At 41.3% G+C, this 288,358-nt stretch overlaps 1 protein-coding gene and 1 long non-coding RNA gene across 7 annotated transcripts; one reads left to right on the top strand and one right to left on the bottom strand.

Moving 5' to 3' along the window:
- Positions 1–79,153: 79,153 nt before the first annotated feature.
- LOC140485708 (AP-3 complex subunit sigma-1) lies at positions 79,154–215,580 on the bottom strand. Of its 6 annotated transcripts, XM_072584189.1 has the most exons (7): positions 214,841–215,051; positions 187,243–187,334; positions 186,337–186,448; positions 162,543–162,614; positions 150,422–150,529; positions 126,753–126,811; positions 120,911–122,281 (listed from the first exon to the last, which is right to left on the bottom strand). In XM_072584189.1, exons 1-6 carry the CDS (start codon positions 214,907–214,909, stop codon positions 126,776–126,778), a joined length of 489 nt encoding a protein of 162 aa, XP_072440290.1. In that variant the 5' UTR covers positions 214,910–215,051; the 3' UTR covers positions 120,911–122,281; positions 126,753–126,775. The 6 variants fall into 6 exon arrangements, with proteins under 6 accessions (XP_072440257.1, XP_072440282.1, XP_072440248.1 ...); XM_072584156.1 differs by lacking the exons at positions 120,911–122,281; positions 126,753–126,811; positions 214,841–215,051 and adding exons at positions 79,154–79,607; positions 214,497–214,682; XM_072584181.1 differs by lacking the exons at positions 120,911–122,281; positions 126,753–126,811; positions 214,841–215,051 and adding exons at positions 79,155–79,607; positions 215,375–215,580.
- Positions 214,883–217,173, top strand: LOC140485726 (uncharacterized). Its single transcript, XR_011962421.1, has 3 exons — positions 214,883–214,996; positions 215,790–215,923; positions 217,063–217,173. It is a non-coding gene; the product is annotated as an uncharacterized lncRNA (long non-coding RNA).
- The last annotated feature ends 71,185 nt before the right edge of the window (positions 217,174–288,358 follow it).

Here is a 288,358-nt window from a genome sequence, read left to right as displayed (position 1 = left end):
TCCTGCCTCCTTTATCATCCAGGGAGTTCTGCATTTCTTTATCTTACCTTCACCAGTTGAGGCAATATACCTCAACTATAGCCAAACTATTTCCTCTTTGAATGTCGCCCACTGTTCAGTTACAATTCATCCTCCTAACCTGTCATTCCAATTAACTCTGCCGAGCTCTGCCCTTGCCTCATTGAAGTCAGTTCCTCGCTAATTGTATTTTCTTAATGTGGATGAATGCTTGTCATTCTCCACCATCATTCTGAACTTTATAATACAATGATCATTGTCTCCACAATGTTCCCTCACTGAAACCTGACCCACTTGAACAATTTATTTCCAACAACCAGGTTCAACAACGTATCCTTTTTTTTGGACTGAACACATACTGCTGTAGGAAACTTCTCTGCATGCAGTCCAGGGATACTTTCCCCTTACTGTCACTTACAATTCCAATCCCCCAGTCTATATCTGTAATCAAAGTCCCCAACTCTGTAAAATTGGCATCTCTAACTTTACTGAACATTTGCTGATCTACATCTTTTCCATTAGTTGGTGGTCTGCAGACTACACCTAACAATGTAATTACATGCTTTTTCGTTCCTTAGTTTCAGTCAAATTACTTTTGTTGTTGAACCCTCTAAGACAGCCTCTTTCACCAGAAATGAATTCCTTAACCAATATTGCCACCTGTCCCCTTCCTATCTTTACCAAATACCTTGTATCCAGGAATATTTAACAGTTAGTCCTGTTCTTCCTTGAGCCAGGTCTTCATTTTCATCATAATATGATATTTCCAGGTTACAATCTGTTTCTGCAACTCCATATTTCCTTCTCTCCACATATTCACATACATGCACAGCAATTCTGATTTAGATTTAATTTCTTTCTTTCTTATTTCGATTTCACCTATTCATTTGCTATTCTCTATGCTAGTGCTAGCTGTATGCCTGAGTATTTTGCAAACATTAGGATTTCCCATTACTATTCTCTCTGGTTCTCACACCTCTTCCAATTTAATTTAAGCCCTCCCAACAGCACTAGCAAAACATTCTGGAAGGAACTCAGTCACAGCTCTGTTTCGGTGCATCTCATCCACCGTGTACAGGGACCACCTTTCCCAGAGCCAATCCCAGTGTCCCAGGAATCGAAGACTCTCCCTCCTGCACCATCTTTCTAGCTAGACATTCATCTAACTTATCCTCCTATTTTTGTACTCACAGGTGGCATGGGAGTAATCTGAAAAATACGACAGTTGAGATACTGCTGTCTAATCTTCTACCTACCTCCTTAAATTCTGATTCGGCACTACATCTCACTTCCGACCCAAGTCATTGGTACCAACATGGAGCACAGCATCTGGCTATTCACCCTCCCCCAGAAGAATGTCCTGCAGCCAAGCTGTGATACCATTGACACTGGCACCAGGGAGGTAACATACCAAGCTGGAGTCACATCTACAGTCAGAGAAATGTCTGTCTGTTCCCCCAATGAATCCCCTAATTCTAACATTCTTCCTTTGTTCTTGCCCCCTTCCTGTACTGCTTGCTTTGTTTCTTACCTGTAGTCCTTTGAGGAAACAGCACCTTCATCAGCTTCCAAAATGAAAAGCCAGTTTGTGAACAGGATGCCTGGGATTCTTACACAGATCACATTCCAACCTAATCTTATTACTCTTTGCTCCCGTGTCAATCAAGAATTTATCTCTACTGTTTTAAAAATATTCACTACCTCTATTCATTCTTCTCTGCCTGTGAGCTCTAAAGATCCACAACTTTCTAAGATAACCTCCTGGCTTGGCACCATCTTAAATGGACAAGTCCTTGTCTTTAAGCAGAAAGAAGGGCCCCACCTAACAGTAGTACTTTAAGAGTTCATTACGTTTGTTGATGTCTTCTGGCTGTCACTAAAATTCTTTCTTTAGTTGCTTCAAGTTGTGTAGCAATAGTGCCAGAAACATATAGTAATTATTCCCCTTGCAATATAAAGCTTAGAAAATGCACTGAGATCATACAGGGCAGGGGCAAACTGCTGGGTGAGAGGGGGAGGAGGGGTACAATCTCTTTCCTGAACTGCAATAAGGAACAATATGTGAGACATATGTGCTTCAATGAAGGTGCATAGTCATTGAAATCTGCTACCTGCTGCTGCAACCACAATTACAACCTCTGACCCTCCTCATCAAATTCACTTTCTGCACAATTGCCAACGCCTTTAGCACTTACAAAGCATTCCCAATAAAGAGGTAATGTCTAGCTTTAAGTAGTGCAGTCGAACTTTAATTGGAGCTAGTCACTCACAAATTGGCTCCTTACTTAGGCATCTAGCCAACGAATAGCACAGTTATCACTGGCTAGATGCCAAAATGACTTAAAACAATAAGCACCCCAACATTGGCATGCTGCTTGCATTACAGTTAATGGGTATAGGTTAATCACTCATCTGACTCCCTATGCCCACTTACAAAAGCTATTGAATGTAATTGTTTAGGTCTCTTACTACTTTTTATTGTTAAGGTACTGGTGCAGATTTATAAGTAAGCAGGCAGCTGTTTGACTTCAGGCCATCTTTTTTGCTGGTTCCCTCAAGTTTTGAGTAACAGATCAGTTGCTACATATTGGACCCTGGATTATGAGAAACAGACACCCTACAACAAAATGAGCTTGAAAAGTAAAGCAACAAGTTAAGTGATCTGTATTATTCAAATGTTCAAGAAACAATGGCTGCAGATGAATTCAGGACTGACGTCAGATGTAATTTTGACATGAAGAGTAATTAATAAAACTGATTTCTGGACAATCTTGACAAATTTCCTGCACATTCCCCATCATTTTCTACTCATTAACTTTATAGCAAATATTTACATTTTGATTTTTTGTTGACTTTGTACCTTTCACTGTGGTGTCACAATCTCAGAGAATTCACTTTGATTGGAAGTGAAACATCACATTTTGGAAATTACATTGTGGCGCAATTAGACACTTTACAAACTTTAAATTTTCATCCTCAATGTGATGCATCATGCTACAAAAAAAGACTGTAGTCTTTGTGTAGCTATATCACTAGCACAGAAATCAGGCAAGAGGGTGAGGAATCATTTGTCATGTGGTTTGATGCCACACAATGATTTTGCATATTTTCTGCTGGCCAGATGGGAGTTGTTAGATAGGAGTTGTGCATGGAGACTCCATGGAATCCCCATCGTAGTACACTCTGAAGGGATATTCCAGAAAATTAAATTTTCCACTGAACAATCCCACTATGCCTGCAACCCTCTGAAAATCTAAAACAAACTACAGACTTTGGATGGTTCTGATGAAATTAAGTAATTTAGGATCTGACACACACACTCCCTGGACCCAATGCTATCACTCCCAGAGACTACACTCCCTACAGATCTTACCCAAAATCCATCCCCAGTGGATTTCAACCGAAATCCTGATCCACCCCGCTGCCATCACTAGACCTGATTCCACACGCTTTACCCCCCCACCCCCATCACTGGACCCAACACCAACTCCACCAGCCCCCTTTCTCCACCCCAGCTAGTACCCTACTTCCACCACAGCTAGAACTCTACCCAGCTGGCCCCCCACATCGACTCCACCCAGTAACCTACCACCCCTTCCCAATGAGCACTTTACTTACCTGTGAAGGTGATAGTGAAACCATCTTTCCCAGATGAGCACAGGAGCTGCATTAGCTGCCCTTTCACCTCTTCCCTTATCACCATCACGGGCCTTGCACATTTCTTTTGGGTGGATATAGCATTACTTGCAATTTTTTAAATTTAATTTATTGTATTTGCTGCTCATATTGTCATCTACTCTATATTTGGGAGACCAAGAACAGATTCAGTGATCACTTTGCTGAATATCTCCACTCATTCCACAGATGAGCCTAATCTTTTGATTGCCTGTTATTTCAGTTCTCCAGCCCATTCTACCTTATACACTGTTCCAATACAGTTCAATGGAAGCTCCAGAAATAGAATCTCATCTTTCAGTTTAATACTTCTGTTATAGACCAGAACAAACTCCATCAAAATATGTTAAGACGACAGCCCAGGTCCCAACGCTTTTTAGATTAGATTAGATTAGATTAGATTACTTACAGTGTGGAAACAGGCCCTTCGGCCCAACAAGTCCACACCGACCCGCCGAAGCATAACCCACCCAGACCCATTCTCCCACATTTACCCCTTCACCTAACACTACGGGCAATTTTGCATGGCCAATTCACCTAACCTGCACATTTTTGGATTGTGGGAGGAAACCAGAGCACCCAGAGGAAACCCACGCAGACATGGGGAGAATGTGCAAACTCCACACAGAGAGTCACCTGAGGCAGGAATTGAACCCGGGTCTCTGGTGCTGTGAGGCAGCAGTGTAAGGCATTGTGTTCTGGATGCAGTTTGACTGGTCAAACTGTCAGGCTTGAAGCAAAACACACTTCATTCTTACACTGTAGTTAAAATACAAACCATTAAAAAAAAGGAATAATTAAACTCCATTAGGAAACCTAACAGAATAATAGATTATTTAACTATTAAACAGCAATATAGTAACATCACATAATCACAACCTTGGCAAAGGCAAATTTTGTAAATTAGATTGTCTCACATATAATTCTCCAGTCCAGGAAGAAAGAACATCAAGAGAAAACTCAAAGAGAGAACTCAAGCATTGTACTGTAGCAATGAGGGATGTATAGCCATTTCCAAACCCCTAGAGCTATTAAAAGTTAAACTAAAATCCTTGTTCTGTCGGAGCTTGACCCCACACCTTCAGGGAGCTTCTACTTTATAATTAAAAAAAAAATGCCTGACAAGCTGTTTACTTTACTGGCTTAGAAGCTTATCCTCTCTGTCTCAACCTCTGTCCATAAAAAAAGGACAGAATATACTTCTTAAAGCCATTGTATTGTCACACTTCCTAGCCTTCTGGGGATGTTGCTGATTATGACTGTTGTTGTCATTTGTGGTTCCTCTAAGACTAACCTTTGTTTCTTTAATTCTTCCATTAATACCTCTGATGCCCTCAATCACCATTCCTTTATCCATTGAAATTCTTACAACCGTCCACCCTAGTAACACCTTCCCTTTTGTTCCTTTCTTCATTGCCACGCTACCTTTTCCAGCCTCCTGCTAAAAAGCTATTACACTGTCATGATTTCCAGTTCTGATGAAATGTTACAGATTAATCTGTTGAATGTTTCCAGCATTTTCTGTTTATCATTTTTGATTTTTAGTGTGCGCAGTATTTTGTCATTTGTGATTGTAATATACTGTTTACATTCGATCATGATTTACTGTAGGAGTAAATCTAACAAAGTATCTGATTTTAGTTAAACATTCCTTCATACTGTTAGGTTTGCAAATTTTTCGAGTGCCAAGTTATTGAAAGTGTGATCTGAGAATAACACATGGAGGAAACAAAGCATATGAACAGAGCAAGTAGCTGTAAATCTTTAAACAACCATACTCAATGATTATGAAAATAACAATGTAAGGGGCAAAAACGAATATGCGGAATCAATACCACAAAAGTATTAGAGATCTTCTTTTACCTTTCCATTACCTTAACAGCAATTCTTGACCATTGGATTTCTGTGAATAAAGAGGTTAAACCAGGGGTGGGGAACTAGCGGCCTTAAGGCCACACGCAGCCTTCTAGGCCATTGTTTGTGGCCTTTTGAATGAATCCAAAGTTTGCAGAACAAATCTTTTATCTTCAATTAATATGTTTTTTCATCCTTTATTATTTTTATTTTAATCTTAAAATGAATGTATTTAAAATACCAGAGAGTAAAAGAAAATTCAACGAAATAATCCTCACAGACTGACCGTCATAATTTAAAAAATGTGAATTTTGAAGAGTATATAATTGAAGTTTCTTGGATGTGGCCTTATTAGATTATAACTAACATAATGCAGCCTTCCAACATGAAAAGGTTCCCCACCTCTGGGTTAAACCACTAGAAGAACTTAAAGTGAAATAATTTCAGTCACAATTTCTCGAATTCTCAATGACTTCAAATGTGAAGATGCTGATTCAATGCTGAGTGTAGATTGGCTATAAATACCTATTCTGAAGCTGAGATGCTGTTCCTAAAACGTGTGTTGAACTTTATGTGTACATTGCAGCAGGCTGAAAATGTTAAGTAAGAAGGAGAGCAGGAGTTAATTAAAGGCTGGGGGCATGATTGTGGCCTGAGTGAAGATGCTCTGAAGTGTCTCAGGTGATTTTAATACATTCTCAGGATATTGGCAGCTTGAGCAAGATGACATTTATTTCTCTTCCCTGGCCAAAAAACTACTTTATATATTTAACAAAAACAGAGAATTTTCAGTTAAAATCAGCATTCAGGAAACAACATTTAAATAAATATCTTGGATATCCTTTCTGATGTATATACCCATCATTTATATGTTTAATTTAAAATTATGAATCGCGTGAACTCTTCTTAACTAACCTCAGCTATACTGAAAGATTTTCTGGTATGGTTTGCATCATTGGTCTATAATTGACTTTAACAGCACCTGCCATTTGTTTAGACTTATTTTGGATGATTTAATTTTGCACAGTTTAGCACCTCAGTGTGAATTGAAAAAAAACCTTCAGCAAAGGAGAGAAACACCTGAGAAATCAGTAAACACAGCAGCCAGCTGCCTTTCTCCTTTACCAATTAGATTAAAGGAGTATGAAATTAAAAATACTGGGCTGAATGTGCATATCAGTGTGGTTGGGTTTATTATCCAATCAAGCATAGTAAGAAAAATGAAGTACGAGGGAGAGAGGAGAAAGGGAGTTGGATTGAGAAACCAATAAGGAAAGTTAGGAAGGAAAAGTTTATTAAAAAATGTAATGCTTTTAAAATATTGAATCATAAATAAAACCTAACAGGTTTGAGGCCCCACTCTATTTTCTTTAGTGTCAGAGAAGGTCATTGCCAGTAGTTTACAATGAACAATTTAAAAAGTGGTTAAAAATTAGGATGTTTTACTCCATCGGTGGAGAGAGGAAAACAGTTAACATTTTAGCCCAAAGTGGCTCTATTTTTGGAATTGAAGAGAGCTAAATAATATGATTTTCACATGGTTGAAAAAGGGGAGAGGATCAGGGAACACAAAAGTGGAGGTCACGATAGTTAAAGGGTGGGAGAGATTAAATAACAAAGTTCTCACTGAACAAATGTCAAAGAAAGGGTTGATGGCTGTCGTCCAGAGTAGGTGTCAATGGCAGAATAAAGAATTTTTCGATCTAAAAGCAAAAACATGAAAACAATTTGGTACTTGCAAAAAAGAAAATCTGGATGGAGGTCCTTGGAGTTAATGGATTGACACTGTATAACTCAATGTCAGGTGTAGATTAGCTATAAATGCTTATTCTGAAGATGAGATGTTCGTCCTAAAAATTGTGTTGATCTTTATGGATACATTGCAGCACGTAAAAATGAGAGCAGGAGATTAATTAAAATGGCATGCAACTGAAAAGTTGGGGTCATGTTTGTGGACTGAGTGGAGATGCTCTGAAATGTCACCCACTGTGAACACAGGGTCACTCCATTGTAGTGGAATACTTCAATGTGAACAGACAACACAGTATATTAAATTGGTAGAGCTACGAGTCTCAGTTTCACTTGGAATGAATGTATGGGGCCTCTGGTTTGAGAAAAGAGTATGGAAATGGGGAAGTGTTACAACTCCTGAGATTACATGGGAAGGTCGTGCAGGAAGGGGATGAGGTGTTGGGGAAATTGGAGGAGTTGGGGAAGTGGACCAGTGTGCGCAAAGGAAATCCTGACAGATATGGGGTGGAGAAGATGTATTTATTGGTGACCTCATGAGGAAATGGCGAAGGAAGATCATTTGAATGTAAAAGCTGGTAGGGTGGAAAGTGAGGACAAGGGAATCCTATTGTGGTTCTGGGAGGAATGTAAAAAGATGAGGGTAGAAATGAGTTTGACATAGTTGAGAGTCCTGTCAACCACAGTGGAGAAGAAATTACAATGGAAGATAAAAGAAGACATATTGAAATCATCATTTTGGAAGATGACATCATCGGAACTAATGGAAAAAAGAGGAAGAAATTGGGAGAATGGAATGAGTGAAGGTGAAAGTCATAAGGAAGTGCTGTCAGGGTAACTATGGGAGTTAGTGGACTTGTAATAAGTATTGATAGACATCCTACCTCTCTAAATGAAGACAGATAATTCAATGAAGGGAAGGAAATTTTGGAGATGGAATGGGTGAAGGTGAAAGAAGCAAAACTGTTGATTTATTTCATTCAAGGTGAGAGCAGGAAGAAGCATAGAAGCAGTCATCAATGTACCAAAAAAGGAATTGGGGGAGAGGTTCTGAGTAAGATCAGACAAATATGGAATAGGATTAAGCCTTTTGGCTCCTTAAGCCTCCTCCACCATTTCATAAGATCATGGCTGATCTGATTGAAATGTTAAATCCATATTCTCACAATCCCCAATAATTTTTGACTTCTTTGCTTAACAAGAATCAATCTACCTCTCCTTAAACAGGTTCTGCTGTTGTCATCTATAACAGTACTTCAGATATGGTCTGATAAATGCCTTGTATAACTGAAGCATAACCTACTTTTATGCTCAATTCCTCTTACAATAAATGATAACATTATATTAGCTTTCCTAATTAGTCACTGTACCTGCATAGCAATCATTTTTTTCTGATCTTTCTGCTTTAGGACACCCAGAACCCTCTATATTTGTGAGGTCTACAATCTCTCATCACTTAAATAACGTGCTTAATTTTATTCCTCCTGCCAAAATGGACATTTCCATACTATATTCCATTTGCTGCATCATTGCTTACTGGCTTAATTCTTCTGTTTTTTTTATATCTTTATATCCTCTTTACAATATACTTTCCTCCTTATTCTTGTGCCATCAACAAATTTAGCAACCATCCATCCTCTCATCCGAGCCATTTACATGTAATATAAACGATTGAGGCCTCAACACTGATTTCTGTGGCACACCACTCATTATTTTGCCAACCTGAAAAAGATCCATTTATGCCTACTTTGTGAATCATGGTAGATAGCCAATCATCTATCAATGTCAGAATGTTACCTCCTGTAACATGGACTTTTATTTTCCATAATAACCTTTAATTGGCACTTTATCAAATGCCTTCTGGAAATCTAGGCACAAAATAACTACCAACTGCCTTTACCCACAGCATGTAACTTCCTCAAAGAACTCCAATAAATTGGTTACATGCAATTTCCCTTTCACAAAACCAGACACTAAGCAGTTTCCTTAGTCACTTTGCCAAATTCTGGGACAAACCAAAAAATCTGGAATTTATTAGTTGTGCTGGGTATAATTAGGGTCTGGTGGTGACCATAGCAACACCTTTTATTTAGAAGAAATGAGGCAAGTTAAAGGAGAAAATATTCAATGAAAGAATGATAAGCTCAGACTGATGGAAGCGGATGATGGTGTATGCTCCACTCAAGAATAAAGCAGAGAACCTTGTGCTTTTGAGGGATAGCGGTGTGGAGACAATAATAGCACATTAATTAGACATTAGCACCTTATTAAAAGAAAGCAAATAATTAAATATTCTCAGGATTAAACAGCTTCAAAGAAAACTTGTTGCATCACTTCAGACCATTTTAATTTTCTGTAAAAGATTACGATGATTTTTCCATGCAAGTACAAATACTATGCAGCTCAGAAGGCCTGGGTTCAATTTACATCTGCTCCAGAGGTGTGTCACATCATGTCTCGAACAGGTTAATTTAAAAATATCCCTTTGGTGATCAAGGCAACAAGATGTTGCTTTTGTGAATAGAGGAATAGTTCATGTTTACTGACAGATTTGAGTTTAATCAGACAGTTGAAATTATTGATGAATATGAATATATATAATTAAGTGAATGCTATGAGCTTTGTATTATTTTGACAACATATTGTGGGTCATAACTGTATGGAGAGATTTTCATTATTTAGTGAATCAGCAGCTCTGTCTGGGGTCTGGTCACCAGTAGATCCCCTGTCAACATCACAATCTTCAACATTTTTATCAACAATCAGCACATTTGTGAGTGAGAAAAACATTTTGCAGAAATGATGACACAAGAAAAAGGTTTTGGGGGAAAGTGACCTTTACTATCAGATATGGATTTGTCAATCAAGATGCATTTCGAAAGGAAGAATTCCTAATGGATTGAACTCTCAAGGCAGTTATCAATAATTAGTACCTTTACCCTTATCAACCATCTCTGTTACTTCAACAAATTGAAACAAACCTTTTGGCAAATCCAGGCTGCTTTGCATTTTTAGCTAATACTTTCCTGAGCACCAATCAAGTTTGTTCCAGGTTATTTGCCACAGTGAATGGGAAACACATGCGGAATTATAGTTCATGGCTATGCGGAGGTCTACATTGATATAATGAAGCTGTGAGAAATGAATGCTATGTTAAGCTGTATAACCTGTGCAACTAAATATTTATGATCCACATCTAGTGCAAGACTGTACTACATCTAGAATACCAATTGCAGGTTTATTCCCTGCATATGGTAAGTCTTTTGAAAAATTCAGAGGCCCTCAAATTAACTCAGCTAAACAGATGCCCATCCAGAGGATGACCAGCTGCCATACAGTCTTTTAACCATTTGACCATTAATAGAATAAAGTTGGGCATTTTCCCTCAAGGACAGGAAGTGCCATTTCAGAGAGCTGCTGGCCATCAGAGCACAGAAGCTCCTCAGTACTAGCAGCACCTCCATGGCCACTGTGGGTAAAATTACAGTGGAGTATGGGTGAATAATCAATTGGCAGTAGACTAACTGTTTGCTATATTTAACCTGTTCCATCCCTGTGCCTTCAACCTCACCAGTGAGTCAACGCTAAGTTTAGCCCCAAAATCTTTGGATCTTTCAAAGTAGAAAAGTCATCTGGTCCAGATGAGTTGCATTCCAGGTTACTGAGCAATTAAGTGTGGAAACATTGGCCATAATACTCCTGGGGCCTCCTTAGATATGAGTGGAGCCAGAGGACTGGAAAGTCTAGCAATTATTACAGCCTCCAAAAATGGATGAAGCAAAAACTGAACAACTACAGAGAAGCTCATCTAATGGCTGTATTGGGGAAACGTTCGGAGGAAAAACTGTCACCTGGAAAATATGGGCAAATAAATGAAGGCAACGTAGATCTGCTAAATTGCATTCGAGTAACTTGATTGAGTTATGTTAATGAAGTAACAGAGAGGGTTGATGAGAGTTGTACAATTGAATTTGTACGTAGGAGCTTTCAAACATTTCAGAAGTAAAATACCATATAACACACTTACTAGCAAAATTGAAGAAGATAGAGTTGATAGGAGAGTGGTTGTGCGAATATGGAACTGTCTGAGCACAAGACCACATAGGGTAGTAGTGATTTGTTGCAGTTTAGATTGAAGGCAAGTGTGGAGTAGTGTCCTTCAGTGGTCAGTGAAGGGACCATTGTACTTTGACATATATCACAGGCGTAGATTTCCACATAAAGGTCAAAATCTCAAAGATTACGGAGTATACAGAATTCTATTGATTAACTTCAAAAAGACATATGCAGGCTGTTGAAATGATCAGATTCAAAGCAGGTGTAATTTTGCATAGAACAATGAGCAGTGATACATTTGATTTGAGGAATAAGTTGAAAAATTATAATCAAAACAGTACATTTTTAGAAGGGCTGCAGGAACAAGGGGACCTGGAGGTACTTGTTGTATTTTTGCAAATGGAATAATAAGTTCAAACGTGTATGTGAGAAAAACATGAATCTTTGGCTTTAAAATATTGAGTACAAAAGCAAGGATTATATTAAATCTTCACAAATCAATATTTGTGGCCCAGGTGGAGCATTTTGCCCACTTCTGAGCACAATACTTTAGGAAGGATGTTAGACATTTAGGGAGAGACTTATTATCACAGTGTACCAAGAATGCCAAACTTCAATTATGTTCAAAGGCTGAAGAAACGGTAAAAACAGAAAACAGTGGAAATGCTCAGCAAGTGTGGCAGCATCTGTAAAGAGTGAAGACCAGAGTCATGTTTCAGGTTGGTGACAATTCATCAGAAACATGTATTGTTCACCTCAGAAAAGAGACTTTATAGGGAGATTTTATACAATTGTTCAAAATAATGAAGGACTTTCAAAAAAGATGGACAAACAACATCTTGTTGCAAAAGGCTAAAAAGCAAGAAAGCTTAGATTTAAGATGACTAGCAGAAACAAATTGAAAAAAAACATTTTTACACAACAGTATCTTATTACCTGGATTGCACTGCAACGAAGCATAACAGAAGTCAATTCAAAGATGGATTTTCAAAATGTTGTCATAAATTCTTCTATTTTCACTCTACGTTGAACAGCAGAGTTCAAATTTTTAAAATGATATTTTATTTTCAATTCAATATGTACTTGAATATGTAAAGTGACCAAACAGTCCCTTGAGTTAACAAGGAAAGAAATCATTTTATTTCCGACAGAAGAAGTTTAGTTACAAGGATAAACATTAACGAAAGATAGAACATCCCCATGCCAATTTCCACACACAAACACCATTATGTATGCAAACAGAACAAGTTACAGACTGGAGAAGAGAAACTGGCAAAATCCTTAAAGTCCATAATTAAAAGAATCATTCAATTGAAAGCTACTTTCGATATCTGGACATCCACTGGTGTTGTGACTGACATAAGTTTTTTTGTTCTTCTGTAGATCGATTCTTTTAACCTTTGCTTAGTCGTTTTTCCTGAGTGGGTGCTCCAGGACTTGAAGTTCTTCTCTGTTTCATAAATTGATATTATTTCTGCGCACTATACCATTCTTGTTTAAGTGCCCAGTTACCATGTCCTTTCGGCAATAACATTTTCCCTACTACTGACATCAAACTAACTAACCTGTCGATCTTCGTTCTCACTCTCTCTCTCCTTTCACAAACATTGGGACAGCATTTTGGTGGTTCTCAGGAACCAGTTCAGAATCTAGAAATTCAATAGACAACCACAAATGCATCCATTAGCTAACTCTTTCAATACTCTGGGATAGAGATAATCTGTTCCAGGGGATTTGTCAACCTTCAATTCAATTTCGTTTTACATATTATGCTCTTATTAACATTAATTTATTTCAGTTCCTCAATCTCACAAATCTCTCACTTAGTATTTCTGGTAATTCCTTTAAATCTTTCTCTGTAAAGGCAGTTAACATCTAATTGTTTAGTTTCTCCACAACTTTCCTATTCTCTACAATAAATTATCCTATTTCTTGCTGTAAATGACTCACATTTGTCCTTAGCTATGGTTTTCTTTCCTTTTCACTTACCTAAAGAAGATTATACAGTTAACATTTATGTGTGTTGACAGCTTGCATTCATATTCTCTTTTTCTTTACCTTAGTTTCTTGGTCATCTTTTTGTGGTTTTAAATTACTCCCAATCCCCGGTCTTACCCCTTAATCTTGTATCCTTAAAACTACCTCCTTTGATCTAATGCAATCTTTAAACAATTTTGTTAAACATGGTTGACTCAGCCTTTCAATTGGGTGCTGTGCCTTGGAAGAATGTATATTTGTTATAGAACATGTAATACCTTTAAAAATATGCCTGTTTACTATCAAATCTTTAATGTATCTACCCTTCTATATCTTGTTACCAGCTTTGCTTCCCTCCAATCTAATCTTTCTCTCAGATTCCCAGCTGCATGCCAATCTAATTTATACCTTCCATAACACAGCAGCAAGTCTCTCTGTGAGAATATTAATCCTGGTCTTGTTAAGATGCAATCCATTCATGTTTACAGGTCCTACCTGTCACAGAACCAGTTCCAATGCCTCAGAAATCCTTCCTACACCTTTTTCAGCCAAGTGTTCAATTGTCCAATCCTTCTAATTTTATGCTCACATCATGTGGGATTGGGGGTAAACCTGAGATTATTGCTTTTGAGGCCCTGATTTTTTTCACGATCCTTAGCTCTCAGGAGCATGATCTCTTGCTGTACCTCCTCATCTGGAACTACGTCCTGCAACTGTTCCATGACTTCTTTGATCCTGTACCCAAAAAGGTAATATACCACTCATTCATGATCTCAGAAATTCTTGTTAGTTCCTCCAACTAATGAATCCCCTATCCCTAATGCTCTTTCACTCTTTTTTTCTTCCCTCCTGTTTAGCTGAGTCACCTGTGGTGCATGTCCTGACTGTGACTGAGCCCCTCTGAGGAGTTATCATGCACAACAGTTTCCAGAATAGAGAAACAACTAGTGATGAGATCATCTTAGAGGACACAGACACAACCTACCTCTCTTAGATAGGCTGGTGGTCAGCTGTTGCCTACCTGCCTGCTTGCCTGTAGCATAAGTAGGGTGGTAGGTGGTAGGTGGTAGGGTGAAATGTGATGAGGATGTTAGGGGATTACAGGGTGACCTGGACAAGTTAGGTGAGTGGGCAGATGCATGGCAGATGCAGTTTAATGTGGATAAATGTCTGGTTATCCACTTTGGTGGCAAGAACAGGAAGGCAGATTACTACCTCAATTGTATCAAATTAGGTAAAGGGGCTGTTCAGAGAGATCTGGGTGTTCTTGTCCACCAGTCAATGAAGGCAAGCATGCAGGTACAGCAGGTCGTGAAGAAGGCTAATAGCATGCTGGCCTTCATAACAAGAGGGATTGAGTATAGAAGCAAAGAGGTGCTTCTGCAGCTGTACAGGGCCCTGGTGAGACCACACCTGGAGTACTGTGTACAGTTCTGGTCTCCAAATTTGAGGAAAGACATTCTGGCTATTGAGGGAGTGCAGCGTAGGTTCACGAGGTCAATTCCTGGAATGGCAGGATTGCCTTACACGGAAAGACTGAAGCGACTGGGCTTGTATACCCTTGAGTTTAGAAGACTGAGAGGGGATCTGATTGAAACGTATAGGATTATGAAAGGACTGGACACTCTGGCAGGAGGGAACATATTTCCGTTGATGGGGGAGTGCCGAACCAGAGGACACAACTTAAAAATACGGGGTAGACCATTTAGGACAGAGATGAGGAGAAACTACTTCACCCAGAGAGTGGTGGCTGTGTGGAATGCTCTGCCCCAGAGGGCAGTGGAGGCCCAGTCTCTGGATTCATTTAAGAAAGAATTGGATAGAGCTCTTAAAGATAGTGGAGTCAAGGGGTATGGAGATAAGGCTGGAACAGGATACTGATTAGGAATGATCAGCCATGATCATATTGAATGGCGGTGCAGGCTCGAAGGGCAGAATGGCCTACTCCTGCATCTATTGTCTATTGTCTATTGTCTATAAGTTGTGACCACCTCCCTAGAGATGCTGTCCATGTAATGCTACCCCTCATGGATGCCCTACAGTGACTCTAATCACTGCTCATGTTTGGAAATCCAGAACCCAAGCTGATTCAGACAGACAAATGCTGTTTGTTTAAGAGATATGGTGCATCCATAGCACCCCAAATGCCGCAGGTTGAACATTCTACTCATCAGAGCTGCCTTACAATACTTTAACTTTTCAAACCATTTATCATCGGCCGAATAGCTTACTCACCAACTGGTTCCCTCTACTTTAGCAAAGTATGAATAAAATGCAGAAGATGAGTAAAAGTTGATAAAATGAAAACCTGCTCCCCACTTTACTAAATTCTCCACTCATCAGAATTGTGCCTACTCACTCTGTTTACAATCTGCACTCAATGCATCATGGGTTTTGGTAAGGTTCCTTTTGTTTCTGCACATTCTTGTTGATCAGTTATCTGCTTTATTGCAGTTTCAATTACCTTAATGCAAGTCAGTTTCTTAATAATGCTAGCAAATTCTTTTTGGAAGACAAAAAAAACAAAAGAACTGCAGATACTGGAAATTGGAAACTAAACAGAAATTGCTGGAAAATCTCAGCAGGTCTGGTAGAGAAATGGAGTGAAATCAAAGACAATGTTTCAGGTCCAGTGACCCATCTCCAGATGCTGCCAGTTCTGAAGAAGGGTCACTAGATCTGAAATGTGAACCCTGATTTCTCTCCACAGATGTTGCCAGTCCTGCTGACATTTTCCAACAATTTAAGGCTTTGTTTCTCTTTGTGGCTGAGTATGTTCTGCAGCCTTTTTAAAGTGTCCTGCCTCATTTAAAGATGTTTCTTTCAAATGAAAGTCCCAGGTATTAATGGTTTATTGTATTTCTTCTAACTTCACCAATGGGAATTGGGATAAGTTGTTGAAGGAGAACATTTGCAAGGACATGTGGAAAGAATAGGGCAGTGGAACTGAAATCTTCCCAACTGTTCTGAGGGAGAGTCTATTTCACTCTCCCAGGTGCTGCCAGGCCTGTTAGGATTCTCCAGCATTTTCTATTCTTATCTCAGATTTCCTGTAACTGCAATATTTTGATTTTATTTGGTTAGTAGAACTGATCTCATTCAAGGAGATGGAACATGTATATGCCACTGTGCTTTCTCTTTCTATGATTCTGTGATACCTATTGGAAATATTGGTGGCAGCAGTCTTTTACAGATTTCTTATTATCTTTCTTCCAGGTGTGGGAGAAGAACATTCTAGATGGTCTCTGGAAGAACAATACATCTAGTCCTTCTAAATGCATTCAAGATCTTAACCACTGACATATGAAAGAATTTTCCTCATGTAGCCTTTGCTTTTTTTCACTAATCAATTAAATTGGTGTCCTCTGCTTTACGTCTCTTCTGCTATTGGGAACAGTTTCGCCCTGTCTGCTTTATCCAGAATCTTTATAACTTTAAATATCTCTGTCATATTTTCTTGTCATCTTCTTTTCTCTCAGGTGTATAGCCCCAGCTTCTCCAATCTATCCAGATATCTGAAGGTCTTCAAACCATTCTTGTGAGTCTTTTCTGCACCATTTTAATGCCTTATGGTAATTGTTGGAAGACTTCCAATGGTTTTGTCCTGATGGTTAACTCTGTGTTAAACATTAGGAGCCCCAGTCTGACATGGCAATCCCTGTTACATTTATTGCAGAGGAGGTCAGTGGGGTTGACAAGGTACAGGAGGTGTTAGCCATTAGTCTCTTGCCTCTCTTCTCAACCAGCTAAGTTCTCCATTTCTGTTTGCATATTCCAATACCTATCCAAACAGTCAGCACCTGGACAGCTTTACATTCTTCCTGGTGTTCAGAATTGGACACAATACTCCAGTTGAGGGTGAGGAAGAGTTTTATTTGGATTCATCATTACTTCTTTGATTTTTGATTCTTTATTGAGCTCAAGATCCCATATGGTTTTTTAAACTCTTTCGTGACCTGTTACCTGACTTCAATGATTTGTGTACATAAACCCCAAGTCCCCTTGCTCCAGCACCTTCTCCAGAATTGGGCTGTTTATTTTATTTTTTGCACTTCTCTGTACTTTATATAATCTGCCACTTGTCTATGTGCCCGTTTGACCAGCGGTCCTAGTCCTTTTGAAGTCATAACTTCCTCACAGTTCACAACACCTCCATGATTTGCATAATCTTTACATTTTAAATTGTACCCTGTATACCATAGTCTAGATCATTATAAAAGATCAAGAAAAGTAATGCTGTCACCACCAATCCATCAGGAACCCCACTAGATATTTTCCTCCAGTCCAAAAATTCAAGAGGGAATCCTGCAGCGAGTAACCCACCTCCTTACTCCCCAAAGCCTATCTACCATTTACAAGGCACAAGTCAAGAGTGTGGTAGAATATTCTCTGGATGAGGAGATCTCCAACAACAGTCAAGAAGCTTAACACATTTGGGGAAGGTGGTGATGTAGTGGTAATGTCAGTGCCAGAGCACCGTGTCAATGTTCTAAGGGCATGAGTTTAAATTCTGCCACGGCACAGATTGAAATTTGAATTCCATTAAAAAAAAATACAGGGAATAAAAAGAAATAGTAATGGCCACGTAACCATTGTCAATTGTCATGAAAAGTCACCTAGTTTACAAGTGCCCTTTAGGGAAGAAACTCTGCCATTCTTATCTTGTCTGCCTACCACGTTACTTCAGATTTACAACAACGTGGTTAACTCTTAACTGTCTGCTGGGAAATCAGGGATGGACAGTAAATGCTGGTCTAGCCAGTGATACCCACATCCTCTGAATGAATAAGGAAAAATCCCATCCAAGATAAAGCAGCCCTCTTTATTAGCACCACATCCACACAATTCACTCTCTCTAAAAGATGTACCATAGAAATTTTCCAATTCGTTAAACAGTATGTTCCAAAGCTACAAGTGTTGCCATCCAAAAGGACAAGGGCATCAGATACATGGGAACATCCCCTGTATGTTCCTCTCCAAGCCACTCGCTGTCCTAACTTGGAAATACATTGTCATTCTTTCACTGTTCCTGGGTTGAAATCCTGGAACTTCCTTCCTATTGGGATTGTGTGACTACCTACATCAAATGGACTACAGTGGTTCAAGAAGGCAGCTCACTGTCACCTTTGGAAGGATAATTATGGATGGGTAATGAATGCTGGCACAGTTAGTGAAGCTCACATCCCTAAATGAATTTAAAAACACACAAGCCTTCAACATTTTACCAATATTCATTTTAAATTGTATATAAACCTAACAGTTCAACAGATATTTCATCTCAAGAAAATCTCCTTAGAAATGTTCCAGGAGTGTAAGAAACCAAGCCTTTGAGGTATGTTCTGAATTTATGAGAAAACTTTGTTAAGGTCAGGTCAGTGCTTTGATAAATAAATCCGCACAAGGTGTTAATTAAAACCTGGAATAACATACACAGGATGGTAACTGTGAAACATATGTCCCGGAGAGAGCTTGAAAATGAGTTATGTAACTGGAGGCTGTCCTATTCGTTTTGAACTTACCTTGCAACATTCAGTTTGTTGTCTCAGTAAGAGATCAAAGTTATTGCAAAGCCAGCTGGTGTCCTCAGGGATAATCAATTACTTCCAGTTGTATACTGCAGGGTCATCGTACTAACATTTGCCACGCTGATTAACTGCACTGACTGTATTTAATCACCTTCCTGTCCTAATCTGTTTTGCAAAAGCAAGCCTATATTACTGTGGATTAACTTGTCTGATGTTGGCAAGTACAAATACAAAACATGCTCATCTTTAAATGGCAAACACGTCCTGCTATGCCACTTGCAAACTCAATATATATTGCATATTTTCTCAGTTGAGGCTGCAAAACTTATTTTTTAAAAAAGGTATAGTCTTAAAAGTTTTGTTTGAATTCTGGAAACCAAGTCCTCTTTTAAACCTACTAATAAGACATACGAGTATGAGAAAGAAGTGCAATGAAACAAAAATATAAACACTTTAATCAAAATTAATCAGACCATTTGGGAGGGATAGGTAATTATTTGTCCAACTGACTGAGGTTACCATGAAAGACACTCCTTCTCAACTTCTCCCCTCTCCTGAGGCATTGGACTCTCAGGTTAAATCAGCACCAGCCATCTCTCACTGATGAGAGTGCAGCACCATGATATAGTAGGACTACGGTGACTTTGCTAAGCTGCAAGGCTGTGCAGTCACCCAGAGATGCTGATCGGCATGCCAACACATTGACTGCGGTCGCTACTACACACGGACCTCTTAAAAAAATAGGAGCAATGTTGTATATGTTACATGTTTTTCTGAACATTTCTCCCGGTTGATCACTTAGCTTTGGCAGACCTCTAAGTAAACTGGATCTTCACTGATCGTTTACCAAAGCTATGGTGACAAACAAAGACACCCCAAGGAAGCTCCTAATAGATAACAAATTCCCAATGGAAAGGCAAGTAACTCTTTAATACCAAACAGACAACCAAAATTGACTCAGTTGGGAAAAGTGTTTTGGAAAAAGTCATTTTGAATATAATTCATCTCTTCATTTAAGTAGGAGAGCATGACTCTGTGTTTCTTCATTTTTATTGACATTCTAATAAGATTGCATTTTCAGAATCTGCATGATCGATAACCGTGGGTCATTAATTACAAAGGAAATAGGCATTTTTCCATGTTTCATCAAATATGCAGGTACAAGCTTCTTAGCATCCAGTAGTAAAATTATGTGCAAATGAACTCCTTTAAATAGGGAATGAATTATCTTGTTAAATGATCCAAAATTATAAATTGAGCCTTGACTCATTGTCATGCCTGAGTCAGATGTTGCAGGTTCAAACCATACTAGAGACATGATTAAGTAGTCTAAGCTAACACCATAGGGCAGTACAGAACCAGTACTGTTGTGGAAGATATTGCCTTGCAGGTGAAAATGTAGCCTATTTTCATTCTCAGGTTCTCCAGCGAGGGCACCTACTTTCTCCAATGGCCTCTTGGAGGGTGGTGCACGGCAAGGAATGGAAGATCCATATGAGGTGACAGAAACCCTCCAGGAAACATTTCAGAAGATGATGGAAAGCCATATCTGTATAACTAAACATGAACAGTATCATACCCAGGGCACTGCTGCAATGCTGATCAAGTCTAATGACTACACCAGAGTTCTTAATCTTTGAATCAGACCTCCTCAAACTTGCATTATCCCCAGTCCCACTGCTTTCATCACTTGCCCTTCCACTTCTTTTACTCTCCTACAATCACAGTACCACATTTCTCCAAATCTCCCAATCATGTACACTGCACCTTTTACTTGCAGTGCTATTGAAGCTCTCATTTTCATGTTCCTCATATCTTGTGCACAGTAACCATGCTATTTGTCTCAGATAGGAAAGCCTAGGCCTGTAACCTTTGGAGTTTAGAAGATTCAGAGATGACTTAATTGAAGCAAGTAAGAACCTGAGGAGACCTGACCAGACAGATGAAGAATTGAAAAGATATTTCCTCTTGTGGGAGAATTAAGAACTTGGGGTCATAGTTTTAAAATAGAGAGTCACCATTTAATACAGAGATGAAGAAACATTCTTCCTCTCAAAGGGTTGTGTGTTTTTGAAATTCCCTTCGTCAAAAGGTAGTGGATATAGAATCTTTAAATATTTTTAAGGCAGAGGTAGATAGATTCTTGATTATAGAGGAATGTTGAGTTGAGGTTAAAATCCGATCAGCCATGATCTTACTGAATGGAGAAGCAGGCTTGAAAGTCCAAGTGAACTACTCTTGTTCCTTGTCATGTGTTTATAAGACAGGCACATCCTCAAAACCTCTTCTAAGGTTGTTGCTAACATAGTCCCCAATTTTCTCCAAACCCTACTACCCATCCTGGGTGTTGTATATGGATCTGAAGTTGTTAATGATGTTGAAGGAGTGCCATAAGTGCCTACTTTAATAATATCAAGTGTCTACTTTAATAATATCAGTTGGGTCAATAGGCAGAGTTACTGAAGAAGGAGATGGATCTGACACTAAATGTTCCCAACACTCATTGCAAGAATTTATACCATGTCCCAGTAACATGTAAATAGCGGCACAGATTCAAAAAGCCAAATAAAATACAATACAATACTCCTTTATTGTCACATATGCTCCATTGTAGGAGTACAGTGAAAAGTGTTTACAATGTCTGCCTTCTATGGCAGCATAGAACATAGAATATTACAGGCACTTCGACCCTCAATGTTGCACCAACAAAATCAATCTGAAGCCCAATAAACCTACACTATTCCATTTTCATCCATATGTTCATCCAATGACCATTTAAATGCCCTTAAAGTTGGCGAGTGTACCATTGTTGCAGGTAGGGTGTTCCATGCCCCTACTACTCTCTGAGTAAAGAAACTACCTCTCACATCTCTCCCATATCTATCACCCCTCAATTTAAAGCTATGTCCCCTCATGCTCGCCATCATCATCCAAAGGAAAAAGCTCTCATGTCCACCCGAGCTAACCCTCTGATTATCTTATATATCTCAATTAAGTCATAAAATCAACTCTCAACTTTCTTCTCTCTAATGAAAACAGCCTCACGTCCCTCAGCTTTTCTTACGAGTCATAGAGATGTACAGCATGGAAACAGACCCTTCGGTCCAACCCGTCCATGCCGACCAGATATCCCAACCCAATCTAGTTCCACCTGCCAGCACCCGGCCCATATCCCTCCAAACCCTTCCTATTCATACACCCATCCAAATGTCTTTAAATGTTGCAATTGTACCACCCTCCACCTTCCTCTGGCAGCTCATTCCATACATGTACCACCCAATGTGTGAAAAACATTGCCCCTTAGGTCTCTTTTATATCTTTCCCCTCTTACCCTAAACCTATGCCCTCTGGTTCTGGGCTCCCCGACCCCAGGGAAAAGACTGCCTATTTACCCTATCCATGCCCTACATGATTTTGTAAACCTCTATAAGGTCACCCCTCAGACTCCGAAGCTTCAAGGAAAACAGCCCTAGCCTGTTCAGCCCTTCCCTCTAGCTCAAATCCTCCAACCCTGGCAACATCCTTGTAAATCTTTTCTGAAACCTTTCAAGTTTCACAACATCTTTCCGATAGGAAGGAGACCAGAATTGCACGCAGTATTCCAACAGTGGCCTAACCAGTGTCCTGTACAGCCACAGCATGACCTCCCAACTCCTGTACTCAATACTCTGACCAATAAAGGAAAGCATACCAAACGCCTTCTTCACTATCCTATCCACCTGCGACTCCACTTTCAAGAAGCTATGAACCTGCACTCCAAGGTCTCTTTGTCCAGCAACACTCCCTAGGATCTTACCATTAAGTGTATAAGTCCTGCTAAGATTTGCTTTCCCAAAATGCAGCACCTTGCATTTATCTGAATTAAACTCCATCTGCCACTTCTCAGCCCATTGGCCCATCTGGTCAGGATCCTGTTGTAATCTGAGGTAACCATCTTCAATGTTCACTACATCTCCAATTTTGGTGTAATCATAAGACTTTCCCTCCACACCAGGCAACATCCTAGTAAATCTCCTCTGAACCCTTTTCAATGCTTCCACATCCTTCCTGCAATGCGGTGACCAAAACTGTACTCAATATTCTAAGTGCAGCCACACCAGAGTTTTGTACAGCTGCAACGTGATCACAGAGATCTGAAATGCAATCCCTCTACCGATAAAAGCTAACACATCATATACCTTATTAACAACCCTATCAACCTATGTGGAAACTTTCAGATATCTATGTCCTTGGACACTAAGATCTCTCTGCTCATCTACTCTACCAAGAATCTTACCATCAGTCCAATACTCTTTATTCCTGTTGCTTCTTCCAAAGTGAGTCACCTCACACTTTTCTGCATTAAACTCCATTTGCCACCTCTCAGCCAAGCTCTGCAGCTTATCTATGTCCTTTTGTAACCTGCAACATCCCTCGGCACTATCCACAATTCCACTGACCTTAGCGTCATCTGCAAATTTACTAACCCATCCTTCTACGCCCTCATGTAGGTCATTTATAAAAATGACAAACAGCAGTGGCCCCAAAACAGATCCTTATGGTACAACACTAGTAACTCAACTCAAGGATGAACATCTCCCATCAACCACCACCCTCTGTCTTCTTTCAGCTAGCAAATTTCTGATCCAAACTGCTAAATCACCCTCAATCCCCGTGCCTCTGTATTTTGTGCAATAGCCTACCATGGGGAACCTTATCAAATGTCTTACTGAAATCCAGGTACACCACATCAACCATTTTACCATCATCCATTTGTTTGGCCACCTTCTCAAAGAACTAAATAAGGTTTGTGAGGCATGACCTACGCTTCACGAAACCATGTTGACTATCCCTCATCAACTTATTCCTTTCTAGATGATTATAAATCCTATCTCTTATAACCTCTTTCAACACTTTACCCACGACCAAAGTCAGGCTCACAGGTCTATAATTACCAGGGTTGTCACTACTCCCCTTCTTGAACAAGGGGACAACATTTGCTATTCTCCAATCTTCTGGCACTATTCCTGTATTCAATGATGATGTAAAGATCAAAGCCAAAGGGTCGACAGTCTCCTCCCTGGCCTTCCTGAGAATCCTAGGATAAATCCCATCCGGCCCAAGGGACTTAACTATTTTCACACTTTCCAGAATTGCTAAAACCTTATCCTTGTGAATCTCAATCCCATCTAGTCTAGTAGCCTGTATCCCAGCATTCTGCTCGACTACATTGTCATTTTCTAGTGTGAATACAGACAAAAATAAAATTCATTTAGCGCTTCCCCTATTGCTTCGGACTCCATGCACAACTTTCCACTGCTATCCTTCATTTGCCCTAATCTTAGTCTAGTCATACTTTTATTCCTGATATACCTATAGAAAACTTTAGGGTTTTCCTTGATCCTATCTGCCAATGACTTCTCATGTCTCCTCCTGGCTCTTCTTAGCTCTCTCTTTAGGTCTTTTCTGGCTAATTTATAACTCTCAAGCGCCCTAACTGAGCTTTCCCATCTCATCCTAACATAAGGCTCCTTCTTCTTCTTGACTAGAGATTCAACTTCTTTAGTAAACCACAGCTCCCTCGTTAGACCACTTCCTCCCTGCCTGACAGGTACTTATCAAGGACACGCAGTAGCTGTTCCTTAAATAAGCTCCACATCTGCAACTGTTCCTGATGCCTTATTTTCCTACCTATTTTGATGTTGTCTGTGAAATAAACCATCATGCCTTCACTTGCCACATCTACACCATTGATGTGATTTGTAAAAAGTTGAGGGTCCTGTACAGGCACCATTTGTCACAGCCTGACATTTCGATAAAAACTCTCTGTTTTATGTCGGCCAGCTTACCTTCTATCATGCTGATAGCTTTCCCCCTACACCATGAGTTTTTATGTTTTGTAATAACCTACATTTTAGCACATTATCATATGCCTTTGGAAGTCCAAGTATAATATCTGTACAGGCTCCATTGATCCACAGCACTGTTACTCCTTCAAAGAATTCCAACAACTTAATTAAACGTGATTTCCCTTTGACAAAACCGCTGAGTTTTCCCAATTGTTTAGGGCCTTTTGAAACTTGAAGCTATAATCTCTTTATTGATAGATTTTAAAGATGGACCTTCTCCACATCAGGAAATCTCACACCATCTGTTTCTTATATTTGATGAACAGGTAGTGACACAGTTGCTGCACCACACATGTTACATTCCAGAATACCAGGTGGTGAAGGGCAGAATGGGGCCTTTCCTTATATATTTTGACTACCTTTAGAGAACCACAAATTAGAAACATGTGCCTTCGAATCCAATAACCATTGTTTCAGAGAGAAGCAGTTAATTTATTGTATCATTGATGTAGCGGAAGTTAGCAATTCAAAATAGAAACAGACAATCTTGGAAATATTTAGCAGGTCAGATACTGTATGGAGGAGGGTGAACATTTTCCTTCCATATTATCAACTCTGTGTATAGGATAGGCTGAAGGGCTAACATTCTTGATGATATTTGACAGCTGCATGACCTTGAATGAGTCCTGTGAGCATTCCTGTATGTGCCGCAGATGGCATAATCAAAGTTGCTTTTCTGTCCTTTTATTTTGTGCTGGCTGTTTGTTACACTGTATAAGAGAGAGTTTTGTTCCGAGTTGTTGGATTTCACCTTGGACCAGGATTGAGGGGTCCCCAATGTGCAGGAGCGCCTGAGGCTCCTTGCTTTCTTTTCCTTCCTTTTCCTTTTTTTATTGCTTTATAGATGTTCATAGTTCAGTCTTTTATTATTACTCAATAAATACTCATGTTTACGCAAACTGCTGCTGTCAAATCTTCTTTTAACTACATTTAACTTAATCTGAAAAGACCTGCCTGGATACACTCTGTGATCCAAGACAATCTGCCAGTGACTGCATCCTCATCAAATAAGTTGTTTTGATTCGAAACCTATCCTTCTTAATTTATCAAATACACCTGGTTGATACATCATTTTACATAAAATCTGATATAGCAAAGGTATTTAATTGGTATCTGGGAAATATTCACATGTGTACCATGGTTAATAGGACCAGAGTGATAGTGCATAGAATCATAGAACCATACAATACTGAATAAGCCCTTCAGCCCATCAGGTCTGTACAATGAAACAAATGCTAAATCTACACTAGTCTCACTTTCCAGCACTTGGCCCATTGACTTGAATGTTATGACATTTCAAATGCTCATCCATGTACTTTTTTTCGAAGATTGTGAGGTTATCCACCTCAACTACCATCCCAGGCAGTACATTCCAGTTTCCTATCAACCAATGGATGAAAAGGTTCATCCTCAAATCTCTTCCAAACCTCCTGCCTTTCACTTTAAATGTGTGCCTCCTAGTTACTGAAGAGGAACAGTTAAGACAGTTCCTCTTTTAATGAAGAGGAACAGTTGCTTTCTATTCATCCTGTCCATGCCCCTCATAATCTGATACACCTCTATTAGGTTGCCCCCTCAACCTTCTCTGCTCCAAAGAAAACAACCTGAGCTTATCCAACTATCTTCATTGCTCCGTCCCAGGCAACATCCTGGTGAATCTCCTTTGTACCCTTTCGGTACAGTCACATCCTTCTTATAGTGTGGTGACCAGAACTGCACACATTACACCAGCTGTGGCCTAACCAAAGTGCTGTATAGCTTCAACATAATCTCCCCATTCTGATAATCTATGCCTCAACTGATAAAGGCATGTACCCTGTATGCCTTCTGAACTACCCTAATAATCTTCAAGGATCTGTGGACAAGCAATCCAAGATCGCTCTGTGCCTCTGAGCTTCCTAGCATCCTACCACTCTTTGGATACTCCCTTGTCTTGTGTTGTTTGATGTGATTTGATTTATTGTTGTCATATATACCTAAATACAGCAAAACGTTTTGTTTTGCATGCAGTACAGGCAGATCAAAACATACAAGGACCTACAGATCATAGAGTGATTGAACAGAGCAAGGCATACAAAGTTATGGCTGCCCAAGAGGTGTACAAAATCAGATCAAATTTGAAATGTGAGAGATCCACTCAGCAATCTAATAACAGCCAGGAAGAAGTTGTGGTCGTTATCACTCAATATTCCCGTACTGCCACCTTGAACACCAGTCCTGCTTCATTCCCCAGAATTAGGTCCAGCACTGTGCCATCCTTTGTAGGACTTATTAATATAAAAATAATGTTGGGGTGTTGAAATCTCCTGATATAATTACCTTATTATTGTTTTTACACATGGCAATGAATTATCTAAACTTTTACTCCTCAAGTGCCTGCTGACTGTTTGGGGGCCTATCACTGTGACTTTCCCCTTTTTATTCTTCAGCTCTACCCACAAAGTTTCATTTGATGACTCTTCCAGGATATTGTCCCTTCCTACTGCAGTAACTAACTCCCTAATTAACACTGTGACTCCACCTACTCTTTTGCAATTTCCCCTGTCCTGCCTGAAGATCCTATACCCTGGAATGTCAAGTTGCCAGATTATATGTGTTACACCTCACAGTCAGAATCAGTATACCTTTAAAAGAGTCAGCACTTCATTATGCCTGTAAGGGATATGCTTACATTAATATTATAATGTCATTGCATGTGACCACAGTCTCAGCATTCATTTTAATTCAGATTCCTTGAAGCATGTCACATTGATGGACGTCTATCACTATCTGTAGCCACATACCTTAATATTATGACAGAAACGGAATATGACACTTGTATATGTTAGTAAGCTGTAAAAGATGTGTATTTGATCTTTCAATACCATGTAATCCACATTCTGATTATTTATGTTACAACCAAATCTGGTTCCCTAATGTCCTTTAAGGAAGAAAACTGCCATCCGTACCTGGTCTGCCCTACATGTGACTCCAGACTCCTAGCAAAGTGGTTGACTCTTAACTGCCCTATGAGCAATTTGGGATCTTCCTCTGATACTCCAACTCTTTTGAAATTCAAGCCAACATTCTATTAACTTTTTGACTACCTGCTGCACCTGTTAGCTTTTCTGTTTCATGCACAAGTACCCCAAAGTTCCCCTCTGTTGCAGCTTTCTGCAGTTTTTCTGCATTTAGATAATATCCTATTCTTTTTGTTCTCCCTTCCAAAATGAACAACTTTACATATTCCTCTGTAAACCATTTGCATCTTTCTCACAATTTACCTTTCCATTTATTTTTGTGTTGTCTGCAAATTTGGCCAAAGTACATTCATTTTCTTCCTCCAAGTCCTTAATTTGTATTGCAAACAGTTACAGCCCCAGTGGTCACAGGTCACCAACTTGAAAAAAGAGCCCCTTATCCCCACTCACTGTTTCCTGCCCATTCGTTAATTCTCTATCCCTGCCAATATAGTCCTATTGGCCTTGCTGAATGGTTCACAGTGTCCAGGGTTGTGTAGGCTAGGTGGATTAATCATGGCAAATGTGGGGTTACAGGGTTAGGGAAGGGAGTGGTGAGCATGGGTGGCATGCCCTTTGGAGGGTTGGTGTGGACTTGATGGACCAAATGACCTCCTTTCACACTGTAGGAATTCTATGATTCTATGATAACTATCTTCACACAATTAAGTGGCCTATTTTCACTTTGATCTCTCATGTCCTTTTTATTATATTAAAGGAACTCTCATTGGCAGTTTTTATATTCCTTGCTAATTTACCTCATAGTTTATTTTCTCCATCTTTATTATCATTTTAGTCCTCCTTCGCTGATTCTCAATTCATCTAAAATATCCCTGACTTTTGTCTCCTTGTATGCTTTTTCTTTCAACTTTATACTCTCCTTAACTTCTTTGGTTAGCCATGGTTGGTTTATCCTCACCTAGAATCTTTCTTCCTTATTTGAATATATTTTTGTTGAGAGTCATGAATTGCTTCCTTAAACATCTGTCACTGCTTGCTTATTGTCATTCTTGCTACACCATCTGCTCAGTCTACTTTATCTAACTCTATCCTCATGTTATTGTAATGCTTTTTATTTATGTTCAACACAATTGTTTCTGACCCAAGTTGCTCACTGTCAAAGTGAATATTAAATTTTATCATGTTATGGTTACTACTTCATTACTAGATAGAGGAAAGCCTGTATTTTGATTGGCTCTATTACATGTTGTTCTGGGAAACTACCCCTAATGCACTGTATGAATTACCTGTCATGGCTATGCTTCAAAATTGATTCACTCAATCAACATGAAAATTAGAGTCATCCATAATTTTCTTTAAAATTGTTTTCATATAATCCTATTATTTGTTGATTTAAATCCTTTCCTGCAAAGTGGCTGCTGTTTTGGGTTCTGTACACCACTCTTAACAATGTATTGTTTTTTCCCTTGCTATTATTTAGCTCAGCCTATAAAGGGTCTACATCATCTCAGCCTATATCATCTCTCACAACTGTCCTCATTTCATCTCTTCACAGTGCTGCCGCACCATCTTTTCCTTCCATCTTGTCTTTCTGAAAGGTCATAAATTTCTGAACGTTAAGTTCTCAGGTTTGATTTCCTTGTAACTATATTTCTGCAATAGTTATGATCTCAACAGGCTTGCCTTTTTGCCACTTTAAATAATCCTAGCTTTTCTTTGGTCTGTGGCCCTATCTGCCTCTCACCATTGATGATCACTTTTCCTTCTTATTGTCTTTTTTTATTGTCATCTTTGTTTCTCTTTCCATTGTCACCCTGCTTAGAGTCAATCCCTGCCATTTTAGTTTATATCCACCGCAGTCCACTCATAAATATTTGCTTGAGGACATTTGTCCTGGCTTACTTGTGCAAAGGTCAGTTGATTCCAAAGTACAGGAACACTGACACATTGTTCTCACTCCTTGTTTGATGTGGATGCTATCGAGCCAGAACACTGGAGGCAAGCACAGTGTCACAAAAGTGCACAAACACAAACACATCCATAAGATTCATACTTAACAAAGTGAAAGATAGGTTATGAAAGATGATCAAGTTTTCCATATTGTTAACTAAGTTGACACTCTAAGATGAACAGAAAACCATCAATATCATACATTCTAAAAATGAACTTTTGGAATACTGTGTGCAATTCTGGTCTCCCTGCTATAGGAGGATGTTGTGAAACTTAGAAGGGTTCAGAAAAGATTTACAAGAGTGCTGCCAGGGTTGGAGGGTTTGAGCTATAGGCTTGTGGGCGGCACAGTGGTTAGCACTGCTGCCTCACAGCGCCAGAGACCCAGGTTCAATTCCCGCCTCAGGCGACTGACTGTGTGGAGTTTGCACGTTCTCCCCGTGTCTGCGTGGGTTTCCTCCGGGTGCTCCGGTTTCCTCCCACAGTCCAAAGATGTGCAGGTCAGGTGAATTGGCCATGCTAAATTGCCCGTAGTGTTAGGTAAGGGGTAGATGTAGGGTTATGGATGGGTTGCGCTTCGGCGGGGCGGTGTGGACTTGTTGGGCCGAAGGGCCTGTTTCCACACTGTAAGTAATCTAATCTAATCAAAGGCTGAATAGGCTGGGGCTGTTTTCCCTGGAGCATCAGAGGCTGAGGGGTGACCTTACAGAAGTTTATAAAATCAGGAGTAGCATGGATAGGTTGAATAGCCAAGGTCCTTTCCCTGGAGTGGGGGAGTCCACAACTTGCAGGCATATGTTTAAGGTGAGAGGGGAAAGATTTAAAAGGGACCTAAGGGACAATGTTTTCACACAGAGGGTGGTGCGTGTATGGAATGAGCTGGCCAGAGGAAATGGTAGAGCTAGTACAATTACAACATTAAAAAAGCATCTGGATGGGTATATGAATAGGGAGGATTTAGAGGGATATGGGCCAAATGCTGGCAAATGGGATGCAATTAGTTTAGGATATCTGGTTGGCAAGGGTAAGTTGAACTGAAGAGTCTGTTTCCATGCTGTAAAACTCTATGACCCTATCTATGACAGCTCAAAACTCCTCAAAAGCTAAAGTTTACATAGCAGCTACTGCCAACATATTAGCATTACAAGTCCTGAAAGCCTGAGCAAATAATGTTCCATGGGACAACTTATAAGAGATTGTCTCATAGAATATAACTGATCACAAATTCTGTGCATTGGCAGAATGACAAGAGAAGCAGGAGAAAGTGAGGACTGCAAATTCTCAAGATAAGAATCAAAGAATGTGGTTCTGGAAAAGCAAAGCCGGTCAGGCAGCATCCGAAGATCAGGAGAATCAACGTTTCGAGCACAAGCAAATTACGCCCGAAACATCGATACTCCTGTTCCTCGGATGCTGTTTGACCGGCTGTGCTTTTCCAGCACCACACTCTTCAACCAGAGTCACGCGGTAGTCCAATATTCAAACTCATCAACACTTTGAAATTTCTACCTGAATAGACAGATAGACACAAATAGCAAGAGCCGGACTATCAACATCAATCTCTGTATAGTGACAGTTCATGTGATTCAAACCTCACCCATTGCAGTAGAACAGACCACTTTTGATGCAACTAAATCAGTTGAAGTTGTTCTCAAGTTGATCGACTTTGGCTAGAGCCAGTGTGAACAATTGCAACCAAAAAAAGCCAAAGATAAGCAACCACAAGAATTCCAAAAAAAACATGATTCAGTATTGGTCTGACAGTATAAAGGAATACTTGTGAAGATTCATTCATTTTGAACATTCAGAAATAAATTTGGTTTATCTTGACAAGTTATTTTCAAGGGCAAACAAATCCTAATTCAAAAAGGTTTTTGCTAGCGTCTTGTGAGCATATTACACCAGGGACAAGGGCATTACGTTCACCAGAATGCTAACACATAAGTCTGTGTACTGGCCAGTGATGAATCAAGATATTCAATGACCCATACATGCATGTAAGGCATCATAAATGTATCAACCTCTGCAGTAGAGAGAACCTCAACATACACTTAATTATGCTGCTTAATTATTATGCAAACTTTCCCAAAGTTTGATGAAAGGAATACCTCGGCATATTTTGTTTCATGAGGTGACCAAAGAAGATGGGAGATTGCTCATGCAAATCAGTCTAACAGGAAAAACTCACAAAGGTTATGACTTTCTCTGAGGAGTCTTCTATAATGAGGTGGCCAAAAAGTCTGTTCTCACTGCAAATAAACTGGCCCCTGAGACTTCCAGGCAGATACTTTGGAACACCCAGAAGCTACCTGGATAGAATTATATAGAATTCAAGAAGCCAAAGCAAAATAATTTTGACCATTGCAGGCAAACACTTAAGGTACAGACGAAGTAAGAGATCCTTCTGGAAGTAAGTCCCTTCGAATAATTTAAAAATTCAGTTCTCCCATTAGTACAAACTCACATAGAAAACAGAAGATTGCAATAGCAAGAGAGGCAGCTGAGATGATTCTGAGGTGATCCAGAAATTCCAGCGCATTTTCTGTTACCTCCAAATGCCTCAGAAGAATGCAAGATAGGAAGGTGAAAAGAAGGCAAGCAGCCATGATGAACATTGACAGCTGGGAATGCCCCAGGAGCTCCTCTTCAGCCCAGAAAGGAAGGTGCTGAGGGTGGAAGTGATGTTTGGTGCCCTTCCATTGTTACAAGGTGGGGCACTGTCATGCAAATGGTGGGCATAAATGGATGGATCAGTGTATGCCAAGTCATAGAAAAGAGCCCAGACCGAGAGTATAACATCAAATTGTCACTCTGACTGCAGTGGTAAAGCCAAGTATAGTACTGCTTTTAGTTAAGGGAAAGTAAACACGATACCTGAGAGGTACAGAGAGTTGTTATCGAAAGGAAAAATAACTCCTTACTACTCAAATAAGAATAGTAAACCTATGGTCATGCTTAGGGATACAGAAGCCACTCATGTTTTTACACTTGGGAAAGGCATGCTGTTTTGATGAGAGAGTGACGTGAATGCCAACCTTTGATTGAGTGCTATTAGTGGGCAATATATACCTATACCTTTGTATCAGGTGCACCTAGAATGTGACCAAATGACCGAAAGCTAACCATCTGATTGTGAATGGAGATTCTCCTTTAGATGGAGTGGACATAATCCACATGAAAGATTTGGCAGGAATAAAAGTAGTAGCTTATCCAATAATGATAGAAAGGCCAAGTAGGATTAAGGAGGCAGAGCAGGTGCAGGAAAATACTCCAGGAATCTTTCCTCCATCTGCTATACTGCGAGGAATTTGACAGCCCAGACAGCTATTTGGTTATCTGAAACTTTCTCTCAGAGTTTGAGTGATCTGAAGGAAGGTTTCAATAAAAGTCTTCTCTGATTGAGGCTCAGCAAATTTATCCAGAGTTAAGTAGCACAATCAAGTCAAACTGAAGCAAAACAGTGGGAATTCCAGAACGTTACTGATGAAGAAGTGAAGACCTCCTCACTGTCATTTGGACTAAGAATGGATGGTGGTTCAACAGATGGTGATACTGTCCAAATATTGACAAGAAACAGTAAGGATAGCTCATGAGATTCCTGTGGTAGAATACTGGCAAGTGGAGTTTAATCGTGAAAACTGTGAAGTGATCCATTTTTGGAGGTCTATAGAAACAGACCTGGTAAAAGCAGAAGCCCAATACATGTTGGAAAATGATCTAACTGAACCCAATGAAAGCAGGTTATTGTTCTCCACTCCTTTTTGAGCCTAAACCTGATTAGTATTCATCTGATTTTGCATTTTTTTTCATTTTTATTTCAAAAATATACTTTATTCATAAAATTATTTTGATATCTATACAATAGGTCATGCCATTCTTATGCACACATTTCATTTTTTTACATACAGAGATCAGAATTAATCATTCATGTATACAAGTCTGTACATTGACCATCCAGGTATTTGGCTGAGGCGTCAGTGGGGCCCAATTTCTGAGTGGGCCCCTTTGTTCTTCTTAGGCAGGCAGACCTAACACGGTGGTCTTTCTCCACCATGCCTTGGCGGCAGCTGCCCCAAGCTTCAGCATGTCCTTCAACACGTAGTCCTGCACCTTGTATCTGATTTTGCATGCACTACAGAAAGATCAATGCAGGAACAAAGACAGCTCCAAGCTATAGCTTGAGGCAATCTTTGAACTAAACGCCTGTCTGTACACAGACAGTGTCCTTGCAGCATTATCGCTATGGAAGGTGCTCCAAAGGGCAGCATTTCAGTGCAGAACTATACTGTAAGAGGATTGGAGATGTGCAAGATGGTATGGAGAGGCTGTCTTATCTCAGTGCCAAGATCAATGGTCATGGGGGTACATGTAGATGCTATCCATGGAGTGTGCTCTGAGAAGTTTGTGTTGGGTCTCAAGCAAACGGTAAGCTGGAGTGCCAGGAACACACTCAAACTTGTGTTTCAGGAATTCTTAACATCTAGTTTCCATTTGGCACATATTAGAATAGAGTCTGCATATTCATGAGGCAAGATTCTATGTTAATGAGAATGATGATGAGCAATGTCCTCCATTAATAGGTTTCTAAGTGCTCCAAAGCAAGATCCCATCTCAACATCCAGACCTTGGGTGGAAACTGCAAATTGTTGCATCCAACTTGAGAAAGATGCCACTGGATTTCACACATGATTCTCCCAGATTTCTTGCCACAGTCCACATTATTTAGGAACTTATATGATTTCACCCTGTTTTCTTTGTTCTTTGAGGAAGAGAGTTCCAAAGACTCCCAACCCTCTGTGAGAAAAAAGTTTTCATTATCTCCGTCTTAAATGGGTCAGGTCTTATTTCAAATTAGTGACCCCCTAGTTCTAGATTCTCACACAGGTGGAAACATCTTCTCCACTTAGAGCCTGTCAAGACCTGTCAAAATCTTAACTGTCTCAATCAAGTTGTCTCTCATTCTTCTAAACTTTGGCCAATACAAGCCTAGCCTGTCCAATCCCTCTTCATAAGACAACTTACCCAGCTAAGTACTCTTCCAATTAATGAACTTTCATGAATGAGACTATGTTTTACATAGTGAACTCTGTGATCGATACTTGGATTTTATTTCATCTCTGCACAGCACAGGTCATTTCACCAATAGTCCAAAGGGAGACTTGTTTTTGTACATTTATTTTGGTTCAGATCTTAGTCTCACTATTTTGGTATACGGCATAGATGGTATGAATGGGCATGAAAATGTTAAAGGTTGGCATGGGGGCAATGAGGAATTATACGGAGTTGATAAAGGGCGTACCTTGGCATGAAGAAGGGGATCTTTTCAACTAAATTTTCAAAAGGTTCTCTCATGCAGACTATTGTCTATGATATCTTTGACATGTTGTGAACCATGACTGTTAGAAAAGCCAGCCAGGTTTCACAAAAATTGTAGAGGACTAGGACATACAATGGTTGGTTGAAACAATGACAAGATTTGGGAGGATGGGGTGCAGGCTCACAAACCGAATAAGCCCGAGAACTTAAAATGTCCCGGTGAATTGGAAACCCCAGAATCGTGTCCTTGCTGTCATCTTCACTCCCTCATGGATTCACCCTACCCACATGCTAATTAGATCTGTGATTGTCCACAGATACTCCATAATCTGCTGAGTATTTTCAATAATTTTTACTTTTATTGTATAACACATGGACTTTGGCATCCAGTGCGTTAGGTTTTGCATAGACATTTTGTCTTATTAATATTCCATTCTCCCTGAAAAAGAAAGATTGGTGAGACAAATATATTCTTTATTCTTACAACAAAAACAAAGGTTGAGTTTAATTTTGGTGATTTAAGTGGACAATCCATATTTAATTGTTAATCAGTTAACAGTTAATTTTTTTAAAAAAATATTTTTTTGTTTTGAATTGGATTGTGAAATCTGTACCACAAAACAATTTTTTGCAAACAAAAAGATAAATACAAACTTACAATGTGATCATTATTTTCATATGCCTCTGGCATAATCACAGGATAGTTAATATGGCTGTTTGAATTATTTTGAGATTTTGCCTACTTTTGGAAAACAACTGCTTAAGTGTTCTTTCCCTGGATTGCTTCACAATTCAAAACATCAACCTCTCTGCATGGACACAATGTTTCAATGCCAGCACATAACTTGCAATACTTCTTGTGACAATTTGAATTTGCATAGAGATGAGAATGTTTTTGTGGCCCTATGCCAACTGCTGTTATATGGCAGCCACCGTGATACCATCCCTCTTTTATAGGAGCATCTTCAGTCACGGATATTCTGTGATGCGGTCTTCCAATTTGGGGATCAGGACACCAAGTGGGGTCAATTTTAGATAGTGAGATCTGAGGCGGCAATGGCTGGCCACTGTCACTGCTCTCCCTATCTATCTATCTGTCTTTTCTATCCACCCATCATCCATCACCCATCCACCCTGTCCAAAGCTCAATGAGGGGTTGTGTCAATTGTCTAGCCCAGAAATGGGGTGACAGTTGGAAAACATTTGTGATGCCCTGCACTATGAATTTCTGGTGGCACACTCGATTGTGATTATAACCAGTGCAAACCATAAAACATCTGTGTCCTTTGATATCTCAAATAAGGCCTCTTCTATCTGTTTACCAATTAAATTTGTAATGCTTGTTACACACTGTTGCTACAAATAAATACTCCTCTGTCAGTAATTGTGCTACTTTTCTGTTCTCCAGTGTAACTCTGCCAACCTTAACAGCTCAACAACCCAACAGAAGGTGGGTATAGGAAGTCCAAGACCATGGAGAAGGTTTTCATGGTAGTGCTTTAACAAAACCTAAACAGATAACTCACAGTTTCCCCAAAGCAAGTTTATTATATCAATTAAGAATGAGGACTAAATGTTAGGAGAAAACCTGAGAGAATTGACAAACATTATATGAACAGAAAATCCTAATATGCTGCAGGTTAATGTACAATATGTGTATTTGATAAGCTTGATGACTTATTTTGAAGATGCTTCTCTCCCTTACCTTGCAATTTGTTTTTCTATACAGTGGTATTTAAGAACTCAAATTTGTCATGCATTCCTGTGTGGTAATTAATTGAAATGAGTAGGCCACATGCGAAGGCATGTGACCAAAACACACCAACTTAGTTAAACTGACAAAATACAGTCCAAAGGCATTTTCTTTTGCACTGACAGTGCATCACAGTAAGTCTACACAGACGCGCTGTCTTTTTTCTTTGCTTGAGTTTCTATCATTTGGAGTAATATCAGTCATTTAAAGAACATGATGAGAAAGACACATGAACATAGTGAGATTTCAGTCCAGATGTGTTCTGGAATGCATGAGTCCCTGTGGCTTTCCAGCAAACACCATTTGCCAGTGGCAGAAGGTTTAAATCTGCAACTTGACTTTTTCTCTCCTTCGTAACATTACAAGTGAAGTCAACTGTTTTTTTTGCTGTGTTGACCATTGTTTCATTGGAATAGAAAAAGTAAAAGAATATATGTTAATGGCAACATTGGTAACTAGGGACTGTTGCAAGCAGTTCTATCAATGTAAATTAGAACACAGATGTTGGTCAGGATTCCAAGATGAAACAAGAACATAAGCAGAACAATATTGTTCAGTGAAACTTGTAGTTATACAGATGGATAGCACATTGCATGATATATCCATCTTTCTGCAAATATTTTTATTATCCTATTTTATAGATAATATCAAAAGACAAGATGCATACAATTTTGCTGCAACTTATTTTGTACAATATAAATTCAACAGGAGAAACACATTGAAACTGATAAAATACAATGGTCAAAAACCCAAAAACAGGTGCAGGATTTGTGAGGTGTGATTAGCCCATGCACATTCACAATAATGCAGGCAACATTTAAAATTCATGCTCATAGCGGTCAGTACAATGTAATCAGCATTATTGATTAACATCACTTAACATTTACGTTGCAGGGGATTTATTTCTTTATTAGTTGTCAACAGGATGTGTTCATCCATGACTACACTAGTATTTATTGACTATTCCTAAATGCCCTTGAGAAGGTACCACCTTCTTGAAATTTGCAGCCAATGAGAGTTGAGAATAACCACAGTGTTGTTAGGAATGGATTTCCAAAATTTTGACCCAGTGACAGTAAAGGTAAAAGCAATATAGTTCCAAGTTGGGATGGTGTGTGACTTGAAGCCAATCTTAGAGAAGGCAGCAATACTCACATGCTCATGCAGCCCTTGTCCTTCCTGGTTGTGTAGGTCTGGAAGGTGCTGTTGGAGTAGTCTTGTTTTGTCATCTTATAGCGGGCATACAATGTTTCCACAGTTTGGCGATTGTGGAAGCACCACATGCTTAAGATGGTGGATGGGTGTCAATGGCATTGGTACCTTTGTCCTGGATGGTTTTGAACTTCTTGAACGTTATTGGAGCTGCATTCATCCAGGCAATTGGAGAGTATTCCATCACACTCCTGACTGTGCCTTGTAGATGGTGAACAAGCTCTGAGGAACCAAGTGGTAAATTAATCACTGTGGAATGCCAAGCTTCTGACCTGGTCTTGTAGCCACAGAATTTATAGCTGATCCAGTTTACATTCTGGTTAATGGTATACCCTCCTCCCCAACCCCCCACCCCCAATTGCCCAAGATAATCTGACTAGGAACCCTCCAACCACAAGGGATGAATGTAGATTTCTCCAGCTTCCTCATTTCCCCTCCCCCCACTTTATCTCTGTCCCAAACCCCGGATTCAGCACCGCCCTCTTGACCTGCAATCTTCTTCCCGATCTCTCCGCCCCCCATCTCCCCCCCACCCCCTCTCCGGCCTATCACCCTCACTCTCACCTCCTTCCGCCTATCGTATTCCCAGCACCCCTCCCCCAAATTCCCCCCCCCCCACTACCTTTTATCGCAGCCCACTTGGCACACCGGCCTCTTTCCTGAAGAAGGGCTTATGCCTGAAACGTCGATTCTCCTGCTCCTCGGATACTGCCTGGCCTGCTGCTGCATTTTCCAGCACCACACTTTTCAACTCTGGTCTCCAGCGTCTGCAGTCCTCACTTTCTCCAAGATAATGGTAGGAAGGAATTCAGCAATGGTAATACTATTGAATGTCAAGGGGAAATGGTTCAATCCTCTCACGTTGAGGATGCCTATTCAGGGGAGCCTTTGGCCTAGTGGTATTAATCCACAAATTCAGCTAATGTTCTGGGACCTGGGTTCAAATCCTGCCAAGGCAGATGGTTGAATTCAATTTTTTTTAAAAACCTGGAATTAAGGGTCTAATGATAACCATTGTCAACTGTTGGGAAGAAAACCCCCCCTGGTTCACTAATGTCCTTTTGGAGAAGGATATCTGTCACCCTTACCTGGTCTGGCCTACATGGTTTTTTTTTTAATTCATTCATGGGCTGAGGGCATCACTGACCAGGTCAGCATTTATTTTTCAGAGGATAGTTAAGAACCAACTACATTGCTGTGTTTCTGGAGTCACACATTGGGCAGACCAGGTAAGGATAATAGTTTTCTTCCCTAAAGGACATTAGTAAACCTGTTCGATTTTTCCAACAATCAATTTCTGGTTATCGTAAACTCTTAATTCCAGATATTTATTGAATTCAAACCCCCACAATCTGCCATGGCAGGATTTGAACCCAGGTCCCCAGAACATAACCTGAGTCTCTGCATTAAGAGTCCAGTGATAATACCACTAGGCCATTTCCTCGCCTTAAATGCGACTATAGAGCCACAGTAATGTGATTAACTCTTAACTGCCCTCTAGGCAATGGGGATGGGCAATAAGTGCTGGCTGATGTGTGTAGATGCTAGAGAATCAGAGTCAAAAAGTGTGGCACTGGAAAAGCACAGCAGGTCAGTGAATATCCAAGGAGCAGGAGAGTTGACATTTCAGGTATACGCCCTTCATCATGAATATGGAGGGGGAAGAGGGCTGAGAGATAAATAGGGGGTGGGGTGGGGCTGGGGGAAGGTAGGTGGGATAGTGATAGGTGGGTGCAGGTGAGAGATAGTTGTGATAGATCAATGGGGAGGCTGGAGCAGATAGGTGGGAAGGAATATTGACAGGTAGGTCTGGTCAAGAGGGAGGTGCCACATTGGAGGGTTGGATCTGGGATGAGGTGGGGAGAGGGGAGATTTGGAAACTGCTGTAATTGTAGGATCCCGAGGCATAAGAAGAGGTGTTCTTCCTCCAAGTGTTGGGTGGCTTGGATTTGGTGGTGGAAGAGGCCCAGGACTTGCATGCCTTGGGGAGGTGGGAGGAGCTGTTGAAGTGGTTGGCCACAGGACGGTGGGGTTGTTTGGCGTATGTGTCCCAGAGCTTTTCACTGAACTGCTCCATGAGTTGGCTTCTTTCTAGTTGAAGAATTCCTAACTTTTTGCTCCTATATTTTTAAAAAAAGATTTCCTTTATTGATAAAGCAAAGTACTATAGGCACTGAATCTGAAATAAAAACAAATTCCACCACGATGTAGAGGAGACCACATCGAGAGCAATGGACGCAGTAGATGAGGTTGATGGATGTGCAGGAAAATCTCTGCCGGATGTGGAAAGATCCTTTGGGGCCTTGGATGGAGGTGAGGTGGGAGGTGCAGGCGCAGGTTTTAGACCTCTTGCATCGGCAAGGGAAGATGCCGGGTACCGAGGTTGGCTTGGGGGATTGGGGGTGAGGTGGGGGGGGGCAGCGGCGTGGATCTAATGAGGGATTCATGGAGGGAATGGTCTATGTGGAAAGCAGATAGGGGTGGGGAGGGAACTATATCTTTGGTGTTGGGGTCTGACTGTAGGTGATAGAAATGGTGGACAATAATGGACTATATCCAGAGATTAGTAGGGTGGAAAATAAGGACTAGGGGGGTTGTTTCATTGCAGTTGAAGGGGTGGGAACCAAGAATGGAGGTGCGGGAAATGGAGGAGATACGCTGGAGGAGAAATTGTGATCCTTGGAATAGAAGGACATCTGTGTTTTTACAGGAGGGGGATTGGGAGGAGGTGTAGCCCAGGTAGCTTGATGGAGAGATCATTGATGAAGTAGTTGAAGATGGTTGGGCCTCAGACATGATCCTCAGTGATTCCTGCAGAGTTGTCCTTGAGTCGACATAACTGACCTCTAACTACAGCAATCATCTTCTTTTGTGCCAGGACTCCAACCAGCACAGAGATTCCTCTGCTCCGATTCCCCTTGATTCCAGTTTTGCTAGGGCTCCTTGATGCTACACTCATCAAATGTTGCCTTGATGTTAAAGGCAGACAGTCTCACCTCATCCCTGGAGTTCAGCTTCTTTTGATCATGTTTTGCACTAAGGCTGCAATGATGTCAGGAGTTGAGTGGCCCTGGAGTGTAAGAGCTTCACTGTATTGGCAGGCTGCTTCCTACCATGTCTGCCATGCCAGGTGGGCCTGTCGTCTCCTCTGGCAATCCTGGGGAAGGAGGACTGCCCTCTTCTTGACCACCATCCACCAGGACCTCCATGTCCTTGTCAGCAAAGTGGCATGCTAATTTGCCTCTTTCAGCCATGAGCTTTCCCATTGTACATCCACATACCAAGCAGGCGATATTTGAAATGGTATATCATTTGGATTTAAATTTGGTGTCCGTATCTCAAACAGCAGAAGGTTGCAGCATCAGTGACTGTGCAAAAGTTGCATTGTGGAAGAAGAGAGCATACTTAATGAAGTATTTCATGGAGAACTGCACAAAAAGAATTGGCAGAGCTCTTGTTAAGAATTACTGTATGAAATCTCCTGAGATTGTTACTTAGTCAAAATATAAGAAAATTCAGTCCAATATTTCAGATTAAGATGAGGTTTCTGGAATTGTCCATTGTACTGAAGTCTCAAGAGCAACATTGATTGAATACCACCTCAAAAGCATCTGGCCCCATTGTGATGAGGAAAATACTTACTTCATCATCATTACCAATTTCATTTGTTTTTAGCTAACTGCCATTACACCAATCCTCTTGGTAAGTTTCTCCATTGTCCCCAAATATGCCATTTGTACCACCTTTCAGTTAAGAACCATGCTGACTCACTGTTTGGCTTTCCAGCCCCTGGCTGGACATCTGGGAGCTGTTAATGGAAGTAACAATAAGGAAAAGCAGCAGAACAGAAGTTCTGCACAAATGGGTGAAACAAGAAAAATGAGGACAGAAAAGTATGTGGGGAAGTTAAGGTTGAGGTGAAGTACTGATGGAATGTAGCCAACACAGACTCTTTAATCTGATTGATTCAGTCTGACACTGAGTGTGAGGGAACGAAACTGATTCTATTAAATTCTGCTGTTGAGGATGAACAATTCTTTCAGTTGTTGTCAGGGTCAGAAAACCATAGTCAATCAGTCCAATCTGATTACTACTCATCTGATTCCTGACTAGTAACATTAATGAATTGTCATATAAAGCAGTTAGTAACCATGAACACACTGGATTCCCAAGAGTTGTCCTTAAAAAGAAGTTCCAATGTGTCCTTTCATTGACTTAAAGTAAAATCTGCATTTCCACAGAACTTTGAAGACATTATTTTACTGGAATCTGTCAAACCTCAAGACCTTAAAAATGAAATAAAGACAAAATCTTCACTGATTTCAGAAGAATGTTTGCTAAATCTAAGAGAAGAAAGTATGCTACTCCACAATAATTATGTTGGTGTCTGACTACTCTTCGTTACTGAGAGACCAATGAGTCTTCAATGTGTGTCATCCTCCACAATGAATGCCCGACAATTAAAAATTACCTGGTGGGCAAATAATCAGGACCATAAACAAGAGACCTCAAGTGGAAAATTGAATTTGGTTTATCCAGCTAGTAAATTCAAACTTTTTTTTATTATGTAAAGGATGACTTCATAACAAAATGCTACATGCAACACAAGCTTGCCATCACATTTCCTCCACCAAAACCTGCAGTGCAAAATCCAAAGGCTTTAGAATAGATTCCCTACAGTGTGGAAACAGGCTCTTTGCCCCAAGCAGTCCACACCGACCCTCCGAAGAGCAACCCACCCAGACCCACTCCCCTACATTTACCCCGAACACTATGGGCAATTTAGCTTGGCCAATTCACCTAACCTGCACATCTTTGGACTGTGGGAGGAAACCCACGCAGACACAGGGAGAATGTGCAAACTCCACACGGACAGTTGCCCAAGGTGGGAATTGAACCGGGTTCCTGGCTCTGTGAGGCAGCAGTGCTAACCACTAAGCTACCCAAAATCATCTGTCTCCAAAATTCCTCAAGGGCGGCTACCTTCACTCTTCCTCAGATTAAAGATTAAGGTAAAGTTGGTTTGGTCACAGAGGACTAGAGGGCTGCTCTCCCTGACAGAGAGAGAGAGAGAGAGATAGAGAGAGAGAGGACTGGTGATTATTTAACCTCAGGGCCACCACACCTCAGGTGAGGGGAAAGGCTGAGAAGGACGGTTCATCATGGTAACCTCAGATTGTGTGGGAATTGAACCCACACCTACACTATAGAACAAATCACAGCAATTACTCCAACATAAATTCTTCCTTCAAAGAATAGTCTTAAGTATAGTGGCAGCTGGCACTCAGAGCAGCAGGCTAACCTTAAGTAAGTTCACTTTAATGAGCCACTGCTGAGTAAACTATAGATAATACACAATTTCCATTATACCCAGCAGGCAGTGCACAGATGGTATACCCTTTTAGTTATATTTGTCCAAGAACATTTTGGTTTAAACTTTTTTGCTATCATTTTGCTCTTGAGAAGCGGTTTGGTTATTTATTATGGTTAAAACTACTATATAATGGCACAGCAGCACACTGGCAACTTTACTGGACTTATGGTCCAGATACTTGCATTAATACTCCATGAATTCTAATTCTGCCATATCAGCTAGGCTATTTAAATTCAATTAATGACTATTTCTTTTGCTAAGTTTCTGGAAGCGTGAACCAAATATGGTCCAGTGGAAGGAATTAGGTTTCCAGAACTTCAATGAACAACAGTACTAACAGCCTGTTTCCTTCACCAAAGAAATTAAAGCAGTGAGGAATAAACAGCGAGAGAGTGAGAAGCAGGGTAAATTAACAGGGGCAAATTTATTGTTATATTGGACATAGAGAGAGAGAGAAGAAGAGGACAGAAAGGATGAGTAACAATGTTGTAAAAGCCTTCCTTAAAATATTAAATGTATTTTAAAAAGTTGCTTTTGTAATAACATCCTCCCTATAGTTGAACAAGTAGGACTATACTTGGTGGTGATCAACTTATTTGACTTGCATCTAGTCATACAGTTTAACTTTTGTTTGAATACCTGCAAGCATCAGATTTACCTGATTCTGTGTGGCTTCAAGTCAGCAGCATAGCTAGTAATATAGGTGAAAGTGAGGACTGCAGATGCTGGAGATCAGACTCAAGATTGGAGTGGTGCTGGAAAAGGAGAGCAGGTCAGGCAGCATCCCAGGAGCAGGAAAATCAACGTTTTGGGCAAAAGCCCTTCATCAGGAATGAGGAAGGGGGCCTCTGGGGTGGAGAGATAAGTGGAAGGACTCTAGCTGTAATAGTATGCTTCCTTTACAATAATATTTGACTGTATTGCTTTTAAAATATGTATATTAGACAATGAGAGTATGGAGGAGGGAACAAATGGTTCAAAGTAAATATTATGTTTCAAATGCTTATAAATACAATTTCCCAGTCAATGATTTAATGTGACCTCTACTAGTCATCTCTACAGATTGTGATGGAGGAGTTTGTGACTTTGGTACGTTTTGGTGAGTTTGACTATGTCAGGATGTTGCTTGGTAGTCTAGGACAGTTCTCCCAAGTTTTGCCACAGGTCCCAGACATAACTGAGGGGAAATTTGCAGCTTTGCAGTGTCAGCATGGAACATCTTTGACATTTCTATTGCCTTGGTCACTGCCAGGTAATCTATCCAGAAGCAGTATGATAAAGTCGATTGGCTTGCTTGGCCATTTCAGAGTGTAGTTAAGAGTGAACGGCATTGTTGTAGGTCTGGGATCTGACATAGGGCAGATGAGATTAAGATGACAAGTTTTCTACCCTGGGGGTATAGTAAATCAGAGTGGTCTTCATGACAAACAGTTGTTTCTTCATCATATATAGATCAGCCTTTCATTCTTTTGTTTTATTAGTTTTCTAAACAACCTGTTCCAAGATGTTATTACATATCTCTGGAGCAGAAGGGACTTGAACTCTGCCTTCCTAATCCAAAGGTAGGGACACTACCACTGTGCCACAGGAGCCCCAAGCCTTTTATTCTTAAATTATTCATTAATTGAACTTAAATAGCCTAGCTGATATGGCAGAATTAGAATTCATGTCTCTGGAGTATTAATGCAAGTATCTGAACCATAAGTCCAGTAAAGGTGTCACTGTGCTGTTGTACCATTATATAGTAGTTTTAACCATAATAAATAACCAAACCGCTTCTCAAGAGCAAAACAAAACACAATCAAAGAAAATGCCATTCATTATATGAGCTAGTAGCAGTAAATGTACTACCAGATTTACCCCTGAAATCAGCAGTGGTGTAAGTACTGAACAGTTCATGGAGATATAGACGTAGGGAGAGAGATTTAGACACACCAACTCCAGACCTCACCAAGGTGTGAGGATGGAGATTTTACTAGACATCTACCAAGTCCAAGGTCTTAAGTCCCTCAATGATCCCACCAACGCTGAATGGAGCCGGGCATTGACATGGATCCTCACCTTTTGGGTGGGTAAAATCACCCCCAAGGAAAATGCATTTGCCTCATTGATGGAACTGAGAATAGTAGACGCTTCTTCAAAGGACCTCATTTGTTCTGGCTTGCATAGGGAGCACAGGCATTTGTAAATTGAATTGCTATGGTCCTCAAGTAAACAGTGAGATGAACCAGAAATTCTGGAACAGACTCCTTGATCTCGAGAGACCACGTTGTTGTAGTATGAGGCCAGCAAGATAGCAGCTCCCCCTGCCACCCCCACCCCTGAATTCAAGGCAATGTGACTCATATAGACCCTGCCTTGCCATTCCAGGGATGACAGAGCTTTATCAAAATGATGTTGGTTTCCTGCAGGAGGAACATTCCTTCAGGAACAAGAAGTTCCTAAATAGGTGCTGTGCTTTTCTGTTGCTGTTAATGTTGAGGGTATTTTTCATGTCAGAAGCTTAATGCAATCATCACCAATATCCATTGTCATGACATTGGTAATGGTAGTAACATGTAGCCTTGCAGTCCCTCCAGGGCTCAGTGAAAACCATTGCTTTTCATTCCAGTCCAACCCAGGGGCTTTTAGGGACTGGTGAATGAACTGGGAGATCAATGGCAAACCTAACCAGCAGTTGATAGTCAGCTAGACTCTCTTGCAGCAACCAAGATTTTTCTCATGAATCCTGGATTCCCCTGTGAGGATGAGGGGAGACTCAGTGAGAGGGGTGTAAGGATTGTCTATCATCTCACCAATGATGGACTCCAAGTCTTCCTTTTGTTTTTGCCTGCTAGAAATTTGGAACTCTGGTTTCTGCTTTCAGTGCATTTGAACGAAATCTCATTCTACAGTAAATGCAAACAAAAATCAGTTTTAGAGGGACCCTATTTTCCAACTGTGTTACTGTTCTTCCTCTGATGGGGAAGGGAGGTGGGGGGCGGGGGATGGAGGGGTGTCTGTCAGCAGTGACAGCAAAAGAAACAGAAACACAAGTTTCACAGTGCTCCAGTGGTCAATTTGTTTTCAGCTGTCTCTGGCAAGGTAAAGTGGAAGGGAGGGGTCGTCGGATCAGGATATTCAGTAATTTGAAGCTCACATATTCACACAGCCCTCCGCCTCAGGATATTGCAGTTATTTCCTCATCTCCTCCTTCAAATTATAGCAGCAGCCCCCATCAGAAGGTGGAGAAAATAAAGCCCACCAAAAGTGCCCAGCTATCATCATAAAAGTCTTCATCTTCTTTCATGGACTCGGCAACAGCAAAGGTAATGATAGCTCTCCAGATGTTATGTCCCTTACTCCTTCCGTGTCTCTTCAATGTATAATAACAGCAAAAGGAGGTATCAGTCCCAGTAGAAAACAACAATGATTTGGTGATGTCTGGTTTAAGCAGCTCTTCCTCTTGTCTAGTTTCCCAGTTGGAAAACAACCGAGCATCCAGCTTCTTTCTCCTCAATTTGGAGTCAGCCATTCCGTAACCCTAAAAGTTGACAAGCAATTTTCTCTTCTCTTCTTCATAAAGTAGCAGGCAAAAAGACTGATCCATCACATTCACAGAATGCAAATTCAATCCCCCTTTTGTGCTGAGTCTGAGGGCCTACCTCGTTATCAGTGGCAGAATTTAAATAACGATTGAATCTTGATGAGAGAAGATAGTTGTCTTTACAACAAAGTGCAGTTTATTGCAAGGCAGCAATAGCTACAAGTTACACTGAGGTCCATGCATAATTACAAAAGCTATCAGAAGCCAGAGATGATATATCTGCCTCCAATGGGACTTCATACTAGAGGTTTTCTTTAATGAAACAATTATGTGATATCATCAGATTGGGTGGAGCTTAATATCGCTTCAACATTAACTCTTTCAGCTCCACTAGCTAGACATCTCCCCAAGGTTGTTTCCTATAGTTAACACCAACACATTCAGGCATACAGAATGAATCTGTATCTATGACTACCCTAGATTACCCCAAGTCTCTAACTTCACAAATTTAGGCAGTTTAGACTTCTCAAAATTATTTCAGAACACAGTCTCTTTGGACTTAGAAAATTGGTGGATCTCCAGCTTGAGGATTATTGATTTTGATTCTGATTCTTTCTAAACTATTTCTCTGCTTGAAGATCATTATTCTCAGTTAAGCTTTGCAGAAGATGCTGTTGCAATGCTATTTGATCCATTGCCTTATCTGGAGGATCCTTAATTTCCCGAATGCAAGACTTAGAAGACAGATCCTCTGTTGAAGCAAATACTTTCTTCTTTACAGTATCTTGGATTTTCAGGCCTGGCAATTCCTTCTATTTGACTGTGCAGTGAATCTCTGGACTTTGGCTTTTGGAGTGGTATATAGTTCATCTCCATTTTGTTGAAGCAAATCTTCTATTTCACCTTGCTAATGCACCTTTGGTGAAGCATGTAAGTGCTTTACTTCAATTTGTTGATGAAGTTGAACATCTTCATTCTCCCTTGATATTGTCTTACTGGTGTGTGGGAAAAGATTTGCTAACCCATGATAGACCCACAAAAGCAAAATTGGCCACCTGTACCAGAACACCCAGAATTCCTGAGCAGCTCATAAGCTGAATCAGACAGCACACAGACAAGGGAATACACTTTAAGCTCCCATGGACATGACAGAGCACCACAGATATCTCAAAGCCCAAAGGGCAGTTTCACAACCCAGCAATACCAAAGCCACACAAAGAGCAGGACAGACAGACAGGCACCAGCAAGGACATGCTCCAGGAACAGGACAATGGAAGCACCTCACCACTTCAGAAGAAACTTTCACACCTACCTGTGAAGATGAATGGAACCATGATACTGTCAGGATGTTGTATTGTGTGAAGGAATAGGACATTCATCCGATAACTGTTTTCCAATTAGCATCCTTGTAACTATATCACTCCATTTCCAGATACATTGTAGTTTCCCATTTCTTAAACAGTGTCATTGTGCAGCATTACTATAAAACTGGTCTCATCCTCAGCTCTGAGAAGAGAAATTCTGATTTACCTGTGCAGACTGTCAGTTCTGTGTCAGCCTAGTCAATTTCTCTTCCAGCGATATTGCTTGCAATAACCTGTCAATTTCACTTCGAGCTGTGTTTTGTGATTTCTAACCTATTGGGCAAATTTCTCCGACATGGTGTAATTGATATTTTCATATTCTCAGTCAGATTCTGCTTGACTGTTGCTTGATTAACATTATTTATGTCATTGATACCGATAATTCTTGATTAAAACATAAACATTTGGATTGTTGCTCTTGAACCTGTGTTGGCTCATCATCCAGCATCAAAATCAAATTTACTGTATCAATCAGTTCAGCAGGATGACAGCATCTGTGCAGAAAGAAACAGAGAAAGATAACATGAGTCAAGTGGGTTGTACTGCTCCTTCTTGTTCCTAGTATTTTCTTCTTTCAGCAAACTTTGCTGCCTGCTGTTTTCTGAATGTTGCTCAGTGATGGCAAACTTTCCACAATCCTTGTAAAGTCTCAGATTTCATTGCTGCTGATACTATCAAACAATTCCTTTCTGTAAACATACATAATCTCATTAGATACATTTTTCTTTTCTTTTGGTTCTGTCATGAATCCAGGAAGCCCAAATAACAGTGGCACCTTGACCAATTGGGCATCAGAAGTGAGTTTCTAAACCAGTTGTTCTCTTGGCACAGGACACATACCTTCTGCCACATTAACGACATGTAGTCAAAACATGCATGCAGGCTCAAAAGTGATAAATGTTGATTGTAAATTACAGGCACATTTTCAACTCTCAGCTGTTTGTGTTGCAGTGTTACCTTTTTTTTAGATTAGATTAGATTATTTACAGTGTGGAAACAGGCCCTTCGGCCCAACAAGTCCACACCAACCCGCCGAAGCGCAACCCACCCATACCCCTACATCTACCCGTTACCTAACACTACAGACAATTTAGCATGACCAATTCACCTGCACATCTTTGGACTGTGGGAAGAAACCGGAGCACCCGGAGGAAACCCACGCAGACACGGGGAGAATGTGCAAACTCCACACAGTCAGTCGCCTGAGGCAGGAATTGAACCGGGGTCTGTGGCGCTGTGAGGCAGCAGTGCTAACCACTGTGCCACCGTGCCGACTGTGCCACCATGTAGCACAATTTTCCTGTTGAGAATTATTCCTCCTGGATCATGTAGTTTCATGTCTATGGGCTATAACTTCTGTTTTTTTCAGCTATGGTACTTGATCTGATAGGACAATGACTATCAGGATATTATCAATTTTAAAATTAATCGGATGTCTGTTACATAAACCATCTCGACCAAATTTAAATTGTTGGGTTGTACCAATTTCCTCTTGGAAAACTGTGGGTATTTTTCCTGTTGTGGTGTATTTTGCAATGTGAGTATCTTGTAAGAAAGAGATTCTATTTTGCTGACTACTTTGAATAAGCATTTACCTGTTTTCCTACTCTGAATCAGTGCCCTACTTCTGCACATCTCATGGAAATGTCCTATAGTTTTACTGAAGTAGCATTCTTTTGCTGTGGCTGGGCACTGCCTGTTTGCCTTTATAGTTCAATAGTATACACACTGCCTATCAGCATCTGCTATTTGGTGTATTGTGTGTTGACTTGTCATGAGTGTCCGTAGAGTGTTGATATCTTTTAAAAAGTTGATTTCCTCTGATAAGCTAGTCCTTCTCTTTTGATGATTTGCATGTGATTCGTTGTATTTTCTGCTATTAGAACAATTTGAATAACCTCCTGCAAAATCAAATCCTATTTGGACTGTAACAAATATGACAAAGTCATTAATTTTAACAACAGTTCTATCACTTATGAATTCTGATTTTAAATCTCCATGGTTACAATTTTGCATTAATCTGCAGCGGTCATTAATGGAATTATCTACAGATATTTGTGGATTTTAAATTATTCAGTTAATGCTTGCCTTTTCAAGTATTAAAATAGTTACCAAAAGCTTTTAAAGGTATATTGGTTAAAATCCAGGAATTACAGATTTTATTCTAAAATAGCTCTGGGTGATCCTTCACCTTAGGACTGCAGCAGTTCAAGAGGGCCAATCACCATCCATCTTCTCCAGAGCGCTTCGGAATGGGAAGAATGAGAATAAATAATACAGTCCAAATGGTACAATCTTAAAACGGTTTAACTCATTGATAATCAATACTGGAATGAGGTTTGTTGCTGAGTAGCTCTGAAGAAAACCAAATTAGCCCACAGTTTTAGGGCCAATCAATGACAGTAGTTTGAAATTGTGCATGGAGTCAGAGGAGATAGGGAAAGCACTAAGTGAATATTTTCCATCAGTATTCACACTGGAAAAAGACAATGTTGCCGAGGACAATACTGAAAAATAGGCTACTAGACTAGATAGGAATGAGGTTCACAAGGAGGAGGGGTTAACAATTCTGGAAAGTGTGAAATAGATAAATCCCTGGGGTGATGGGATTTATCCTAGGATTCCAAAAGGAGCCAGGAAGGAGAATGCAGAGCCTTTGGCTTTGATCTTTATGTCATCATTGTCTACAGGAATAGTACCAGAAGACTGGAGGATAGCAAATGTTGTTCCCTTGTTCAAGAAGGGGAGTAGAGATTACCCACCTTCCTGATAAAGGGCTTTTGCCTGAAATTTCGATTTTCCTGCTCCTCGGATGCTGCTTGACCTGCTGTGGTTTTCCAGCACCACTCTAATCTAGACCCTGGTAATTATAGACCAGTGAGCCTTACTTCAGTTGTGAGTAAAGTGTTGGAAAAGGTTATAAGAGATAAGATTTATAATCATCTTGATAGGAATAGGTTGATGAGGGATAGTCAACCCGGTTTTGTGAAGGGTAAGTCATGCCTCACAAACCTTATTGAGTTCTTTGAGAAGATGACCAAACAGGTGGATGAGGGTAAAGCAGTTGATGAGGTGTATATGGATTTCAGTAAGATGTTTGATAAGGTTCCCCTTGGTAGGCTACTTTACAAAATATGGAAGCATGGGATTGAGGGTGATTTATTGGTTTGGATCAGAAATTGGCTAGCTGGAAGAAGACAGAGGGTAGCGGTTGATGGGAAGTGTTCATCCTGGGGAGTTCAGTTACTAGGGGTATACTGCAAGGATCTATTTTGGGTGCACTGCTGTTTGTCATTTTTGTAAATGACCTGAATGAGGGCATAGGAGGATGGGTTAGTAAATTTGTGGATGACAGTAAGGTTGTTGGAGTTGTGGATAGTGCTGGAGGATGTTGTAGGCTACAGAGGGACATAGATAAACTAGAGAACTGGGCTGAGAGTAGCAAATGGAATTTAATGCAGAAAAGTGTGAGGTGATTCACTTTGGAAGGAGTAACAGGAATGCAGAGTACTGGACTATTGGTAAGATTCTTGGCAGTGTAGATAAGCAGAGAGATCTTGGTGTCCATATACATAGATCCCTCAAAGTTGCCACCCAGGTTGATAGTGTTGTTAAGAAGGTTTACAAGTTCGCTGGTGACACCATCATAGTTGGTCGAATCTCAGGTGGCGATGAAACAGACTACAGACAGGAGGTGGAAGATCTGGAAGAATGGTTCACTGAGAACAACCTAGCTCTCAATGCCAGCAAAATCATGGAACTCATTATTGACTTCTGGCAGGATGTTACTCATGCTCTCCTACACATTAATAGCACAGAGGTGGAATGAATGGAGAGTATCAAGCTCCTGGGAGTGGTCATCCACAACAAGCTTTCTTGGACTCTTCATATGAATGCACTGGTTACTAAGGCCCAACAACACCTCTTCTTCCTCAGGCAGCTGAGGAAATTTGGCATGACAGCAAATACCCTTGCCAACTTTTATAGGTGCGCCATCGAGAGCATTCTGTCTGGATATATCACTACTTGGAATGGCAACTGTACCATTCAAGATCGGAGACCATTACAGAGGGCGGAGAACTTAGTCCAGGCATTCACAAAGGCCAACCTCCCATCCATAGAATCCATCTACCAGGCCCGACATCAAGGAAAGATCGCGAGCATTCTTAAAGATGCATCCACCCTGGCAATGTTTTTCTACAACATCTACCATCAGGGAGAAGGTACAGAAGCCTGAATACATGCACCAGCTGGTTTCACAACAGTTTCTACCCTACTGTTGTTAGAATGCTGAATGGGCTCACAAACTCTTAACATTCGCCTGTACTTGTGTTCTTGTTTTTGCCGCTGTTTACCCATTATTTACTTATCTATGATATTTAGCAATGTGATCTGCCTGTATTGCTCACAAGACAAAGATTTTCACTATGCTTCGGTACGCGTGACAATAAATTCAATTCAATATGGTATGTTAGTTTTTATTAGTAGAAGCATCGAGTTTCAGAACCGTGAGGTCATGCTGGAGCTGTACAAACTCTGGTGTGACCGCACTTGGAGTATTACATGCACTTCTGCTCACTGCATTATATGAAGGATGTGGAAGCTTTGGAAAGGGTTCAGAGGACATTTACTAGGATGTTGCCTGGTATGGAGGGAAGGTCTTATAAGAAAAGGCTGAGGGACTTGAAACTATTTTTGTTCGAGAGAAGAAGGTTGAAATCTGACTTAATTGAGACATATAAGATAATCAGAGGGTTAGATCAGGTGGACAGTGAGAGCCTTTTTCTTAGGGTGATGATGGATAGAGTGAGGGGTCATAGCTTCAAATTGTGGGGTGATAGATATAGGACAGATGTCAGAGGTAGTTTCTTTACTCAGAGAGTAGCAGGGATGTGGAACGCACTGCCTGCACCAGTTGTAGACTCGACAACTTTACAGGCATTTAAATGGTCACCGGATAGGCATATGGGCGAGAATGGAATAGTGTAGGTTAGCTGGGCTTCAGATTGGTTTCACGGGTCAATGCAATATCGAGGGCGGAAGGACCTGTACTGCACTGTAATGTTCTAAACAGGTTATTGTTGAATAGGTGCTGCTTAATAGCACTGATAACTTTTCATCTCTTTAGTGATAACTGACAGTGGGGTCATGGGCTAATTATTAGTGAGATTAGGTTGATCTCCCCTTTTTTGGTTTGAACTGGACCTACCTGGACAATCTTCCACTTTAATAGGAGATAATAGTGTTCTAACTTTACTTGAACAAAGAGTGCAATTAGCTCTGGAGCACATTGTCTCAGTACTACAGCCAAGATATCATGAGGGCCTACGGTCTTTGCTATAGTTATTTTTAATCGTAGTCTACTCTGTCATTTAATGTAACTATAAATAATCATCTAATTCAGTATCCTATCCCTGATTTTCTCCCCATACCCTTTGATCCCTTTACTCCCCCAAAATATATGACTCATTCTTGACAACAATGTTTTGAATTCAAATGCTTCCTGTGGCAGAGAATTACACAGACTCACCATTCTCTGGGTGAAGAAGTTTGACCTCACCTCAGTCCTAAATATCCTACCATGTATTTTTTGATCATGACCCCAGTTCTGGACTCCCAGTTCACCTGGAACATTATTTGTACATTTACCCTGTCTAGTTCTGCTTTAATTTTGTAGATATTTATGAAATCCCCTTCCTCATTCTTCTGAGTTCCAGTGAATATAATCCTAACTGATCTAAGCCTTCTTTCATAGGCCAGTTCCTGCAATCCCAAGAATCAGTCTGGTAAAACTTTGTTGCATTCCCTGCATAGCCAGAACATCTTCTTCAGATAAGGAAACCAAAACAGCACACAATACTCCAGGTGAGGTCTGACCAACTTTTTATTTGAAAATGTCCTTGACATTGTTCTGTGCTTATATATGTTACAGTAAGGCATTGTGTTGCAAATTGGGTTTTCTAGGCGCTTGGATTTCCCAATATCCTTTATTGTTTTTATCCTTTCAAGGGATTTAGGGATCACTAGATGGGCCAGGATGAATTTAGTTAGATAGAATGCCAAACGCAAACACCTGTATGTTCCCCTCCAAACCACACACTATACTGACTTGGAAATACAATCAACATTCCTTCAGCATTACTGGATCAAAATCCTAGAAATTTTAACAGCACTGTAGGTGTTCAGACAGCACAAAGAATGATGTGGTTCAAAAAAGTAGCAACACTACCTTCTCTAGGACAAATGCTATCTCAGCTAATCCCATGAATGAATAATAAAAAAAATGATATCTTCAGAAAGGCAACTTTTGCTTCCATTTGTGGCATCAAAGGGGATGAATGAGACATATTCAGTGTAATAATTCATAGAGTTCTGTAGATTAATGTGACGTTGTCTGTGGATCAGAATAGCATGAAGTTGAGACCACAAATATAAGATAATCACAAATAAATCCAACATCTTCACCCAGATAAATAACCATTGAGATGAATGACATAGTTGCCTTTCAAGAGAAGTATGAAAACTCCATTAGAAAGAGACAGCAATAGAGGAGAATATGCAAGTGTGATTTGCTGAAGTAGAATGAGAGCAGATCATACCAAACATGAAATGTGACACAGGCCGGTTGTGCTAAATATTCTGTTTCTATGCCACAAATTCCAGCTGTTTGGCTGGAGTTCTGGTACAAAAGGTGGACATGGACAGAAGCTATAATTTGAAAGGGCCAATGTACTTGGCGAGGTACTAAAAACTATGTAAGTTTCGATGGAAAGTGTGTGTGTGATTTGCTGCTCTTAAAATGATCAAAAGAAAAAACAATTAGTGCACCAAAGAAGCTCACTTCCAGATGTCAAAGACAAAAGGTTCAAATGTACCTTTACTAATTAATTCCTTAACTTCATCAGGATACAGGCATTTGGAAATGTCCCTTGTTTTTTGGGGATTTTCTAAAGTGTAACCACATGTTGTGGTTGCTCAACAATATAAAAATGTTGGAAGTGCAAACCAAAACATATTGGATGCTGGAAATTGAAATCTGAAGTACGAACCCATAAACTACAGTAAATCAAGTATCACCTCTGGTAAGAGTAACAAAGTTAATATTTCAGATTGATGACCTTTTGTTGAGGCAGATGTCAGAGATGTAACATAATTTCAGTAGGTCCTGGAGCAGGTGTTTGACGAGGGAGCAAACAACAAAAGGTGTTTGGATGGAAGCGTAGGGAGGTTAGATGGCAAACGTTATGAAGATGTGAAGCAGAAGAAGTTGACATTGGGCCAAGAAATAAAAGATGCGCCCCCTGAGTAGCAAGGTGGCTCAGTAGTTAGCACTGTTGCCTCATGTGCCAGGGACTTGAGTTCACTTCCAGCTCTGGGTGATTGCCTGGGTGGAGTTTGCACATTCTCCCTGTGTCTGTGTGGGATTCCTCCCACAGTCTAAAGATGTGTGGGTTAGGTGAATTGGCCATGCTAAATTGGTGTGTAGGTTAAGTGTACTTGGTAGGGGTAAATATAGGTAGGAGGAATGGGTCTGGGTGGGTTACTCAGACCTTCCAGGGGGAAGGTTGGTGTGGACTTGTTGGGCCGAAACTTGTTTCCGCACTGTAGGGAATCTATTCTATGTGTCTAGAGGAGGTGTGCATGGAGAAAGCAAAAATATCACTAATCCCTGCCAGCCAAGGCTTTTATTCTGCAGTTTTTAACCCAATATGCATTCGGTCTCCACACTGCAGAGGAAACTGTATCCCTAAGCACAGAACATAACGTATAATGTATTAAAGGAGGTACAAATAATTTGCTGCTTCCACTGGCAAGAGGATTCAGGGTGTTGGACAGGAGGACTATGGACTTAGAAAAGCAGATAATATACCTGTGTTCAAGTAGAAGGATGTTATGGAAAAGAGACGGTGTACTGATGCTAATTGAGAAGTGGACCAAGTGTTGCAGAGAGAACAGTTCCTTTGGAACAATGAATGGAGAAGGGACAGGGATATCATGTTGGAGGTGGTATAAATGACAAAGGACGATCCATTGAATATGAGTTTTAAGATCAGGACTCTGTAATGATTCTGGGAGGCTAGGGAAGAGATGAGAGTTGAAGTGTGGGAAATGGAAAGACACATGAGGGCTATGTCAGCTAATGCAGAGTAGAATCCACAAATTGAGGAAAAAGGTAAATGTGTCAAAAGCATTGGAAGATGGCAACATTAAAATAAATGCAATAGAGGCAGAGAAACTGTGAGAATAGACTGAAGTACTTACAGAAAGCAGGGTGCATTGAAGGGCAGTTACAGTAGTTTTGGGAGTCAGTCACTTATATTGAATATTAGTTGACAGACCTATCCTCAAAAATGGACACGGCTTCGTGAGGAAGACTAAAGAATTGTCAGTGATGGAGAATGTGAAGTTGGGCAGAGGTTGGAAATTAGAAGAAAAATTATTGAAATTATCCCCTTCAAGGTACGAGAGGGAAGTGGCAACAATAAAATAATCAATGTATCAGAAAAATAGATGAGAAAGGGGACTTGAGTAAACGTGAGGCAAAAAGCACAAAAGCAAAATACTGCAGCTGCTGGCAATCAGAAATAAAAACAGAAGAAGCTGGAAAAAATTTAATGACTCAGGTAGCATCTGTGGAGAGAGAACAGAGAATGTCTCATGTTGATATTTCATTAGGCCTGGAAAAAGTTAGAAATGTAACAGATTTTAAATAAGTACAGAGGTAGGGAGAGGGGATGTGGAAGAAAAAGAAATGAAAAGTCTGTGATAAAGTGACTAAATGACAAAGGGATGACTTGGCAATGCATTAGGATTGATGTAAACAGGATAAATAAAGTACTGCTTGAAAAGCTGTTACAGGAGGTGGATGTGGGTGTAAGAAGAAGCATGGCAGAGTAATCCCAGCAGATCAGACAAATGTACTGGAAGGAGATGTGCCATCTTAACCTGACCTGATTGCCTCTTAACTGCCCCCTAATATAACCAGTAAGATACTTTTATCAATTACAATTAGCAATGGGCAACAGCTGTAGACCTTGCAGATGATTCCCTTCATTCATTGAAAGAACAAAAATAAGGTGGTTGTGACCCTGATATCACAGGGTTGTGAGGGTGCAATGGAGTGAATGTTAGGCATGAGTGCTGAGCACCAGGACTGCTGCTTTATGATTAATGATAGTTTGGCACATTGAGCAGTGTGACAAGTTGGTGGAGAATGGCTAGAAGATGTCAGGTGAAGATATACTTGAGTGGGAGCAGCGGCCGAGGAAAAGCGAACCCGGGAGACTACAGCTAAGGTAAGACAGTTTGTTTCAAAATTACTTACCTGTAGCGGGCAGCGGAAGTGAGGTTGGAGCGCATAGCTGGGCGGGAAGGTAAGTGATTAGTATAATAAGTGATTAGTGATTAGTATTTGAGTGGGTGTGTTCTAGTGGGTGTGGACAGACAGAGTTGTCATCTCTGGGTTGTTGCCGGTGCCACGTGACAGAGAGGCAAAGAATAGGGAGAGAGTGCAGTTGAACACGTGGCTGCAAGGATGGTGTAGGAGGGAGGGCTTCAGATATTTGGACAATTGGACTGCATTCTGGGGAAGGTGGGACCTGTATAAACAGAACGGGTTGCACCTGAACCAGAAGGGCACCAATATCCTGGGGGGTAGGTTTGCTAGCACTCTTCGGGGGGGTTTAAACTAATTTGGCAGGGGGATGGGATCTGGACTTGTAGTCCAGCAAGTAAGCTAGCTGTGTGTCAGGATGCCCAAGACTGTAGGGAGGCTGTGGAGAAGGCAGCACTGACAGGGACTACTTGCGGACACAGAGATGGGCTCAAGTGCGTATACTTCAACGCAAGGAGTATCAGAAATAAGGTGGGTGAACTTAAGGCGTGGATCGGTACCTGGGACTACGATGTTGTGGCCATCACGGAAACATGGATAGATGAGGGACAGGAATGGCTGTTGGAGGTTCCTGGTTACAGATGTTTCAGTAAGATTAGGGAGGGTGGTAAAAAAAGGAGGGGGGGTGGCATTGCTAATTAGAAATGGTATAACGGCTGCAGAAAGGAAGTTTGAGGGGGATCTGCCTCTGGAGGTAGTATGGGCTGAAGTCAGAAATAGGAAAGGTGCAGTCACCTCGTTGGGTGTTTATTATAGGCCCCCCAATAGCAGCAGAGATGTGGAGAAACAGATTGGGAAACAGATTGTGGAAAGGTGCAGAAGCCACAGGGTCGTAGTCATGGGCGACTTCAACTTCCCAAATATTGATTGGAAGCTCTTTAGATCAAGTAGATTGGACGGGGCGGTGTTTGTGCAGTGTGTCCAGGAAGCTTTTCTAACGCAGTATGTAGAGTGTCCAACCAGAGGGGAGGCCATATTGGATTTGGTACTCGGTAATGAACCGGGACAAGTGGTGGGCTTGTTAGTGGGTGAACATTTTGGTGATGGTGACCACAATTCTGTGACTTTCACCTTGGTTATGGAGAGAGATAGGTGCGCACAACAAGGTAGATTTTACAATTGGGGGAAGGGAAATTATGATGCTGTAAGACGGGATTTGAGGAGCATACGTTGGGAACATAGGCTGTCAGGGAAGGATGTGGTGGAAATGTGGAACTTTTTCAAGGAGCAGATACGATGTGTCCTTGATATGTATGTACCGATCAGGCAGGAAAGAAATGGTCGTGTGAGGGAGCCTTGGTTGACGAGGGAGGTTGAATGTCTAGTAAAGAGGAAGAAGGAGGCTTACATGAGGTTGAGGAAACAGGGTTCAGACAGAGCAGTGGAGGGATACAGGATAGCCAGAAGGGACCTGAAGAAAGGGATTAGGAGAGCTAAGAGAGGGCATGAAAAATCCATGGCGGATAGGATCAAGGATAACCCCAAGGCATTCTATGCGTATGTGAGAAACCTGAGAATGACGAGAACGAGGGTAGGTCCGATCAAGGACAGTAGTGGGAGACTGTGTATTGAGTCGGAAGAGATAGGAGAGGTCTTGAACAAGTACTTCTCTTCAGTATTTACGAACGAGAGGGACCGTATTGTTGAAGAGGAGAGTGTGAAACGGACTGATAAGCTAGAAGAGATACCTGTTGGGAAGGAAGATGTGTTGGACATTTTGAACAACTTGAGGATAGACAAGTCCCCCGGGCCTGACGGGATATATCCTAGGATTATGTGGGAAGCAAGAGAGGAAATTGCAGTACCGTTGGCAATGATCTTCTCGTCTTCACTGGCAACGGGGGTGGTACCAGGGGACTGGAGAGTAGCGAATGTTGTGTCCCTGTTCAAAAAAGGGAATAGGGATAACCCCGGGAATTACAGGCCTGTTAGTCTTACTTCTGTGGTAGGCAAAGTAATGGAAAGGGTACTGAGGGATAGGATTTACGAGTATCTGGAAAGACACTGCTTGATTAGGGACAGCCAGCACGGATTTGTGAAGGGTAGGTCTTGCCTTACAAGTCTTATTGAATTCTTCGAGGAGGTGACCAAGCATGTGGATGAGGGTAGAGCAGTGGATGTAGTGTACATGGATTTTAGTAAGGCATTTGATAAGGTTCCCCATGGTAGGCTTATGCGGAAAGTCAGGAGGCATGGGATAGAGGGAAATTTGGCCAATTGGATAGAAAACTGGCTAACCGGTCGAAGGCAGAGAGTGGTGGTAGATGGTAAATATTCAGCCTGGAGCCCAGTTACAAGTGGAGTTCCGCAGGGATCAGTTCTGGGTCCTCTGCTGTTTGTAATTTTTATTAATGACTTAGATGAGGGAGTCGAAGGGTGGGTCAGTAAATTTGCAGATGATACGAAGATAGGTGGAGTTGTGGACAGTGAGGAGGGCTGTTGTCGGCTGCAGAGGGACTTAGATATGATGCAGAGCTGGGCTGAGGAGTGGCAGATGGAGTTCAACCCTGCCAAGTGTGAGGTTGTCCATTTTGGAAGAACAAATAAGAATGCGGAATACAGGGTTAATGGTAGGGTTCTTAGTCAGGTGGAGGAACAGAGGGATCTTGGGGTCTATGTACATAGATCTTTGAAGGTTGCCACTCAGGTGGATAGAGTTTGTAAGAAGGCCTATGGAGTATTATCGTTCATTAGCAGAGGGATTGAATTCAAGAGTCGTGAAGTGATGTTGCAGCTGTACAGGACTTTGGTTCGGCCACATTTGGAGTACTGTGTGCAGTTCTGGTCGCCTCACTTTAGGAAAGATGTGGAAACTTTGGAGAAGGTGCAGAGAAGATTTACCAGGATGTTGCCTGGAATGGAGAGTAGGTCGTACGAGGATAGGTTGAGAGTTCTCGGCCTGTTCTCGTTGGAACGGCGAAGGATGAGGGGTGACTTGATAGAGGTTTATAAGATGATCAGAGGAATAGATAGAGTCGACAGTCAGAAACTTTTTCCCCGGGTACAACAGAGTGTTACAAGGGGACATAAATTTAAGGTGAAGGGTGGAAGGTATAGGGGAGATGTCAGGGGTGGGTTCTTTACCCAGAGAGTGGTGGGGGCATGGAATGCGCTGCCCGTGGGAGTGGTAGAGTCAGAATCATTGGCGACCTTTAAGCGGCATTTGGATAAATACATGGATGGGTGCTTAATCTAGGATAGAAGTTCGGCACAACATCGTGGGCCGAAGGGCCTGTTCTGTGCTGTATTGTTCTATGTTCTATGTTCTATGTTCTATTATAGACCTCGACTCTTGTCAGAGTTATTGTTGCACCTTTTCCAGAGTTACTGCATTGACCAGCTTTGCCATTTAATCCCATGAACCTGAAAGGTTTGCCTTGATGTGTGTTTGGCTTCCTTGCAGAAACATGTCCTCTCCCCTTCTGTCCATCTCCTTGGTTAAGAGATCGATCAGCAACCTTGAGATCCCCCTCTGTATCGCACTGTTCCATTTCCCTTGTGTAGAATTACAGAAATAGTGTTCAGTAGAGGTGACTTAAGATTCAGTGCAGTTTTCATTAAGGAGAGCAGAATGTTTTTTAAAACTGTAGGCAAGCTGTGCCCTGTTGTGTAAGGAAACAACCAGTAGCAGGTGCGTAGGCAGCATGCTAAAATCATTCAAATGAAGAGGCAGTGCAAAGCTTGCGAGTCCCGTGCCCAATACTGGTACAGACTGTTCTAACGCAAAACGGTCTCAATAATGCAACTCTAATTTACTGCCTCCACTAACCAATATACAGCTATGAAATCCAAAAGTTTTGCATGTAGCTATTTGCCTAACACAATGCCATGACATCTCCAATCACAGAAACTATTAATTTATCAACAAATATTTTTAACGTAACTAACATTCTGGGAGATAATCTCAGAACTTTACATTGAGCAAGGATTATTAAGATTGCCAGCACTGTGGCTAAGAGGTTAGCACTGCTGCTTTACAGCGCCAGGGATCTGGGTTTGATTCCAGCATTGGGCAAATGTCTGTGTGGAGCTTGTACATTCTCCCTTTGTCTATGCGGGTTTCCTCCGGGTGCTCTGGTTTCCTCCCACAGTCCAAAGATGTGCATGCTAGGTGAATTGGCTGTGCTGAATTGCCCATAGTGTTGAGGGATGTGTAGGTTAGGTATATTAGTCAGGGGCAAATATAGGATAGGGGGAATGGGTCTGGGTGGGTTACTCTTTGGAGGGTCAGTGTGGACCTGTTAGGCTGAAAGGCCTGTTCCACACTGTAGGGATTCTATGAGATAGGAGGTCACATCATTCCAATCTCCTGATTATCTAAAAGGGTTTCTATTTTCATTTCATTTTTATGGGGTTGTCTTTTTTTTAATTTTAGCATTTGTTCACTTATTACAGCTGACAGCAAATAACCTTAATCAACTAGTCTGTAATTGGAAAAATGTGGGAATACAGGGAGAGCTAGCCATTTGGATACAGATCTAGCTCAAAGGTAGAAGACAGAGGGTGGTGGTAGAGGGTTGTTTTGCAGACTGGAGGACTGTGGCCAGTGGAGTGCCACAAGGATCGGTGCTGGGTCCACTACTTTTTATTAACATAAATCATTTGGATGTGAGCATAAGTGGTACAGTTAGTAAGTTTGCAGATGACACCAAAACTGGAGGTGTAGTGGACAGCGAAGAGGGTTACCTCAGAATACAACAGAATCTTGACCAGATCGGCTAATGGGCTGAGAAGTGGCAGATGGAGTTTTATTCAGATAAATGCGAGGTGCCACATTTTGGGAAAGCAAATCTTAGCAGGACTTATACACTTAATGCTAAGGTCCTAGGGAGTGTTGCTGAATAAAGAGACTTTGGAGTGTAGGTTCATAGCTCCTTGAAAGTGGAGTCGCAGGTAGATAGGATAGTGAAGAAGGTGTTTCCTTTATTGGTCAGAGAATTGAGTACAGGAGTTGGGAGGTCATGTTGCAACTGTACAGGACATTGGTTAGACCGCTGTTGGAATATTGCGTGCAATTCTGGTCTCCTTCCCATCAGAAAGATGTTATGAAACTTGAAAGGATTCAGAAAAGATTTACAGGAATGTTGCCAGGGTTGGAGGATTTGAGCTCTAGGGAGAGGCTGAACAACTGGGGCTGTTTTCCCTAGAGCGTCGGAGGCTGAGGAGTGACCTTATAGAGGTTTACAAAATTATGAGGGGCATGGATAGGGTAAATAGGCAAAATCTTTTCCCTGGGGCCGGGGAGTCCAGAACTAGAGGCCATAGGTTTAGGGTGAGGGGGAAAGATATAAAAGAGACCTTAGGGACAACATTTTCACACAGAGGGTGGTACGTGTATGGAATGTGCTGCCAGGGGATGTGGTGGAGGCTGGTACAATTGCAACATTTAAGAGGCATTTGGATGGGTATATGAATACGAAGGGTTTGGAGGGATATGGCCAGGTGCTGGCAGGTGGGACTAGATTGGGTTGGGATATCTGGTCGGTGTGGACAGGTTGGACCGAAGGGTTTGTTTCCATGCTGTACATCTCGATGACTCTCTGACTCTATACTACTCCTGATATTCTTCTTTTTAATTTCTTTCCTAAACTCCCTATAATCAGTAAGCTGTCTCCCTCCCACCCTATGGCAATGGTATCAATATTGCTGTTCAGCATCCCCTCCCCCTACCACCTGCAGAAGGATGTCCTGCAGCCACACTGTGGCTTTAATGAACTTGGCACTAAAGAGAGAACACATCATCCTGGAGCTGCAGAGATGTCTCTCTGATAATCTAACTATGGAATCTCCAGCACTATTGCTCTTCCTCTCTGATGCTTACTGTTTCCTGTAGTCGCCCATAGTGCCACAGATGTGGCTGTGCTCTGCCATTACCTTCATCAGTATCCAAAATAGAAAAATTGTTAGCAAGAAAGATAGACTTAAGGGCTCTTCCCCTGCCTGCTTGCTCCTCTGAGTCGGTCTGGCTGCCATGCATTTCCTCTCTGTTTGTACACTTCTAATATTCAGTGTGATCAGCTCTCTGAATGTGTTCATAACACAGTTTTTTTTGTCTCACACACTCACAGCAGTGACTCCAGTTTCTCCTCATGATCCAAAACCCAGAGCTCAAGCTTGTGCAGCTGTGGACACTTCCTGTGATATGGTCGTGTGGGATATAAGGTGTGTCCATCATCTCCCACACACTGCAAGACATATGTTCTACTTGGTTGAATTAACCTAATTTGCCACAACTTTTAAAACTATTTATCATAATTAGAACAAGTGGAATTATTTGCCAGTTACTCAGCAAATAGCTCTTTCTCCTGTCTGTGGCTAAAAATGTGGAAAAACAAGGGAGAACCCCCTTCCCCTCTTCACCCAAATGCCAGCTTTAAGAACACTCTGTGCACCCAAAGCAGCACTTAATGCATACCAAGGCAGCACTGAGGAAGCCCTTTTCCTGTGCTCTCTGAAAACAATTTCAGTGAATTGTTTCAGTAACTGGCTGTGACTGCCCCCAGACAGCATGTATACCATAGTTATGAGGGTGTAATACAACTTAATTTCTCTCCACCAAAATAGTAATTTTTACTTATTTTTAATTGCTAACTTAAGACAGTAGTTATAAGTTAATCCTTAAAACTCTCATTCACCAGCTTTCTGTACAGATCTATACATGATTGTCTTAAGGGGTGAGATCAAACATAGAATCATAGAGATGTAGAGTACAGAAACAGACCCTTCAGTCTAACCCGTCCATGCTGACCAGATATCCCAACCCAATCTAGAGCCACCTGCCAGCACCTGGCCCATATCCCTCCAAACCCTTCCTATACATATACCCATCCAGATGTCTTTTAAATGTTGCAATTGTACCAGCCTCCACCAGGTTACGTTTATATTTGCTGAGGTGTAGGAGAGTAAGAGATGGCTTGACTGTAACATTTAAAACCTTTTTGATACATTCAATTTCTTCTTCCCAGGCATTACAGAGGAAACTCGATTATCTGAAGGACACAGGCAGAGATTATTTCACTCAGTTAATCGAATACCAGATAATTAATACTGGATAACATAGTTAGCCACACATGGGGATCTTGCGATCTTGTTCAGATGATCCAAAGTTCAGTTAATGAAATGTTGGATAATCAAGGTACTGTGAATTATGAATGGTTAAGACTCTCCCACTGATCACAATGGCATTCCACTTATCACATTGTGCTAACCCAGAACGATTCATTTATGCCCACTCTCTGTTTCCCCTTAGCCAAAACAATCTACTATCTGCATTACTCTTTGTCATTTGTCCTGTGGAAATCGAAGTGCAGCACATCCATAGGTGTACCTTTATCCACATTGTTTGTTAATTTTTCCACAAACCCCAATAAGTTTGTCAAACATGATTTCCCTTTCACAAAACCATATTGTCATTGTCTGATTACGCTGAAATTTTCCAAGAGCCTTCCTATATCCTCCTCCATGAAGGCTTCCAGCATTTTTTCCTGAGACATATGAATTAACTGGCCTATGAGTTTCCTGTTGTCTGTCTTTCCCCTTAATTGGAAAGAGGAGTTTACATTGGCTATTTTCCAATCTGAGGGTATCTCTCCAGAATCTAAGAAATTCAGGAAAAATTAAAACCAATGCAATTGTTATTTCAGCAGAATTAATTTCACTCTATTAGCAATACTGCACATTATGTAGGATAGTGTCAGAAGACACTTAGTATAAAGAAGGCATTGATTTAGTGGCTTTATTAATTCCATTGAGTTTTTACATACCAAAGGAAATAAACACTTATCTATTCTGACACAACTTATTCTGTTCCCACTCACTTCAAAAAAGACACATGACTCAGTCATACTTTCAGGCCTGCTACAGTGTTCCTGCGAGACTCAGCATAAGCTGAAGAACGGCATCTCATTTTCCATCTAGTTGCTTTATAGGCTTCAGGAGGCAACAGTGTGTTTAACAATTTCAGAATATGATCACCCTCTCTATTGTTTGCTCCCTTCCCTCATACCTTAATATATACATATGGGCTGCTCCCGGCGCAGTCAACCCAGTTTCAAACACTTACACTTCTCACTAACACCTACTATTATCTCTTTCAACTTGTCATCAGCAATTGCTTTCATGGATTAACAGAATGCCTACAGTGTGGAAGCAGGCTATTTGATACATCGGGTCTGAACCAAATCTCTGAAGGGCACCTCACTCGGGCCCAGCCCTCTACTCTATGCCTGTAACCCTGCATTTCTCACAGTTCATCCACCTAGCCTGCACATCCCTGGACACTATGGGCAACTTAGCACAGCCAATCCACCTAACCTGGACTGTGTGAGGAAACCAGAGCACCCGGAGAAAACTCACGCAGACACGGGAGAATGTACAAACCCCACAAAGTCACCCACGGGTGGAATCAAATCCAGGCTGCATGGCACTGTGAGGCAGCAGTGCTAACCACTGAGCTGCTCCATACCTGCAATATTATGATGACGCACAGTATACATTAGACATAGGAACCAGGCCAGTCTGGATATAACAATTCCCAGAAAAACAAAATTCACACAAACATCGGGCGGCACGGTGGCACAGTGGTTAGCACTGCTGCCTCACAGCACCAGAGATCCGGGTTCAATTCCCGCCTCAGGTGACTGACTGTGTGGAGTTTGCACGTTCTCCCCGTGTCTGCGTGGGTTTCCTCCGGGTGCTCCGGTTTCCTCCCACAGTCCAAAGATGTGCAGGTCAGGTGAATTGGCCATGCTAAATTGCCCGTAGTGTTAGGTAGGGGGTAAATGTAGGGGTATGGGTGGGTTGCGCTTCGGCGGGGCGGTGTGGACTTGTTGGGCCGAAGGGCCTGTTTCCACACTGTAAGTAATCTAATCTTGATCAAGAAGAAGGAGAAACATAAACTTTGAATCATAAAGTTTAAATTTAAAACTGGAGCAGAGAGTGACATCATCCTATTCAGATTATACCAAAAGATTGTTCCTGAAAACTATAGAGAGGAATGTTACAAAAGCTAATTACATGCTGAAAATGTGCCATGTCCTGCTAATGGTATATGGGGAATTGAGATTTGACAGATGTGAATGACCCAAATCAGAGGGACACATTATGTGCATGTTCTACATCACTGAAACAAATGGCCCTGCTATCCTGGAGTTGAAAAGTTGTGAAAACCTGCAATTGATATTCAATAAGACAGCACACCCATTGAAAAGATGGATCTTTCCAGATGTTTAACATCTTCCAAATGTTGAGACAATTGATCCTTTGAAGATTTTAAATATCAGATTACAATTGGTATAGAGTAGCAACAAATGATTTGTCTTCTGTATAAAATGCCAAATGGCCTAAAGGAAAGCTTATAAAATAGCTCCAAGGGATGGAAGAAAGGAAAATAATTTACAGAATTACAGAGACTACAAATTGGTCAAATCCCACTGTTGTAAGATTTAACATGCAAAGCCGATCTTCAGTCAGATATCAAAATTCTCAAGGCCAATATTGAAATACATTAAAAAAGGAGAGGTAATTCAGAAAGGTCAAGGCAGCAAAAGAAGAAATTCCAGACATTTTCAGCATGCTGATTTGATAAGATCAGTTTAGAGAATAAAGTCACTGAACTGCAAAGGCTGAGCAGGCTGGGGTGTGGCAAGCTGAGATGGAACATAATGCAGAGAAACAGCAAGCTGTACGGGGAAGGCATCCAAGAAGGATTTCTTGATCCTCTGGTCAAATCTCCTCCAATATGCCCTTCAAATGGAAGAACTTGAAATGGATGAGATGCTGAGTTCAGATAACAAGTTAGTGAATTACAGATCCAGCTTAACTCTATACCACCATCAGAGAATGATTTATAGAAGACCAATAAAAAAATTACCATGAGGAATGCTAGAGCATTTAAAAGAGGAAATATCAGATGTACAAACCAACCAGAGTTGGTGCAGCAGGAAACTAATAAACTGATGTAAGAGATTGGCACACAGAGTGTCTGGAAGAGAAACAATTGCTGCAGAATTGTATCAGAGAGCTTGAGAATTCCTGCCAGACCAAAGACTGACTCCTATGCTGCATTAGCTCTGAAGAAGAAGCACAATATTTGGCCACCTCAGAAAAATTTCTGATAATGTTTCTGATTGATCTATGATTCTATGTACGCAAGTTTGAGGGTTTCTTCATTCATCCTGTTGCTCTGCCTAAGGTAAATAATTAACCATCTTTTGTCTTTACTCATCAGATATTCCCTCAGTGCTAGGCTCCCCACAAGTTCTGTTTTTTGTTCTGCATATCAGATACTTCCTTCTGTCATTAAACTCATGTGGTTGTCTACAGCTCTTGTGCATTTTTCTTACTGTCTGATGTGCATTTCATTTTGCTATTTCACTGCCACATTTCCCTTGACTTAACTAACGTGTTTCAAATAAGAGATTAACTACTGATATTGTTGCCTTTGCAAGATGAACCTTTGAAAGCAAAATTTAATGGTCTCCAAATGACTAAAGTAGTTAGAATAATTAGTAAAATGCAGTCATCTGATAAATACTCCTGGTTCTATGAAGAAGAATTAGTTGAGTCACATAAATATGCTGGAACAGCATTATCATAGAGGAGAAAGTGAGGACTGCAGATGCTGGAGATCAGAGCTGAAAAATGTATTTCTGGAAAAGCGCAGCAGGTCAGGCAGCATCCAAGGAGCAGGGGAATCGACGTTTCGGGCATAAGCCCTTCTTCAGGAATCCTGAAGAAAGGCTTATGCCTGAAACGTCGATTTGCCTGCTCCTTGGATGCTGCCTGACCTGCTGCATTTTTCCAGTAACACATTTTTCAGCATTAGCATAGAGAAGAGTATAAGGAAAAGGAAAGGTATCAGGTGATAAGATTAGTGGAAAATGATGAAGATAAGCAGAGTGAGATGGAGAGAGGTAGACTATTCTCAAAGTGAAGCTCCTACAACTTGACAGAATAACACAGGAATACTGGGACAGTGAGACACTGTGTTCTCATATTTAAACAAAGGACAATGGGACTACTGAGAAAGTTTGAGATAATTTGTAGGAATATACCTGGATGTACTACACTCTGCTGTCCTGCTGGATAAAACATACTTCACCTGCCTGCCACTGGGGAGATGTCACTAGCAAACTGCCAAGAGCAGTTTCATTTTGTTACTGTTGTTGAATTTGGATTACACTGAAACATATTCAGCAATATTATCTTTGCTAATTATTTTGCATTTGGTAATTTTATTACACTGCTACTATGATAAATGACATCACTGAAAAGAGGCAGACATTTTAAGCAGGAAAGGGAAGCATTGGAATATTGTGGCCTATGGAAGAATTATTGACAGAGGAAGAAAATGACTTGAGGTGCTGCAGTCACACTTTCAGGAACAAAGAAGGAAGTTAAAAAGCAGGACCTTAAAGGTATTGATTTCTGATTTACTCCCAGTGCTACAGACTAATGGGCTGATGAGTAGTAGATGTAATAAGTCAACACATGGCTGGAGAAAAATGTAGGCCTGGAGGCTTCAGTTTCATGGAGTTTCATGGAGTATTGAAATAAATTGTGGGCAGGAATATTTATATAGCTGGCCCAGTTCAGTATCTGGTAAATTGTAAGCCCCCAGGATGTTGATAGTGGGAGATTAAACAATGATAAAGTTTTTGAATATCAAGCTCAGGTAGTTCAACTTCCTCTTATTTGAGGAGGTCATTAACTTGCACTTGCATGGCATGGCAGATACTTATCACTTATCAATCCAAACCTAAATGTTGTCCAGAGCTTGCTTTGTGCACCTATGGACTTTTTCAGTATCTGAGGAGTTGCAAATGCTAGTGAACATGATGCAATCACTGGTGAACATCCCTACTTGGAACCTTATAAAGAAAGGTCATTGATGAAGCAGTGAACATGGTTGGGCATAGGACACTAGCCCTGAGGAACTCCTTCAATGATGTCTGGTGGCTAAGGTGATTCACCTCCAACAACCTTGCTTTGCCGTAGGTATGATTACAGTCAAAGAAGTGTTTTCCCCTTGATTCCCATTGATTTCAATTTTGCTAAGGCACCTTGAAATTACATTTGCTTAGTCACACTTGATGATAAGGGCAGCTGTTCTGACATCCTTTTTCAAACTCAGCTCTTTTCACCATGTTAATGAGGTCTAGAGTTGAGTGATCCTAGTAGACCCCAAACTGAGCATCAATAAGTAAGTAGTTGCTGAGTAAGTATCAGGTGATAGCACTGTTGAATACACGTTTCATCATTTAATGACCACCAAGTGGAGGGGAGGTGCAGTAATTGGCAACTTTGATTTGTCCTGTCTTTTTGGAGAGAGCATACCTGTGCAATTTTTCACATTGTCAGGAAGGTGCCAGTATTGCAGTTGTATTGGAAGGGATTGATGGAAGGCACATTCTGGAGGATAAGTCTTTTGTACTACAGCCAGGAACTTGTAATAGCTGTAGTTTTTGTCATACCAAGTGTCGTAAGAACATAGGAACATATAAGCTAGGAGAATTTGATGGCCCATTGGCCCTTTGAAACTTCATCATCATTCAATAAAACGATGGCCTATCAAATTCTTGTCTTAACTCCAGTTTCCTGTAGACCTCCATGATCGTCGATCCCCTTTCAAATCAATAGTCTATCTGACTCAGCTTTGAGTATTTTCAATGACTCGACTGCTGTCTAGAGTAGAAAATTTCAAAGATCAATAATCCTTTGAAACAAAAATAACCTCCTAATCTCTGTTTTTCATGACAGACCCCTTACAGTCAAACAGGGCACTAAGTTCATGACCTCCCCACAAAGGAAACTATTCTTTCAGTGACTACCTCGACAAGGTCTCCCAGAAGCTCATATGTTTCAATATCAACTCTCATTCTTCTACACTTTAACAAAAATTGAACTGACCTGCTCAGCCTTTCCTTATAAGGAAATTACTTCATCCCGTAATCAACCTGATAAAATTTCTCTGAAATACTTTCTAAGTAGTTATCCCTAAATAAAGAAACAACAGTTGTATACATTATGCTAGCTGCCATCTCACCATCTCACCAAAGCCCTGCACTGTTGTAGCAAGATCTCCTCTGAGTCTCGACTTCATTCTTCTTGCAATAAATGTAAACATTCTATTTGCTTTTGTAATTACTTGCTGTAGCTACATGCTAACTTTTGTGATGCATTTCCATTAAAATAATATTCAGACTTTTTGTTCTTCTTGCCAAGGTGGACATTTCATGTTTCATCATGTTAATATCATATTGCACTCAGTGTGATCCCCTAAATACCTAATTGAACCAAGATTCAAAGTCCAGAACACATAGCTTATTTCCATAGCAACACCACATAGTCAGGGTGTTTATGGAGGAACAGCATGGACCATTGACTTATAATTAGGTATCTGCACCAATCCAACCCATCCATGCTGACCCGATATCCCAACCCAATCTAATCCCACCTGCCAGCACCTGGCCCATATCCCTCCAAACCCTTCCTATTCATATACCCATCCAGATGCCTTTTAAATGTTGCAATTGTACTAGCCCCCATCACTTCCTCTAGCAGCTCATTCCATATTAAATGAAAATGTTTCAGTAAATCAATGCAGGACACTAGTCAGACCACACCTGGAATAAATTGGTGTAAGCTTTAATGTAGGCTTTTATTCCTACTTTTCCTGATCCATCAGGTTTACCACAGACATCAATAATCCATGGCAGTCCCAGTAATGGGATATACCTAGCCATTAAAGCAAGGCACACTACAAAAAATACTGTGATGCTAATCATACATCACAAGCTTACCCAACTAACAAGTGGCCTAGTTTATGTGGACTTGTCTGAGCATCAGACCAAAACTGGAGAACAGCCTGCTCTGAGGCATATTCTCTTATATTCTGTTCTATGCAAGCAGCCTGAGTGATCCATCTTTAACACTGTTCAGTCTTCAATGATTGGCAACTAGCAAACATCACAACTGTATGAGGTCTACCATGGTTGGTTGTCTTTTCACTCTTGAGGCACCTGCTTGTTTTCTCTGGAATGAGGCTTAGCTCTCAGTTTTAATGAATCTTGAGCCCAAGCCTGCCTGCTCATGGTCGCTCATAGAGGAAATTTCCTTGCAGCTTTTGTGTCATCCAATCAGCCATATGATATTGACACAGCATAACCCTGTGTTCAACTGTGTATTGTTTTGCTGACAAATGGTCAATTTTCACACTTGGTGCCCAGCATCTGTTTTTAACAACACTGGACCCAGGCATACTATGTCATCGGTTCAGTATGTCTCCTACTTTGTTACAGCACCTACATTAAACACACATATCCATTTTGAAAACAAGTAAATCTGACCAATTGACCCAGCAAATTTAGGGTTACTATTTACAGGAATGATACATTGCCATTGGAGGAAGTTCAGAGAATGTTCTCTGGGTTGATCCTGAGTATGGAAGGATTATCTTGTGAGAAGAGGTTGAGTAGGTTGGACTCAGAGAAACTCAATGAAGTTTGGAAAATGAGAGGTGATCTTTTTAAAACATACACGATTCTTATTGGCATGAGAGGGTAGATGCTTATATGAGAGTCTAGGACTTGAGGACATACTCTTAGTGAGGACATGAGATGAGGAGGAATTTCTTCACTCGGAGGATGGTGAATTTGTTGAAATCTTTCCTGCAGAGATCTGTAGAGATTGGGTCATTAAGTATTCTCAAGGTTGAGATGGACGGATTTTTAATCAGTAAGGGAATCAAGGGTTGTGCGGAAAAGGCAGGAAAATGGAGTTGAGAGTTATCAGATCAGCCATGGTGCCCCAATGCCCATTCCATAAGCTGAATGGTCTATTTCAGCTCTTATATCTTATGATATTCTGGTCTATTCAGCAAAACTTTCAGAGATGTTAAATTTAATCAGAAAGCTTACAGTGGAGCAGTTTGATATTGATTGAAATATTATTTTAATAAAAGAAAATGCAAATAATATTGCATTTTCATGCAATAACTCCTCATCACTTTTGAGGAGTTATCTGTCCAAAGAAAACATAAGTGTTGACAACATTATCAAGTTCAGAGTTGTTTTTGATTAACACAATGATTTCAAATAAAGCAAAAAAAATGGCAGCAGTTCGTTCACGCTTTCAATTACCGGGATTATAAATTAAATTCCTAACAAAATACTTAAAATGGCAATGCAAAATTTGTTAACATTAAAAACTTGCAAACTAAATTTGGATGTGATGTGTTTTTGCTAGATTTTGTTAGCTTTCCACAGTCATGTGGTTGTGAATCATAGCTTTACTACTTATTATACATATCACCAAAGTTAAATATACAACACCAAAAATATTTTCATATCACATGTTGTCATTTTCTGCACTGAATTAATGGCATAACAAATATTTTTAGAAAGTGAATGATGCAAGACTGTAACCATATTATTCTGAATCTAAAAAGTCCTTTGTCCATTCGAGAGATATTAGAGTAGCATGTTAACATTTCCTTTATTTTTCTTGGTTAAATTCCTGAAGAATTCTAATGTGGAATAATTAGATTAATATGAATTAACTAACCTTGATTCTTGACAATAAATTATTGTGATTCCTAATTTCCTGTAATAGCAATTTTTTTCTTCTTTACTTAACTATTCTCAGCATTGTAAAAATAAAGTTAAATAAGCGAATTATGTCTGAATTCAATGTAAAGTGGGAATACCTATTAAACCTGGCTTTCATTAATTTTTGTAAGTTTTAAAAAAACTTTTGTTGAAATAACTAAGAACAGCCAAGTGCAGAAATGCAGTCTGTTCTGCAGATGAGCAGCAGATTAAGGATTTAATGTGTTTTTTTATGGCTTGCTGTTCACAAGGAAGGCACATTACCACTTTCGCAAGAGCACCTAGATATAGGCAAGAAGTGTCAGCCTTGCCATTTAAACTACATCCTGAGAATAATTCAACAAATTTAATTATCTAGATTAAGCAAGTGAATTGTTGTACTGAGCATTAGAAGACAGAAAAAGCAATAGGTCACTTAGCCCCCTTAAGCCTGCTTTTGAATGGGTATGCATTCTTGACGTATCAATGTCATGGTAGCATTTATTCCTTATTACTAATTTCTCTTTAGAAGGTAATGATGAGTCACCTCATGGTTATGCATGAGGTAAAAATGTCATGGCAGCATTTATTCCTTATTTCTAATTTCTCTTTAGAAGGTAATGAATTCTTGAGTTCTTGAATCAATATTTCCTTCTGCCATTCAATCAGATCTTGGCTGATCTGTATCTGAACCGCATCTGCTTATCTTGATTTCCTTAATATCCTGTGGTGCATGTTTGTGGTATATTGTAAGTTTTGAGAAATTGGAATTTTTCAGAGGTTAGAAAGTCTATCTTGAACAAAAAGGCCAAACATAATTTCCAAGAAAGCATGTAATTTAAGTTACCTGCAAGGTGCAGGCGATGTTAAATGATGAAATGCTAACAAACTGAAAGTTTTATAACGACACAAAACCAGTTGGTCAGAAGCCAGAATCAGCCAGTACCGAAGACAGTTTCACATCAGTAGAAGGGCAGTTAAGATTGTTACGTCTTCAGGCTGAAAAAAAGCCTCCCTACCTTTAGGGGAGATGATGGCCTAGAGGTATTATCACTGAGCTATTAACTGAGAAGACCTAAAATAATAACCAAGTGTCAAGGGTTCAATTCCCACCATGGTGAATTTGAGTTTAACAAAAAAATCTGAAAGTAAAAGACTCATGATAATGCTGAAGTTGTTGCCAATTGTCAAACAGAACAATTTGGTTCACAAATGCCTTTTAGGGAAGGAAATTACCTGATCTTGCCTGTGACCCCAGACCCATAGCAACATAATTGACCCTTAACGGACCTTCTGGGCAATTAGGGATGGGCAATAAATGAAAAAGATGCTATGTTTGTCTTAAGTGTAAATAGTCAATGAGTCAGTCTGTACTTTTGTGCCTTTAAAGCACAGAACAATGGACAGAATCACACTTCGGAAATGAATAGAACGTCTGAAAGAAAACATTTCCAACTTCGTTATTTGAATAATTAAAGAGTTCACATACTTCACTGAGATGGGATATATGTAATGGATATTGTTGGGAAAACCAATATACTTTTATAGTTTTTGACTACTTAAAGCTTCTCGCCTTCCCTTCAAAGAACATTGAATTTGTTCAGTGATTGGCTATCTGATAAACAAAGCTTCCAATCTATCAAGCCATGTTTCTGATTTGCCTGGTATTGGCATCAGCGTGAATCATAACACCTTTTTAAATTTTAACCTAGCCTTAACAGTTGTTTACTGTTAATTTTGGAAGAAAATTGTTCGTATTACTGATTTGAACAAAAGCTTGAGCCTCAGAAGATGGGGCACTGAGTTGGATAATAAATGTTCTGTAGCCTGACACCACCTGCACATTAATAAATTAGAAGCCTTACATTTATTTCATGAAGGCCAGCAAGTTGATGGGCCCTGAGAGTCACAAGATTACAATTCTCTGCACTTTAGCAAACTCTGTCAACTGGTGAAAGCAACATATCCCATCACGATGACATTTCTGTAGGGAAATGAACATAGAATATAGAATGTTACAATGCAATACAGGCCCTTCGGCCCTCAATGTTGCACCGACCTGAGAAATTTAATCTGATGCCCATCTAACTTACACCATTCCATTATTATCCATATGTATGTCTAATGCCCACTTAAATGCCTTTAACGTCAGTGAGTCTACTACTGTTGCAGGCAGGCCATTCCACGCTCCTACTACTGGATGAGTTATAGAGTCATAGAGTCATAGAATTGTACAGCACAGAAACAGACCCTTCGGTCTAACCCGTCCATGCCAACCAGATATCCCAACCCAATCTCGTCCCACCTGCCAGCATTCGGCTTATATCCCTCCAAACCCTTCCTATTCATATACCCATCCAAATGCCTCTTAAATGTTGCAATTCCTCTGGCAGCTCATTCCATACACATACCACCCTCTGTGTGAAAATGTTGCCCCTTAGGTCTCTTTTATATCTTTCCCCTTTCACCCTAAATCTATGCCCCCTGGTTCTGGACTCCCCGACCCCAGGTAAAAGACTTTGTCTATTTATCCTATCCATGCCCCTCATAATTTTGTAAACCTCTATAAGGTCACCCGTCAGCCTCCGACGGTCCAGGGAAAACAGCCCCAGTCTGTCTAGCCTCTCCTTATAGCTCAAATCCTCCGACCCTGGCAACATCCTTGTAAATCTTTTCTGATCCCTTTCAAGTTTCACAACATCTTTCCAATAGGAAGGAGACCAGAACTGCATGCAATATTCCAACAGTGGCCTAACCAATGATCTGTATAGCCGCAACATGACCTCCCAACTCCTGTACTCAGTACTCTGACCAATAAAGGAAAGCATACTAAACATCTTCTTCACTATCCTATCTACCTGCGACTTCACTTTCAAGGAACTATGAACCTGCATTCCAAGGTCTCTTTGTTCAGCAACACTCTCTAGGACCTTACCATTAAACGTATAAGTCCTGTTAAGATTTGCTTTCCCAAAATGCAACACCTCGCATTTATCTGAATTAAACTCCATCTGCCACTTCTCAGCCCATTTGCCCATCTGATCAAGATCCTGTTATACTCTGAGGTAATCTTCTTCGCTGTCCACCACACCTGCAATTTTGGTGTCATCTGCAAACTTACTAACCATATCTTTTATGCTAGCATCCAAATCATTTATATAAATGACAAAAAGTAGAGGACCCAGCACTGATCCTTGTGGCACTCCACTGGTCACTGTTAAGAAACTACCCCTGATATCTGTCCTAAATCCAAACTACATCTTGAGAATAAATTAACAAATTTAATTTTCTAGATTAGGCAAGTGAATTTAATTTAATGCTATGCTCCTTCGTATTAGCCTTCACCATCCGAGGAAAATGGCTCTCATTTCCACCCTACCTAACCATCTTATTATCTTATATGTCTCGAGTAAGTCACCTCTCAACCTTTGTCTCTACAAAGAAAACAGCCTTAGTTCCCTCAGCCTTTCCTTGTGAGATCCTCCTTCCAAACCAGGCTGCCTCCTAGTAAATCACCTCAGAACCCTTCCCAAAGCTTCCACATCCTTCCTATAATGAGGTGACCAGAATTATACGGAAGCGTCCAGGTGCGGCCTTACCAGTGTCTTGTACAATTGAAGCATGACCTTGTGGCTCTGAAACTCAATTCCACCCCCCCCCCCCCCCCCCCCCCCCCCCCAACAGCATCCAAAACTGTATACTTGTTGTTGAGAGGAGCCACCACAGGATATCCCTGCACTGCCTGCTGGTTCCCTTTCCTACCTCTGACAGTGATCCATCTTCATTCTTCATGTGGCTGTGGAGTAACTACCTTCCTGTAAATCCTCTCAATAACCCCCTCTGCCTCCTGAATGATCCAAAGTTCATCCAGCTCCAGCTCCAGTTCCCTAACATGAGGAGAACTTCCCACAAATGAAGTCAGCAGGGACACTAGTGGTGACCCTTACCTCCCACATACTGCAGGAGGAACAATCAACTGCCCTAACCTCCTTTCCTGCTATTCCAAATACCCAAACAGACTGCTGAAAAAATGAAACTTGAAATAAAATATTTGTCACCTTACCAGCGGATGCACGGAACGTTTTTTTGATTTTGGTGTTGCTTCTTAAAAGCATTTCCAGATGCATCTGAGAACTGCAGAATCATTAATTTGGCAGATGTCCTCTGTAGTACTTTGAATTAATTCAGACCAAGTTGGAATTCGGAAAGTATTAGCATATAAATGGAAGTCAGCATGTATTTGGTAAAGGTAAAGTTAGACAATTTTGAGAACTGCTATTTAGGTCACTTTTCATTACTATTATCAGCCTTTTGAAAACTTATACCATGCTTAAACTACTGAGTAAATAAAGTTGTTTTGATACAAAAATGGCTTTATAACAAGCTTCTATTTCTGAAGCTGTCAAAACCAGAGTCATGCAGGACAGCATTTAGCCTAAGTCCTTAAGGCATATAAACCTCACTCTTGGTGAAAGGCTGTAGTTTATATTACAAAAAAAAGTTTGATGTCAGTTCGAACTTTGCTGCTGTCTGCAACTGGGATAGTTCTAATGTAGACAGACCCAAACCAATATATTATTTTACTTGAAGCCAATAAAACAGAATATTGTGTGGGACATAAAACTGGCAGCAATGCAATACCATCCATTTTATACTCGCACCCAAGCCAAGTAGCTCGCCCAACAGACTTAGCTACAAAATCAAAATTGATTTTAATTACACAAAAATGGCCTTGTTTCATTATTCTCACATTTTCTACTGTTTCTACATGAAGTACAGCATATGTCAATTATCCACATTTCATTATTACTTTAGTGATCAACTGGCAATGAAACAAGTACTCTTTCACTACAATAAATTAAATTCTGGAACAGGTTAATAGGTTTGATGATTGTTGTCTGTTGTAACTTCATTATATTAATTTTGTTAAGAGGATACACAGCAAAAAGAAAGGGTTTAATGAATAACACAATAAATTCCAATACAACATTACACAATCGTAAATGAAATAGCGGAATATTCCTGGCACTTGTTGATCGTCCCTTTCAAATCACATCTGTAATCTAATCTGCTTATGTCAATAATACTTAAAAGTCTAGGATTCTAGGAATCACTGTTACTAAAGTTTCTTCATAAACTTTTGTAACAATGATTCCTATTGAGCAAATAGTTCCTATATCTCACTATACATGAAAGTTAATGGATAGGAAAAGTAATTCTGGTACTAAAAGCAAAATTAGTAACATAGCTGGCAAAAGAAATACTGCTTTTTTTTAAAACTAAAGCTTTTATATGAAACTTTGCAACTTACACACCAGTGAAACAACTCACCAAATCATCTTTGGTAGCACCTTCCAAAACCAAACTTCCATTTGCTGAAAAACACAAAGGCTGCATGAAAACAACATCATCTTCAACTTGCAAATTATCCTTACTCAGACACATATAGTTGCTTTTTCATCTTAATTGGGTTAAAATCCTGAAACTCACTATCTAACAACAGCAGTTCTTGGGGATTACTTTCACCACATGCATTGCAGTAGTTCAAAAAAATAGTACATAATCAATTTCTTAAAGGCAACCAGAGATGTACGATAAGTTCCAGGTTTGCCAACAGCAGAAGCATCTTAAGAATTAATCAGGCACCTCCTGAATGTGTTGTTCTTAAATCAAATACTGACCACATGCAATAAGTTGCTATTGACTGGTTTTCTCTCCTTGTAGTTTTAACTGTTTATTATTACGAAAGGATCATTAGTCATGAGCTCAAAACTAATGAGCTTTTCTGACATAATGCTATCAATGTGCAAATATGGATTTTGAAGCAAAAAGCAGGCTAATTAATCTACTGGGATACTTTGAGAAGACAGCAAGATTTTTCAGTGAAACATTCTGGCCTATATTTTCTGAAATATTTGTTAATATTCTTGGAAAAAGCTGGCAAAACCGAAGAATAGATATAGTCACAAAGGTTTGGAATAATGTGAAATTCTTTGTATTTGGGGTCTGTGTCTAGTGGATCATAGGAAGCAGCCATCCACTAAAGCATTTAGCACAGCTCTCATTGGGAGGGGATGACCACCCACTTCTTCAGGTTGGGAGTGCCGTTCAAGCTGATGGTGTCCAGGGATATCCTCAGTCCGTGGTGGCAATGTGTTTCACTCTTCTGGAGATAATAGCATCATAGATCAAAACAATAGATTCTGGATGTCCTGTACATCCTCCGCATCCTGAAGGGAATTTCAGCTGCGGTGTCTTCATGAGGTAGCTGTTCAGCAGCTGCTGGCAGTTGCTGCTGATAAAGGGCTTACTGGCGTATCTGCTCCTCAATTTTTCTGCACCTCCATTCCACAACAGCCACCGTGACAATGTGTCCAGCTGTAACTGGATCCATTGGTGATTGATCCAATGGAGAATTGGTGAATGAATCTGGGGGATTATTAGAAACAGAACAGCTCCTTAGTAATGTGAGCAGTCAGCATTCGCATCACTCACAAAAATACGGTTTACTATTGTCTCCTATAGGGTGGGACATAAAGGACTGGCTGGAACCAGACAGGTCCCCTGAGGTTACCACACTAACAATACCACCAGCCATGACCGAATACGGGGACAACGGCCCAGCCCACTGGAGGTCTGCAGGGTACCATCTGGACAAATGTGGTTTTTAACCAGCCTACAACCTCTCCCATGAGCCCACAGCCCTGACCATTGCTGACACTAACACAAACGGGCCACCTGCGGGATCCATCTGTTTGAAAAGCACACAACCACCCGGACAGGAGGCTGGCTGGAGCCGGTGCGCAGACTCCCTGCTCCTAACTCCTGCAGCACACTGATTCGCTGCACAAGGCAGCATTTTAAACATACAGGTCCTCAACAGGACCAGCCAGAACACCACCTTCCTCACTGTTGGACAGGGACCCAGACCTGCCATCTCCAGACCTACAATGGCACCTGTTTCATCTATGGCCACAAAGCCTACCCATGGCTGCTGTTGCCCTGGACTGGGAGCTGCTATGTCAGGTATGCAGTACCATTTATTTATCACTCCCAGACCCCTCACTTCCCAAAGCCCATGACCCACAGCAAACGAACCCTTGCTGCCATTAAGACAGCTCTCTATCTGATGGCACCCCGCTATGCAACCCTGCAGTTGCACATAGAAGCCCACAAACTCACCGCCACACTAGAGGTGGTGGCGAATTCCACAGCTGAAGCGCTCACCCAGCTGAATGCGGAGGCGGTTGCCATTCGCACTGTGACCTGCAGAACAGGATGGCCTTAGACTACTGGCTCGCTGCGAAAGGGTACTCATGCGCCCTCATTGGTGCTGACTGCTGCACTTACATTCCTGACCTCAGCGAAAATATCACAGACCTGGCCCAACATATTCGACAGGCAGCTTCTGTCCTGCTTGAGGAGAACTCCCAGTGGGAACTATGGGACTGGGCAGCCTTCTGGCTGGGCTCATGGGGCACAGCCCTACTACAGGGACTGATAGCCTTCATTGCTATGATTGCTGGGATTGTGGCGCTGGCCCTGGCCATCTGACTGTGCTGTTCATGTCTGTGTGCAATACTGCTACCCTCTGCCCCTCCTCACCACTCAGCTAGTACAGATCCACTGGGGGAGCATTCCTGCCCATGAGACAATCTCTGCGGAGTGAGACTCAGACACCAAGGGCTATCTGTCCGATGCCGAACCCCCCCATCTGACAATCCCCCAGATCTGGCTATATTGCCCCCTTCAAATCCCTCCCTTAAAACAAGAGGGGGAATTGTGGGAAAAGATCTGACACCCTGCCAACCCACAGCATGGCCACATAGAACACAGAAAATCAAGTCTGTCCAAACCATACAAGGAACACCCAGAGTGCCTCAGCATTGACCAAACAGGCTGACAAGGGAAACTAGACATGACCACAGTCACTCACAGACCAGGGAATACACTTCCCAAGACAAACTGACAATAAGCTTCCTGGACCCGATAAACACAGCTATCCCAAAGCCCTAAGGGCAGTCTTGTACCCCAGTGATACCAAAGCCTTAGAGAGGACAGGTCAGACGGAGAGCCACCAGAATACCTCGCTCACAGGAGAGCAACAATGAAAACGCCTTACTGCCAAGAAAAGGGACATTCTCACCTACCAACAAAGAGAGCTGGAATCTCCTGATCCTATTAAGAACCAATTGATGCTGCTGGATGCTTCATTGGATCTACATTCAGGACATTCTTCTGATAACTGCTTTGTGATCATCACCATCGTAACTGGATTACTTGACTATCAAGACCATTACATTGTCACTATTTTGAATTAGCATCATTGTACTGTATTCCTATAAAAAACTGGCTTGATTCTCAGTTCGGGGTAGAGAGTTTTGGTTACCTGGACAGACTGCCTGTGCTGTTCCAGCGTGGTCAATGTCTCTTCTGCGATATCGCTGTCTTAATAAATGGTTGTTAATTTGACTTCAATCTGTGCTGCTTTATTGGGCTAACTTCTCCGACAATTGTACAATTCACAGCTGAATTTGATCTACCAAAATGCATCACTTCATATTTGTTCAGATTAAACTCCATCTGCCATTTCTCTGGCCAAATCTGCAATCTATCTATATCCTGCTGTATCCTTTAACAATCCTCCTCACTATGTGCAAGACAGCCTATTTTGCTGTCATCCTGAAACTTACTAATCGCACCAGCTTCTTCAGATAATTTAAAAATATTACAAATAATGAAGGTCCTCAGCATTGATCCCTGTGAAACACCATTAGTTTACTGGTCTCCATTCTGAAAAGTACCCTTCCACTGCTACTCTCTGTCATTTATGACCGTCAGTTCTGCATCCACCTAGCCAGCTCACATCAGATTCTGTGAGACACTACCTTTTGTACCAGCCTGCCAAGAGATACCCTACTGAATGCCCTACTATGGTTCATGTAGATTGCCCTTCCCTCATGAATCATTCTTATCATCTCCTCAAAAGACTCAATCAAGTTGGTGAGACATGACCTTCCTTGTACAAACCCATGGTGCCTATCACTAACAGGTCCTTTTGCCTCCAACGTGAATAAATACTGTCTCTCAGTATGTTCTCCAACAACTTTTCCATCACTGATGTCAGGCTCATCGGCCTAGGTTATCTCTGATTGCTCTCTTAAACAGACGAACAACACTGGCCATTCTCCAGTCCTCTGGAATCTCGCCTGAGGCCAAAGAGAATGTAAAGATATCTGTTAAGGCCTCAGCTATTTCCTCCCAGAGTATCCTGGGGTAGATCCTATCTGGCCCTGGAGACTTGCCTACCTTAATACATTCCAAGACATCCAACACTTCTTCTTTCAATATGTTAACCTGCCTGACAGTATTCACACCTTTCCCCAACCTCAACATCCCTTATGTCTCTGTCTTTGGTGAATACCAATGTAAAGTACCCATTAAGGATTTCACCCATTTCCTCTGGTTCCACACATAAGCTCCCTCCATTATCCTTGAGCGGGCCCACTCTTTTGCTAGCTACTCTCTTAATCCTAATATATGTACAAATGTCTTAGGATTCTCCTTAACCTGCTGGCCAAAGACATTTCCTAGCCCTTTTTAGCCCTCCTAATGCCCCAATGGAACCTCTTTCTGCTTTCTCTATATTCTTCAAGGACTTCAACTGTTTTTAGTTGCCTAGACCATAGGTATGGTCCCTTTTTTGACTAAGATAATGTGCTATAGAAGTACAGATAATACTGTAATTCATGAACAGCTTGAAGGGTATTGTTATGTCTCTCTGAGGTAACACGTTGGAAATCAAGTCCTGCTATTATCGAAGCTGTCACAAAAATTAAAGGTTTTATTGTGGTATACAAAATTCCTCTATTTACCTGTTTTTCAACCCAGGTTGATAAAAAGCATGAACTTGGTTTCTGTACGTAATAAGAATTACTTTTTATTACAAACAAACAGATTCCAGCTACAGATAAATAATTATGAACAGGATTATAGGATTCCACATTGTCCTGGAAGCCTACAGAGGTAACTAAGTGAACCATTGATTTAAACCCAAGAAACAAGTAGGAGCTGCCTTCCTGTAGCCTATGGCATGCAGTTGAATACCTGGTAAACGGCACACTGCTATAATGATTTTGTATTGATTCAGTCAATTTTTCCACAGATCATTAAGACCAATTGCAATGTGTATAGCTGACAACTGGTGCCATGGCCCATGACTTAACTAGGAAGTACATTGTCAGTAGTTATACCATAAGAGCCATACAGTCATTAGGGATATTTTTGAGCAAACAATTAGGGCCTTCAAATGTTTAAAGGAAGCATAACTCAGGAGATATTATTGCTGGAAATGTTAGAATTCATAATGAGGGTACAAAAACTAGCATAAGGGCCCTTTACATGTATGCTTGTAGCATTCGTGACAAGGTAGATGAGTTAATGGCACAAATCATCATGAATGAATATGATTTAGTAGCCATTACGGAAACGTGGTTGCAGGATGGTCACGACGAGGAGTTCAATATTCAGAGATACCAGACTATTCCAAAGGACAGATAGAATGGTAAGGGAGCTGGTGTAGCTCTGATATTTAAGGATGACATCCAGGCGGTGATGAGAGATGATATCGATTCTATGGAGAATAGGATTGAATCAATTTGGGTGGAAACTAGAAATTCTAAGAAGAAAAAGTCACTGATAGGAGTAATCCACAGGCCACCAAATCATAAAATCACACTGGGACAGGCAATAAATAAAGAAAAAACTAACTGATGCTGCCTGGCTTGCTGTGTTCTTCCAGCCTCCTGCCTGTCTATTTTGGATTCCAGCATCTGTAGTTTGTTTTGTCTTTAACTCTGTAAATGGTATGGCAATTATCATGGGAGATTTTAATCTTCATGTCGATTGGTCAAACCCGGTCAGTCAGGGTGGCCTTCAGGGGGAGTTCATTGAATGTATCCGGGATAGTTTTCTTGAACAGTATGTAATGAGACCGACGAAGGAGCAAGCTATCCTAGATCTGGTCCCATGTAATGAGACTGCAATAATAGATGATCTCATAGTTCGGGATTCTCTTGGAAGGAGTGAGCACAGTATGGTTGGATTTAGAATACAGTTGGAAAGTGCCAAGTTAAAATCAAATACCAGGGTCCTGTGGTTAAACAAAGGACTACAACAAGATGAGGGAAAAGTTGGCTAAAGTAGACTGATCGCAAAGACTTTATAGTGGGATATTGACGAACAGTGGAGGACTTTTAAAGCAATTTGTCAAAGTGCTCAGCAAAAGTATATACCAGTGAAAATGAAGGATTGTAGGAAAAGGGGTAATCTGCCATGAGTGTCTAAGGAAATACAGGAGGCTATCAAATTGAAAGAGAAGGCATACAAAGTGACTAAGATCAGTGGGAAACTAGAAGATTGGGACAGCATTAAAGGTCATCAGAGAGCCACAAAAAAGAGCTATAAACAAAAGTAAAATAGTTTATCCAAATAAACTAGCTCGGAATATAAAAATAGATAGCAGAAGTTTCTATAAATATATAAAATAAAAAAAGATTAGCTAAAGTTAACATCCTTTTGAGGATGAGAAGGGTAATTTAGTAATGAGATATGAGGAAATGGCCAATGCATTGAACAGGCATTTTAAATTGGTCTTCACAATGGAGGACATGAATAATGTGCCAGCACTTGTCAAAGAGACAAAGGTAAGGGAGGACCCGGAAACAATCATTATCACGAAAGATAATGTTGGGCAAACTAATGGAGCTAAGGGCAGACATGTCTCCTGGCCCTGGTGGAATGCATCCTAGGATTCTAAAAGAGATGGTAGGAAAAATAGTAAATGCACTTGTGGTAATTTTCCAAAATTCATCGGACTCTGGGGCAGTTCCAACAAATTGGAAAACAGCAAATGTGAGCTATTGTTTAAAAAGGGAGGTAGACAAAAGGTGGGGAATTATAGACCTGTTAGCTTAACTTTTGTCGTGGGAAAAATACTTGAGTGTATTATCAAGGAAGACATAGCAAGGCATCTAGCTAGAAATTATTCCATTGGGCATACGCAGCATGGAATCCTGAAGGGCAGGTCATGTTTAACTAGTCTACTGGAATTCTATGAAGACATTATGAGCATGGTAGACAATGGGGACCCAGTAGATGTGGTGGTGTATCTAGATTGTGAAAAGGCATTCAACAAGGTGCCTCACAAAGGTTACTACATGAGATGACGCAAGGTATTATGGGTAATATATTAGCATGTATAGAGGATTGGTTGACCAACAGCAAACGAAGAGTGGGAATAAATGAGTGTTATTCTGGTTGGCAATCAGTGACTAGTACTGTGCCTCAGGAATCAGTGTTGTGACTGCAATTATTCACAATTTACATAGATTATTTGGAGTTAGGGACCACATAGAGTGTGTCAAAAGTAGCAAATGACACTAAGATGAGTAATAGAACAAACTGTGCAGAGGACTGTGAAACTTTGCAAAGAGACATATATAGTTTAAGTGAGTGGGCAAAGGTTTGGCAGATGGAGTACAATGTTAATAAATGTGAAGTCATCCATTTTGGTACGAGTAACAGTAAAAAGGACTATTACTTGAATGGTGAAAAATTGTAGCATGCTGCTCTGCAGAAGGACATTATGCATGAATCACAGAAGGTTGGTTTACAGGTACAATAGATAATTAAGAAGGCAAATGGAATTTTATCCTTCATTGCTAAAGAGATTGAGTTTAAAAGTAGGGAGGTTATGGTGGAACTGTACAGGGTGCTGACCTGGAGTACTGCGTGCAGTTGTGATCTCCTGACTTGAGAAAGGATGTACTGGCACTAGAGGGGGTGCAGAGGAGGTTCACTGGGTTGATTCCAGAGTTGAAGAGATTGGCTTATGAGGAGAGACTGAGTAGACTGGGATTATATTCATTGGAATTTAGGAGAATGAGAGGGGAGAAATATATAAAATTATGAAGGAAATATGATAAGAGGGCAGAGTTTCAAGATTGGTGGGAGCAGATTTAGGACTGAATTGAGAAGGAATTTCTTCACCTGGGGGTTGTGAATCTATGGAATTCCTTGCCCAGGAAGTGGTTGAGGTTTCCTCAGTAAATGTTTTTAAAGCTAAGATAGATAATGTTTTGAACAGTAAAAGAATTAAGAGTCACAGTGGAGAATAAGTGGAGCTAAGGCCACAAAAAGATCAGCCATAATCTTATTGAATGGTGGAGCAGGCTCAAAGGGCCAGATGGCCTACTCCTGCTCCGAGTTCTTATATTCTTATTTTAGGTACCTTTACTAGATTAGATTACTTACAGTGTGGAAACAGGCCCTTCGGCCCAACAAGTCCACACCGCCCCGCCGAAGTGCAACCCACCCATACCCCTACATCTACCCCTTATCTAACACTACGGGCAATTTAGCATGGCCAATTCACCTGACCTGCACATCTTTGGAATGTGGGAGGAAACCGGAGCACCCGGAGGAAACCCACGCAGACATGGGGAGAACGTGCAAACTCCAAACAGTCAGTCGCCTGAGGCGGGAATTGAACCCGGGTCTCTGGCGCTGTGAGGCAGCAGTGCTAACCACTGTGCCACCGTGCCGCCCACTAATTAGAAGGTATTTGGCAATACCTAACTGAGGAGCTCTCCAGATTTGTGTTGCTGCATGTATTATTGACCGCAACAGAATGTCCTTTTGCACAAGTAATTGTGCCAGAGGATCAAGGTAATCACCAAAGAGGAAGAGGAGGGAGAAAAGGGAATGATCTCTGGTGTTCCAGGTCAATTGCCCTGGAGGGAGACTCAATACCACTTAGCTGAAGATTGCAGATGAGTGACATCTCCAACATCTCAATTTGGAACTATGTTGCCTTAAGCTTTGCCTTCCAGAACAAAGGATCTATCAATGAGTCACTACCTTTCAATCATTTCAACCCCTTCCTATGAAGATCACAATAAAAAGACAACTAGTTCCATTATACACATTAGCATAGTCAGTCTGTACATTCATCAAATACAATGTAAATATTACAATAACAAAAAAATACTAAACTAGTCACTGTGATGTTTACTCTTAGTGAGTATCCTATATGTTCTCTGCTCTCCTGTGGTGCTATTCCACATCTTCTTACCTTCTTCCTTTCAGGAAGAAAGTGTGTGCAGTGGTGAGGTGACTCTTCCTCCTCTTCCAAATCCTTTACCGGACAGAAGTAGATCATACTGCAGGGACTTGGCAGGAATAAAACTAGGAAGTTCAGGGTGGAGTGCATGTGCACCCTCCTAGGGTGGAGGATGGTGCAAACAACAAGAACTTGAGAGTGAGCATTGAATTGAGGAATGAGGAATCAGAAACCCTGTGGATGTGTGAGGAGACTAATGTGACCACATACCTTTACACAAATTCCCCTGCTCTGCCCCTACCCGATGTCCTCATTGTGAATCTGTATTTCACCAGACTAAGACATTGGTGCCACTGACATCTCTTGCTTGCCACTCTGCTTCCAGCCAGTACTCTGCTTCATTCTTCTTCTCCAGTGCTGTTTTCAGTTTCATTTGCCTCCTCCACTTGCTGCCCAGTTCACCACCTGGCTTCCCACAAGGGAGCAGATGAGGCAAATGGAAAGGCAGTGTGGGGTCAGTTGTTGAGAGCAGGGCAGTGAGAGGCTCAACAAGAGAGGCACTGATTAGAGGGTGAGCAGGGTGTCAAGCAAGGCAGCATGTGAGGCATAAGCGATTGGGAAAAGGGCCGTGATTGACAGGCATCCAAAATAATGATCCTTGATGCAGGAACCTACCTGTGACATCACTGGCAGTGATGGCACATGCACTGCAATTGCATGTGCAGTGAATATGTACTCCACAGTTAAAGTGGCTACAAACATAAAGAATATATCTGAACATGCATTCAGGCCAATGGACTTGTTGCTGATATTCAATTACGTCTTGTTTCATGGCCACACCACTTCATACAAAATAGCTTATCTCTAATTTTATTTCTACATAGACAAGGTGCTTTCCCTGGGGTGGGGGAGTCCAGAAATAGAGGTTTAACGTGAGACGGGAAAGATATAAAGTAGACCTAAGGAGCAACTTTTTCACACAGAGGGTGGTACGTGTATGGAATGAGCTGCCAGAGGAAGTGGTGGAGGCTGGTACACTTGCAACATTTAAAAGGCATCTGGATGGGTATTTGAATAGCAAGGGTTTGGAGGGATATGGGCCGGGTGCTGGCAAGTGGGACTAGATTGGGTTGGGATATCTGGTCAGGATGGACAGGTTGGACTGAAGGGTCTGTTTCCATGCTGTACAACTCTCTGACTCTATGACTCCAGCAGTCTAATCTTTATTGCTACTCAATTTCTTCATTTTAATCATCTCAATTAGATCATCCCTCAGCTCATAGAGTCACAGAGATGTACAGCACGGAAACAAGAACAGCCACGTTTATATAATCTGTCCTCATTAGTTAATCCATTAAATCATGATATAACTTGGGTCAGTCTGTGCTTTACCCCGTCCAAGGCCAACTTCTCTCTTTTTGAAGTTCAGTACACAGATGTGGTCCAGTGCAGGCCTGATCAATGCTCTATACAACTGAGCCATCATTTTCTCACTTCACGTTCCAACTTTGAGATAAAGAGCAACGTATCATTTGCATTTTTTTATTAATTTGTGTACTTTTAGTTTTTCTCCGGAAAACAAATTTTAAAATTTTAAAACAAATTTTAAAAACTGCTCACTTTGCATTTTAATATTTATACTTGCAGAAACATTTTGATTACAAGTTGTAAAATTACAACAGTGTTAAACACTAATCCAGTACTTTAGTAGAAATATAATTACTATGCTCACCTTGCAAGAATATGTACTCCAATGGAAGCTGAATTCAAATTGGTGAAAAAACTTATTGTTATATCAGATTAATAGATCATCTCAGAGTATAACAATGACAAAAAGCATAATATATTTGGCATTGATACCAATAGTTTTGTAAATGAAAACAACATTTTCTGAAAGGATGATGGTGAACTTGTGTTAGTTAACTGAATTGCAGAAGCTGCTCACTGTGTGCACAGGAATTTTTTTTATTCACTCTTAGGACAAGGTGTTGTGGCTGGGCCAACAATTATTTCCCTGGAGTCCTTGAAAATTTGCAATGAAAGAATGACATGCAAGTGTATAAATATTGGATAGATCTGTAGGTGGTGCAACCATTTTTTTCAGAATAACTTCCAAAAAATTGCAAATCCATCCTAAATTGCATCAGGCGAAAAGTACCTGTACCTCACAACACGACAGTGAATACTTTTGTAACCAATTGTAATTAATTTATATCCATTAACTATAAATATCTAAAATATGGGAGGTAGAATATTTCATAAAAGAGTAAGAGCAAATGCTGTTGAGATCAAAGGCGAATTTAACTGCGTGTGGTATCAAGGAGCCATTGTAACAGTGGAGTCAATAGACTTCATACGGAGATTTTCCACTGGTTATAGTCATACCTAATGTAAATGATGATGGTCATAGTTATTAGCCGCCAATTACCTGAGCCCCAGGACACCACCACAGGATTTTCTCAGTGTAATGTCATAGGCTAAACCATCATCAGTTGCTTCATCATTGACCTTCCCTTCATGAGAAGATCAGAAGTAGGGATGTTCACTGATGATCAGACTATGTTCAGTCCATTTTGAATCATCTTAGACATTGTCTGTATGTGTGTGTGTAGCAAGAACTGCACAACTTTCAGGCTTGGACTGATAAGTGGCAAGTTATTTATTCCACACGAGCACCAGACAATGACCATCTCCAACAAGAGAGAATCTAACCATCAGCCTTGACATTCAATGGCACTCCTATCATCGGAATCTTTGAAACTCTGGGGCTTGCCACATGATCGAGACTTAATTGGGTCAACCATATAAATTCTGTCAAAAAAAAATGAAAAAACTGCGGATGCTGGTAATCAAAGACAAAAACATAAATTGTTGAAAAAGCTCAGCAGGTCTGGCAGCTTCTGTGGAGAGAAATCAGAGTTAATGTTTGGGTTCAGTGACCCTTCTTCAGAACTGATAGCTAGGAAGCTATCTAGCTACCATCAGTTCTAAGGAAGAGTCACTGAACACAAAAAAATTAACTCTGATTTCTCTCCACAGATGCTGCCAGACGCGCTGAGCTTTACCAACAATTTCTGCTTTTGTTGTTGCATCTCAATTCTGCATTTGCAATTGCAGGAAATAGATTAGGAACCCTGCAGCACGTAGATCACTTCCTGACTCCCCAAAGTCAGTGCACTATCTATAAGATACAAGGCAGGAGCCTGGTGGAATGCTCTTCAATTCTCTGGATGAGAGCAGCTCCAGAATCACTTAAGAAGCTCAACACGATCCAGCACATAACAGCACACTCAGTTGTCAACCTATCTGTTACTTTAAAAATTCAGTCCCTCCATCACTGGCACAGAATATCAGCAGCATGTACCACACATTAGATATACTACTGTAACTGCCAAAACACTTAACATTTTAAGAATTAATTGAATACTTAGCAGTATGGTTCTCTCTCTTTCACCCTCATTACAAAACAATTGATAGCAAGCAGCCAGAGCTGACAAAGATACAGAACTGCATAAAACTGTCAACTCTCCAAAGAACATAATGAGCCACAAACCTCTGTGTGGCCATTTCTAGATCTGATAAGATAGAACTTCATGTAACATTCCAACAAAGTGTCTGGAAGAAGATTGCATAAGCATTCAAAAAATAAGGAAAGGATGACCTCCCTGACGAGGATTGAAATGTAAGGAGGCTTGGAGCTGTGCCCCCTGATAATTAGACAATTGAATGGGATGCTATAATTTGATGAGCGATTATCATGCTTCATCCATTAACCCTCAGGGATAAGGAATACCGGAGGAAACCCACACAGACACAGGGAGAATGTGCAAACTCCACACAGAGAGTCACCTGAGGCGGGAATTGAACCCAGGTCTCTGGCGCTGTGAGGTAGCAGTGCTAACCACTGTGCCAACGTGCCACCCGAACAGCACGGTGGATGAGCACTTCATATATCTTAACATTTAAGGATATGGGACAAGAGTGGGAAATTGGGATCAGCGCACTTTTAGTGATAGTTATGTCAGTGCAGACTTGTTGGGCCAAAGCACCAGTTGGTAATATCACATTAGACAGAGGTAAGGGCCTAACAAGAAGAAATTATTACCATGAGCTCCAGAGATCAAACCACTCACCACTTCCATCTGTGCCTCTGATCTGATTTGGTAAACTATTCTCACCGATTGCACATCATATGCCAATTATTCTGATTGTAAATTGTATTTGAACTATTGCTTTAGTGCTTCTCAGTAAATTGCTTGCAACTCCTCAAGTCTTTTGAGTAATCTGAATTTTACAAACCTTGTGGGAACATCACTTCCTGCAGATTCAAAAGTCACACATTTGGTTTAGAAACACTTTGTTATTCTGGCATTGAGTCAAAATTGTGGAATTCCTTCTCTACCAGCACTGTGGCTAGACTTACATCATCATAAATGGTAGCTGCTCAAGAAAACAGCTCACCACCATCACCATCTGAGGGGAGTTGGGTTTGGGCGAGTCACACCTACAGCTTGTTAACAAATAAAGAAGAAATCTTGAAAAAAGTTATCACAAAATTATCAACAGTGACTTGAAGAAAAACTATGGACTGGTTTTTATGTGAGTGAAAGGACCTTGTCCACTTGTTAGAGAATCAGCAAGAGCCTAGCATTGCTTTTCTCTAGGAGCTACGCTCAACACATTTGATACCAATTAGGCTTCCAGTGAGCTGTGTTGGGCCTCACATCTGATTAAGCCTGAGTAGGGTCAAGAGGTGGTGGAAATTCAGAGGCTGGCAGCTCACCTGAACTGGCTGTTTCACCAGAGGTAGAGATCTCTTTCTGTACTACAGTGTGTCATTCACCAAGGATCAGAATGAATCCCTGAACAGAAGTGAATGATGAGATAACTGGAAGAGATACCAGCAACTGGGTCAGAAGTGCAGAAGTCATGGCTTCATGTATGTCCCCCTACCCCGGTTCCTGATGCTAAGTTCTATGGTAAAGTTCAAAGTGTCCATAAATCAGAGATACTCCCATTGGGCCGAAGGCTAACAGGATGTATGCTAAAGGGTTTCCTGGGAGAGTGAGATTCGATCAAACACTCATTGAATACCAATGATGGCAAGATGAAACCCTTTCATTGGCCACTTCAGAGTCTCAGTTGACCTCTTTGTGGGAAGGCTGCCCAGAAATTTTCCAACCCAGGACTCAGAAGGAGGTGGGACAGTGACGGTATCTCCATTATATGCTGTTCTGTACAATCTTGTGCCCTGCTCCTGACTGTGGCATCCTCTGGGTGGGAACAGTGGAACATCAACATTAAATTCTGTACATTGTACTTGTTTATTTGTATGTCATAGATTTATAGATGGTCCTTTGGCCCATCAAGTCTGCACTGATATAACTATCACTAAAAGTGTGCTGATCCCAATTTTCCACTCTTATCCCATATCCTTAAATGTTAAGATATATGAAGTGCTCATCCACTATGCCATTCAAGTGGCATGTTGGCACAGTGGTTAGCACTGCTGCCTCACAGCGCCAGAGACCTGGGTTCAATTCCCACCTCAGGCAACTGCCTGTGTAGAGTTTGCACATTCTCCCCATGTCTGCTTGGGTTTCCTCCCACACTCCAAAAATGTGCAGGTTAGGTGAATTGGCCATGCTAAATTGCCTCTAGTGATAGGTGTAGGGGAATGGTTCTGGGTGGGTTCTCTCTTTAGAGGGTCGGTGTGGACTTGTTGGGCCGAAGGACCTGTTTCCACACTGTAAGTAATCTAATCTAAAATATTTTTTAAAGGTTGTAAGGTTTCTAGCCTCTGCAACCTTCTTAGGCATTCGAGATTCCCACCACCTGCTGAGTGAAAAAGGTTTTTTCCCAAATCCCCTCTGAATTTCCTGCCCTTACCCTAAAACTATTCCCTCTTGAGATTGACCTCTAAACCCAGGGGAATAACTGTTCTCTATTCATCCTGTCCATACCCTGATAATCTTATACACTGCAATTGCGTCCACCCTCAATCTTCTCTGCTCTAAAGAATACAATCCGAGCTTATATTGTCTCTCCTTATAGCTCAATTTCTCCATCCCAGGTACCATCCTGGTGAACCTGCTTAGTGACCCCTCAAGTGCTGTCACATCCTTCCTGCAATGAGATGACCAGAACAGCACACAGTACTCTAGCTGTAGCCTGGCCAATGCTCTGTACATCTCCAACATTACACCCTTTTCTTATACTCTGTGCCACGACTGGTGAAAGTAAGTGTCCCAAATGCCTTCTTAACTATTCTATTCACGTGTTCTGCCAATTTCAGGGATCTGTGAATAATTACCCCAAGATCCCTTTGTTCGTCTAATCTACCCAGTGTCCAGCCATTCATTAAATACTCCCTCATCTTGTTTCTACTTCCAAAGTGCATCACCTCACATTTATTGGGGTTAAATACCATCTGCCACTGATCTGTTCATCTGACCAGCCCATCTATATCTTCCTAAAACCTCCAACCATCTTTTTTTTTAAGATTCCTTACAGCGTGGAAACAGGCCCTTTGGCCCAACAAGTCCACACAGACCCTCTGAGGAGTAATCCACCCAGACCATTTCCCTCTAACTAATGCACCTAGCACTATGGGCAATTTAGCATGGCCAATTCACCTGACCTGCACATCTTTGGACTGTGGGAGGAAACCAGAGCACCCAAAGAAAACCCACGCAGACACAGGGAGAATGTGCAAACTCCACACAGACAGTCATCCAAGGCTGGAATTGAACCTGGGAACCCTGGCACTGTGAGGCAGCAGTGCTAACCACTGAGCCACCATGCAGCCCACTTCACTATTAATCATTCTACCAATCTTGGTGTCATCTGCAAACTTGTTTAGCATTCCTCTCAAATTTTCATACATATCATTTATGTGTTTAACAAGAGGGGTCCTAGTAATGATCCTTGTGGTACACCGCTGGACACTGGCCTCCAATCACTCAACAGCCTTCTATCACTACCCTTTGCGTCCTAATACTAAGTCAGATTCTGACCCATCTCTCCAACTTTCCCTCAATTCTATATACTTTAACCTTTCAATCAATCTCCCATGTGCAACCTTGTCAAAAGCTTTGCCAAAACCTACATAAACTACATCAACTGAACTTCCCACATCCACACACTTAATCACATGTTTAAAAAATTCTAACGAATTTGTTAAGCATGATCTCTCTCTGACAAAGCCATGCCAACTATCCCTAATTAACCTGTGCCTTTCCAAATGGGTATTAATTTGCTCCTTCAGAACTTTCTTCAATAGTTTCCCTACCACTGACATGAGACTCACCAATCTTTAATTTCCTGGTTCATCTGTATGTTGGATCTATACTCTCTCCAGCTCCTTTTTTGAAGGCCCCTTTTTTGCAAGGAACTATCCCCAGTCTACTGTGGCCAGATCCTGCTTTATTTTATGAAGTGAGAAGATGTTAATCTTAAAGTAGGTATTAATTAATCCACTTACCTTTCAGTAGAGTTTAGAATGAGAATTAGCTTCATTGTCACGTGTAGCCAAATGAGCACAGAGAAATGTTTGCAAGTCATCACTTACAGTGCCATCTAATGTACAAAGGTATTTGTCATTTCCGCCACCTCCAAACAGGCCCCACCAGCAAGGATATATTTCACTCCCCGCCCCTGTCAGTGTTCCGGAAAGACCACTCCCTCTGCGACTCCCTCGTCAGGTCCACACCCCCCCACCAACCCAACCTCCACTCCCGGCACCTTCCCCTGCAACCGCAAGAAATGCAAAACTTGTGCCCACACCTCCCCCCTCACTTCACTCCAAGGCCCCAAGGGATCCTTCCATATCCGTCACAAATTCACCTGCACCTCCACACACATCATTTACTGCATCCGCTGCACTCGATGTGGCCTCCTCTACATTGGGGAGACAGGCCGCCTACTTGCGGAACGTTTCAGAGAACACCTCTGGGACATCTGCACCAACCAACTCAACCATCCCGTGGCTGAACACTTTAACTCACACTCCCACTCCACCAAGGACATGCAGGTCCTTGACCTCCTCCATTGCCAGACCATGGCAACATGACGGCTGGAGGAAGAGCGCCTCATCTTCTGCGTAGGAACCCTCCAACCACAAGGGATGAATAAGATTTCTCCAACTTCCTCATTTCCCCTCCCCCCACCTTTTCTCAGTCCCAACCCTCAGACTCAGCAATGCCTTCTTGACCTGCAATCTTCTTCCTGACCTCTCCGCCCCCACCCCCTCTCTGGCCTATCACCCTCACCTTAACCTCCTTCCACCTATCGCATTCCCAATGTCCTCACCCAAGACCCTCCTCCCTACCTTTTACCTTCGCCTGCTTGGCACACCTTCCTCATTCCTGAAGAAGGGCTCATGCCTGAAATGTCGATTCTCCTGCTCCTTGGATGCTGCCTGACCTGCTGCACTTTTCCAGCAACACATTTTTCAGCTCTGATCTCCAGCATCTGCAGTCCTCACTTTCTCCTATTGTCAAAGTACCCAGGTACAGATACTTAAGTACAACTCTTTGGGGAAAACAATGAGAAAAATAAAGAAATTAAAAAGCCCAGCATTACAGATCATAGGAATAAATTAGAAAAGTAGAGAAATAAAAATTTCAGTATAACAATCCTTCCAATCCAGTCCATGCCAGCATCTAGCCTCTAGTCTGTGCCAAGCCTTGACTCCAGACCACCTTGAGGTTCTCGGGACCAGGAGACCACTCTGAAATTATTTCAAGGCTGGAGGTCCAAGCTGAGGCTACACTGGGCTGCCAGGAGACTGTCACGGTGGGCAGCCACACCAGGCTGAGCAACCGCTAAGGTGGGCTGCCAAGAGACTGCCACACTAGGCAGGCCAGGAGATCGCTATGATGGGCCAAAAGTCTGCCAGGCCGGGGCCAGGCTTAGGCTGAGAGATCGTGATGCCAGGCCCACGCTGAGGCCGGGAGATCGCCACGCCGCGCCCACACTGAGGCCAAGAGATCGCCACGCCGCGCCCACACTGAGGCCGAGAAATCACCACTCCGCGCCCACACTGAGGCCGAGAGATCGCCACGTGGCGCCCACACTGAGGCTGAGAGATCACCACGCCGTGCCCACACTGAGGCCGAGAGATCGCCACGTGACGCCCACACTGAGGTTGAGAGATCGCCTCACCATGTCCACGCTGATGCCGAGAGATCACCATGCCAGGCCCACGCTGAGGGCAAGAGATCACCACGCTGCACCCACACTGAGGCCGAGAGATCGCCACACCGAGCCCATGCTGAGACCAGGGGATCGCCACGCCGTGTCCACACTGAGGCTGAGAGATCACTATGCCATGTCCACGCTGACGCCGAGGGATCGCCATGCCAGGCCCATGCTGAGGGCAAGAGATCATCTCGCCGTGTCCACACTGAGGCTGAGAGATGGCCTCGCCGTGTCCACTCTGAGGCCGAGAGATGGCCATGCTGGGTCAATGCTGTAGCCGGGAGGTCGTCATGCTGGGTCCAGGCTGAGGCCGAGAGATCGCCACGTCACATCAAGGCTGAGCCCAAGAGTCCAAGCCCATACTGAGCCCAGGAGTTCAGGACATCACCAAGAAGAAGGACAAAATGTACAAAAGTGAAAGCAAACAGATAAAAAAAGTCAGAGTGGATGAGTTCCAGCTGAGGAGTCATACTCCACCAGTATTTTGGAATAATAGTATGAGCTGCAATCAGAGTGGTGTCAATTTAATTTGTTGAAATTAGCCAGGCTTGTGGTATTTTAAAGACCCCTACTTCTGGATGGTTTGAGTGGCTATTTCAGTCAGTTTGAGCTTTCCCAGCTAATGCGAACTGAAGTTTAATGATACAGGCATGCCACCTTCCATAATTTTATCATCAGGTATTACGGTAAAATGATGCACGATGTGTGGTGTTGTGAGGGGCCCTAAAATCTTAGGTGTTCAGAGCTGTGACTGTTGTTCCTATTCCTTCACAGGATGGTATGTTATGGGTTGAATTTTGTGCAAGGCGGTGGATACTGCTGTTGTGACTAAAACTGGGAACCAACCTTGTTTATAATTAAAAGTGGCTAGTAACTGAACAGTGCCACGACTCACAGTGTAGAGGCTGCAACACCAATGAGAGGGGTGATGATGGCAGAGTGCCCAGCACCACAGTTGGTACCTTGAGCCATGAGGGAGCCATAAAGAACGGCAAGCCCCAGTACCAAAATGCTAAGCCATAACATCCTGCCACTGGCAATATGGTGTGGTGAAGTCATTGAGCTCCCTGCCAGATATTTCCCCTCACCATTTTGCCAACATTCTCACGTCCTAATGCCTCACCAAGAATCCAACAAAATTCAACTCTACATCGCTAAATAACCACCAAAAGAATGTGTGATGATACTGAGGAAGGATCTTTCAGATTCAAATTTAAATACTACTCTGCTTTTACTTCTTTTCCCCCCAGCACCCATGGTGTTGTGTGTGCAGGTGTGAGACACAGTGAAAGACACAAGGTGCACGAATCTTTATTCAAATTTCCACCACCAGGAAGGAAGGAATCACCCGAGTGGCCAGTGACAAGCACTGCCCTTCACATCAAAGGGCAATGCTGTGTGATCAAACAGTGAAGGGGAGGGCAGGGATTCAATCAAAATAGAGTTGGAGGGGGAAATATGCACTCCACTCCCTGCGGCACCCACCTCTCCCTGAACAACTTCAGGGTGTTGGTGGACACCGTGTGCTCCTTTTCCAGAGACACCCAGGCTCTATCGTAACCGCGGAAGAGGGGCAGGCAGTCGGTCCTAACGACCCCCTCCACGGCCCGCTGCCTGGATCTATTTATGGCTGTTTGGCCAGGCCCAGGAGCAGACCCACGAGGAGGTCTTCAGACCTGCCCTCCCTCCTCCGTACTGGGTGCCCGAAGATCTGGAGCATGGGACTGAAGTGCAACCGAAGGCAGAGGAGGAGGTTTTTAAGAAAATCAAAAATGGAGTGCAAACGCCCACACCCAATATATACATGGTTCACAGACTCCACAGCGCCATAGAACAAGCAGTTGGGCTAGGAGTCTGTGAACAACCGCAATCTGCGGTTGCAGGGGACTGCTGCATGCAGCACCCTCCAGCCCAGATCCCTGAGAGAAAGGACGAGGACTCCCGCGTAGAGAGCCCTCCACTGGGGATCCCCACTGCCTGGTGGCAAATGGGCACGCCAAGGCGTGTCCGGACGGTGGATGAGGGAGAAGAGGTGGACGGTATGCAGCAGCAGTCGACACAGGGCCCGCCTTTTTACATCCTTAAAAGGGACAAAACTAAAATTCCGGAGGCAGCTCAGATTGTGCGCCACAGGCTCCTGCGGGAAGTACGGGACCTTGGGGCCAATGTGAAATTCCGTCCGGGCCGGAGTGAGCGCGGACGGGATCCCACCGCACACCTGAGCGTCCTCCAACTGGTGCCCTACGTCGGGTCCGAGCACCGCCGTTTTAAGGCGTCAGATGGTGGTGGCCACGCACCGGACGTCTACTGCTGCCCTGCTCGCTATGTCCTGCTGCAGCGTCCAGCCCAGGCCCCCGGCACCCAGCACGTCCCCAACCCTGGTCACCCTTGCCGCCACGGCCCTCCCCTTCAACAGCCACTCGAACCTGTGAGTACGGAGCTGCGGATTCCTGAGCAAACTACTGTGCTTTTCTTTTTTCTTTTTTTTTACCCCACACTACCGCCTAACTGCGGTAGTGCTTATTTTCCCCCGGCACCTATGTTGTGTGTGTGCAGGTGTGACTCTCCTGGTTATTTTTTTTTCTTTTCTCTTTTTGTGTAATACTGTTGTTTTTTTAAAATAAATTTAACCCCCACACTACCCGCCTAACTGCGGTAGTGCTTATGTTTTCCCCCAGCACCCATGGTGTGTGTGTGCAGGTGTGAGACACAGTGAGAGACACAAGGTGCATGAATCTTTATTCAATTTCCACCACCAGGAAGATAGGAAAACACCTGAGTGGCCAGTGACAAGCACTGCCCTTCAAACCACAGGGCAATGCTGTGTGATCAAAACAGTGAAGGGGAGGGTAGGGACTAAATCCAAATAGAGTTGGAGGGGGAAATAATGCACTCCACTCCCTGCGGCGCCCACCTCTCCCTGAACAACTCCAGGGTGTTGGTGGACACCGCGTGCTCCTTCTCCAAGGACACCCGGGCTCTAACGTAACCCCAGAAGAGGGGCAGGCAGTCGGCCCTAACGACCCCCTCCACGGCCCGCTGCCTGGACCTGTTGCTGGCCAGTTTGGCCAACTACTCTGCTTTTATTATTTTTTTTTTTCTTTCTTTTTTTTTTCTTTTACTTTCTTTTTTTTAGAAATGGTCCAATCTCTCCAGAAGGGAAGGAAACACTCAAGTGGCCAGTCACAACTCCAGGGTGTTGGTGGACACCGCGTGCTCCTTCTCCAAGGACACCCGGGCTCTAACGCAACCCCGGAAGAGGGACAGGGAATCGTCCCTAATGACCCTCTCCATGGTTTAACACTCTTATTTTTTTTATTTTTTTTTATTATTTTTTTTTTAAATTTAACCCCCACACTACCGCCTAAGTGCGGTAGTGCTTATTTTTTTTCCCCAGCACCCATGGTGTGTGCGTGTGCGCAGGTGTGAGACACAGTGAAAGACACAAAGTGCACAAATCTTTATTCAATTTCCACCACCAGGAAGATATGAAAAACACCTGAGTGGCCAGTGACAAGCACTGCCCTTCAAACCACAGGGCAATGCTGTGTGAGCAAAACAGTGAATGGGAGGGTAGGGACTAAATCAAAATAGAGTTGGAGGGAGAAATGATGCACTCCACTCCCTGCGGCGCCCACCTCTCCCTGAACAACTCCAGGGTGTTGGTGGACACCGCGTGCTCCTTCTCCAAGGAGACCCGGGCTCTAACGTAACCCCGGAAGAGGGGCAGGCAGTCGGCCCTAACGACCCCTCCACGGCCCGCTGCCTGGACCTGTTGCTGGCCAGTTTGGCCAACTACTCTGCTTTTATGCTGCATGTAACCTATTGCACAATAATGGCACCCATGCATATTGCATTGCACAGCAAACCAAGATTAATTGCACTGATTTTTACTTACATTTTAAAACATAACTTGCAGCAAAATCCTTGGGAAATCCAGATAAGTTTACTTGCAATCACTTGCAGGATCATACAAGGAAATTAATTTAACTCTTATCCTGAGTTTTGATTTTATTCATTTAGCCTATTCTTTCCTGGTAGTCTGCATTTTGTTAGGAATGCTGATATTTAGAAATATGGTAAAATACTGACCCACAAAATGGATTTTGGTCCATTTGGGTCAATTGAGCTGCGGCATGTTTCAATTGTACATTTTTAAGATATTTCATTGTGGTATTTTAGTCTTAATATTTTGATTTTTATGCTTTAACATTGGAGGCAATAATTGAAAAAAAAGATTTCTGAAACTGCCAGAGATATTTACTTTTAGATTCAGAAAATTTGAGTTAAGAAACATGTAATTTGGATTGCTACACTGATGTGCATTTTTGGAAAACTGAATCTTCTATGCACTGTTTAAAAGACAAGTTATATATAGAATGCATATGTCATGGAAAATGGTCACTCAAGAAGCTACATTTGGAAACTATAAATGAGATTCCATTGTCTGAGTTATTAGTCTACTTACACCACATGGCCTCCTGTCATCTTATTTCTCCGAACTCTATCAGCACATCCTTCCATTCGTCTCTCCACCATAAATTAGTATTTCATGGAGTGTGTTTGAAAGTGTGATAAGAAGCAGATTCAATTGTAACCTTCAGAACAGAATTGGATAAGTACTTGAAGTGAAAAATAATTGCACAGTTACAGAGGTGCAGCGTTTTGCAACTGAGTGAACAATATTTTCTGAAAGCTGGCTTAGGTCAAATGGGTAATAGCATCGTTTTGTGCTGTATCATGTACTGTGCTGTGGTGCTGGTGGGGGTGAGGGAGGAGAAGTGATGGAATCCTTTACGATCACATGCAGGCCCTTTTACACCATTTTGGAAAGCATTTTGCTGATAGCAGTGATAAAGCTTGAACCTGTTAAAGGTTAACCAAGCCTCTAATGAATCTGATAAATTTATATTGGCTTAGGTTAGGGAAAAAAAACAAACAAATCTTTTGATGATTCTAATACATCTGATCTTCGAGAGTTTGTACTATTGTTTATGAGACAGAGGGATTGGCATATCTGATGTGGAAAACCTGAAAATCAAATAATTTCATGGGAAATCGTGACAATAAATCTCATTAAGTTTAATTCAGTGCATCAAGAGTTAATGACTTAAAAGAACAACCAGAACTTAAAAGGAAAACTTTCACCGTGTTAACTCAGTGGCTGCAGCTTTCTTTTGTGTTTACGTAGCTCGTCTGAGGCAACAAATCAAGTTTCTCACTCTGCATTTTCTAACTAGTTGTTCATTTTGATTTTTAACCTTAGCTGCAAACAAAGCTGTGCTTGCACTTCACTTGTAAATGAAATAAATTTAATAATATTGGAAACAGTATCTTATCCTCCCAGTTTCTTTGTCTTTATTGATGAGTAATTTCAAAGACAAAATATCTGATGAACAAAGATTGAGCTTTTTCGGTCTTTACTCTAGAGTTTGAAAGAATGAGAAGAGATCTAATTGAGGCATAAAAAATGCTAACGGGGATTGACAAAATTGACAAATAGGGAATGTTTCCCCTTGTGGGGCAATCTAGAATAAGAGGTCATAGTTTTGGGCTAAGTGGTAGCAGATTTAAGACAGACATGAGGAAGAATTACTTCTGTCAAATGTTTGTGAATCTGTGGAATTCATTCCCCCAGACTGTGGTGGATGCTGGGACATTGAGTAAATTTAAGGAGATTTTTTATTAATACTGGGTTTTAATCAACAACTTATGGTGCATGGACATTGCAACCCTGGGCAGCCATTGCTCCCCAAACCTTGAACTTCTCACCATCAAATACCACCCCTTCTATCTACCACGAGAATTTACCGCTGCTATACTAACTGCTGTGTACATACCGCCACAAGCAAAGGTTGAGGAAGCTCTGGATGTGCTCTACTCCACCACTAACACCCTGGAGACAGAACACTCCGAGGCCCTGTTTGTTGTGGCTGGTGACTTCAATCAAGCCAATCCAATGAAGGTGTTGCCCAAGTACCACCAGAACATTACCTGCTCCACCAGGGGCCTGAACATTTTAGACTACTGCCACACCACTGTGAAGGATGCCTACTGCTCCACCCCTTGCCCTCATTTCGGGAACTCCAACCACAATGCCACGTTTCGTCTCCTGGCTTACAGGCAAAAGCTCAAGCAGGAGACCCCCTTGCGGAAACAGGTCCGGTGCTTGTCGGAGGGGGCAGAGGATCAACTCCGGTGCTGTCTGGAATCGGCTGATTGGGCCATGTTCAAACAATCTGCAGGTACCTTGGATGAGTACGCCAACACCATCACAGACTTTATCAGCAAGTGTGGGGAGGGTTGCATACTGAGGAAGTTAATCCGGATGTTTCCCAACAAGAAACCCTGGATAAATAAGGACATATGGAACCTGCTAAAAACCAGGCATGAGGCCTTCAGATCAGGAGACCCACTCAAATATAAGGAATCCAAATATAACCTTCACAGAGTCATTAAGACAGCCAAGGACCAATACCGATACAAACTAGAGACCCAGACAGACACCCTGCGAATATGGCGAGGACTGAATGACATCACAGGTTCTAAAAACAGATAGTGCAAGATAGCAGACGACGACATATCCCTCCCAGATTGTCTGAATGCCTTCTATGCTCGCTTTGAGCAGAATTTCGTCGGAGAGGTAACACCTATTCCGACAAGTCCTGACTAACGTATCCCAGACGATAGAGCAGACGAATGCATGGCTGAGGAGTTGGTATAGGGGAGAAGGATTCACATTTTTGGACCATTGGAATCTCTTTTGGGGTAGAAGTGACCTGTACAAGAAGGACGGATTGCACCTAAATTGGAAGGGGACCAATATACTGGCAGGAAAATTTTGCTAGAACTGCTTGGGAGGATTTAAACTAGTAAGGTGGGGGGGAGGGGGGGTGGGACCCAGGGATAGAGTGAGGAAAGAGATCGATCTGAGACGGGTACAGCTCAGAACAGAAGTGAGTCAAACAATCAGGGCAGGCAGGGACAAGGTAGGATTAATAAATTAAACTGCATTTATTTCAATGCAAGGGGCCTAACAGGGAAGGCAGATGAACTCAGGGCATGGTTAGCAACATGGGACTGGGACATCATAGCAATTACGGAAACATAGCTCAGGGATGGGCAGGACTGGCAGCTTAATGTTCCAGGATACAAATGCTACAGGAAGGATAGAAAGGGAGGCAAGAGAGGAGGGGGAGTGGCATTTTTGATAAGGAATAGCATTACAGCTGTGCTGAGGGAGGATATTCCTGGAAATACATCCAGGGAAGTTATTTGGGTGGAACTGAGAAATAAGAAAGGGATGATCACCTTATTGGCATTATATGATAGACCCCCCCAATAGTCAGAGGGAAATTGAGAAACAAACTTGTAAGGAGATCTCAGCTATCTGTAAGAATAATAGAGTGGTTATGGTAGGAGATTTTAACTTTCCAAACATCGACTGGGACTGTCATAATGTTGAAGGTTTAGATGGAGAGGAATTTCTTAAGTGTGTACAAGACAATTTTCTGATTCAGTATGTGGATGTACCGACTAGAGAAGGTGCAAAACATGACCTACTCTTGGGAAATAAGCCAGGGCAGGTGTCTGAGGTGTCAGTGGGGGAGCACTTTGGGGCCAGCGACCATAATTCTATTTGTTTTAAAATAGTGATGGAAAAAGATAGACCATTCTAAATTGACATTCTAAATTTGAGAAAGGCCAATTTTGATGGCATTAGGCAAGAACTTTCGAAAGCTGATTGGAGGCAAATGTTCACAGGGAAAGGGATGGCTGGAAAATGGGAAGCCTTCAGAAATGAGATAACAAGAATCCAGAGAAAGTATATTCCTGTCAGGGTGAAACGGAATGCTGGTAGGTATAGGGAATGCTGGATGACTAAAGAAATTGAGGGTTTGGTTAAGAAAAAGAAGGAAGCATATGTCAGGTATAGACAGGATGGATCGAGTGAATCCTTAGAAGAGTATAAAGAAAGTCAGAGTATACTTAAGAGGGAAATCAGGAGGACAAAACGGGGACATGAGATAGCATTGGCAAATAGAATTAAGGAGAATCCAGAGGGTTTTTACAAATATATTAAGGACAAAAGGGTAACTAGGGAGAGAATAGGGCCCCTCAAAGATTAGCAAGGCCACCTTTGTGTGGAGCCACAGGAAATGGGGGAGATACTAAATGAATATTTTGCATCAGTATTTACTGTGGAAAAGGATATGGAAGATATAGACTGTAGGGAAATAGATGGTGACATCTTGCAAAATGTCCAGATTACAGAGGAGGAAGTGCTGGATGTCTTGAAACGGTTAAAGGTGGATAAATCCCCAGGACCTGATCAGGTGTACCCGAGAACTCTGTGGAAAGCTAGAGAGGTGATTGCTGGGCTTCTTGCTAAGATATTTGTATCATCGATAGTAACAGGTGAGGTGCAAATCTTTGCAGGACTTATACACTTAATGGTAAAGTCCTAGGGAGTGTTGCTGAACAAAGAGACCTCGGAGTGCAGGTTCATAGCTCCTTGAAAGTGGAGTCGCAGGTAGATAGGATAGTGAAGAAGGTGTTTGGTATGCTTTCCTTTATCAGACCGAGTATTGAGTACAGGAGTTGGGAGGTCATGTTGCGGCTGTACAGGACATTGGTTAGGCCACTGTTGCAATGCTGGTCTCCTTCCTATCAGAAAGATGTTGTGAAACTCGAAAGGGTTTAGAAAAGATTTACAAGGATGTTGTCGGGGTTGGAGGACTTGAGCTATAGGGAGAGGCTGAACAGGCTGGGGCTGTTTTCCCTGGAGCGTCAGAGGCTGAGGAGTGACCTTATAGAGGTTTACAAAATTATGAGGAGCATGGATAGAGTAAATTGGCAAAGTCTTTTCCCTGGGGTCAGGGAGTCCAGAACTAGACGGCATAGGTTGAGGGTAAGAAGGGAAAGATATAAAAGAGACCTAAGGGGCAACTTCTTCACACAGAGGGTGGTACGTGTATGGAATGAGCTGCCAGAGGATGTGGTGGAGGCTGGTACAATTGCAACATTCAAAAGGCATTTGGATGGGTATGTGAATAGGAAGGGTTTGGAGGGATATGGGCCGGGTGCTGGCAGGTGGGACTAGATTGGGTTGGGATACCTGGTTGGCATGGATGGGTTGGACTGAAGGATCTGTTTCCATGCTGTACATCTCTATTACTCTATGACCCTATGTTAAATTGCCCATAATGTTAGGTACATTAGTCAGAGGAAAATGGGTATGGGTTGGTTACTCTTTGGAGGGTTGGTATATCTTTCATGCCCTTCTCCACAGTAAACATTGATGCAAAATACTCGTTTAGTATCTCCCCTATCTCCTGTAGCTCCTCACAAAGGCCGCCTTGCTGATCTCTGAGCGGCGCTATTCTCTCCCTATAGTTACCCTTTTGTCCTTAATGTATTTATAAAAATCCTTTGGCTTCTCTTAATCCTATTTGCCAAAGCTACTTCATGTCCCCTTTTTGCCCTCCTGATTTCCTCCTTAAGTATATTCCTACTGCCTTTATACCCTTCTAAGGATTCACACAGTCTATCCTGTCTATACCTGACATGTGCTTCTTTCTTTTTCTAAACCAAAATCTCAATTTCTTTAGTCATCCAGCATTCCCTATACCTACCAGCCTTTCCTTTCACCCTGACAGGAATATACTGTCTCTGGATTCTTGTCATCTCATTTCTGAAGGCTTCCCATTTTCCAGCCGTCCCTTTACCTGTGAACATCTGCCCCCAATCAGCTTTTGAAAGTTCTTGCCTAATACCATCTGAATTAGCCTTCTTCCAATTCAGAACTTCAACTTTTAGATCTGGTCTCTCCGTTTCAATCACTATTTTAAAACTAATAGAATTATGATCGCTGGCCCAAACTGCTCCCCCACTGATACCTCAGTCACCTGCCCTGCCTTATTTCCCAAGAGTAGGTCAAGTTTTGCACTTTCTCTAGTAGGTACATCCACATACTGAATCAGTAACTTTTCCTGTTCACAGTCAACAAATTCCTCTCCACCTAACCCTTAACACTATGGCTGTCCCAGTCTATGTTTGGAAAGTTAAAATCCCCTACCATAACCACCGTATTATTCTTACAGAAAACTGAAATCTCCTCACAAAGTTTGTTTTTCAATTTCCAGCTGACTATTAGGGAGTCTAAAATACAATCCCAATAAGGTAATCATCCCTTTCTTATTTCTCAGTTCCACCCAAATAGCTTCTCTGGATGTATTTCCGGGAATATCCTCTCTCAATACAGTTGTAACACTATCCCTCATCAAAAGCGTCAGTCCCTCTCCCCTCTTGCCTCCTTTTCTGTCTTTCCTGTAGCATCTGTATCCTAGAACATTAAGCTGCCAGTCCTGTCCATCACTGAGACATGTTTCTGTAATTGCTATGATATCCAGTCCCATGTTCCTAACCATGCCCTGAGTTCATCTGCTTTCCCTGTTAGGCTTCTTGCATTGAATTAATTTATCAGTCCTACTTTGTTCTCTGCTTTGTCCCTGCCTGCCCTGATTGTTTGACTCACTTCTTTTCTCAACTGTACCAGTCTCAGATTGAAATCTTTCCTCACTATCTCCCTGAGTCCCAGCCCCCTCCCCGCAAACTACTAGTTTAAATACTCCTGAGCAGCTCTAGCAAATCTCCCTGCCAGTATATTAGTCCCCTTCTAATTCAGAGCAATTCTTCCTTCTTGTACAGGTCACTTCTACCCCAGAAGAGATTCCAATGATCCAAAAAGGTGAATCCTTTTCCCATTCACCAGCTCCTCAGTCATGCATTCATCTGCTCTATCTTTCTATTTCTACCCTCACTAGCTTGTAGTAGCGGGAGTAATCCAGATATTACTACCCTTAAGAACCGCCTTTTTAAATTCCTGCCTAACTTTCTATATTCTCCCTTCAGAATCTCATCCCTTTCCCTTCCTATGTCATTGGTTCCAACGTGTACAATGTCCTCCTGCTGGTCCCTCTCCCCTTTGAGAACATTCTACACCGTCTCTTGATCCTGGCACCAGGGAGGCAACACACCATTCTGAGTTTTCACTCCTGGCCACAGAAACGTCTGTCTGTGCCTCTGACTAGACAGTCTCCTAACTCAATTGATCGCTTGGAACCCGACGTACCCCTCAGTACAGTAGAGCCTGTCTTCATATCAGAAACTTGGCTGTTTGTGCTACATTCCTCTGAGAATTCATCATCCCTACATTCACCACTCCAAAATAGCATACCTGTGTGAAATGGGGATAGCCACAGAAGACTCCTGCACCACTTGCCTACCTCTCTTACTTTTCCTGGAGTTAACCCATCTACCTCAGTGTATCTGTGACTTTTCCTCCTTTCTATTACTGACATCCATCACACTCCCTTGAACTTGTAAATTCCTCATTGCCTCTAATTGTCACTCCAACTGATACATTTTGTTTTAGATTTCCTACAGTGTGGAAACAGACCCTTTGGCCAAACCAGTCCACACCGACAGTCCAAAGAGTAACCCACCCAGACCCATTTCCATCTGACTAATGCACCTAACACTATGGGCAATTTAGCATGGCCAGTTCACCGGACCTGCACATCTTTGGACTGTGGGAGGAAACTGGAGCACCCGAAGAAAACTCAAGCAAACACACAGGGAGAACGTGCAAACTCCACACAGACAATCACCCGAGGCTGGAATCGAACCTGGTGCTGTGAGGCAGCAGTGCTAATCACAGAGCCACCATGCCGCCCATTTGATCTGATAGGATTCACAACCAATGGCATTTATTGCAGATATAATCCTCAGTAACATGTAAACTGTCCGTAAACTCCCACATCCATCAACAAGAGCATATCACTGTACTAAAGGCCATTTTTGCTTCTTCCAATCTACAGACCCACCGTCTTGCTCCTCTACAAAACACTGTGTCAGGCTAACTTAATACTTATGACTTCAGAGACATATCTCAATAAAACATAGAATCAATAAAGAATCCACTCTACTCACTATTGTAGTTTTACAGCAAAGCTATGCTTAAAAACTATTCACTTATCTGTTTCTGTGCTGTGACCTCTCCTAAACAGGTTCTTCCAAGATCAGTTGTGAATTTCGCTGTTTGTTAAGTTTTCCTAGATACACTCCGATGTCCTGTGATGCATGAATTCAAACAGCAAAGGTAGTAACAAGGAGAAAGTGAGGACTGCAGATGCTGGAGTACCAGAGCTTACAAAAGTGGTGCTGGAAAAACACAGCAGTCCAGGCAGCATCCGAGGAGCAGGAGAATCGAAGTTTCGGGCATAAGCCCTTCTTCAGGAATGAGGCTGGTGTGCCAAGTAGGCTGAGATAAAAGGTAGGGGGGAGGGAATTTGGGAGAGGGGCGCTGGGAATACGATAGGTGGAAGGAGGTGAGGGTGAGGGTGATAGGCCGGAGAGGGGGTGGGGGCGGAGAGGTTGGGAAGAAGATTGCAGGTCAAGAGGGCGGTGCTGAATCCGAGGTTTGGGACTGAGGAAAGGTGGGGGGAGGGGAAATGAGGATGCTGGAGAAATCTACATTCATCCCGTGTGATTGGAGGGTTCCTAGGCGGAAGATGAGGCGCTCTTCCTCCAGGCATCGTGTGGTCAGGGTCTGGCGATGGAGGAGGCCAAGGACCTGCATGTCCTTGGTGGAGTGGGAGGGGGAGTTAAAGTGTTCAGCCATGGGGCGGTTGGGTTGGTTGGTGCGGGTGTCCCAGAGGTGTTCCCTGAAACGTTCCGCAAGTAGGCGGCCTGTCTCCCCAATGTAGAGGAGAGCACATCAGTTGCAGCGGATACAGTAAATGATGTGTGTGGAGGTGCAGGTGAATTTGCGACGGATATGGAAGGATCCATTGGGGCCTTGGAGGGAGGTGAGGGGGGAGGTGTGGGCGCAGGTTTTGCACTTCTTGCGGTTGCAGGGGAAGGTGCCAGGAGTGGAGGTTGGGTTGGTGGGGGGTGTGGACCTGACGAGGGAGTTGTGGAGGGAGTAGTCTCTCCTGAATGCTGATAGGAGTGGAGAGGGAAATATATCCCTGGTGATGGGGTCTGTCTGGAGGTGGCGGAAATGACGGAGGATGATACGATGTATCCGGAGTTGGTGGAAGGTGAGGACCAGTGGGGTTCTGTCCTGGTGGCGATTGGAGGGGCGGGGTTCAAGGGCGGAGGTGTAGGAAATGGAGGAGATGCAGTGGAGAGCATCGTCGACCACATCGGAGGGGAAATTGCAGTCTTTGAAGAAGGAGGCCATTTGAGTTGTTCGGTATTGGAATTGGTCTTGCTGGGAGCAGATGCAGCGGAGGTGGAGGAATTGGGAATATGGGATGGCGTTTTTACAGGGGGCAGGGTGGGAGGACGTGTAATCTAGGTAGCTGTGGGAGTTGGTGGGTTTGTAGTAAAAGGCAGTAACAATGCAGGTTCACTGCTGTGTCAGTTAACATGTGGGTTCCTTCTCCACAATGTGACATTTTATAAATACCTGTTTTGGAAATAAAACCAGTCTGACTCTAGGATCCAACACAATCAGACTCTAACCTCACACCTATAAGGCATTGATTGAGCTGAGATGTCACTTTTTTTAATCTTCTGATAAAGCCTGAAGTTATCTCAGGATAGTGACTTGATAGAAATTCTGGATTTACATACAGTCATAGAAATGTACAGCATGGAAACAGACCCTGCAGTCCAACTTGTCGATGTCGACCAGATATCCCAACCTAATCTAGTCCCATTTGCCAGCAATTGGCACACATCCCTCTAAACCCCTCCTATTCATGTACCTATCCAGATGCCTTTGAAATGTTATAATTCTACCAGCCTCCTCCACTTCCTCTGGCAGCTCATTCCATATATGCACCACCCTTAGGTCACTTTTATATTTCCTCCTCTCTCCCTAAACCTACACCATCTAGTTCTGGACTCCCCACCCCAGGGAAAAGACCTTATCTGTTTACCCTGTCCAAGCCCCTCATGGTTTTATAAATCTCTATAAGGTCACCCGTCAGCCTCTGACACTCCAAGTAAAACAGCCTCAGCCTATTCAGCCTCTGCCCATAGCTCAAATCTCCAACCCTGGCATGTCCTTGTAAACCTTTCCTGAACTCTTTCAAGTTTCACAACATCCCTCCAATAGCAATATTCCAAAAGTGACCTAACCAATGTCTTGTACAGCCACAAGATGACCTCCCAACTCCTATACTCAGTCCCCTGACCAATAAAAGAAAGCATACCAAACACCTTCTTCACTATCCTATTTACCAGCAACTTTACTCTCAAGGAATTATGAACCTGCACTCCAAGGTATTTTTGTTCAACAACATTCCCCAGGACCTTAACATAAAGTGTATAAGTTATATTAATCTACTGAAACCTGCATCTCAATTCTAACTGATTAAAGACTTAATAGCCATTTTGGTTTGTCCAAAACATCGCATCAGTTGTATGACACTTGGATCTTTTACTTATAAGTTCTGTGTCCTAAGTATCCTGTTCCATTAGCTACCTGATGATGGATGAAGGAGTGCTCCAAGAGCTTGTACATTCAAGTAACCTGTTGGACTATAAGCTGGTGTTGTGGGATTTTCAACTTTGTCCATTCCAGTCCAACACTGGCACCTCCACACAATGGATAATGTGTAGAAGCAGCCCGTATGATGACAGGTCTTAGTGTATGGGGGAGGGGGAAAGCGTGTGGAAAGCAGCTCAAGCCCTACAATTGGTGAACTGAAGATTAAGTCCAGAAGGCTGCAGGGTTTCACAATCAGGAAATGAGGTACTATTCTTCCAGTCGGCACTGAGCTTCACTAGAGTACTACTGCAAGCCTGAGACAGAGATGTTGGCCAGGGAACAGGGTGGAGTGTTAAAGTGGCAGGCAACTTTTTTGCAGACGGAATATAGGAATGTAGGCGTTCTGTGAAATGTTCATCCAGTCTACGCTTCACTTCCTAAACGTGGAGGAGACTACATTGAGATCAGCGAATATAGTGGATTAGATAGAGTGTAGTGCAAGTGCTGTTTCGCCTGAAAGGTGCATTTAGGACATTGGATACAGAGGAGGGAGGAAGTAAAAGAGCAGGTATTACACCTCTGCATTTGCAGAGAAAGGTGACATGGGGATTTTGGGGGGGTGGTTGTTGAAGAAGGAGAGGTGCAGGGTGTTCCAGAGGGAACACTCCCTGCAGAAAGCTAAGAAGGGAAGGAAGAAGACTATGTGTCTGGTGATGGCATCTCACTGGAAGTGGCAGAAATAGCAGCTGACAATCCTCTGGATGTGGATGCTGATGGGATGGTAGGTGAGCAGTGAGGGCTGAAGTGCAGGAGATGGGTCAGATTGGCTGAGGACTCTATCAACTGTGGTTCTGGGCAATCCTCGATTGAGGAATAAGGTGGGCATTTCAGACACACCCTTATTGAAGATGGCATCAGAAGAGATACGAAGGACACAGAGGAAGTGGGAGAATGAAATAAAGTGTTCACAGGAAGCACAGTGTGAGGGTGTATAGTCAAGTTACTGTGGGAGTCAGTTAGTTTGTAATGGATAATGATGGCCAGCCTACCCCAAAAATGGAAACAGAGATGTTGAGGAAGGGAAGGAAGGAGTCAGAGATGGACCTGGTGAAGGTGACAGCTGGGTGGACATTGGAAGGGAAATAGTTAAATATTTCCAACTCTGAACGAGTGAGGTAAGCAGCACTAACAATATCATCAATGTACGGAAGAATGTGTTGTAGGTGAGAGCCTGACTAGGATTGGAACAAGGAATACTCCACATACCCTACAAGGAGACAGGAGTAACTGGGGCCCAGGCAGGTGCCCATGGCCACCCCTTTGACCTGAAGAAAGCGAGAGGAGTTAAAAGAGAAGTTGGTCAGAGTGAGGACAAGCTCAGCCAAGCAGAAGAAAATGGTGGATGGGAACAGTTCAGACCTTTTTTCCAGGAAGAAGTAGAAAGCCCTGAAATCATCCTGGTGAGGGATGGACATGTTAAGGGATTGCAAAGCCATGACAAAGAGGAGACAGCTGGAATTGATGTAAAGCATTAGAGAAATCACAGATATAAGTGTGAAGGAATTGGACAAGGGGAAAAGAAATTGAGTTGAAGTAGGCACTGATGAGTCCTGTGGGGCAGGCGTAGGCAGAAACAATAGGTCTGCCTGAGCTGTCCTCTTTGGGAAGTTTGGGAAGGAGTAGGAGCGGGTGTGGGAGTCTATGAGCTTGAAGGCATTTGAGAGGAGATCACCCGCTGAAATAAGGTTAGTCACCATTGTGGGCACGATGATCTGATCTTCCCTGGTGGGATCATTGTCCAGGGGGAGACAGAAGGAGGTATCTGAGAGCCGGTACTCAGCCTTCGCAATGTAGGGGTCAGTAAATCAAATAACAACAGCACTACCCTTGACAGTAGGCTTAATTACAAAGTCAGGGTAGGATCTGAGAGCATGGCGTACAGTAGATCAGATTGAGATAGGTTGGAATGGATAAGGGGGCAGACAAATCGGTGCGACCACTGTCACATTGAAGGTTCTCAATGAACAGGTCACGTGCAGGTAAAAAAGAGGGGTCCAAGTGGAGGGAGTGTGTTGGAGGTGGGTGAAGGTGTCTGTGGAATGGAGAGACGACTCTTGCCCAAAAATATGGGCATGGAGGCAAAGGCAACAGAAGTAGAGTTCAATGTCATATCATGCCTGAAATTCATTAAAGTAGGAATGCAGAGGATAAAACTGAAGAATGGTCACTGGACCAAAATATTTGCTCTGATTTCTCTCCATAAATGTTACCAGACCTGCTGCTGAGACTTTTCAGCAATTCCTGTTTTTGTTGCTGTTTACAGTAATCTAGGTGTAGTCAGACTAATGTCTTGTATGTTTTTAGCAAGACTTCCCTATTTTTGTACTAAGTTGCTGTTGAAATAAAGGCTAACATTCCACCTGCCTTCTGTATTACGCACTGAAATGATGTGTTAGCATTTTGTGATTTATACATGATGACCACCAAAACTGTTCTGCTGTTTTTGACTGTTAAAATAATATTCAGCTCCTCTTTTCTTCCTGCCAAAGTACATAACCTTAGACTTTGCCAGAAAATATTCTATCTGGCAAGATTTTACCCACTTGCTTAACCAGTCTATAGCCCTCTGCAGACTCTTTGTGTCATGCTCACTATTTGCTTACCATAAATTTGGTGACTGTACATGCCCTTCTCTCACCCATGTCAAGCAGAGTGGGCATGGCTTCATGAAAGGGGAATCATGTCTGACCAATTTTTTAGAGTTTTCAAGGAACTCTCAAACAGAATGGATAGAGGGGAACCAGTAGATGTGTTGAATTTGGATTTGCAGACGGCATTCAATAAGATACCTCACAAAAGGCTAAGTCATAAGAATAACATCCCATAGCTTTGGAAGTAGTATATTGGCATGGACAGAGAATTGGCTCATGGGCAGGAAACAGCAAGTGAGGTTAAAGAGCTCTTTTTCAGTTTGGAAAACTGTGACCAGTGGGGTTCAACAGAATCAGTGAAAATGTTTACAATATACATTAATGACTTGCAGGAAGAAAGTAAATGTGATGTAGCTAAACTTGCAGATGATACAAAAATTGACGGAAAGATAGTTTGTGAGAGGGATACAAACAGTTTGCAGTGAGATATTAGTAGGCTAATTAAGTGGAAAAAAAACTTGGCAAATAGAGTTTAATGTGGGAAAATGAAAGTTGCCAATTTTGGAAGGGAGAACACATGAAGAGTGTATTATTTAAATAGAGAAAAATTTCAAAAAGTTGCAACACAATGGGGGTACTCGCGCATGAAACACAGAAAGCTAGTAAACAGGTGTAGTTGGTAATCTAGAAGATTTTGGAATGTTGGCCCTTACTTCAAGGGGGTTGAGTAAAAGAGTAGAGAAATCTTACTGCAACTGAGACCATATCTGGAGTACTATGTGCAGTTTTGGCTCCTTTATCCAAGGAAAGATTTCATTTTGTTAGAGGTAGTATAGAGAAGGTTCACTGAGAAGTTTCTTGGTATAGAGGGACTAAAACTGCAGGGAGGCTAAACAGATTACAGCATTATTCTCTGGAGTTTAGAAGAATCAGAGGTGATCAAATTGAAACATATAATTCTTAATGGCTTGACATGGCAATTATTGATAGGATGTTTCCCTTCATGGGAGAGACTATGACTAGAGGATATAGTCTCAGAATAAAGAAGTGCCAAGTTAAGACTGAGATGAGGAGGAATTTCTTCTCTGAGGATTGAGTCTTTAGAACTTAACACAGAGCTGTGGTAGGGCAGAGTCCTTGTCTATATTTAAGGCTGAGTTGGATTCTTGATCAGTAGGGGAATCAAGGGAGACTGGGAAGGGGCATAAAAGTAGATGTGAGGAATGTCAGATTAGCCATGATCCTATTGAATGGCGGAGCTGACATTAAAGACTGAATGTCCTATTCCTTTTTCTATATCTTACGGTTGTAAGTCATGAATTTATGTTATAAATAATTATGAGAATCGACGTTTCGGGCATCAGCCCTTCTTCAGGAATTCCTGAAGAAGGGCTGATGCCCAAAACGTCAATTCTCCTGTTCCTTGGATGCTGCCTGACCTGCTGCGCTTTTCCAGCAACACATTTTCAGCTCTGATCTCCAGCATCTGCAGTCCTCACTTTCTCCTATAAATAATGATGCTCAAGCACTAATCCCTGCGACACTCCACTAGTTACAAACAGCCATCCTGAAAATGCTCCCCTTACTCTAATGTTCTATTATTAGTAAGGTAAAACCCTATCCATGGTAATGTACTATCCCCAACACTATGAACCCTTATCCTATTAAGTAGTCTAGTGTGCGCCATCTTAGTGAACATCTTTCAGAAATACATCTACTGATGCTCCTACATCTATGCTGTCTTTTCCTTCCCATAGAATTCTAATAAATGTGTCAGGCATAATTTCCCCATATGATGTCTTGCTGTCGCTGTTTGCATTATGGCATTTGTAAATAATCTGCAGCTGTATCCTTTACAGTAGACTCCAACATTTTCTCAATGCCAGATGTTAAGCTCACTGGCCCAGAGTGATGGCATTTTCCTCTTGACTCTGATCTCCAGCAAGTGTCTTCCTCATGTTCTCCAAGAGTGTTACAACGGCAGTTCTCTCTCCCTAGAGATTCTTTGAAGATTACTTCCAGTGCATTCACTATCTCCTTCTTGGCCTTCCTCTTTTGATGATGTGGACGTGCCGTTGTTGGACTGGAGTGGACAAACTTTGAAATCACATAACACCAGGTTATAGTCCAACAGGTTTATTTGGAAGTACTAGCTTTTGGAGTGCTGCTCCTTCGTCATCAGGTAGCTGTGGAACAGGATCATAGGACACAGAACTTATAGCAAAAGACCACAGGGTCATGCAATTGAAACAATATATTAAACAAACCTAGATTGTTGTTAAGTCTTTCGTCTTTTAAAATGGTTTGCAGGTTTCAGTTCATTGTTGAGAACGTGACTAAAAAGAAGTTCTGGAATTTACATATTAATGAACCGAAACCTGCAATCCATTCTAAAAGATGAAAGACTTAACAGCAATCTAGTTTGTTCAATACATCATGTCAGTTGCATGATAATGTGGTATTTTGCTATAAATGCTGTGTCTTATGATCCTCTTTCACAGCTACCCGATGAAGGAGCAGCGCTCTGAAAGCTAGTACTTCCAAATAAACCTTTTGGACTATCGCCTGGTATTGTGTGATTTTAAACTTCCTCTATTGATAAAACCAAATGTTTCTCAAGTAAGGTTTAATGAGCTAGGGAGATGTAAACTTACCTTAATCAACTTTGAAGGTTACACATCCTCCCAGTCTGGCACTGTGCAATGGAAGTGTGCTAATAAGGACCTCTCGCAAGTGAGGCCAAGCAGAGTCACATGATAATAAAGCATTAAAATCTATGTTAGTTAGTTAAACAGAATAATATTAGATTAAATGTGTATACTTTAATTTAGTTTAGTTACATTCACAGAATTAATCATGAAATGCCAATTACCCTACTTGTCCTCAAGTGTCTGTGGAAATAGTACACTAAATAAATAGAACAGTTAAAGAGTTGAATGAGAGATTAACAAGAGACTTTCAGAATTAACCTAAACATCTTAAGAGTCTTCTCCAACTTGCTTTGTTTTCTCAAAAGACAGTAGTGCATATATTCTGATGGCTAGAGAGTCGCTGAAGTAGCAGCATTGTGTATCAGAACCATGTGGAATGCACCTGAATCTGTGGAACTTGCCCAGGAAATTCAATTTTGTGATGATCCATTCTCCTGCATGTGGAATCCTCTGAAAATGTTCATTAAAAACTTGAAATCTGTATGGTCTGACTCACTTAAACTTGATCAAGTTCCAGGAAAATTTAGAAGATTTAAGTTCTACTCTAGTTCCTGGGCAACTATTAACAGACCTCTTAACTCATAGATTACCCCCAATACATACCCCTGATTCCGGATACCCCCAGATCTGAAACTGTCCTTTGACTCAATCTGTTCTTACCAACCCCTGCTGAACCTGACAATGGCTCCAACCTGATGTGAACCCCATCAAAACCCCAAAGATTCAACTGGATCCTGCTTCAGCCAACATCCTATCCCTCATACCCCACTTTAGCCTGCCACCATGCTTATACTTGCCTTCCCTAGACTGACCTTAAGGAAACCAACAAGATCCCTTTTCTCACCAGCACAGACACTGCCACCATCCTCTCTGATCCAACACACTTCCTTAATCATAGAATCCCTGCAATGTTGAAGCAGGCCATTCAGCCCACCTAGTCCACATTGACCCTCTGAAGAATATCCCACCCAGATCCAGACCCCCTACCCTATCCCTGTAACCTGCATTTCCCATGGCCAATCCACCTAAGCTGCACATCTTTGGACTATGGGAGGAAAGTGGAGCATCTGGAGAAATCATAAGCAGACAGGGAGAATATGCAAACTCCACACAGTCACCCAAGGTGGAATCAAACCCAGGTCCCCGCCACACCAGACCCAACACCCCTCACAAATCCTGCCATCCCGACTCACTCCTGGCCCAATGCTCCCCTCCCGTCACTGCCAGATCAGACATCCCAATGTACCCTAAACAGTTACTTACCTGGTACCCTGCCCAATAAAGGAGAAAGTGAGGACTGCAGATGCTGGAGATCAGAGTCAAAAAGTATGACACTGGAAAAGCACAGCAGGACAGGTAGCATCCAGGGAGCATGAGTTGCCATTTCGGGCATAAGCCCTTCATCAACAATGCCCAACAAAGCCCGTTACCACAGGCCAAAGTAATACCACAGGTAAATATGAGAGTGGCTAACACCTTAAGGATGGGTATAAATCAAAAGATGCATTTAACTATCTTCATTAATTACTATGGATGTTAATACAGGTGACTCACACTGAAGCAGAGGCTGAAGGAGTTTTGATAAGGAAGTTGAGGCACTCTCATTGTTGTGTAAGGGAGGAACGAATAGTTGTCCATTAGACCTTCCACCACCAACATTCCATAGCAGCAGTGTGTACTATTTATGAGGTGCACTGTTGAAATTCATTAAGGGTTCTTCGTGCATTCCAAACCCATGACTACTACATCTAGAAACCAAAGAGTGGCAGATACATGAGAACGCCACCACTTGCAAGTTTCCCTGCAGACTATTCATAATCCTGACTTGTAAATATATTGCTGTTTCTTCACTGCGTTAAAGTCCTGGAACAGCCTCCCTAACAACATTAAGGGTCCACCGTTACCAAACAGACTGCAGCAGTTCAACAAGATAACTCACCACCACTTTCCCAAAGGAAATTTGTTACAACCAGTGATGTCTACATCCCTTGAATTAATTTTTTAATCTCACTCATTAATAAGATGGCTTGACACAAACACTATGGGTATTTTTGACTTTAACAATGATGACAAGGTGCTGTCTTTAATGCAATGGTGATTCTTTGATTCAATAGCTAATGAGGTGGGCCTAAGTATTCTCTTATAGTAGAATTCTCTCCTTTAGTTTTTTTGGGTTTTAAAATCTTTTTACACAAGGAGAAGGGAGAGAGAAGTTTTCGGTTTGCTGGTCTGAATGGTTCTAGCTGCATTGCTGTCCAGCTTGTGGCAAACTGCACCTCAACCAATCTGAGGGTTGGCAAACTGCACCTCAACCAATCTGAGGGTTGTCGTCAGGCAGTTACTACTTAACTCAAAACTCCTAGAGACAAACTCCTGAATAATATCACAATCTGAGCGCTCCAAAAGCAACATAGTCTCGTAAAGCTAAGAATGTGCACCACTTGATTTTTCATGTTGCATAACTCTTTTTTGCTACATAGTGTCTGACTTCTATCCCAGTTCAGGTCCAAAAAGGAAAAGTATGTGGTCCCTTAGCCAAGCCCAAGTGAGCTGAGCTACTAACATTTCAGCTGATTTTTTGAGTGTTTCTTACACTTTAACTAACATTTAACAAGCTCACCTGGCTATTGCCTCAGGCTTTGAAATTCATGTCAGTGAATCCAATGGTGTGGCTAAAAATGTGCACTATTTTTTAAAAAAAGTTTTACTGGGTTTTTACAAATGTATTCACTGAGCATTCAACCATTAAACAAGTCAAAGTCTTTCTTATCTATCACAAAACATTGGAACTTGGCCTTCCCTTTGAGAAAACTTCTGAATATCAATGTGCATTTTAACTTCTCAGATGTCTCTATGATTTCAGTAGAACACACCCACGTCAAATCTCTGAGTATGTGCTATTCCTTCATCACCGTGGTGGCAATCATTTTGTCTGGGCAATCTTTTGTGTTTTTCTGTCTGAGGTACTGATATAGATAGATTGGTTTAGATTTAACATTAACTATGCTTAAAGTATTTGATTTTTAAATGAAGACATCTATTTGTTATGGCTGGTATTTTCTTGGTTTGAGATAATCACAGTTGAAGCTCAAATTCATTGGATGCATTTCTTGGATCCTATGTGGTGCTGTGATCTGATCCTACAGTCATTGAGTCATAGAGATGTACAGCATGGAAACAGACCCTTTGGTCCAACTCGTTCATGCTGACTAGATATCCCAACCCAATCTAGTCCCACCTGCCTCATACCCCTCCAAACCCTTCCTATTCATCTGGGTATTAAACTAACAGTGAGAGCAATGTGGCACACTGGATACTTGCGTGGACACATGCGTTAATGTACAAGGCCCAAATCTTCTTGTCAGAGTCAGTATCCCAATTTCTAATACAAATCAGAAATAAATTGCCCAGTTATCTTTCCAGCAGGATGTCTGATGCAGCCCAGCAAACCAAGCAAGGGTGGGCTGTCATGGAAACCCTATCCTTTTTTTTAAAAAGAAAAATAGCTGCCATATTCTATGCTTAAAGATCCCAAAGCTGTTTTGACAGGTACTAAAAAATGTTACAACTGCAAAATTTGTAAAGGGTTAGGGTGGCAGGTGGGTACAGGTGGCAGATGAATGGGGATGTACAGTGCAAGGCGAGTGTGGGGGGACAGGTTGCAGCTAAGCAGATAGAGGAGTAGGGTGGATCAGTTGTTCATGGCAGGGGAAAGGGTTAGTCATGTGTCCAATGGGGCAAATGGTGACAGTGGTGGTTTTGGGTCACCAGTGTGATTGAGGAATGAATGGAGAGCAGCAGTGATGGTCAGTTTTATCCTTAGCCAGGCATTCCAGCATACTTTAACCCCTCTAATATTTCCTGCCTAATAATTACGTTAATCAGAACCCTCTGCAGTTTTAGAAGTGGGGGACATTTTTAGAGAGTCCCTCTAAACTTCTCAGGAAATTGTCAGTACATTAGAGACTTGAACTTTTGAATTAGAATCCTTACAGTGTGGAAACAGGACCTTCGACCCAACAAGTCCACACCGACCCTCCAAAGAGTAACCCATCCAGACCCATTCCCCAAACTCTTTTTACCCTGACTAATACACCTAATCGACACATCCCTGAATACACTGGGCAATTCAGCATGGTCAATTCACCTAACCTGCACATCTTTGAATTTGGGAGGAAACCCATGCAGACATGGAGAGAATGTGCAAACTCTACTCAGACAGTCACCTGAGGCTGGAATGAAACCCAGGTCCCTGGTGCTGTGAGGCAGCAGTGCTGGCCACTGAGTCACCATGCCATCCCACTTGAGAGGTCCTCACATGCATCTTCCTGTCTATCCAGAGGCCTGAAAATCTGGGCAATATTTTCTAAATTATTTTAGAAGAAGAGGCAAAAAACTGTAGAATGAACTGTTTATGTTGCCTAATATGGTAAATTGTTCCAGAATTTGTTTTTATTTCAGATTTCCAGCATCAGCAGTACTTTATTTTTGCAAATCCCCAGACGTTGTGCAAGGATGGATGCCAGTGAGATTGCAAACTATCAAGCAAAAATATCTACAAGTTTATTAATCATGTAACAAAACTGATAGTTACAAGCTATTTTGCACAATATGAACTTATTCACTAATTAGTATGTATTCTACAGTAACTAAATTTAAAATGAAATTAAATGTTTTTCCTAGATTGCAAATATGCAGATCTGCAAACCATTACATGCCATATTATTGCCAACTCCACTCTTCAATTTCACCTTTGAAAATCTTATTCAAATCTTTCCATTTTAATTCAAGTATTGTTAATTCCTTTCTCACTTAACTACAAATAATTTGCTATTAATTTCAAGTAATCTTCCAGACATAAATCCATGTTTTATTTCTAAACAGTGAATATTTCACAACTGTTCAGTGTTTGTACAAGTAATGCATAGGGCAAACATTGTGCTCAATGTACTAGCATTTTCATTATAAAAATGAAATTCCACCCACAGGTCAAACATACAACAATAAACATGCATGTGTTGGTCTTAAACCAGTATTTATTAGTATTAAGATGGCTTTTATCCTTTCCATCCCAGACAGAGCAAAATATTGCATTATAAAAAATATTGTTCTAATAGGATTTTTTTAAATCTAATGCCAAACTCCACGATGATTTCTACCTTAAACTTGTCCAAGTCTACTGGCATTAGCAATAACTACAAACAAATGTTATCATGAATACACAGTTAGCAAATTATTATAACTGACTTCTTGTTGAAGCTGGATTCTGTAACAAATCTTGGAATGGAAAGGATGGCAATCTTAAGTTCTGACAGGAACACATTCCATTTATTTTTATGCTATCATAACACTGCAACTGAAAAACTTATCATACAAGATTCCTTTGGCTCCACTATTCAACAGACTTCTAAATAAATACAAATATCCCCCCAAAAAAAGTCAAGAGTGTTTGTTTTACTGTTTACACGGAATCCAGATATACAAAGAATAGTTTAATAACATTGAATGTGTAAAGTCACTATCATCTTAAATAAGTTCTCTTAAATAGCAGCCAGCACACAATAAAAGTCACTTCATAGAGCACCGGAATGTAGATGTAATGTGGGTACTACAAAGGAAACTCATTCAGGTTTAAAACAAATCTCGAGCACAAACTATTTTTTTGTTTTATTGGTGCAACTCAAAATTTCCCAAAATACCCTTCAATACTAAGAGAAACTTTTATTTGGTAGACATGGTAAACTTTTTCTGAAACAATTTCAAACGAGGTTGAGTATGTTTTTCTATTTAAATGAGGGCAGATTTGGCACTTTTATGCTGATATCTCCGATGTTAATATTTCGAGGCATTTCAGGCAGATTCATATTCTTTACTGCTGATACAGCTCTGGCTGGAGCTCCTGCCAGACCAGCCTATATAAGGGGGTAAATTTGAAAAAAAGGTCATTAGTAGATGAGTACTCAAGTGCATAACTGAAATTCAGTAATTGATTTAATTAATTAAAATCTTCAAGACAGTTTTCAAGTTCATTACTTTCAGAGTTACAAATATGTCCTCAAAATATACTGTTAGTGTGAAGAGCACACAGTGGAAATGTTACTCTCCAAGCTTCTGAAATGAACACAAGTGTTTTTAAGAAGTGATCTTAATTTATTTTTTTGACAAATTGGAAGCCATGCCCCAGACACCTGGACTATCCAAAGTACAATAAACCAATTCAGTTACTGCAGTGAACACGAAGTTTAAAATGTAATTCATTCACTAGCCCAAGAATATTTCAAAGACAAGAACTGAAGTAGTCTTGGTTTTGTATTAACGTGTTGGCATAGGGTCTCATTATTTTTCTACAAAATAGGAACAGTTAACATTTTGTTTTAGAGTAGTTTTGATATGAATGAAGATAACATCCATGTAACAGACTTAAAAGGAGCTGAAACATTTTATTTATAGCTATTCTGATCTCTATGATGAATCTACCTCTGCAAATAATGGAAAAATCCTTTATATTTAAATTATGATCTGGAATGCAAAACATGAAACGTTGGTGACAGGAAATTCATCAGCAAATTACAAAGGGAAATTGAGTTACTAAAACAGAAGTTTGCAAGATCATGTAGAAAGAGATGGGAGTAGGACCAACTTACAAGTTCTGTCAAAGAGCTGGTACAAGTGTCATTGGTGAAATGGAGTCCCTTTGTGTTGTATGAATCTATAATTTATTAGTTAATGCATCACTAGTGACTTCTGGAAATGGGAAATTATTTTAAACCACAATATATTAAAACAAAAGAACACACCTGTACTGGTATAGCACGTTTTATGACCTCAAGACGTCCCAAAGCTCATTATAGCCAATTTTTAAAAAATTGATTTAATACAAGGAATCAGAGCAGCCAATTTTCATAAAACAAGGTCCCCTGAAGATAGTAAATGACACCATAATCTGTTTTAGAGATATTGATTGAGAGATAAGTTTTGATCAGGATCTAGTTTAATAACTCCCCTTTCTTCAGTACAGTGTTTTGATATCTCTTATATTCATAGAGGCCAATTGGAACTATGGTTTCATGTCTCATCTGAAAGACAGTTTCTCAGAGTACAGTACTCTCTCAGTGTGACTCTGAACTGGCAGAGATTGTGGGCTAAGCTAAAACCCTTAGAAAAATGTAGAAAGTACTTTTGGATTCTATTTGGTGCTATTTTTTGATCCCACTAGGAAACTGCCACTTGTATTAAGATATGAATGGCATTTTGTTAGGATAGCTTAGAGTCAGTTTTAAACACCCTTGGCAGCAAATATCACAAGGACTTTGCCAATCTTTTCCTAACTATTTTTTTTGCAAGATTACTGAAAGGTCTTGGAGAAATGATGTAAACAGATACTTGTTTCTTTACATTGATTTACAGTTGGATTTCATGGAAACCCACTCCAGTGTATTGTTACAACAATACTGAATGAACTTTATTGATTTCTACTATTGACTAACAGAGAAAACATGGAATTTAATGCATCCATAACAGCAATTTGTCTCTACAATATATCAGAATGGATAAAACTCGCTTAGCTAGTAAATATACAATAAGTTACGATCATATGAGATAAGAAATATTCATGGGCTATTCATTATTTTGTTCAGTAGAGGCAGGATTTCACATACCATCTTTAACCAAACCCCAACAAAGACAATTTTTGTTGTGCTTTCCTCAACTTATCACAACTTCAAATAAAACTTTAAAATTATGAGTAAAACTTTACAAAGAGGACTTTAACCTAACTAATTTAACAGGATTTGAAATTTCAACACAGGTTATACACTGGCCGGGCAGTTATTATTCCAGCACAAAATGGCAGTTGAGCTTGGGGGCACTACAGAATCCCTATCATTACTGGGCAATTCCTCGATACCTGGAATTCTCCAGAAATCTCCAGTTAAATTTCATCAGGACCATTCTGAATTCTCAAGTTTAAGTAAATAGTTACTCAGGAAAGTTAGACAATTAAATACCCCCAATCAACTCTTAAATTGACCTTATACTTACTTACTTCACACCCCCAAATACACCTTCCACAGACCACACTCATGCCGAGATCCAGAACCCACATCTCCCAGTAGCCAGGGCCTTTTTCACCTCAATCCTTCATCTCCTCCCCACCTGACCATCCTTCCCAGCTCTTGACCCGGCAGCTGCTCTCCCATTTCATATCCGTACCTCCATACTCTATTCCGTAGCCAAATACTCAACTCCTACTCACATTCAAAACCCCCTTCTACCAGCCACCCCGCCACCTAATCTTCCTCCGGCCACTCTGCCACCTAACTTCCCTTCCTAGCTGTTGGACCCAAAACCCCCTTCCCTCACTCTTGAGCTATACGGTTACCTCACCACCAATTATCCTTGCTCCACATCTGAACTTCCATCCCCTGGCCTTCTTCCCATGGTCTAGAACAGACCACCACTTCTACTCCTCCTTTATACCCAGACAATGTTCCTTCCTTCTCCTGCTGCTGGACCTCTCCCTATCCACACTACTGGACACACTTCTCCCCTTCTCGCCATCAGACCTTGTCAATAAAGCCACTTCTTCCACAGCCCCAACTCCTGGACCAGACATTCTTCCCACTCCACTAGACCTGTTACACCCAGCCATGCTGATCTACCCTAAAAACTGCATTACTACCTGGTCCCTTACCTCTGCCACCCTAATCTCCTACCTTAACCTGCCAACATCCTAACACAATTGCCTTACACTTAACATTTGACAGTTCTTGAGGTGGCTGGCTGATACATTAAATGCCAGAATACAACTGCAGAAAAAAAAGGGACATGGTTTGCCTCCCCCACAACAGTTCTACATTGTCAGAATGGAAATATAGCTCCACATCTGTAACAAAAGCTCCCCCCTTTTTAAAAAGGGAGCAGGATGGAAATCTGCATGAGACTGCCTCTCTTTGGAAAATCTGGCCCAACATGTCCACTGATAGAAACAGTTAAGCTATTCTGATAAAAAATAATGACATTAAACCAGTCACCTCCCAAATCATGGTTAAGTGGATACAAGTATCACTTTTAGAGATGTGTTAATTCATTTGACAAAATCATGACAAAGGGCACAATTCAGAACATGAACCATGGTTCCATTTTTCAGGTGTTGATAGATTTTGACAGCATTTATTTTTGCTTTTAGTGCAGATGCCCCTCTGGGTTAGTGTGTTTCAAGTCTACCTTGGAAGAAGTCCTGCCATTTAACAAAAAATATCAAGGAAAGCAAAACAAAATAATCTAGTTTCCCAAATTAAACATCATTTTTAGAAGACACATTTGAGCAATGCATAAAGAAAACCATAAAGGTTTCCTCACAAAAACACCCTGCTTCATATTCATTTATTGTAACATCATTTTTAAAATCATGCACTGAAATTAAATAGACAAAGAATTATTACTGGCCAAGCTCATGCAGTGTTCAAGCACAGAATCAGCAATAGCTTTAACACATTCTCGTCATTAATTTGTAAGAGTTCATTGAATGCCACAACACGCAATACATAAAACTAATGCTCTACTCACAGAAAATGAAAATATACTGAAAATTCATTTAGAAACATGCCAAGTTCAAAGTTAGAGAACACACCAAATATGAGTAGTACATAGAGTTGATGGAATTACTTTACTACAATTATCAAATTATCTTTTTGCAAATTAAGCCATACATCACAAATTAAAATATAATTGCAATACACTGATTGCATCGAGAACACATACTGAATGGTGACATTATGAAATTTGAGCAATTTAAACAAAGAATTAAGTGACAAAATTACTCATGAAAATTTAGATGACACAGTTGACTGAAGAAAATCTACAAATGTGTAAAAAACAGATGGATTCAAAAGGGATTGAAAGAAAATTAAAAATTAAAAGGAAGAAATTCTTACTATTCTGGAAAGGTGGCAAGCAGGTTTTAGACAGACAGCCTTGTATCAGAATTTATAATGCCATGTTTTTCCAGCTTAATTGTTTTTAGTTCAAATTATAAAAGCATTTCTTTTATGACACCTGCAAGTTAAACCAATCCCTTCTAATTTTCTTAAGAGAACAAAGGAGACATAATGAATGGGTCTACAGGCTATATTTTATGCATGCAAAGAGAAAACAAAATGAAGTCTGCAAGTATGTGAACAAAATGAGGAGAAACCTATAGGAAGAATTAAGATAATCTTAACAATTTAGCATCTAAGACAAAACGTCCCTATCAAGAGGAATATAAGAAGCTGTCTTCCTATAGTTCCCCCACAAGTAGCCCATTACTCTGATGACATCATTTTGCTTTCTAGTTGTGAACAAGAAAAGGAATCAGGGTGGGCAATTTAAAGGCTGCAGTACCTGATAGATTATAGTAACAGTATCTATCTGTCCAGTCTGGGAGACTGAAAGATAAAGGTCTGTAAGAGAGAAGAATGGAAATGGCTAGAAAGATCACAAGTTTTGGAAAGTGAAGAATGATTTCAGAACCACTGAGGAGGACAAAATGTATATCATTAAACACAAATGATGGAGAATGAATTACTCAACAACAACCCAAGACTTGTTTTTCCTTATTTAACTCCTGGAGGTACTATGCTGGGCTATGGTATCATCTGTCCCAGTTCCTCATTCAAAATGTAATTCTTTTTTTGATGGTTATGCAGGAAGTGCCAGTAGATTACTCATTCAGAATAAATTTAACACTACTCCCTGATGTCCACGTGAACACCATCCACTCAAACTTGCTGAACAGCAATAAGCAGTGATAAATTTAATGATTTTTCTTTGTCTTCTCCTGGTCCTGAGGTGCTACAGCCAATTTTAGGATCCATTTAAAAGACAGCTAACAGCACAAACCTGGCACTTTCCTGGGCTGTACAGTGCATTTACCAACATTCATTAAGGAATGTTCAAGACACATTCCAACTCTGTTCATCATCTGCATATGCAAGAGAGCCTGAATTCGGTGTAATTTTTATCTTGACTATATATACATTTTACATTTAGAAATCCATCAGCTACCGTGTATTGTAGAAGAACAAGTCACTGGAGAGTAGGCAGGCATATTTATAAAATGCTGGATGAGTAGAGATAATTGCAAAGATAGTCCAGAAGGGTGTTTAGATTACTATTTCTCATCTCCCATTCCCCTCCCATGGATAAACCTCTAGAATTTCAAGTGATCTATTTTCTACACAATTCTATTGCCTTTATTAGAAACATTTAAATAACTATTCAGAAGCATGCTACTTCTGCTGTTGCATTCATAGAACACCTGGCTATTGGAAACTGCTTGCCAGCAACAGCAATGCTTGATCTCATTCCAGTCAAAAGTAATTTCAGAATATTCTGGTCAATTTGGAGAACTATCCCCATGACCTAATCACCAAGTGGAGGAATTTGTGTGCTTGCCCTGTGACTCCCAACAAGTCGGAAGTATAGGTAATAAAATAGTACTATGATGCTTTCATGAATCATTCTTCCTTTTGAATCAACTCTCAAGTCTTAAGAATGCAGCCTATAAATGTAGCACTCACCTGTATTTATATGCTGATAAGGCAGTTGATCTTCTTTTAAACTGGCTGCACCAATGGATCCTGATGCTTCACATGTTAAAGCTGACTATAACAACTTGATCAGTATGCATTTGTGAAGTACTGAAGTTATGATAGCGCAATTTAACATCATATTACTACAACTAAGGTTACTGTTTCCCTGGATTGCCCTGGACACTACTGCAAACCACCTTGCAGAAAGGGATGAAGTAAAATTATTGTCAGCGCCAACATACTAATAAAATAAGGCAGGACTTTGTCGGATAGGCATGGAGGTCAATTGACACATTGCATGAGTAGGTTTCTGTTTGTACCTTAAGCTTTTGGAATCGCATCGGCAGTTACGTTTAAAGTTTGTACACAGCTAATTCAGCCAAGTTCGCATGCTTTTTGTTTTGCTCCAATCAATTCCTCTTTCTATTTCCTTCCTCACAATTTCCCTACTCCACCCCTGGTGCATCTTTAAGTATGTGGCTTTCCTATGAGGGGACTATTAGATCATTTCAATAATGAAGTGGATATCAAGTAAATCACTGAACAGATGTCACTTTCTTTCCTTTTGCCAAGTAAAGTTATGCGGAGCAGTTTTTAATATAGAGAAACTAAATTATTCTCAAGTAATTTATCCCTAGAAGCTTAATGTCAATACAGACCATTTAATACTTTTTCTATGCAGTTCCTGCAGGAAAGAGAAATTATCATGAGCCACTTAACAGTACATAACTAGAACATGGCCTTCACAGTGTAAGCAAAAGCAGCTTATATTCTCTGAAGAGATACTGATTGAAACATAGATCATATCAACATTTTAAGAACAAGCTAGACAGGTACATGGCAACAATACAGGATGAGTGGCTACTGTTTGAGGTAAATAAACTCAGTTGTTGACTATTTCCATACTGTATTTCTATGCCGTACTTTAAATGTTATTCTGTTTAGGCAAAGGAAAATATATAACACCTTTTGAAGAACAGGATTTTTTTTTCTGTTATATGACAATTCATCCATCCTTTAACCAGCATTAAAGAAAAAGTGACCATCTCACTACTGTTAATGGAATTTGGTTACATGCAAATTGGCTACCATCTTTCCTAAATTGCTATTGGGTCCACTTTTGTTTGTCATTTACATAAATTATTAGGATAAGAATATAGGAGGCATGGTTATTAAGTTTGTGGATGACACTAAAATTGGTGGTACTGTCAACAGTGAAGAAAGTTATCTAAGATTACAAAGAGATTTTGATCGACTGAGTCAATGGGCTAAGGAGTGGCAGTTGGAGTTTAGTTTGGATAAATGCGTGGTATTGCATTTTAGCAAAAAAAGGGCAGGATTTGTACAATGGTAGTGCCTAGGTGGTGTTGTAGAGTACAGACACTTAGGGGTTCAGGCACATATAATTCTTTGAAATTTGCGTCACAGGTATACAGGATGGTCATCTAGCATGCTTGCCTTCATTGCTCAAACCATTGAGTATAGGAATTGGGATGTCACATTGAGGTTGTACAGGCTGTTGGTGAACTCTGTTCTGGATATTGTGTTTAGTTGTGGTTGCCCAATTATGGGAAGGTAATTTTTAACTGGAGAGGATTCAAAAATATTACCATGATGTTGCCAGAAATGGAGGGTTTTTTCCAATGGAATGTAGGAAATTGCAGTTTACAGACTTTTACAAAATCGTGAGGGGCACAGATAAGGTGAATAGCAAAGATCTTTTCTCCAAGGTAGGGGAGCTCAAAAATAGGGGAGCATATTTTTAAGGTGGGAGGAAAAAAATTTTAAAAAGACGTGGGGGCAATCTTTTTATACAGAGAGTGGTTAGTCTGTGGAATTAGCTCGCAGAGGAAGTGATGGTTGAAGGTCCAGTTACAATGTTTAAAACACATTTGGATAAGTACTTAAATAGAAAAGGATTGAAGGGATATGAGCCAAATGCAGGTAGGTGGAACTAGATTGGTTTGGGAACATGGTCAGCGTGATATAGTTGCACCAAAACATCTGTTTCCATGTAACTCTTTGATTCTATAACAGCAATGACACTATTTCAATCATTGTTAATTGCTAATCAATATTTGGGATATTCCAAGGGCGTGAAAGATGCAATAAGTTGCACACACATTTCTAAGGATGTGTTCATTTCTCTACTTCAGATTCAGAGTAAAGTTTAAAGCTTTGCTTGAACGCTGTCATTGTAGTGTAACTGTAATCTTAAATTGGCATCAGGTACTGAACTAGAGGAAGGAAGCCTCATTGGCTCCTAGCAGCTGATTTACCAAGTGGTTTTGACCTTGCACTGGCAATAAACTTGTTGCATTTTATAAACATACAGCTTCCAAGTCATTCAGCAGAAGCTGCCATGGAAGTTGATAAAACTCTTAATGATAGTAAATATTTGTAATCAAGTTAAGAAGAAAAAAGAAAAATTTTATGACAAGTAAAAATGAGACATCAAGCAAGAATGATTCATGGCTACAAATGTCTTATTGATTTTTCCAAAGCATTCTATTAAAATAGGAGCTTCTCTTTATGAGATGGAATGCAGTATAACAGAATGAAGTTCAAAAAGCTCTGCAGGGCAGTAACCCAGCTTGCTTACAGGCTAATGTTTTTTTTAACAAAGTTAAACTGCTACTTAGAAATTCATACCAAGTGCATTAATTATAAAACGCTTTTAAATCAGCCACTTAACTGTTCTAGAATCCAGTTTATAGAGAACATATGAAATGCAGAGGTGTCATGCAATAGCTTCCAACAGATCTCTCAAAAATCAGAACTAAACCTTGTGACTATTCTCTCCAGTCCTACTTTATACTATCTCCATATTTTTTAAAAAAATGAAATTGTTTTACAAAATCCTTTTCCTGACCAAGAATTTCAGCTGTGATGATCTGAACTATTTGGGAGGTAGCACAGTAATAACTAGTGTACAAAATGTCAGTGTTTAATTTGTCTTTCACTACCACCATGTAAAGATCCAAAACACTTCCTTCATGGGCATGGGAAAACTGCTTTTAAAAACAAATATGTTCTAGAACTTAATATTAATGGATATTGAACTAGACTGAATAATTCAATTAATTCTCCATGTTTCAGAACATCTGTTTGTTTCCTTGTGACTGCAGCAGACAAAGTACATCAATAAACAAAAAGATGCTCACCATTACAATAACTTATATGTATTCCCAAGCAGTAGAGAGTAAGGCTAGAAACTTTGACCTATCATATACTGCTCTACATGATAGCAGAGTTCCTATAATAAATACAACATGGATTTGAGGAAAGAAAGACTGCTGAAAAATATGTTTATATGATAATTCCCACAACCCTTCCAAATGTGCATTTTATAGTCATCTTTTGTAAGAACTTTTTCCTGTATGGTTTCCTGAAGTATTTTAGTTAAATGCAAAATTATCCAAAATGTTAACCCTTCTGTGCTCTCCAAACTGATCCTCAGAGTGTTTCAAGCTGCTTGTTCAGATTTGTAGCACCTTTTGCTCCCATTTTGCTTTGGGAAATAAAATCTGATCAGCTATATAGCTTGGTTTAAAACCAATTAATGTTCAACATTACACAAACAAAAAACAAGGATATATTAAAATTTTGAGCTCCACCATTTCTTTTCTACATCAGCTCTTCAGAAACATACTGACACTGGACCAGAAACATTAATTCTGCTTTCTCTCCACAGGTGTTTTCAGACCGGCTGAGCTTTTTCAGCAATTTCTAATTTTGTTTCAACAAGAGTAACTTATCAAGTGCCACTCATTTACCTTCTTCAGGTTGCCCTATACTTTTTTTTTTAAGAAATAGAAAACACTCCCATTTGCTTAAGCACATTAATTGAATCTCTTCCTCACACTCTGATTGTCCATTACAGATCCTAATCATACACCGAGAAAAAGGTTTTCTTCATGTCAGCATTATTTTTTGTCAATCGCATTAAATCTGTGCCCTCCTGTCCTCAAGTCGAGGTTTATCCCTATCTACATTGTCTAGATACTTTCATGATTTTGAACACCTCTATCAGATGTCCTCACAACATCTCTTCTCCAAAGCAAATAATTCCAACTTCTCTAATTTTTGCTCCCTCAACTCTGGGGCCATTATCGTGTATCACTTCATATACTCATCAGCATTTTCAATTAATCCCAAATAGTGGCACCTAGTTTAGGATGCAGCACCACAGTTGAGGTGGAACAAATATTCTAAACAAGCTTGACATTATATCCATGTTTCCATTGTCTAAGGTCTCAATAATAGTCTAGAATGCTGCATATTTTAGTAACCATGCTTTCAACTTGTCCTGTCATCTTCAAAGATTTATGCACCTACTTCAAGGTCCTTTGTACTAAGATTAGATTAGATTACATTACATTACATTACATTACAGCGTGGAAACAGGCCCTTCGGCCCAACAAGTCCATACCGACCCACCGAAGCGCAACCCACCGATGCCCCTACATTTACCCCTTACCAAACACTACGGGCAATTTAGCATGGCCAATTCACTTGACCTGCACATCTTTGGACTGTGGGAGGAAACCGGAGCACCCAGAGGAAACCCATGCAGACACGGGGAGAACGTGCAAACTCCACACAGTCAGTCACCTGAGGCAGGAATTGAACCCGGGTCTCAGGCGCTGTGAGGCAGCAGTGCTGACTACTGTGCCACCGTGCCACCATAGATGAATCACTTCACACTTCTGTATTAAATCTCAGTGGTCTGCTTTTCCAAAAACTCATTTCTATCCTTTCAAAGTTCCACATCATCCTCCTCACAACACTTCTTAGTTTTGTACCAATGACAAACTTTGAAATTGTGCCCTGTAGATCAAGGCCTAGGTCATCAATATTTATCAGGCAAAGTAAGATTCCTATCACCAACCACACAAATTCTACCGCAAAAATCTTCCAGCCTGTTGCCTATCAACAGCAATTTTGTATCCATGTTACTATTGTCCCTTTTAGTTCATGAAATATAATTATGCCCAGAAATCTGTTGCACACCACTCCCAAAAATACCTGTTAGAAAATCCATGAACACATCAACAGCATTATACTCACCAATCTATTTTGTTACTTTGTTAAAATGTTCCAGCAAGTTACTTAGCAAACCTATGCTAGTTTTCCTTCATTGACCCACATCTGCCCAACCACTTATTAGTTATGTCCCAAATTATCATTTCTAGAAAGTTTCCCAACAGAGGTTAGACCATCTGGCTTACAAATATTAAGCATAACTTTATACCCTTTTTTGAACTGCAAAGATTATCCACAGTGCAATGTAGCTACTATATAAGTGCAAACATGGGCAGTGAAATCACCTGGTTGTCCTGTGCACAGTGCAGTCATCAGTGTGCGCATCAGTGATGAGGAGGATTCCAGGCTGGACAGCAAAGGTTGGTCCTGCCCAGGGAACAAGGTGGGCAAAGGGAAAGCTTCCAATAGATGCCAGCCTCTTTTTGCCTGAGCAGAAAGGGAAGGCGGAAGGAAAATTGGGAGGTCACCGAGGAAGTGAGGAGAGGGAGGATGCTCGGAAAAATAAAAATCGTTTATTTGGTTGCAATGAGAAATTGTATCTTACATCCAGGAAGCCGATTCCTATCACGTTTTAATAACGTTAGTTTTGTTTCTCATATCAGAGCCACCTAGAGGTGGAGCTCAGAGGATCCGCTGTCTTTTTAAAATTTTTTTTTTATTGTGTATATTTTACAGTTAAAAATGCAAAGTACAGTGAAAAGCTTTCATTTATTGCCACGATTAGGCATCATTTTGAATAATTCAAGAACACAGGAAAAAAAATATATAGTTTGAAGAGAGTCCATCAGTCCTGAATCAGCTTATCACCAATAATGCCTACACTGCCATCCCTCCTGCACTGCTTTACCACCATCTACACTGAACCCAACCAACGTCAAAGTCACTGATCCTCGGGTGCCATTTCTGCCTTGTAGAAGTGGTAGAGGCAGAAACCCTCACAACAGTTAAGAAGTGTTTACTTGAGCAACTGTGATGTTAAGGCATACAAGGCTGAGGGCCAAGTGCTGCAAAATGGGATTAGAATAGTAGGTGGCCATTTTTGACCAACTCCAAGTCAATGGGTCAAAGGGTTTTTTTGTGTCCTTTGTGCCTCCATGACTCTAAGTATTCATTAAGATGGAGAGTGACAGAATTAATTCTGAGACTTGGTCCTGAACAAAATAAAGGAAAACAGCAATGGTATGAAGCATGAGCTGGCTATAATAAATTGGGTAATATTACTTAAAAGTGAGGATGGTGAATAGGTAATGGCAAGCATTCAAAGAATGCATGGAGGAACTGTGACTAATAATTCAAACCTGCCTGGTGCAAAAATAAATTAGGAAAAGTAGCCTGACCATGGCCAATGAGGGAAATTAGTTCAAAGGGATTGATTAAGAGGTGAAAAATACAGAACAAAGAGAAAGCTCGCAGAGAGAATGCAAATTAATTGTAAAAGCTTCCAAAGTTTTGTGATGAGAAAGAGATTAATGAAGATGAATGTAGGTCAGAAACAGAGGATGTTATATGGGAAACAAAGAGATGGCAGGCCAATTAAATACATATCTTTGATCTGTCTTCACAAAGAAGGACAAATGTTGGGGAACATAGTCTACTGACAAGGAGAAACTGTTGGAAATCAGTTTAACAGGAAAATGATGCTGAGGAAATCAATAGGATTAAGGGCTGATAAATCCAGAGGGTCAATACTAAATCTGAGTACATAGTGTATCTTAGAGATAGTGGATGAATTTATTATCATCTTTTGAGACTCTATAGACTCTGGTACACTTCCTATGGATTGAAGAGTAGCTAATGTAATGCCACTATTTAAAAGCGGCTGTAGAGAGAAAGCAAATTATTATAGAACATTATCCTGATATTGGTAGTAGGGAAAATGCTAGACCCCATTATAAAAATTCAATATCAAACCACTTGGAAAAAGTTCGACGATCGGACAGGATCAGGAAATCACGTTTCACAAAGCTACTAGAATTTTTCAGGGACGTGACAAGTAGAGTTGACAAGGAGATGTCAGTAGTTGGATTCCCAGCTATTGACAATATGATTTAGATGAGGGAGCTAAATGTAACATTTCCAAGTTTTCAGACAACACAAATTGGATGGAAGGGTGAATTGTAGAGAGGATGCACAGATGCTTCAGTGAGATTAGACAAGTTGAGTGAGTGGCAAAATGCATGAAGAAGTATAACGTGAATAAATGTGAAGTTATACACTTTTGTACCAAAAAACAAGGAGGCAGATTATTGCCTGAATGATGACAGATAGAGAAAGGGAGAGACTTGGATGTCCTTGAACACCCAGTTGCTGAAATTAACATGCAGAAGTTGAGAAGTCAAAGGGTATGTTTGAGTGCATAATGAGAGGGCTCTAGTACTGGAACAGGAATGTTTTGCTGTAATTTTACAGGGCTTGAGTGAAACTGGAGTACTATGTGGGGATTTAGTCTCCTTATCCAAGTAAGGATGTTCTGGTTGTGGAGGGTGTGTAACAAAGATTTATCAAACTGATTCTTGGGTTGCAGGACTCATTTATAGAGAGATACTGAATTAGATTGAGGTATATTAGATCATAAGACCATAAGACATAGGAGTGGAAGTAAGGCCATTCGGCTCATCGAATCCACTCCGCCATTCAATCATGGCTGATGGGCATTTCAACTCCACTTACCCGCATTCTCCCTGTAGCCCTTAATTCCTCGAGACAACAAGAATCTATCAATCTCTGCCTTGAAGACATTTAGCGTCCCGGCCTCCACTGCACTCTGCGGCAATAAATTCCACAGGCTCACCACTCTCTGGCTGAAGAAATGTCTCCGCATTTCTGTTCTGAATTGACCCCCACTAATTTTAAGGCTGTGTCCACGGGTCCTAGACTCCTCACCTAACGGAAACAATTTCCTAGCGTCCACCCTTTCCAAGCCATGTATTATCTTGTACATCTCTATTAAGTCTCCCCTTAGTCTTCTAAACTCCAATGAATACAATCCCAGGATCTTCAGCCATTCCTCATATGTTAGACCAACCATTCCAGGGATCATCCGTGTGAATCTCTGCTGGACACGTTCCAGTGCCAGTGTGTCCTTCCTGAGGTGTGGGGACCAAAACTGGACACAGTACTCCAAATGGGGCCTAACCAGAGCTTTATAAAGTCTCAGTCGCACAATGGTGCTTTTATATTCCAACCCTCTTGAGATAAGTGGCAACATTGCATTCGCTTTGTTAATCATGGACTCAACATGCATGTTGACCTTTAGAGAATCCTCGACTAGCACTCCCAGATCCCTTTGTACTTTGGCTTTATGAATTTTCTCACCGTTTAGAAAGTAGTCTGTGCTTTTATTCATTTTGCCAAAGTGCAAGACCTCGCATTTGTTCACGTTGAATTCCATCAGCCATTTCCTGGACCACTCTCCCAAACTGTCTAGATCCTTCTGTAGCCTCCCCACTTCCTCAGTACTACCTGCCTGTCCACCTAACTTCGTATCATCTGCAAACTTTGCTAGAATGCCCCCAGTCCCTTCATCCAGATCATTAATAAATAATGCGAACAGCTGTGGCCACAGCACTGAACCCTGCGGGACACCGCTCGTCACCGGCTGCCATTCCGAAAAAGAACCTTTTATCCCAACTCTCTGCCTTCTGTCAGACAGCCAATCCCCAATCAATCCCAGTAGCTCACCTCGAACACCATGGGCCCTCACCTTGCTCAGCAGCCTCCCGTGTGGCACCTTATCAAAGGCCTTTTGGAAGTCTAGATGGACCACATCCACTGGGTTTCCCTGGTCTAACCTTCTTGTCACCTCTTCAAAGAATACCAACAGGTTTGTCAGGCACGACATCTCCTTACTAAATCCATGTTGACTTGTTCTAATCAGACTCTGCTCTTTTAAGAATTTAGAAACCTCATCCTTAATGATGGATTCTAGAATTTTACCAACAACCAAGGTTAGGCTATATGGCCTATAATTTTCCATCTTTTGCCTTGATCCTTTCTTGAACAAGAGGGTTCCAACAGCAATCTTCCAATCGTCCGGGACTTTCCCTGACTCCAGTGACACTTGAAAGATCTCAACCAGTGCCTCCGCTATTTCCTCAGCCACCTCTCTCAGAACTCTAGGATGTATCCCATCGGGGCCAGGAGATTTATCAATTTTAAAACTTTTTAGCTTTTCTAGCACTTATCTCTTTTGTAATGGCAACCATACTCAACTCAGCCCCTGACTCCCTTTAATTGTTGGGCTATTACTCATGTCTTCCACTGTAAAAACTGACGCAAAGTACTTGTTAAGTTCTCCTGCTATTTCCTTATCTTCCATCACTCGGCTTCCAGCATCAGTTTGAAGTGGCCCAATGTCTACTTTTGCATGTTGTTTGTTACTTATATATTGAAAGAAACTTTTACTGTCATTTCTAATATTACTGGCTAGCATACCTTCATATTTGATCCTCTCCTTTCTTATTACTCTCTTTGTTATCCTCTGTTTGTTTTTGTAGACTTCCCAAACTTCTGATTTCCCACTGCTCTTGGCCACTTTATAGGATCTCTCTTTTTCTCTGATAGATTTCCTGACTTCCTTTGTCAGCCATGGCTGTCTAATCCCTCCCCGGATAATCTTTCTTTTCTTGGGGATGAACCTCTGTACAGTGTTCTCAATTATACCCACAAAATCCTGCCATTTTTGCTCTACTGTCTTCCCTGCTAGCCTCTGCTTCCAGTCTATTTTTGTCAGTTCCTCTCTCATGCCCTCATAATTACCTTTATTTAACTGTAACACCATTACATCCGATTTTGCCTTCTCTCTTTCAAACTCCAGACTGAACTCTACCATATTATGATCGCTGCTTCCTAAGGGTTCCCTTATTTTAAGATCTTTTATAAAGTCTGGTTCTGCAAAGCACTAGGTCCAGAATAGCCTGCTCCCTTGTGGGCTCCATGACAAGCTGTTCCAAAAAGCCATCCTGTAAGCATTCCATGAATTCCCTTTCTTTGGATCCACTGGCAACATTATTTACCCAGTCCACCTGCATATTGAAGTCTCCCATGATCACTGTGACCTTGCCTTTCTGACATGCCTTCCCTATTTTCCGGTACATGTTCCGTCCCTGGTCCTGACCACTGTTAGGAGGTCTGTACACAACTCCAATTATGGTTTTTTTGCCTTTGTGGTTCCTCAATTCCACCCACACAGACTCCACATCATCTGACGCTATGTCATTCAGTGCCATAGATTTAATTTTGTTCTTAACTAACAAGGCAACCCCACCCTCTCTGCCGACCTCCCTGTCTTTTCGATAAGTTGAAAATCCTTGGAGGTTTAACTGCCAGTCCTGACCCCCTGTAACCAAGTCTCTGTGATGCCTACCACATCATAATCATTCACTATGATCTGTGCCATTAGTTCATCTGCTTTGTTATGAATGCTACGAGCATTCAGGTAAAGTGCCTTAATGCTAACTTTCTTATCCTTAGAGATATTGAAAGTCATATGATGTCCTAAGTTATCCTTGCTTTTTTCTGCATTCCCAGTCTGCCTCAATTTTAAATCCGCCTGGACACATGCTGTCCTGCTGCTTATCTTTCCATTTAACGCCATACTCCCTGTCACTTTCACTTTCCCTTCCCCCCAACTCAGGAGTTTAAAGTCCTACTGACCACCCTATCTATCCTCTTCGCTAGAACATTGGTACCTGATCGGTTCAGGTGGAGACCGTCCCAACGGTACAGATCCCCCCTGTTCCAAAACTGATGCCAATGCCCCATGAGGTGGAAACCCATTTTCCCACACCAATCCCTTAGCCACGTGTTTACTTGCCTAATTTTCTTGTCCCTATGCCAATTGGCACGTGGCTCAGGCAGTAATCCGGAGATTATGACCCTCGAGGACCTTGTGCTTCAATTTCCTGCCTAGTGCTTCGTAATCCCCAAACAGGTCCTCCACCCTAGTCTTGCCTATGTTGTTAGTACCAACGTGGACCACAACAACTGGATCCTCCCCCTCCCGCTCCAATATCCTTTGGAGATGTCCTGCACCCTGGCACCGGGCAGGCAACACACCATGCGAGACTCCCGATCCGGCTTGCAAAGGATACTATCTGTCCCCCTAATTATAGAATCCCCTATAACCACTACTTGTGTATTAACTCCCCCCTCTTGAATGGCCTTCTGCACCATAGTGCCTTAGTCAGTTGGCTCATCCTGTCCAGAACTCTTTTCCTCATCCGAACAGGGAGCAAGAATCTCGTACCTGTTGGACAAGGTCAAGGGCTGAGGCTCCTCTACTCCTGAACTCAGGCTCCCCCTACCTGCCTCACTTACAGTCACACTCTGATGAGCCTGATCACTAGCTGAATGTGAATTACTTAATCTCCCAGGTGTGACTGCCTCCTGAAATAAAGCGTCCAGGTAACTCTCCCCCTCCCAGATGTGCCGCAGTGTTTGAAGCTCAGATTCCAGATCATCAACTCTGATCCGGAGTTCTTCCAGCAACCAACACTTGCTGCAGATGTGGTCACTGCCATTCACAATGGGATCAGCCAGCTCCCACATTATACAGCTACAGCACATCACCTGGACCTCAGAAAAATGAGGGGGATTCTCATAGAAAGTTATAAAATTCTAACAGGACTAGACAAGATAAATGCAAGAAGGATGTTCCTGATGACCAGGAAGTCTAGAACCAGGAGCCACTGTCTAAGAATACAAGGGGCATCATTTAGGACTGAGATAAAGAGAAGTTTCTTTACCCAGCGATTGAGAGCCTTCTTTGAGACCAAAATATTACATTTTCAATGAGTTGTATAAAGCTCTTAAAAGAGATTGAAGGGTATGGAGAGAAGGCAAGAACAGGCTACTGAGTTGGGATGATTAGTCATGATCATATTGAATGGCAGAACAGGCTTAGAGGACTGAATGGTCTACTTGCACACCTATTTTCTACATAACACAGATGCTTCCGTGAGATTTGATAAGTTGAGTGAGTGGGAAAATGCATGATGAAGTATAACGTGAATAAATGTGAAGTTATCCACTTTCGTACCAAAAAACAAGGAGGCCTTCCTACAATTCTGATTTGTATACTAAACTCCTGATTTTCAGTTTCCCTTGCAGCCTTTGTTAACAATGTGCGATTAATAAAAAATATCAATTAGGGCAATAGTTTATATAATTGAAATTAAAAAGCTTGTGCAATTTTCTACCTAAGCCTTCTACCTTTGTATTCTATCCCTATCCATCCTAAAATATCATATGCTAAAACCAAAGTATTAAACTATATTTCTTGATGTATAGACAGAGAATAAAAATCCTCAAAGGGCAGTTAAAGGACAATGCAAATTAAAAAGGAATACTAAGATTAAAATTTTAAAACATTTTCATTGCATGTTTGGTAGTCTTGGAAGGCTGATAAAAATGAAGCTTGTAAACATAAAGTGGAAACAATTAGTATTGTCGATCCATGCCAAATGCAAACTATGAAACTTAAAGCCATTAAGCAGCATCAGTTAAAATGTCAAGTTTTCCAAAGAGCTTTTAATCCACATAATTAACCATTTTAAACACACAGTCAGAAGTTCACCAACATTTGGTATAGTATTCCTCACTCTTTTGAAGCCAGTTTATTCTCCGTGTGAGATGATACTCAGTTTCTCAAGAGGTAAAAACTATTTTTTTTAGAAGTAGTAGTTTTCATTGTGTTTTCCCCCCAGTGACAAAGCATCTGCAGAATCCTGATCAGGAACCAACCCACATTTAACTTCCAGGCCCGGCCACACAAATGAACAAAAGCTTGTTTGGTCTGGTTTCCTTTGAACACAAGCTATTATCCATAGTTCAAAAGCCATCTTTAATGCACAGTTCCCAGTTCATAGTTCCAAACCAAAATTAATAAAACAAAACAATGAAAAATCAACAAAAATTTTAACATTTCAATCACTCCTTTTATTATCAAGTCATACATTCGACCCACTTTCTAATTTAAGATTTTTTGTAAGTATTTATCAAATTTATTTGTGGCTATCTAATATTTATGGTCAGTGGCTTTAAAGCTCACCAGTGGAAGCACTTTTTCTGATTCTATCTTATCAAACTCACTTATGTTAAAAGACTTTGAGCAGAATTTACTGTAACTGATGCAGGTTCAACCCATCAGTCAAAGAAACAGTGGGAAACCCACACGGCTCTGGCCAGCATCCAGGATCTAAGGGGTGGAACACCTTTTGGCATCTTTACAGTACACTAAAGACAGAGTGCACCACATAATCTTTGTAAGCTGTGCCCTGGATTACTGGAACAGGCAAAGAGGGAATATGATGTACATTGAGGAGCTGTGAAAGTGGCAACAGTCTTCGAAGAAGAAAGATGAGGACGCTGAGCAGAAGTATTACCTTACCTTATAGGGTACAGCAGGACAGATAGAACTTAACTGACAACCAGGCCCAACAGAACTGAGTCATGTGAAGTCATCATTTATTGAATGCAAACTTTGTATGTTGTAAAGAGCAGTAGCTCCTGTCTATTCCCAAATGAAAATGCAACATTTTTGTTTGTTCCTCCTTTGCTTATCCTTTGTGCAATAAAAGTTAAAGTTAACAAAGCAGAAGAATTTCAAAACATCTAATGTGCCCACATTCAAACTTGACAAAATGTGGTGTCAGAGAAAGTGTAACCTTGTATCAGACAGAATTCTGACATTGTGTGGCACCAAAGAAGGGTGGCTTTTCTAGTTTCATTCTTGCAGCAGCTACTAAAATGACAGCTGACCAAACAGGTATTCACATATATGCTTTTCCATCTAAAATGAGGTGTTACCCATGTCAATGTTTTTTTCCTTCCCACTACATCATGAGCAGTCCCAGGGTCCACAGGTGAGGCAGGGCCAGGGACCTGGAACCTGGAAACTGGAACCTGGAGCATAATGGCCTTGGAGGCTTGGCTGGACAACCCTGCAAGTGTTTGTGACTTGAGGAGTGAGGCATGCTGAAAGCCTGCTGGCTAAATGAAGGCTCTCCCTTCTCAGCTTGAACTTCTACAGGGTTGAGGGTTGCAGGTAGAATAAAAATAGATGTGCCAGTCACTTATGAAATGTCCTGAAAAACGAGATTATTGGTGAGCCTATATGTGGCTCCTCCTCCAGTTTGACGCATCCTGGAATAATGGAATACAGGACCAAATGTATTTCTGGCAGCTACTGAGTGCTCTGCTTGATCTGGGTTTCCAAAGCACTGACAGATTGACTGACACTGGAGACAGCGTAGTACAGATAGCATTGGTGGCCTTCTTCAACGTTTGATCGAGTTTATTGAGTGTCACTGAGAATCTGCCTGTTAATTCAGTGTCTGTATGTACATTTTGATGAGGCTATTAATGGCTGGCACCACAAGGTGAGAGATCTTGGCTTCTTCCTCAGACGTGGAGGAGGAGCTGGTAGTTGGAGGCACTGGCCTCTTGTAGGATGATATTGTTTGGATCCTGTTGGTGCCTGCAGCAGGCAAGAGAATGAATTAATTGCACAAAAGGGTAGAAGCTTGAGCATGTTAAAAATATGTTCACATTGGTGGCAATGGGACAGCAGCGTAGCACATCACAATGAATCTTGCTTGGTTGCCAGACATACAGGTCTCTGCATCATGTGAGCAGTCATAGCTTTTTCTCATAGATTCTCTCCTCAGTGTGAGGAAACAAATGTCAGTCAACCCAGCAAACATTTTGGTCCTTTCAGACCTACTGTGGGGCATTTCTTCCAGCAAGTGAGACAGGTTGACAATGAGCTTTGGAGCGAGGTTGGTGCAATAGCAGAACCAGAATGAGTGTGAGGCAGCAGAGAGAAGAGCAAAGAGGGCACATCCAGTACTGGTGTGTGCTCTTCCAGATTGTGGAAACTGCGCTAAACTGAGTCGCCATGTCAGATTAGGCTGACAGGGTGTGGTGCATGTTAGTTCTGGGGAAAGGGGATGGCCTCCTCCTCAAACAGTGCCCTGTCCATCATGATTTTGCCTCTGTCAATGTCTCTTACCATGTCCTTTGAAATTCTTCAGACATTCAAACTGAGAGAGGAATTCTTCACTTACAGCTCTTGAAATAGTGACATGCATGGCATGTATGCCAGAAGCTCCTCACACTAGTGCCATTGCTGAGCGCAAAATACAGCAAGTGTCGTGCTGTTGAGGCATGGTGCCTCCGTGGAGGTAACGTGATGACCAGCATAAAACTGCATGAGAAAGCTCTCTAAAAGCTCATCGGAGAAATCTTCTAGAAAGCTCTCCAGAATTGACAATCAGCCAAAGTTTGGCAAGATACAGCCCAAAATATCAGTTGATCATTTCAGGCAATTTTTATTTCCCATTACTGATCTCTCAGACTCTATCTCAATAGGAGAAATGCTTAATTTAGTTACTTTTCTGCTTTTTAATTGCTCAAAGAAACTTTATATAGCTGCTTATTTCTAGCTTCTATCTCTCGTACTTTAATTTATCTTTTACTGTGCTTTCATTTATTGTATGATGCTTTAATTTTTTTTATTCTTTCACAGTATGACAGAGTCACTGGTTAGGCCAACATTCATTGCCCATCCATAGCTGTCCCCAACAAAGAAATTAAGAGCTTTTGTTTTCAATTGAAGCATTCCATTTGCAGTAGGTAGACCATAATTCCATCAGGGAGGCAGTCCCAGGGTTTTGATCCAGCAACATTGAAGCAACGCCAATGTATTTCCAAGACAGGAATGTAGTCAGTTCTTTTGTCTATATTTTAATTGAGGCTGTAATGAAATCAGGAGCTCTATGGCTCTGGAAGAACCCAGAATTTCAGTGAGCAAATTATCCTTAGCAAGTGCTGCTTCTTAGCAGTTATTAACCCATTCCATAACTTGGGTGATGGCTGAGAGTAAACATTTAAGGCTTTAAATGTCCAGGTTGGATTTGTCCTGATTTTTCTGCGAGAACATACTTGAACAATTTTCCACAGCGTCAAGTAAATACCAGTGTCAGAGCTGTACTGGAACAGCTTGGTTATGGTGTTTGGCAAAGTCAGCCAATTTTTGATATCATGAAGTGAATTGAACTGGCTGAGACCTGGCAGCTACAATGTTGGAGACTTCTGGAGAGGCCAAGACCGACATCCACTTAACAATTCTGGCTGAAGATTGGTGCAAATGCTTCAGCCTTGTTTTTGCACCAGTGTGCTGGGCTCTCTAACATTGAAGATGGTGTCGTTTGTGAAGCTGCCTCCTCCAATGAGTTGCTTAATTGTCCAAAAACATTCACAAGTGAATGTGGTAGGATTGCAAAGCTTACATCTGATCCATTGGTTGTGGAATCATTTATCCTAACACTTGCTGCTTTGTGCTGTTTGACATACACAGTCCTTTCGACCAGACTGAAACCTAATTTTTAGGTTGCTGCTGTTGGCAAGACCTCCTGTACACTTCATTGAACCAGGATTGATCCCTTATCTCGATGGTAATTGTACAATGGGGAAATGCCATACCTTGAGAATGCAGTTTGCATTTGGACATAATTCTGCTGCCATTGATGGCCCACAGAGCCTCATGGATTCCTTGCTTTTGAGTTGCTCGATTTGTTCAAAGTCTATTCCATTTATTACGATGATCGTGCCATACCTCATGGTAAAAGGTATCCTCAATATGAAAATGAGACTCTGTCTTCATAAGGACTGCGTGGTAACCATTCCTACCGATGTTGTTTTGGATAGAAACGTGTGTGGCAGACTGGTGAATAAGAGGTCAAGTATGCTTTTACCTCACCAGCCACTGAAGACCCAGTCTAGCAGCTATGTCCTTTAACACTCAATCCTGCTCAGCCAGTAGTTATGCTACCAAGCCCCCCTCAGTGATGAATGTGAAAATCTGGAGCACATTCTGTATCCTTGCCACCCCATCTTTCCTCCTAGTGGTGTTCTGCATGGAAGAGTTCTGATTCATTCGCTATGGGAAGCTTGGTATGAGGTAGTCAGGTGTTTTCATTTCCATGACTAATCTGATGCAATGAAATGCAGAGTCATTGTTGAGGACTCACACAGCAACTCTCTGCTGGTTTATAACTGTGCTGTCACCTTTGCTGGGTCTATCCTGCCTGTGGGACAAGATACTCCCAGAGATAGGAATGGCATTGTCCAGGACAGAATCTGTAAGACACGATTTTGACAGTATAATTCTGTCTGATTGAAAGATAGCCCTCCAAATTTTAGCACTAGCCCCTGGATATTGGTCTGCAGGTTTGAGAGGGCTGAGATTTTTGTTGTTGTTTCCAGTGCCTAAACCAATGCCAAGTGGTCCTTCTGGTGCCATTCCTTTTTTTGAGGCTTTTTTTGCAGTTCATACAACTGAATACTTTACTAGGCCATTTCAGAGGACAGCTAAGAGTCGACCACATTGCTGTGACTCTGCAGTCACATGCAGGCCAGACCAGGTAAGGATGGCAGTGAACTGGATGGGTGTTTTTTCTTACCTATCATTAATAATCATAGAAAATGACTTTTCTTTCAATTTGATACCAACCTTTAACGGTTAGCCAGGCATGGCTTACTCTTTGTTACTGTATCTAATGTATCTTTGCTGACTGTTAAAATATCTTAAATGCGTGCTACTGCATTTCTCCTGATCTGCATCTCTACCTGCTTTCCCAGTTCAATATTTGTATCTCTGAAAAAATACCTCTTTATTTACAGTTCAGCCCCAGGGCCTCAGATGCATCTTCAAGTAGAGGAGAATGTAAGATTCAATCAGATTGAATTATTGCTCTTTTCTGAGATCATAAATGGATTCTGTTTCAATGCACCCCACTGGGTCTAGAATGGCATGCTCTCCGATTGACTGTAGAAAATGCTATGCCAAGAATTTTCCCTGTTCGTATTCACTGAACATAACAACGAAGGTATCGATGACAGAATTATTAAAACTCATCTGGTCATCTAATATGGAAACTTTTCCAAACTCAATCTTTTCTTCAAGTGAGTAAGGTGCTCACTAACATTCAGGGAGTCAGAACAAACAGACAAGCTCACGAAGAGGTATAGATGCAATCTGAGTTGTTACTGCCCAAGTTGCCACCTGATGGGGCTAGTTTCCCACTCTTTACAGAACACAGTTAATTTTTATTTGATCAATTTTCAATGAATTGAAGATCAGACTGGTTCTATAAAATAGATGTAAAAAGAAGACGTATGCTAAAATCTATGAGCAAAGAGTCTATCTTCAGGTTAAGGAAGATTATAATCAGTTACTAGAGAAACTGTTATAGTTATCAACTAGGAAGGAGAAGGTAGTGTAACTTGTAATTGAATCTGTGATGATGCTGTGGCTTTAAGTAGTTATTTTTGTTCTAGGATATTTTTTAAAAGAGAGGTTTTAAGACAGAGGTCGTAAGCAATCTAGTTGTAAAGTCAGTAAAGTAAACAACTTGAGGACTTGGCTTTTTAAAAAAATGTTAGAACAACAGAAGCAGCCTGAGTGGGTATGGTCAATCTCTCTCAGAACCAGGATTTTTAGTTTTAGCATTAGTAGTTTTTGCTGGAGTCGTAGCAGGGTTGGAAAGCAGTGGATCTCTCACAGTTGGTACACTCTCTCTCAGAACTGTCTTTCAATGCTCTTTCCTTCTGAATTGGAGAACTGCATGTGAGACAATCTGTTTGCTGTATTTGCCTTTTGCCAAAAGGTGTGTTTATGGGATATTGCTATATTGGAACAGTTAATTAGTAATAGTTACTGTACTATTGTTCTGTTAAGTTTGCCAGTAGAGTTAAGTTCTTCAAACTCCTCCCTTCTTTTGTTGTATTTTAACTATAGTGGATGAATAAAGTGTGTTTTACTTTAAATCTGTTAGTTTGACCAATCAAATTGCATCTTGAAAGCAACACCTTACATTTGCCTCAAAAATAAGAAAAAGTTAGGGTTCAGACTATCTTCTGAATAGTTTGAGGGGGTTTTGTCTGGTCCATAAATCCAAATATAAGACCACCACGTCAAGGAACGTAGCAAGGTTTGACTGGTACACATTGTCTGCTAAACTGTAGCAAGTTCAAAAGACCATTGTTTCAACTCTAACAAGTTCTAGTAGAGTCTAGAGTTGCAACATATATTCATGCTGCCATCAATACTAGGACCTGCATAGTGTTCTGTTGAAATCCTGAATTTTATTGCCATAGAGCAGCATTTGCAACAATCAGTCCTCTACTGATCCAATGGCAGACTAAACAGATACATTTCACTGATCATTTAGAAAAGCAACACACTACTTATTCTAGTTATCATTTTTCTATCTGGAGTAGGCCCAACATCTCAATGTAATAATAATGTGCATCTGTAGAACAGAAGGAAAGTTTAACTGAAATTGTCCAGAAAAGTTCAAAAAGCCACACATGACACTAGGAAACTCAAAACAAAAGCCTCCACCCTATCCCACCAAACCCTTTCAACCAAGTGATTCAACATTGCTCCAAAGCAATATAAAATAAGATCATAGACAGATAAATGTAAAAAAGAAATCAAGCCTGTGCTCCTCAACCATCTTTTGTTTCAGTACTTGAACTTGTTACCTCCAAGCTATAAAATATGTTTGGGCGGCACGGTGGCACAGTGGTTAGCACTGCTGCCTCACAGCACCAGAGACCCAGGTTCAATTCCCACCTCAGGCAACTGTCTGTGTGGAGTTTGCACATTCTCCCTGTGTCTGCGTGGGTTTCCTCCGGATGGTCCGGTTTCCTCCCACAGTCCAAAGATATGCAGGTTAGGTGAATTGGCCATGCTAAATTGCCTGTAGTGTTAGGTGCATCAGTCAGAGGGAAATGAGTCTGGGCGGGTTCCTCTTCGGAGAGTCAGTGTGGACTTGTTGGGCCGAGGGGGCTGTTTCCACACTAAGTAATCTAATCTACTTCAAGGGGTTCCATTATTTTAACATAATTAGCTAGATTGTTAGGTCAATCCATTGATGAATGAACAATAAAATAAATAAACTGGAGTAGTTTCTACTGTAAGATTTTTAAAAATTAAATCTGCTTTACTGAAATCTTATCTTTAGATCTAACACCTTTAATTATTGTGTTTTCTTACAAAAAATGAATGTGGGAAGGATGGATCATATCTGAAAATAAAATGCTAAATCTGTGCTACTTATTTTTCCTTTCACTTAGTCTTTCATTTAGTCTTTCATTTAGCAGTCAAAGAAGAGAACTGTAACTTAATGGGAATGGGAAATAATGACAAAATGATAAGGACAGACAGATCAATCAGTACGAAAGGGATATTAACATCAATTGAATTTTAGTCAGATACCAAGTGACTTGATTGCAATTGAGATCAAGTTATATGCAGAGAAAGACAGAGCCACAGGCATAGAGGGATTAGTGTCGAATTGCTCTAGCAAAGAGTCAACATAAATGTAATGAGCTCAATGACGTCCTGTAATGTAAATACTTCGATCGCTGCTTTGAAGTGGAAAACACATATTTTAGTCTTCTGTTTCAAGTAATTACAACTGTTTGTAATTGCCATTAGTAATAATTTTAAAAATGCAGACAAGTGATTCAATTCACGTGAATAAAATTTCATTTAAACAAGGCAACTTCTTTTTAAAAAGATACTATCCTGAACTAGTAAAACTTTTCACAGAGGATGCTAATGCAGAACTATTGTCTGAGCAGTAAACACCCAATGGCATCTTGCTCGAATAATGACTATTTGTGCTCAAAATTCAATAGTGAATGTGAGTACGTTATTGGATCAGAAATTGGCTAGCTGAAAGAGGACAGAGAGTAGTGGTTGATGTGTAATGTTCATCCTCCAGCTCAGTTACCAGTGGTGTGCCATAAAGATCTGTTCTGGGGCACTGCTGTTTGTCATTTTTATTAACGATCTGGAGGTAGGCATAGAAAGATGGGTTAGTACATTTGTGGATGACACTAAGGTAGGCAGAGTTGTGGAAAGTGCCAAAGGATGCTGGGCAGAGAAGTAGTAAATGGAGTTTAATGCGGAAAAGCGTGAAGTAGTTCACTTTGGAAGAAGTAACAGGAATGCAGAGTACTGGGCTAATGGTAAAATCCTTGGCAGTGTAGATGAATAGCGAAATTGCTTTGTCCAGGTGCATAAATCCCGAAAGTTGCCACCCAGGTTGATAGAGTTGTTAAGAAGGCATTTGGTGTGCTGGCGTTTATTGGTAGGGGGATTGAGTTTCGGAGCCACAGGTCATGCTTCAGCTGTACAAGACACTGGTAAAGTCGCACCTGGAGTACTGTGCGCCGTTCTGGTCACCGCATTACATAAAGGATGTGAAAGCTTTGGAAAGGATTCAAAGTGATTTACTAGGATGTTGCCTGGTATGGAAGGAATGTCTTACGAGGAAAGACTGAGGGAACTGAGGTTGCTTTCATTGGACAGAAGAAGGTTGAGAGGCGACTTAATGGAGATGTATAAGATAATCAGAGGATTAGATAGGGTGGACAGTAAGAGCCTTTTTCCTCAGATGGTGAAGGCTAACACAAGAGGACATAGCTTTAAATTGAAGGTGATAGATTTAGGACAGATATCGGGGTAGTTTCCTGACTCAGAATAGTAGGGGCGAAGAACGGTCTGCCTGCAACAGTAGGGGACTTGACGACATTAAGGGCATTTAAATAGGCATTGGACATACATATGGATAATAATGGAATGGTGTAGGTTAGATGGGCATCAGATTAATTTCACAGGTCAGTGCAACATCAAGGGCTGAAGGGCATGTACTGCACTGTAATGTTCTATGTTCTGTGTTATTTGATCATGGTGAATGTCGTGATTCAGTTTGATCTTGTACCATCATTCACACCTCCTATATCTGTTGCTGAAAACAGCCACCAGTGCTGGTCTTGGTTTATTTCCTTTTCCTCTCTAACCCAGAAGCACCAAGGACAACTGCTAATATTGTCAAGGTTGAGACCAAATCAACTTGACACAGATTGAGCATGAAATTGAAAACTATTTTAAATTGGCAGAAACCTAGAAAAATTGACCAAGTGAAGTACCATCATGGCATTTCTCTTTTTAATAATCATTTATGCTCAATGCACTTTTAGTTTGTTCTAACCAGCCTCTTAAACTTTGTAGGCTTATAGAAGTAAACTGCCAAATCATAAATCTTCCAGTTTAGCACACAGGCAAATTGATTCATGCAACTTATACCCGCAAAGCTTTAGCACTAAACTGTGGACACTTTATAGTCATGTTCCAACTGATAAGTAGGCATTTTACAATGCCTTGTCAGTGTTGTTGACTTGTCACACAGTGCAACTATCCAAATGGTCATTCAGGAGCTTTTGTTTTGAAAAAGCACAGTAAGCAAGCTGGCTGTTACCACTAAAGAATAAGATATCACAGAAGGCACAAGAAACATGCAGGATCCAAAACCATGCGAGCTGGAAGACATTTCAAATAATGTGCAAAGGTCTTACCTCAGATTTTTCCATTTTGTTTTGTGCATCAATTTGAGTTACTATTTCATTCATATTGGTCTCTAGAACCATTCCTCCCATTACCATTTCAGCCAAAATGTTGTGAACCTTAAGAAGAAATAAATGGACATTAGCAAAAGGCCGCACAAACGTTTTAGGATACCATCTGCAAGCTTAAAAACTGTATAATTTATAAGGATTTGGGAGTATGAAACTCTATTGAAGTGTGGAAGATGATTGATGCATTTGATACTGCAGAACTTGAATATTGATCAAGGCATCTTGAACTCATCAGGATCATTCGCAAGAGTACTGAAGTGAAGGGGAACAACATTTTTATACTGTGTTAGAACAAAACACTATTTAGTTGTCTGACTGATTGAGGCAGGTGGTGCACATGTTCTGTCTGTAAAGGATAGGTCTCTCTATATTAACGTACGTAGCTTTGAGTACCACACTAAGATTCCAACTGACAATCCTAAATTTTGTTTGCATAATTTTTAGCATATTCAGTTATTTAGTGAATGCTGTCCAATTGCGAAATCACATCTAATTTTGGACACAACATTTAGTGTTTTGCAAGCAGAGACTGGATGAACAGAATCAGTTGCGAATGACTACAGAGACATGCTATTTGAAGTGACCCCATCTATCAGTCTTTGAATGTACCCCTAAATACCAAGGAACACTCCAGTATAGAAATTCATATACTATATTAGTTATCTGTGTTTCAAGCTGCTAAAATGCAGTTTGCAGTTAACAGAAAGCAGTCTTCAAACCAAAAATCATCCTCCCATCATATAAATTAGTCATGCAGTACATAAATTTCAATGTCAGTACAACATTTGTGCAGGCAACTCTATTACTACAATCACCAGGGATCTAATACTGGATACACTCTCAAACCCTGTATAGTTTTCTCTCTTCAAATCAGGCTCAACAACACAAAGAAAGCAAGCATGATCACAAACTAGGGCATCACAGGCTGAGGGGTGACCTTATAGAGATTTAGAAAATCATGAGGGCATGGATAAGCTAAATAGGCATTGTCTTTTCCCCCAGGGTGGGTAATTCTATAAAACAAGAGGGCATAAGTTTAAAGTAAGAGGGCAAAGATTTAAAAAGGACCTAAGGGGCAACTTTTTCATGCAGACGATGGTGAATATATGGAATGAGCTGCCAGAGGAGAAGTGGTGGAGGCTGATACAATTACAAAATGTATATGACAAGGAAGGGTTTAGAGGGATAAGGGCCAAATGCTGGCAAACGACACTAGATTAATTGAGGATATCTGGTCGGCATGGGCGAGATGGACCGAAGAGTAAATTTCCATGCTGTATATCTCAAACAAAAAGAAGGCCTACATTTATTTGCATTATATTTCCTTACTCATGAAAGTTTGCGAGAAACCACTCACAGTCAGGTTATAGGGATTACCCAATTTGGAACCCGATATTTGCAACGCAAACCATCGCAAATGAACACCAAGAATTCCAATTACAATCTCACATGCTTCCAGCTGCCATAAAACAATGGTTTAAAAATCTAATACAAAGTAAGATCAAAGAGTTCTTAAATATCGATTAGAATGGCTACTTGAACAAGTCTCTTCTTATCAGATGAGGAGAAAGTGAGGATTGCAGATGTTGGAGATCAGAGCTGAAAATGTGTTGCTGGAAAAGCGCAGCAGGTCAGGCAGTATCCAAGGAGCAGGAGAATAGAATTTCAAGAAGAAGGGCTCATACCCGAAACGTCGATTCTCCTGCTCCTTGGATGCTGCCTGACCTGCTGTGCTTTTCCAGCAACATATTTTCAGCTCTTCTTATCAGAAGTTTGAATCAAGAAGCTCAAGCTAAGTGAGCTGCTTTTTCTGGATGCTGTCAAGTTTCTTGAGTGTTTTTCAAACTGCACTCATCCAGAACAACTGGACAGTATTCCATCACACTTTGAAGTTAAGGCCTTGTAAATGGAGAACAGACATTGTGATTTATGTGTCAAGTCATGAGCCTCTGACCTACTCCGTAGCCACACTAATTTGGAATATAGAAAAATACAGCACAGAACAGGCTTTTCAGCCAATGATGTTGTGCCGAGGATTACTCCTAATCTAAAATAAAATAACCTAACCTACCCTGCTGCTTCCCCCCCACTACACAATTCACTGCGGTCCAAGTGCACGTCCAGCAGTCGCTTAAATGCCCCTAAAGACACTGCTTCCACCACCCCCGCTGGCAACGCATTCCATGCATTCACAACTCTCTGCGTAAAGAACCTACCTCTGACGTCTCCTCTATACCTTCCTCCTAATAATCTTAAAACTATGACCCCTCGGGCCAGTCAATCCTGCCCTGGGGAAACGTCTCTGGCTATGGACTCTATCCATGCCTCTCATTACCTTGTATACCTCAATCAGGTCATTTCTTCCTCCTTCTCTCCAGAAAGAAAAGTCCGAGCTTAGTCAACCTCTCTACGTAAGACAAGCCCTCCAGTCCAGGCACCATCCTGGTAAACCTTCTTTGTACCGTCTCCAAAGCCTCTGTATCTTTCCGATAATAGGGTGACCAGAACTGGACACAATATTCTAAGTATGATCTCACCAGGGTCTTGTACAGTCATAGAGATGTACAGCATGGAAACAGACCCTACGGCCCAACCAGTCCATGCTGACCAGATATCTCAACCCAATCTAGTCCCACCTGTCAGCACCCAGCCCATATCCCTCCAAGCCTTCCTATTCATATACCCATCCAAATGCCCCTTAAACGTTGCAATTATACCAGCCTCTACCACTTCCTCTGGCAGCTCATTCCATACGTGTACAACCCTCCGTGTGAAAAAGGTGCCCCGTAGGTCTCTTTTATATCTTTCCCCTCTCATCCTAAACCTATGCCCTCTAGTTCTGGACTCCCCCACCCCAGGGAAAAGACTTTGCCTATTTACCCTACCAGGCCCCTCATAATTTTGTAAACCTCTAGAAAGTCACTCCTCAGCCTCCGACGCTCCAGAGAAAACAGCCCCAGCCTGTGCAAGCCTCTCCATATAGGTCAAAACCTCCAACCCTGGCAACATCCTTGTAAATCTTTTCTGAACCCTTTCAAGTTTCACATCTTTCCAACAGGAAGGAAACCAGTATTGCATGCAATATTCCAAGTGGCCTAACCAATGTCATGTACAGCCGCAACATGACTTCCCAACTCCTGTACATGTGCAGCAAAACATCACAGCTCTTAAACTCGATCCTCTGTTAATGAAAGCCAAAACACCATATGCTTTCTTAACAACCCTAACAACTTTGGAATGATCTATGCACTTGAATACCAAGATCCCTCTGTTCCTCCACACTACCAAGAATCCTGTTTTTAATCCTCTATTCAGCATTCAAATTCCACCTTCCAAATTGCATCACTTCACATTTATCCAGGTTGAACTTCATCTGCCATTTCTCAGCCCAGCTCTGCATCCTGTCTATGTCGTGCTGCAGCCTGCAATAGCCCTCGATACTATCAATGGCACCTCTAACTTTTGTGTCATTGGCAAATTTACTAATCCACCCCTTAACCTCCTCATCCAAGTCATTTATAAAAACTACAAAGAACAGAGGCCCAAGACACTGCAGGACACCACTCACCACTGACCTCCAGGCAAAATACTTTCCATTTACAACCATCTACAGCCATCTTTGCCTTCTGTCATCTGACCAATTCTGAATCCAGACAGCCAAATCTCCCTGTATCCCACACCTCATGACTTTATGAATGAGCCTACGACGGGGAAGCTTATCAAATGCCTTTGAAGTCCATATATATTACATCCACTGCCTGACCTTCGTCGACCTGTTTTGTCATCTCCTCAAGGAACTCAGTAAGATTTGTGAGGCATGACCTGTCCCTCACAAACCCATGCAGACTGCCTTTAATCACACTATGCTTTTCCAAATAGTCATAAATCCTATCCTTCAGAATTCTTTCCAAAACCTTGCTGACCACAGATATAAGACTGTAATTGCCAGGGATTTCTCTATTCCCCTTCTTGAAAAAAGGAACAATATTTGCCTCCCTCCAATCCTCCGGTACGACTCCTGTGGAGAGTGAGGAAGCAAAGATCTTCGCCAGTGGCTTAGCAACCTCCTTTCTCACTTTCCAGAGCAACCTAGGATAAATCTGGTCTAGCCCTGGGGACTTGCCAATCTTAATGTTTGCCAACATTTCCAGCACATCAACTTCATCAATCTTGATCTGTTCAAGCCTGTTTCCCAGTTCCTCAAAGTTCTCATTCACAACAAGATCCCTTTCCTTCGTGAAAACCAAAGCAGAAAACTCATTTAGGGCTGCCCCTACCTGCTCAGACTCCACGCACAAGTTTCATACGCTATCCCGCACTGGCCCTTCCTTCTCCCTGATCATCCTCTTATTCCTCACATGAGTAAAATGCCTTTGGGATCTCCCTGATCCTTCCTGCCAACCCTTTTTCATGCCCCCTCCTGGCTCTCCTCAGTCCATTTATGAGCTCCTTTCTTGTAAGCCTGTAATACTCTAAAGCTGTGCTAGATCCTTGCTTCCTCCACCTTACGTAAGCTGCCTTCTTCCTTTTGATAAGAAGCTCCTCTGTTCTCATCATCCAAGGCTCTTTAGTCTTACCCCTTCTTGCCTGTCTCAGAGAACAAATTTGTGCATCATTCGCAACAATTGCTCCTTAAAACAGTCTCCACCTGGCTGTTGTGCACTTTCTGTGGAACAATTGCTCCCAATCTGTACTTCCCAAATCCTGTCTGATAGCAATATAATTTCCTTTGCCCCAATAAATAATCTTCCCTTGGTAACTGCTGTTTCCCTCTCCAAGGCCAAGGTAAATGTGAGGCAGTTGTGGTCACTGTCGCCAAAGTGTTTGCCCACCGCAGGATCTGACACCTGTCCTGGCTCACTGCCAAGCTCCAAATCCAAAATGGCCTCTCCCCTTATCGGCCTGTCTACATACTGAGGAAGGAAACACCCCTGAACACACCTGACAAAAACAGCTCCATCCAAACCATCTGCACTAATGGGGTTCCAGTCAATAGTGGGAAAGTTGAACTCACCCATAACAACCACCCCGCTACATCTGCATTTTCCAAAATCTGCCTGGCTATGAGTTCTTTAATCTCCCTACTGCTATTAGGGGGTCTACAGAAAACCCCCAGTGAGGTGGCTGCTCCCTTGCTGTTCCTAACTTCCACTCATATTGACTCAGTAGACAAACCTTCCACAACAACCTTCGTTTCTGTAGCTGTGATGCACTCTCTGATTAGCAATGTGACACCCCTTCCTCTTTTTCTACCCACCCTTTTCTTTTTAAACATTCTAAACCCTGGAACATCTAGCAACCATTCCTGCCCTGTGGAACCCATGTCTCCAAGTATAGTTCCAAGTACTGATCCATGCTCTAAGTTCATCACTCTTACTTCTGACACCCCTTGCGTTAAGCAGGGTTTAGAATGTTTAAAAAGAAAAGGGTGGGTAGAAAAAGAGGAAGGGGTGTCACATTGCTAATCAGAGAGTGCATCACAGCTACAGAAACGAAGGTTGTTGTGGAAAGTTTGTCTACTGAGTCAGTATGAGTGGAAGTTAGGAACAGCAAGGGAGCAGCCACCTCATTGGGAGTTTTCTGTAGACCCCCTAATACTTTAACTGATCTCTTTGTTTCATCACATGAAAAACTTTCCTGACCGATTCACTACATCCTATCACTGCCCCATCTACAACTACCCCCTCTCTCAGATATGTAGCTCTGTTCCCACCCCCTTGCCAAATTAGTTTAAACCCTCCCGAACCACACACACAAATCTCCCACCCAGGACATCTGTGCCCCTCCAGTTCAGGTGCAACCTATCCTTCTTGTACAGGTCCCACCTTCCCTAGAAGGCATCGCAATGGTCTAAGTATCTGAAGTCCTCCCTCCTGCACCAGCCTCGCAGCCACATGTCAAGCTGCGCTCGTTGACTGTTCCTCACTTCACTGCCTTGCAACACTAGTGGCAAACCTGAGATCACTACCTTGCAACACTAGTGGCAAACCTGAGATCACTACTCTACTCACCCTACTCTGCAGCTTCCAACCTAACTCTTTGTAGTCACTTTTCACATCCTCAATCCCTTTCCTGGCTATATCATTGGTGCCAATATGTACCACAATTTCTGGCTGCTCACCCTCCCCCTTCAGAATCCTCTAAACCCGATCGGCAACATCCTGGATCCTGGCACCAGGGAGGCAACATACCTTCTGGGAGTCCCATTCCTATCCACAAAATCTCCTGTCAATCCGTCTAACTATTGAGTCCCCTACCACTAGAGCTTTTCTATTCTTCCTCCCTTCCCTTTTGAGCCTCAGTGCCAGAGACCTGACAATTATGGCTTTCCCCTGGCAGGCCGTCCCCACTAGCAGCATCCAAAACTGTACACTTATTGCTGAGGGGAACAGCCACGGGGATCCCTGCTCTGTTAGTCCTCTTTCCTCCCCCTGACTGTAACCCAGCTGTCCTTATCCTGTGTCTGAGGAGTGACCACCTCCCTGTACATCCTCCCAATTTCTCCCTCAGCCTTTCGGATGATCCGCAGTTCATCTAGCTCCAGGTCCAGTTCCCCAACTCAGTTTTTGAGGAGCTGGAGTTGGGTGTGGTTGGCAGAAACGTGTAGTGTCTCTCATCTGCCACATTCTGCAGGAGGAACATGCAACTGCCTTATCACCCATACCCCGCTAATCTGAAAGCCCACACAGGACTAAACAAGGAAGAGAAGAAAACTTTAAAAATGAGAAAACCTGAAAACTTACCAAGTTTACAGACTCTTAGCAAAGTTAGGAAAGGTGGGTGGGATGGAGGCCCTACAGTGTAGGGTCTCCGGTTTAGATCTCACCCACTCAAAAACTTCCCACAGCCCTTGCTTTCTCCGCCCTCTCTCCTTGCTACTCTACTCAAAATGGAGGCCCGACTTTCAAGGTAAGTCTCTTGTTAAGTGGGAAAAACTGACTTACACGGCAGTCCTCGCTTCTGTCCGCCCTCTCTCCTTGCCGCTTTGTTCAAAGTTGCCCAGTTCAGCTTCTGGTTAATGGAAACCTCAGGATGTTTAGAATTGATAATGCCATTAAGTTTCAAGAGGAAATAATCAAATTCTCTCTTTTTGGAGATGGCCATTTTTGACACACCAGTCAATAATATTTGCCATTAGGTTTTGTGGCACTGGGACATCAGCTGCTTCAGTACTTGAATGATTATGAATGATTCACCGATTACCCTGCATTCCCGATCTGATTTCATGATGAAAAAAAAAACATTGATAGAGATGTTTCAGGGCTTAATATCTTTACAGTATCTATAGCCTTCAGCCATTTCTTGAAATCACATGGAATAAATCTAATTGGCTAGCATCAGTGATGCTGGGTTCTTCAAGTGAAGGACTAAGTCCACTTAGGTTTTTGCACAAATGTGCTGGACTCATGCATCACTAAAGATGGAGATATTTGTGGACTGTCTTTTTTTGAGTTGTTTAATTGTCCACCTTCATTCACAACTAGATTTGACAGTACTGCAGAGCTCAGATCTGATCTGTTGGTTGTGGAATTGCTTAACTCAGTCTATCACAGTACTTCCACAGTTTGCAAGGAGGAGGGCATGCCACTATCTACATCATTGGAACTGTGGCGGAGATGGTTGAGAGCATCATGTTCCTAGGAGTGACGATCACCTACAATCTGTCCTGGACCACCCATGTTGATGTGATTGTCAAGAATTGCCTAAGGAAATTTGGCATGTCCATAAGGACTCTCACCAAGCTCTGAAGAAGAGTCTACACTCAAAATATTAGCTTGCTTTCTCTCCAGAGATGCTGCCTGACCTGCTGTGATGTCCAGGATTTTTTGTTTTCAGGACTCTCACCTCTTTTATTGATGCCCCATAGAAAGCATTCTATCTGAATGCATCGCAGCTTGGTGATGGCAACTGCTCTGCCCAGGACAGTAAGAAACTATAAAGTGTTATGAACACAGTACAGTCTATCACATAAACCAACCTTCCATCCACGACTCCATCTACAGTTTTCGCAGTCTTATGAAAGACGACTCCCACCGCAGTTATAATCTTACCCACCCTCTTCTGTCAGGCAGAAGATACAAAAGCTTAAACACATGTATCAATAGGTTTAAGAACAGCTACTTCCTTGCTGTTATTAGACTTCTGAATGGACCTCTCAAATTTCAAATCTAATGCTGGTCTTGCTTTTTGTGTATGTTCTTTGCAGCCATACCTTTGTATTCCTCGAGCTGTTCTATCACCTATAATCTCTACATGGTATGATCTGTCTGTACTGCACACAAAATAAAAATTTTCACAGTACCAATTTACATGTCACAATAGTAAACCAAATCAAATCAAATGTAGAGAGCTGCACCGGTGACATGTAAATTGGGAAGAATAAAGCAAACAGATTTTTCCTTCATTGAAGAGAAAAATAGAGTTAACATTTCCAGTTCTGACTAAAGGTCATTGGAGTCAAAACATCAACTCTATTTTCTCTCCACAGATGCTGCCAGATCTGATGAGTTTCTCCAGCACTTTCTGTCCTTGTTTCAGATTCCCAGAATCCACAGTTCTTCATTTTATTATTTCTTCATTGGCTTGCTCACTATCTGCCATTCATCCAGTCTACCAGCTGTGTCCTTTAGGAATTAAGTCAATTAAGTCAGTAGTAGTGTTACACAGTCAGTTTTGGTGATGAACAATGAAGCTCTCCACCATATACCTTGTGTCCTTGACACCCTCATGTTACTTCCAAATTGTGTTCAGTATGGGGAAATACAAATTCATCAAATGGGGGTTTGGGAGATTTTGGGATGGGGGGGCACAGGGTGGTGATGTTGTGCTGCAAATTAATGCTGGAAATGAAGCTTCACTAGCTCTGAATAGAAAAGCTATAGAAAAATTGTCAGGTAGATTAAGATAATATGTTAGCATTACGCTGTTGTCAAAAAGTTATAAACAGTCTATCTCTTCCAGGATTCCTATATAGTCCAGTGGGTATAGTAAGTCACCAACAAACTTAGACACAAGGAAGCAGATATAATATTTTGATAAACTTGAACTGTAAATCAAGTATTTTCTTATGGAAGACAAACATTAGGAAGCTGTTTTCTTCTCTGAAAGATGGTACAATTGTAATAGGTAGGTATCAAGGAATTTTAGAGTTTATTCCTCAACAGCAATAAATCTGCCTTTCAATTCAGGAGCAAATTGTTACCAATGAGTCTTTCTTATATTAAGCCTATAAACAAGTCACAAGACTAGACATTTGACAGACTGTGCATTTATATTCCTAGGCAAATTTTTACACATGACAGCTTACACATGACAACTTTTTCTAGAGTGATTTTGTTTAGATTCTGTTAAACTCTTTAATGAAAATTAACTACAAACCCTGTATTTTCAGCACCGTTGCAATGAAAGTATGACTGCAAATGTATTTTGGGTCTCCTCTAGTTTTTCCAATAAACTTAAAATTTCTCAAAGCTGTAATAAAATATTACAATTACAAATCATGTTACGCAAGCACCATTAAGAGAATACTTGAATAGCCCAAGTCCAAAAAGATAGTAATTGATACATGGAGCAGGCATCACATCAAAGGGGTAATAAATGTCAACAGCGCTCACCACTCTTCTAGGATTTGTTGTATGATAGATACTAACCATATAGTTAATATTTTACACAACGGGCATAGAGAATAATAGAATTTTACAGCACAGTAAGTCATTTGACCCATCATGCCTGTACAGCTCACAAAACAGCCACCCAGCTAACCACATCTCTGTGTCCCTACAATATGGCAGTTTGATCCCACAATAGTCTATAAAATACTTAGAAAGTCTCTTTTTTTTTGCTGTAATTTAAATTCTTAAATGCCCAAACTAAGCATTTAAAGAAATCATATTTATATTTATCAAGATAATTATTTTTTAAAAATCAATAGAAATGTCTTTCTTTAAGGTGTCATTCTTTTTTTCCCAAAAGCCTGAGCTTGTATTTGATGAATATATTTCTTAAATACAAAGTCAAAGTTTGGAAATTCAACTCAGTCATCGGAAAATGTACATAAATGGAAAGGGGATTCTTCCACTTTTTAAAAGTAATTCCATTGTTGAATGTATCCAAATCGGTTACTCTTGAGTTTTTGATTGTGCAAAACACGTAAGACCATAAGACATAGGAGTAGAAAAATCGAGTCTGCTCCACCATTCAATCATGGCTGATAAGTTTCTCAACCCCATTCTCCTGCTTTCTCCCCATAACTCTTGATCCCTCTAAATATACTCAATGACCTAGCCTCCACAGCCTTCTGTGGCAGGGAATTCCAAAGATTCACCACTCTCTGACTGAACAAGTTTCTCTTTATCTCTGTTCCAAAAGGTCTTCCCTTTACTCCAAGGCTGTGTCTTGGGTCCTAGTCTCTCTTACCAATGGAAAATTCTTCTCAACATCCATTCTGTACTTGCTATTCAGTATTCTGAAAGTTTCGATTAGATATCCCCCCCCCCCTCAACTTTCTCAACTCCATCAAGTATAGACCCAGAGTCCTCAAACATTCCTCATATGTTAAGCTATTCATTCCTGGGACCATTCTTGTGAATCTTCTTTAAACACACTCCAGGACCAGTATCTCTCTCCTGAGATATGGGGCACAAAACTGTGCACAATACTCCAAATGTGGCCTGACCAGAGTCTTATAGAGCCTCAGAAATACATCCCTGCTTTTATATTCAAATCCTCTCAAAATAAATGCCATCATTGCATTTGTCTTCCTAACTATTGATTCAACCTGCAACTTTACCTTAAGAGAACCCTGGACGAGAACTCTTCGCACTTCAGACTTCTGAATTTTTGCCTCATTTAGAAAATAGTCCATACCTCTGTTCTTTCTACCAAGGTGCATGAGCTCACACTTTCCCAAATTGTATACCACCTGCCACTTCTTGCCCACTCTCCGAACCTGTCCAAATCCTCTGCAGCCTCCCCACCTCCTCAATGTCCCTCTACCTATCTTTGTATCATCTGCAAACTTAGCGAGAATGCCCTCAGTTCTTCATACAACAGCACAGTTGAGGCCTTTGGCTCTTCATCTAGATCATTAATGTATAAAGCAAAAAGCTGTGGTCCCACCACTGAGCTTTGCAGAACACCACTTGTCACTGACTGCCACTCTGAGAAGGACCCTTTTATCCCCACTCCGCTTTCTGCCAAACAGCCAAGCTTCTAACCATGCTAGCACCTGCCTCCAACACCATGGGCCTCTATCTTACTTATTAGCTTCCTGTATGACACCTTGTCAAAGGCATCCTTGAAGTCTAGATAGATAACATCCATTAGTTATCCTTGGTCTAATCTGCTCATTACTGCCTCAAAAGAATTCTAGTAGATTTGTCAGGCATGACCTCCCATTGATGAAACCATGCTGCCTCTGCCCTATTTTACCATACACTTCCAAGTATTAATATATGGAGCATACCCAATTTACTCAGTATAAGTGAACAGCATTGATAGGGTATTTTTCCTATATTTTATGAAACATTCTATGTTGGATTTTCATAACTATTTGAACATAAAAAAGCTAGGAATCATTTCAAAACCTTTATTCATGTAGATTTACTTGAATGCTTCTGCAAACAGCCTTGGTGAATAAGGGTGTATGCATTTGTATGCGTACACCACCAGGCACGCATGTATTGAGATAGGGAAAAACTAACATTCAGATTTAATGTTAGCTCTAGCTCATTTCGTTCAGAATGTTCATTTCATTAAGCAAGGAAAAAGGGAGAAACAGATTTAAAAGTAGATTTTTCCCAGATCATACACACACCACTTATATATTGCTGACCAGTCGAAGTATACATCTCTCTCAGTTTGTTAGACACTTTCACAGTGGTATTTCCCAATCCAAATTCTATGTCTGTTCGAAGGAGTGATGCTTTAGCTGTCAGTTGCAAATTTTAAACACCATGGAGGTATAGGTGAATTACCAGCATTAAACAGTATTAGTGACAAACTTTCTAGAGATGGACAATACTAAGAATAAGAATTATCATGAATTGTCAACGAATATTACCTTGTCTACATGGAAAATTAAATCCAGCTCACAGACATTTTCAAAACATTTGTCCAATGTTTCCACAAAAACCTGTCAAAAGAAATAAGAATTTTAAACATGTTTTGAAGTTTATAGCTTCAAACTATTTTTTAAAGCCAACAGATACAATATAACATAAATATAAATAATTCAAAAATAATTTATTTTTCTAAAATATTTATGATCAGTTATGAGGGGCGAGCCTGAGAAATGACAAAACTGTTGACAAGCCATGGTCCAGGCAAGTCAGTGAAAAACCACATACATGCAAGTGGGATTTAAAAATATTTAAGGAGACTCTGGTTTTAACTTTAGAAATGAAATTTCAAAAATTCATAACAAAATCAATTATGACAGGTAAAGTCAGCAGGTCTGGCAGTATATGTGTGCGTGTGTATGTGCATGTGCGCTGTTAACATCTTAAGTCCGGTGACCGCTCACCAGAACTGAACCAGTTCTGATGAAATGTCAACAGGCTTGAAATGTTAACTTTTGTTTTCTCCTCTCAGATACTGCCAGACCTACTCAGTTTCACAAACAATTTCTGTTTTTGTTTCAAATATCTTAAAATAAAACAATGAACTGCAGCTAAGAACTGGGCCACATATAACCTTGATTCAGTTCTCAACTGTCACTCTTTATACAGTATCAGGAGTACATGAAACTTTAAGTTTGATTTTGTTTTACCCAGAGAAATATAGGAATAGGACATTTGGTCTTGAGTGCACTCTGCCATTCATAATGACCATGGCTATCATCCAACTCAAAAGCCTGTTGTTGCATTTCTCCTATCCTTTGGTCTATTTTATCTCAAGTGCTTTTTCTAACTTCTTCTTGAAATCACATAATACTGTGACCTTGACTGCTTTCTGCAGTAGCAAATTCCACATGTGCACCACTGTCCAGGTGAAAATATTTCTCATCTCCTAAATGGTTTATCTTATATTCTTGTGATCCCTCGTTCTGGAACCTTTTTGCTGTTTACCCAGTCTAGTCCTATTAGAAATTTATAGGTTTCAATGACATTCCCCCCCTCATTCTTCTGAACTCCAGCAAATATAATCCGAACTGATCCAACCTCGCTTCATGCGTTAGTCCTACCACTCCAGGGATCAGTCTGGTAAACCATCACGGGATCTGTTCTTAAGACCATAAGAAATAGGGTGGAAGTAAGGCTATTCAGCCCATCGAGTCCATTCTGCCATTCAATCATGGCTGATGGGCATTTCAACGCCACTCACCGCACTCTCCCTTGCAAGATTAAGAAGTTATCAATCTCTGCCTTGAAGACATTTAGTGTCCCGGCCTCCCCTACACTCTGTGACAGTGAATTCCACAGGCCCACCACGCTCTGGCTGAAGAAAGGTCTCATTTCAGTTTTAAATTGACTCCCTCTAATTCTAAGGCTATGCCCACAAGTCCTAGTATCTCTGCCTGATGGAAACAATTTCCCAGCATCCACCCTTTCTAAGCCATGCATTATCTTGCAAGTTTCCATTGGATCTCCCCTCAACCTTCTGAACTCTAACAAATACAATCAGCCGTTCATCGTATGTTAGGCCTACCATTCCACGGATCATCTGTGAGTCTCCGTTTGACACACTCCAGTGCCAGTGTGTCCTTCCGGAGGTGTGCGACCCAAAACTGGATACAGTATTCTAAATGGGGCCTAATCAAAGCATTATAAAGTCTCAGTAGCACATCACTGCTTTTACATTCCAACCCTCTTAAAATAAATGACAACATTACATTTGCTTTCTTAACCACTGACTCAACCTGCAAGTCAACCTTTCAAGAATCCTGTACTAACGCCTTTGTACTTTGGTTTTATGAATTTTCATACCTTTTAGAAAATAGTCCATGCCGGTGTTCTTTTTTCCAAAGTGCAAGACCTCGCATTTGCTCACATTGAATTTCATCAGCCATTTCTTGGATCATTCTCCTAAGCTGTCTAAATCTTTCTGTAGCCTCCCCACCTCCTCAGAACGACCTGCCTGTTCACCTAACTTCATATCATCGGCGAACTTTGCCAGAATGCCCCCAGTCTCTTCATCCAGATCATTTGTATATAAATTGAACAGCTGGGGCCCCAACACTGAACCCTGCACAACACCACTTGTCACCAGCTGCCATTCTGAAAAAGAACCTTTTATCCCAACTCTCTGCCTTCTGTCAGACAGCCAATCCTCAATCCATGCCAACAGCTCACCTCGAACACTATGGCCCTCACCTTACTCAGCAGCCTCCTATGAGACACCTTATCAAAGGCCTTTTGGAAATCTAGGTAGATAACATCCACTGGGTTTCCTTGGTCTAACCTACTTGTTATCTCTTCAAAGAATTCTAACAGGTTTGTCAGGCATAACCTCCCCTTACTAAATCCATGCTGACATGTTCTAATCCAACCCTGCACTTCCAAGAATTTAGAAATCTCATCCTTAACAATGGATTAGTTAGGGGAAATGTAAAGTAATTGAGAATGGGAATGGGTGGGATATTGGGAGGGTTAGTATGGACTTATTGAACTAAATGGCCTGTTTCCACACTGTAGGGATTCTATGAAAAACAATAAAATTTCATCCTTGTCTTTAAAAGCTTTGGTGGATACTGCCTTATAAACATGCTCGTTTGTGAATAACAAATAAATCATAGTCTCTTTTAACCTTTTGACTTTCTAGTTCCAAGCAATCATATGATAAATCCTTTACAGCTCAGTAATAGCTGGACATGTCCATGTTCCAATTCTCATAATTCATAAACAAATGTGCACCATACAACAGTCATTCTCTGGAACTTGGATGGCATGAATGTTACTTATCAAATCAGACTGAATTTTTGTCCAGGTTTTGCTGCACACAGGCACAGACTGCTTCAACATAAGAGTTATTGCAAATAGTATTGCAAACTACATAATGATCACCACCACAACACTTCTAGTTTTATAATGGAGGCAAGCTATTGATGAAACAGCTGAAAGTGGCTGGCCCTGAGGACTTTATGCAACGATGCCTAAGGTCTAAAATTATTGGCCTATATCCCCTACAAACATCTTTCTCTGTGTTAGACACAAACCTGTGTGGCATAATCCCAACAGCTTACATTCATAATTTCTAACCAATAGATTGAGACATTTCAAAATACAATATCATAGGGACCACTGGATATAACCAGCACAGCTGGGAATGTGGGGGTGGTGATCTTGAATGAATAAAAATCCAGCTGGTTCACTAATGCCCTTGGTCAATCTTTACTTGGTCTGACCTACAAGCAACTTCATAACCACAGCAACGTGCTGGATGCTTAAGTGTGCTCTGAATCAATGTGCTCTTCACTTGATTCACAGTAAGGAAAGATGGGAACAAGTGCTAACAAGGCCCATATTCCTATGAAATAATTTTTTTTTTTAAAAGTACTGTGGAAAATCTCTAGTGAAAGAATCTGATATTTCATATTGATATTCTTTCAGAGTTAATAAACGCTTCCAGAATTTTCTGTTTCTATTTAAGATTTCTTGCAGCCAGCAATATTTTGCTTTTGTACACTAGTTCAGCATTTTGTAGGACTATTCAGACTTGATAGTCCATAGAAGTCTACTGGAGAGAAAGAGTGAAATTTTTGAAGTTCTTCACTAAATGGTTAATAAAAACCATCAGAAATGACAATTGAAAATTAATCACAAATAGAGAAAAAAGTAATCTTACTTATACAAAAAAGTCTATTATGGCTTGGTCCTTGGAATGGATGCACACCTTTCCTAGCCAGAAGAACCACATTCCTGGGTGTCTGTTGCTCTTGCTTTTCCTAACATGCACAATGCTATATTGATTTGAATGCTCGTAGTTCAAAATCATGTCTTTTCTTTCCCCACAACCCGGGTCATACTGAAAAGGTTTCTTTGAATTAAGTTACAGAACACAGGTAGACTAAGCCAACATTCATTGCCCAATTCTAAATAGCCTTGGAGCCATCATTCTTTATAACCAAAAGTGTTGACAGGGAGAGTGTTCCAGGATTTTGACCTTGTGACAGTGACAAAATGGTGGTATAGTTCTAAATCAGGTTAGTGAGAGACTTGGAGGAGAACTAGCTGATGGTGCTCAAAAGCAGGAGCAAGGACAGGAATTACTTGCACCAATGCTACTCCAGAACCTCAACCAGAGCTAGAAATCTTCTCAAAACTCACTACTACAGATTTCCTATAGAAACTCAGCACCAGTCAAACCTCGACCACAACGTTTTCACCTTTGACAACTAGTTCTTTATCCAGACACATGGAACAGCCATGGGGACCAAACTTGTACCACAAGATGCCAACATTTTCATGCACAGGTTCGAACAAGGCTTCTCTATGCAGGACCTCTAACCAACACTATCCACCAAGTATACTGACGACATTTTCTTCCACTGGACTCATGGCGAGGAGTGAATTACACAGAATTACACAGTGATAACTACAAATTTCATCTCACCATCAAACTCACCATGGACTATTCTTTAGTATCTATCTCATTCTTGGACATGTGCATCTCCATCAAGGATGTGCACCTCAGCACTTCACTCTATCACAAACCAGTAGACAACCTCATGATGCTACACTTCTCCAGTTCCACCTGAAACATATTAAAACGCCCATCCCCTATGGCCAAGCCCTATGCATACAAAAAGATCTGTTCCGATGAAGAGGAACATGATGGACACTTGGAAATACTCAAGTATGTCCTCATCAGAACGGGGTACGATGCTCAACTTATCGACCACCAATTCCGACGTGCAACAGCAAGAAACCATACGACTGCCTCAGGATACAGACATGGGCTGCAACTGATAGGGTATCCTTCATGGTACAGTACTTCCCAGGAGCTGAAAAACTATGCCATGCTCTTCGCAAGCTGCAACACGTTATCGATGAGGATGAGCTCCTCTCCAGGACCTTCCCCAGACCTCCAATTCTCACCTCTAAACAACCATCAAACCTCAAACAGATCATTATTTGCAGCAAACTGCCCAGTCTTCAGGACACCAATGCACAACCCTGTCACGACAGACGACGCAAGACGTGTCACAGTGTCGACACGGAAACCACCATTACACATGGGGACACCATCCACCATGTATGCGGCAGGTACTCATGTGACTCAGCCAACATTTTCTATCTCATACGCTGCAGGCAAGGATGCCCTGAGGCATGGTACATTGGCGAGACTGAGTAGAGGCTATGGCACCGGATAAATGGACAGCGCACAATGATCACCAGACTGGAGTGTTCCCTCCCATTCGTGGAACACTTCAGCAGTGTGGGACATTCAGCCTTGGACCTTCGGGTGACCATCATCCAAGATGGACTTCAGGACAGGCAACAACGAAAAGTGGCCGAGCAGAGGCTGATAACCAAGTTCGGTACCCATGGGGATAGCCTTAACTGGGACCTTGGGTTCATGTCACACTACAGGTGACCCCATTGCACTACACACACACACACACACACACACACACACACACACACACACTCCTACAGACCAATACACTCATGCAGACCCTCTCTCATACGTTCACACATGCACAACCCCCACACTCATACCCACACATGCATCTCTCACCTGTATACCCCTGTACATTCACACACACACACACTCTCTCTCTCACAGACACTCACACCCCACATCCCCTCTCACAAACACCTGTTTGTGGGGTGAATTTGTACTTGCTGAATTACATTTTGTTTTGTTCACAAACTGCATGAATCTTAAGAAAGATTCTGTAAATCCCTTTTTTAGAAATAGAATCAGTCTGTACATTGGGACACAGAAAGACAGACTTTAGCCACACTACTTCAATGCATTATCTGAGCTAATATGGCACCTATTGCTAAAGTTCACTTGAGAATGTAAGTTTTAAAAAAATGTTCTGGGATTTACACATGAAAGAACTGAAACCAACATGGTCATTCTAAAAGATAAGAGACTTAACAAACAATCCAGGTCTTTTTAAATATATCATTTCAGTTGCATCACACCATAAACTTTTGCTATAATTTGTGTCTTACGATATTATACTCCACAAACACCTGACGAAGGAGCAGTGCTCCGAAAGCTAGTGCTTCCAAATAAACCTATTGAGCTATAACCTGGTGTTGTGTGATTTTTATCTGTGTACACCCCAGTACAACACCAGCACCTCCAAGTCACTGGAGATCAAAGTTTGTGAAAAATCAACAGTATTTGTCTGACAAAATAGTCAATCTTGCGTGTTCAAGAGAAAAAAGTAAAAATATGCAATGACCTTGTTGCTACATGAATGGAGAATCCAGGATAACATAAGGAACAAAAGTCAGTCCATAAGGCCCATATGATTTACCATTCAATACAATCATGGCTGATCTTTGGCTTCAAAGCCACTTTCTTTTTCACTCCCTATATGTCTCAATTTCTTGAGAAACTAAAGGCTTGGCTGCCTAAATCAAAACTATATTAGACATTAAGCTACGATAAAAAACATATACGACACATTGAGTGAAGACATTGCTCCTTGGCTCAGTTTCAACCACATTTGTTGTTTAGGTAATCAAAAATCCAGTTATGCTTAATTTTTCGAGCTACTTCAACAAATTTAGGTCAAAATGCTAGTTTATGGTATCAAAAGAACACTCAGATCTTCTTTAAATAGTGCCTTACTGTAATGCCTAATCTGAAATCAGCACCACCCATTACAAAAGTTATGTGTTCTAATCCTGAAGATTGTATTGAACCCATGATCCTTCTACAAGAACCTCCTATAATTGAGTCAACTTAGACCTCACAATACACTTGGCATTTTCCAAAATCTGCAAACAAAATATCAATCATGGGATTATCATTCTTTTCTTGTCCAAATAATAACACACAGTTTCCAGTTCAAGTCAAGAGTCAAAAGTCAAGAGATGTACAGCACGGAAACAGGCCCTTCATCCAACTCATCCATGCCAACCAGGTATCTTAAACTAATCTAGTCGCATTTGCTAGCACTTGGCTCATATCCCCCTAAACCCTTCCTATTCATATACCCATCCCAATGCCTTTTCACAGTTGTAATTCTATCAGCCTCCACCACTTCCTCTGATAGCTTATTCCATACAAGGACCACCCTCTGTCTGAAGAAGTTGCCCCTTGGATCCCTTATATATCTTTCCCCTCTCACCCTAAACCTATGCCCTCTAGTTCTGGACTCACCCCACACCAGGGAAAACACTGTCTAATTACCCTATCCATGCCCTTCGTGATTTTATAAACCTGTGTAAGGTCACCCGTCAACCTCTGACGTTCCAGGGAAAACAGCCCCAGCCTATTCAGCTGCTCCCTATAGCTCAAACCCTCCAACTCTGGCAATATCCTTGTTAATCTTTTCTGAACTCTTTCAAGTTTCACAGCATCCTTCTGATAGGACGGAGACCAGAATTGCATACAATATTCCAAAAGCAGCCTAACCAATGTCCTGTACAGCCACAACATGACCTCCCAACTCCTATACTCAATGCCCTAACCAATAAAGGAAAGCATACCAAACGCCGCCTTCACTGCCCTATCCACCTGCGAATCCACTTTCAGGTCAATGATTAGCAGAGTAAGAGTGCGCCAATATGGCAAACTAAAAGCAAGTGTAATTTATTATGGTTACCAAAAGATATTGAGGTTCAAAGCATTGCCTTATGGCTATCTCCATTTTTAAAAATATGTTAATCGAATCAATTTATGCAATAATTACCATAATATCAGTGCAAGGCTTATAAACGCCAGTTACAAAATAATAGACACTTATTTATTACAAATGAATAGACACTTCAGGTGATTTAGAAGGTGCCAGAAATATGGAGGTCAGTTAGATCAGTTGGCTGAATACCTTGTTTACTGAGTAGCAAAATGGCAAAAGCGTGGGTTCAGTTCTTCACTAGCTAAGGTTATCATGAATAGCACTCCTTCGCAACCTTGCCCTTGCCTGAGGCACGGTGACCCTCAGGTCCAAACGACCACCAGTCGTGACTCACTAATCAGACAACAGCTCCTAAGGGCCTCTGGGACTATGGTGATTTACACATAAAATACCAGTAAGTTCTGACTACTTAAACATAAGCAAAATATGATATAGAAGAACACATTATTATATGCATTAGGTTGTTGCAATTTAATTTTCATAGAATTATGTTCTGTATGGTTTGGAGAAATCTAGATTACAGGCTGACAGGATCCACAGTATTGGGAGATTATATTTAGTATCAGGTAACAGGCTGCGATATGTAACAGCACTCATTACCCCAAAAAACTGTCTAGCCTTTTTTTACTCAGAGGAATTTACTAAATAAAGAACACTGAAATGGGAAGAAGGGGAAGTTACAGAAACTCAAACACTTCACATATCTTCTTTTCGGTCAAGTAATTATAATTCAACTAATAATTCAGTTAATATTAATTCAATCAATTTAAGTTTAAATGAAAAACTGTTAAATGTGTTTTATTTTAAGAAAGAATAAACTTCGAGGAAGGACAGATTTGATGCCTTACATGTTCAATGAAAATTCATAAAAGAATAATAAAATTCCCTTTAAAGTTGTATTGCACTCAAATAACCCAGCTTGCTACCTTGATATATCTACTGAAGGTCTGCTCTGGCAACAACATTCTACAGTAGTGTCACTAAGTTCACAGGCTTTATCCTTCTTTGAATGGAAAGATTCAGTCACCCCAAACATTTAACCAAACTGTCAGAATGCATCATGAAAAATCTTAATTTATATCCCATTGCTGCTGGCACACATCCAATTTACATTTTACAGTCACAGAATGATTACAACAAGGTGGCTATTTGGTCAATTGCAACTGTGCTGACTCTCCAAAGAAACAATTTACTTGATGTCACACACTCATTTTCTCCCTGTAGGCCTGTGCATTCTTGTTCAGATGAATCAAACTTTTAAAATAAATCTCAAAAAAACTCTTTAAACTAGTTTTCATCACTACTGAGGAAATGTCAATGAAAATGGGTGCTGCTTTTAGCACCACTTGCTGGACTTGCTATGAAACTGCAATAATGTGTTCATGAAATGCAAAATAAACAGGAACAATAATGCATAAAAATCTAGATAACTATTGTTGATTTCTAAAGATTTTAATAGTTATACTGTGTGGACAGCAACAGTGAAGTGCAACACTAACATTAGCACTAACTCTTATCGATTTTACAAATATAAATTCAAACTGCAAAGTAAAAGCTTTGTTTCATATGGAATTAAACACTGAAAAAATTCTATTCAGTTCCATTCGCATTAAAAACTTTTAAAATTAGTCATGTACCCATACAAAACACGAAATAGCTATCAAAAGCTCATGGGCTGCAAAGTGTATGACTCCCATATATATACATTCTATCAACTATTCTGTCCTGAATATAAAAATTTCTGCTTTGAATTAGAAATGCTCTCAAATGCACAGAAACCTCCTTTGTAGTACAAACAGTAATCTGTTCATTTCAGATTGCAATATGGTGGACCGTAATTTGACAGTGGGCATAATTCGAGATATGCTAGGGCAGTTGCATATTCTTTGGTGAGTCAGAAATTGAGAAAGTTGCAACTTTATCTATAATTCACTGAAATGGCTTTGAACAGAGTTCTAGAAGTTGGCCAATGGAAATCTTATTCGCTTTCTAAAGCAATCTCACATTTAATTGAAACAAATCGTTTAAATTCTGTTCATCCAGATTTCAGCAGGGATATAAAAACTTTCTGCTGGTAAGCAGCTGAGGTCAGAAAATTATCTTAAACTGTTATTCCTATACCTGGAACTGAACTAAGTCACAGTATTTAATTACAAGCATCTCATTGTGACTGTACACATTGTGAGATTTTGCACAAAGTGCTGGAAGCTGGGTGATAAAATGAGTGAGGGGAAGGAGGCATTCCTTTGTTTTCCTAATCCGTTTAGTTTAGTTCTTAATGTGATATACAGGAAGAAGCTAGCTGCTGAAAAAGTAGTTACGGTCTATTTTAGTCGCAAGATTAAAAAAAAACAAAAATCAAAAGAAGATTAAGGAAACATATTAAGAAAAATAACTGATTAAATAGTTACTTGATTAAAACACATTAAGGATGGCAGTTCAGCTGACAGTTGCAGCATTTGGATACATTTTACTGAGATATTTTGCACTTAGGAGGCTGTCAAATGTCTTAAGACGGGGTCTTCTGATTTGATCAGTAGTTGAGGAAGGGGACTACGCTGTACCATAACAAACAGTGGGATGTAGACAGCAGGAGTTTCAGACTATGCAACTGTCCACAAAGGAAGGAGTTCAATCAGCTTGGTTCAAATAATCAAACTGATCATAGCACTGTGGGAAGCCATTTCATAAGTCTTGCATAAAGTAATGGAGTGGTAGTAGGAGACAATATAAGGATGGGGACGTTAACCAATAGGAATAAGGTCATATTCCTTGCTTGATGTGAGGGTTAGGAAAAGTCGCTCAGGGTTAGAGACAAACTTAAAAGTGGGAGGGGAATTCCTCAGTCATCATGATCCATGTAGATACCAATGACATAGGCAGGACAAAGAAAGATGTTCTGTACAGTCAATATGATGAGTTGGGCACAAAACTAGGAAGTAGAACTTTTTAAGCTCGAATGAATAATTGAATTAAAGACTAATCTTGTGGTACAAAGATGAGAAGTGACAGAGATGGGTTCCTGTTTGTGAGGCATTGGTACCAATATAGGGGAAAATGGGGGTTGTATAGTTGGGACACTCTGCACTAGAATGGTGCTAGAACTAGTGTTCCAGCAAAGCCATGGATGTCATGGGTTTTAAACTAAGTAATGTAGACAAGGGATCAAAGTTAGGAAGTTGTGGTAATCAAAGGCAAAACAAGAAGGCATTAAAGTGGAAAATAATAAACAGACCAGGGAGTATGGCGTTAAATGGAAAGATAAGCAGTAGGATAGCATGTGTCCAGGCGGATTTAACATTGGGGCAGACTGGGATTGCAGAAAAAAGCAAGGATAACTTAGGACATCATATGACTTCCAATATCTCTAAGGATAAGAAAGTTAGCATTAAGGCACTTTACCTGAATGCTCGTAGCATTCATAACAAAGCAGATGAACTAATGGCACAGATCATAGTGAATGATTATGATGTGGTAGGCATCACAGAGACTTGGTTACAGGGGGTCAGGACTGGCAGTTAAACCTCCAAGGATTTTCAACTTATCGAAAAGACAGGGAGGTCGGCAGAGGGGGTGGGGTTGCCTTGTTAGTTAAGAACAAAATTAAATCTATGGCACTGAATGACATAGCGTCAGATGATGTGGAGTCTGTGTGGGTGGAATTGAGGAACCACAAAGGCAAAAAAACCATAATTGGAGTTGTATATAGGCCTCCTAACAGTGGTCAGGACCAGGGGCGCAACATGTACCGGGAAATAGAGAAGGCATGTCAGAAAGGCAAGGTCACAGTGATCATGGGAGACTTCAATATGCAGGTGGACTGGGTAAATAATGTTGCCAGTGGATCCAAAGAAAGGGAATTCATGGAATGCTTACAGGATGGCTTTTTGGAACAGCTTGTCATGGAGCCCACAAGGGAGCAGGCTATTCTGGACCTAGTGCTTTGCAATGAACCAGACTTTATAAAAGATCTTAAAGTAAGGGAACCCTTAGGAAGCAGCGATCATAATATGGTAGAGTTCAGTCTGGAGTTTGAAAGAGAGAAGGCAAAATCGGATGTAATGGTGTTACAGTTAAATAAAGGTAATTATGAGGGCATGAGAGAGGAACTGACAAAAATAGACTGGAAGCAGAGGCTAGCAGGGAAGACAGTAGAGCAAAAATGGCAGGATTTTGTGGGTATAATTGAGAACACTGTACAGAGGTTCATCCCCAAAAAAGAAAGATTATCCAGGGAGGGATTAGACAGCCATGGCTGACAAAGGAAGTCAGGAAATCTATCAGAGAAAAAGAGAGATCTTATAAAGTGGCCAAGAGCAGTGGGAAATCAGAAGACTGGGAAAGCTACAAAAACTAACAGAGGATAACAAAGAGAGTAATAAGAAAGGAGAGGTAGGCTGGCCAGTAATATTAGAAATGATAGTAAAAGTTTCTTTCAATACATAAGAAACAAATGACAGGCAAAAGTAGACATTGGGCCACTTCAAACTGATGCTGGAAGCCTAGTGATGGGAGATTAAGGAAATAGCAGGAGAACTTAAAAAGTACTTTGCATCGGTTTTCACAGTGGAAGACATGAGTAATATCCCAACAATTAAAGGGAGTCAGGGGGCTGAGTTGAGTATGGTTGCCATTACAAAAGAGATAAGTGCTAGAAAAGCTAAAAAGTCTTAAAATTGATAAATCTCCTGGCCCTGATGGGATACATCCTAGAGTTCTGAGAGAGGGGGCTGAGGAAATAGCGGAGACATTGGTTGAGATCTTTCAAGAGTCACTGGAGTCAGGGAAAGTCCCGGATGATTGGAAGATTGCTGTTGGAACCCCTTGTTCAAGAAAGGATCAAGGCAAAAGATGGAAAATTATAGGCCAATTAGCCTAACGTTGGTTGTTGGTAAAATTCTAGAATCCATCATTAAGGATGAGATTTTTAAATTCTGAGAAGAGCAGAGTCTGATTCGAACAAGTCAACATGGATTTAGTCAGGGGAGGTCATGTCTGACAAACCTGTTGGGATTCTTTGAAGAGGTAACAAGTAGGTTCGACCAGGGAAACCCAGTGGATGTGGTCTATCTAGACTTCCAAAAGGCCTTTGATAAGGTGCCACACGGGAGGCTGCTGAGCAAGGTGAGGGCCCATGGTGTTCGAGGTGAGCTACTGGGATGGATTGAGGATTGGCTGTCTGACAGAAGGCAGAGAGTTGGGATAAAAGGTTCTTTTTCGGAATGGCAGCCAGTGACGAGCGGTGTCCCGCAGGGTTCAGTGCTGGGGCCACACCTGTTCGCATTATATATTAATGATCTGGATGATGGGACTGGGGGCCTTCTAGTGAAGTTTGCAGATGATACAAAGTTAGGTGGACAGGCAGGTAGTACGGAGGAAGTGGGGAGGCTACAGAAGGATCTAGACAGTTTGGGAGAGTGGTCCAGGAAATGGCTGATGGAATTCAACGTGAACAAATGCGAGGTCTTGCACTTTGGCAAAAAGAATAAAAGCACAGACTACTTTCTAATCGGTGAGAAAATTCATAAAGCCAAAGTACAAAGGGATCTGGGAGTGCTAGTCGAGGATTCTCTAAAGGTCAACATGCATGTTGAGTCCATGATTAACAAAGCGAATGCAATGTTGCCACTTATCTCAAGAGGGTTGGAATATAAAAGCACCATTGTGCTACTGAGACTTTATAAAGCTCTGGTTAGGCCCCATTTGGAGTACTGTGTCCAGTTTTGGTCCCCACACCTCAGGAAGGACACACTGGCACTGGAACGTGTCCAGCAGAGATTCACACGGATGATCCCTGGAATGGTTGGTCTAACATAGGAGGAATGGCTGAGGATCCTGGGATTGTATTCATTGGTATTTAGAAGATTAAGGGGAGACTTAATAGAGACGTACAAGATAATACATGGCTTGGAAAGGGTGGACGCTAGGAAATTGTTTCTGTTAGGTGAGGAGACTAGGACCCGTGGACACAGCCTTAAAATTAGAGGGGGTCAATTCAGAACAGAAATGCGGAGACATTTCTTCAGCCAGAGAGTGGTGAGCCTGTGGAATTCATTGCCGCAGAATGCAGTGGAGGCTGGGACGCTAAATGTCTTCAAGGCAGAGATTGATAGATTCTTGTTGTCTCGAGGAATTAAGGGCTACAGGGAGAATACGGGTAAGTGGAGTTGAAATGCCCATCAGCCATGATTGAATGGCGGAGTGGACACGATGGGCCAAATGGCCTTACTTCCACTCCTATGTCTTATGGTCTTATGGTCTTAATACAGGACAGAAAGTACAAATCTGAGAACAAATCAAAGGATAAGATAAAAGGCATGATAATGCTGCTCGTTTAACAAGGTTATGTTGTCCGTGACATTTCTCTTCCAGAGAGATCATAAAAGCAGCAATTCGAAAAGTCTGGTTTTCACTACTTGAGAATGCTTTCAAGATTAAAAAAAACACCTGCGCAATGAAAGGGGAGTGGCCAGTTCTCCCACCTCAGCTTTTCACTGGTTTGTTTTTTTAAACAGTGTTGCTGTTCACTGAAAGCAGTCAGTCAGTTTTTAGGCTGCTCATCCAAGAAACAGCTGCGTGGAAGGAGGTGTCCCATGCTGAATTGTGCTGCCATCTCTCTCTCTCTCTCTCTGTCTCTCTCTGTCTGTCTCTCTCTCTCCCTCCTGTAAGACCCAGTGTTCGATTTTACCTTTTTTGCCAAGGAGTGTTTACGGGTGTTTGTAGGAATTTGGAATAGCATTAAACTGGGATAATCTCTTCAGTTTTCAGATAGTTTACATTATTCTGTATTCTGTTCCCTTTCGTTTGGTGTTTCATTCAGTAATCTTGCAAATAAATTCTGTTTTGTTTAAAACTAAGTAGTTGGGCCAGCTGCATCACTCCTGGAATATCCACTGTACATCTGCTTAAAACAACTAGCAAAGTTAGAGTCCAAACTACTTTCTTGAAATATTTTAAGGTGGATCTGGCCTGGCCCATAACAGATGGGGTCTCTTTGTAGGATTTGTTCTACAGTTCCAAATTGGGATTCGGGTTGTTGAGCTCTACGCTGCAAGTAGCAGGTCTTTTATCCTGGGTGTTGATTTCAGTTGGTTTAAACAGTGCTTGGGATAGCAATGGCTCTTTCAGTCATCATGAGTTTTCTGGAGTTGGAAGAAGTTATGTTGGGAGTTCTACAAAAGGCGAATACGGCCAAATTGCTGGAATTAGCAGACAAGCTGGAGTTGGAGCTGTCTTCTTGTAAGGAAAGGAGAGATAATTACAGTAATAGCTCAACATTTAAATTTGCTGGAAATTCCATTAGAATATTTAGAGATGGTTAAAATTCAATTGAAAAGGAAGCAGCTGGAGTTAGAGGCAAAAGAGAAGGAAAGGGCAAAAGAAATTAAACAGTTTGAATTACAATTAAAAGCAGAGGAAAAAGTATGAAAACAAAAGGACAGAATTACTTTAGCAGAACAAAAAGAAAAAGAGAAAGAGAAAAGGAGAGAGGGAACAGAAGAAAGATAGATAGTCTGAACTTCGGAAATTCACACTTAGACAGGAAACTCAGTTTAAAAGAATGGAAGTGAAGGCTGAAGGTAAGCTGAGTGAGGAAGAGCAAACCCATGGTAGCCAAAGGCCTGGTGAGAATCTGTTTAAATACATTCAAGCATTGCCTAAATTTGATGAGAAAGATGTGGAAGCCTTTTTCATCTTATTTGAAGCGGTGGGTAAACAAATGTGATGGCCAGTGACCATGTGGGTTTTGTTGATCCAAACAAAACTTGTAGGTTGAGCAAGTGAGACATTTGCATCACTGTCAGGGGAGGTATCTGGGGCATATGAGGATGTGAAGAAAGCCATCTTAAGTGCATAGAAGCTTGTGCCAGAGCCTACTGACAATGTTTCAGGAATCTAACGAGGGACCCTGGTCAAACCTACATTGAGTTTGAAGCGATCAAACCCAGTAATTTTGATAGATGAATAATGGCATTAAAAATAGAGCAAACTAATAATGCTCTTTGAAAGACAATTATTTTGGAGGAGCTCAAAAATTCACTTCCTGAAGTAGTGAGGACTCATGTGGAAAAGCAGAGAGTTAAAATGGCAAGATTAGCAGCTGAAATGGCTGATGATTATGAGTTGGTCTATAAATCAAAGGTTGGTTTCCAAAATCAATTTCAATCTGTGAGGGAAAGAAGTTGGGGAAAAGAGAAGTCCTCACATGGTAAGGAAAGATAGATCTCGGTGAAGATCATAGGGATAACTTACCACAGAGTAAAAGGGAAACCCTTGAAGGGGAAAGAGAAATTTAAAAGCTCTGGTGTTTTCACTGCCATAAAGTAGGCGGCCACATAAAATCACAGTGTTGGTGTTCTAGGCAAAGCACTAGGAAGCAAGATGTAGGAAATAAGGATAAGCCACTGAATTTTGTTGGCATTTTAACAGAAGGACAGTGGAGGCTAGAAATCTGCACGAGAATGTACAACCTGGTCGGAGGTTTGTTAAGGAGGAAGTGCCAGATCTTAAACTATATACCTGCATAGGCCACTTTACTCACATTGGCCAGGAGCAACAGATAAAGAGGTTGCAATATTGAGAGATACAATCCTTTATGAGGAGTTACATACCTCTGAAGGACTGAATACTACCAGAAAAAGATACTAGTAACAGGAATTCACAGTGAGACAAGAAGCGCTCAAATATGTAGAATGAGGTTACAACATCCAGTGAAGAGTGCAGAAATCATGGTAGGAGTACTCGACAAACTCTCAGCTTTAGGAATACAATTTGACCTAGCTAATGAGATGGCTGGTTTATAGGTGAGAGTGCTGCCTACTGTGGTCGAAAAGCCATTGGAAACTCAAGCTACTGAACTATTGGAGGACACATGTCCTAGGATTTTTCCCAAATGCATGGTAACCAGGTCACAAGGTCACCAGTTGAAACATATTGATATAGCATATTGATAATAAAGCCAAGACCCTATTTGATCAGGTGGTTGACACAAACGAGGAGCACACAGATGACAAAGCAGGCAACCTTAGCTCGGATAAATTAATTCAGTTACAGCAGAAAGATTAAAATTTAAAGCGATTGATCAAAAGGTATACACAGAAAAAGAATCTGAATGTATCCCTGAATATTACTATCTTAAAAATGATGTCTAAATGAGGAAATGGAGACCATCACACATTCAGGCAGATATGAAATGGGCAGAAATTCATCCAGTCATATTGCCAGTAGAAAGGAGATGTTGCAGGTGGCTCATGAACTACCAGAAGGGGGGTCATTTAGGAGAAAAACTCAAGCTAAAATAAAAAAAAAGTTTTTACTGGTTTGGACCATACAAGGATGTAGCTGAATTTTAACAGATATGTCATACATGTCAGGTAATTGGAAAACCTGCACCTTTAACACCTATTCCTGCATTTGAAGAATCTTTCACAAGTCTTAATTGTGTAGAACCACTCCCTAAAATAAAAAGTGGGAATCAGTATTAGTTAACAATAATAGATGTGTCCACTAGATTCCCAGAGGCCATTCCATTATGCATTATCACAGCTAAAAAAGATTGTAGAGGAGATACTCAAATTTTTCACTGGATACAAACTATCCACAGATACAATCAGATCAAGGGTAAAACTTCACATCGAGATTATTAAGGAAGTTATGGACAGCTGAGGAATAAAACAATTTCTGGATGTGTACCCTCCAGAATTATAGGCAGCGTTGGAAAGGTGGCATCAAAGACCATGTTGAGGACTTATAGTCAAGACTGTCCAGATGACTGGGATATGGGATCTCAGTTCGTATTTTTTGTGATTAGAGGTGCACCAAATTAATCCACCAAATTCAGTCCATTTGAATAATTTTTGGGCATGAAGTAAGGAACTGCTAAAATTGATTAAGGAGAAATTAGTAAGTTGTAATTCAGAGACCACATATTTGGACAATGTGTCAAACGCTAGTGAGCAATTAAATAGAGCAGGGGAGTTGGCTAGACAGCATACAATCAAACAGGAAGCAGACAAGAAATCAAAAACTCAATTTTGCTATCGGAGATATGGTGTTAGTGTTACTTCCAGTAATAGGTGAACTTTTCAAAGCAAGGTTTAGAGGACTTTATCAGCAGAAAGGAAATTGAGTGAGAAGAACTATTTGATAAGGACTCCAGACAGAAAGAAATCTCTCAGAGTGTGTCATGTGAATATGCTCAAAAGGTATTGTGACAGGGAAGGAAAGTCAAAGAGATTGTGTTACTGGTTACAACAAAGAGTGAAGAACCAAGTTCAGAAGACTGGACAGCCCTCAAATTAAACTGGACAATGAGGGAGTTGTCCAAAATTGGGATAAACTATGGAGCTACTTTCCAGAGGAAATTCAAAATGACCTGAAACAATTATTACTATCACATTGTGGGATTTTGGAAATAAGCTGGGAAGTACTAACCTAATTATGCATGATGTAGACATAGGAGATACTGTTCCGATTAAGCAACACCCTTATAGGCATAACTCTTGTTAATGCATGCTCCAAGACAACACAGCAACTGGAGCTTACCCATAGTAATGGTACCAAAACTAGATGGTAACCAACAGTTACATGTGAACTGCCACAAAGTCAATGCCATTACAAAGACTGATGCATATCTGATTCTGCGTTTGGAAGACTGTGTTGAAAAGCTGGGACATGTAACTTATATTTCTAAGCTGGACTTGCTGAGAAGATATTGCCAGGTACCTTTGTCCAAGAGTGAAAACAATTTCTGCTTTCATAATGCTGAATGGACTATATCAGTTTAAAGTCATGTCATTTGGCATGAAAAATGCGCCAGCCACATTTCAGAGACTAACCAATAAGGTCATTTCCAGACTACCTAATTGTGCAGTTTATATTGATGACTTGGCGATTTTTAGTCACACTTGGAAGGAAACATTTGCAACATTTATCAGAATTGTTCAATTGACTTCGGGAGGCAGGCTTGGTATAAACCTGGCTAGAAGTGAATTTGCCAAAGTTCAAGTCACCTTCCTGGGCCCCACAGAACGCAAAAACAAAGGTAATTGGGGCGTTTCCTAATACTATCGACGAAAAGAGCAGTACCATGATTCCTGGGACTGTGTAGATTTTATCAAAAATTGTACCGAATGTTAGCAGTGTGACTGCTCCACCCACTGAATTGCTAAAGAAAGGTAAGAAGTTTCAGTGGACAGCAGACCGTTGGAAGGCATTTGACAGCATGAAAACTATCTTAGCCACTGCCTCAGTATTAGCCACACCTAATTATGCAAAGCCATTCAAGATTGGCTATCAATGCGGTGCTCTCACAGGAAGACAATGAAAAAAGAAGAAAGGCCTACTGGGTATTTCTCCAGGAAATTGAACAGTCACCAGCAGAAATGCTAGACAGTTGAGAAGGAGACATTGAGTTTGGTGTTGGCATTAAAACATTTCAATGTTTATGTTACCAGTAATGTATCTGAGACAATCATAAGCACTGATCATAATCCATTGAAGTCTGTGGAGAAATTTAAGAACAAGAATTTCAGACTGTTTAAATGGAACTTGTTGTTACGGCCATTCAATTTGAAAATTGAGCATGTGGCAAAATGAGAAAATGCGATTGCCGACCCAATGTCAAGACAATAAAAGGATAAAACTAAAGACCATGTATCTTAATGCATGTGACATTCAAAAGAAAATAGATAAAACAACTATAAATAAATAACATCTGATAGCTATTACAGACACATAGATGCATGATTACAGATTGTGTGGTGTATGGTGTGTCAGTTTAGAGATTGGATTTTGGACTGTGCTTATGAAAACATTTCATGATTAGCTTGTAAGTATTTCTATAGCCATGGTGAATTTTTTTAATAAAAAGTATGTGTGCACGCTTGCAGGTTAATGGAAAATTGTTTACATCGGGAGAATTTTACTAGCACACAGAGTAAGCAGTGCAGTAGCCTTTAGTTATAAGGTTCTGGAAATTATGGTTTATTTTGGATTTCAGGGAAACCTCCAAAGCTTGAATAAAGTTAAAGTTTAGAGTCAGAATCATAGAGCACGGAAACAGACTGTCCAATTCAACTCGTCCATGCCAACCAGGTTTCCCAAACTTAACTAATCTCACTTGTCTGCATTTGGCTTATATCCTTCTAAACCTTTTCTATTCACGTACCAGTCCAAATGTCTTTTAAATGTTACTTGCCTGCATCTACCACTTCCTCAGGTAGTTCATTCCACATACGAACCACTCTGCACCTCAGGTCCCTTTTACCTTTTTCTCGTCTCACCTTAAAAATATATCTCAGAGTTTTGAACTCCACCACCTTAGGGAAAAGACCTTAGATATTCAACTTTTCTCATAATTATATAAACTCTATAATGTCACCCCTCAACCACTTATGCTCCAGTGAAAAAGGTCCTAGCCTAATTCAAACCCTCTAGTTCTGGTAAAAACTAGTAAGTCTTTTCTACAACTTCTCTAAATTAATAATATCCTTCCCACAGCAGGTCAAAAGTTTACACAGTACTCCAAAAGTACCTTCACCAACATCCTGTACAAGCTCAACATGACATCCCAACTTCTGTATTCAATGATCTGAGCAATGAAGTCAAGCATAATTAACCCCTGTCTACCTGTGATGGCATAGGATATTCTAGAAGAAAGTACTTCCTCCTCCCTTCAACACTTTTTGAAACAAAACAATTATTTTATTTAAGCTGTGCACTATATTCAATTATTTACTTAGCTGAGTACAAATTCAGGTCATTTGAAGAACTAATTCTGCCCCAGTAACAACAGATAATATAAAGTTATGCTCTACAATATGGAGGTCAGGGCCTTAAGAAGGGTCGTCATCTGAAATAGTCTGAGGCACATGGCACTGTGGAACTCTGACAAAAGTATACCAGCTATGGAGAAATAGAAGTTAATTCAGACACTACATGGGCTCAAAATCAAAAGAAGGAGGCACTAAACAGGGTCCCTGTAGTTAATGAGGATGAGGATAAGACATTAGGATCAGATATGACATCTCCCTCAGTTTACTTGAATGCAATAATGGAAATTGTGGAGACACTGACCATAATTTTTGGGTCTTCCTTTGACTTGGAAGTCATTGGCATGAAGAATTACAAACATCATACCTTTAGTCAAAAGAGGATGTAAAGTTAATCGGAGTAACTACAGGTCAATTGGTTTAATATAGGTGGCATGAATACTTCCAGAAACAATAATTCAGAACAAAAATTAATAGTCATGCGGACAAAGGCGAAGTGTTAAAGAAGCTAGCATTGACTTTTTGAAGGGGAATCATGGTTAATTAACTTTGTGGAGTTGTTCTAAATGAGGCAACAGAAGGAGTCATGAAGGCAACGCAACTGATGTGCCGCACATGGATTTCCAAAAAGCATTTGATAATGTCACACAACATACATTTGGGAAAAGTTTCACTCACGAAGAAAATGGAACAGTAGCAACATGGATGCAGAATAGGCCGAGTGTCACAAAACAGGTTAAGGGACCTTTTTAGACTGGAGGAAGGTGGATAGTAAAGTAACTCCACAGGGGCCAGTATCCATCATCAATTCACCCTTTATTTACTGTTATCCAATGATGTCTCAAAGGAGACTATATTTATGGCACCTAATGTAAATCATCAATGCCTAGTGCCCAGCTATTTCTTCTTGTTGCATTTGATGACCAGATAATAGAGACATTTGCTCATTTCCTTCAAAAGCATGTTCTACTTCATGCTGTAGAAAGATATAAGAATGATGACAATGAGAGGCTATTTTGCATTTGTGAAAGCCTTCTCAGAAGAAAAATTTGCCCAATCTTACCATTAGAGTCAAAGACAGGGATTATGTTAACATTATTTATTAAGAGCCCTGTTTTCACATCCTTTTATAGATTCTAGCATTTTTCCTGTGACTGACATTCAGTTAAACAAGTCTATAACATCCTGCTTTCCAACTGTCTTCTTTCATAAAATAGTGATGTCTCATTTTCATCCTTCCAATTAGCCAGGACCATTCTGAGTCTATAGAATCATGCCTTCTTCAACTTTCATGCTTGTAGATTCATCAGGTCCAGGACATTTATTCAATTTAATTGTCACTAATTTCTCTAGCTTACATTAAGATCTTGCAGTTCCTAGTTTTCACCAATCTCTCTATTCTATGTTGTGACTCGTGTATTTTCATCTGTTAAGGTAGACATTAAGGATTTGTTTAGTTTCTCTGCCAGTTCCTTATTTATCATTATAAATTGTCTTGACTCCACCAACAATGGATGGATATTTGTTGTTGCTCATCTTTTCCCTTTTCACATTCCTATAAAAACATTTACCCTTTATTTTTCTGTATCATTAGTTTTGTTTAATATTCTATTTTCTTTTCTTAATCTTATCCTTGATCTTTTGCAGAATTATAAATCCTTAGGCTTACCATTCTTTGGCACTTGATAGGCCTTTTCAATACTATTCTTTATTTATTAGCCATGGTTGGAACACTCTCCTTTCATATCCATAAATTAACCATGAATGTTTTTGGTGTATACTAAATATTATTTCTTTAAAGTTAGTTATTGCCTCCCTACTGTTTCTACTTTTAAGTGTATTCTTCCAACCAACATTAACCAATTTACACCTCAGAGCTTCATCATCTCTTTTATTTTTCTTCTAATTAACTTGTTCAGAGATGTTATTACACACTTCTAGAGCAGGTGGGACTTCAACTCAAAGTCTCCTGGACCAGGTGCAGGAATCCTGCATTCTACCACAAGATCATAGTTTCTTTATACAGACTGCTGGCTGCAACGGCAGCCAGAAATTGTGTGGACTTTTCAATAATCGCAAAAGGAAGGGTTCTTTTAGTGCAGTGGTAGTGTCCCTAACTTTGAGCCAGCACACCATGTTCAAGTCCCACCTGCTCTAGAGGTGTGCGATAATTTCTGAACAGGTTGATTAGAAAATATAAAAATCACCCAAATTGCAACAATTAGTTGATCAATCTTTGCTGACCAAGATCAGCTAAATGAAAGAGGCTTCAAGGCTGACCAGCAAATCAATATCATTTACGCTATTAGACATTTTTTCAGATGCCCAGTCATTAAACAGGACAAAAACAGCAGGGACCGTCTTTCTACAAAATTCACAGATCTAAATCACTGTACAGAATTGGTTTATCACTGCCAAACCGTAACGTGCACATAGGTCGATGCAATGCTTCAGCACAATCAGAAGACTGAACTAACCACAAGGGTTATTTGCCCATAATTATATATAGCACTAAATTGTAATAAAACAATACAATTTCATGCTGAAACTAAAGTCGGAACAAACAGGTTTAGTATCCAGTATGGGTTGTTTCTTGTGAAATGAAAAGGAAGCATTGCATTGAAACTTTTACAAAGTGGGGCAGCACAGATATTTTCCCTATAATGAGCAAGGTTGGGAAAAGTGCTCCCTCATGTGTTTTGTTTTTGATGTTGTCATTCATGATACAAGTTAATAATAAAAGTACTGCATTCTAACAGACTCCTCAATTTATTCGGTCTAGTTTAGGGTGAATAGCCAAGGTCATTTCCCTCAGGTGGAGGAGTCCAAAACAAGATGGCATAGGTTTAAGGTGAGAGGGGAAAGATTTAAAAGGAACCTAAAGGGCAATGTTTTCACAGTGATGCGTGTATGGAACAAGCTGCCAGAGCAGGTGGTGGTTTAGTTACAACATTTAAAAGGCATCTGGATGGATATACGAATAGGAAGAGTTTAGAGGGATATAGGTCAAATGCTGGCAAATGGGACTAGATTAATTAAGAATATCTGGTCAGCATGGACAAGTTGGACTGAAGGATCTGTTTCCGTGTTGCACAACCTATGCCTCTAGTCATGTTATCACTCGTTTTTGACTGGGGTCCTCACTAAATGACAATTAATGTTAATATAGAAACCTAACAAATTATGCTCAGCAAGCAACCGTTGCAGGTTCCATTCACTCGCATCAGAAACAGAGAGCTATTACCTACAGCTAAAGTGATTTGTGATCAAACTTTCTTCACCAGATTCCTCAAACCTGCAAGACAATGCATGCATACCTGAATTAGGTCCAGGATGCCCAGTTCACTCTCTGAAGAATCCACGCAAAAGACAAAATACAAAGTTGCATAATGTCTGTAAATAAGTTTATTATCTGCTCCTCCAATTAACCTAAAAACAGAAGAAAATTACAGAAAAAAATCATTACACATTTTGTGCCACAGCTTTTATTGAGCATGACTAATATAACCTTTTATATGGCTTCTCCTATTTAATCTTGAAATGACTTCTAAATGAATATAAATTTGGAACAATTTTTTATTTTCAACATGAGCAACACAAAGCTGGCGTTTTGTTTGCCACTCTCCAAATTCTCAGGAAGCCACCCAAATCCTGAACATGTACACTGCTTGCAATGTCATCTTTAGATACCCTAATTCTACACTGTGTATTTTGGTACAGACACAGTCATTTATCGCATACAGTATGTTTCAATCAAATAATGTGCAGCATTTACACTTTGAAAATTTCTGAACAAAAGAGTAGTTTGTTGTCAAGACAGTAACCATTTCAGGTAGGTAGATCTGAAGGTCAACTTTGTTTAACATAATAACTGTGTAACATTTGAATATCTACAACCCAAACATGCACATGCAAACAAACATAATGCTATCAAAACTTGTGATCTGGGGGAAAAATAAATTAGTGTTATCCCTCAACTCTGATACCTTGAACAAAACATAGCATCAGGTTAACACTAGAAATTGTTGTGAGCCTAGGTTAATCTAATACACTGTAACACAATATGCAGTCTGGTTCTAAATTTCTTTGAGCAATTTGATCCATTTTCTGTGATAATCTATACACAGATAAACTAAAACTCTCTGTGGTAAATTATAAGTAAACTGTTCTGTGCAAATTATTTTTTAAGAAAAGGATCAAACAAAACAATTTACATTACTTACATGCCACCTTCCAAGAAATTACAGACATTTTCATCTCTTTTTGACACCAAGTGGAATGTCTCCCTAATAATCTGTTGTTGTGTGTCTTCACTCTGTAAATAAAGACAGGTTCATTTATAATTTAAAACCCCCTGCCATGACATATGAACTGGGAGATAATGTATCTTTTAAAATAAAAACGTTGTGCACACTTGTAACTGTAAGGCTTAAAGTTAATCTTACGGAATAGTAAAAGGAAGAGTAGAGTTGTAAGTACTAAACACCTCCTGTACACTCCATAAACACCTACAAAGCTTTGGGTGGATATTATTTAGGAAAATTGACAAAAAGTGAAGGAGTAGGGGAGAGAATTGAGGCAAAAAGAATTATATTTGAATCCACAGCAAACTGTTGCAGGAACACATGGTTTTATGACGTATTTAAATCTGAAAGCCTATAGAAAGAGAAAAGAAATGCCTTTTAATATATGTAAGGAAAATATCACTGCAACTAAAGCCCAGCAACGAGGCTAAGTTGTACAAGATTGAAGCATTTATTCCTGGATTTCTCACATATAGATTTCATAGAGAAGTGCATGTTCAAAATAGACCAAATGACATGATTCACACCCTGACCAATGCAGCGGTTCATGACAACAGTGACAACAAACTTAAAAGACATAAGACAGAGAAAGAAACACTTGGATATATTTTTACTTGCTATGGAGACTGGTAATTTTGTATTTTCCTGTCTACAAGAGATGAGCTGTGCCAGCCCCACCTACACAAATCACATCTTTGACCATTTAAATATTTCTAAATACTTTGCTATTTCATCCATTATAATAGAGATTAACATTTTCCCAATAACAGGGACACACAGAGGAGGCAGGTATAACGACCCAGGAGGCTAAAATTGAGGTGCCTCAGTTCTTGTAGTTGTCCAACAGTTACATGGTGTGTGCAAGCTATGTGGACAAGATTGGGGACAACAGGGACAATGAAAAAAGTGACCACAGCATTTTTATGTAAGAAGCCTTTTAAGTTGGGGGGGGAGAAATGAGGGATGTAATTATCTTAGATGCAGTATGATTAAGGAGATAGTGTTCTCTGCAGGAGCCCTGAAGGCTATGTTGCCTGTCCAGTGCTTGGGTTAAGGACGTCTCATCTAGGTTGTGAATAATCAAAGCTTATAAGGAAAAGGCAAGAACATGGAGTTGATTATCATCAGATCAGCCATGAGTTCATTCAAGGCAGGGGGGGGGGGGGGGGGGGGGGGGGGGGGGGGGGGGGAGAAGCAGACTTGATGGGCTGAATGGCATACTTCTGCTCCCACATTTTACAGTTTAGCTTGCTTCACCGTGTATTGCTATTCTTTCAACTGTCCTGTGCACTTACATTTTTTACTCAAATATGTCCCACGATCTTTCTATGGTTCATGAAAAGAATGTGTACATTGATAGTAACAAATCTCTTTCATTTAGTGACCATCACTAATTGCCCTCAAGATTGTGGCAGTAAACCACTGCAAGATAGGAATTCACACAGAGCTGTTAGGCAAGGTGTTCAAGAACTTTGGCTTGATGACATGGAAGGAATGGCAAAAAAAGCTCTAAATCAAGATGGCTTATAATTTGAAGGTGCTTAGGTTTCCATACGTCTGCTGTAATTCTAGGTAGTACAGATCACAGGTTTGGGAGGTATTGAAGAAGCCTTGGCAAATGACTACATTTTCTGAGTGGTACACTGAGCAGACACAGCACACAAGTGGTGAAGAAAGTGACTGTTCAAAGTACTGGAGGAGGTTATCAAGGAAGAGTGATATTTGTGCAAAATGGCATTAAGCTTCAAATGCAGTTGGAGCTGCCCCTATCTAGGCAGGTGAAGAGTCTCAGATGCTGCCTGAACTGCTGTGGTCTTCCAGCACCACTAATCTAAAATCTGGTTTCCAGTGTCTGCAGTCATTGTTTTTACCTAGGTGAAGAGTAACACATTACATAACAAACTGTGATAAAACTTCATCAGAACCCAAGTTACCCATAACAGAATATCCATGATCCTTCCTGATCTTGTAGTTGTAGTATTTATGGCTGATCCATTTGAGTTCAATGTCAAAAGTGACAAAAATGCTGATGGTGAGGAATTAGAGAATGATAGTGCCACTTGGGAAGAGAATGCCAAGACACATAGTTAGATCCTCTCTTACGATTGTCACTGGCTGACACGTAAATAGCAAATAATATTCATGCACACGTCAACCTGGACACAAATATAGATGGAAAGGCAAGTTGCGAGGGGGATACTAACAGTTTACAGAGTGATACTGATAGGTTAACAAAGTGGGTAAAAAGCTGGTAGATGGACTGTAATGTGTAAAAACATGAAGTTTTCCACTTTGGAAGGGAGAACAAAAGAACAGATTATTATTTAAATAGGGAACAACAGACAGCTTGACAGTGTTTGTTCACAAAACACACAAGGCTAGCACACAGGTGCAACAGGTAGTCAGGAAGGCTAATGGCCTTATTTCAAGGGGGCTGGAGCACCAGAGTAGGGACATCTTCCTGCAATTGCTGGTTAGACCACATCTGGATACTATGAACTATTTTGATCCTCTTACTTAAGGGACACAGTTCACAAATGGTTCACTAGGATAATCCCTGGTATGGAGGGATTTTCTTATGAGCAAAGGCAAAACAGTTTGGGACTTAACTCATTGGAATTTAGAGGAATGAGGTGATTTCATTGAGACAAATGGAATTCTAATGGGGCTTGACAGGATAAATGCTGAGAGGCTATCTGGGAGAGTCTAAGACCAAAGGGCATATCTCAGAATATAGAGTGCTAATTTAAAACAGAGATGAGGAGGAATTTCTTCTCTCAGAAGATTGAGTTTTTTGGAACTCCTTGTCACACAACAAACAGCTGTGAAGGCAGAGTTCTTGTGTATATTTAACATTGGAATTGATAAGATTCTTGATCAGAAGGAGAAATCAATGGTCACACAGAAAGGGCAGGAAAGTGGACATGAGGAATGTAGGATCAGTCATAACCCTATTGAATGGTAGCAGGCTTGTAGACTCTTATTCCTATTTCTTCTGATCTTGCTGCGTACAACACAGACTGTTTCATTGCATGAGGATTGAAAGTGAAACTGAACACCAAGTAATCATTGGGGAATATCCATACTTTTAGCATTATGAGGAAGAGAAATTTATTAATAAAGCAAATGTGTGCAGAATATTATTCAGTGGAACTCTTGCAGCTAACTTTCAGCAATCATAGCCACCTCCTTTTGTGTTGATTTCGAATTACTTCAATTTCTCATGGGCTGTTTGGAGCTGCCCTAATGTCAAGTGCAGTAACACTCAGCTTGCTTTTGGAATTCAAAATTTTAGGTAGTAATGAGGTTTACAGCTCAAGCTGTCTTGGCAGAATCTAACTCGAGCCATCAGCTTGGTTACTTTTCAGTAATAGCATATTATAGTGGTTCAATGATATTTTATGGATGGTTGAGCAGAAATTTCTGATGGGATTGAATTTGCCCTGATTTTTGTAATAGGCCAGATATTGAAACTGTCTACTTTTTCAAATAGTTGTCTGTATTGTAGCTATACTGGAGCAGCTTGCCAAGGGTCATGGCTAGTTCTGGAGCTTCAGTACCACAGTTGAGATGTTGTCAGGGCCCAGACACTTTTCTTAATATCACAGAATAAATAAAATAAGTTCAATTCCACACTGTAGGGAATCTAATCTGAAAAGAAAATCAACATCCATAATGGTGGAACCTCAGGAAATTGAGAATGGTGGAGAAGGGGGTGGTCGAGATAAAATTATTTGCTCCAATTTCTGGCTGTGATGGATATGAATGGTTCAGCCCTATCTTTTGCATCCCTGGTTGTGCTCTGTCATCACTGAGGATGGAAATGTCTGGGGTACCTCCACAATTTTAACTTGCTAACTATCTACCACAAATTGTGAATGTGGCAAGACACCAAAGTTTTGATCTGATAGACAGAGCTAAGTGATTTCAAAACCAGCCTATAGCATGCTATTGCCACTATTTAGCTGAAATAGACAATTGTTATGACACAAAATAGACAGTCAAATCAAATTAGTCTCCCTATCCCTGTATTTGCAATATCATAATATTAAAATACTCAATAACCCTCAAAATTGTCCCCAATGGTTCTTAACCAGACTTTTTGAATAACTAGTACAGGCTTTGTGAATAACTGATATCAGACACCAGGTTCATATCTTAACAAGATTTAACAATTTATTAAGAATACAGTAGTTTTAAAAGAGAGAAAAGTTAAGCAACAAGGTAATCTAATCAGAAACAAAAACAGAAATCATCAGCAAAACTCAGCAGATCTAGCAGCATCTGTGGAGAGAAAGTAGAGTTAGTATTGAGTCCAATGACCATTCTTCAGAATTAGTAATCTGATTAATGGCAGTGATTCATACATAGGAGGAGAAAGTGAGGACTGCAGATGCTGGAGATCAGAGCTGAAAATCGGGCATAAAAACGTCGATTCTCCTGTTCCTTGGATACTGCCTGACCTGCTGCGCTTTTCCAGCAACACATTTTCAGCAGTGATTTATACATAACCTTCTTTGATTCTAGCCCCAACTGATGCAATGATAGCCAGCGAGACATAGTTAAGGGAAAAATCAAAAGAAAGGTAAATGTGATGCAACTGGCCAGTCCGCTTAAGTAGATTCCATGATCTGTAATCTCTCAGGCACTTGGGATTGTGTATTGATTGGTTTCCTTAAGCTACCAATACATGCAACCAACTTTTAGGAGGCTAGTATTCACAATACTTACAACTGAGATTCAATTTTCTGAACTTTCAATCAGTTAATAATGGGAGGATAACCAAGGAGCAATCAGACCTCCAACTTGTATCTTTCACAGGCACAATTCTTCTGACTTAAACACAGTTGAAAAATTAATTCAAGCTTTAGTTTTTCTTTGTTTTCTTTTTCATTCACTTTGTTAGACTGATTGGCACCATAACTCCAAGAGACCCTAGTTAACATTCAAACATCTATTTGAACTTCTATTGAGTACTTTGAACAAAAATCAATTTGTAATTAATTTCTAGGTCTGGCCTCATTAACAATATTCAATATTTTTTTTCAAAGCAGGCTGCTACTGACACTCCAAAAGATACCTTTAGCTCTCAGCTCACTGTTTACAGCTCCAAAACAGTCTTGACACAATCTGCATTTATAGGTCATCTTAGTAGAGGCAGAGACCTTCATAACATTAAAGAAGATCAGATGTACAGTTGCGATGCCAAGGTATACACAGCTATGCACCAAGTGCTAAAAAATGGGATTAGAAGAGATAGGTGGTTGTTTTTGACTGGCACAGACTTGATAGGCTGAAGGGCCTTTTTCTGTGCTGTAGACCTTTATGACTCTAGCCAACGCGGTGCCAACATTTCAGATGATGAGGAAGAGGGATGGCTAAAGATCAGACTCTAGAAATCAAAATCGACGGTTTCAGTTTCCTGAATATCTAATCGGATAAAAAAAATTCTGCTCATTTAGCACTGGACATTGGTAAGCAGTCTCATAATTTAATCAGTGGAAAGAAAAGCAGGATGGAGATAGAGCAGAGGAAAGTCACCTAATACCGCATTCGTGGAAACTAATACCACATTTTCAGAAGACATTGCTAAGAGACAGCATGGAGACAAAGAAATTGGAGGGGGTCAAGAACAGATCCTTGAGGGAAACAAGTACATCTTGCATAGGATGTAAGAATTGAAAGCTTAACGCTGAGGAATGCTTCAACCATTATCCATTATAGGGGCCATATGGACTTGAGAGAACTGCTTAAGATCTTGAAGGAGTAAAACCTATATCTTCTCTCTATAACAATGTCAATCATATTGGTTTAATTTGTACTTAGTTGCTAATATGCAATTAGCTATCCTGTTTAAGGCCAGTGGCTTTCCCCAACCATACCGGACCAAGCATACCTTTTAGATCCCTACTGAGAAAGACGGTGGCAGCAAAGCTACCTACTGATGAGCAAAAATACAGGAAGCCTCATACAACATGATGGTCTGTGGCAATGATATACAACACAATCAACAACATCAAATTTAAGACATTACCACTGATTATCTGGCTAAATAGGTAAGAATGGAAAATAGTCACAACACCACAAGAAGTACCAAGAGTTGACTATGTGGCCAATTGAGTCTACTCACTATTCAACACATTCATATCAGATTTTCAATTTCAATTCTTTTCAACGAATTTACGATATCACTTGATTACCTGAAAGACTAAAAATGTCTCTCTGGAAGCTTTAGACATATTCAACCATGATGTAGCAATACCCTCTGTGGTGGAGAATTTAAAGAATTTACAAACCTTAGTCTGAAGAAATGTATCTTCCCACCAGCCTTAAATGACTGGCCCACCTCATCCTGTCAGACACCAGAAGATACACTTCAGAAGCAAACTGTGTAGTGAACCTTACCAAAGGCTGCAGAATAGCAAAGATATAATCTGCAACCTTGATAAGATTTGAAATTTTCAAAACTTTACTGACACAGGAGTTTAAACCTGATTAGAGAATCCAAACATGGAATCCTTGAAAGGTGGGCATGCATTTGAGGAGTTGGAAGAAGGGACAATAGGAAGGATGTTGTGAAACTTGAAAGGGTTCAGAAAAGATTTAAATGACAGTTTCCAGGGTTGCAGGGTTTGAACTATAAGGAGAAGCTGAATAGTCTGGAGCTGTTTTCCCTAGAACATAAGAGGCAGAGGGGTAACCTTATAGAGATTTATAAAATCATGAAGAGCACAGATGGTGTGAATAGACAAGGTGTTTTCCCTGGGATGAGGGAGTCCAGAAGTAAAGGACACAGGTTTAAAGTGAGAGGGGAAAGATATAAAAGGGACATAAGGGGCAACTTTTTCATGCAGAGGATGGTGCGTGTATGAAATGAGTTGCCACAGGAAGTGGTGGAGGCTGGTACAACTACAACATTCAAAAGACATCTGGATGGGTATGTGAATATGAAGGGTTCAAAGGGATATGAGCCAAGTGATGGCAAATGGAAATAGATTCATTTAGGATATCTAGTCGGCATGGACAAGTTGGACTGCAAGATCTGTTTCCATGCTGTACCTCTCTATGACTCTTAAGAGCAACAATACTTTGAGGGAAAAGGCAATTTGGAGATGGGTTTTCAATCAAAGTCAAGAGGGCTTTGTTTTGAAAGAGGGGATGTGTAAAAGCTACAACTTCAAAGGAGAGAGGACAGTACCGAGGACATATACTGTTAGGACCTAGACATGAAGTTGAGCAGTCAGCACTATAATGAAATTAGTGTGAAGACAGCTATAAGTGGATTCCATATCAAAGATATGCCGTCCCTGAGCTTAGGAAGAAATAGAAGAAAAACTTGAGAAAAATACAAGATCAGGCATAAGAAAAAGAGGATCTTTGTTTGGTCTTATTCTCCACAACACCTGATGAAGGAGCAGCACTCCGAAAGCTAGCGCTTCCAAATAAACCTGTTGGACTATAACCTAGTGTTTTGCAATTTTAAACCTGTAAAGGTGTTATTTACGACCTGCAGCACAGGTACATTCCATATTACCAGCTTAGTTTTACAGAAATAATGCTCTGTAATCACAGAGGATGATGGAGAGTTGTTTTTCCGACTAGAGGCCTCTGACCACCAGTGTGCCGCAAAGGTCGGTGCTGGATCCACTGTTTTCTGTCATTTATATAAATGATTTGGATATGAATATAGGAGGAATGATTAGTAAGTTTGCAGATGACACCAAATTAGGTGGTGTAGTAGACACTGAAGGAGGTTATGTCACAGTACAACAGGACCTCGATCAGATGGACCAGTGAGTCACAGATGGAGTTTAATTTAAATAAACGTGTGTTCCATTTTGGTAAGTCAAATCAAGGCAGGACCTATACACTTAACAGTGGCATCCTGGGAGTGCTGTCAAATAAAGCTACTTTGGGGCACAAGTTCATAGTCCCATGAAGTTGGAGTCACAGGTTGACAGGATAGTGAAGAAGGGACTATCTTCTATGAATGCACTGAGGAGTTGGCGTGTCAGAGAGTCACAGAGTCATAGAGATGTATAGCACGAAAACAGACCTTTTGGTCCAATTTGTCCATGCTGACCAGATATCCCAAACCAATATGGTCCCACCTGGCCCATATCCCTCTAAACCCTTCCTATTCACATATCCATCCAAATGCCTCTTAAATGTTGGAATTGTACCAGCCTCCACCACTTCCTCTGGCAGCTCACTCCATACATGTACCACCCTCTGAAAATGTTGCTTCTCAGGTCTCTTTTATATCTTTCCCCTTTCATCTTAAACTTATGCCCTCTAGTTCTGGACTCAACTACCCCAGGCAAAAGACTTTGCCTGTTTACCCTATCCATGCCCCTCAATTTTGTAAACCTCTAGAAGGTCACCCCTCAGCCTCTGATATTCCAAGGAAAACAGCCCCAGCCCATTCAACTTCTCCCTATATCTCTAATTCTCCAACCATGGCAACACCCTTGTAAATCTTTTCTGAACCCTTTCAAGTTTCACAACATCTTTCCGATAGAAACGAGACCAGATTTGCATGCAATATTCCAAAGTTGGCCTAACCAATGTCCTATACAGCTGCAATATGACCTCCCAACACCTGTACTCAATACTCTGACCAATAAAGGAAAGTATGCCAAACGCCTTCTTCACTATCCTGTCTACCTGCGACTCCACTTTCATGGAGCTATGAATCTGCAGTCCAAGGTCTCTTTGTTCAGCAACCCTCCCCAGGACCTTACCATTAAGCATATAAGTCCTGCTAAGATTTGCTTTCCCAAAATGCAGCACCTCACATTTATCTAAATTAAACTCCAGCTGCCATCTCTCAGCCCATCTGACCAAGATCTTGTTGTAATCTGAGTTAACCTTCCTCGCTGTCCACTGCGCTTCCAATTTTGGCGCCATCTGCAAACTTATAAACTGTACCTCTTATCCTCACATCCAAATCATGTATATAAATTACAAAATGTACTGGGCCCAGCACCGATCCTTGTGCCAATCCACTGGTCACAGGCCTCCACACTGAAAAACAACCCTCCATCACCAACCTCTGTCTTCTACCTTTGAGCCAGTTCTGTATCCAAATGGCTAGCTCTCCTTGTATTCCATGAGATATGACCTTGCTAATCAGTCTTCCATGGGGAACCTTGTCAAACACCTTACTGAAGTCCATATAGATCATGTCTATCACTTTGCCCTCATCAATCTTCTTTGTTACTTCCTCAAAAAACTCAGTCAAGTTTGAGAGACATGATTTTCCACGCACAAAGCCATGTTGACGATCCTGAATCAGTCCTTGCCTTTCCAAATACATGTACATCCTGTCCCTCAGGATTCCCTCCAACAACTTGCCCACCACCAACATCAGGCTCACTGGTCTATAGTTCCCTGGCCTGTCCTTATCATCCTTCTTAAACAGTGGCACCACGTTAGCCAACCTCCAGTCTTCCAGCACCTCACCTGTGACTATCGATGATACAAATATCTCAGGAAAGGGCCCAGCAATCACTTCCCTAGCTTCCCACAGAGTTTGAGGGTACACCTGATCAGATCCTGGGGATTTATCCATTTTTATGCATTTCAAGACATCCAGCACTTCCTCCTCTATAATATGGATATTTTTCAAGATGTCATCATCTATTTCCCTACATTCGATATCTTCTATGTCCTTTTCCACAATAAACACTGATGCAAAAATACTCGTTTAGTATCTCCCCCATTTCCTGCGGCTCCACACAAAGGCCACCTTGCTGATTTTTGATATGCCCTATTCTTGCCCTAGTTACTCTTTTGTTCCTAATGTACTTGTAAAAACCCTTTGGATTCTCCTTAATTCTATTTGCCAAAGCTGTCTCATGTTCCCTTTTTGCCCTCCTGATTTCCCTCTTAAGTATACTTCTACTGCCTTTATATTCTTCTACGGATTCATTTGATCTATCTTCTCTATACCTGACATATGCTTCCTTCTTTTTCTTAACCAAACCCTCAATTTCTTTAGTCATCCAGCATTCCATATACCTACCAGCCTTTCCTTTCACCATAACAGGAATATACTGTCTCTGGACTCTCATTATCTCATTTCTGAAGGCTTCCCATTTTCCAGCCGTCTCTTTACCTGTGAACATCTGCCCCCAATCAGCTTTTGAAAGTTCTTGCCTAATGCCATCAAAATCAGCCTTCCACCAATTTAGAACTTCAACTTTTAGATCTGGTCTATCCTTTTCCATCACTATTTTAAAACTAATAGAATTATGGTTGCTGACCCCAAAGTGTTCTCCCACTGACACCTCAGTCAGCTGCCCTGCCTTATTTCCCAAGAGCAGGTCAAGCTTTGCACCTTCTCTCGTAGGTACATCCACATATTGAATCAGAAAATTTTCTTGTACACACTTAAAGGACATTGGTTAAGCCACTTTTGGAACGCTGTGTGCAATTCTGGTTTCCCTGCTACATGAAATAATGTTGTTAAACTTGAAAGGGTGCAGAAAAGATTTACAAGGATGTTGCTTGGGTTGGAGGGCTTGAGCTATAGGGAGAGGCTGAATAGGCTGGAGATGTTTTACCTCGAGCATAAGAGGCTGAGGCATGACCTTATAAAGGATTATAAAAATATGAATGGCATGGATCGGTGAAGAGACAAGACCTTTTCCCCACGCTAGGGGAATCCATAACTAGAGGGCATAGCTTTAAGGTGAGAGGAGAAAGATTTAAAAGGGACCTTCAAGGAAACATTTTCAGACGGTGGTTCATGTATGGAATGAGCTGCCAGAGGAAGTGGTGACGGTTAGCACAACTACAACATTTAAAAGACATCTGGATGAGTATATGAATAGGGTTTGGAGGGATATGGGCCAAATGCTGACAAATGAGACTAGATTCATTTAGGATATCTAGTCAAGTTGAACCAAAGAACCTGTTTCTGTCCTGTACAACCCTATGATGCTACTTTGATCATCTATATTTACTGGGCTGCTTAAATGAACTACATTTGTTTGGTGTCGTCTCACCCACACTGAGAATTGCTTTGCCCTATTTTCCTGACAAGCACAATCCTAAATGACTTATTTTCCCTGACTCAGTAAATTACATCGTTGTAATACCAGGAAATTGTGTGCCGTATATGGGGCAGGCTAGATGGACTAATTGGTCTTCTCATATCTATTATTTTTGCACACACCTGCACTGGATCCATAGATGAAACAATGCCTATCCAGAGGTGCTGACTAGACGACTATATTTCGAACAGTGTGTTCTTTTGTTTCAGATTTCCAGTTGCTAGATTTCTTTATAAAAACAATGTATTTACCAGTTTGTTTTCATTCCAATGCAGTAAGAATAAACCTGTTGATGACTAAATGGCAAACACATGTTCTAGTGTCCCAGACCTCTTCTGATGCATGATAATTTAGAGTGCCAAATCTATTATTATTGTGCAAATCAGCCAGCACTTTCCTCCCCCGAGTTGGGATGCAATTTTAAGCAACTTGCTGAAATTAGTGCATTAATTCTCATTAAACTTGTTCGATGAACTATAAACACCAATTCGAGACAATTGCTATTTAATTAATACTACATCAAGTTTTATAAAGAGATTTATCTTCCTGGTTCAGAAAGATAACAGCTTAAAGCATTGAGTACTATTTACTGCATGCAAAAATAGCAAAGAGATTTTTAAAGTGATAACTATTTTTCCTTACTTTGTTTTTAATATTTTCCTCACTTTCACACCAATTTTCATTTCTTTTTGTCAATATGTTGCTAATTTGATTTTGGCATAACATTTTACTCCCAACCCTTAAATCAGTTGTTCTATCCCACTAGGCCTGTAATTTCCAAAGATCTCAAATGCCCCACTGCCACCCTCAGCCATACTTCCAGCAAGTTACATGGTGAAATTGCCCATTCCATAACTCAGCCATGAAAACACCACAATTTACAAAGTAAATCTGTCAAAACAAATTCCTGAACCTACCTAAGAGTTACACCTAAAGCCTCATTCTACTTCCAAATGCCTGCACAAACATCACATACCTAATCTCAGCCACGCCTCTGAAGGGAGGAAAAACAATATAAAGAAAAGAGAAAGCAACTTTCAGGAGACTAATTGGTGGGAACAGTAGAACATCAATGACACATATTTAGAAACCCATATGTTTATCACAATATTGTCCACAGCACACTCAACACAATCCATGCCATCATTCCCTTGATGTTAAAAAAATTCTCTAAGCACTGAATGTTTTGGCACATGGATTCATTAGGCAGTGGGGATTCAACTTTTAAAGGAAGGAGATAAACATGCAAAACAACAACTTGCATTTATACAGCATTTTTAATGTTTGAAGGTGTTTCATAACAGCAGTATCAAACAAAATGTAACATTGAGCCACAGGAGATATTACAATTGAAAGATTGCAATACATCACTTTAAAATTATTGAGCTAAAAATCACCAGAGGCCAATTGATCTCCTATGCTATCAAAATCTACTATTCGGTTCCATATTAACATATCTGATAAATTTAAGTGGACAGAACACACCCTAAATTACTCAAGATTGAAGGCCAGAATCGTAATCAGTGGCAAATCTATGTCACTCGCCATCAACCTGAAAAAGTTGCACACATCCTGTCAGTTTTAATCTGGCATCAAGTCATAGGATTGCCAAACATACAGCAACTATGATGCCATCAAATACAGCAACCAGCCAATTTTGTTGAAGGAATTTCAGATATAGCAATCCAGAATGTACAAATATTAACAGACAACACAAATGATTAATATTGAAACTGAAAAAAACAATAAAGTTAATTTTTTAAAAGTTTAATCATGGAGAAATTTAAGTCCATATTTTAAAATTTGTTTTTGTGTAGTCCTGTGCTCTTACTGGACTACACTAGAACTTACACTAGAGACCGTTAGACCTCACTTTACAAAAGCTAACAGTTCATGTTTTTTAAAAAAACATGGTAAAACTTAATTAAATTTGAAAAGGTATACTTTCATTAGTTCAGTGATTTCTACTTGATTGCAGTCTGCAGACATCTTGACATTCAACAGCACATCCAGTGAGCACTGAACCATTGATAGAAACATTGGATTCCCATGTTTAATCCTGCATGTGCAGACTCTGCAACATGCTGTCAATTTCAGAGAATGATGACAGCAAACACTGAGTTTCACTGTCATTACTAGAGTAAATTTCAGCCAGAGTTTCCATACAAAGAAATTTACCGCATGGAGTGTAAACATGCATTATACATTGTAGTGTCAAGTTAAGGTTATTCTGTGCAAATTGTGCTATATAATCTACAAACAGCAAGGTATGGCTCAGTAATTTACTTATTTGGTTAAAATACTAACATTTTATTACTTATTAAAACAACTGTCAATTATATTTAGAGACAGGAATATAAATTCAAAACAGAAAGCACAAAGACTTTTTATTACACAAATGCTGTCGCTGGGTTTATTTAGTAGATTCATAAGCAGAAACTAAAAAGAGACAAAAGCCAATACTTCAATGTTGTGCAATAGGGTCCTTGCATTAGGCCTTTAATTCACCAAACATTCTTTCCACCACTATCATTATAATGAATCCATCTGTAACCAATCACAGTAAACATTACTCTCCATTTCTATTACAGAGTTCAATTTGAATGACCCAGAGCATTGCTGAAATATCGCTTCAAAAGCAACATCTTCTTTCAAAATAAAATGTATTTATATTTGTAATTCTATCCTTGCCTCAAGAATTCCTTAAAATGTTAGAATGTCTCAAAAGTGTTTCACACAACTAACTGTCTTACTTTATACTGTCAACTGTAGCTATCATTCTTTACCGGCAAGGTATAGTAGCATGGTTATGTTACTGGACCAGTACGTATTTCAGAGACTTGAAAAAGTTCAAACCTGAGCACCACAGCTGAGAAATTCAAATTCAGCTATTCAATAAATCTGGAATAAAATGCTGGGTTTAGTACCAAGACCATTAAACCACAGTTTTACCAAACCTTGTGGTTCACTCCTGCTCTTTAGGGAAGAAAATTAACTGTCCTTATTCAGAGTCACAGAGATCTACAGCACAAAAAATGCCCTTCAGACAACTGAGACTGCACCCTTCAAAACAGTGAAAACAATTATTTTAATTCCACTTTCTAACACTTAGCCATTAGCCATGTATGCCTTGAAATCGCAGTGCATAACTAAAAAAAAGTACAGGGAGCGAGTTCCAGTTCCACCACCCTCTGAGTGAAAAGGTATTTCCTCTCATTCCTCTAAACCTGTTGCCCTTATCTCAAGTCTACACCCCTGGTCATTGATCTCGCCACCAAACTTAGCACTGCAGATTCAAAGCGCCAGGGATCCAGGTTTGACTCCAGCCTTGAGCGACTGTCTGTGTGGAGTTTGCACATTCTCCCCATGTCTGCATGGGTTTCCTCCGGGTGCTGCAGTTGATGTGCAGGTCAGGTGGATTGACCACGGTGTTAGATGCATTAGTCAAGGGAGATGGGTCTGTGTGGGTTGCTCTTTGGAGGGTCGGTGTGGACTTGTTGGGCCAAATGGCTTGTTTCCACACTATAAGGAATCTAATCTAAACGAAAAGTTCTTTCCTGTCTACCCTATCTATGCCTCTCATAATTTTATACATCTCAATTATGTTCTTCCCTTCTTAGTCTTCTCTGCTCCAAAGAAAACAATCCCAGTCCATCCAAACTTTCTTTGTAACAAAAGCTCTTCACCCAAGGCAATATTCTGGTAAATCTCCACTATATCCTTTCTAGGGCAACGTGATCCCTCCTTTAATGCAAATTCCAGAACTGCACAATACTCTAGCTGTGGCCTAAACAACATTTTATTCAGTTCTAGTATAATATCTTGCTCTTCAACCCCATGCCACGGCTAATAAAGGCAAGTATCCCATATGCCACCTTAATCATTTTATCTACCCATTCTGCTACCTTAAGGGACCAGTGGACATGCACACCAAGGTCCCTCTGATCCTCCATGCTTCCCAGGGTTGTACCATTCATTACATATTCTCTTGTCTTTTTTATCTTATGCAAATGCATCACTTCGCGCATATCTGGATTGAATTCCATTTGCCACTGATCGGTGCATCTAACCAGCTTACTTTATTTTCCTATAATTTAACGATATCCCTTCACTACTGACCACCCCAGCAGTTTTCATTTCATTGTGAACTTACTGATCAACCATCCTAGATTCAAGTCTAAATCGTTTATATACACCAGAAACAAAGGCCCTAACACAGATTGCCCCACTGGACAAAGGCTTCCTGCCACAAAAACAGTCCGCAACTAGCACCTTCTGCTTCCCATCACTCAACCAATTCTGGATCAAATTAGCCAAATTTCCTTGGAACCCCTAGGCTCTTAGCTTTATCAGTCTCCCATGCAGGATCTTATAAAAATTCTTGCTGACGTTCAAGTAGGCTACGTCAAATGCACTGCCCCTATTTATGCATCTGGTTACTGCTTTGAAAAATTCAATCAAGTTGATCACACATGACCTTCCTTTAAGAACAAACTGACTGCTCTTTAATTAATCTCCAAAACACAGATTAATTCTACCCCTCAGAATGGTTTCTAATAGCTTCTCGACCATTAACATTAGACTGAGTGAGCTATTGTTTCCTGGCTTATCTCCTCCTCCTTTCTTGAATAACAGTAGCATATTAGCTGTTCTCCAGTCCTCTGGCAACTGTCCTGTAGCTAGAGAGGAACTGAAAATTATTGCCAGTGCCACGGTTATTTCCTCCCTTGCCTTTCTCAATAACCTGGAATACATTTCATCCAGCCCTGGAAACTTATCTACTTATAAGCCCACCAGACCATTCAGAATGTCCTCTCTATCAATGTTAATCTCTTTAATTATATCACCTGTCCTCCTCTCTGATTTCTATACCCATTACACCCCTCTTACTAGTGAACACCGACACAAAGTATTTATTTAGAATCCTGCTGATATCCTCCAGCTCCACATACAAATTACCACTATGGTCCTTTATGTGTCTTAGTTATCCTTTTATCCTTAATGTACTTGTAAATTAAATGTAGGATGTTCCTTTATTTTACATTTCCTTATTCTTTCATGTTCCTTTTTGTTCTCCTAATTTCCTTTAAATTCCTCCATGCGCATTCTATACTCTAGGGATTCCACTATTTTGAGGTAAGACAGGTAAGACTGACTGACTGATAGATAAACGTATAGATGGATGGACGAATAGATAGACTGATGGATAGGCAGACAGATGGATAGATATCCCATGACATCCAGGGTTTCCTGGATTTGTTGGTCCCACACTTTATCTTTATTGGAACATGTTGGTCCTGTACTTCCCCACTTTCTTCTTGAATATGTCTCATTGCTCTGACACAGAATTACCAAAGAAGACCTACTCCCAGTCCACACTGGTCAAATCATACCTAATCGTATTAAAATCAGTCTTCACCCAGTTTAAAATTTTGTTTTTGATAAGGATAAGGATAGGCCTGAAATCAATCTCAAATATAACAGATTTATGAGCACTGTCTGCAAAATGCACCCCACTAATACTTCAACCACTTGTCTAAAAGTAAATCCAGGACCACCCATCTTTCGAGGGGCCTTGTACGTACTGACTTAAAATGTGCCCAGGAGAGTTTTTTAAGAATTCCACACCGTCTCAAACTTTTCACCTCAGTAAATGTTGCAGAAGTTAAAATCACCACTATCGTTACCTTTTACAATTTATTAAAATTTGCCTACATATCACCCCTTTTTGGGAGCCTATAGGATATTTCCAGCAGTTTGATTGCTCCTTTTCATGTCTAAGTTTTGTAACATGGCGTCATTTGAGAAGCCTTTTAAAATGTCATCCCTCCTTACTTCTCTAATTGATTTCCCAATCAACATTACCACACCTTTTTTTGTTTACTGCCTTCCCTGTCTTGCCTGAATATTTTATATCCTAAATATTCAGCTGCCAATCTTGCCCTGCTCTTAATCATGCCTCAGTGACAGCAATGACATCATACTCCTAAGTTTTGATTTGTGCCCTCAACTCATCTTTGTGCATCAGACTTGACACATTAAAATTAATACATCATTCAATCTTGTCAAACTCCCCTGTGCATTAACTATCCTACAAGTTTTATGCCTTTCTAATTCACTTGTGGTCTCTTCTAATTGTGGTCATGAATCGCCCCATAGTGAACTTCTCTCAAAAGGTTCCCAACCCCTTGCCAAGTTAGTCTAAACCCTCCCTAACAGCACTAGTAAATATCCTGAAAACGATGCCGGTCCCAATCCAGCGCATGTGCAACTGGTCCACCTTGTACCGTGCTCACCATGTCCCAATGTCCCAGAAATTTTAAGCTCTCCCTCCTGTACCATCTCTCCAGCCATGCAATCACTTGAATTAATCTCCTATTTCTATCCTCACTAGCATGTGGCACCAGAAGCGACCCAGAGATACCACACAGATGTATAAAAATAACAATTTCCTAGCTCCCTAAACTCTGCTTGCAGAACCACATCCCTTTTTCTACCTATGCCATTGCTACCAATACATACTATGTTCGTTCAGCCTTTATGTCTAGACACACTACCTGTATATGTAGTCGCCAGGGACAACTGAAGCTTCCATGATTTGCTACAAGTAGAGAAGGAACATATCACTGGTGTGAGCTCTACTGTCATGTCTTCCCTTAAATTCCTTAGTCACTCCCTTTTTCTCAAAAAAACCTGTATAGGAGCAGTATAAACTTACTTCTCTTATGTTAACTTTACTTCCCTTTCCCTCCATTGCTCACTTATATTGCCTTGCCTTTCACTTATTTCTGTTGCTTCTCAGTTAGCCCCTTCTTCCAAAAGTACACTTTCTAACATTGTGAACCACTTCCCTGTCTTGTCACTGCTTGATTTTCTGTATCTCAGACCAGCAGCCCCCTGAAGCTGCAGCTGCCCTTCAGGATTCAATGAATGGCAAATGTTGAGAACAAACGTGGGAAAAGCTGACATGATCTCATCTTCAAACCATCAGATACACCTGCCCTTAAAAAGGACATGAGCAATTTCAGCACAATTTTCTTTAATATACAGTATAGTCCTGCCTTGACAGTGAAGATGCCCTCCATCACATGGTGCGCCAGAATCAACATGCTAAATTGGTCAGAATCAGAACCCATGTAACAGCTCAAAACTGGATACTCGAAATGTTTGAGGAATCAAGGCAATATGATAGAAGACAATTCTGCTGTAATGTGCAGTCATATGGTCTGGCATATTCAATCACTCATAATTCCAAATTATACAGAAGCACAATTGTTTTGGAGAGAGTACCATTGGGCATAAAAAAAATTGGGCTTTTCAGAATTATACAAGAGTGATGAATATGCCAGATCATATGACTGCACATTACAGCAGAATTGTCTTTTATCATATTGCTTTGATTCCTCAACACTTCTACATGTAATCTGTATAAAGGTAAATTGATAGATCTTGTTGGAATACAGGGAGAACTAGCCATTTGGATACAGAACTGGCTCAAAAAGTAGAAAACACAGGGTGGTGGGGGGTTGTTTTTCAGACTGGAGGCCTGTGACCAGTGGAGTGCCACCAGAATTGGTGCTGGGTCCTCTACTTTTCATCATTTACATAAATGTTTTGGATGTGAGCATAAGAGGTACAGTTAGTAAGTTTGCAGAGGACACCAAAACTGGGAGGTGTAGTAGACAGTGAAGAAGGTTACCTCAGATTACAATAGGATCTTGATCAGATGGGCCAGTGGGCAGATGGAGTTTAAGTTAGATAAATAAGAGGTGTTGCACTTTGGGAAAGCAAATTTTAATAGGACTTATACAATTCATGGTAAGGCCCTGGAGAGTGCTGTTGAACAAAGAGACCTTGGAGTGCAGGTGCATAGCTCCTTGAAAGTGGAGTCGCAGGATAGTGAAGGAGGCATTTAGTATGCTTTCCTTTATTGGTCAGAATATTGAGTACAGGACATTGGTTAGGCCACTGTTGGAATATCGTGTGCAATTCTGGTCTCTTTCCTATCGGAAAGTTGTTGTGAAACTTGAAAGGATTCAGAAAGGATTTACAAGGATGTTGCCAGAGTTGGAGGATTTGAGCTATAGGGAGAGGTTGAATAGGCTATGGATGCTTTCCCTGAAGCGTCGGAGGCTGAGGGGTGACCTTATAGAGAGTTGTAAAATATGAGGGGCATGGATAGGATAAATTGACAAAGTCTTCTCCCTGGGGTTGGGGAGTCCAGAACTAGAGGGCATAGGCTAGGTTGAGAGGAGAAAGATATAAAAGAGACTTAAGGGACAACTTTTTCATGCAGAAGGTGGTACATGTATGGAAAGAGCTGCCAGAGGAAGTGGTGGAGGCTAGTATAATTGCAACATTCAAATGGCATCTGGGTGGGTATATGAATAAGGAGGGTTTGGACGGATATAGGCCTGGTGCAGGCAGGTGAGACTAGATTGGGTTGGGATATCTGGTCGGCATGGACAAGTTGGACTGAACGGTCTGTTTCCACGCTATACATCTCTATGACTTTGAGTATCCAGTTTTGAGCTGTGAGATCGTTGTGAATCTGACCAATTTAGTGTTTTAATTCTGGCATACTGTATGATGGAGAGCACCTTAACTGTCAAGGCAGGACGACACTGTATCTTAAAGAAAATGTACTGAAATTGATCATGTGCTTTTTTTTAAAAAAGAGCAAGCATATCTCTGATGGTTTGAAGATGAGATCATGTCAGCTTTTCCAATGTTTGTTCTCAACATCTGCCTTTCATCGAGTCCTAGAAAATCGAGTAGTGACAAGACAGGAAAGTGGTTGTTTGATTGGTTCACAACTTTAGAAAGTGTATTTTTTGAAAAAGGGATTAACTGAGAAGTAACAGAAATAAGTCAAAGTCAAGGCCAACATAATATAAAGTGAGCAAAGTAGGGAAAGAGAAGTAAAGTTAACATACGAGAACTAAGTTTATACTACTCCTGTACAGGCATTTCACTACATGCATGAGGATAAAAGCTGAAGCAGCATGCTATACACAGGTACGAAATCCCACAATCAACAAATCATCAAGTTCTGCATTCTGAATACTGATAGTTGTGAATGGTGACGAACAATTAAAATGATTGAAGCATTCATGAGCATTCCCACTCTCAAACAATTTGAAAATCCTTCAAGGTAATGTAAAAAAAAAACCCGAAGCATTTGCAACCATCTACAATTAGGAAGGCCAAGATAATCCATCACAGCCACATACTAAAATGTCCAGCATTATAGTCAACAGACTTCAGCCAATTTGATTCCCACCAGGTGATACGTGGAAAATGCTGTGCTGGATACAGTAATGTCTATAATCCCTGACAACATTTTGGCTATATGCTCTAAAATTTATGCTCCAAAATGAGATGTGCCTCTAGCAAAGCTAAACAAGTACAGCCAGAACATCAATATGATAAAGTGGAAAATTGCCTCTGCATGTCCTGTCCATAAAAAGCAGGAAAAATCCAATCCAGCCAATTACCTTGTCATCATTTTAAATCAAAGTGATGAAAGCTATTGAGTGTTATCAAGCAGCACTTACATATTCACCAATGCTAGGTTTACATTCTAACAGGACCACACTGTTCCAAGCCACATTACAACTCATAGCGCAAACAAAGATTATGGATATGAATTCAAGAGTCAAAAGTGTCTGCTGTAAACATGGCAAAGAGAATGAAACAAGGTAGACTCAGATGTGACAAAGAACTGTAGTAAAATTGAAAGCAATGTGAATCACGGAATGGGCCTCTCTGGAGTGGTAGCTAACACAACAGGAAAATAGTTGTGGCTGCTTCAGTTGAGATCCTACTACTTGAATTTCTTACTGATATATCCATCCAACTGTCTTCAGCTGCTTCAGAAATAACTTCCCCCTACCAAAGATCAAAATCAAGAATATTTATTGATAATTGAGGGGTTTGGCTCCATTCACAACTCTGTAGAGTCTGTGCCACATGTAATAGGACCTGGGAAACATCCAGGGTTGGGCTGGAAGCGGGCATTCCACTTGTTCTATAAAAAAGGTCAGGTAATTAACATTTCAGAGTGGAAAGTTGAATCACTTCCTTTTGTCATTCAATGGAATTTCTATTACTGGACCGCCAAAACAACAGGAGAGTCATTACTAAACAAAAATTTGACTGGACTAGCTCCATTAATAATGCAGCTACAACAGCAAGTCAAAAGCAAGCCAACAATCTACAATGCACAAAGTCAGGAATATTATGCAATTTGCCTAGGTGTGAGTGAAGGCGCATTTAAAGTAAAAGAAAAGTTTATTTCTGACAAAGTGGTCCAAATGACTGACTCTCCATCAAACACCTGAAACTTTCATTTTTACCAACATGTGATAACTGTGGTTCATATCATCTACAAGATGCACAACTTGCCAAGGTTTTTTGACACAACATCCAGAACCTAGATTCTCCACCAAGTGCAGGAAATATATGTGAATACCATCATCTACAAATTTGTCTACAAGTCACTTAGCAGCCTGACTTAGAAGTAGGTTGCAGTTCTTTTATCACTGGCTCAAAATCCCGAAACTGTAAATGTATAAACACCACATGAGCAGCAGTAGTTCAAGATGGCTTACCATCACCTCCAGAGTAATTAGGGATGGACAACAAATGCTGACTTTGCGAGCAAAGCTCAGGACCCGTTAACACACAAAAGAAAAGCTTACAAGCAATTACTTAAAAAGATATTTAACATCCATTGAATAGGTCTTTAGTTTTAAAGTCTTATTCCATTGGCAGGCACTTCAGAAAATGCAACATTTATTCAGGTGTGCACGCAAGTATTAATATAGGTATGGTAATTAAGTCCTAATGAAGATCTCTAAACTTACTGGTATTGCTCAATATGCAAATGTATATTGTTCTTTGCATTTTTTAAATACCATTTCTAGCATTATGGTCAGAACATCAATGTATACAAATCGAACAGATCCTAGTGGCTCTGAAATCTCTATTACAGTCCAGTATAAACAAATTGCATTGAATTGTTGGAACAAAATGAAATAATATTTTGCAATCTGAACAATGAATGCAAGTACAGACATTTTAACAGAGAATTCAACTATTTATTACAGTGTAAACCAATTCTTAAATAATTGATATTTCAGACAAAGTTAGAATTACTGCTTTTCTCAACTGAGAAAGCTATTCAATTGAATGGATACAAAAATAACTGATCACGTGAGAATACATATACATTCAACTGTAACACCTTTGAAAACCATTTTATTTTGTGCAGTACTGTTTCACAAGCTGAAAAATCCCAGAGCTTAAAAATAAAGACATTTTCTATGAACACAGAAACCAAATAAACACTTTAATGACAACAGACAGGAAAGCATATCAAAGGTTTCCCTGGTTAGGCTAAAGTTAAAAGTCAATTATATGGGACTAAGCCTCAGAAATTGATACTGTATAGTATCACGAAGAAGGGCTCATGCCCGAAACGTCGATTCGCCTGCTCCTTGGATGCTGCCTGACCTGCTGCGCTTTTCCAGCAATACATTTTCAGCTCTGATCTCCAGCATCTGCAGTCCTCACTCTTTCCACTGTATAGTTTGTGTCAATGCAAATAAGTTCCCTCTCCAGACTGAAGCAAACTGTACAGCGCAATTTGGAAATAATTGCCAATGTTTATTTCGCGATTGTTAATCCACAAGTATATAGGCGGAAGTGGATCTGCAGATGCCGGCGATAACAACAGTGCTGGAAAAGCACAGCAGGTCAGGCAGCATCTGAGGAGCAGGAAAATTTACGTTTTGGGCAAAAAGCCCTTCTTGATAAAGGGCTTTGCCTGAAACGTCAATTTTTCCTGCTCCTCGGATGCTGCCTGCCCTGCTGTGCTTTTCTAGCACCACTCTAATCTTGAATCCACAAGAATATATTGAATGAATGGGTGAAAACTTAAAAGTTGCAAAAGAAATTTCCAGAACTCACCTGAACTGAACTTTGGTACGAGATGGAATACTACCTCCAGAGGTAGCCTCATTCTGTGACTTCATAATTGCAATTAGTTAATTTTAATAGTCAGAAGCAGCATATTGAATCACATGAAAAATTATGAAACTTGAAATGTTTGTAGTGGGAAAATAGCACATCATATCAGCGAATTATTAGAGCTACCGTGCTCCAGTAATTCATATTGTTCTGTTGACTGTCTATCACTTTTCAGTACCAACTTCAAACCGATAATTTGAAATGTAATTTCCATAATACTCTAAAATCAAATTATACAATAAATCTCAATCACTATGTATTTGTATCCAAAAATGTGAAAAATGAAATAATGTAATCAAAACTTTGAGGAAATGAAAAGTCAAAATTTACATGGTCCCGCCTCAGGCGACTGACTGTGTGGAGTTTGCACGTTCTCCCCGTGTCTGCGTGGGTTTCCTCCGGGTGCTCCGGTTTCCTCCCACAGTCCAAAAGATGTGCAGGTCAGGTGAATTGGCCACGCTAAATTGCCCATAGTGTTAGGTAAGGGGTAGATGTAGATGTAGGGGTAGGGGTATGGGTGGGTTACGCTTCGGCGGGGCGGTGTGGACTTGTTGGGCCGAAGGGCCTGTTTCCACACTGTAAGTAATCTAATCTAAAATGACTTGAGTAGACAAAAAAAAATTGAGCGCCTACAAGTTCAAACATTTAATATTGAAGACTATTAATTTAACTTTCGGTGGAAACAAGTAAATTAAACAGCAATTTTGACTGATAAATAGATATAACTTAATTATTAACAAGAAAAAAATAACTTTAAATTGAATTTTCAAAATCTGATTACACTGGGTGTACAAGACCTGAACTGTGATACAACTTTTTATGCCTTTCACCTAAATTACATTGATGCTATTGCTGCAGACGAGTTAGTATCAAAAACAACAATTGCAAAGAACCACTCAAAATACACATTATCCTATCTAAATTGTCTCAACTGTGCTAAATTGGTAACACTATCTCTCTACATCACAAGGTTCCAGGTTCATGCTGGCATGGATTAAGAATTGCTTAACAGAAAGAAACAGTAGGAATAAATAGGCCATTCTCAGGTTGGCAGGTTCTGAGTAGAGGGATACTGCAAGGATCAACAACTGGACTCAAGCTGTTCAAAATCTACATCAATGACTTATTTGTCGGGTCCAAGTGTGGACAATGTAAAACTGGGTGAGAATGTGTTGTGAGAATGATGCAAGGGTGTTTCAAAGGGATTTGGGCAAGCAGAATGAATGGATAAGAACATGACTGACGGAATATAATGTGGATAAGTCCAAGGTTATCCATTTCAGCAGGAAGAAGGTACATCATATTTCTTAAATGGTGAGAAACTGTAAGTGTTGGTATCCAAACTGACCTAGGTGTCCTTCTTCATAAGTAACTGAAAACTGAGGAGCAGATACAGTCTTCAATTAAGAAAGCAAATGGTAGATTAGCATTAATTACAAGAGATTAGCCTGTTCAGACATAAAGAGGAAATTTCCAATGAGTCACATTGAACTGGAAACATCATCAATTCTTTCCCCACAAGAGCTATTCAATCTATTGAAATCCTTGAGTACTTTATTTTATACCAGATCTGCTGCATCTGAAGAATTTTGCAATTGTATTTTGAAAAAGCAAATCAGGGCAGGACTTAAACATTTAAGGGTAAGGTCCTGGGGAGTGTTGCTAAACAAAGAGACCTTGGACTGCAGGTTCATAGTTCCTTGAAAGTAGAGTCATAGATAGACAGGATTGTAAAGGCAGCATTTGGCATGCTTGCCTTTATGGATCAGTACTTTGAGTATGAGAGTTGGAAAGTCATGTTGCAGCTGTACAGGACATTGATTAGGCTACTTTTGTTATACCATATGCAATTCTGGTCTTCATGCTATAGGAATATTGTTATGAAACTTGAAAGGGTTCAGAAAAGATTTACAAGGATGTTGCCAAAGTTGGAGTGTTTGAGCTACTGGGAGAGGTTGAAAAGGCTGGATCTATTTTCCCTGGAGTGTCGGAGGCTGAGGGGTGACCTTGTAGGGGTTTATAAAATCATAAGGGGCATGAATAGAGTGAATAGCCAAGGTCTTTTCTTCATGATAGTGGAGTCCAAAACTAGAAGGTATAGGTTTAAGGTGAGAGGGGAAAGATTTAATAGGGACCTAAGGGGTAACTTTTTCATGCAGAGGGTGGCACATGTATGGAATAAGTTGCCAGAGGAAGTGGTGGAAGATTGTACAATTACAACATTTAAATGTCATTGACATGGGTAAATGAATAGGAAGGGTTGAGACAGATATGGGCCAAATGCTGTCAAATGGGGCTAGATTAATTTGGGATATCTGGTCGGCATGGATGAGTTGGATTGAAGGGTCTGTTTCCATGCTGTACAACTCTATGACTCGAAGACATTGGGCCTGTATTCTCTAGAGTTTCAAAGAATGCGAGGAAATCTAATAGAATCTTGCAAAATTCTTAAAGGAATAAAGTCATAGAAATGTACAGCATGGAAACAGACCCTTCGGTCTAACCCATCCATGCCAACCAGATATCCCAACCCAATCTAGTCCCACCTGCCAGCACCTGGCCCATATCCCTCCAAACCCTTCCTATTCATATACCCATCCAAATGCCTCTTAAATGTTGCAATTGTACCAGCCTCCACCACATCCTCTGGCAGCTCATTCCATACACATACCACCCTCTGCATGAAAAAGTTGCCCCTTATATCTCTTTTATATCTTTCCCTTCTCACCCTAAACCTATGCCCTCTAGTTCTGGACTCCCCGACCCCAGGGAAAATACTTTGTCTACTTATCCTATCCATGCCCCTCAATTTTGTAAACCTCTATAAGGTCACCCCTCAGCCTCCGACGTTCCAGGGAAAACAGCCCCAGCCTGTTCAGCCTCTCCCTACGGATGTCTCCCCTGGCCTGCAGATCTAAACCAAGGCACAGAGTCTAAAGATAAGGGAAAAGCATTAAGATGAGGAAGAATTCCTTGATTCAAGAGTGACAAATCTTTGGTGTTCTCCGCCCTAGTGGGCTTTGGAAACTCAGTAATTGTATATAGTCGAGACAGAGATTTGGTTGATTTTTCAATACTAATTACATCAATGGATATGTGGATAGTGTGTAAAAAAAAAGATATTGAGGTAGATTATCAGCGCTGTTCTAACAAGGGGCTAAATGGCTTACTCCTGCTCCTTCTCCAAAGGTCAAGGATAAAAGTATAAGTTAACACACCACATCTGTCAAGAGGTAATGTTAAACTGAGAATGATCTGCTTTCTAAGCTGGTATATTTAAAAAATTCCATGACATTTTTTTTGAAGAGCAACAAGGGAGTGATCTTGTGTGTCCTGGCCAATATCAACAGATTCAAAAACATAATTTCTGAATTATTGCATGACTATTTGTGGGAACTTGCTGTGTACAAAGTGGCTGCTAAGTGTCCTTCAGTGCAACAGATACCATATAAGTTCTGACAAAGGTTCTGACTGGAAAGTTAACTCTGATTTTCTCTACAGATGATGCCATCCTCCAGCACTTTTTGTTTGTGTTACAGTCTACACCTTATTGGCTGCAAAGCACTTTAGTACTTCATAAATGCAGTATCTGCTATAGTAATTAGGGTCTCATTAGATTTTTTTTGGTGGGAATACTAGAATTCTATACCCACCAATGTAATGCCTATCCCGTTCCAACTCTCCGACGATCACAAACTCAACATTAACTACTGATGCACCATGACTTCAGAGCCCTATCCCTCAGTAGCTCCTCTTCTAATTGGAAAGCAACCATCACAGCGTAGCCACTATTGGATTTAAATGGATACCACTTTTCCAATATTCAGTTCGGAAACTAATGCCTTCGATAAACTCAAAGCTATTTCGGCCCTTTAAATAACACATGTTCCTTTGGTATTATTCTTCCTCGCTGAACTTTACATGTTTGTTTTTCTTGAGCTCATACATTAAAGTGTTTCGTGCAGCTGATGTCTGCTAAGACGTACCTGAAAGCTGCAGTCTGGCAATTACAGGTACTTACATCAGGAAGGATAACCTGAAGAACAGCATTTAGGAGACACTTCGAAACATTCCTCGTACCTCTACTTTGGAATATTCGGTACAGCGCATTGAAATGAAGTCTGGTGGCATCTGTACACTAACAGGTATGAAGAGGCAATCCTGGAATTGAAAATAAACTGTGCGAGCCCCAGAGGACGAACTGTACCGCTGTGACTGCCTTATACAGAAACTCACTCTGAGCAGACCACTTCCCTGTGATAACGCCAGTCTGCTCCTAGCGCGAGCGCTACTTTGAAATGTGGCCTGGAGCGCGTGCCCGGTTTGGGGGGGGGGGGGGGAGGGTCACTCTCCCAACGGATCGCACGCGGAAGTTGACAGTTTAACGGTCGCTGCGATCTCGGCCCTCTCTCCCTCATACTCACATAGCGCTCATAGAACTTGGAGAGTCGCGGCTTGCCGTGGTTGTTAAATATCAGGATGGCTTTAATCATGTCGACTGGATTGCGCTCTTCCCGAAACACCTACTGCCAGTGAGAATCGAAGCGGAATTTCTCCGAAACATGAACGTACGGACAGAGGTGGGTGGGATCGAATCCGAAACGAACTGTCCGTCACAGGAAACTCCCCCATCTGCCAGCCCTTACATGGTGACGGCAACCGCCACCGTTCAGGAAAGGCAGCAGAAAGTCGTTGCGCTTTTTCGAAACGCCTAATGAATGGTTTTCGGGGGTAACTTTAGGAACACCCGATTTAGTTCCTGAATGGGAAGTTTTTTTGAAAAAAAGATCGTAAATTCAAGACGTTTTAGTATTGGCTTAAGATAACAAATAAAGCTTTTCACGTGATTTATTTTTGCAGTGGTGGGCGCTAGACTTCTGGTTTATTAGGGTATCTGTGATTTCACAGTCTTCTGTAGGTATTTGCTACCGCATTGAGTAAAGCGAATACATACTTACCGGCCTTCATTGACCCGTTTTATTAGTACATTCCGTCGGATTATCACATTTCCAAAAGTCAAAATCAGGGCACGATGAAAAGCTTTGGGCAGGCAGGACTCCAGGATGATTGACTTCCTTTCGCACAATGACTGTGGGTGGGGTGGAGATCGAAGTGGACATCTGGAATATGTCCGAGCAGAGTTGTTTTTCATCAATACATAAGAGTTATACAGCACGGAATGTGTCTTCAGTCCAACTCGTCCACGCCGAATAGATATCTAAGGACAGTATTCTAAAAGTGGCCTCAACAATGTTATCACGAATTCGCAACTCCTATACTCAGTGCATTGCCCAATGAAAGCAAGGGTACCAAGTGCCTTCCCCACCACCCTGTCTATCTCACTTCCAAGGAACTCTGTACTTGTACCTTTAGGTCGCTTTGTTCAGCAACACTTCCTCGGGATTTGGAGATAGTGAGCACTGCAGACGCTGGAAAGTCAGGGTGGATAAACAGTGGAGCTGGGAAAAAGCACAGCAAGTCAAGGAGCATCAGAGGAGATGTTTCAGGTCAGAATCATTCGTCAGGACTGAGGGAGAGGAAGGGAAGGGGGTTGAGAAATAAATACCAGGAAAGGGGTTGGGCTGGGGGAAGGTGGCAGGGATGGTGGTACGTGGATGAGGCAGATGCTGAGGAAGGAGACATGGCTGTAGTAGTGAGTTTGTTTTAGTATGTGGTCAAAGAGCTTCAGAGTGGAGGAGTTGACCAGGGGTTGCAGTGGGAGAAAGACCCACTGAGGCCTCTGCAAAGGGAGAAAGAAAAGTTCAAGTTTGGCATCCTTGGTATAGGCTTTGCAGTATGGTTTTCAGCAACTTGGAGGTGTGAGAACTGTAGATGCTGGAGAGTCAGTGATAAAGAGTGGAGCTGGAAAAAGCACAAGTCAACCAGCATTAGAGGAGAAGGGGAGTCAATGTTTCAAATTGGAATTTTTCTTCAGGATGGGGGGTGAGGGAAGGGGGCTGAGAAATAAATGGGGCTGGGGGAAAGGTGGGTGGGGTGGCGATAGGCGGATGAGGCAGATGCTGAGGAAGGAGACGTGGCTGTAGCAGAGGGTTGGTTAGGCCATTTTTGGAATATTGCATGCAGTTCTGGTCTCCTTCCTATTGGAAGGATGTTGTGATACTCGAAAGGGTTCAGAAAAGGTTTACAGGATGTTGTCAGGGTTGAAGGATTTGAGCTATAGGGGAGGTTGAACAGGCTGGGGCTGTTTTCCCTGGAGCGTTGGAGGCTGAGGGGTGACCTTATAGAGGTTAATAAAATCATGAGGGGCATGGATAGGATAAATAGACAAAGCATTTTCCCTGGGGTCGGGGAGTCCAGAACTAGAGGGCATAGGTTTAGGGTGAGAAAGGAAAGATATAAAAGAGACCCAAGGGGCAACATTTTCATGCAGAGGATGGTATGTGTATGGAATGAACTTCCAGAGGAAGTGGAAGAGGCTAGTATAACTGCAACATTTAAAAGGCATCTGGATGGTTATATGAATAGGAAGGGTTTTGAGAGATATGGGTGGTTGCTGGCAGGTGGGACTAGATTGGGTTAGGACATCTGGTCGGCATGGATGGGTTGGACTGAAGGGTCTGTTTCTGTGCTATACATCTCTATGACTCTATGACTCTTACCTGTATTCCAATGCACTCCTGTCTAGACTTCCACATTCCTGATGATGGTCTTTTGCCCGAAACGTCGATTTTCCTGCTTCTCGGATGCTGCCTGACCTGCTGTGTTTTGCCAGCACCACTCTAATCTAGACTCTGGGTTCCAGCATCTGCACTCCTTGTTTTTATCTTCCACATTCTACCCATTGCTAACTTGAGGTCATCCAAATAAAAGCAAAAAGTGCTGAAAAAATTCAGAAGATCTGGCTGTATTTGTGGACAGAGAAATAGAGTTAATACCCTGAGCCTGATGTCTCTTCATATTTCAGATTTCCAGCATCCACAGTATGCTGCTTTTATTTGAGGTTACCTGCTGCCTCTTCCTACTTGTACCAAGTCATTGTCATTTATCATCTCTTGTCTGTTAGCTTACATTGGCTCCTGGTCACGCAACATTGTGATTTTAAAATTGTCATCCTTCAAATAGGATTTTCAAATCTCTCTTTGGCTTGTCACTTTCCCAATTTTTGTCAACTCCTCTAACCTCCACATGTGAGTTCATCTGTCTCTGGTCTCTTGAGCACCACTGTATTGTTTCAACACTAATTTCAACATTACAGCATTAGTTGCCCAGGGGGTAAGCTCCTGAATTTCTTCTTACACCTCTTCCCTATCTATGTCACTTTTCTCCTTTAACAGAATCCTTAAAAAAAAACCTCTATGAACAAACATCTGGTCTACTGACCTAACGTTTCCCAATATGGCTCATTGTCATATCTTGTTCATAATGCTTTTGTAGGGTCTCTTGGGATGTTTTATCACTTCAAAGGCACTTTATAAAATTAATTGTTGTATTCCAGCCAACCGCAAAGTTATGAAGAGTTTCAGTATGAAAGAAATAACCAGGGGGTTGCAGTGAGAGAGAGAGAGAGACCCACTGAGATCTTTTGCGGAGGGATTTGTAAAACTTCTTCAAGTATTTCAGCAATTTGGAGTTAGTGCGAACTCAAATTGCTGAAGTTTTCACTATCTCCAAGTTGCTGAAAACCAAACTACAAAGCCTGTATCACAGATACCAAACTTGTAAAAGCTTTCCTCCTCCCTCCGCAAATATTGAAGTGGGTCTTTCTCCCACTGCAACCCCCTGGTCATCTCCTCTTCCCTGAAGCTCTTTGCGTGCATCCTGAAACAACCTGCCATTATACCATATCTCCTTCCTCAGCACCTGCCTCATCCACCGACAGCCATCCCATTCACCTTTCCAAGAGAAGGTCAGTTTTGCTCCTTCCCTAGAAGGCACACCTGATAAGAATGTTTTCTTGTACACATGATTTGGAGATGCCAGTGTTGGCCTGGGGTGTACAAAATTAAAAATCAGACAACACCAGGTTATAGCCCAACAGGTTTATTTGGACACACAACTAGCAGACTCACTAGCGCTCCGAAAGCTAGTGCTTCCAAATAAAGTTGTAGGACTATAACCTGGTGTTGTGTGATTTTTAATTTCTGGTACACACTTCACAAATTTCTCTCCATCCACGCTGTTAACACTATGACAGTCCCAGTCTCTGTTTGGAAAGTTAAAATCCCCTACCATGACAAATCTATCATTCTTACAGATATCTGAGATCTCCTTATATATTTCTTCTCAATTCCGCACTAACTAGTGCGGGATCCAGAGTACAATCCCAATAAGGTTATCACTGCTTTCTTATTTCTCAGTTCGAATCATGTAACTTCACTGGACGTTTTCCCAGAAATATCCTTCCTAACTACAACCATAATGTTATCCATAACCAAAAACGCCACTCCCACTCCTGCCGTGCCCCAACCTTCTATCCATCCTCTTACTACTCTACTCCCAGAACATTAAACTGCCAGTCCTTCCCCTCCCTGAGCCATGTTTCTGTAATAGCTACGATATCCCAGTCCCAAATTCCCAACCATGCCTTAACTTCATCTGCCTTACCTGTCAGGCTGCTTGCATTGAAATAAATTCAGTTTAATTTATCAGTCTTAGCTTGTACTCTGCCATGCTCTTGCCTGCCTTGACTCCTTAAATTCCCTTATGTCGCGCGCATGTACACACACACACAGTTTACTGAGTACAACTAGCAAATTTCCTGACCCAGCTATTGGTCCTCTTCCAATTCAGGTGCAACACATCCTTCTTATACAGGTCACTTCTACTCCAGAACCGATGGTCCAAAAATGTGAATCCTTGCACCTTAAATCAGCTCCTTAGCCATGCATTCATCTGACCTATCCTTCTATTCCTACCCTCACTAGCACGTGGCACTGGGAGTAATCCAGATATTATTGCCATCGAGTACCTACTTTTTCACACCCCAACAATTTTCTATATTTTCCCTGCACAATATCATTCCTTTCTCTACCTGTGTCATTGGTACCAGAATGTGCAGCGACTTTTTACTGGTCACTCTCCTCTTTCAGAATATTCTGCAGAATATCCTTGACTGAGGCACCAGGGAGGCAATACATGATTTTGATGTCTTACTGACAGCCACAAAAACCTCTGACGAGAGAATACCCTCTCACAATCGATTGCATGGAACCTGATATTCCCCACTTCACAGCAGAGCCAGTCAGAATACTAGAAACCTGGCTGTCAATGCTATATTACCCTGAGAGGCCATCACCCTCTACAGTATCCTCTCCATGTTTATCATGTTCTGTGTTGGAACTTGAACCCAGACCTTCTGGCTCTGAGATAGAGACACTACCACTGTACCATAAGGCTCCTGCATACAACCAGCAACCCTAAACATATGCAATTATTTACAACAGCAGCTACAGACCACAGCTTTCTGTTTCAATAGCACTTCTGCCTCATGCCAGCCATGAAGAAATTTTGATACATTGTGCCAAGGCAAAGGTCTTCACTCCAGTTGGTGTGAAGGATGTTCACTGGCAAGCGAAGCTGGATGAAATCAGAAGCTTCATAACTACATTTTGCATTCAAGGAGATACTGATACTGTTTGACATTTCCACTAGCCTGGGAGAATATCGACACAGACAGCACCACATAGTGAGGTTGACACAGTGGAAGCTATGTCAAGAGTGTGGTGCTGGAAAAGCACTGCAGGTCAGGTAGCATCCAAGGAGCAGGAAAATCGACGTTTCTGAAGGACTTATACCCGAAACGTTGATTCTCCTGCTCCTCGGATGCTGCCTGACCAGCTGTGCTTTTCCAGCATCATACATTTGACTCTGATTCTCTAGCATCTGCAGTCCTCACTTTCTCCACAGTGGAAACTGTCATTAACTACTGTGCTAATCTGTAGTTTTTGATAAAACAATGGAAGAAACAGTTGCACACCACAATTAGAATGCAATTGCTAAAGAGCTGAACCTGAAGCTGCAAAAGTAATGAGTCTTCTGCAGCATGCTTTTATTTTTCTGCCATTATTTGTGGAATTCAACACAGCTTTTATCAAAGTTGGCCCCCATTACAGCAATGTTTTTTGAGTTGGCATTTCCAATCTTACAATCCAAAGATATACACGTTTAGTGGATTGGCTGTGCTACATTGCCCCACAGTGTGCAAAGTAGGTGGGTTAACCATGGTAAGTGTGGGGTGACAGGACCGGGCAGGGTGCTCTTCAGAGGGTCGGTGCAGAATGACCTCTATCTGCACTGTATGGATCATATGACTCATTTTTCTAGGTCTTGTTCACAGTGGGCAAGTTCTGTTCCATTGTCACTTAAGCATTAGGCAAATACATTGCAAAATGAACAAGAAGACAAATGTTTTTAAAGATGATATCTTTGTTCCTAAAGTGGATGGAAGTTCCTACCCACTGTTTATCTTATGTCTTTCTTTACCTAACATTTTTAAAATCCTTTGACATAATTTGCTTTCAGCAACTTTCTTGCTCAAAGTGTTCAAAACTTCATCCACTTACAAATAATTGTAATTCTATGCATTCACCTGGAAAAAATGTAACATAATAATTCTATTGGCAAATGTAGTCCACATAAAAATCAACAGATTATACAAATAAAGATTATTCAAAATATCAGACAAGATCAGTGTTTCGACATGACAGTAATACTGAAAAGGCATTTTGAAATTTCTTGGACCTGCATTTACTACTCTTCAAAGTTTGACAGATGGGCAGAATTTGATGCCTGTCTTGTCCTAAATTATTTTAATCGACTTCAACATTGTTCAGGAGCAAAAATACAAATTCAAGGTCTGACAAGTTGTCCTTGGCCATGTGAACACTGACATACTGGCAAACCTTTTGTACTAAATTTCTGCAAGCTAATCAGATTTTCTTTTAGCTAAATGCATATGCAGAAACAAAAACAAAAATTACTGGAAAAGCTCAGCAGGTCTGGCAGCATCGATAGAGAGAAATCAGAGTTCATGTTTTGGGTTGAGTGACTCTTCCTCGGAACAGGATCATTCCTGTAATGGACGAATACAAAGTTCAACTTTCATAAATCATGCAACAGCTAATTGCTTCTCCACAGCTACATATACACATGTCATGGACCAGGCCAGACCACCTCAAAACATTTCAAGAAAGTAGCCTGGACACTAATTTTGCTAATTCTTTTAAGCAGGTGTAGATTCCAGGACTGATGTAGCTGGCCCAACTACTTACTTTTAAACAAATCAGAATTTATTTGCAAGATTACGGAATGAAACATAAACAAAAGAGAGCAGAATACAGAATAGCTAAACCAATTCAAAAATCCAACAGATTATCCCAACTTAATGATGCTATTCCAAATTCCTGCAACAATCCCAATAAACACCCCTTGGCAAAAAATATAAAATCAAACACAGGGTCTAACAGGAGAGAGAGAGAGAGAGAGAGAGAAATGGCAGTGTTGAACACCCTCTTCCATGTAGCTGTTTCTTGGATCAGCCTCCCTGACTGACTGCTTGCTTTAAGTGAACAGCCAAGCTGCTAAAACCAAAGCAAACCAAACCAGAGAAATGCTGAGCTGGGTGAACTGGCCATTCCCCTTTCATTGTACTAGTGTTTTTTTTAACTTGAAAGCAATTTCAAGTAGATCAGCCACAGACATTTCAGAGTCGGTGTCTTTAGGACCTCCTGAAAAATAAAGAAGCAGCAGCATCACACACAATCACAGTTACAAGTTTGGGTAGTGATACGGGAGCAACATGCACATTTCAGAAATAATTCTACTTGGGCAAAATCATTGTTTTCCAAAAATCAACTGATCAAATCCTACTCTTCAATGCAGAATAGTAAAGACCACATAAAAACAAACTGTCAATCTTTAATGAAAGAGAATAAGGATTTTGGCATGAACCCTTCATTTTCCAAAGCAGACAAAAGCTTCTTATCGCTGTCATCTTACCTAGTGCATCGGTATCATCCACAATGACAGGCAATTGCTTTCCACTTTGATGATGACTCCTCGATTTCACAGTTTTGGAATCAAGAAGCAATTTCACCCCAAGTTCATAAATTTGAAGCATAGAGGTGACAACATTTGCTATATGCACAACAACTTTGTTTGCAACATGAACAAGTCCTCAGCAACTTACCTTTAAGTTCTTCAAAAGAAAAACAACTGTTGACACAAACTCTCTACTAAATGCAGCAACTGATGCATATTTATACTCAAGAAGACAATCAGCATACATGGCTCGTGAAATTGCAGAGTGGTGAGTAATCATTCATCAACTATGCAGAAGTTCAACATTTGCTATCATCTCTTTTCTTGGTACATAAACAGCTCCTACCAGAAGAAGGTGGTATTGATTGAAATAATCAGATAGAATGCTTCACAGAACAGGAACAAAGTCAGCCTTTCCCTGCATTAATTTGCATTTATTCATAGAGATGAGGTTTCATGGCTTTATATTTTGTGTCCTCCTATTGACTTTGTTTACATATCTACAAATGCTGAACACTTCTAGTTGATATTCTGGCTGAAATAATTGCCTGACTAGCTGCCTGACACCATCTAATATGAAACAAGAATAGGCAGAAATGAGTTGTTTTCTGGATGGTAAGTGTGGGGTGCCACAGGGATCAATGTTAGAATTATAACATTTTACAACTTATGTCAATGACCTGGATGAAAGGGTCAAAGATATAAGGAAGTTACAAAGGGATATATAGGTTAAGTATCTGGAAAATGGAATATCATGTGGGAAAATGAGAAATTGTTCATTTTGGCAGGGATAATAAAAAACAAAATGCATTATCTTAAAAGATTGCACAGCTCTGAGATGCCGAGGGATCTGGGTGCCCTAGTTAAAAACCGCACAAGGCTACTATCCAGGTACAGCAAGTAACTAAGAAAACTGATAGCATGTTACTGTTTATTGAAAGGGAAATTAAATACAATAAAAATAGGGAACTTATGTTTACACAGGGAAATGGTGAGACCCTCCCATGTGATCAACAATGCCCTCCAACGCATCTGCTCCACTTCCCGCACCTTCGCCCTTGAGCCCCACCCTATGAACTGCAACAAGAACCCCTGATCCTCACCTTCCACCCCACCAAACTCCCGATATAGCACATTATTCTGCACCATTTCCACCATCTACAATCAAACCCCAACACCAGAGATAATTTCCCTCCCCACTCCTATCTACATTCTGCAGAGACCATTCCCTCCATGACTCCTTCATCAGGTCCACGATCCTCACCAACTCACCCTCCACACTTGGCACCTTCCCTTACAACCACAGGAGGTGTAAAACCTGAGCCCACACCTCCTTCCTCACCTCCATCCAAGGCCCCAAAGGGTCTTTTCACATCTGGCATAGATTTTCCTGCACATCCACCTACCTCATCTACTGTGTGTGTTGCTCTCGATGTGGTCTCCTCTACATCAGGGAGACAGGAATGTTTCAGGGAACATCTCTGGGATACATGCACCAAACAACCCCACAGTCCTGTGACCAACCATTTCAACTTCCCCTTTCATTCCCCCAAGGACATGCAAGTCCTGGGTCTCCTCCATGACTAAATCCAAGTCACCTGACAACTGAAGGAAAAACACCTCATCTTCCACCTTGGGACACTTCAACCACATGGCACCAACGGCAACTTCACTAGTTTCCAAATCTCCCCTCCCCTCACCTCATCACAGATCCAACCCTCCAACTTAGCACTGCCCTCTTGACCTGTTCTACCTGTCTATCTTCCTTCCCACCTATCCGTCCCATCCTTCCCATTGTAACATCAAAATCACCCCCACTTGCATCTACAGATTGCCTTCCTAGCTACCTTGCCTCCTGGCAAACCTCCACCTTTCTATTTATCTCTCAGCCCTCTTCCTCCTCCACATTCCTGATGAAGGGCTTATGCCCGAAACATCAACTCTCCTGCACCTCGGATGCTGCCTCACCAGTTGTGCTTTTCCTGCACCTCTCTTATTGACTCTGCAGTCCTCACTTTCTCCTGGCTGGAATACAGTACTGTGTACTGTAGAGTTCACTTTATTTAAGGAAGGATGGCAATGCATTAGAAGTGGTTTAATGAAGGTCTACCAGAATGCCTGGAATGAGCAGGTTGCCCATGTGGAAAGGTTGGACAGACTAGGCATAGGGTTGTTTTTGAATCGATCTGTTCAGAAATGTTATTACACCCTTCTGGTGCAGGTGAGACTTGAACCCAGGTCTCCTCGCTCAGTGGCAGGGACACTTAGGGTGGCACGGTGGCTCACTGACTAGCACTGTTGCCTCACAGCCTCAGGGACCAGCATTGGGAGACTGAGTAGAGTTTGCACATCCTCCCAGTGTCTGCGTGGGTTTCCTCCAGGTGTTCCGGTTTCTTCCCACAGTCCAAAGATGTGCAGGTTAGATGGATTCGCCATAGTAAATGTGAAATTATGGGAATAGGGCAGGGGGCTCGATCTGGGTGGGATGATCTTCACAGGGTCAGTGAAGACCCAATGGACTTAATGGCCTCTTTCTGCATTGTAGGGATCTATGTAACTACCGTGAACCACAAGAGTTCTCAGACTAAATTGTATCCTCTAGTGTTTGGAAGAGTTGGAGGCAACTGATTTAAAGCATATAAGAAGCATAAAGCATAAAGACCCCTGAGGGGTCTTAATGGGGTGGATGTGAAAAGGGTGCTTCCTTGTGAGAGAATGCAGAACTAGGTATCCCTTGTTAAAATAAATGATCTTCCATTTAGGACAGAGATAAGTAGGATTTTTGTTTCTCTCACAAAGGATCATGAGTCTTTAGAATGTGGTGGAAGTGGATTCTTTGAATATTTCTCAGGATGAAGTAACCAGATTCTTGGTATGCAAGGAGGGTGACAAGTTATCAGGTGCAAAAGGTATGAATTGGAATAATTAGATCACTCATGATTTTGTTGAATGTTGGAGTAGGCTCATAGGACCACATAACCTCCTTATGTTCCTCATTTCTTTGTTCACAATGATCATAAAACCTGTGAAACATAAACGGAGATTTTTGTCCAGTGAAGTGCAAGAGGTAAAAGAGTTTGGGGAAGGATAATGAAATACATGAAATCATAATAAATCACCCAGACATTCCCCAGAAAGACTTATTCAGAAAGGTTGGATAGGCTGGGTGTGTATCTTTCAGAATTTAGAACAGTAAGAGGTGGGTTAATTGAAATATATAATTTGAAACATATAAGTTCCTGAGGGGACTTAAAGAGGTTGATGTCAAAGGTGTAGTGATTATAACAGGATCAGCCAGGAGGACCTCATAGAATATGAATTCCCTAATTGGGGCTGTTAATCTGGTCCTGGTTGACAGATAAAAACAAGAGTATCAGACATCTGGGAGTTGACTCTGATGAGGCAGTACTGAATCAAGGGTTTTCCACGTGTAAATAAAGGGTTGCTTGGTGACAGGATACCGGTGTCTGTGGAGTTATTTAAAAAAGGATGTTTTCTCTTGTGGGGCAATCTAGAACTAGGGGTCATAGTTTTAAAATAAGAAGTCACCAAGGCAGAGATGAGGAAGCATGCTTTTCTCTCAAAGGGTTGTGAGTCTTTGAAGTTCCATTCCTCAAAAAGCAGTGGACGCAGAATCTTTAAATATTTCTAATGCAGAGATAACTCAATTCTTGATTAGTGTGGGAATAAAATATTACTGTGATAAGCAGGAATATAGCGTTAAGGTTAAAATTAGATAATGATCTTATTGATTGCAGAGCAGTTTTGAAGGTTTGACGTTTTGTTCATCAAGTCCAAGCCCGAGCTCAAGTGTTAATGTCGATAATGCCTTTTCTAAGATTGTAGTGGAGACACCTGCATAGATTAGCATGTCGTCTTCATTAACTTCACAATTAGAAAAATCTCTGCTGAATCCAATTCTTCTTCTGGCAAAGGGTACTTATGTTATATTGTAGTAAACTCATCTTCACCTATTGCAAAATAAATGATTGAGAGTAAGTGCAAGAAAACATGTAGATGGGAAAGAGAAATTTAACAGGTCATCAGCGGCCACATTTCTGACAAGGCTGAAAAATGTGTTGCTGGAAAAGCGCAGCAGGTCAGGCAGCATCCAAGGAGCAGGAGAATCGATGTTTCGGGCACAAGCCCTTCTTCAGGAATGAGGAGGATGTGCCAAGCAGGCTAAGATAAAAGGTAGGGAGCAGGAGGCTTGGGGAAGGGGCATTGGGAATGCGATAGGTGGAAGGAGGTTAAGGTGAGGATGATAGGCCGGAGAGGGGGTGGGGGCGGAGAGATCGGGAAGAAGATTGCAGGTCAAGAAGGCGGTGCTGAGTCCAAGGGTTGGTACTGAGATAAGATGGGGGGAGGGGAAATGAGGAAGTTGGAGAAATCTGCATTCATCCCTTGTGGTTGTAGGGTTCCTAGGCGGAAGATGAGGCGTTCTTCCTCCAGGCGTCATGTTGCCATGGTCTGGCAATGGAGGAGGCCAAGGACCTGCATGTCCTTGGCAGAGTGGGAGGGGGAGTTAAAATGTTCAGCCACAGGGCAGTTGGGTTGGTTGGTGCGGGTGTCCCAGAGGTGTTCTCTGAAACGTTCCACAAGCAGGTGGCCTGTCTCCCCAATGTAAAGGAAGCCACATTGGGTGCAGCGGATGCAGCAAATGATGTGTGTGGAGGTGCAGGTGAATTTGTGACGGATATGGACGGATCCCTTGGGGCCTTGGAGGGGGGAGGTGTGGGCACAAGTTTTGCATTTCTTGCGGTTGCTGGGGAAGGTGCCGGGAGTAGAGATTGGGTTGGTGGGGGGTGTGGACCTGACGAGGGAGTCGCGGAGGGAGTGGTCTTTCCAGAATACTGATAGGGGAGGGGAGTGAAATATATCCTTGGTGGTGGGGTCTGTTTGGAGGTGGCGGAAATGACAAAGGATGATACGATGTATCTGGAGGTTGGTGGGGTGGTAGGTGAGGACCAGTGGGGTTCTGTCTTGGTGGTGATTGGAGGGGCGTGGTTCAAGGGTGGAGGAGCGGGAAGTGGAGGAAATGCGGTGGAGAGCATCATCAACCATGTCTGAGGGGAAATTGCGGTCTTTGAAGAAGGAGGCCATCTGGGTTGTTCGGTATTGGAATTGGTCCTCCTGGGAGCAGATGCGGCGGAGACGAAGGAATTGGGAATATGGGATGGCATTTTTACAGGGGGCAGGGTGGGAGAAGGTGTAGTCTAGGTAGCTGTGGGAGTCGGTTGGTTTATAGTAAATGTCCGTGTTGAGTCGGTCACCCGAGATAGAAATGGAGAGGTCTAGGAAGGGGAGGGAGGAGTCTGAGATGGTCCAGGTAAATTTGAGGTCGGGGTGGAAGGTGTTAGTAAAGGAGATGAACTGTTCAACCTCCTCGTGGGAGCACGAGGTAGCGCCAATACAGTCATCGATGTAGCGGAGGAAAAGGTGGGGCGTGGTGCCAGTGTAGCTGCGGAAGATGGACAGTTCCACATATCCGACGAAGAGGCAGGCATAGCTGGGGCCTATGCGGGTGCCCATTTCTGACAGGCATAGTGAAGCATGTGCATCAGAATTTCGCATACTTTCTTTATGCTTTCTCATTTAGAAATACACCTAATTTAGACAATGCCACTTTCCAGTGTTATCAGTGTTGGTGTGATCCCAAATATTGGGTCATTTTCACATCACTGAAAGACAATGATGCATATCAGTGCTTATCGATAGACTTAAACTGTTCCCACCAGGATAGTGAATATTGAATATGGTTTTTAGTTACTTTCATTCCATGTGGAAGTGGGCTGCAATGAGTCCCTTTGGAATGCAGATCAGTGATGCTATATACGTACAATGGTGAGAATGACTTTCAAGACAGTGTCTCACAGCATAGGAGTGATCATGTTAAACTCTTACCATCTTCAGAAACAAATTTTACAGCTTTGGCAGTCATTTGTTCTCCATCAAGTGTACACTCCTAACTGATTCCTTGGATAAGGTGATTGGTGAGAGGAATTGCATCCTGTATGCCAGGTCACATTCCATTAATGCAACAAGTCAAGAGTGTGAGTCAGTGTTAGCTGTTCATTACACTTCAGGCCAAACATATAGAATAACAAAATTGTGCCTTTGATAAACATGGAGAAAGTGAGGACTGCAGATGCTGGAGAAGCTTTGAGAACATGGTTTACTTTCTTGAAGGCAGAGACTGTGCAAATGCAACTTACAAGAGACAAAAGAAATAATGAGTTACAAATAGGGATTAAAATTCAAACATATTTAGAACACATTCACAATCAGAATAATAGAGCAACATAACACTGAACAATGATTCTTATTTTATTGTGGGGATGTGGAGGATTGGCATTACCACATAACCAATGTCTATCCTCTCCTACTAAGGCAAGGATCCTTTCCTCATGGGGGCAAGGATATTGGCCACCCCAGTACCAATTTTGGATTTCTCTATGTTGTATCTGTAGGCTGTTTTCTCCTGTAATGAGACAATGAGATTGAGTAAGGTGAAAGTGGCTGGCATTAGTATTAGTCCTGGCATAGGTGGGGGAAAGATCGTGAGGTGTCCCTTGAAAATGAGTTGGCAGTGCATTGAGAATGCAGGATTAGTAATGTGGAGGATTTGGAGTGGGTGAGAGTGAGCGAAGAAAGACGCTGCAAGAAATAGAGTGGTAGACCATGAAACTTGAGTGAGATTTGAGTATAATGGCAGAGCCGGAGTGAGTGTGAGGTTATAGAGAGAAGTTGCTAGTTGTCATGAAGTTGAAGGCATGTACTGTACCTTTAAGAGAGAGTGAAAGCTGAAAAACTGGCAAGCATTTGTCATGTGGCCTACTAGCAGGCACAAAGTGTACTGGACAATTTGAAGATGTAACATTTGGGCTGTAACCTAAATACGTGAGTTGTTTTCACAGCAGTTTGAACTTAACTAATCAGTTTAAATTATGCCCCAGATACTAAAACCCAATCAAATTAGAATTTTACTGTTTTGACAACAGTGAACCGATGTTTGGGGTATAAAACGCCAGTATTTTGGACAGTTAGGCCAAGAAACAGCACCTTCTGCCAACGAAAGGCAACATTCTCTATTCTGCTCCATATGCAGCAGAAAACCGAAGACAACCCAGGGAGATCTACAAACAAAGGAAAGTCAACACTGTCTGGTTTTGAAACTTGAGTTGCTGTAAATTTAGTAGGGGCTTTTTTGGATCGGTATATTGTTATACAGTGGGAAGTAGAGAACAAATCTTTAAGAGAAAGGAGGCCTAGAGTTATAAATAGTTGTTGTTTAATATTCATTTTAGAATTAAAGAAGAAAATTATTATTTTTCCTTTAAGTTGTGGAATTTAGGTAGTTCTCTGTCACTCATATTTTAACAGATTATGAGGCATACTGAGCTTTTCTGTGTGTTTGGTTTAATTAGCAGAAGGATTCGCCTCTGTGTCGTAACATACCCTTGCAGAATGCAGAAAGGTCAATAATCTTCTGGTCTTGCTGAGCTCCTTTCCGGACTGAGGAAATGGCACTCATTTGGATAGCAACATCAGACCAGGCTGGGTTTTTACCATGGTTTCCTCTGGTGGCCTGAGGAAAGAGAATAGTCTTTTTCTTTATTACCCCTCCACCAGGACCTCCAGGTACCTGCTGAGGAAGGAGAGAGACTCTGTTGGCAATATCTGTGGCCAACAGTGAAAAATCAGAATGGTGTGTTGCCTCCCTGGTGTCAGAATCAAGGATGTCTCAGAGAGGGTGCAGAATGTTCTCAAAGGGGAGAGAGATAAGCAGAAGATCATTGTACACATTGGAACAAACGACATAGGAAGGGAAAAGGATGAGATTCTGAAGGGAGAATATAGAAAGTTAGGCAGGAATTTAAAAAGGAGTCTTTGAGGGTAGTAATATCTGGATTACTCCCGGTGCTATGAGCTAGTGAGGGTAGGAATAGAAGGATAGAGCAGATGAATGCGTGGCTGAGGAGCTGGTGTATGGAAGAAGGATTCACATGGCGGGGAGGGGGTAAAACCCAGGGAAATAGTGAGGAAAGAGATTAATCTGAGACTAGTACATTTCAGAAAAGAAAAACAGTCAAGGCAGGGGAGACAAAGCAGAGAACAAGGTCTGACTGATAAACTAAACTGCATTTATTTCAAAGCAAGAGACTTAACAGGTCAGGCAGATGAACTGAGGACATGGTTAGGAACATGGGACTGGGATATCATAACAATTACAGAACCGTGGCTCAGGGATGGGCAGGACTGGCAGCTTAATGTTCTAGGATACAAATGCTACAGGAAGGACAGAAAGAGAGGCAAGAGAGAAGGGGGAATGGCGCTTTTGATAAGGGATAGCAATTAGAGCTGTATTTAGGGAGGATATTCCCAGAAATACATCCTGGGAAGTTATTTGGGTGGAACTGAGAAGTAAGAAAGGGATAATCACCTTATTGGGATTGTATTATAGACCCCCTAATAGTCAGTGGGAAATTGAGAAACAAATTTGTGAAGAGATTTCAGTTATCTGGAATGAATAATAAGGTGGTTATGGTAGGGGATTTTAACTTTCCAGACATAGACTGGGATTGCCATAGTGTTAAGGGTTTAGATGGAGAGGTGTTTGTTAAGTGTGCACAAGAAAATGTTTTGATTCAGTATGTGGATGTATATACTAGAGGGTGCAAAACTTGAGAAATAAGGCAGGGCAGCAGCCTGAGGGTTCAGTGGGGGAAGCGCTTTGGGGCCAGCAACCATAATTCTATTAGTTTTAAAATAGTGATGGAAAAGGATAGACCGGATCTAAAAGTTGAAGTTCTAAATTGGAGGAAGGCTAATTTTGATGGTATTAGGCAAGAACTTTCAAAAGCTGATTGGGGGCAGATGTTCGCAGGTAAAGGGATGGCTGGAAAATGAGAAGCCTTCAGAAATGAGATAGCAAGAGTACACAGACAGTATATTCCTGTTAGGGTGAAAGGAAAGGCTGGTAGATGTCGGGAATGCTGGATGACTGAAGAAATTGAAGGTTTGGTTAAGAAAAACAAGGAAGCAAATGTCAGCTATAGACAGGAGAGATTGAGTGAAACATTAGAAGAGCATAAAGGCCAATAGGAGTATACTTAAGAGAGAAATCATGCGGGCAAAAATTGGATATGAGATAGCTTTGGCAAATAGAGTTAAGGAGAATCCAAAGGGTTTTTAGAAATACATGAAAGACAAAAGAGTAAATAGGGAACGAATAGGGCCCCTCAAAGATCAGCAAGGCAGCAACTATGTGGTGCCCAGGAGATGGGGAGATACTAAACAAGTGTTTTGTGTCAGTGTTTACTGTGGAAAAGTACATGGAAGATGTAGAATATAGGGAAATAGACGGTGACATCTTGAAAAGTGTCCATATTACAGAGGAGGAAGTGCTGGATGTCTTGAATTGCATAAAAGCGGATAAATCCCCAGGACCTGATCAGGTGTACCCTTGAACTCTGTGGGAAGATAGAGAAATTATTGCTGGGCTCCTTGCTGAGATATTTGTATTATCGATAGTCACAGGTAAGGTGCTGGAAGACTGGAGGTTGGATACCTGTTACCACCACTATTTAAGAGAGGTGGTAAAGACAAGCTGGGTAACCACAGACTGGTGAGCCTGACATCAGTGGTGGGCAAGTTGTTGGAAGGAATCCTGGGAACAGGATGTACACGTATTTGGAAAGGCCAGGAGGACTGATTAGGGATAGTCAACATTACTTCATGTATGGGAAATCATGACTCACAAATTTGATTGAGTTTTTTGAAGAAGTAACAAAGAGGATTGATGAGGGCAGAACAGTGGACGTGATTTATATGAACTTCAGTAAGGCATTCGATAAGGTTTCCCATGGGGAGGCTGGTTAGTAAGGTTAAATCCCCTACCATATGGAAACAAGTCCGCAGCGACCCTCCAAAGGATAACCCACCCAAACCCATTCCCCTACTCTACATTTACCTCTGACAAATGCACCTAACACTATGGGCATTTTAGCATGGCCAATTCCCCTAAACCACACATTTTTGGACTGTGAGAGGAAACTGGAGCACCCAGAGGAAATCCTTGCAGATACAGGGAGAACATGCAAACTCCACACAGATAGTCATCCAAGGCTGGAATCGAACCCGGGTCCCTGGTGCTGTGAGGCAACAGCGCTAACTGCTGAGCCACTGTACTGCCCCACCTCATGGAATACAAGGAGAGCTAGCCATTTGGGTACAGAACTGGCTCAAAGGCTGAAGGCAGACAGTGGTGGTGGAGAGTTATTTTTCAGACTGGAGGCCTGCAATCAGTGGAGCATCCACTATTTTTTGTCATTTATATAAATGATTTGGATGTGAACATAGATATAGTTAGTAAGTTTGCAAATGACACTAAAAATGGAGGTGTAGTGGATAGTGAAGAAGGTTACCCAGTCCTCCTTTAGGATCTTGTTATTAAATATTTATTAAAATTGTAATAACCAGGTAAGGAGGAATTGAATGGTTTTCCTGTTTCTACCACCTCTTGAGTGTAAAGATGTTTTTAAAAACTGAAAGCTGGAATTACCAATCTAGTGTTTATAATTAACTGTTATATACTAGTTGTAAGGATTAATCAGACAGGTTTCTTTGAATTTTTATCAAATACAAAGTTTATTGTACTGAAAAAGAGTCATGATTAAATCATTAAAAGGTTAATATTTTTACAAAGTGCAATGCAAGCTCTCAAAATTCATGCACTCAATCACAGATTAAGTGTAAAGTTGGCAAATTTGACCAAATATGAAATAAAAGCAGTATGGCTGGTATCCTGGTCCCTCTGATATTCATAAACCACTGAGAAGTTGTTTCAAACTGTCGATGTGTATCCTTTTTTCTTCAGCAGATGCCTGGAGAAATTCAGAAGCTTTTCTTGAGGAATTCTGTGTCTGCTTGCAGAGACATAGATAGGAATCAAGATGCAGCAAGCTCTAAGCTTAGCTGTCATATTGAAGGGAAAGGGAAATGTCACTTCTGCCATTACATTCTATTTCAGACCAAGTCCAAGTGCACACACAAAGCTTGTTTGGTTACATGTCTCCTCTCTAATTGCCACTAAAGATTTACAAATCCATGGTATATTTCAAACGACAGCTTTAGTTCACATCTGCAGATCATATTAGCTGATTGTCCCCTTGCATACTTTATGTGCATACTTTGTGTCTCCATTTTGACACAAACTGCAGGAATGTATTGTTTCTCGTGTACTTCCTAGATCCTGTAACTTAATGGAATTAAACGTAGCTTATAGTAATGCGAATTACAAGCTATTTCAATACATTCAGTGTCTATTTGTTTCAGTGAAATGCGTTTCTTTTGAAAAATAGCCAACTGACCAAGGAGTAGATTTCCGAAAGCTTGTACTTCCAAATAAACCTGTTCGACTATAACCTGGTATTGTGTGATTTTTAACTTTCTTTTAAAAAGGAAGTCCAAACATGAATCCAACTGATGAAGTATAAAAATAAATATTTGAAGCTGTTCTTATAAACTGCCATATTACTAATTAATTTATTTTCAATATCCCCTACTTTGGGATGCATGTCCCTTGATTGATTTTTGCATTGTTTGCACAAACGAAAACTTGGCTTGTACACATTAATACCTTTCTAGGCGGTAAATGGCCAGTATCACGTGGCTTTCCATCTGCAATCAGTTAACATTACCGATTTATTCCCTACTTTAGTACCAGGAATATCATGGCAATATTGTCTGCTTTATCTATATTATCAATTAAAAAACTGTATTCGAATCTTGATACATGTTCTGTCGGAATAAAGAAAATTATAATGTGAACAATGGAGGAATCATATGTCCTGGAGCACAAGTTTTGTAGTGGGGTTGGAAATTAGTGTTATTTTTGCTTGGAGGCAGATTGGCATTCTCATGGGATAATGCAGTTGTCAGGGCTGGGCAAGATGTCAAGACCTTTACTCCTAGTGCCAAATATAAAAGGCACCCAGCCTGGCATTCATTCCTTTATTTTGGATTAGTGGTGCTGGAAGAGCACAGCAGTTCAGGCAGCATCCGAGGAGCAGCAAAATCTATGTCAGGAGCATTGCTTTGGCTCTCACAGTGGAATCCTGTAGTTAATTACTCTGGGTTTTCCCATTGTACGTGTATAGCATCTCTGATCTGCATTCCAAAGGGCCCCCTTGCAGCCCACTTCCACATGGAATGAAAGTAACTAAAAACCATATTCAATAGCCCAGCCCTGACAACTACATTATCCCATGAGAATGCCAATCTGCCTCCAAACAAAAATAACACTGATTTCCAACCCCACTACAAAACCTGTGCTCCAGGACATATGATTCCTCCATTGTTCACATTATAATTTTCTTTATTCAGACAGAACATGTATCAAGATTAGAATATAGGTTTTTTATTGATAATATAGATAAAGCAGACAATATTGTCATGATATTCCTTGTACTAAAGTAGGGAATAAATCGGTAATGTTAACTGATTGCAGATGGAAAGCCACGTGATACTGGCCATTTACCGCCGAGAAAGGTATTAACGTGTACAAGCCAAGTTTTTGTTTGTGCAAACAATGCAAAAATCAATCAAGGGACATGCATTCCAAAGTAGGGGATATTGAAAATAAATTAATTAGTAATATGGCAGTTTATAAGAACAGCTTCATACAATATTTAATGTTGAAACAAGATTTCATGTTTAAAACAAGTCACATAAAATATCTACTGAAACAAACAATATAAGTGATTATCTTCTCCCTTAGATTGACTTCAGTATGTAGTTTATTATATGCAAAATAATATTCGCTTGTTGCAAAGCCTAGTTTTGCACAAATGTTACACACTGAATATAATTTGTCTTTTTGTCCATATTTTTAAAAATACAGTATTTGAAATTAGAATTGAAACTGTCAGGAGAAGAATAAATAGTTCAACAAATTTGCAGTTTACAAGAAAATGCAGATATAATTTATTTAATTTATAAAACAGTTGGAGGAAATCTCAAAATATCACAAATTACAAATGTCTTTTGATGTATTTGTTCCCCCATAAATCAATGTGTAGCTGCTTGACCAGTTGAGCAGCATTCTTGTGGATACATTCCCTTTAGGCATTGAATTGTGCAACTTTTTAAATGTCTGTTAATGGACTCAAACTTATAATGTTAGCAAATTAAGGAATTTGCAATGAAATTTTAATTAAGTTGTTATAGGGAGTGATACATGCATTTTTGGATGCTGAACTCATTTGAAGACCTTTAAGTTAACTCACAAACATAGACTCAAAAGATAACTTTAACACCTTACTAAGAAATGTTTAATTAAAGCATGTGACAATGATCCAAAACTAGTAAACTTCAACATGGAATTGAATATCTTATGCACACTAATATCCCCACTAATTTGTGGAAACCATTGACATTGACTTTAATATAGTCAATTAATCATCACCATTGTAATTAAGGATAGATTCCTTATTTGAGTCTGATTGGAATTAACTTTCCACAAGTCTACTAATTACTGCAATACAAATGTAGAATGCTGCTGTTGGGAAAAAGAAATATAAATGGAAAATGCTAGAAATAGCAAATCAGCTTGCATCCGGGAAGAGCTGATCAAAGTTTTGTTTCAGGTTGATGATGTTTCATCAGTGTCAACCACAGGCGCTCAAGAGATGCTGCCTGACCTGCTGAGTATTTCAAGCTTTTTCAGCTTTTATTCCACAATTATCGGTACATGCACAGCATTAATTCTAAAAATGCATGCTTCTCATCACCCAAGGGCATGAGGGAAAATGTTGTATGACATAGTGCTATTTAAGTTTGGCAGCTATCAATTTTCTGTTTGGACTTGCTTTCAGCTGCTTTATGAGTGCTGCCTTTTAGGAAAAGCTTCTCAGTTTCAGATCTAATATTAAACTTCTGATTATACAACAATGCCTTATTCTTTGTATTTCATAAATTCCATTGACTGGTCTTTAACTCTATAGACCAACTGTACAGTGGATTTCAATTTTAGAAAAGAAAACATAAAACTTTTTTGTCAAAGAATTACTTTGAATCTTACATTTCAAAAGCACCCATATTATTTTACTATGCCTTGGATCTGCTGGGATACTGTTAACAAGTGAGTTGGAAGTTTTCTCCCTGGTTTCAAAGGGAATGAAATCAGAAATAGCTAAAACTCGTGATGAGTGCCTTTGTCCTACTAACTCTTCATAACTTTGGGGCTGACTGGAATACAACAACTTATTTTTTAAAGTACCTTTGAAGTGATAAAATATCCCAAGAGACCAGACAGAAGCATTATGAACAAAATATGACAATGAGCCATATTGGGAAATGTTAGGTCAGTTGACCAAATGTTTGTTCATAGAGGTATTTTATAAGGATTCTGTTAAAGGAGAAAAGTGACATAAAGAGGGGAGAGGTGTAAGAAGAAATTCAGGAGCTTACTCCCGAGGAAACTGAAGCTGTGCCCAGAATTGGTGAAACAATAAAGGGGGGGTGCTCAAGAGATCCAAATCAGTTGAGCTCGGATGTGGGGGAGATGTGGGAACTCGGAAGAGAAATTGGGAAAGAGGCAAGTCAGGGAGAGATTTGAAAACCCTATTTGAAGGATGACAATTTTAAAATCACAATGTTGCGTGACCAGGAGCCAATGTAAGCTAACAGACAAGGGATGGTAAATTAACATGTCTTGGTACAAGTCAGAAGAGGCAGCAGGTAACCGCAAATAAAAGCAGCATACTGTGGATGCTGGGAATCTAAAATAAGAAGAAACATTGGGCTCTGAGTGTTAACTCTGTTCCTCTGTCCACAAATACTGCAAGATCTTCTGAACTTTTCCAGCACTTTTTGTTTTTATTTGGATGACCTCAAGTTAGCAATGGATAGAATGTGGGAGACTAGCCAGGAGTGCATTGGAATACAGATAGAGTCATAGAGATGTATAGCATGGAAACAGACCCTTCGGTCCAACTCATCCATGTCGACCAGATATCCCAACCCAATCAAGTCCCACCTGCCAGTACCGAGCCCAAATCCCTCCAAACCCTTCTTATTCATATACCCATCCAGATGTCTTTTAAATGTTGTAACTGTACTAGCCTCCACCACTTCCTTGGCAGCTCGTTCCATACACGCACCAGCCTCTGCATGAAAAGGTTGCCCCTTAGGTCTCTTTTATATCTTTCCCCTCTCACCCTCAACCTATGCCCTCTAGTTCTGGACTCCCCCACCCCAGGGAAGAGATTTTGTCTATTTATGCTATCCATGTGCCTCATGATTTTCTAAACCTCTATTAGGTCACCCCTCAGCTTTCAACGCTCCAGGGAAAACAGCCCCAGCCTATTCAACTCTCCCTGTAGCTCAAATCCTCCAACCCTGGCAACATCCTTGTAAATCTTTTCTGAACCCTTTCATGTTTCACAACATTCTTCTGATAGGAAGGAGACCAGAATTGCATGCAATATTCCCAAAGTGGCCTAACCAATGTTCTGCACAGTTGCAACATGACGTCCCAACTCCTGCACTCAATACTCTGACCAATAAAGGAAAACATACCAAATGCCCTCTTCACTATCCTATGTACCTGCGACTCCACTTTCAAGGAGTTTTAAAGCTGCACTCCAAGGTCTCTTTGATCAGCAAAACTCCCTAGGACCTTACCATTAAGTGTATAAGTCCTGCTAAGATTTGCTTTCACAAAATGCAGCACCTTGCATTTATCTGAATTAAACTCCATCTGCCACTTTTCAGCCCATTGGCCTATTTGGTCAAGATCCCATTGTAATCTGAGGTTACCTTCTTGGCTGTGGACTACACATCTAATTTTGGTGTCATCTGCAAACTTACTAATTATACCTCCTATGGTCACATCCAAATCATGTGTATAAATGATGAAAAGTAGTGGACCCAGCACTGATCCTTGTGGCACTCCACTGGTCACTGACCTCCACCACCACCCTCTGTCTTCTACCTTAGAGCCAATTGTATTCCATGAGATCTAACCTTGCTAACCAGTCTCCCATGGGGAACCTTGTTGAATGTCTGACTGAAGTCCATATAGATCACGCCCACCACTCTGCTCTCATCAATCCTCTTTGTTATTCTTTCAAAAAACTCAATCAAGTTTGTGAGACATGATTTTCCATGCACAAAACTATGTTGACTATCTGTAATCAGTCCTTGCCTTTCCAAATACATGTAGAATGGTGGGCAAGTTGTCGGAGGGAATCCTGAGGGACAGGATGGACATGTATGTGGAGACAGTGAGGTCTGCAGATGCTGGAGATCAGAGTTGAGAGTGTGTTGCTGGAAAAGCACAGCAGGTCAGGCAACATCTGAGGAGCAGGAAAATTGATGTTTCAGGCCAGAGCCCTTCATCATGAATGATGCTTCTGACCTGCTTGCTTTTCCAGCAACACACTCTCAACTCTGATCTCCAGCATCTGCAGACCTCATTGTCTCCAAATGCATGTACATCCTGCCCCTCAGGATTCCCTCCAACAACTTGCCCACCACCAACATCAGACTCACTGGTCTATAGTTCCCTGGCTTGTCCTTACTATCCTTCCTAAATAGTGGTGGTACCACACTAGCCAACCTCCAGTCTTCCGGCACCTCACCTGTGACTATCGATGATACAAGTATCTCAGTAAGGGGCCCAGCAATCAATGCCCGAGTTTCCCACAGAGTTCGAGGGTACACCTGATCAGGTTCTGGGGATTCATCCACTTTTATGTGTTTCAAGACATCCAGCACTTCCTCCTCTGTAATATGGACATTTTTCAAGGTGTCACCATCTATTTCCTTACATTCTATATCTTCCATGCCCTTTTCCACAGTAAACACTGATGCAAAATACTCGTTTAGTATCTCCCCAATCTCTTGTGGCTCCACACACAGGTCGCCTTGTTAATCTTTGAGGGACCATAGTCTCTCCCTAGTTACCCTTTTGTCCTTAATATACTTGTAAAAACTCTTTGGATTCTTCTTAACTCTATTTGCCAAAGCTATCTCATGTTCCCTTTTTGCCCTCCTGATTTCCCTCTTAAGTATACTCCTACTGCCTTTATACTCTTCTAAGGATTCATTCAATCTGTCTTGTCTATACCTGACATATGCTTCCGTTTTCTTAACCAAACCCTCAATTTCTTTACTCATCCAGCATTCTCTTTACCTACCAGCCTTTCTTTTCATCCTAACAGGACTCTGACTCTTGTTATCTCATTTCTGAAGGCTTCCCATTTTCCAGCCGTCCCTTTACCTGCAAACATCTGCCCCAATCAGTGTTTGAAAGTTCTTGCCTAATACCATCAAAATTAGCCTTCCTCCAATTTCGAACTTCAATTTTAGATCTGGTCTATCCTTTTCCATCGCTATTTTAAAACTAATAGAATTATGGTCGCTGGCCCCAAAGTGCTCCCCCACTGACACCTCAGTCAGCTGCCCTGCCTTATTTCCCAAGAGTAGGTCAAGTTTTGCACCTTCTCTAGTAGGTACATCCACATATTGAATCAGAAAATTTTCTTGTACGCACTTAACAAGTTCCTCTCCACCTAAATGCTTAACACTATGGCAGTCCCAGTCTATGTTTGAAAAGTTAAAATCCCCTACCATAACTACCCTATTATTCTTACAGATAACTGAGATCTCTTTACAAATTTGTTTCTCGATTTCCTGCTGACTATTAGGTGGTCTATAATACAATCCCAATAAGGTGATCATCCCTTTCTTATTTCTCAGTTCCACCCAAATAATCTCTCTGGATCTATTTCCAGGAATAACCTCCCTCAGTACAGCTGTAATGCTATCCCTTATCAAAAACGCCACTCCCCCTTTTCTCTTGCCTCCCATTCTGTCCTTCCTTAGCATTTGTATCCTGGAACATTAAGCTGCCTGTCCTGTCCAGCCCTGAGCCATGTTTCTGTAATTGCTATGATAGCCCAGTCCCATGTTCCGAACCATGCCCTGAGTTCGTCTGTCTTCCCTGTTAGGCCTCTTGCATCGAGATAAATGCATTTTAATTTATCAGTCCTACCTTGATCTCTGCTTTGTCCCTGACAGTTTGACTTGCTTCTGTTCTCAACTGTACCAGTCTCAGATTGATCTCTTTCCTCACTATCTCCCCAGTCTCCCCACACCCCTTACTAGTTTAAATCCTTCTGAGTAGCTCAAGCAAATGTCCCTACCAGTATATTAGTCCTCTTCCAATTCAGGTGCAATTCTCATTTTTGTACATGTCACTTGTACTCCAGAATAGATTCCACTGATCCAAAAATGTAAATCCTTCTCCCATATACCAGCACCTCAGCCAGACATTCATCTGTGCTATTCTCTTATTCCTATCCTCACTACCTCGCAGCATCTGGAGTAATCCAGATATTACTACCCTTGATGACCTTCTTTATAAATACCTGCCTAACTCTCTATATTCTCCCTTCAGAATCTCAACCCTGAGACTGAGGCAAAATTAAATAATGTTCTGGAAATAAAAATAGGCGGTCCAAGTGATAACATGAATATGTGGTTGGAAGATCATCTCAGGGTCAGTTATGTCACCAATTTATGTCACCAGGGCGGCACGGTGGCACAGTGGTTAGCACTGTTGCCTCACAGCGCCAGAGATCCAGGTTCAATTCCCGCCTCAGGCGACTGACTGTGTGGAGTTTGCACGTTCTCCCCGTGTCTGCGTGGGTTTCCTCCGGGTGCTCCGGTTTCCTCCCACAGTCCAAAGATGTGCAGGTCAGGTGAATTGGCCATGCTAAATTGCCCGTAGTGTTAGGTAAGGGGTAAATGTAGGGGTATGGGTGGGTTGCGCTTTGGTGGGGCGGTGTGGACTTGTTGGGCCAAAGGGCCTGTTTCCACACTGTAAGTAATCTAATCTAATCTGCTGCTCGGGAGGAAATTTGAAGGTAGGAGGTGTTGGACAGATTTTTAAATTCGTAATGGGTATGGGGTGCAGACAGCAAAGTGGAGTTGAGGCAGAATTGAGATCAGCCATCAGCAAGCTGAAGGTACTGAATTGCCTATTCCTGCTCCTAGTTCTTACATCCTTATGATCTTATGAAAGGAAGTCTGGAGCAGGAACCAAAACAAAATGGCTTTAGTCTTCTCTCAGATATTTATGGGTGGAATGATGCTGTCGCCTTTCTTTATTTCCCTGAATGGATCTGAAGACCTATTTGGTTTCCAGAGGTAGAAGAATAATCGCTAACAGTCTTAAGAAGAGGCCCCTTCTCTTAACAAGATGTAGGTTATTGTATGATGGCAATTTTGTATAAGCTACATTAGCTAGTTAGGCATTATTACCAACACCATTGGGAGATTTGGATGATCCAGGGCCATTCTGCTAATTTCCCGATCAAAAACTGAATGATGATTGATCAGTAAGTTTTGCGCAGTCAGCAAGGACAGATCACATCCAAAGTGAGGGATAGTCTGAGTATATAAATATTTCTGAGTACATAAATATTTCTAGGATATTGGAGCAGAGTGGGAATAGAACTGGTCAATCTCTTTTCTTTTCCTTTTAAAAAGTTAAAGCTCAGTGGTCTAAATAAAAAGGTAGCTGTCTCAGCAAATGAAGGGACAATTATCAGTCAACAATCTCAAACCTGAATAAGGTCTCAAAATATGTTGATTACTATTGAAGCTTAACTAGTATGAGTCATCTCAGTTCACCTCAACTCTCAAGACAGTATGTAGAAAGTCACGATCAGTAAACTTTTCAGTCAGAAAGGAGAGATCACATCAGGATTGAGACTCGAACCAAGTGAGTACAGAGGAACATCAATTATCCGGCATTCGATTATTCAAATATTGGATTATCCAGCAAGATCGCAAGTTCCTGATGCTGGGCTAAACTATGTTATCCGTCATTCGATTATCTAGAATTCAATTAAACAAACAAAATATTCCCTGCCCATGTCCTTCAGATAATCGAGGTTCCTCTGTATATAGTTTGGGACTTTGAAGAGAGTGCAAATTCAGTGCAAGGGGAAAAGGTACTTTTTGCTTGCTGTTTTCATTCGTATAGTCATACAGCATAGAATCAGACCCTTTTGGTCTAACCAGTCCATGTTGAGCATAATCCCAAATTAATCTAGTCTCACCTGCTTGTTCCTGGCCCATATCCCTCCAAACCTTTAATATTCACATACTTATCCAAATGTCCTTTAAACTTTCTAATTGTACCCGCATCCACCACTTTCTCAGGAAGTTCATGCCACTGGGCAAAAAAATTGTCCCTTTGTCTTTTTATAAATCTCTCTCCTCTCACCTTAAAAATATGCTCCAGAGTCTTGAAATTCTCTATCCTAGGGAAAAAAAAAACAACTACCATTAAGTCTATCTATATCCCTCATTATTTTATAAGCTTCTACAAGGTCACCTCTCAGCCTCCTGCACTCCAGTGAAAAATGTCCCAGCATATCCAGCCTTTCTTTATAACTCAAACATTTCATACCTGGAAACTTCCTGGTAAAGCTCTTCTCAACCCTCACCATCTTAATAATATCCTTCCTATAACTGGGTGACCAGAACTGGAGACAGTATTCCAAAAGAGGCCTCATCAATGCCTTGTTCTGGATTAGTGGTGCTGGAAGAGCACAGCAGTTACCTCATCAATGCCTTGTACAACCAGACCTGACTTCCCACCTCCAATACTCAAAAGACTGAGCAATGAAGACAAGTGTAATAAATGCATTTTTAACCACCTTTCATACTTTGTAAGATTTATTTTAATAGGATAAACAGAAGTCTAAGATCAACTGCCCAACAGGAAACATAGAGAGACAGCATAGGAGAACTGCAAGTTCATTGATTAGTAATACAGTCAATTCTGCTATAATGCATGTTTCTTCAACATAAATTGGCTTAACATGATTAAAGAATTTAGAGTATTATTAGTGGAACACGAACTTTCCTTGCCTGTATTGGCTATAACACGTTTCTAGTCCCATTAGTTTAAATGGCGCAGCTATTGTGCAATTTTCTTATAATGCGAGATTGTATGAGAATGGAACTATTGCATTATATCAGAACTGACTGTAGCTGCTAATTTAAGTACTTATAAGTTATTTGCAGATTAAAAGTAAATGGGAGAAATAATTTGCAGATTAAAAATTAAAAGACCAGCAGGAAATTTAAAAAGGAACAAATTAAGAACTAAGTAAACAAAACAGAGATACATGGCTAGGCGATATGTTGTGCCAACTAAAAACCAAAAGAACTGAGGATATGCTAAATCAGAGACTGAAATAGAAATTGCTAGAAAAGCTCATCAGATCTAGGCAGCATCTGTGGAGAGAAATCAGAGTTAACATTTCGGATTGAGTAACCCTTCCTCAGTTCTGATTTTCTCTCCACAGATGCTGTCTTGATCCAGCATTTTTATTTCAGTCTCTGATATGTTGTACCTGCATGATATGGGAATTGGTGGATCCCATTGTAGTTCAAAGTGACCATATCTGTAGCTAGTGTTGGTTGCTTGAGGAACTCTGGCTCAGAGTTGATTAGCTGGAGTCTGAGCTATGATATATCAGGGAGGGGAGAGTTATCTGGATGCAGTTATCTGTGTTTCAGGAGGCAGTCACACCCATTTGATTAATTACCTCAAATTCAGTCAGTGGTCAGGGTCAGAACGATGTAACTATGAGTAATGCAGGTAGATGGGTCCAGGAGGTAGTGCTGAAGGAGCCTCAGTCCTTAAGCTTGTCTAATAGGTTTGAGATTCTTGCCCCCTGTGGTCCAGAGCAGGGACTATAGATGGGATGAGAAAACTCACCATGGCACCATGGTACAGGAACCACTAAGGGGGTGGTGGAGAAAAGAGAAATGTAGTTATAATCAGGGATTGTATACTGAGGGGAATAGACTCAGTTCTTTGTGACCAGGATTGAGAGGCTGTATTGTCTGCCTAGTGCCTGGGTTCAGAATATTTCATCTGGACTGCAGAGGAAGATGGAATAGGAGGAGAAAGATCCAATTATCATGGTCATATGGGTCCCATTGATATTTGGTTGCATGAGGAAAGAGGTTCTGCTAAGGGAATATGAGCAGTGAGAGGCTATATTAAAAAGCAGCACCAAGAAGGTAATAATCTCCAGAGTACTTTCTGAGCCATAAGCTAATTGGCATCAGGTCAACAAGATTAAAGAGGTAAACATGTTGATTAAAGATGGGTGTGAGAGAAATAGTTTTAAATTCATAGGGCATTGGCACCAGTACTGGAGAATAATGGAGCTGTTCTAATGGGTTGGGCTCCACTTGAATCATGCTGGGACCAGAGTCTTGACATGAATCCTATAACTAGGGTTGTAGATAGGGATTTAAATTAAATAATTTGTGGGGGTAGGGGTTTAGTTGCATAGACAATTAGAAAATGTAAGCTAAAGGAGAAGATAGCTTTGCAGGAAAGTGATGTGGCTGATTGTAAAGGATGGAACAAAATGTGAGAATGGTAAAATTAAACCAAAGAAGCATAAAAGTGTAAGAAAATTTCATAATAGAACAAAAGTTTTGTATCTTAATGCACAAAGCATTCAGAATAAGATAGATAAACTGATGATGCAAATTGAGGTAAATGAATCTGACCTCATAGTCATTACAGAAACATTGTTACAAGGAGATCAAAACTGAGAACTTGGCATTCAGGGATATTTGACCTTTAGGAAAGAAAGGAGGATTGGAAAAGGTGGTGGGGGAGCACTGTTAGAAGAGATTATATGAAGACAGTTGTGAGAGATGATCTAGGTTCGGAATAAAAGCAAATTACTGCGGATGCTGGAATCTGAAACCAAAAGAGAAAATGCTGGAAAATCTCAGCACATCTGGCAGCATCTGTAAGGAGAGAAAAGAGCTGACGTTTCGAGTCTAACTGACCCTTTGTCAAGGCTAAAACAGGGGAGAAATAGGGAGATATTTATACTAGGCTCAGCCTAATATAAATACCTCCCTATTTCTCCCTTGTTTTAGCTTTGACAAAGGGTCAGTTAGATTCGAAACATCAGCTCTTTTCTCTCCTTACAGATACTGCCAGACCTGCTGAGTTTTTCCAGCAGTTTCTCTTTTGATATCTAGGATCGGAAGATGTGACAAGTAGGTTAGACCAGGGAAACCCAGTGGATGTGGTCTATCTAGACTTCCAAAAGGCCTTTGATAAGGTGCCACACGGGAGGCTGCTGAGCAAGGTGAGGGCCCATGGTGTTCGAGGTGAGCTACTGGGATGGATTGAGGATTGGCTGTCTGACAGAAGGAAGAGAGTTGGGATAAAAGGTTTTTTTTCGGAATGGCAGCCGGTGACGAGTGGTGTCCCGCAGGGTTCAGAGTTGGGGCCACAGCTGTTCGCATTATTTATTAATGATCTGGATGAAGGGACTGGGAGCATTCTAGCGAAGTTTGCAGATTATACGAAGTTAGGTGGACAGGCAGGTAGTACTGAGGAAGTGGGGAGGCTACAGAAGGATCTAGACAGTTTGGGAGAGTGGTCCAGGAAATGGCTGATGGAATTCAACGTGAACAAATGCGAGGTCTTGCACTTTGGCAAAAAGAATAAAAGCATAGACTACTTTCTAAACGGTGAGAAAATTCGTAAAGCCAAAGTACAAAGGGATCTGGGAGTGCTAGTCGAGGATTCTCTAAAGGTCAACATGCAGGTTGAGTCCGTGATTAAGAAAGCAAATGCAATGTTGTCACTTATCTCAAGAGGGTTGGAATATAAAAGCACCGTTGTGCTACTGAGACTTTATAAAGCTCTGGTTAGGCCCCATTTGGAGTACTGTGTCCAGTTTTGGTCCCCACACCTCAGGAAGGACAGACTGGCACTGGAACGTGTCCAGCGGAGATTCACACGGATGATCCCTGGAATGGTTGGTCTAACATAAGAGGAATGGCTGAGGATCCTGGGATTGTATTCATTGGAGTTTAGAAGATTAAGGGGAGACTTAATAGAGACGTACAAGATAATACATGGCTTGGAAATGGTGGACGCTAGGAAATTGTTTCCGTTAGGTGAGGAGTCTAAGACCCATGGACACAGCCTTAAAATTAGAGGGGGTCAATTCAGAACAGAAATGCGGAGACATTTCTTCAGCCAGAGAGTGGTGGGCCTGTGGAATTCATTGCCGCAGAATGCAGTGGAGGCCGGGACGCTAAATGTCTTCAAGGCAGAGACTGATAGATTCTTGTTGTCTCGAGGAATTAAGGGCTACGGGGAGAATGCGGGCAAGTGGAGTTGAAATGCCCATCAGCCATGATTGAATGGCGGAGTGGACACGATGGGCCAAATGGCCTTACTTCCACTCCTATGTCTTATGGTCTTATGGTCTTATGTATCGTCCATTTGAGCAGAGATAAAGAACAGGAAGGGAAAGAAGACATTGGTAGGAGAATTGTACAGACCCCACCCACTCTGTAAGCTATAGATCAATTAATACGAGCATTTGAAAAAAAACAACAATAATTATGGGTGACTTTAATCTTCTTGTTGAGTTGGATTAATGAAACTGGAAAGGATAGCTACAACATCAAATCATTTAGTGCATTAGAGATAGTTTCCTAGAGAAACGTGTTATGGAGACAATAGGGAGCAGGCAATCTTTGATCTGCCAAGAGATAATGAAGCAAGTTTAATAAATGACCTCTAATTAATAGATCCCCTATGAAAGAGGAACATGATAATATTTAATATTCAGTTCAACAGTGGGAAACTTAGGTCAGAAATAATTGTGTTTAACTTAAAATGAAATTGTGATAAAGTTAGCTAAGGTAAACCGGGCAGATATGTTAGCAAGAATAACAATAAACAAGAAATGGCAGGAGGTAATTCATGGCTCTTAGCAGAGGGGAAAGATTCTAATAGGAATAAATTAACCATGGCTAACCAAGGAAATTAAGGACAATATTAAGTTGAAAGAAAAAGTATGTAAGCAGTTATATGAAAGCCAGTGATAACCCTAAAGATTTTGATGAATTTAGAATCCAGCAAAGAAAGTCTAAATAGATAATAAAGACAGCAAAAATAAACTATGACGGTAAACTAAGGGGGAATATAAAAACTAACAACAATGTGTAAAAAGAAAGAGAGAGGTTAAAGTTAACTTATTCCTTTAGAAAATGAATCTGGGGAGATAGTTATGGGGAACACGAAAGTAGCAGAGGAATTAAACAGATATTTTGTGTCAGTTTTTACAGTTGAAGATACTTTGAACATCCCTTTAATAAAAAGAATACAAGGAGGGCTAAAGGTAGATAAGATCGCTAGCCCTGATGGTTTGCAGCTTAAGATCCTGAAAGAGGGAGCTTCAGAGATAATGGATCATTCATTGTAATTTTCCAAAATTACTTTAGATTCTGGAGAAGTACCAGAAGATTGGAAAACTGCCAATGTGACACCCATATTCAAAAAGGGAGGAAGGCAAAAAGTAGGTAACTTTAGGTCGCTTAGCCAAACTTTTATTGTTGAAAAAGTAGTGGAATAAAATATTAAGGAAGTAATTGCAGAACATTTGGAAAATCTAATCAGCAGAGTCATCAAGGCATCATGAAAGGGTAAGCGTGTCTGACTAATGCATTACATTTATTTAAGGAAGACTCAACCAGAGCAGATAGAGGGAAACCAATAGATGGGTTGTATTTGGACTTCCAGAAGACATTTGACAAGAAACCTCACAAAATATGAAGTCAGAAATGTTATGTTGGTGCTTCCTTTGGAACCACAAATTATATACCAAGTAGGCAAATAGTAAATCTGAACAGGAACACTTTACTGATGATGTTTCACACTTCCACAGCCAGTTAGAGACTAGACCCAAGCTCTGCCATTCTGAGTCACCTTAAAGGGACAGTGCTCCCAACTACATAGGTAACACCCCTCCCCCTTTATTTTAAAATTCCAATTAATAAGCATGTATAAAACAATGCTTACATCTCCAATAGTGGTTCTAGGCTGAATCCAAGCTCCAACTTTCTACGTCATCTGATAAGATCTCTTAAAAAAGCAGCAGGTAGATAAATTACCAGATCCTGGTCAAGTGAATCACAGGACAACATGGGAAGCTAGGGAAGAAATTGTAGGTCCCCTAGCAGAGTCAACAGCCATGGGGTGAGGTGTCAGAAGACTGGATGGTGGCTAATGTTGTGCCATTATTTAAGAAAGCCTGCAAGGAAAAGCTAGGAAACTATAGACTATGAGGTTGATGTCAGTGATGGATAAGTTGTCAGGGGATTCGGAGAGACACGATCTAAATGCTTTGGAAAGGTAAGAGATAAATGTTAGGTGCTGCATTTTGTGAAAGCAAATCTTAACAGGATATATACACTTAATGGTAAGGTCCTATGGAGTGTTGCTGAACAAAGAGACCTCGGAGTGCAGGTTCATAGCTCCTTGAAAGTGGAGTCGCAGGTACATAAGATAGTGAAGAAGTCATTTGGTATGCTTTCCTTCATTGGTCAGAGTATTGAGTACAAGAGTTGGGAGGTCATGTTGCGGCTATACAGGACATTGGTTAGGCCACTATTGGAATATTGCATGCAATTCTGGTCTCCTTCCTATCAGAAAGATGTTTTTTTTTAGATTACTTACAGTGTGGAAACAGGCCCTTCGGCCCAACAAGTCCACACCGCCCCGCCGAAGCGTAACCCACCCATACCCCTACCCCATACATCTACATCTACCCCTTACCTAACACTACGGGCAATTTAGCATGGCCAATTCACCTGACCTGCACATCTTTGGACTGTGGGAGGAAACCGGAGCACCCGGAGGAAACCCACGCAGACACGGGGAGAACGTGCAAACTCCACACAGTCAGTCGCCTGAGGTGGGAAACTTGAAAGGGTTCAGAAAAGATTTACAAGGATGTTGCCAGGGTTGGAAGATTTGAGCTATAGGGAGAGGCTGAACAGGTTGGGGCTGTTTTCCCTGGAGCGTCAGAGGCTGAGGGGTGACCTTATAGAGGTTTATAAAATCATGAGAGGCCTGAATAGGATAAATAGACAGTCTTTTCCCTGGGATCAAGGAGTCCAGAACTAGAGGGCATAGGTTTAGGGTGAGAGGGGAAAGATATAAAAGAGACCTAAGGGGGAACTTTTACATTCAAAGGGTGGTATGTGTACGGAATGAGCTGCCAAAGGAAGTGGTGGAGGCTGGTACAATTGCAACATTTAAAAGGCATCTGGATGTGTAAATTAATAGGAAGTGTTTGGAGGGATGTAGGCCTGGTGCTGGCAGGTGGGATTTGATTGGGTTGGGATATCTGGTCAGCATGGAGGAGTTGGACCGATGGGTCCCCTTCTGTGCTGTACATCTCTCTATGACTGTATGACTGATTAGAGATAGCCAGCATGGCTTTGCGTGTGAGAAATCATATCTCTCAAACTTGATTGTGTTTTTTTGATGAGGTGACCAAGAGGATAGATGAGGGCAGAGCAGTAGTAATTATTTTCATTGTCTTTAGCAAGGTCTTTGACAAGGTACGACTTGGAAGACTGGCTAGTAAGTTTAGATCACATGAGATCCAGGGAGATCTATCCAAGTGGATACAAAATTGACTTGATGGTAGAAGATTGAGGCAATGGTGGAGCATTGTTGTTCTGACTGGAGGACTGTGATGAATGATGTGCTGTAAGGATTGGTGCTGGATCTAATGTTGTCCACCATTTATATAAACAATTTGGATTCGAATGTAGGAGACCCCCCAATGACATTCATAACAATAATATAAAAGCCAATAGTGTTGGAGGTAGTATATTTGTGTGTTTGGAGAATTGGCTATAGTACAGAAACTGAATTAAGGTGTTCTTTTACACGTTAGCAACTTGTGACTCGTGGGTTTCTACAGGAATTAGTATGAGACTGCAACATATATTAATGACTTGGAGGAAGGAAGTGAATGTACTGTTTCCAAAATAGGCAGGTTGTGAGCAGGATACAAACAATTTAGAGTGATATTAGTACATTAGTAAGTGGGCAAAATGTTGGCAAATGGACTATAAAACATAAGAAGTAATTCATTTTCAAAGGGAGGACAGAGTTTTATTTAAATTGGGAAAGCTGCAATTCAAATGGACTTGGGGTACTTGTGCATGAAATGCAGAAAGCATTTCATTACCAGATAAACATACACAGTTATAGCAGATAATCAGGATAGCTAATGGTATGTTTGCCTTATTATATTTATACAAGAAGCTGGTGAGATCACATCTGGAGTACTATGAGCAGTTTTGATCCTCTTTATGTTCTGTGTTCTAATTAAGAAAATATATTATTTCATTGGAGTTCAGAGAAAGTTCACTAGGGTGATTCCCAGTATAGAGGGATTATCTTATGAAGAAAAGCTGAACAGGTTGGAACTCTACTCATCAGAGTTTAGAAGGATGAGAGATGATCGCAATAAGACATATTGGATTCTTAAGGGCTTTGACAAGGTAAATGCTGAGAGGATCTTTCCCCTCATGGGAGGGTCTGCGACCAGAGGGCATAGTCTCAGAATAAAGAGTTAACTTAAGACTGAGGTGAGGAGGAATTTCTTCTCTAAGGGTTGAGAGTCTTTGGAACTCCTTCCACAGAGAACTGTGGGGGCATATTGCTTATGTATATTTATGGCTGAGACAGATAGCTGATCAAGGTTGGGAATCAAGGTTGTGGGGAAAGGGCTTAAAAGTGGATGTGAGGAATTGGCCCAGCAATGATTCTATTGGTGTGGGAAGCTAGAGGAGCAAAATGTACTATTTCTGTTCCTATTTCTTATGTTCTCATGATGTCTTCATATTGGCTGACCCTAATGCAGTCTCCAAAATGAACCTTTCAGAACCATTGCCTTCTATAGCTAATTCCCCCAAACTTTTTCCTATTGTTACAAATGTATATTCACATATGGATTAAAGTTACAAGTATCTCACTGAGAAAGCCTAACTTAAAATTATAGGCTATTGTTATCTTTTTCTAGGTTCTTGAGGAATTAGTATTGAGACTACAAACTTTTAATACTTGTGAATATTTATTTTAAGAATACATTCTGGATTACACTGTATTCATGAATACAATATCATACAGTACTTGGTCAAATATAGTTGCAACATAACAATTCTTCTCTAAATTTAAGTATAGTCTTCAGATCCATGAAGAAATGAATATTCGAAGAAATGTCAAGAAAATTCTATTATCAGTCGAGTATAATTTCTAAGGAGGATAAGTCATCTTTCTCTAGATACATTTTCATCTAAAGATTTTAATTCTGTTCAATATTAATGGTATGCTTGTTGTACTTACTAGGGTTCTCCATGAGCTTGAAGTCAAAATAAGCTTCACCACCTTCTGTGGCCAAAATGGGGCTCTCCTGTTTTCACACAAAATGGGTGGTTTCCTGCTTTTTACAGCCAAAATACACAACAGCCTTTTCCATGTGTTCCCTAAATTAAATGTATTTGTTGTCTTAATAAACTCTTCCAGCCAGATCTGCAATTTAAATAATGGATCCTACTTTGGCCTAAAATGTTTTCTACCTTTTTCTGTTACACCCTGTATGTCTACTTTAGCTTTTAAATTTATAATTTTATTCCCTTAATTTGCTTCATGATGCTCCCAGTACTGTAAGTATGAAGTATTTTGATGGACCTTGATTTCCCTATGACAGCCATGTCTCATCGTGTTCATTCTGTATGGCAGCAACAATCTTGTAAGTACTCTTTATTTTAAAATTCTAGCCTTTTTGCACTATTAGTTTAACATTTCTCTCCCTTACGCAACAAGAATTTTAAAACTTGCATCACAGCACTACAGTATGTTATTTTCCGGCCAAAACTTTACCAGTAAAGCTTCCACAGATCAACACTTTTAGCCTGCACTGCTACTTTTGTGCAGCTTACAAAGTCTGAAATAAACTCTTTCTCCTTTGTGATATTTCCACAAGTTGCTGCTGACTGCTTGTTTGTTTAACAGCTTGCAACTCCAGATTGATTGTATGAGTAGTTCTGATAGCAGTAAAGTCATTAAAGCTCTATATTTACTTGTTTTTCTTCAAATTTCTTGGTGAAGTGGGTTTATTACCACAGTACCTTGTGGTATTAAACAATATAGTCCACTACTGGTACCATCTGGTATTTGTGGGTAAAAAGATACTGCCTCCATTTCTCTTTCCTTGACTGGTTTTAAAGATCTTATGGTTTCCAGGAACAGAAGAACAACAACTAGTGAGACTGAACAAGAATAGATTCTTTCCTTATGTTACAACACAGTGGTGAACCCATCTATTAATTAAACGAAGCACCCAGAAAAGCTTACCTCACCTCATAATCTGTTAAAATATGAGTGACAGAGAACTCCCAAATTCCACTATTTAAAAAAAAGATATCAATTTATTCTTTAACTCAAAAAGTGAACATTAAACAATTATTCACATCTCTAAGCCCCCTTTTCTCTTAATTGCTTATTATCTGTCTCCAATTCTCTAACAATATGCTTTCAATAAGACACTTATTAAAATGACATCAACTTAATGTCAAAACCACACAGCCGCCGTTATCTTTGGTGTCTGAATTCTTCTGGCTGAAGATTTCCCTGGGTAGTCTTCTTTTTTTTACTCTGAATACATTTCATATGAAAAGGTACCTTTGATAGAGCGTTTTTCCTAATTCCTTGGGTCTGTTTTGATGGCAGTTGCTCTGTCTCCAATTTTCAAAATGTCTGCATTTTATTATCCCCAACATCAGGCCATCTCATTGGTTCAATGTTTGCAAAACAATAAATTCAAACACGATTGGGTTTTAGTATCCTGGGGCATAACTTAAATTATTGATTAAATTCAAATTGTTGTCAGAACAGCAACCAAAACTCAGGTATCCATTTCACAGAGAAATGGTACATATTTTCAATTTTCCAGTACACTCTGAGGCTACCATCTAGTCATATCACAGGTGCTTATAATCTCTCAGTTCAGAACTGCATTCACTCTCTCTTAAAGGTACAGTACTTGCCTTCAATGTCATAACACTTAACATGGTATAGGTCAATGCATGATAACAACTAGGTACAAGTAAAGTTAAATATTTAGTAATTGTTACAATGGAAATTGGGAGGCATATTTCTCCAAGCTCCAGAGCTATCCTCTCATATTCGGTCAGAGTATTGAGTACAGGAGTTGGGAGGTCATGTTGCGGCTATACAGGACATTGGTTAGGCCACTGTTGGAATATTGCGTGCAATTCTGGTCTCCTTCCTATCGGAAAGATGTTGCGAAATTTGAAAGGGTTCAGAAAAGATTTACAAGGATGTTGCCAGGGTTGGAGAATTTGAGCTATAAGGGAGAGGCTGAACAGGCTGGGGCTGTTTTCCCTGGAGCGTCGGAGGCTGAGGGGTGACCTTATAGAGGTTTAAAAAATTATGAGGGGCATGGATAGGATTAATAGACAGTCTTTTCCCTGGGATCAAGGAGTCCAGAACTAGAGGGCATAGGTTTAGGGTGAGAGGGGAAAGATATAAAAGAGACCTATGGGGGAACTTTTACATCCAGAGGGTGGTATGTGTACGGAATGAGCTGCCAAAGGAAGTGGTGGAGGCTGGTACAATGGCAACATTTAAAAGGCATCTGGATGGGTAAATGAATAGGAAGGGTTTGGAGGAATATGGGCCAAGTACTGGCAGGTGGGACTAGATTGGGTTGGGATATCTGGTCGGCATAGACGGGTTGGACAGAAGGATCTATTTTCCATCCTGTACATCTCTATGACTCTATGACATCATCTGATTGGGTAGACCTTAATGCAGCATCCAAACCTTACTTTATATAACATTCCCAATATTAAAGTAGAGGAAATGTCTGTTCATGTAGTCATTAGATAAGTTATCTAATGAGTTGGAACAGCTGTTGAAGGATTCACTACTTCGAAGTGTATGGTTAAACAGGCCAAAGTTAGCATGATTTCATCAAGGGAAGGTCATGCCTGACAAATCTGTTAACATATTTGAGGAGGTAACGAGCAGGTTAGACCAAGGAGAACCAAAGGATATTATCCATCTGGACATCGAGAAGGCCTCTGATAAGGTGCCGCACAGGAGGTGGCTGAGTAAGATAAGGGCCTGTGGTGTTAGAGGCAAGGTACTAGCATGGATAAAAGGTTGTCTGTCCAGCAGAAGGCAGAGAGTGGGGATAAAAGGGCCCTTCTCAGGATGGAAACCAGTGATTAGGATGTTCCACAAGGGTCAGTGTTGGGACCACAACTTTTCACTTTAAACATTAATTATTTGGATGAAGGAACTGAAGGCATTCTGGCTAAGTTTGCAGATGATACAAAGATAGATAGAGGGTCAGATAGTATTATGGAGTCAGGGAGACTGTAGAATGATTTAGACAGGTTAGGGGAGTAGGCAAAAAAGTGGCAGATGAAATACAATGTGGGAAAGTGAGGTCATGCACTATGATAGGAAGAATAGAGGCATGTACTATTTTCTAAATGGAGAGAAAGTTCAGAAATCTGAAGTGCAAAAGGACTGGGGACTCCTAATCCAGGATTCTCTTAAGGTAAATTTTCAGATTGAGTTGATAGTTAGGAAGGCAAATACAATGTTTTTATTCATCTTGGGAGGAATATAAAAGCAGGGATGTACTTCTGAGGATTTATAAAGCTCTGGTCAGACCACATTTAGAGTATTGTGAGAAATTTTGGGCCCCTTACCTCAGGAAGGATGTATTGGTCCTGCAGCGAGCCAGAGGAGGTTCTTGAGAATTATCCTATGAATGAAAGGTTTAATATATTAGGAACATTTGAGGACTCTGGGACTATACTCAATGGAGTTTTGAAGGGTGAGGGGGATCTGATTGAACGGCCTGGACAGAGTGGACGTTGGGAAAATGTTTCCATTGGCAGGAGATACAAGGACACGAGGGCTTAGCCTAAGAGTAAAGGGAAGACCCTTTAGAACGGAGATAAGGAGAACCTTCTTTAGCCAGAGAGTGGGGAATCTGTGGCTGCAGAGGCCAGGTCATTGATTATATTTAAAACAGAGATAGATAAGTTCTTGATTGCCAAGGTGATCAAAAGTTTGGGGGAGAAAGTGGGAAAATTAAAAGTTGAAAACCTATCAGCCATTATTGAATGGTGGAGCAGACTCAATGGGCCAAATGGCTAATTTCTACTCCTATGTCTTATGGTTTTACAGTCTTATGGAGTCGAGAGAAGAGGTGCTGAGCTAAAATTGAAATGGCTATTTAATACAGTCACGGCACTGGTGCTGCTTTTAAATAAAAATCAGAATGAGAGTCACGCAAGTTCATGATGAAGAAAGGAACTCTATATAAAAGCTTGCTAATCTTACACAATATTGTGCTCAATTCTGGTCTCTCTGCTATAGGAAACACGTTGTTAAACTTGAAAGGGTTCAACAAAGATTTTGATTTGATTTATTGTCGTCACATGTACCTAGTGAAAAGCTTTGTTTTGAGAGCAGTACAGACAGATCATAGTAAACAAGCATGTACAGATCATAGGGTGCTTAGAGGAAGGCATACAAGGTCGTGGCTGCCAGGAGGTGCACAAAGCAAAATCAACATTGTTTTAAATTAGATAGGTCCATTCAACAATCTAATAACAGCAGAGAAGAACCTATTCGTGAACCTGTTGGTGCATGTGTTCAAGCTTCTGTATCTTCTGCCTGATGGAAGAGGTTGGAAGAGAGCATTACCATGTGGGAGGGATTAGATTAGATTAGGTTAGATTAGATTACTTACAGTGTGGAAACGGGCCCTTCGGCCCAACAAGTCCACACCGCCCCGCCGAAGCGTAACCCACCCATACCCCTACATCTGCATTACCCCTTACCTAACACTATGGGCAATTTAGCATGGCCAATTCACCTGGCCTGCACATCTTTGGACTGTGGGAGGAAACCGGAGCACCCGGAGGAAACCCACGCAGACACGGGGAAAATGTGCAAACTCCACACAGTCAGTCGCCTGAGGCGGGAATTGAACCCGGGTCTCAGGCGCTGTGAGGCAGCAGTGCTAACCACTGTGCCACCGTGCCGCCCTTTGATGATGTTGGCACCCTTTCCAAGGCAATGAGAAGTGTAAATAGAGTCCATGGATGGGAGTTGAGATTGTGTTGTTGGAAAAGCACAGCAGGTCAGGCAGCATCCATGAAGCTGGAAAATCGACGTTTCATGCTGAAGCCTTTCATCTGGAATTCCTGATGAAGGGCTCCGGCCCAAAACATCAATTCTCCTGGTCCTCAGATGCTGCCTGATCTTCTGTGCTTTTCCAGCAACACAATCTCAACTCTAATCTCCAACATCTGCATACCTCACTCTCTCCATGGTTGCGAGATTGAGTTCTGTGATGATCTGGGCTGTGCAGATAATTTTCTTTAGTTTCTTATGGTCCTGGCCATACCAGGCAATTATACCCCTAGACAGCATGCTTTAATGGTGCATTTGTAAAAGCTGGTGAGAGTCCTTATGGACATACTGAATTTCCTAAGCCATTGGAGGAAAAAGCCTTCTTGACTGTCGCATCTATGTGAGAAGTCCAGGACAGATTGTTGGTTATTATCACTCCGAGGAACTTGACACGCTTGACCCTCTCCACCTCAGCTCTATGGATGTAGATAGGGGTGTGTCCTTCTCCTTTCTTCTTGAAGTCAATGATCAGTTCTTTTGTTTTGTTGACATTGAGAGAGGTTGTTATCATTACACCATGATAATTACCACTCTATTTCCTTCCTGTATTTGACTCATTGTTGTTTAATATCCATCCTACCGTGACAGTGTCACAGCAACCCTGTGATTAGGGTTTATACTGAATTTGGCTACACAGTCATGGGTGTACTCGGAGTACAGAAGGGGACTGAGAATTTATCTTTGTAGGCTGCTAGTGTTGAGGATTATCATGGAGGAGGTGCTGTTGTCTATCTTCACAGATTGTGGTCTGTGGGTCAGGAAGCTGAGGATCCAGTTGCAGAGGGCGGAGCCAACACCTAGGTCTCAGAGTTTTGAGATTAGTTTGGAAGGGGTTATTGAAAGTGGAGCTATTGTCGATTAGTAGCAGCCTGACGTAGGTGTCCTTGTTATCCAGATGTTCCAGGGATGAGTGTAGGGCTAGGGAAATGGCATTTGCTGTGGACCTGTTTTGCTGGTCGACACATTGCAGAGGATCAAGGCAGATTGGGATGTTAGAGATGATGTGGGCCATGACCAGCCTCTCGAAACACTTCATAATTATGAACATCAGATCCACTGAGCAGTAGTCATTAAGGCATGTAGCATGTGTTTTGTTTGGTACTGGGATGATAATGGTCTTCTCGATTGTTACAAGAAGAAGTTTAAGATCTCAGTGAATGCATCTGCCAGCTGGTCTGCACAGGATCTAAGTGCACAGCTGGGGACTCCATCTGGGCCCATCCCTTTCCTTGGATTTACTCTCAGGAAGACCAATCTGACATCTGCAGCAATATGGAGGGAACAGGTACATTCGGGGCTGTCGGGCAGGTGACACCACATCGCTGGCATTCTGTTTGAACTGAGCCGAGAAAGCATTGAGCACATCAGGGAGAGATAAGTTTTTGTCCGCTATCTTGCTGTCCTTCATTGTGTATCCCATTGCAAGGATGTTGCTGTGGTTGGAGGGTTTGAGTTATAGAGAGAGGCTGAATAGGCTGGTGCTATTTTCCATGGAGGTTGAGGCTGAAAGTGACCTTATAGAAGTTTATAAAATCATGAGGGGCTTGGATATGGTGAATAGCTAAGGTCTTTTTCACAGGCTGGGGGAGTCCAAAACTGTCGAGCACAAGTTTAAGGTGAGAGGAGAAAGATTTAAAAGGAACCTGAGGAGTAACTTTATCACGCAGAGGATGGTGCATGTATGGAATGAGCTGCCAAGAAGTGGTGGAGTCTGGTATAATTAAGTTTAAAAGGCATCTGGATGGGTACATGAATAGGAACAGTACAGGATGAGATGGGACTAGATTAATTTAGTATATCTGGTCAGTATGGATGAGTTTGATGGAAGGGTCTGTTTCCATGTTGTATAACTCTATGACTCTCAATTAAGATCAGTTAACAATGTTTTTTTCCCTTCAGCAAGAATTGTTTATTCATGAACATGACATATGGGAAGAGTTCCATTACCACCACTATCTTTAATTATAGATATATCATACTCTTTAACATTGGAAAACATTTTAAGACATTCACATACAAAGAAAGGAACATGTTCAGTTCTTGGAGGCAAGTTAGAAGTAAAGATCCAAATGTTTTTGCAAAGATAAAGGGCTAATACGTTTTGATCCTAGTGCACAAATAAGTGGATTACTTTTTCTCCAGCATGAAGTCTATTTTGCTTGCTCCAAGTTTGCTACTCTTACTTGTTTTTTACTAACTGAGGTGAAAGATATTGATGTTATAGATTGTAGGTAAATAATCATTTTAATTTAAACGGCCCCATTTCCAGTCAATGTCTAGGCTTGTGTGATAGTCATATCTAGATGGCATATGGAAGAAGTAATAGATTCAGAGCACAGCAAGACTCCAAATCACAATCTTGTACCTGGTTTGAGACTGCGGTAGATCTGAATCTAGTTCAGGAATTTGCAAATTTTTCAATGCATATGCGATAGGTCTGCAAACAAAAATGGTTATAAAACGGGAAGATCAAGGATCAGAAAGCAAGAAAAAACAGATAGCAACGATGATAGTAAAAGGGCTTAAAATATAATTCTTCCATCCGTAGGAAAAGTGCAAGTCAGCTTCCTGATGAAGTGCTTTTGCCCGAAACGTCGATTTTACTGCTCCTTGGATGCTGCCTGAACTGTTATGCCCTTCCAGCACCACTAATCCAGAACCTGGTTTCCAGCATCTGCAGTCATTGTTTTTACCTGGATGGATTACTAGTCTAGTGACATTACTACGACACCCACATCTCCCACTATGCTACTGATTCTCCCTCTTTGGATCAATTATGTCGGTAAAGACTTGGTAATTTCAGGGTCAGGAAATGGTTCATACACTTAATATTCATAGAATCCCTACAGTGCAAAAAGAGGCAATTTGGTCCATCGAGTATATTAACCAACCTTCAGAAGAGTATCCTACCCAGACCCACTCAATGCCCTTAAACATGACTGATTCACCTAGCCTGCATTTTACTGAATACTATGGGGCAAATAGTATGGTCCATCTACCTAACCTGCACATCTTTGAACTGTGGGAAAAATAAAATTCTCATCTGGCATCATACTCCAGCATACTACCCCTTCCCCAGATGCCGCATTTCCAGTTTGCATCATACTTACCTAGTATCCTATCCTGCTCGCACCCTATTTAATGAGTATATTATCACCCCTACACATCTGGCACCCTAATTTCTGAGCACCTTTTTATCATATATCAAATAAATGATTGGATGTGAACACAGGAAGTATAGTTAGTAAGTTTGCAGATGACACCAAAATTGGATGTACAGTGGACAGCGAAGAAGGTTACCTCAGATTACAACAGGATTTGATCAGATGGGCCAATGGGCTGAGGAGTGGCAGATGGAGTTTAGAGTCATAGAGTCATAGAGATGTACAGCATGGAAATAGACCATTCAGTCCAACCGTCCATGCCGACCAGATATCCCAACCCAATCTAGTCCCACTTGCGAGCACCTGGCCCATATCCGTCCAAACCCTTCCTATTCATATACCCATCCAAATGCCTCTTAAATGTTGCAATTGTACCAGCCTCCACCACTTCCTCTGGCAGCTCATTCCATACCCGTACCACCCTCTGTGTGAAAAGGTTTCCCCTTAGGTCTGTTTTATATCTTTGCCCTCTCACCCGAAACCTATGACCTCGAGTTCTGGACTCCCCAACCTCAGGGAAAAGACTTTGCCTACTTACCCTATCCATGCTCCTCATAATTTTGTAAATCTCTATAATACCTCTATAACCACGCAATATTCCAACAGTGGCCTAACCAATGTTCTGTACAGCCGCAACATGACCTCCCAACTCCTGCATTCAATACTCTGACCAATAAAAGAAAGCATACCAAACACCTTCTTCACTATCCTATCTACCTGCGACTCCACTTTCAAGGGGCTAAGAACCTACACTCCAAGGTCTTTTTGTTCAGCAACACTCCCTAGGACCTTACCATTAAGTGTATGAGTCCTGCTATGATTTGATTTCCCAAAATGCAGCACCTTGCATTTATCTGAATTAAACTCCATCTGCCACTTCTCAGCCCATTGGCCCATCTGGTCAATGTTGTAATCTGAGGTAATCCTCTTCGCTGTCCACTACACCTCCAATTTTGGTGTCATCTGCAAACTCACTAACTGTACCTCTTATGCTCGCATCCAAATCATTTATGTAAATGACAAAAAGTAGAGGGCCCAGCACCGATCCTTATGGCACTCCACTGGTCACAAGCCTCCAGTCTGAAAAACAACCCTCCACCACCACCCTCTGTCTTCTACCTTTGAGCCAGTTCTGTATCCAAATGTTCTCCCTGTATTCCATGAGATTGAACCGTGCTAATCAGCCTCCCATGGGGAACTTTGTCGAACGCCTTACTGAAGTCCATATAGATCACATCTACCGCTCTGCCCTCATCAATTCGTTTTTTACTTCCTCAAAAAACTCAATCAAATTTCTGAGACATGATTTCCCACGCACAAAGCCATGATGCCTATCCGTAATCAGTACTTGTCTTTCCAATTACATTTACATCCTGTCCCTCAGGATTCCTTCCAACAACTTGGCTACCACCGAGGTCAGGCTCACTGGTCTATAGTTCCCTGGCTTGTCCTTACCACCCTTCTTAAATAGTGGCACCACGTTTGCCAACCTCCAGTCTTCCAGCACCTCACCTATGACAATCGATGATACAAATATCTCAGCAAGAGGCCCAGCAATCACTTCTCTAGCTTCCCACAGAGTTCTCAGGTACACCTGATCAGGTCCTGGGGATTTATCCACCTTTACCCGTTTCAAGACATCCAGCACTTCCTCCTCTGTAATCTGGACATTTTGCAAGATGTCACCATCTATTTCCCTACCGTCTATCTTCCATATCCTTTTTCACAATAAATACTGATGCAAAATACTCATTCAGTATCTCCCCTATTTTCTGCGGCTCCACACAAAGGTCTCCTTGCTGATCTAGATTAGAGTGGTGCTGGAAAAGCACAGCAGTTCAGGCAGCATCCGAGGAGCAGGAAAATTAACGTTTCAGGCAAAAGCCCTTCATCAGGAAGAGAGGCAGAATGCCTGCAGGGTGGAGAGATAATTCTCTCCCTAGTTACCCTTTTGTCCTTAATATATTTGTAAAAACCCTTTGGATTCTCCTTAATTCTATTTGCCAAAGCTATCTCATGTTCCCTTTTTGCCCTCCTGATTTCCCTCTTAAGTATACTCCTACTTCTTTTATACTCTTCTAAGGATTCACTCGATCTATCCTATCTATACCTGACATATGCTTCCTTCTTTTTCTAAACCAAAGCCCCAATGTCTTTAGTTATCCAGCATTCCTTATACCTACCAGTCTTCCCTTTCACCCTGACAGGAATATACTTTCTCTGGATTCTTGTTATCTCATTTCTGAAGGCTTCCCATTTTCCAGCCGTCCCTTTACCTGCGAACATCTGCCTCCAATCAGCTTTCAAAAGTTTTTGCCTAATACCGTCAAAATTGGCCTTTCTCCAATTTAGAACTTCAACTTTTAGATCTGGTCTATCCTTTTCCATCACTATTTAAAATCTAATAGAATTATGGTCGGTGGCCCCAAAGTGCTCCCCCACTGGCACCTCAGTCACCTGCCCTGCCTTATTTCCCAAGAGTAGGTCAAGTTTTGCACCTTCTCTAGTAGGTCCATCCACATACTGAATCAGAAAATTGTCTTGTACACACTTAACAAATTCCTCTCCATCTAAACCTTCAACATTATCGCAGTCCCAGTCTATGTTTGGAAAGTTAAAATCTCCTACCATAACCACTCTATTATTCTTACAGATAGCTGAGATCTCCTTACAAGTTTGCTTCTCAATTTCCCTCTGACTATTGGGGGGTCTATAATGCAATCCCAATAAGGTGATCATCCCTTTCTTATTTCTCAGTTCCACCCAAATAACTACCTGGATGTATTTCCGGGAATATCCTCCCTCAGCACAGCTATAATGCTATCCCTTATCAAAAGTGCTACTCCCCCTCCTCTCTTGCCTCCCTTTCTATCCTTCCTGTAGCATTTGTATCCTGGAACATTAAGCTGCCAGTCCTGTCCATCTCTGAGCCATGTTTCTGTAATTGCTATGAGATCCCAGTCCCATGTTCCTAACCATTCCCTGAGTTTATCTGCCTTCTCTGTTCGGCCCCTTGCATTGAAATAAATGCAGTTTAATTTATTAGTCCTACCTTGTCCCTGCTTGCCCTGACTGTTTGACTCACTTCTGTTCTCAATTGTACCAGTCTCAGATTGATCTCTTTCCTCACTATCTCCCTGGGTCCATTCCCCCCACCTTACTAGTTTAAATTCTCCTTGAGCAGCTCCAGCAAGTTTCCCTGCCAGTATATTAGTCCCTTTTCAATTTAGGTGCAATCCATCCTTCTTGTACAGGTCACTTCTACCCCAAAAGAGATTCCAATGATCCAAAAATGTGAATCCTTCTCCCATACACCAGCTCCTCAGCCATGCATTCATCTGCTCTATCCTCCTACTCCTGCCCTCACTAGCTCATAGCACTGGCAGTAATCCAGATATTACTACTCTCGAGGACTTCCTTTTTAAATTTTAATTTAGATAAATATGAAGTGCTGCATTTAGGAAAAGCAAATTAGAGCCGGACTTTTACACATAATGGTAAGCTCCTGGGGAGTGTTGCTGAACAGACGCCTTGGAGTGCAGGTTTGTATTTCCTTGAAAGTAGACTTAGTTAGATTTTTTTTATTTCAAAAAATGTACTTTATTCATAAAATAATTTGATGGTCTGTACATTTGGTCATGCCATACATACGTAAACATTTACATACAGAGATCAGAATTTATCATTTTTATATACAGGTCTGTACGTTTATCAATCATATGTCCATATATTTAGCTGAGGCGTCAGCAGAGCTCAAATGACTGCGTGGGCCCCCTGTTCTTCTTTAGGCAGGCAGATGTTACACGGTGGTCTTTACCCACCGCGCCTTGGCAGCAGCTGCCCCAAACTTCAGCGCGTCCCTCAACACGTAGTCCTGGACCTTGGAATGTACCAGTCTGCAACACTCAGTCGGGGTCAACTCCTTCAGCTGGAAGATCAACAGGTTTCTGACCGCCCAGAGAGCGTCCTTCACCGAGTTGATGATCCTCCAGGCACAGTTGATGTTCGTCTCAGTGTGCGTCCCGGGGAACGGGCTGTAGAGCACAGAGTCCCGTATCACGGCGCTGCTCGGGACGAACCTCGACAAACACCACTGCATTCGTCTCCAGACTTCTTCTGCATAGGCACATTCCAGAAGGAGGTGTGTGACTGTCTTGTTCCCCCCCGCAGCCCCTTCAAGGGCAGCGTGCAATGTGGCTGAGAGTCTGGGCGTGCATAAAGGATCTCACAGGCAGAGCCCTTCTCACCACCAGCCAAGCCATGTCTTGGTGCTTGTTGGAAAGTTCTGGCGATGAGGCATTCTGCCAAATGGCTTTGACAGTCTGCTCAGGGAACCGCTCGATAGGATCCGCCCTCTCCTTTTCCCGAAGGGTCTCAAGGACACTACGTGCTGACCACTTCCTGATGGACTTGTGGTCTAAGGTGTTTTTCTTCATAAATTTCTCCACGAAGGACAGGTGATACGGAACGGTCCAACTACTCGGAGCATTCTGTGGCAGCGAGGCCAGACCCATCCTTCGCAACACTGGGGACAGGTAGAACCTCAGTACGTAGTGACACTTGGTGTTTGCGTACCGGGAATCCACGCACAGCTTGATGCAGCCACACACAAAGGTGGCCATCAGGGTGAAGGTGGCATTGGGTGTATTTTTTTCCCCCGTTGCCCAGATCTTTATACATCGAGTCCCTTCGAATTCGATCCATCTTTGACCTCTATATAAATTGGAAGATGGCCTGGGTGACTGCAGCGGCACAGGTTCTGGGAATAGGCCAGACCTGTGCCATGTATAACAGCAATGACAGTGCCTCACACCTGATGACCAGGTTTTTTCCTGCGATGGAGAGCGACCGTAGCTTCCATCTACCCAGTTTCTGCCTCACTTTGCTGATATGCTCCTCCCAAGAGTTGGCGCACGCTCCAGCCCCCCCGAACCAAATACCCAGCACCTTCAGGTGGTAAGTCCTGACGGTGAAGGGGATCGAGGATTGGTCGGCCCAGCTCCCGAAGAGCATGGCCTCGCTCTTGCCTCGGTTTACCTTGGCCCCTGAGGCCTGTTCGAACTGGTCACATATGCACATGAGTCTGCGCACAGACAGCAGATCCGAGCAGAAAACAGCGACGTCATCCATGTACAGGGAGGCCTTGACCTGCAGGCCCCCGCTGCCAGGAATAGTCACCCCTCTCAGGCTCGCATCCTTCCCGATGGACTCGGCAAATGGCTCTATGCAGCACACAAACAAGGCAGGAGAGAGAGCATACCTGCCTGACTCCAGATCTGACTGGGAAACTATCTGATTCCCACCCATTGACTGAGACTGCACTAACAATGTTGGTGTAGAGCGGTCTGATCCAATTGCAGATTCCCTCCCCAAAGCCCATTTTGGAGCGAACATCTCTCATATACCTGTGTGATATCCTGTCAAAGGCTTTCTCCTGGTCCAGGCTGATCAGGCAGGTGTCCAACCCTCTGTCCTGCACATAGGTGATCGTATCCCTGAGGAGTGCGAGACTTTCAGCGATCTTCCTGTCTGGTACAGCACCGGTTTGGTTGGGGTGAATCACCGACCCCAGAGTAGACCTGACCCGGTTGGCGATTACCTTTGACAGAATTTTGTAATCCACATTCAATAGTGAGATTGGTCTCCAATTTTTGAGTTCCTCCCTGTCCCCTTCCGCTTGTAGACGAGGGTGATGATGCCTTTCCTCATGGATTCGCTCATGGTACCTGCCCGAAGTATACTAACATACACCTCCAGCAGGTCCCAGCCAATCAAGTCCCACAGAGCGGAATAGAGCTCGACCGGTAAGCTGTCGCTTCTGGGAGCTTTATTCTTTTCGAAGGACTCGAGGGCCTTGGTCAGCTCATCCAGCGATAGCGGCTGGTCCAACCTCTCCCATGTTCTGTTGTCTAAGACCTCCGTGATAAAGGACAGGAATGACTGGGAGGCCATGCTGTCGGTCGGCTTCGTGTCATACAGACTGGCATAGAAGGATTTGCTGATCTTCATGACGTCAGCCTGAGATGACATTATTGAGCCATCTTCTTCCTTCAGGCTACTGAGCACGGAGCTCTCTTTGTGCACCTTCTGGAAGAAGAAACGTGAGCACGTCTCATCTTGCTCCACCAAGCGGACCCTGAACCGGAAGATTATCTTGGAGGCCTCCAAGGCAAAGAGTGAGGCTTGCTGGCCCTTCACCTCCTTGAGGTCCTCCGTGACATTGACCCCCATCGTCTGCAGCAGGAGCAGGTTCTGCATACTTTCCTGGAGCAGGGACAGATTTCCCCGCCTCTCTCTTGCCTCCTGAACACCTTTGAGGATGAAGAACCTCTTGATGTTCCCTTTTACTGTTTCCCACCAGTCCACTGGGGACTCAAAGAGGGCCTTCATGGTTCTCTAACCTGCATAGTCCCTCTTGAGCTCCTCAATGTTTCCCAGGGTCAACAGCTTTGTGTTCAGCTTCCACCTTCCCTTACCAGCTCGCTGCTCGTCCTGTAGGCGACAGTCAGCCAGCAGGAGGCAGTGGTCAAAGAAGAACACCAGCTTGACGTCGGTGGATCTGACCAAGAGCGTTCGGGACACAAACAGGTAATCTATCCTTGAGCGGATAGACCCGTCTGCCCGTGACCATGTGTATCTACGCTGCGCTCTGTCTGCAGGGGTGCTGAAGACGTCGTGCAGCTTGGCATCTTTTACCGTGTCCATCAGGGCTCTGGACATGGCATCCAGTTTACTGTCCCCCCCCCGCCGGATCGTCCATCTGCATCAATGATACATTTGAAGTCTCCGGCCAGAATGACCGGCCTGGACGTAGCCAGCAACAGTGGAAGCTGCTGCAGGATGGCCAACCGTTCACTCTTACCCACTGGGGCGTACACATTAATCAGTCTCAGGGCAGCGTTCCTGTACATGATGTCGGTGATGAGGAGGCGCCTATTGTTGCCTCCCCCCCGACCACACTGACGGCCCATGGGTCCACAAGTTCGACCATCTCCTGTAGCTGCTGAGGTTCGGCATCCCTCACTCCTGCAGAAACAGGACGTCGGCTTTAATGTTGGCCAGGAAGGCCATCGTAGATACACATCCTGTAGCCTATTTGATGCTACGCACATTGATGTTGGCCATTCTTATTCCCATTTTAACAGTTTACAAGGTTACCAGTGTCCATTTGCTGCTGGTCTTGCCTCTCTGGGGTAGCTGTGTGCATCCCCGTGGTGATGGCAAACTGCTGGACCCTCCCAGGGCTGAGGTACTGTCCGGCTCCATGCTGGGGCCATTTCCCCACTCTGGTGTCTTCAGATCGGGCCCAGAGCCCACACAGTCCAGTTCTCCATCTGACAGTGGGGCTGTCACAGGACCAATGCTCCCAGTTACCTGGAGCTGTGGGCCAGCGGGTACCTTTTGGTTCTCACCGCGTGTGGGGGGAGGCCTTTACCCATCCCCTCAGGGGGATCGTCTTTTCCTGTTTGGGCGGTGCTGACCTCCTTTTTCCCCACGGCGCTCTGTCTCTTCCTCTGGTGATGACCTTCCTTGCGCCCGTCCTCACTGTTGGAAGAGCCTGGGCGGACAGCTGGAACTGACAACCGGAAGCGGCAGAGACAGGCCACTATAAATGCCGGAGGAAACGGCACAAAAGCGCTTCACAGGAGGCTCCCAAGCACTGAGGATGTCATCTATACAGGGGACGAAACGTTTGCAAGACAAATTCCCAGCTCGGCGAACAGAACCACAACAACGAGCACCCGAGCTACAAATCTTCTCCCAAACTTTGAAAGCCTGTATCCTCGTTGTGTAGGTGTCGCTTCCCCCTTTGCTGGGTGGCTTTGGGGGCCTTGTGAGGTTTCCTCTTCCTGCTTTTGACAGTAATCCAATCCTCTGCCTCTTTTGTTCCCTCCTCTTCCATTTCCTCCGTCTGTCTTGAAGGAGCTTGGATTGGCTGCTGCATCTCCCCGCTGTCTGCCGCCTGCTCCGCTACAGCCTGCCCTTCCTTCTGGGTGCCTCCAGCCACCGTTCCCATGCTGTTTTGTGGTACCTTGCTGGTCTTAGGCGGTCCACGGCTCGTGTTGCCACCTCTGGCCATCTGTGCATAGGTGGCAGCCCCTCGTCTTGGGCAGGCCTTGTACATGTGGCCCGCCTCTCTGCACAGATTACAGTTCTTGGCCTCCTTACATTCTTTGGTCAGGTGGCCTTCCTGCTTGCAGTTTCAGCAGACGGTCACCTTACAATCAGCCGCAATGTGGCCTGACCTCCCGCAGGTTCGGCACACTTTTGGCTGCCCTGCATATGTCAGGTAACCTCTGCTTCCTCCGATGGCAAAGCTGGAGGGTAGGTGGAGGATGTTTCCACTGGCATCGACCCTCAGTGTTACCCTGACCTGTCGTTTGCTGGTCCAGATCCTGAAAGGATCGACCACCTCGGTACTCTCTCCCTCGACCTGGACATTTCATCTCAGGAAGGTCAGGACATCTGCAGGGACGTGTTTCAGTTAGATCGGATAGTGAAGAAGGCGTTTGGTATGTTTTCCTTTATTGGTCAGAGTATTGAGTACAGGAGTTCACAGGACATTGGTCAGGCCACTTTTGGAATATTGTGTACAATTCCAGTCTCCTTCCTAGCGGACGGATGTTGTGAAATTTGAATGTGTTCAGAAAAGATTTGCAAGGATGTTGCCAGGGTTGGGTGATTTGAGCTATATGGAGAGGCTGAACAGGCTGGGGCTGTTTTCCCTGGAGCGTTGGAGGCTGAGGGGTGACCTTATAGAGGTTTATAAAATCATGGAGTGCATGGATAGGATAAGACAAGGTGTTTTTGCTGGAGTGGGGGAGTCCAGAACTAGAGGGCATAGGTTCAGGGTGAGAGGGGAAAGATATAAAAGGAACCTAAGAAACAACTTTATCACACATAGGGTGATGTGTGTATGAAATGAGCTGCCAGAGGAAGTGGTGGAGGCTGGTACAATTTAAAAGCATTTAAAAGGCACCTGCATGGCATATGAATAGGAACGGTTTACAGGGATATGGGCCAAGTGCTGGCAAATGGGACTTGATTAGGCATGCTTCTAGCAGGTACCATGAGTGAATCCATGAGGAAAGGCATCATCACCCTCATCTACAAGCAGAAGGGGGAGAGGAATGAAATCAGAAATTAGAGATCAACCTCACCAGTAAATGCAGAATACAAAATCTTGGCAAAGGTCATTGCCAACCGGGTCAGGTCTGCTCTGGGATCGGTGATCCACCCTGAGCAAACCTTGCTGTACCAGGCAGGAAGATCGCTGAGAGTCTCGCACTCCTCAGGGATATGATCGCCTACATGCAGGACAGGGAGGTGGACACCTGCCTGATCAGCCTGGACCAGGAGAAAGCCTTTGACAAGATATCACACACGTATATGAGAGATGTTCTCTCCAAAATGAACTTTGGGGAGGGAATCTACAATTGGATCAGATTGCTCTACACCAATATTGTCAGTGCAGTCTCAATCAATGGGTGGGAATCAGACAGCTTTTCAGTCAGATCTGGAGTCAGGCAGGGCTGCCCTCTCTCTCCTGCCTTGTTTGTGTGCTGCATAGAGCCATTTGCCGAGTCCATCAGGAAGGATGCGAGCCTGAGAGGGGTGACTATTCCTGGCAGTGGGGGCCTGCAGGTTAAGGCATCCCTGTACATGGACGATGTCGCCATTTTCTGCTTGGATCCGCTGTCCGTGCACAGTCTCATATGCATATGTGACCAGTTCGAACGGGCCTCGGGGGCCAAGGTCAACCGAGGCAAGAGCAAGGCCATGCTCTTCAGGAACTGGGCCAACCTATCCTTCATCCTCTTCACCATCAGGACTGACCACCTGAAGGTGCTCGGTATTTGGTTCGGGGGGGCTGGGGCATGCGCCAAGTTTTGAGGTGAGTGTATCAAGAAAGTGACGCAGAAACTGGGCAGATGGAAGCTACGGTCGCTCTCCATTGCGGGTAAAAACCTGGTCATCAGGTGTGAGGCACTGTCAGTGTTGTTATATGTGGCACAGGTCTGGCCTATTCCCAGAACCTGTGCCGTCGCAGTCACCCGGGCCATCTTCCATTTTATATGGAGATCAAAGATGGCCAGGGTCCGAAGGGACTCGATGTACAAAGCTCTGGGCAACGGGGAAAAATTACACCCAATGCCACCCTCACCCTGATGGCCACCTTTGTGTGTGGCTGCATCAAGCTGTGCTTGGGTCCCCAGTACACATCAGAGCAAGAAAGACAGGTGTCACTACACACCTGTCCCCGGTGTTGCGAAGGATAGGCCTAGCCTCGCTGCCGCGGAACGCTCCGAGTAGTTGGACCATTCCGTATCACCTGTCCTTCGTGGAGAAATTTATGAAGAAAAACACCTTTGACCACAAGTCCATCACAAAGTGGTCAGCACGTAGTGTCCTTGAGACCCTGCGGGAAAAGGGTCCACTTCTACATTCTACACCCTATTGAAGGAAAATGCAGAAATCACACCCACAATAAATAAAGTAAGATGAATGAGAGACTCTTAGGCTATTGTTGTCTCCAGTTTAATCAGTGAAAGCCAAATTAGATTAGATTAGATGACTTACAGTGTGGGAACAGGCCCTTCGGCCCAACAAGTCCACACCGACCCGCCGAAGCATAACCCACCCAGACCCAATCCCCTACATTTACCCCTTCATCTAACACTACGGGCAATTTAGCATGGCCAATTCACCTAACCTGCACATTTTTGGACTGTGGGAGGTAACCAGAGCACCCGGAGGAAAGCCACGTAGACACAGGGAGAATGTGCAAACTCCACACACAGAGTTGCCTGAGGCGGGAAATGAACCCGGGTCTCTGGCGCTGTGAGGCAGTAGTGCTAACCACTGTGCCACCGTGCCACCCAAATTGTTGGGGTTACATCGAAAATGTACACAGAGACATCACCAAAAATAGCAGAAAGATATTGGTAAATTAGCTACAGATACTAAAAGTTTGATACTTGAACATTAATTTGAAACTTTTGTTAGGAAGAGATTTTAATTGAAATCCTATACAGAAGAAAAAATCTGAATCAATCCTGGAGACACTGCTGCATAACCTTATGATACTGCACAATAGTGAAACAGCAGGGTGTGCCCACAGCTGATTTTTTTTCATAACTTCTTGGAAGTACACAGACTTATTAGTAATCTATTTTTAGTTCAAGAATGAGGCATGAACCTGGGCTACGAAGTGAGACGAAATGGTGCACTGGAATGCAGCCAACAATTTGATTACATTTTTGGACTTGGAATACTAGTTTTATAAAAAGTATAGAAAAACTGGGATTGTCTGCTTTTAGTACAAACTCAAAAATAATTTCAAAGTAACAAAACTTTAAAAATTGCTAATTCAGAGCAAGAAAGAAAATGTTCTCTGGATGTGAAACACTGCATGCTCATGCTCTTGTTTGCATTTGCTGCAAATCATTGCTTCACTCCATTAGAGTCATAGAGATGTACAGCATGGAAACAGACCCTTCAGTCCAACCCGTCCATGCCGACCAGATATCCCAACCCAATCTAGTCCCAACTGCCAGCACCCGGCCCATATCCCTCCAAACTCTTCCTATTCATATACCCATCCAAATGCCTCTTAAATGTTGCAATTGTACCAGCCTCCACCACATCCTCTGGCAGCTCATTCCATACACGTACCACCCTCTTCGTGAAAAAGTTGCCCTTTAGGTCAGTTTTATATCTTTCCCCTCTCATCCTAAACCTCTGCCCTCATCAATCTTCTTTGTTACTTCTTCAAAAAACTCAATCAAGTTTGTGAGACATGATTTCCCACACACAAAGCCATGTTGACTAGCCCGAATCAGTCCTTGCCTTTCCAAATACATGTACATCCTGTCCCTCAGGATTCCCTCCAACAACGTGACCACCACCGAGGTCAGGCTCACCGGTCTATAGTTCCCTGGCATATCTTTACCGCCCTTCTTAAACAGTGGCACTACGTTTGCCAACCTCCAGTCTTCCGGCACCTCACCTGTGACTATTGATGATACAAATATCTCAGCAACAAGCCCAGCAATCACTTCTCTAGCTTCCCACAGAGTTCTCGGGTACATCTGATCAGTTCCATATCCTTTTCCACAGTAAATATTGATGCAAAATATTCATTTAGTATCTCCCCCATTTTCTGTGGCTCCACACAAAGGCTGCCTTGCTGATCTTTGAGGGGCCCTATTCTCTCCCTAGTTACCCTTTTGTCCTTAATATATTTGTAAAACCCCTTTGGATTCTCCTTAATTCTATTTGCCAACACTATCTCATGTCCCCGTTTTGCCCTCCTGATTCCCACTAATTTGCCCTAATTAGTGAGACGTATGAGGGTATGGTATTTAATCTTAGAATAGTGGAAAGATTTTGTCGGAACACAGGACTGGAGGTTAATATTAAAAAAACTAAAGGGTTTTATTTTAGTCACAAGAATAAGTCCTTTATATACAATGACAAGCCTAATTGGAAATTTGAAGATCGGGAGATTCAATTTATTGAGCCAGGGACCACTGATAAATATTTAGGGGCCAAGATTGACCCCTGGCTGGGGATTAGTAAGGCCAACTGGGAAAATCAACTAGAATTATGGCTAGGGAACTTAAAAGGTTCATCCCTGAAACCCGTTCAAAAGATTGAAATTTTAAAAACATATTTTATCCCGAGGCTATTTTATTACTTGGTTTTATCAGAGGTTTCTCTGAATTATTTAAAGAAATTGGATAGCATTATTAAGAACGTGATCAAAGAGATCTTACACCTACCACAATCCATCACAGACGGCATTTTATATGCCAAGTCTCGAGATGGAGGCCTTGCCATAAACCGCTTATCGACATTTATCCCAATTTCGATAATGAGGAAATATGAATCGCTACTGAGGTCGGAAGACGGGGTGCTACATGCATCATTTAAATTTGCCGGAAGTAGCGTGGAGGATCGAATGCGGAGGTTGAGTAAACTACGAGTGATGGGAAATATCTGGAATCCAGAGATTATTTATGGATCGGAGGAAAGGGATATTGTCGTGAATAGCGATGAAGACGAAGACGGCTTGGAAGAATATGGGAGTGCAAATTATGCAAACTGGAGAGCCGTGGAAATGCAAAAATGGATGACCCTCCCCTGCCAAGGTGCAGGAATTCACTACTATAAGAATGATAACATCTCAAATAGTTGGCTACAGAGGATGCAGCACATGAAATCGTCAAAAGTGATTAATTCGCTGCTGTTAAGAGCTAACCTGTATCCAACGAGGGCATCATTGACGTATGGAAGGCCTTTCAACATCAAGAATTGTAGGTGTGATGAAACCTCTGAAACTGTTGCTCATATTTCGGGTTGGTGCCCCTTTGTAAAGAACATGTGAATCAAGAGGCACAACAGAATTGTAGAGGAATTAATTGGATTCGTTAGGAAGTATGGATGGACAATCTTTGTCGAGCCACGGATACGAGACAAATCTGATAAATTGTGGATACCAGATATTGTCTTGCAAAAGGATATGCAGTCCATGATGGTGGACATAACAATAAGATCGGACTTTCAGATCAATTCCCTCGAGGAGGCTTGGGAGGAAAAGACCAGGAAATACGGACATCTTGACCAAGAGATAAGGAATTTAACCGGTAGTGGAACCGTACTGTTTTGTGGGTTTGTTATGGGCGCCCGAGGAAAATGGTTCGGGAAGAACTCGGACCTGATGAAGATCCTTGGGATAGAAAAATATAAAACGTTCGCTCGAAATATCTCAAACCTTACTTTATCTTTGACTCTTGAACTCCTGAGAATGTTTATGGACTCGTAGGAACTTCGGCAATATTAGTATTTTATAATTGTATTTTGTTTGTTAATTTTAGTAATTTTAAGTATTGTAATGGTTTTAGTGGTTATAGTTTTAGGAGCTTTTAGCGAGTTTTAATCTTAGATTTTACTTATTTTAATTTTTATTAATAAAGTTGTTTAATTTTAGGTCACATAGGTAAGGGTGGAGGATAGTTGGGTGTTTATAATTAAATTAATCACAAGCCTCACACAACAGAGGATGAAAGGGTATCCTGTTAAATGGTTGAAAGCCCTAGCTCATCCTGCCCTGCTGAATTCTGCATTACAATGTCATTTTAATTTTGTATTGTTTTTTTTAAACCGTCCCTTTTTTAGATCTTCTGGCTGTGGTTTCGCTGGAAAGGGGTTAACGTCATACGTCGACGAGCGACGTAAAAACTCGAAATGGACACTCCATCGTGTAATGATGAGTGCAATAATTCTTTATACTCTTCTAAGGATTCACTCGATCTATCCTGTCTATACCTGACATATGCTTCCTTCTTTTTCTTAACCAAACCCTCAATTTCTTTAGTCATCCAGCATTCCCTATACCTACCAGCCTTCCCTTTCACCCTGACAGAAATATACTTTCTCTGGATTCTTATTATCTCATTTCTGAAGGCTTCCCATTTTCCAGCCGTCCCTTTACCTGCGAACATCTGCCTCCAATCAGCTTTCGAAAGTTCTTGCCTAATACCGTCAAAATTGACCTTTCTCCAATTTAAAACTTCAACTTTTAGATCTGGTCTATCCTTTTCCATCACTATTTAAAATCTAATAGAATTATGGTCGGTGGCCCCAAAGTGCTCCCCCACTGACACCTCAGTCACCTGCCCTGCCTTATTTCCCAAGAGTAGGTCAAGTTTTGCACCTTCTCTAGTTGGTACATCCACATACTGAATCAGAAAATTGTCTTGCACACACTTAACAAATTCCTCTCCATCTAAACCTTGAACACTATGGCAGTCCCAGTCGATGCTTGGAAAGTTAAAATTTCCTACCATAACCACTCTATTATTCTTACAGATAGCTGAGATCTCCTTACAAGTTTGTTTCTCAATTTCCCTCTGACTATTGGGGGGTCTATAATGCAATCCCAATAAGGTGATCCATCCCTTTCTTATTTCTCAGTTCCACCCAAAAAACTTCCCTGGATGTATTTCCAGGAATATCTTCCCTCAGCACAGCTGTAATGCTATCCCTTATCAAAAATGCCACTCCCCCTCCTCTCTTGCCTCCCTTTCTATCCTTCCTGTAGCATTTGTACCCTGGAACATTAAGCTGCCAGTCGTGCCCATCTCTGAGCCGTGTTTCCGTGATTGTTATGATACCCCAGTCCCATGTTCCTAACCATACCCTGAGTTCATCTGCCTTCCCTGTTAGGCCCCTTGCATTGAAATAAATGCAGTTTAATTTATTAGTCCTACCTTGTCCCTGCCTGCCCTGACTGTTTGACTCGCTTCTGTTCTCAGCTGTACCCTTCTCAGATCGATCTCTTTCCTCACTATCTCCCTGGGTCCCACCCCCCACCTTACTAGTTTAAATCCTCCCAAGCATCCCCAGTAAATCTCCCTGCTAGTATATTAGACCCCTTCCAATTTAGGTGCAATCCATTCTTTTTGTACAGGTCACTTCTAACCCAAAAGAGATTCCAATGATCCAAAAATGTGAATCCTTCTCCCATACACCAGCTCTCAGCCATATATTTATCTGCTCTATCCTCCTATTCCTGCCCTCACAAGCTCATAGCACTGGGAGTAGCCCTCACCTCCATCCAAGGCCCTAAAGGAGCCTTCCACATCCATCCACCGCAGGAATTGCAAAACCTGTGCCCACACCTCCTCCCTCACCTCCATCCAAGGCACTAAAGGAGCCTTCCACATCCATCAAAGTTTTACCTGCACATCCGCCAATATCATTTATTGTATCCGTTGCTCCCGAGGCAGTCTCCTCTACATTCGGGAGACTGGACACTTCCTAGCAGAGTGCTTTAGGGAACATCGCTGGGGCACCCGCACCAATCAACCACACCGCCCTGTGGCCCAACATTTCAATTCCCCCTCCCACTCTGCCGAGGACATGGAGGTCCTGGGCCTCCTTCACCGCCGCTCCCTCACCACCAGATGCCTGGAGGAAGAACGCCTCATCTTCCACCGCGGAACACTTCAACCCCAGGGCATCAATGTGGATTTCAACAGTTTCCTCATTTCCCCTTCCCCCACCTCACCCTAGTTCCAAACTTCCAGCTCAGCACTGTCCCCATGACTTGTCCTACCTGCCTATCTTCTTTTCCACCTATCCACTCCCCCCTCCCCATGACCTATCACCTTCATCCCCTCCCCCACTCACCTATTGTACTCTATGCTACTTTCTCCCCACCCCCACTCTCCTCTCATTTATCTCTCCACCCTTCAGGCGCTCTGCCTGTATTCCTGATGAAGGGCTTTTGCCCGAAACATCGATTTTACTGCTCCTCAGATGCTGTCTGAACTGCTGTGCTTTTCCAGCACCACCCTAATTTAGACTCTGGATTCCAGCATCTGCAGTCATTGTTCTTACCTAGTATTCCAGAAATTACTACCGTTGAGGACCTCCTTTTTAAATTTCTGCCTAACTCTCTGTAACCTCCCTTCAGAGTCTCAACCTTTTCCCTTCCAATGTCGTTGGTTCCAATGTGGACAATGACCTACTGCTGGCCCCTCTCCCCCCGTGAGAACATTCTGCACCCTCTCTGAGACATCCTTGATCCTGGCACCAGGTAAACAACACACCATTCTGCTTTTTTTCTGCTGGCCACAGAAACGTCTGTCTGTACCTCTGACTACAGAATCCCCTAACACAATTGATCTCTTGGAAGCCAACGTACCCATTGTTGCTTAGTCCCAGTCTCAAAACCAGAAACTTGGCTGTTCGTGCTACATTCCCCTGAGAATCCATCACCCTTACATTTTCCAAAACAGCATACCTGTTTGAAATGGGTATATCCACAAAAGACTCCTGCACTAGCTGCCTATCTCTCTTACCCTTCCTGGAGTTAACCCATCAATGTGACTGTATCTGAGGCCTTCCCCCCTTCCTGTAACTGCCATCCATCACATACTGTTGCTGTTGCAAATTCCTCATTGCTTCTATCTGTCTCTCTGACCAATCCACTCGATCTGATAAGATTCACTACCAACAGCATTTATAGCAGATATATCCGTAGTAACCCTTAAACTCTCTTTAAACTCCCACATCTGACAAGAAGTACATCTCACTGCAAAGGCCATTTTTGCTCCTTCACCATCTACAGACCCAGAAAATAACACATCTTATTCCTCTACAAACTCTGCCCCAGGTTAAATTAATAGCTATGGCTTATATTTTAAGTTTAATCAAGAGACTTATCTCCAAAAAACATATAATCAAGAAAGAATTCACTATACTCACTATTGCAGCCTTTCTCAGGTCTGAAGAATGACTGGCAAAATAAGAATTACAGCTGATATTTCATAATTAAGAAAACAGGTTGTACTATAGATATATGGATCACATACAAAGAACACATTCTAAAATTAATGATTGCTGTTCTATTACTTTCAATAGCAAACACTTGTAACATTTCCTGAGAATAGCTAATTAAATTTATGGTTTACATTGACAACTATACACAAATATTATGCGAGTAACTAAAAAAAATGCATTTGACTAACAACTCAACACTAACTTGATACAATACATTGAAACAGATCGTGTAATTCTTCAGACAGATGTCAGGACATAGCTGTGGGCTCTGTTAATTTATCTTTTAAGTATGCTAAGTGAAACTCAGAATCCCAGTGTGGAAACAGGCCATTCAGCCCAAGAAGTCCACACTTAACCCTCCGAAGAGCAACCCACCCAGACCCACACCCACACCATATTATCCTACATTTACCCCTGGCTAATGCAGCTAAACTAAACTACACATCCCTGAACACTATGGACAATTTGGCATGGCCAATTCACCTAACCTGCACATTTTGGATTGTGGAAGGAAACCAGAGCACCGAGAAACTCACACAGACGGTCACTCGAGGCTGGAATTGAACCTAACCACTGTGCCACCCCGGCTTCAACAGGCTTAAATAATATTTATATTTCTATGGAAGCAGTATCAGAGTTACAGGCTTGTGATAAGTTACATGGCAGGATGATCTAATCACTAAAGCGAAAGTGTGTCAGATTACCACAGCTGAGTGTGACCAATAAAAAGATGACAGCCCTTAAATTAGATCTCTTGGAAGTAATTTGGTGGAGTTTCAAGTTCATTCAAACCTATCCAACAGACATTGTTCTAGTCAGTTAAGGCCTATGTCTTCCCAGGTCGACAGGATGTTACCTCTTCTATAAAGCATTTCTTCCCCTCACAGGTGGTGGTGTTTGTACATATCTGCTATATATATCTGTTGATTATATGTCTCTCTCTCTCACTCTTTACACCCATTCTAGATAATTTACTTCTTGGAAATTGTAGGACAATAGTTAGATTCTCTCTCATTCGGGATGATAATTGTGTATATTTTTGTGTCCTCAATGTTACTTGCCACTTCTCAGCCCAAACCTAGGCATTGTCCAGGACTTGCTGCATTTGAGCATGAATTGCTTCAGAATTTGATGAGTCACGAATGGTGCTAAACATTGCAATATCATCAATGAACATCCCATTTAGGACCTGATGAAAGGGAAGGTCTAGTTGGCCAGGTATGGACTGCCCCTGATAAATATCAGTAACAAAGTTGTTTAATTTACAAATAAGAGAAAATCTGATAATCTTAAATGAAAACAGAAAATAGTGGAAATATATATTAGGATACTTAAGATCTGGGAACGGAAACCTGAAGCTTTGTTTTTATCATGGGATATGCCTGTTGCTAACAGGGTCAGTGTTTTTGTCCATCCCTAATTTCCTTTCAGCAAGTTCTGACTTTGTGGGTGTATATCCTTCATTATATCATTCTTCAGAAGAATGCACATATAGCTGAAACAAAACTAACGCTGAAAAATCATCTGATAACTATTGGCCAACACCTCCAACAGTAGGAAACTAACCTGATAGTCAGTCATGATATAGATTCATAGAATCCCTACAGTGTGGAAATGGGCCCTTCGGCCCAACAAGTCCACACCAATCCACTGAAGAATAACCCTCTCAGACCCATTCCTCTCCCCTATTATCCTATATTTACCCCGGACCAATGCACCTAACCTACACATTCCTGAACACTATGGGCAATTTGGCATGGCCAATTCATCTAACCTGCACATCTTTGGATTGTGCAAGGAAACCAGAGCACACAGAGGAAACCCAAGCAGACACGGGGACAATGTGCGAACTCCTCAGTCATCCGAAACTGGAAGCAAACCCAGGTCCCTGGCGCTGTGAGGGTGCAGTGCTAACCATTGAGCCACTGTGCTGCCCCATATGTTGAGCGTGATTTGATAACAATAGCTTCTAATGTTCTTCTTTACAATAGCCTTCCCTGATCTCTAAACTGTGAACTATGCTGGTTTCAAGCTGTTGATCAATTCCACACTGATACAAGTGTTCAAGTTTTGCATAACTTAGAGCCTGATATTTCTGTTGAAAAAAAAGACTGCGTACTCAAAATTTCCTTTCCACTCATCCAGAATTTCCATGTAAACAGTGAAGGTACAATAAATATGAATGAGTTTCACTGAGTCTAATTAAATCACACAGGTGTCAAGATCTATTGCTTCTCTATCTCTTTCTGTCCTACTATTTGCAATGACCGTGCTCACTATCTCCATTTTTTAAACTGATATATTCATATGCACAAGTCTGATAGCTTTCCGCATACAGCATTAGCAAATTTCTCCAGTACAAGGAAGGTTTTGGTTCAGTCATAGAGTCATACAGTCATATAGCACAGAGACTGACCTTTCAGTCCAACCAGTCCATGCCAAACATAATCCCAAACTAAACTAGTCCCACCTGCCTGCTCCTGGTCCATATCTCTCCAAACCTTTCCTATTCATGTATCTACAATTTTTCATTCTCCTTTATACATATTGTCATTATCTTATTCTTGACAAGAGAACATTAACACCAACAAGAACTTTGTTGTGACAACAGGTCATAGCTTTGAATTCCCACATTTTGGACTTCTGAATACGATAGGTTTGTAATAAAGAGTCTAGATTAGAGTGGTGGAAAAGTGGTGGAAATTAGACTGGAAAAGCACAGCAGGTCAGGCAGCATCTGAGGAGCAAAAGCCCTTCATCAGGAAAAGAGGCAGGGTGTCTGCAGAGTGGAGAGATAAATGAGAGGGGGGTGGGGTGGGGAGAAAGTAGCATAGAGTACAATAGGTAAATGGGGGTGGGGATGGAGGTGATAGGTCAGAGAGGAGGAGAGTGGGGGAAGGTAGCAAAGAGTACAATGGGTGAATGGGGATGGGGATGAAGGTGATAGGTCAGAGAGGAGGGTGGAGTCAATAGGTGGAAAGGAAGCTAGGCAGGTAGGACAGGTCATGAGCGTGATGCTGAGCTGAAAGTTTGGAGGTGGGGTGAGGTGGGGGAAGGGGAAATGAGGAAACTAGTGAAATCCACATTGATGCCCTGGGGTTGAAGTGTTCCAAGGCAGAAGATGAGGCATTCTTCCTCCAGCGACCGGCGGTGGAGGAGGCCCAGGACCTGCATGTCCTTGGCAGAGTGAGAGGGGGAGTTGAAATGTTGGGCCACAGGGCGGTAGGGTTAATTGGTGCAGGTGCCCCGGAGATGTTCCCTAAAGGGCTCTGCTAGGAGGTGCCCAGTCTCCCCAGTGTAGAGACCGCATTGGGAGCAACGGATACAATAAATGATATTGGTGGATGTGCAGGTAAAGCCTTGATGGATGTGGAAGGCTCCTTTTGGGCCTTGGATGGAGGTGAGGGAGGTGGTGAGGGTGCAGGTTTTGCAATTCCTGCGGTGACAGGGGAGGGTACCAGGATTGGAGGGTGGGTTGTTGGGGGGCATGGACCTGACCAGGTAGTCATGGAGGGAATGGTCTTTGCGGAAGGCGGAAAGGGGTGGGGAGGGAAATATATTCCTGGTGGTGGGGTCCGTTTGGAGGTGGTAGAAATTCGTCGGATGATGTGGTTTATGCGAAGGTTGGTAGGGTGGAAGATGAGCACCAGGGGCGTTCTGTCCTTGTTATGGTTGGAGGGGTGGGGTCTGAGGGCGGAGGAGCGGGATGTGGATGAGATGCGTTGGAGGGCATCTTTAACCACGTGGGAAGGGAAATTGTGGTCTCTGAAGAAGGAGGCCATCTGGTGTGTTCTGTGGTGGAACTGGTCCTCCTGGGAGCAGATACGGCAGAGGCAGAGATATTGGGAATACGGGATGGCATTTTTGCAGGAGGTAGGGTGAGGTGTAATCCAGGTAGCTGTGGGAGTCGGTGGGTTTGTAAAAAGCGTCAGTGTCAAGTCGATCGTCATTAAGGGAGATGAAGTCTTTTTAAATAAAGGACACCAAGCCAAAGTTGGATGGGAGTATAAATTCTGAGAAAATTATTTAGTGATTGTAGAAAAGATGCCAGTGTGATTTCTACTTAATCCTAAAAGAAATTATGGAATATTGCACTTGTAGTGTCTCAGGAATGTCGGATAGAGATACTTTAAAGGAAGAGACGCAATCCAAAAGCTGAATTATAATCTCCATTACATACAGATAAACAGAGGCTGATTACTTCCTATAGGAGAAGGACAAAAACACTTTGCCAACAGACCACATGCTTACAGACACTATGGTTGTCTTTAGCCAAAGAGGGTTTACCCATAATGCCACTGCTACCTCAATTTATCCACACTCAGGAACAGACCATAAAAGGTCCATTACCCAAGCCCTTACTGACTAAAGGAACATGTTATCTAAATGACCTGCTAATGAGATTCACTGCCTCACAATGGCATTGCAGTTCCTGAAGTCCCGAGGGCACTGCCTGTCTCCCCAGGAACCCAGCAGAACAAAGCCCATGCAGACTAAATGGCACCAGAATGCCCTATGAAACGATTGCAGCCAGGATGCTGAATATTAGCACCCATTTCTGTAGATTAACTAAGCTCCTGTTGTCATTGTTAACTGACCAATACTGCCAGACTAGCAGCATTGTTCCTAGCAACTGAGATTGAAAAAAAGTATTGCCTTGTAATTAACATCAATTTCTTGTCACCCTATAAGAACTGATTGTATCTGAAGCTCGGGGACTCAGCTGTGCAAAGTGTCCATTTTGCATCTTCTTCCCACAATATCATGAAATAAACTTGTCAATTTCACAAGATTGGTGAATGTGCTTTATTTATAACTGGACAATTCTCCGAAACCATCTCAGTAGAATCCATATTCCACATTGTGGATTTGATATAAGGTGAAAGAAGGCAGTTCTAAGTGAAAGACTTGTTGGTGTTTTCCCTTTCCAGGAATGCACATGTAAAGTAAGGCAAGCTTGGTCTCAGTGTACTGCTTTGTGTTCCAGTTCTACAGGCTGGATTCTGTTGTGAAGGTCACAATGGAAGAATATTTATTAGACACCTTTGTTCTTGTCAGAGAATTGACTTCTTACAACCTACAAGATACAAGTCTCCTGAAATTTCACTGTTCACCATGTCACTGTTCTTCTAATCTTTGTAATCTTTCTCAGATTTCGCACCTACTTCAACACCTTAAGGGATGTCTCCACGCTGGATAGAATCAGGATTTTGCACCTTGGAATTTAAGCACAGTATCCAGCATTTAGATGCCATCGCTTCTGCCATTGTTCATGAAGAGTTTATTCACATGATCAACAATTTATTTGCACATTTTGTATCCAAGTGAGTTTTACAGCAAGTTAAATGGTAACGCATATGTGACTGACAGGAAGATGTTGGTTGTTGCCCTCACCCATACCTCCCAGGGTTAAATGTTCTGACACTATATTTAAAGGCTACTTGAACACACCTTCAGTTACTGCAAGCCAAGAGAAGACTACAGCCTGTGGTGATTGAATCTTTGAAGATCTATTTTATGAAGCGTCACCAAGCTCTCTGCTCTACCACATTCAAGCCAGAAGGGAGCTCTTTGTTGTCAGGGATGTGCAAAAAGGTTGTCCTTCCATAAGAGCAAATGACCTGGCCCAAGTTCACATAGGAGGTCAGTACCATTGGATGCCAATTCTTTTGTGCCTGCCTATGTAGAAAGCGGAAGAATGATCCTCTGCTAATGATCTCATTTTGTCATGATCTCCTCTTTTGTTTGCTTATTCTATTATTGACCTGAGTTCACAGCCATGGCATAGCTGCTTACTTTTCCATCCCTGTGAGATATGTCTTCATTTCAAAGATGTCTGCAACAAAAACATGAAGTCACTGAACATGAACGTCGAGAAGTGGGAGGACATTGCAAGTGATCGCTCTCATGGTGGTGGAATTACACAGAGGTCTAAAGAGAGGAGAAGCAGAGGTTCACTGCTAAAGTGCTCACTCTGAAAAACAGCACCAAGACAACACTGGAGGACAGCACCTTCAAGTGCATTTGCTGCAGCTGAGACTGCCACTCCCATGTGGACCTCTACAGCCACAACAGATGTTGCTCTGCCAAAGATTGAAGCAAGACTTCGCAGGCACAGATCCATGGTCTTGTGAGACTAACAGATGCCACCAACACAGAGGCATGTCCTAGGCATTTCTTGAAGGTAGCAAACCAGTTTGACCATTTTCACCAGCATGCTATGAATTACAACCTTAGCCATAAGGCCTACAGCTGAATGCCAATACAGCAAGATTGCAGTGAGAACACGGTGACACTTGTGTGTCGAGTGCAAGAGATCATGAATCCTCTTCAGAAGAAATCATACTGGACTTGTAATATATCTCTGTCCATGGGTGTTGCCAGACCTGCTGAATTTCTCCAGAATTTTGAATTTGCTTCAGATTTCCAGCATTCACAGTATTTTACTTTTATATCCATTATCTGTCTAGCAAATTTTCTTCATGGACTATAATGAAGCTCATCTGATCCAGGAGATTTATCAATCTTCAACCAAATCAACTTTAAGCAGTACAGCTTCACCAATACTTATTTCTTTTAGTTCCTCAGTTTCAAGGTTCCTTTGGTCACCTGGTGGGAGATTCTCTGTATTTTCTCTCTTGTAAATAGTTGTTTTGCTTCTCCATCATTTCCCTGTTCTCAACTACAAATGTTCCTATCCCAACCTGTAATAAACCCTGTAATAAACCCTCTTTTTCATCAAATTTGAGTGCATTTCCTCAAAATACCGTAACCAAGCTGCCCTTCATACCTTGACAATATTTTTTCTTCAAATTGAAGACATTTGTTTCAGAATTAAATATATCACATTCAAATTTAATGAAAAATTCAATCATATTATGATTAATATTTCTCAAAACATCCTTTACAGCAAAGTATATTCACAAGACACGGTCTTTCATTAAGCTTCATCAACATTATTTTCTATTCCAAAGCTATCCTATGCATTCCTATGTTTCACCTGTCATCTGTTTTGCTCTCTATATTTCAACTTCCATTTATCAATTTTGATTTCTTCAAATCTCAACTTCAGGCTCATATCCCCCTACCAATGTAGTTAAATAACGATTGGATGCTGGTGTTTTACTGTTGTGGACTAGGTCAGAAGGCACATGAGATATTGTATTTTAGACTGTCTTACCTCACTCACAGGTCACTATATTCATTAATACCAGGTTCCCGTTTATCAATTCATAATCCTTTACTAACCCCCATGTACTATAACACCAGCATCTCCAAATCAGTACTATAAAAGTTTCATTCATTAGTTCATAAAACCATTGTTGTTTAGTATATTTTACTATCATAAATCATACCAAACTAAAAACAACCCTTTCTAATCAAAACAATCCTTTCAAACCAATTATTGAATTTCACACCTTATCAGCCCTTGCTACAAGCAGTGTTTACTTCTGAATAAGTGTAGCATACAGAACAATACCATTCCCATCATGTCTCCACGAAATATTTTAATATTAATCAATCTTTAAGAGTCATCTCCTGGACTTGAATAGATTCCCCAATTAGTAGGTATTGGTTAAATACTTTTTAAACTGGGCCATTATCCCAGTAAGAAACCAACTTACAAAACAGCACTTCCATGAAATGAATAATTGAAACTCACTGGCAAATAGTAAACAAATCTCACAACCAACTGCAGTAATCAGTTTAATATCCTTTTTAAAATTTAAATACAGGTACAATTTCTAACTTCAAACATACAGGCCTAGTATTTTTACTATCATTTACTAACTTAAGACAAAAAAGGACTAACACCTCTTAATTATGCAAGCAGACTGGACACTCAATCCCGTGAGAAGGAGCACCAGCATTTAGCATGTTTTAACCCATCTCCTGTCTCCCAGTACAGAAGCCCTTCAAACCTTTGTATGCTATAGATAAAATAACAACAAAGTAATGGAATTTTAATATATGTAAGAACTGTGTATAAAAGGGCTCTTGTAAGAACTGTATTATGGGATTCTGTTGCCGCCTTGAACTTGCACCGAGGGTGCCAAATAAGACTATTTTCACCACTCACTGATTTTGGTTGTTATTTGAAAATGATCCCACACAGATGACACCAGGTTATAGTCCAACAGGTTTAATTGAAATCACAAGCTTTTGGAGCACTGCTCCTTTGTCAGATGAAGTGGATGGAAGTGCACAGGCACAGAATTTATAAATGGAAAGATCACTGCAAGATAATTCTAGGTAATTAAAAGCATCAAAAGCTCATACAAATGGTGTGGTTGGACTGTCGACCAGCTGGGCTGAATAACAAGTTTTCGCAGGTGATTAGAAGTGTCAAAAGGTGTGAGTAAGAGACAATAGCTGAACAACAAGTGGAGGCAAAGCAGAGAGAAATTACCAAATAATCAGATGGTGCTAGAGACAAACCAAATGGCTGGAAATAACACAATAACATAATTAAGAATGAGCCGTTAACCTGCCAATGGTCCTACTTGCACCAACCTCTGTTTGCTCATCATTCATGTATTTGTCAAATATTGGTTGTCTCTTGACCAAACATTGTCACCTTGCTTTGAAACCCTTCCATGGCTTCATCCTATTTTTAATCTCTTTCAGTGCTATATCCCTTCCAAGGGATCTGCACTCATCCAATGCTTACCTTGAGCATCCCAAATTTCTACCGAGTCATTTGTAGTGATCACAGCTTCAGGTTTCAAAGCACTAAACATTGGCATTCTAAACCTCTTTATAATTTATATTTTTGACCAAGGTTTTTAAACCAGCTACATTGCATTACATGAACTGTACAGAAACTTCAGTGAACTTCCAAAACTATTTCAGGTCACTGCGAACACAACCAAAACATAATGACCTGAATTGTCCCAAAACATTATCAAACAAACAATCTTATTTGCATTGAATTATTTCAGAATTAGGGCAGTATGGGAGCTCAGTGGTTAGCACTGCTGCCTCACGGTCCTAGGTTCGATTCCAGCCTTGGGCAACTGTGTGGAGTTTGCACATTCTCAGTGTTTGTGTGGGTTTCCTCCCACAGTCTAAAGATGTGCAGGTCAGGTGAATTGCCTATGCTAAATTACCCATTGTGCTAGGTGCATTAGTCAGAGGGAAATGGGCCCAGGTGGGTTACTCTTTGGTGTGGACTGGTTGGGCTGAATGGTATGTTTCCACACTGTAGGGAATCTAATCTAACCAAAAAAAATCAGCTCACTATGTGTTTTGTTTTTGTAAAGACCAATTGCTCTGCCAGGACCCACAGTCAACTCAAAATAAGATTAACCTTGAAAATTTACATCAAGCTTAAGTCTATGTATAAATTCTTCAAATCAGAGCAAGTCAGGTGGCAGCCTTTCAGCTCCCTATTCCAAACACTATTTTCCCCACTGCCCTGTGATTTCTTTCCCTTTGAAGTATTATTCAATTCTGTTTGGCTTCTGACTTCATTTACCCACCATTTCAGATCACAAAATGTGTTCTCACTCTGGCTCTACAGCTTTCAGTAACCAGAGCTGTACAGCTCACACAGACCCTTCTGTTCAACTTGTTCATGCCAACCAGATATCCTAACCTAATCTAGTCCCATTTGCCAGCACTTGGTCCATCACCCTCTAAACCATTCCTATTCAAATGCCCATCCAGATGCCTTTTAAATGCTGTAATTGTACCAGCCTACACCACTTCCTCTGGCAGCTTTCATGCACGCACCACCCTATGCATGAAAAAGTTACTTATATGTCTTCCCCCCCTCACCTTTAAACCTCTGCCCTCTAGTTCTGGACCCAGGGAATAGATCTTGTCGATTTACACAACCCATACCCCTCATGGATTTCATAAACTGCTAAGGTTACCCCTCAGCCTCTGACACTAGGGAAAACAGTCCAGCCTATTCAACCTCTCCGTATAGTTCAAATCATCCAAACCTGGCAACATCCTTGTAAATCTTTTCTGAACCTTTTCAAGTTTCACAATATCCTTCTGATAGGAAGGAGACAAGAATTACATGCAATATTCCCAAAGTGGCCTAACCAAATGTACTGTACAGCCACAACATGACCTCCCAAATCCTATACTCAAAGCTCTGTCCAAAACAGGAAAACATACCAAAATGCTTTCATCACTATCTTATCTACTGGAGACTCCACTTTAAGGAACTATGAACATGCATGCCAAGGTCGCTGTTCAGCTACACTCCCCAGGATATTCCCATTAAGTGTATAAGTCATGCTGATTTGCCTTTCCAGAATGGAGCACCTCTCATTTATCTAAATTAAATTCCATTTGCCACTCCTTAGCCAATTGGAGCATCTGATCAAGATCCCATTGTACCTTCAATTTTGGTGGCATCTGCAAACTAACTCTACCAACTATGTTCACTGCCAAATCATTTATAAAAGAAGAAATGTACTGGACCCAGCACCAATCTTTTTGGCACACCACTGGTCCCTCCAGTCTGAAAAGCATCACTATCCTGTCTATCAAGCCAGTTTGGAATCCAGATGGCTAGTTCTCCCTGTATTCCATGAGATACAACTTGACAAATTATCTTAAGCAAATTCCTTTCTTACCACAGCAAGGAAGTGTCATGGAATTATGATTAGCACCACCTCCTTGGTCCCTCCAAAGCCATTTCTCTGGCCTTAGCAAACCTATTACATTTATATCATAAATTGTCCATAATTAGCACTGCAGGACTGTCAGTGTTGCTGGTGATAGTGCCAGTACTAAAATATTGGCCTCCATGTTCATTAGCTTTTGCAGTCAACCTATTCAGATATTTAAGATTCACAAAATAACAATCACCATTTAAAATGATACCAAATTACAAACATGATCAGCACCAGTACAAACAGGTTGGCAATCCAGAGTCCTTAGATCCACTTGCAAGTATAACCTTCTTGCTCCAAACAGGACTTTCAGGAAATAATTCCCCTAAAGGAAGCAGGAACCCTGATGCAAAGCAGGTAGCTATCCATATGGACAGAAATCCTATTGGACTTGTTTTTATTTAAATTTTAAATGCAGTCATGAAATCTCCAAAATGAGCAACCAGACTGAGATTTCCCCACCCGCCGCCAGTGTGCCCTCCCACCAAAATTGTATACCGAGGGTACAGTTAGTAAGTTTGCCAATGACACCAAAATTGGAGATGTAGTGGACAGTGAAGAAGATTACCTCAGATTACAACAGGATCTAGACCAGATGGG

This window comes from Chiloscyllium punctatum, chromosome 2 (assembly GCF_047496795.1).
Source record: "Chiloscyllium punctatum isolate Juve2018m chromosome 2, sChiPun1.3, whole genome shotgun sequence".
In the NCBI taxonomy this organism is placed as follows: Eukaryota; Metazoa; Chordata; class Chondrichthyes; order Orectolobiformes; family Hemiscylliidae; genus Chiloscyllium; species Chiloscyllium punctatum.
Note: the sequence above shows the minus strand (reverse complement) of the source record. Positions and strands in the feature narration are given on the sequence as shown.

Bases quoted from the DNA above. Each gene is read 5' to 3' on its own strand.
- LOC140485708 (XM_072584147.1), bottom strand. From the start codon at position 214,909: ATGATTAAAGCCATCCTGATATTTAACAACCACGGCAAGCCGCGACTC. The intron at 186,449-187,242 runs GTAAGTAATGTA...TTCTGTTTTTAG, and splicing joins AATTTCTTGGAAGGTGGCAT to GTTAATTGGAGGAGCAGATA. The intron at 150,530-162,542 runs GTAATATTCGTT...TTTCTTCTTAAG, and splicing joins TAATTTTCCATGTAGACAAG to GTTCACAACATTTTGGCTGA.